At 42.1% G+C, this 233,176-nt stretch overlaps 1 protein-coding gene, 1 long non-coding RNA gene and 2 pseudogenes across 9 annotated transcripts; 2 read left to right on the forward strand and 2 right to left on the reverse strand.

Annotated features, from left to right (window-relative positions):
* Window positions 1-10,140: 10,140 nt before the first annotated feature.
* On the reverse strand, window positions 10,141-130,313 carry SHLD1 (shieldin complex subunit 1). 8 transcript variants are annotated; one of them, XM_057702666.1, is made up of 6 exons: window positions 123,098-123,121; window positions 115,030-115,079; window positions 110,489-110,590; window positions 109,435-109,599; window positions 100,033-100,214; window positions 10,141-14,080 (listed from the first exon to the last, which is right to left on the reverse strand). In XM_057702666.1, coding segments are annotated over exons 4-6 (627 nt in total). In that variant the 5' UTR covers window positions 109,437-109,599; window positions 110,489-110,590; window positions 115,030-115,079; window positions 123,098-123,121; the 3' UTR covers window positions 10,141-13,637. The 8 variants fall into 8 exon arrangements, 7 of the variants coding, with proteins under 7 accessions (XP_057558649.1, XP_057558651.1, XP_057558650.1 ...); XM_057702668.1 differs by lacking the exons at window positions 115,030-115,079; window positions 123,098-123,121 and adding an exon at window positions 130,295-130,313; XM_057702667.1 differs by lacking the exons at window positions 110,489-110,590; window positions 115,030-115,079; window positions 123,098-123,121 and adding an exon at window positions 110,358-110,400.
* Window positions 110,237-125,199, forward strand: LOC130833243 (uncharacterized). The gene is made up of 3 exons (XR_009048439.1): window positions 110,237-110,475; window positions 119,607-119,767; window positions 124,961-125,199. It is a non-coding gene; the product is annotated as an uncharacterized LOC130833243 (long non-coding RNA).
* A 37,145-nt stretch (window positions 130,314-167,458) lies between the features above and the next one.
* LOC130833496 (dnaJ homolog subfamily A member 1-like) lies at window positions 167,459-168,703 on the forward strand (annotated as a pseudogene).
* A 37,024-nt stretch (window positions 168,704-205,727) lies between these two features.
* Window positions 205,728-206,129, reverse strand: LOC130832519 (DNA-directed RNA polymerases I and III subunit RPAC2-like; annotated as a pseudogene).
* Window positions 206,130-233,176: the final 27,047 nt, after the last annotated feature.

The following is a 233,176-nucleotide window of genomic DNA, read 5'->3' on the forward strand; positions in this document are numbered from 1 at the left end:
TCCTTCCCTCTGTCTCTTCCTTGCTTGCTTACTTTCTCTTGCTCTTTCTTCCTCTTTTTCTCTTTTTTTTATTTATTGTTTTTGTCTTTTTTGTCTATAGTCTGTTGTTGGTTTCAGGTTGCAGGCTGGCTGGTACCCAGGATCTACGGAAGATAGAACACCCAGGGATCTCACCATGGTGGTGTTCTTCAAGTCATGAGGACCCCAGCCAGTGCACTTTCTTCTTTCCATCTTTAAGAGTCCTTAAGAGTATGATTGTATGTTGAATTCTTTCCATGGCATTTAGTTGTTTTTAGAGGGGAGAAGCCAGGAAAAATGAGTCTATATCATCTTTTCCTGGAACTGAAAGTTGCCTGAGGATTTTGAGCAAATGTTTTTAGCTTAAGCCACCGTATTATCTGCTGACTGCTGCTGTAATAAATTGCCACAACCTTAATGGCTTAAAACAACACAAATATATTATCTTTTGTTCTGGAGATCAGAAGTCCAATAATGAGTCTGGGAAAATCAAGGTATTGGCAGGGCTGCACTCCTTCCGGAGGCTCTGGGGAGAATCCATTCTTTGCCTTTCCAAGGAATGCTATCTGTGGTCCCCTTCTGGCAATGGCATCACTCTGACCTCTGCTTCCATTGTCACATCTCTCTCTGACACTGACACTCCTGCCTCCTGCGTATAAGGACCCTTGCGATGACATCAGGTCCACCTGGACAATCCAGGATGGCCTTTTCACTTCAAGATCCTTAATCACACCAACCATACCTACAGAGTCCTTTTGGCCATGTAAGGTGACATATTCCTAGGTTTCAGGGATTAGGTCATGGACATCTTTGGGGACCAGTCTTCTGTTTGTTACAAAGTTAATGGATGTACTTTTGGATATGGATTCCCCAGCCCCCCAGCTCTTCTTCAGAGGCAGCAAGAGTTAGATTTTGTCTGCATATCTCCAAAGATACTTTATGCATCCACAAACATTTCTTTTTTGCTTCCATTTCCCCCACGCTAGTGGTAATTTACTGCATAGACTCTTTTTCTCCTTGCTTTTTTTCCCAATTAATAATAGGGTTTGGAGGTATTTCCACATTAGAATGAAGGGAAGTTCCTCATTCTTTTTACAGCTGTGTAGTGGTCCATAATGTGGTTATGCCGTAAGCCATCTAACCACTCCTTACTATGGGACGTTAAGGTCCTGCTGGGATTTGAGGGGGTGACTGACAATGGCTTTTTTTTCAAGGGAGGTGGGCGCTAGTCACAGTCATGGCTAGAGGGGCTTCAGCTGAGCAGCAGTAGGGTAGAGGCCAGATTAGACAGGGATAATGAACCAGTGAACACAGAGCAAATGGGGCACAGAGCAAATGGGGCCACCTCACAATTCCCTGTGTGCTATAATTCACAAAGAGCTTTCAGGCACTTTTTATATTAATATGTATTGAATATTTGTTAGCTTATGAGAGCCTCATAAAGACTCTGAGACATTACGATCACCTATTATCTACAATTTGCAGACAAGTAATTTCAGGCCCAGAGAGGTTAAGTGACATGCTTGGGGGTGAACAGCAGCAGAGCCATCTCAGGGTCTTCTCTGTTTCCAAATTCCAGTATCTTGCGTCTTAGCTATTTCCTGGGTCCAGAAGATGGGAGCAAAGGGAAGAGGAGGAGCTGGACAGAGCTAACAGGATTAAATGAAGGGTTTTGTGTGTGTGTGTGTGTGTGTGTGTGTGTGTAATTTTTTTTTTAAGATGAAGGAAACCTACAAATACATGATGGAAAAGGGAGAGGAAATGGGAGAGGGCTGAGGATACAAGACAGTGGGGGAGAGAATGTGAAAAATCAGGGGAGGGTCAGGCACTTCCTCCTTGCTGCCAGGAGTCCTTGAACCAGAGCATCTGAGAATTCCTCACCTTATGTCCACATGGGCCACACGCCTTCTAGAGGGTCAGTGTGGCAAGCATTAATCGGGAACCCAGGAGTGTCTTGCAAAAGTAACCGGAATGCTTTCGCAGCTCAAATACACATGAATTACATCCTCATGAAATAATAAAGTGTGTTTGAGGCATCTGACATTAAGCTGCAAATGCTGAAAAAGGCTGAGGGAGAAACAACAGCGATGGAAAGATCCTAAGTCTTGTGTCTTCTGTGAATGCACCACCTGGTGACACAGCAGTTGGAAAGGATTCACTTGGGTAGGTTTGAAGAATTCTTCTTTCAGCTGCTGGTAAAACCACTTTCTCCACTGCACAGCTTTCAGGTATTTAAGAAAAAAGCAATGAGAGAATAAGGCCAGTAGATTGCAAGCAGGTAAACAGCCTTGACTCTGGTCCACAAGCCTATTTGCTGAGAGTAATTTATCCCAAATGGGCTGTCATTTGGGTCTCCTTAACGTGGGTTTTCTCGATCCAAGTGAGAAAGTTGCTGCAGAAACAACTGTGCAGAGGTAGCCTGAGCCTGCAAGGGATGTTTGGGTTTTCTGGACTCTGCATTTTTCTGGTAAAGGATCCCTGAGGACTGATCAGCTCCTGCAGGTCTAAAACCATGGCCCATGGACCAATAATATTCAGGGATGTGGCCATACAGTTCTGTCAGCATGAGTGGGAATTTCTCAACCCTGTTCAGAAGAAGTTGCATGTGATGTGATGATGGAGAGCTATAGTAACCTGGTCTCACTGGGCCACTCCTTTCTAAGCCAGACATAATTGTGTTATTGGGGCCAGGAGAGAACTCTGGATGGTTGTGAGGGAAGAAACGAGAAGTTGGAGTACAGATTTGGATTCAAGTTATAAAATAATCAGAGATAGGAAAACATTTATATCTGGAAAACATTCATCTTTTTCTGCATCAGAGAATTCATAGTGGTGAGAAATGCTATGAAGATGAAGAATGTGGGAAGGCCTTTAGTTATGCCTCAAACCTAGCTCAACATGGAAGAGTTTATATTGGAGCAGACAGCCAGGACTCCAAGATGGCGTCAGTCATACCACTGAAGGAGAAGAAGCTCGGATAGAAAATTAGGGGAGCTGCCACACTGGATGCTAACATGGGATTTCATCCCTAAAGGCACTGATGGAGCCTTTCAAAGAGGTTATTACTGGTGTTACAACAAGTATTTCAATGTGGAGAAAGGGAGCATCACTGGGCTTCCTATGGTGCTGGCAGCCTATGTGATTTTCAACTCTGCCATTCTTGCAAGGAACTTAAACATGTGAATCCCCTGGTGATCCAGTGGTTAGGACTCCTCACTTTCACTGGTGAGGGCCCGAGTTTGATCCCTGGTCAAGGAACTAAGATCTTGGATTGTGGGGTGTTAGTTCCCTGGCTAGGGATTGAACCTGAGTCCCCATGGTGGGAGTGCCAAGTCCTGACCACTGCACTGCCAGAGAACTTCCAGCTCCAGGCAATATTAATCAGCTTGAGCTCTCCTGGAGGTCCCCAGCTTGGTACAAAGACCTGGCTCCACCCAACTGCCTGCAGGCTCCAGTGCTGGATGCCTCAGGCCAAACAACCAGCAAGACAGGAACAGCCCCACCCATCAGCAGACAGGCTGCCTAAAGTCATACTAAGTCCACAGATATCCCAAAACACACCACCTGATGTGGCCCTGCCCACCAGAAGGACAAGATCCAGCTCCTCCCACCAGAGCACAGGCACCACCCCTTCCACCAGGAAGCTGACACAAGCCCCTGGACCAACCTCACCCACCAGGGGCCAGACACCAGAAGCAAGAGGAACTATGACCCTGCAGCCTGTGGGAAGGAGACCACAAACGCAGTAAGTTAGACAAAACGAGATGACAGAGAAATATGTTGCAGATGAAGGAGCAAGGTAAAAAAAAAAAGGAATCCTCCATAAGCATGAGCAGCCAAGTGAGAACCATTGAAGAGGGTGCTCTCTGCATGCCTGACCATGACCTTTGCCTGGAACCCTTGAATCCTTTCATGGAGAATTAACAATAAAAGATGACTGGTAAAAAAAGGAAAAAAGAAAAAAGAAAAAAAGGTCTCTCAGCAACTTTCAAGAACATAATACAATAGTATTAACTATACTTACCATGCTGTACATTACATCCCTGTGACTTATTTTATAATAGGAAATTTGTAGCTTTCGGCCACCTTCACCCATTTCACCCACTGCATCTGGTAACCATCAGTCTGTTCTCTGTACCTATGGCTTTGGTTTCATTTTTTTCTTTTTTCTTTTGTATTTCACATGTAAGTGAGATCATACAGTATTGGTATTTGTCTTTCTCTGTCTGTCTTCACTTAGTGTGAGGCCCTCAAGATCCATCCATGTTGTCACAAATGGCACAAATGGCACAAATGCCACAAATGGATTTCCTTCTTTTTATGACTAATATTTGATTGTACATATACTACATTTTTAAAAACCCATTTGTCTCTTGATGAACTCTTGTTGTTTCCATGTCTTGGCTGTTGTGGGTGGTGCTGCATTGAACACTGGGGTGCAGATATATTTTCAAGATAAGGATTTTGTTTCCTTTGGATGGATACCAAGAAGTGGAACTGCTGGGTTATATGGTAATTCTAGTTTTAATTTTTTGAGGACCCTCTTTACTGTTTTTCATGGTGGCTGCACTAGTTTGTTTTTTGCATTCCCTCCAGCAGTACATAAGAGGTCCCTTTTCTCCACATCCTCGCTGGCACTTGTTATCTCTTGTCTTTTTGGTAATAGCCATTCTCACAGGTGTAAGGTGATATTTTATTTTTTTCCTTTTAAAAAGACTTTTATTGAGATATAATTGACATAAATGGCATATATTCAAAGCGTACAATTTGATTTTTTATTAGTTATCTATTTTATACATATTAATGTATATATGGCAATCCCAACGGTGATATTTTATTGTAGTTTTGATTTGCATTTCCCTTATGATTAGGGATGTTGAGCACCTTTTCCTGTACCTGCTGGCCATTTGTATGTCTTCTATGGAAGAATATCTATTCAGATTCTCTCCCCATTTTTCAATTGGGTTGTTTGTTTTTCTTTTTCCTTTTAAGTTGTATAAGTTTTTTTTTAATATATTGTGGATTGTAAATCAACTATACTCCAATATAAAAAAAACAAAAAACAAACAAACAAAACACATGAGCTTTCTCTGAATGTAAACTAACTTGCTCATGGAGTTTGTGGTCTCTGACAGATAGGGAAAGTGGTTTTCCCCTGGAAAAGAAAGTAGAGTCTGAGAGAGTCAGCCACTGCAAAGTGACCTGGGAGAGTGGGAATAGAGAGAGGAAAGGAATTAAAAAAAATATTTTGAGCCAAAATGCAGACAAAAGTAAATTGATTTGTCATTTATTTGGATGTACACAAACCTACTTGCAAATGAACTGCTTCATCTTGCTTCCATTGAAGTATTTTAAAGTAAATTACAACCATTAAAATGTTTTACCACTGAATCCTTCAGTATACATCTCTAAACAATACAGACATTTCCTATATTTTATTTTATAAATATAAAAGAGCATTGCTGTTTGCCAGGCTGGATGTGCTGGCCGTGGGTGAACAAGACAGAGCTCATGTTCCTTTGGTGGGAGTAGCAGATAGGAGGTGGGAGGAGACTTGAACCATGTACCACATAGTTGCAATCGCTTGGTGTAATCGTTATGAAGGTGATGTTGAGTGCTGTACGACTACATGGAAGGTAGCCCCTCCCAGCAGGGAAGTGGGGGGGAGTGGTCCTGGAAGCCCTCTCTGAGGAAGGCACACTGTGGTGGCCCTGGGGTGGGAGGAAGCAAGGAGCAAAGAAGGATGGCTCGGGGTTAGGTATGGGCTCTGCCACCACCTCCACTACCTGTTAGCTCTCTGTGTCTTCATTTCCCCATCTGCAAAATGGGGCCAGTAACAGGGGTGTTTGAAATGATGGTTGACACTTATTAAGGAATCCACCATCTTACCCAAAATCTGTTGGTTAAGAAGGTGGCATGTTGAGCAACTAAGAAGCCACTGTGGCTGCAGCAAAGAGAGTAAGGGTGTGGGGCTCCCCTGGTGGCACAGTGGTTAAGAATCCACCTGCCAATGCAGGGGACATGGGTTCGAGCTCTGGTCTGGGGAGATTCCACGTGCCGCAGAGCAACTAAACCCATGTGCCACAACTACTGAGCCTGCGCTCTAGAGCCCTTATGCTGCAACTACTGAGACTGTGTCGCAACTACTGAAACTCATGTGCCTAGAGCCTGTGTTCCACAACAAGAGAAGCCACCACAATGAGAAGCCCACGCACTGCAATGAAGAATAGCCCCAGCTCTCTGCAACTAGAGAAAGCCTGCTCGCAGCAACAAATACCCAATGCAGCCAATAAATAAATAACAAATCTTAAAAAAGAGAGAGAGAGAGAGAGTAAGGGTGAAGTGAGGGATGGGCAGGACCAGCTGCTAGACTGAGGGCAGTGAGAAGCACAGAAGAGGGCACGTGGCAATGTTGGGTCTACATTTTTAATTTTTCAGTTATTTAACTGCAAAGGTGATACATGCTTTCATTTTGGACTGCCATGTCCCCACATCTTTGTTAGCACTGGACAGGACTGATCTTCTCAATTTCTTACCAATCATATAGATTCTAAAACAGCAACACTTTTTAAAAACTGTATTTCTGTCATGACTTACATCAAGCGGCTCTTCATACTGTCCACTGAGAAAAAAATGCACAACCTAACAGTTGCAAGTTATGTTTTATTCAGGGACCTTACTGAGGATGATGACTTGGGAAGGCAGCCTCTCAGACAGCTCTGGGGAACTGTTCCAAAGCCATAAGGGAGGAGCCAGGATATACAGGAACTTTTGCTGGAAACAAAAGCAAAAACAAAAACATGTAGTTGAACATCAAAAGATTACTGCTAACCAGAAAAAAACAGACGTCTTGTTAATGATTTTAGTGCTGTAGTATGGGAAGATGCAAGAGTCTGAGCTCCTTTAAATTATCCCTGATATGCACCTTAACTACGTAGGTCCAGTCTCCAGTTTTCCTCTGTCCTGAGTTCCCCTCGGGGTGCACCATCAGGGCCGCTGCCGTGGCTGAGGGCTTACTGGCTGCAACAGTCATTGTTTGCTGAAATGCCAGGCAATGCTTTTTGTCCACAACACTTACTGACAATTTGCATTTATTCTGTGAAGTACCTGTTCATACTCTTAGTTCATCTTTCTATTCATTTGCCATTTTAGCATTTATTGACAGAAATTCATCATATATTATAACATTAAACTCTCATATGTTAACATCTGAGCAAATATTTTTCTCCAAGTCTGTCTCTAGTCTTTCAACCTTTTTTTCCTTCTTTTTTAAATAAATCTTTTTTTTTCTATTAAGATTTCATACATAGAAAAGTAGAAAGACTAATGTATCTCCATATACTCATTACCTAGATGTGGTAACTGATAACATTTTGTCATTTTTTTATTATCTTGTTTCTGTTAAACTATTTTGTGTTATAAAAATTTTTTAACTTGATTAAAAAAATTATAGACATTAAGACATTTACCCTAAATCCTCCAGTATACCTCTTTATGGTTTTCTTACAACATAATACCATTATCACTTATTTATGATATCTTTCAAATTTTTTACTTTTATGTAGTCATAACTGTCAGTCTTTTATTGTTTTGTATTGTTATCTGTTTTAGGAAGTGCTTACTCATGCAAAGATTATAAAAACATTTACCTTTATTGTCATCTGCAACTCTATAGAAGTTTTTTTAGGTTTTTTGTTTGTTTGTTTTTTCCACTTAGATCTTTAACCATCAAGAATTTATTTTTGGGTATATTGGTGAGGTGGGGATCTCACCATTTATAGAATACTTAGGTAATTCAACCTTTACCAGAGTTTTGAAATGTTACCCTTACACATACTAAATTTCCATGAGGACTTCCCTGGCAGTCCAGTGGTTAAGAATCTGCCTTCCAGTGCAGGGGACATGGGTTCGAGTCCTGGGGAAACAGCCCGCTCGCTGCAACTACTGAGCCCGTGCACAGAGAAGCCCGTGCGCCGCAACTAGAGAAGCCTGTGTGTTGCAACAAAGATCTTGCATGCTGCAGTCAAATAAAGAAATTTAAAATTTTTTCCATGAATATGGCAACTTATAATTTTGCTTAAAATCTTCAAGTTACGTCCCATTGTCTTTAGAATAAAATTAAAATTCCTCATCTGGGCTAAAAAGCCTTCCACCTGCTTATGAAACTCATCTACCACCCACTCTGCCGGCTGCAGACTGCTCCAGCCACAGGGACTTCCTTCCGTCTGGGCACTTAGAGCTCACAGGAGGCTGTTTCACATGCATTTCACACGTGCTGTTCCCTCTGCCTGGATGCTCCAGCCTCTGTGCGGCGGGCTCTGGTGAACCCTGCAGCTCACAGTTCAAATGGCACTTCTTCAGTGTCTTTCTAGACCACCCAGTCTAAGCACCCACCCCAGGCACTACTACATCACCTTTATTGCCCCAGAGCACTTCTCACTATTTGAAGTCCATCACACTCTCTAGAGGGCGAGCTCCATGACAGCAGGAGACCTTCCAGGACTGGTTCTCTGCTGTTGGGTCAAAGGAAGTAGACTTTCTTCATCTTGATAGAAGTTGCCAAACTGCCCTGAGAAAAGCATTGCCACCTCACTTTCTCCTTAATAGGCACTCAGAGCACTTGTCCCCCTGCACCCCAGCTTTTTACCACCTCCAAAATACAAAAATCAGGAAACAAAAACAAACAGACCCAAGACGACTAAGGGTATCTTATTCAAATGAAGTAAAATGTATTTAACCTCATAAATTGCAGTTCTTCATATTTGAGTGTGGTTGGGCATGATTTTATGCATATTAGCCATTTATATATACTTTTTTCTTAACGATCAGTTAATATCCTGTCAGGTTTTTCAAATGATTTGTAAGAATTCTGTTTATTAAAAAAAAAGTCTCTTTATTACATGTGTTCCCAGTATTTTCCTCATTTTGATCTTGTTTATGACCTTAAATATTTTTTGCCTGTAGGATTTTAATATTTCCAAAAAGCCAATTTTATCAAATTTTTCCTTTAGGATTTTCAGGTTTTGTGCCATTCTTAGAAAGATCTTCTCTATTCCAAGATATCTAGATAGCTCTTTCCATATGTGTATATGTATATGATTCATTTTTTATTGTAGCATTTTTATGATTTTATTTTTTAAATTTGGAAATCTTTAATCCATCTGGAATTCATTTTGATATCAAGAGTGAAGTGAAGAATCTAACCTTTTTCCTTTCCTCCCCAAGTGTGGGGAGCCAAATACACTAAGACTATTTGCTAAAAATTCCACCTTTTCCTCATGGATTTGAAATGCTACCTTCATCATATATTCAGTCTCCATCTGCATTTATATCTATTTATGGGCTGAACTCTTTTTTTTCGTCTATTTTTCTTTTCTAGTTGCTTTAATCACTGTAGAGTTAAAAACATTTTCACGTTGACAAGCCTAGCTCCTTCTCTTTAATTTGCTAGCTATGCATGCATGGTTTGCTTTTTAGAAGGATTTGCACTGGGAATTCCCTGGCGGTCTAGTGGTTAGGACTCTGCACTTCCACTGCTGGGGGCCAGGGTTCCATCCCTGGTCAGGGAACTAAGATCCTGCAAGCCACGTGGTGTGGCCCCAACCAAAAAATTAAAAAAATAAAATAAAATAAAAGGATTTGCACTATAGCTGCAGGGTAAAGACAATGGAAAACGTGGATGTGGGTTGACCTGACTGAACTTCCTTGCAGTATTCCAGGAGAGAGATGGTAGAATACAGACTAGAACACAGAAAGTACCATAGATTATCTACCCCATTGTAATCCAAATTTTAGTCATTTTCCAGTATACTGCTTTCACTGATATATCTAAATGTCACCTACAGTATTATGAATGTAACTTTTTCACTAATTCAATTTACTTTAAAATTTTAAGTACTTTTATATTAGGTGTATGCCATGTAATATCTGTAAAAGCATAGATCAGACGTAGTAGTTATATTTTTCTAACATATTAAATGAATAGGTAACAATGAAAATAAACACTGTCCGTATAGCACCTAAAGTTCTTTTGTGTACTACCAGTATTTTGAGAAACACTGTTCTGAGCAAACCACTCGAATCAGTTCTTTGAAAATCTCCACTCAGCCTGGGCTGGTTGGTGATGTCTGTTGCTTCAGCAGGATGCTCGTTGACGTGTGGGTTTTTACAAACTTGTAAAAATCTTCAAGATGTTCACTTATAAATACTTTTCTGTGTGATGATAACCAATAAAAAGTTTAAAAAAAGTTTTAAAAGTTTTTTAGGTCCACTGTATTGTTTTGTGCTAATTACCAATAATAAAATCAATTACATACAGAGGTCATGCAAAGATACAGACTAATGAACCGAATAACAGTTACACAAACTTAAAACACTGGTAGCAGTTCTCTTCCTTAGAGCTCTGAGGTTCCTGCAAGCATATCCATCCTCCCATGGACCTCTGAAATGGGCCGCAGATGATATCCTAGATAGAACGTTCACAGGAGGAGAAGATGTCAGTGAAGTGATCTGTAGGGCAGAATTAGACAATGATGCCAGAGGCCAGAGCCTTAATATCTTCATAGCTTAGTCTTTATTAAAGGTAAATGGAGATAAGTGGAAAATGCCATCCTAACCTCATGAAGATCAAATTAAGGAGTGAGGTTGCAGGGAATCAAATATTTTGTATGACCTGTCACAAGCACTTATTCAGATGCAGGCAAACACACACCACACTCCTTTTTTACCCTAAGGTGATTCTGGCTTTTAGACATCTAAATTCTCTGCTTTCAGAGGTTACTTTTTTCCAAACACCCACAGCACTGATATTAATAAAGGTTACAAAGTCACTGAAACTAAAATCTCACTGCCAAATAGAAGCTGCTGCTTCCCAGCATGGAAACTCAAATAGTTTGCATCCTTTGTCCTTTAAAAACAGTATAAAATAATCCAGTTTCCTTCTGCTGGTAGCCATGCAAATTAATCTCCAATATTTCAGTGACTGAATAATGCTAAAAACTACAGCACTCAAGGGCAGCCATCTATTTGCTTCATATCAAAAAACAATAAAACTAGCAACTTCAAAATTCAACCTGTAGATGTTCAATTATAAGTCCCCCTGGTTTCACAATTATTGGGCTGGGGGCAGCTGAATTGGAGAAAATGCAGATGACTGCTTGTCAGAGGAAGATCTGGAGTCTTGTTTTAGCAAAGGCATGCTTGTTTCCTATTTCCTTCCTGTTAGGTCTCCTTCCAGTGGTGCCTGCGCTTTGAGGTGGATACTCTTTCTACCTCTGATCGTCCCAGAACTGGAAGCCTTAGTAGGTAATTCCTGACTTTTAAAAGGCTTTTCTTTCTCCAGTCAGTAGTCCCCAAGAGACTTGGCTTGAGAGGGCTCCCTCGTTGCTAACGTACACGCGTAGGCTGATCTGTTTGCATAACCTGCTTTCTGGAAATCGCATGGAGTCTTGTGCCAATTTCACCTCGAGTTTCCCCAAACCTAACTGCTCAGTGTTGCCAGCCTCTCTCGTTGTTCCTCCAGCCAAGTGATGGAGCCCTTTCTGTCTGTGCAGTTTGTTCGAAGGACCTTTGAGGGAGAGATCAGTGTGAGGCTTCTGATTACAGTTTCAGGGAGCTCAGTGCTAGCAGATGTCCTTCTAACAACCGACTCTCGAATGAACATTCAGGATACAGCTGAGGAGCAGAGGACCTGCCAGCGCAGGCCTGTTCAGGCATTGAAAGCTGCTCCACATAAAAAAGAATGAGATGATGCCATTTGCAGCAACATAGATGGACCTAGAGATCGTCATACTGAGTGAAGTAACTCACAGAGAAAGATAAATCTCATATCATATCGCTTACATGTGGAATCTAAAAAAAGGGTACAAATGAACTTATCTACAAAGCAGAAATAGAGTTACAGATGTAGAAAACAAATGTATGGTTACCAGGGGGTAAGTGCGGGGAGGGGTAAATTAGAAGACTGGGATTGACATATACATATTACTATATATAAAATAGATAACTAATAAAGACCTACTGTATAGCACAGGGAACTCTACTCAATACTCTGTAATGGCCTATATGGGAAAATAAGCTAAAAAAGATTGGATACATGTATATGTTTAACTGATTTGTTGTACACCTGAAAGTAAGACAACACTGTAAATCAACTATACTCCAATAAAATTTTTAAAAAATTTTTAACATAAAATAAAATAAAAATAAAGCTGCTCCCGGGTGAAGCAATGGCAGGACAGGGGTGAGGGGCCAGCCATTCAGAGAGTGACAGAGGGTGCCGGCAGCAAGCAGCCAGGCAGCAAGCAAAAATAATGAGAAAGGAGTCCACTTGGACAAAGGATTCCTCTTCCTCCACCACAAACCGACAAGCCGCATGTGTCAGCCTAGCATATCATGAGTGAGCTCGCACATACTTTGGTGGGTGGTGCACATTTGTTTCTTCTCACCTTTCACATTTACAATCTGGTGGAGATGAAAAGACTTTTTAAAAAAAAAATTTGTGAATCTTAGCTGTTATTTTAGGTGGTTCAAATGTTCCTTCCATACACATTTAATGTTATAAAACAGGAAACTCTGGCTTTGGAGAGGCAAAGGTGTGATTAAGATGTGATGTCCATTTTGGAACCATATTTATTTATTTTTATTTTTTATTTTTTTATAAGTTTATTTATTTATTTATTGGCTGCTTTGGATCTTTGTTGCTGCCCGCAGGGTTTCTCTAGTTGCCTTGAGTGGAGGCTACTCTTTGTTGCTGTGTGAGGGCTTCTCATTGAAGTGGGCTTGTTGTGGAGCATGGGCTTCTAGGTGCATCAGCTTCAGTAGTTGTGGCACATGGGCTCAGTATTTGTGGTGCACGGACTTAGTTGTTCCACAGCATGTGGGATCTTCCCAGACCAGGCCTCGAACCCATGTCCCCAGCATTGGCAGGTGGATTCTTAACCACTGCACCACCAGGGAAGTCCCCTGGAACCATATTTAAGTCTTCATTATTGGGAGACATGCATTCTCAATCACATGGTGACAGTTTTACAACTTGATAAAATTCTTATACTTAATTCAGCATAAGGCATTGTATCCTTCAAAAAACTCATTGAATGGAAGCTTGTTCTTTTAGATCAGTTTCTTCCAGAAGTAGGCTCCAAGTCAAGGGTTCAGGTACAAGAGATTTATTAAGGAAACGCTCCCAGGAGACACCAGTAATGAGTGGGAGAAGGACAGGGGAAGGAAGGAGCCAGGCGAGAGTGAGATTTCATGCGAAGCCCAGCCTTGGCCTGATCAGGCGGAGGCTTGAATCATGTCTCAGAGCTTGTCCTTCCTGCAGACAAGGAAGCTGGGCTTTTGGACTCCCAAACCAGTTGGTCACTGGCCTTAGGTCAAGGGGTTGGGGGGGTAGGAGATGGGGTGGCCGTGGAGGCAATAAAATCCTCAGGGACTGCGGGCTCTCCATTTGGGCCAAACTGGCTCCAGGACCAGGTCGCAGATGCCAGCCTTTGCCTGCAGAGCAGTCAGCCAGAGGCTGGGCACACAGAGCTGGCGAGAGGCCCGAGGGCTTCTGGGTGAGGCACCAACAGCATCAGCCACAGGCTGCCCCCACGCATGCTCTCGCCCCCAGTTGCCCGTTACGGGTCTTCCGTCACGTTCTGCTGCAAGAGGAAACGAATAACTTCTTTAGAAAGTCCTGGGGTCAGCTTTTCATCCTTCAGAGATGCATTTTCTTCTCTGGGTGGGTAGAAGTGCGCATCCCTGGCATGTTTCTGTAAGACGGAGCAGCCGTCCCGGTTGAAGATGACCTGGGCCATTTGAAAACTGCGGAGGGTGTACTTCTGGTTCTCCTGGCCCTTCAGTTCACTGATTTTCTGAGACAGGCACCGGCAGACAGATGTGGAGAGTGAATTTCCAGAGGCTGGCTGTGGATGGCCAAACACTTCATAGAATCTGTCCAGAGATTTCTGAAGTTCAGCATCCTCTGTCTTGGTGTCTGGTTGGCCCTTCACAGAAGGGTCAAGCCAGGAGTTCTCAGAGGTCCAGGAATCATTTTGTTCAGTATTTAGGTTACAGGTGTCTGCAAGACAAAACACATTCCAATACTCAAACACATGTTTTAAAATATCAGCAAGCAAGGCAAGAGCAGATGATGTTTCTTTTCAATTTAACACACCCACTGTTCCTGGGTAGCTGGCAATGGACAGAATCAGCTGATTTCAGAATCTGTTCCCACTATCCTGGGATTATGCCACTTGTTTGTTCAAAGTAAGAATATCTTACTTGCATGTATTAGGGGTTCTTTTTTTTCCCCCCAGATCTTTATTGGAGTGTAATTGCTTTACAATGTTGTGCCAGTTTCTACTGTACAACAAAGTGAATCAGCTGTATTTATACATATATCCCCTCTTGAGTCTCCCTCCCACCCTCCCTACCCCACCCCTCTAGGTCATCACCAAGCATCGAGTTGATCTCCCTGTGCTATGCAGCAGCTTCCCATTAGCCATCTATTTTACATTTGGTAGTGTATATATGTCAATGCTGCTCTCTCACTTTGTCCCAGCTTCCCTTTTCCCCATGTGTCATCAAGTCCATTCTCTACGTCTCTCAGGGGGACGTAGAGACGTCTATCAAGTCCATTCTTAACCTGAGAGTCCTTATATAGAAATTCAGGGTGGCTGTGAATGAGGATGGGGAAAAAAATCTTATCTTATTTTCATTAACCTCTACCTGAAGTTAAGAATTTCCTTCCACGATGAATGTAGGCAACAAACTTATTAGCAGCAGTACCTGTGACCCTGTTACCAACAGATCACAGCTGTTTTCATTTCATATTAGAGTTTGTTGAAGACGTTTTAAAATATCATTTATGCTTATCACTATGCTGTGGACAAAACTGTGTCTCTCCAAAATTCACATGTTGAAGCCCCAATCCCTAATATGACTATAATTGGAGACGGGGCTTTTAAGAGGTTATTAAATGAGGTCATAAGGGTGCAGCCCTAATCAGATAGGAGTGAAGGCCTTACAAGAAGAAGAAGAGACCCCTCTTTCTCCCTATCCCCTGCCCCAACCAGACGTGCAAAAACCAAGGAAAGTCTGTGTGAGCCTGTGAGGACACAGTGGAAAGGTGATCTCTGTGAGCCACAAGGAGAGCCCTAACCACAGCCTGGCCACTGGCACCCTGATCCCAGACTTCCAGCCTCCAGAACTGTGAGAAGATCCATTTCTGCTGTGTGAGCCACCCAGTTTACAGTACTTTGCTATGGCAGCCCTGAGTAGGCTAAGACACACTGCTCCAAAATCACCGTAGTTATAGTTCTGACACTAGATCTTATTATGTAAGTGTTAATAAAAAAGTGTTACATATTCATTACAATATCACATCTTGGTTCTTTAAGTATTTTAATAACTACATTTCAATAATTTTTCCTTAGTAATCCCATGTATTTTACCTCATGCATTTAAAAACATTCTGAGAAGCGGTCAAGAGGCTTCACCAGATGCCAAAGGGATGCACGGCACAAACACAGCACTGACCCCTCAGGTAGACGCTTCTGGGCATTTATGTGGTTCAGACGTTTTCTCTTCTACTCCCTACAATAATCCTATAGACTCTTTACCACTCAATTAAAGTCACCACCTTTGTGCTTTTAAAAGGAAGGGTAACAAACTAAGTGATTTAATAATAGACTAGAAGAAATCAGAACTGAAGACAAATCCTAGTTCCTGATCTAAATTTCTGTACTTCTCTGGGCACCCTAATTCTTAACATAGGAATCTCTTAGGTCTTTTGAAACAAAGAATGTTCCTATTGATGTGTTCTAGAAAAGACTGCATACGAAAAATTAATTTGCAAGTTACAGAATTCCGTATACAGCTACCAGTTTTATTCTTGAAAATATCATACTTTAAATCAAAATATTTTTTCCTCTTTTCACTCTGACATAAGCTTTATTAAATTATGAGCTTTAATTCCACACACCCCCACCCTTGCTAACTCAATAAGTAGTTATAATAAAAATATTTGTACTTGCTAATAACGAAGAAATTTGAAAGATGCAATGGGTGAAGTTTTAGAAAAGAAGGCAGGATTTGGGGTTTTGACTCTAGTTTTGCTACCAGGTAGAGAGACACCTTTTTGAGCTTTCTCATTTACAAAATAAGAGTTTTACTAAATGATCTCTCTCCTAGAACTTCTATGGTAATACAGGGAATGGAGACGTATAATCCAAAGCATGAGGGTATCCAAAAAGAATGTGGACACATGTTCCGTGACACACATGTGGGGCCACACATGGGCAAGCATTCACTGACTCAACACACATTTATAGAAAGCTGATGATGCAAATGTAACTCATTGCAAGTTGCTACAAGATATACAGAGGATGCTGAAGACCATGTCTTTCACCTGAGGTAGTTAGACCTTAACTAGGAAGAGGAGACATACTTCTAGACATCAAACAACTGGAAAATACTCACAGGATATACATAAATACACAATGATGTGAGGATATTGACTGGGGACAGTGTGGCTGCAAAGACAAATGCAGTGTAAGGGAAGGCTCGGCACACAGCAAAATTAATGAGGGGAGCCTCTTTGGAGAGGTCATGTGCAATCTTATCATGAAGGGACCAGAATCAGAGACTGTGGAGACAGAAAGAGGGTTAATGAACAAGGCCACGTGGCAAGAAGCAGCAGAAACTAAGCTATTCCACGGCTGGTGTCGTTATCCTCCTCTACCAGCTGTCCATACCTTCAGCAGCCTGAGACCCAGGCTGAGGCAGAAGGAGAGACCATTCACAGAGTGGCCAGACAGGCTCCTGGGACAGACAACAGAGACCATCCTTTTTAAAGAATTCAGTGGCAGGGATGCTGTTTCCATTTACAATGGATTTTGGCAAGCCTAAAACTATGTCGCAGGCCCCTCAATCATAAAAAATAAAATGAAATTTCTAAAAAAGGAAAGGAAATTTCCTTTGCTGCTGCTATGCCCAGAGCTTCTGCCTAGTTCTTTCTGCCTAAGTTCCTCCCAACAAGCCCATTGCTGAACTGCAGCCTCCTGGATGGGCGGAGGGTGAGGGAGGCAGAGGCTGGCCCTTTTCTGGTCCTTGTGTCAGAGAAACAGCAGGAGAGGACTTCCTGGCCACCTGACTTGGAATGCTGAGCATACTTTCCAAAAGCAACTTTCTTATCTGTATAGGTCAATAGGTTCTACAATGTGGAAGGTGATGCAGATAGACAGAGTGGAAAGTTGGGGATCATCCAAAGCAGAGTGATTCGTAACACAGTCTCCAAAGTCAGGCAGACACAAGTTCAAATCTCTGCTCTGCCAAGTTCAAGTGGTGCAACACTAAGTTACTTAATATCCCTGAGACTCAGTCTCCTCGTGTGCAAAATGGAGATACTACCAGTTATCAGCTCATAATTCTCATGTCATGAGAATTAACTAAGATAATATATGCAAAGCACTTATCCCACCTTGAAGAATGGCTGATTGCAGGCTGGTGATAGGAAAGTACAAAATGAGCCTGGAACATCTCTCTGTTCTCTGATGCTCAGAAAATGATGGGGGTACAACAAGGGGAGCAGAGGCCAGCCCTAAAGGGATCCCATGGCCAAATCTGCAACAACTTGAGCATCAAAATAACGAGCATTAACAGATTATAACCCACTTACTGAAACAGAAAACCATGCATCCATACAATAATTGGAAGTTTGATGAGGAACAGGATATTTACAGTCTCAGAGTGCCTCCCCATAAGATACTTACCAGTTACAAAGGGAAAAAGAATAACTTTATATGCAGTGGAGAAGCATAGCAAATATCACCATCCCCAAGTGATCTAAGCAAGCACCGTAGGTAACAGGGCAAATCAAAATCACGTGCCACCTGACTGGTGGCATCATCACCTGAGCCAGCTATGAAGAAGCAGCAAACAAAACCAAATCGAGAGACATTCTACAAAACGAATGGCCTGTACTCTTCAGAAGTGCCAAGTTCATGAAAACCAAGGAAAGGCTGAGCATTTGTTCCAGACTGAAGGAGACTACAGAGACAGGACAACTAAATGCAGCACGTGGTCTCCTTTGGCTCTTGTTGCTCTGCAGAACATTCTTGGGCCCCTTGAACGGGGCCTGGGGATTAGATTGTAGTAATGTGTCACTGTTAATTTCCTGATTTTGATGGCTTCTTTGTGCTTTGTAGGAGAATGTCCTTGTTTGTAGGAAAATCAGGGATGGTGGGCAACAGGTTGGCAACTTACTCTCAAATAATTCGTGAAAAAAAAGTTACTTGTGCTTGCAAGTTTTCTATGAGTTTGAAATTGTTTCACGAAAAAAAATTAAAACAAACCTCTGGAGGAATAATTGTTAAAATTTCTTTGGGTGGCCTACTTTAAAATTAAAACAAAAAAAACCCAGCCTTAGTCCAGAGCTTGGCTAATGTAATCGCCCAATGAATATACTGCCATTAGAGAGGCGAGGAGAAAGGGGAAGGCGAAGGGTCCCACCATGGCAGGATAAGATGTCTCTTCCCACCTTCTTCCCCATGGATGATCTGGTCCTGGGGTGTAAGGCAGGAAGCCAGGGGCTGAGAAGGATCAATGGGAAGAGAGAAGGAGAGCTCAGCGGTGACACTCCAAGTAGCAGGGCATGTACTTATTAAGTAACTGGTCAATAACTTTGATATGCAGATTTAAAATTTTTCATCTGTTTCTTTTTTATATTTCATTTAATTTTTGAAATTCAGTGTCCAAGAAAGAACCTAAAAAGCTAGCCTGTTGCCTCTATTTTTCATGCAAATGTCAAGCAGACAGCAACTCATCTTCAAAGGAACACTCCTTCCCCTTTCCAGAAAAGTATGACAATATGGGTTGTCATTTACTATGTCAGTTCTTTTGAACACCGCCTCCAGTTCATTTCAGACTTTGATTTCCTTTTAAAATTTGCTTTGCTACCAACTACAAAGCCATCTCTCTAATCATGTGGCTGTTGTGGCCTTTTGGATACAGCACTGTTTCTTCACCAGTATACAAAGCCAGTCACTTCTTTTCCTGATGCACCTGCACATGGACAGAAGATGGATCTCTGATAACTTGGTCAGTTCCTGCTCAGTGGAGCGTCCTCACAGCTATACTCAAACCCCACCTTATTTTACCTGTTGCTAGAGCTCAGACTCGCAGGGCTCTCAACTGGGGACAGTAATGTCTACTTTAGGGACAGACTGGGGATGTTTTTGTGTCAGTGATTGGAAAGTGCTACTTGCACTTAGTGAGCGGGATCAAGGATGTAAACATCCTACAATGCACACAGCAGTCCCATATATTAAAGAATCATCCTTCCCCAAATGCCAGCAGTTCCCTCCACACCCAGGGAGCAACAATGGCTCAAAGGACTCTGGCAGGAGTGGGAAGGGAATGCTGAGTCCCACTGCGTTGTAGCAGATTGATTGGCCTTGAGCTCCCTGAGGTGCCTTTGCTACTGATCCCTGCACAGTGAATGCCCTTCTTGTGGGCACGTATTTGTACCACACATTCCTTCCCTCTCAGACTTTGAGATGGCTTTTTTTTTTCCCCCTCACTAACAGCCCCAGTCCTAATGATTTTGGTATTATATAAATCGGGTGGAATTTCCCTTTTTATTTCAATATGCTTTCCATCATGAATAGATTTTTTTAGAATTTGCAAGAAGAAAGAGAGAAGGATGGGGCTTGATATTGCAATGCTTTTGCATGCATGGCTTCCAGGTTACCTATCCACCAGAACATTCGTTTGTTAAATTTTCTTTTAACCAAAGAGTGAAGAGATAACATATAGGTATTTGAGATTCTTAGAAACCTAAAACTATTTTTATATCCTTAGGAGTTACAGATGCTATTTGAGTTTAGTAATCCGAGACAATCAATTAGCAGGGAGCATTGAGATTAATGGTTGCATCCTGAGACTAATGCCATTAGCTTTCAGAAACCCAGATATTTAATGGGGTTTCTTCTAGCAAATCTTCCATGGCTGCTCCTGCGGTTGATAAGTGCACAGTGGCATTTTATCTCTGTCAAATATTTCAGCCTTCAACTTTAACAAGTTTCCTTTAAATGGACTTGATATTTATAACTCTGCCTCCTCCATGCAGCAGTGTCAACAGCCGCCCACCCTGCTTTATTTGTCCAGTTTCCTTTACCAGCAACTGCTAACTGGGAGGATCTGTGGCTTCAAGGCTGCATAGAGGTGAAAGAAATATAAGCCATAGTAAAAATATGGAGAATTATCAGGATTCTGTGAATTCCCATAGTTCTCAGAGCACTGCGTGGTACATGCCCAAGGGTGGCCCTGCTGCCTTGGTTTGTCTGTTGGAGGCTCCCTGGGTTCTCTGTGGCTCTAAGAAAAAGTCACAGGCATGAGAACCAGGTGAATGCAAGAACGGCACACTTTGGATGCAAGGACTTATCTCCTTCGTGACAGCAGTCAGGCCTCCCAAGCTCTCTATATGGGTGACCTACCAATTTTAGTATATTAGGGGCTGTGGCCCAAGGGTCTGGGTTACCACTCAGCTAGGCTGCATATTCCTGCTCCAGATCTCACCTACTTTTCCTTCATACCCTCTTCTACTCCTCTCATTCTTGCTGCCCCATTCCATACTCTATGGAGGAGAACAGGAGTAAGCAGGATGACTGGATGAACAAGAATAAGCCCTACCTCCAGCCCTACAGGCCGCAGGGAAACCTAACTGGCTCTGACACCTCTGCCTCCTGGCTTCTTTCCTGATCCTTGAACGCATCAAGAACGTTCCCTCTTCAAAACCTTTGCACTTGCTGCTCCCCCTGTGGAATGTGCTTTTTTCCACATATTTGCATGTTCTCAGTGAGGCCTTCTGTATTAGTCAGGATGGGCTAGGTTATGCTACATAACAAGCAAGTCCCAAATCTCATAAAACTACAAAGGGTTATTTCTTACTACTGCACTCTGTGTCATACTACAAGTGGACCTGTATCATCCTTGCCCTTACCCTGAAACCAGGCCAGAGGGGCAGCTGCTACCTCAACATGGCTTAGTGACTACAGCAGAGGGAAAAGAGCATGGTGGAACAGATAGTCACCAGGAGAGCTCTGTCATTTCTGTTCACATACCACTGCCAGTGTTAAGTTGTATGGCCAAACCTGGTTTCAAAAGAATGAGGAAGAAAAATTCTCCTGTAGGGAGATGGTGACGGTTTATACATTTTGGAATTTGCAACTGTTCCTTTAAAGGACAAAACCCACATACTCACGAGGGAGGGCAAGGAGGTGGTGTGGACATCAAGATATTTAATCCAAATTAACACTTCAAAGGATAGATGGTCTGGTCAGGTGCTTTTGAAAACCAGTCTAGGTCTGTACTTACATCTGAAAGTAAAAACTGGATGAATCACCTATGCTGTCACCTTTCATCCTAATGATGAACAGATGCAATGGGCAGAGGACAAGACCTCTAAAGGCAACTGCTGAGAAATAAAATGAGTGCTGGAAAAATACAAAAATATGTGTGGTAGGTGAACAGCCCTAAAAGTAGGTGCCTGGGGCAATGAATAAGGCCCATCTCTACTGTCTGATTCATAAGCTATCTCACTTTTACCTTGGCATTTTATGTTTTTTTTCTAAAGAAGTTAAAATGTTCTGAAAATTACAGGGAACTGTAATGTCCAAGTTCACATCACTCCAGACTGACAATTAACACATTGTCATATTTGTTTCAAGTCTTTCTTCCTATTAAAGAAGAAATGAAAATTCAATTAAAATTGACATAGAAATAGAAATTCCTACATAGAAATTGATTCCTTCCAGGAATATATATATGTGTTCATAAGCAAGACAGAGTGTTGCTTTATGTGTGAGGGTCTCTTTAATTTTATTTTCAACATACAAAGTTTTGCTTTTTTCCACTCAATCTTATGATTTTTTACTTCTAGCCATTGTTGATATATGAATCTGCTTTATAGTATACTGCATTATTTTTCATCCATTCTCTTGCTGAAGGGCATGTAGGTTGTGTCTAATTTTTCACTATCACAAACAAGGCCTTAGTGAGCCCTTATGAACTTGTGAGACTTTCTCTGGAAATACATCCAGGAGTGGAATTGCTGAGTTGAAGGAAACATGCGTTTTCAATTTCGCTGGATCTTGCCAAATCACTCTCCAAAGTGGTTGCAGCATTTACATTCCCACGGGCACTGTCTAGATTTTCCTATTTCTCCACAGCTTTGCCAAACCCTGATACTGTCAGACGTTTCAAGCAGTATCTCCTTATTGGGCTCACATTTCCCTCATTACTGCATGGTTGAGCTGCTCTTCATATACTCATTAGCCACTTGGGTTTCTTTACTGTGAACTGCCTATTCATATTCTTTACCATTTTTCTTTCTGGTTTTTTTCTCTCTTCTATCTCCTTTTTAATGGCGTACAAAATGAATTATAAAGAAAACAATATCTTTGTCTAACTTTTCTCCAATTAATCTCAGGACTAGATTTTTCCAGTCTGAAGGGGATTAAAAAAAAAAAAACAAAAAAAGTGAGAATGAAAAAAACACTTCACGAGAAGCCTCAAATTCTGTTTTTGTTTTAACGACAAACCTTCTCAAGCAAAACAGCTCTCTTGGTGTCAGCTTATCACTACCGAAAAGTAATACTGTATTTCTACTCCATTTAATAAAAAAGTCATACACCGCACCTGACCCAGGGCAGGGAACACATCCAGCTTACTGAGTCTCATTTTCCAGATGAGAAAACTGAGATAGGACCAAGTCTCCAGAGTCACTTGATGAAGGGATTAGCAAATAGAACCCACAAAAAGGTTAAGCTGCTCCTCAGTTTTCTTAATTAAAATCATCTTAAAAATAAATAAAATCATCTTTGTATGACTGTCACTTGCCAGGATGAGGAGGACCACTGGGGCTTTTACACGTTGGTGATGCTGGGCCAGGTAGGAGGCTTGAGAGCCTCCCTAGAGGATTCATAACCAACGTTTAAAAACCAGAGGCTGAGATCCTAGAAATGCTTAACTACTCTCTTCTTCACTCTGAGACTGAGGCTTAGCCTAAGGCTTGACTTAAAATAGCTTGGTTTTGTATTTTATTAAATAGGAACCAAGTTAATGGAACAGAGAGCCTGACCCTTTCACAGCTAGAAAAGCCATGGGGAGTTACCTTGTTCAACTCTCTCATTTTCTGGACCAGAACATTTTAGCTAGAGCTGGAAAGAGAACTGTGGTCCCTACAGACATACAGAATGGACTTGTGGTTGCCAAAGGGAAGGGCGGGTGGCGGAAGGATGCACTGGGAGTTTGGGGTTAGCAGATGCAAAATATTACATATAGAACGGATACCAACAAGGTCTTACTGTACAGCACAGGGAACTATATCAATATCCTGAGATAAGTCATAATGGAAAAGAATATTAAAAAATATATACATATGTATAACAGAATCACTTTGGTGTGCAACAGAAATTAACACTGTAAATCAACTATACATCAATTTAAAAAATTGTTTACAAAAAAAAGCAAACTGTGATCCCTCACCCCTGTCCATGTTCTGGGTACCAGAAGCCCTGAGAAGAGACGACTGGGCGAGGCCATCAGACAAGAGACCTAAGCTTCTGCAGGAGCCACTGGGAATTAGGAGCTTCATGGTAATATTTAAAGTAATCGTTTTAAAGTGTTTTTCCCCCAAATGGTTTTTAAAATTTAATTTACATGGGATGTTTCAGCATATTTGTTTCAAATCCTGGCCTAGATAGTAAGGAACAATTGTGAGCAGAAAGGGAAAGCAAATGATTCAGATTTAGGTTGCTATGACAACATTACTATTTTGAATACAGCTGTTTACTTCAGCAGAGTTAATTTAAATGTGAGTGGCTAATTAAGATGATGCTTGAAACTTTAACCTTAACCTTTACTGTAAGAAAAAAGTGAGCACTTTAGAATGATGCTTGAAGTGTTGCTGAAGACATATTATCAATAAGACCAAAAAAAAAAGAAGAAGAAGAAGATCATTCCCCTTTGCTGGGGAAGCAGAAACCTGATCCATTTTCCTTGAAGAAGAGTGAGAGCCTACTCACAATCTGTCCAAATCCACAAGTCAGTATTTCCTAATTCTAAGATTTAAAGAGGAACGGAACAGAATTCCTACCAAGACTGAGGTAGTTCCAGAGCTGACACCAGCAGTAAGACTTTCTGAGACTGACAGACAAGGAAAGTCTGATGTTTGTCTAGCAGTATTTTTGTTAGACGCATATTTGTGTAAACAGATTTCACTCCACATCAAATCAAAGTTAAGCATATCTCTGAGGTGACAGACTGAATTAGAAACAAATATACCAGAATGTAAATATATAGCTGAGTGTCCGCCTCCAGAGTAATTACCCTGAGGGGTGGGGAGGGGTCAAGCTCTTTTTTAAAAAATGCTGATGTCGCTGAGAGTATTTTGGAGCCTCTTAGAAAACGTCTTCATTTGCATCGGAAAATTCTTCTGGATGTCCTCATTGGTGGCAAATCTCCATCCGCAGAGGGCAGAATTACCCTTTTGGAAAATGTCAAGAGGCATTAGGAGTGAAATCTGATAAATAACGTAGGTGAGCATGCAGGGTAACAGGGCATGGGTTAAAAAGCAAGGTTTATCTCCAAAAGGAAATTGCTTTTCTTATGTTTCACATGCTGGTTCTGAAAGTAGTTCTCACAAAGGAATTCCAAAGTCAGCTCTATGCAATGGCAGGCAGCATGGCTTCAGCGTACATATATTTTCAAATTTGCTACCCTAAAGGACAGACTAATGTGGACTTAAGTTTTAGCTACTGTATTTTTTTAATTTTTTAATTTTTAATTTAATTTTATTTTTTTAACTTTTTTTTTAAAGCTCTTTATTGGAATATAATTGCTTTACACTTTTGTACCAGCTTTTGAGGTACACCAAAGTCAATCAGCTGTATTTATACATATATCCCCATATCCCCTCCCTCCCGTGACTCCCTCCCACCCTCTCTGTCCTGGTCTTCTAAGGCATCACCCATCATCGAGTTGATCTCCCTTTGTTATACAGCAACTTCCCATTAGCTATCTATTTTACAGTTGGTAGTGTATATATGTCTATGCTACTCTCTCACTTCGTCCCAGCTTCCCCTTTGTCCCCTGCCCCCCCAACCATGTGTCCTCCAGTCCATTCTCTGCATCTGCATCCTTATTCTTGTCCTGTCACTGGGTTCATCAGTACCATTTTTTTTTTTTTTTAGATTCCATATATATGAGTTAGCATACAGTATTTGTTTTTCTCTTTCTGGCTTACTTCACTCTGTATGACAGACTCTAGGTCTGTCCACCTCACTACATATAGCTTCATTTCATTCCTTTTTTATGGCTGAGTAATGGCTACTGTAAAAAAAAGCTCATAGTCATAGATCAGAGATCTGAATGCTTTTGTCCTGACAGATAAGATGCTGGTGAGTGTGGACTCTGTATTTAGAAGACTTGAGTTTGAGTCCTACCATGGCTACTTACTGGCTATTTGACCATGGACAAATTACTTAACATCTCTGAATCTCCATGTCCTCATCTGTAAAATGGAGTAATAGCTCCTGCCTCATAGGACTGTTGTAAGAATTAAATGATTTATTAGTATAAAACTTAGCATGTAGTAAGTGTTCAACAAATATAAGCTACTTTATAATTATCACAGTGAAAAAAGTAGTACCAACAGCAGAGTTGTTACATGTAAGTATTAAGCTATTTGTCATTTAGCATCTAGGACTTTTTTTTTTTTTGGCTGCATCGCCCAGCACGTGGGATCTTAGTTCCCCGACCAGGGATTGAACCCATGTGCCTTACATTGGAAACACAAAGTCTCAACCACTGGATTAACAGGGAAGTCCCAGCATCTAGGATTTTAAAAAGTGAATTGTAAATGCTCCTGTAGGCCTTCTCTGCAGTGATAAATTAATATCATAAGCAAAGTCCAGATGAACAAACATTCATTCCTGACTGGAAGGAACATCACTTTTACCTAGTGCTCCACCCTGGCACCAGAGTTAATGGGATGAATCATAGTGAACATTGCCTATCTCACAGCGGTAGGACCATGACTATAGAGAGGCCCCAAGTGCATACTCAGCAAAGCAAACACGATCCCAGCGTGGGTGGAAACAGCAGGTGCCTCAGCGTGTGGGCATGTCAAACAGAGAAGCCAAGGCTGGTGGAGCCCTCATCTGTCCCCCCAAGGAGCACCAGCACCAGAGTGTGGGTGGAACTGAAATGATTCAACCTCCAGGGAGCCTGATGGGGGTGGTGGTTTTGGAAGTAGATGGAGATCAAGTGAAGAACTTCAGGGAAAAGTTTACATTGAAGAAAGAGAAACAGGCTACATTTAAAAAAAAAAATTGAGAAACTAGGAAAAAAAGATCTGGGTTCACAGGATGACTGCTGGCTGAGTCAGAATTATAGTGCCGAGTTAAATTTTAAAAGGCAAGATGAGACTGGGAAATACAGTGAGAACAGTAATAGGAGATAATTCTTAATTTCCTTCTCTCTCCTCCCTTCTCCCACTAATGGCTGAATCTGAAGAAGGGCAAGGCTTTGAGCCTTCTCTTCAGTAACAAATAACTTCAGAGAACACAGAAAATTCAGAGGAAGTGGGAAAAAAGCCATAAAAAATTTTAAATTGCATAACATACAACCTATGCAGCAGAGAAATGAAAACTGGGGATGACTGAATGACAGAAAATATGGGATGTGAGGGGTTTAGGATGTATTTGTGTTGAAAATGTTTCTAACATGGAAACATGAGCTAGACAAGGGCTAGAAGTGGGTACCAATATGGAATTGAATTTCCATCTTTACAGGGACGTGACAAATCCTCCCTGTGACCGAACATCAAAAAATGCTGGGGAGGACACGAGGTTGGGGGGTTGGGGGTGAAGGGGAAGCTGGGACGAAGTGAGAGAGTAGCATAAACATATATACTACCAACTGTAAAATAGATAGCCAGTGGGAAGTTGCTGTATAACAAAGGGAGATCAACTCAATGATGGATGATGCCTTAGAGGGCCGGGACGGGGAGGTTGGTGGGGAGTCAAGGGAGGGAGGGAATATGGGGATATGTGTATAAATACAGCTGATTGACTTTGGTGTACCTCAAAAACTGGTACAAGAGTGTAAAGCAATTATATTCCAATAAAAAAAATGCTGGGTAAAATATTTTTAAAATATCTCTTATATGCATGACCAAGCTGAAATAAAGTGAAGAAAGTTCTTAGAGACCAAAAGGAAAACAAAAGTGGGCATTCCAAGAGGCAAGTGAATCCTGAGCTGGTGTCTAGGCCTAGCATATCAGCTTTAATGGCCACACAGCATTCAGGAAAACAAAGTCTAGGTCATGGCAAGATGGAGTGCTTGAAAGGAAGCTCACTGCACAAGGCTGAGGGCCCTGTAGCTCCACCCTCAGAGACAAGATGGACTAGAAAAAAGTATGCCTTGAAGAGGGTTGCAGGAACTTCCCTGGTGGTCCAGTGGTTAAGACTCTGTGCTTCCACTGCAGGGAGCATGGGTTCAATCCCTGGTTGGGGAACTGGGATCCCATATGATGTATGGCGAAGCCAAAAAAAATTGAAAATAAAAATAAAGCAAAGGGTTGCACTAAAAAAACTTGTGTCTTGGCTTTGCTCTGAGTGGAGAGAAAAAAAGGAACCATCTTTCCACAGAACCATGGGCCAGACCTCACAGATATTTGTGGCCTGAGTTGAGAATATCTTGGGGTCTAAAATCCTCTAAGCCAGGTATTTATTTTAATATGGTTCCAGATTGATTTGCCCTCATGTTTAGAGAAAGCAAAGGCAAATCCTCTTTAGAAGAATGTACTCTCACTCCAGATCTCAAAGGAAACCTCACACACAAAGTTCCATGGAATATGAGTTTACAATAAAAACAATACTCACAAAATACATATTGAAACAATAAATACATATTTATTGAGAGGGAGTAAACAAAAAGAACCAGCACTAGAATGAGACTCAAGGAAACAGACTGTTGGAGTTAACAGAATATACAATAAATGTGCTTTTGTTAAAGAAATAAAGTAGGGAATAGGAAGTTTGACTAAAGAACAAGAGACTACAAAAAATAAACAGGTAAATTAGAAAAAGAAACAAAAAAGCCTAGAAAAACATAAAATTATAACAATAGGTATTTATACCTTAGTAGATGAGTAAAACAGAAGATTGACACTGCTGGACAGACAATTAGAAAATGGAAATCAGATCTGAAGATTTACTCAGAATTTAGCACAGAGAGACAAAGAGATGGAGAAAACAAAACAAAACAAAATTAAGAGATGTGTAAGTCAAAGTGAGATGTTCTACGTGCATCTAATTGGAATTTCAGAAAAAGATAATAGAATGTAGGAAAGGCAATGCACATGAGTTCATGGGTGAGAATTTCTTAGAACTGAAAAAGGCATGAATTCTCAAATTTAGCAACCACACTGTTTTGCAAGCAGGATAAATAAAAAGAATTCTATGGCTAGGTACAAGATAAAACTGTAGATTATCAAAGACAAAAATAAAAATCCTAAAACCAGCCGTAAAGAAAAGACAAATTACCTATAAATGAATGATAATCAAGCTGACAGTTGATCTCTCAACAGCAGCAATGCATGCAAGAAGGCAGTGGGATATCTTCAAAGTCCCAAGAGAAAATAATTGCCAAACCAGGGCCACTCAGAAAATGATGAGGAAATTAAGACATCAGTCTCTTAACTGGCTATTTAACAAAATAATAAATGTTCTAGGCAGACTGCCCTCATATCCAAAGCTCATTCTCTAAGAGTGCTTAAAATGGACAATATGCACATCACTTAAGTCAATTGATGGAGGTTTTATCTGAAGGCAGAGGAATGAGCTACACAGGATTTTCATGTTTTCTATTCCTGAACTAATATGGTTCAGCTATCCTTGAAATAGTATTCCAGTGCTAGACTTTGATCCCAAATTACATGTGATCATCTTAAAGTGTAGTTTATGTCCATTCTACATTTGTTTCTGAAAAGTTCCATTCTGTAATGAGTTAATTATGCAAAATCATTCAACTTCAAAGTTGTTCTAGTTGGTTTTATTAAAAACGTAGATGCTTTTAATGTTTTGTAGATGTCAGTTTCTCTCTCTGTAATCAACTGGTTCCATATGTTTTTCAAAAATTACTAACTTGATCTTCCTAAGTCAGCTCATGCTGCTACTCTAGTGCCCTCAGCATTGTAGTACTAACTGTGCAGCCAGTGGCCTGCAGACCAAGTGCTCTTTTGGAAAAAAAGGAAAATATTTTTATTCTCTCATGATATTCACTCTTTTTGAAGAGATCACATAAAAGAAGCAATATAACTTAGTGTTAAGAAAGCAAACTTTCTTTTAGACAATGAAGTATGCCAATCGTAAGAAGATAAACAGAGTCAGAGGTTATGACTCACAAAGTTATTAGTGGTAATATTTACTGCCTTACTGATTTTTTGTTACCTAAGGTCCTTTTTAAATTCATTACATTTCACCTATAAATGAAACAGTTTTCTTGCATAAGCCTAGAAAAGGGTATAAATTTGTAGGGGACTATGAATAAGGAAAAAGAGGAAACTGACCTAGTTATACTGCTCATTCCAGACAACTAAATATTTTTTTACCTTTGAGTGGCAAAACCTGGAATGCATCTGAAACTTTAGCTTCTTTTAAAAGGAGCCCCCAAAACCCCATGCACACAATAAATCTTTCATGTACATTTCTGTTTTCCTATACCTTGACCTAGGTAGTAGCTAATTGGGTATATACATATGTAAAAATCCACCAAGCTGTAACACATAAGACTTGTATACTATACTGTATAAAACTGTATCTCAACTTTAAAAATATCTACACACACACACACACACACACACACACACACTCCCTGTCTTCAATGTCTTGAATGTAGCACAGACATTAAGTTTTTTTAAAAAAAGATTCCCAGATGATTCTAATGTTCATCTAACATCTAATGTTCAGTTTAGGTGCAGCTGCCCTAAGACAGCTGGAACATATATAGTCTTGTTAGAATAGCCATTCAGCAAATATTTGTTTCAGTAAATGTATGAATCAATGAACCAACAAACTGATGCATATCTACGCTATTCACGGTTGTAGGTATGGCATTGATTGAAGCCAGAAAAAGCTTTAAGAATGTCAGAAAAGAAAAAACAAAAAAAGGCATGCCACATGTTTTAAGCACCTTAAGTGCCTTAACTTCCCTCACAACAAATCTGTGAGGGGAGTCGACTGTTCCTGATCTTTAGCTGCAGCCCACACCAATCACTTTGGTGGCCTTAAGCAGAAAGAGAGGTATTAAGAAGTATAAGACAATTCACATCCCTGTTGGGAGAGCTGCAGAGATGCACTCTCAGCGGAACTTGTAGGGATTACTCCTCAAATCACTGAGCAGAACTGGGTAGCCCAAGGGGCTGCTGGAACCTAAAGAACCAGAAGCTGCTCCAAACTCAGCTTCTGCGGCAGTTCGGAAGCATCTCATTCAGGAAGCCTCCTATCGAGTCAGGAAGCCATTACTACAGTTGCCAGTTCCAGAACCACAATGCCTCTGCCAACATCCACACCCACTAGAGATGAAGGCCCCAGGTCCCATCTCTCTTCCCACGTGATCCAGGCCTGAATTCAGAGGCTTATGGGGATGCATTTGGTTAGCAGATCTCACTCACATCCAGAACACTAGCTGCAAGAGTTTCTAGAAACGAAAACTTCCACCCTCTGCAGGACAAGACATGATGCTAGCAGGAGGTTGGAATAGGCATTAAGTGGGCTCATCAACAGCCCTGTGAAACTGAGGCATGGGGTGAAGAAACTTGGTCAAAGACACATAGCTAGTAAGTGGCAGGGCTGGGGTTCAAACTCAGTAAGTGGCCCCAAAGACTGGTAAGGCATCGGAGAGAATGATGATAACACAGTGCACAGGCAGGCTCCTAGGCATGAGGTCTCCAGTCCTGACACGCAAACTTTCCTGTTTATAAAGCAACTTCTCACTTACTATACTTATTAACCCTGACATCACCCCTAGAATTTTAAGTCTGCTAATTTCTCATGTTCAAAATTCAAAAATATATCATTAACTTATTTGTCCATTTTATTTTTGGTCTAGAAAGTGTTCTTAAGTGTTTCAGGGTGGGGAGGGGGTGGGGGAGAAAACCAGAAAAGATGCTGGCACCAACTGGTGATGGAAGACGTCGTGCTCAGGTTTCAATAACCACCTCCAGCTCCAGCTCCTCATCTCACTTCCATGGAATACACTAAAGAACATTTAAAAGTATCGTGAAGTTATTTCAGGACTTTCTAATGGAACATCTTACTGATTCCACTTCCACCAAAAAGTCTGAGAAACTACACTGGAGGCAGTAGAATGATGGTTGTTTAGCCTCTTCATGGAAAGCTGACCATTATACATCTCTTATGGACTGGAAACCTTGAGACTAAAGCATGCAGTGTATTCTCTGTTATCTGAAACTGTATTTCCACACATCCTTAGCATAGTTTGGTTTGTCACTCTGTCAGTCTGCCTATCTCTGTCTCTCTCTGTCTCTCTCTTTCTATCCATCTAGTCACTCACCCATCCATCTCTCTATGAGAATGAAAACATTAAACTGTATCCAAAATAAATATATCAATAAGTATGGACAAAGGCTGAGAGGAGTGAGAAGGGTTACTTCCAAATCATAGGATGGAAATGTTGAAAGCTCCCCACAAAGGAGAATGTGTCAGCTATTTTTTAAAGACCATAATTTGGAACAGACCCTTCTGGGGTGGGGGGAAGAGGAAACGCTTCATTTGACATGACAAGTTATAAATCACAAATCTGTCAGTTTGGGAAGGGTAAATATTTGCTGAAGATTAAGTACATGGCAAAGGTACGTCATTAAATCTCAAGTGATTAAAAAGCTCAGTTTGGTATCACGTACATCTACTCCATCTTTAATGAGCACACAGCCTCAACAGCCATGAGCTGTAGTCCAATCTCTCTCCACCGTGCAGAAGGAAATGGTAAATGTCTTCAGCGTGACTTTCAACAAGTGAATCTGAATTAATTATTTCGTGTGCAAGTGCAAATGGATTTGGTTAAACAAATGAGCCTACCAGCCAAGGATGTCAGCCAGAGAATGGACTGAATTCATATTAATCAGATGTACGTCAGACTGAATCAGTAACATGTGCACAGAAGTAGGGTTGCTTAGATTTTATTGATAATTCCTAATTTTTATGTTTATAAAAGTAACAGGGCTTCCTAGGTGGCGCAGTGGTTAAGAATCCGCCTGCCAATGCAGAGGTCACAGGTTCGATCCCAGCTCCAGGAAGATCCCACATGCCGCGGAGCAACTAAGCCCGTGTGCCAAAAAAAAAAAAAAAAAAAAAGTAACATATGGGGACTTCCCTGGTGGTCCAGTAGACACGACTCCAGGCTCCCAGTGTGGTGGTGGGGTGGGTTGTCAGATTTGGTCCCTGGGAACTATACCCCACATGCCACAACTAAGAGTCTGCCTGCCACAACGAAGACCCCACGTGCTGCAACTAAGACCTGGCGCAGCCAAAATAAATACATAGATGATAGATGATAGATATAGATAGATAGATGATAGATAGATAGATAGATAGATAGATAGATAGATAGATAGATAGATAAAATAACACATGCTCAGAGCTTTTAAAAGTCAGATGAGGCTAAAAGTCTGACAATGAGCAACGATACTCCCCTGCCTCCTCAATCCTCCTCCCCATTCCTCAGAGTCTACATTCCAACTTGCTGTTCCTTCTGGTTTTTAAAATCTTTTTATGTCTAATGAACATGATCCTGTATGATAACTTAGTCTTAGACACTATATGTTGATATCATTAGGCCTCATCACATACACTCACACATGTCCCCGTGCATAGAAACTTACCTTTCCCGTTCTCTAAATACAATTATGTCAAAATTTTAAATTAAATCAGCATTCAGTGTTTAAGTTATTATAACCATATAAAGTTGATCACTGCTTTATTGTAAGATATTATTGCTTCTGTGCTTAATGGTTACCTCTCTTTTGCATTTGCTTGCTTTGCTTTGTGCCTATCCCTAAGTCTACCCATGCCCCCAAGAGCATCTCAGTGTAACTTCCACATGTCCCCCATGCCCCAGAAGCACAGCCTCTCAGTTCCCCAGTCTCCTGAGCACCTGCCTCTGAGCTCTCCACCCTCCCGCTTGGCCTGCTCCACGGCTGTTGACCGGGGGCTGCCCTCTGCTGCTCTCCTACATGTTTTGTATCATTTCTATGATGATTTCCTCTGCCTCACTTTCCTTTCTTTTTCTTTTTTCTTTTTTTCCAGATTTCTTCTGCTCTATCATTGTCCCTGTTTCTTCTGAGTTCTTTATTTCTTATTAGTCTTGGTTTCTGCATTTTACAATGGAGGATTTCCACAAATATCTGGTGATCATTGGTTGTGAGTCCGTAATTTATGGGTGAGGCATTAAAACGCTAACTGGAGGCTCTTACCATGGGTAGGGCTTATAGACACAGGGTGACTGGTATTCACTCAGGTTTTCCAGAGATGGGTCCCCTCATCTCCGAAATGGCCAGGGAGTGACGCATGAGGATGCTGTTTTAGACAGAAAGGTCCAGACAGTCCTCTTTGAGGAGATGGCCTTTAACTGGGAAGCCCTAAATGCAATGAGGGAGGAAGCAATGTGAATACCTGGGGCAGATGGGTTTCAGACAGAGGAAATGGCAAATGCAGAGTCCCTGAGATGGAAACAGGTTTCACAAGGGTGAGGACCAGCCAGGAGGCCCCTGTGGCTAGAGCAGAGGAAACCAGGGGAGACAGAAGGAATGATGTGCATTTATGATTTATGAAAAAATTTTCACACAGACCTTGTCAGAGACATTAAGAAGCCCAACGTCAAAATATTTAGTGATAGTTTATAAAAATGAATCTGAATCATTTTTACAGTACTTGACATCAGATCAAAAAGGATCACGATGACCTGCCTTTGTTTGGTTAATCAGGCAAGCTTACAGTTATGTGAAATTATTTATCCCTGTTCAACCTTGTGAAGATTGTAAAAAACGAAAAATCTATACCTCATAAACACACTAGAGACTCTGAGTAAGATGACATAAATCTGTTCACACATCTGAGCTAAATCAAAGGAAGCAGCTCATGTTGTTGAGAAAAATCGAAAGCTTAAAAAAACAACCAGTTGCCAAGGCAACAAGAAAAAAATTAGACAGAAAATATATTTTTCTATCTCAAGCACTATCACATTCGAAAGCTGAGTATCTTCCAGCCCTGCTTTCAAAGTTTTATTTAACCCTTACTCAGTCATTCCCGGAGCTGGGGAAAGAATTGAGAATCCGCAGAACACAGGCCTGTGTGGAAGCTGGGGGATGGGCAACATGCTAGGGAAATAAACGCTCTGGCTCGCAGGCTATGGCACAGGAACTACCTTCTTTACTTGAAATTACCCTGCGACTTTTTCTGTATGACACGATTTTGCAGAGAACTTCCACTTATGAGCTAGACACCAAATGGTTATTGAGAGACTTGGAAGGTCAAATAATGTGCTGGAGGATTTCCAGATCCTTCCCCTTGAACTTGTGCAATTTCAAAGGGTGACTCAGAGCTGACATTAAACACCATCTGTGCTCCTCTACCAGCCACCCCGCTGAAAGCCCTGCCGGCCACAGGCTGCCAAACACGGTCTCAGTCTTGACTGTCCCATCGCCAGCTTTCTCGGGGTCCCTGTGCTCCCTCCACTATGAAGCCCCCTTAGGTCCCCAGGCAGAGCTGTCCGGTACCTGCCACGGCCCGCAGGGTCTAGTGTACGGCATCCAGTGGCTCTTCCACATCCTGCTGAAGGCTTGTGCGTAGCTGTTTTCTTACCTAACTGGGGCTTCCTAGAGACCGAGACCGAGACCCTGTCCTAGCCGCAGTGGGACACCGTGCCTGGGGAAAATGGTTTTAGTGATGAGACAGAATGGATTAATATACTGCCCTAGATTTTAATGCTAAAGAACAATCTCAAAACACCATCAAAACCAGGAGTGGAAAGCTGGGGGTGGGTAGAGGGAGGCAACCGTGTCTGGCCCAGCTCAGGCCCTGGCCAGCCGTGTGACTACTGAACCTCTCTGATTTTCCACACTGTGTCTGCAGAAGGCCGCCTGTGTCCTCATAGATGGCAGCAGGTGTTCCACAAAAAAGGGGCTTGATTTTCCAGTAAGTTCAAGATGGTGGGGTTAGAAGCATAAGGTCCTTTTAGAGTTGACCTTTGCACAGCAGTGCCTCACCTGGAGGAGGATGGAAGGTAGCGGAGCGGCCAAGTGTCTGATAAACACTGTTGCTCTTCTCATCCAACTCTGTAGGTGTTTTTTCCATAATTACTATAGATTATTTTTAATTTTTAAAAAAGCAATTTTACTAAAAGAATTAGTCAAATTAGAATGTAACCTAGTTGGATGAGCTTGTATTTTTTTCCCTGTATTTTATAGAAATGATTCCTTTTCTAAAGTTATACGCTACCAAAAATATTTTTTCACTTTGGAAAGTTATATTTGATGAAAAGGACTCATAGGATGGGAGAATTGCTCACCCTGGGTGCAGGAAGACTCCTCTGTAAACCTTCCTCCCAGCGAGCAGCTCTGTTTCGCCCTCTAGAAGGCTCACGCTTAGAAGGTACCTCCCAACGTGCTTTCCCCAAAACTGAGCAGTGCCTCCCTGACAAGAGGGCATAAATGCCACATCTATGCACTCACCCTCAAGCAGACATCTGCGTTCTAAGGGTCACAAAGATGAAGGGAATCAAATGTAACCACACGTGAAGTTTTTGTCTCCTCAATGCCAAGGACAGCAGGCACAATTTAGGTGAATGGGGTTAAAGGCTAGAGAATGACAGGGCCACTCAGGTGACCCAAGACAGGCCAAGGGTTAGACAACGTGGAAATCGTAAAGATGAAAATCCAAACTGTGGCCTCTTTTCTAGAACTATTTCTACAAGTAGCTTTCTACAACCATTCTGTGTGTGTGTGTGTGTTTCTCTCTCTCTCTCACACACACACACATGCACGCACAGCACAGGGCCCACGTGAGATGGGCTCTGTTCAGAACAATTGTTTATAATAACACAGTGAAGCAGAGGCCTGCAGATAATGCAAATGTCACGATGCTCCCAACCAGAGCGGAGCTGGACACACGATGTTCCCATTAAGATGTCCTAAAGGTCACGAGAGACAGTCTGTCAGTGTTACAGGGGTGATTTTTCTTTTTACCAATGAATAACCTTATTTAAATGAGTATCATTTAAATACTTTAAGAGTCTAAAGAGAAACTAGGGGCAAAACTCAGAGGAATCTGGAGCGAACAAACGAAGAAAGGATGAAGAGAAGCAGAGGAGTTGATTTTAGGGTTATGTAAAGAGGAAAAAGCAAGAGTACAACACTGCACGGCGGATGCCCCCGGGGGCATGATGGATGGGGAGCTCGGGTGTGGCAGGAGCACAGACCTGCCAGCTACACAGCACTGCTGCAGGAAGGCAGGGACCACCTGGTTCCAGAAACCTTGACCTGGAGAAGCAGATCTTCCATAAGATTCTTGAGCAGAGAGCTAGGATTAATGGGATATAAGGTCTAAAAGATGTTAAAGTCTAAGAGATCTAAAAGATCTCATCCTGCTTTCCAGATGAGACTGAGACCAATACTATTAATAAACAGAATGGCTCTATCCTGGAAGAACTCCAGGTCTTTTCAGTGATTTGAAGTATATACCCACCAGCCATGCTAATCTCAAAAATGTAAGCAGTGGATAAGAGAAGCTTGTGTTACATATTATGACATACTATTCTATGGCCTAGCACTCCATCTAAACTACCCCTTCACACAGGGAGAGTAAAGAAAACCAAAGCAGGAACACATGCAGTTCCTACTCTACCCAAGAATCCTTTAAAAGTGTAGAGAAGTCTCTCCTAGACTCACTTCCATTACTTTTAAGAAATGAAAAATACAAAAAAAAAACCAACAACAACAACGGGGCAGAGGAGGACTGCCAGCACGGAAGCAATGCATTATAAGAAAAGCAACAGAAAATAAAGCAAAATATTGAGAGTTTCTCCCTGAGTGGAAGGGTTGTGGGTGTTTATCTTTTTCTTCTTTGTGCTTTTTCATATTTTCCAACCTTCTCCAGTAAACATGTAAACAAGAAAATGTTTACAGAGAGAAAGATCAAAGCGATTAGAGAAGTCAGATTCCGACAACTCGAAGGAAGCAACACAACAATTGCCACTTAAAAGCGAATGCTTGCTCTGCCTCAGGCAGGGTCTCTGTTCATCTTCCTATTTCTTCAAGGACAATAGTCAGTTGTCAAATATTTATTAAACGTGCACCACATGCCTGACCCTGGATGGAGAAATGAAAGGTGGGGCTATTGTCCGAGATAAACTTGCAGTCAAGAAAGACTCAAAAGAAATAAAACACCGAGAGGCCTATAAAATGCTAAACCCTGTTCTTTTGATGATTGTTGTAATCAGAGCTTATATAGAACAGAGTCAGAGGTGCCACAACAAGTTCACTGAACCGGGACCCCTGATCCGGCTCCTAAAGGCAGTGAGGATTTGGATAAACTCCCATGGAGAACCATGAAACGACCACTGCTAGGTTGAAGTGTCTCAGTGGTTTCTCTTGGTAGTTAATTAATATGGTTCTGTTTAAAGACAACGCAGGGCTTGTGTGCCCTTGAACTTTTGTCAAAGTGCCACTACCTTTTCTAATGAATTGGCATGAAAATTATAGCAATGTTGTATTTTCAAGTTGATATATTTTTAACTTTTTATAAATTATAATATATGTGTATGAAAGCACCTAAATCATAGCTCTATTAATCTTCACAAACTGGACATACCCGGCTTAACCAACCCCCAGATCAAGAAATAGCAGCACCAGAACCCCAGGAGCCCTTCTTGTGCTCCCTTCCGGTTACTACCCTTCCAAGGGTTACTGTCATTCTGGCTCCTAACACCTGGGTTGCTCTGTCTTCTTTACACTGTGTACGTATGGAATTACACTGTGGGTACATTTCATACCTGCCTTCTTTCACTTGACCTTCTGTTCTGAGACTCATCCATGTTGCCATGGAGATTAGCAGTTAGTTCATCTTCAATGATGTGCGTACAAACACATGACCACTTAGTGATCCATTCTACTGATGTGGATAGTTTCTTTTTTTACAGATTTATTTTATTATTTATTTATTGCTGTGTTGGGTCTTTGTTGCTGCGTGGGCTTTCTTTAGTTGCGGAGAGCGGGGGCCACTCTTCATTGTGGTGCGGGGGCTTCTCATTGTGGTGGCTTCTTTTGTTGTGGAGCTCAGGCTCTAGGCACTCAGGCTCCAGTAGTTGCAGCATGCGGGCTCAGTAGCTGTGGCGCATGGGCTTAGTTGCTCTGTGGCATGTGGGATCTTCCCGGACCAGGGCTCACACCCGTGTCCCCTGCATTGGCAGGCAGATTCCTAACCGCTGAGCCACAGGGAAGCCCGGATAGTTTCTAGCTAGGGCTGTTATGGTTGGTGCTGCTATGGCTATTTTAGTGCATACCCTCCCTTGGACATGTGGGTGCATTTCTGTTAGGTATGCATCTGGGAGTGGAACTGCTGGGATACAGGGTATACAAATGCTCAGTGTTTAGAAATCCTGCAAGCAGGTGCCATAGCTTATCTGAGAATTAAGGACCCATCTCTGCTTTTGCTGTTCCTGGCTCTAATGATGGAGTCCTATATGAGGACTGGTCCAAATCTGATCTATCACCAAAGACGGAGAGCCCCCAAACCATTCTATTTTCATCTACCTTAAAAATACTATCTTCATAGACATTGCCTACACTTCTTTTTTTCCTAAAGAAAAGGCTGATGACTAAGAAGGGCAGAAGAAACTACACTGTTGTTAAAGGTAAAGTATATTAGGACTTCCTAGGTGGCGCAGTGGTTAAGAATCCGCCTGCCAATGCAGGGCACACGGGTTCAAGCCCTGCTCTGGGAAGATTCCACATGCCATGGAGCAACTAAGCCCATGCACCACAACTATTGAGCCTGTGCTCTAGAGCCTGTTAGCCACAACTACTGAGCCTGTGTGCCGCAACTACTGAAGCCCACATGCCTACAGCCCATGCTCCGCAACAAGAGAAGCCATTACAATGAGGAGCCCACGCACCACAATGAAGAGTAGCCCCCACTAGCAGCAACTAGAGAAAGCCCATGTGCAGCAACGAAGACCCAACACAGCAAATAAATATATAAAATAAATAAATTTATTAAAAAAAGGTAAATTATATTAGGACAAGCTGCCCAGTAAAACACAACTTATAATTACAATTATTTTTCAAAATAAATCAAATTATCTGTATAAATGCAACCGCTCACAGGTAAATTAATGAAAAATATGACAGTGTTGAGCTTTTAATTGTTTCTATGGCAAACTTCCCAAACCTAAACTTCAGTTATCAGGCAGAAAAGAGGCAATTAGTTTGCAACAGATGTGTCAGTAAAAATCTGTTACAATGTGGCCCCAGAGTTAATAGTTTCCAAGTTTATGAAGTCCATTTGTTCGATTGTTTCAGGTTTTCACTTTAGAGAATCCTACTTACATAATCCCTCCACACTAATTGCTTGTTTTGTTTTGTTTTTTATCAGGGTCTTTGTTTCTGTTTTTGTTTTTTTTTAAATATTTCCAGTAGATAAGCTTCATATGAGCCCTGTTATCTCAAACTCCAAGTTTAATTTCTTTTCCAGAACATTTTTTTCATAATATTAAACCTCAGAAAAACAGCAGATGACAAGATTATTGAGCAGTGGTAGGGCTTAAACAAATTAAGTCTTCCAGGCTGTGTTGCTACTTCCTGTTTCCAAAAAGTAATCTTTTTCGGGTTATCAAACATCACTTGCGACCTTGAAAAGGAACTCTCTGAAGTCAGTCATTCATAATAAGATCTGGTTAGACTCTTATAACAGTGAATAATGTAAAATGATGCCAATTTTCAATTATAAGACCTGATAATGCTTTTACACATTTTCAATATTACTGAATAGGTTTGAAATGGTCCAAATAACAATCAAATATATTTTGCTTGGCACCATCAGATGAAGCAACTACAAATAAACACAGCAAGGAAAGAGAAATGAGAAACTGAATAATTTCAAGGAAAAGAATCCCCCCAATAGTATATCCCCTAACGAGATTGAAGGGAAAAAGAATTTGTTCTTGGTGCAAGGCCTACTCCTGTTCAAGCAGAAAGGGTGGTTATTCTACTGATGGGAGAGTGGGGTTATAAAGAAACGACCCCTTAAGGCAGTAAGGAATGACTTGAAGGGCATGGAAAAGAACTCCATGGGCCCTCCTGCGGCACCTAGAATCCCTACTCTGCTGGCCTCCTGAGGCTATGATATGCCACAGAGTACTGTGACCAATATGTTTATTCATTCAGCAAATATCTGTGAAGGATCAGTTATGCACCACACACTGTTCTACAGTCTGGAGATTGTGTAGAATCTCCCTGATTGGTCCCTGCCCTCATGGAGCTAAAGATCTAGAAGAGGAGGCAAAACAAGGAATAGATGACTCCACAGAGAAATTCTAATAAGTGACATATAGGGTGCCCCAGAGGGTATGACAGCAACTAAGTCCTGGATGCTGTAGGGATAGGTCAGGGGGTGACTTAGGTACATACGACCTGTGACACAGTGAACCAGATGTTAAACATGCTGAATCCATTCTTCATAACTAACACCGTCCGGAGCCAGGTAAGTCATCTTAATATTTATTGCATCTTTCCATTAGTCATTTCAATATAACTAATTTTTTTGAGCACTTGTTTTTAACATTTTATTTTTATTTACTTATATATTTATTTATTTAATGGCTGTATTGGGTCTTTGTTGCTGTGCACGGGCTTTCTCTAGTTGTGGCGAGCGGGGGCTACTCTTCATTGTGGTGCGTGGGCTTCTTATTGCGGTGGCTTCTCTTGTTGCAGAGCATAGGCTCTAGGCACGAGGGCTTCAGTAGTTGCAGTACACAGGCTCAGTAATTGCTGCATATGGGCCCTAGAGCACACAGCCTTCACTAGTTGTGGCATGCAGGCTCTAGGGCACAGGGGCTTAAGTAGTTGTGATGTGTATGCTCAGCAGTTGTGGCTCATGGGCTCTAGAGTGCAGGCTCAGTAGTTATGGCACATGGGCTTAGCTGCTCCGTGACATGTGGCATCTTCCCAGCTGAGGGATGGAACCCGTGTACCTTGCACTGGCAGGCAGATTCTTCACCACTGCGCCACCAGGGGAGTCCCTTGAGCACTTGTTTTTACTTCCACCACTTAGAGGCACCACAAATAAATGCAGAGTTGAGTATGATGTTCTCTCTCTTCAAAGAGTGGATGATCAAGTCTACAGAGGAAGCAGTCCCACAAATAACCCTCCAGACCACAACGTGAAATGTACTGTAATGAAGCTGTAAGGGAATCTAACTGGAGGCAGGGGAAGACTGCAGAGAACAAGGGTATCCAGGCTGGACCCTATGAAGATGTAGCACTTCTCCAGGCCTAGAAGGAGGGAAGGGCACTCCTGGGAAAGGGAATGGGCATGAAAAGTTTAAAAGTGGTACACAGGTCACGGCATGTTTGATGCGCAGGCTGCAGACTGGCCGAGCGTCAGGGGAGGGGACCAGAGCGGTGGGTACAAGGGCAGAGACAGGAGGGCTTATGGGTGGAGAGATGGGTGTGGGCCAGACTGCAAGGGGCTGTGACTCAAGGCCGAGTGGGGGCTGCAGAGCAGGGGTACCGCAGGGCAGGACACAGACATTGTCCACCGACCCTCTCGTCTACAGCCACTCTTTACCTGGCTCCGCCCTGCTCTGCCCTGGGAGGCTGACCACATGGACTGCACAGATGGGTGCCCCTGCCCTCTGTCTTGGGGTTGAGAACCAAAGGGAGGCCTGGCAGGAGACGCGAGGAGGGAGAAAGGTGAGGAGAGACTACTCCCCTGGCTCCCTCCTGGGTGGTGGCCGTGGGCTGGCCGCATCCCTCCTCCAAGCTCACAACTCCCGACAGGCAGTCCCCTCTCCACGGCTCCTGTGAGCACGCTCTCAGGCCCCAGCCGTCCTTCCCCCTGTGCTTTCCTCACTCCTGCTCACAGCTTTGTACATGATCTCTTTAGCAAGCTTTCCTCCAACAACCTGGTTGGACTGTGTTATCTGTTCCCCACCAGGACGTGAACTGATGCAGTCATGCGGCAAGGAAATGGGGAGGTGGCTGAGGAAGGCATGAGAGGCAAGTGCAGAGAGGGAGAGGCCTGTAGGAGAAGGAGGGGCCTGGAGGATGGAAGGTCATGAGGATGGAGAAGAGAGGGAGGTCGGGGAGGCGGAATGCCCGACGAGCCACAGACCACAGCACATACGTGAAAGCTGCCCTGTGCCAGGCACTATTCCACAGGCTCTAACAGAATGCACTTAACTCTTGCAGCTTCCTGATGAGGCATCCCATTGAACAGATGAGGAAACTGAGGCACAGGGAGGCTGGGTGACTTGCTTAAGGTCCCAAGCTAGTAAGTGGTGAAGCTCAGATTTAAACCCGGGGAAGTCTAGTACCAGAGTCATGTCCTCAGCCTCTGCACTAGCCTGGCCACAGTTCACGATGTTGGAGGAGGCAAGGCAATGGTGGCAACAACCCTGGGGAAAGCCATCTGTGTAGACTGCTGAAGTAAGGCCACCTGAAGGAAACCTTGCTATCCTACAGAAACTCTGCCTCAGTGACAATGTAGAATCTTGTGCAGTAATCTAAAAAAAGAAAAAAAAAAGAAAGAAAAAGAAAGAAAGACCACATCCAGGACTTCCCTGGTGGTGCAGTGATTAAGAATCTGCCTGCCAATGCAGGGACACAGGTTCGATCCCTGCTCCAGGGAGATCCCACATGCTGAGGAGCCTGTGCGCCACAACTACTGAGCTTGTGCTCTAGAGCTCATGAGCTACAACTACTGAAGCCTGGACGCCTAGAGCCTGTACTCCCCAACAAGAGAAGCCACCACAATGAGAAGCCCATGCACCACAACGAAGAGTAGCCCATGCTCACCGCAAATACAGAAAGCCCCATGCAGCAATAAAGACCAAATGCAGCCAAAAAAAAAAAAAAAAAAAACCATGTCCAAATATATTACAGTCAGTTGGGAGTTACCTGGTTGCCTAGTGGTTAGGATCCTGGGCTTTCACTGCTGTGGCCTGGGTTCAGTCCTTGGTCAGGGACCTGAGACCCTGCAAGCCACATGGTGTGGCCAAAAGCAAAACAAAAACAAAAAAACCCCACAGTTTTTCCATAAAACTATAATTATTTTATGTTCCTAAGGAACCTCATGTTATCAAAACACATATCACTTCAATAGTTATTTCAATATGGGAAAAGGAAGATTGTGATTAGAGTTGATAAGACTAGATAATTTTTTCTGTAGGAGCTTCGACAATAGTTTAATTATATTTTGTTACCACCTAAAAAGAATAAATGACTTGACCACAGACCAACAGAACACCAAAAGCAAACCCTGAGCAGCACAGAAAAATAACCTGCAGCCAAGTTCACAACCAGCAAAGACAAAGCAAAGCTGGCCTCTCACCCAGTGCAGCCGTGTGTGCCCTGTGCTCCATGGGCAGCAGCCCCTTCCTCCAGCCCAGGGGACCTCCGATGGCACTCACATCACAAGCCCTACTGGTCCAGAAAACACAAACCACGCTTCCGACACTCTCAGATGCATCACAACCAGTTTGTAGAATGAACTTACACCATAAGGAAAATATTGGTCAATAACGTTTGTTTAGGGTGTCCTGCAGCAGATAAGGTCATGAAATCAACAGCACTGTAACGTGTAATCACAGTGGGGCACGTCCCGTGACTTCTTTTAAGCAGCATCTCACATTTAACTCACTATCTTAACTCGAATAACTTCCACAGCCACCACTTTCCTTTCCTTGAGGAGAAGGAGAGGAAGCGAAAATGCTCCCAGCCAGGCTGGTGTATTTTCCATTTGCACAGTGGGCAGTGGGGTTGTGAGGAGGGATGCAACAACAAGCTCTTAGAAATGCTGGGGAAGGAGGGGGCCTGCAGCCACCGGTGGGTGTCCGATGACAGCTGCTGACTGTGCCGAAGGGCCTCTGCCTCATCCTGTTCTTCCCGAACATCCTCAGGCGGGGTCCCAGGCACAGGAAATACAGGGCTGCAGAGAACGGTCCGTTTCTGAGGTTGCTCCCTGGTCATCAAGGCAGGGTGCCATGACTGTGTGTTCACCCAACTTCTTCTTGCGAGAGGGGCAGCTGGCAGGTGACACTTGTTAATCAGTACTGTCCCATCCATTCATATCACCAGGACCAAGAAAACCTACAACTACTGTGAATATTTATCCTTTCAGGCCCAAACTGCTCATTTGTTTTAAAGAAGGACACCCTCTCTTTGGGATATAACAGGAGAGATTCAAGAAAGGACTTTTCAAGGGATGTGGTTTAGCTGAGTGTATTGCCAATTTTTAAAACCTCCTGTTCTCCTAATGCCTCAAACCCGCACCCCCCCCCCACCCCCTCGCCGCAGCCCAGACTGTGAGCACTGGCCAGGCGACCAGATGTGCAGAGAGGAGGCCGCCCCTTCCTGCCCTCCCCTGACTGTGGCTGAGAGACATTCAAAGGCACCAGTAAAGTCTCTGCACACCTTTTGCTTGAGTGGGGGTCTCTCCTGCCCTCAGCTCCAAGCCCCTTGCTGAGTCTGTCCTCCCAGTGCTCCTCCCACGTGGCCCCAGCCTAACCTGCCTGTCTCCCTCCTCTAGCATCTGCGAGTGTAAAAATCCTCTCACTTCATATGCCTCTCCAAGTGCAGCTATGTTGACATCATTCTTAAGGACCCCACAAGGGGCGCTGACTCCCCGTTTTCAACATACTGAGCAATCTGGTGGTTTTGAAAAGGAAGCCAAGGCCTCTGATGACTGTGGCAGTTGGAAACACCCAAACTTCAATTCACATTGTAGAAAACTGGAGATTTCATCATTAAATTCTTCCATGGGAACATATTTCCCTTAAAAATGCCAGTTTGGGAAACAGAATTTTTTTTTAGGCTGCATATGGTCAATTTATATACCAATGTATACAATTTTAACTAAATCTATTTCTTCTGTTTCTGATCTATTTTAAAATAGTAAATCCAGATTCTTTTAATATGATTTATCCAATGACTGGTAACATTTCTCTCCCTGTTACCATTTGTTTTCATCTCGCTCAATTCCCTAAGCCCCCGCCTTTTCCAAGAAGGAGAGGTTCATTTCACTTGAACAACGATCCTGGGTAAAATTCACGTCAAAATTCGAGTCCACTTTCAGTTTGACAGCTACCATAAAGAGCTGCACCTAGTCCTCTTGACTAAAGGGTGAAAGTAGACAGGAGACAGCTGTAGCCTTTAGACCCACGTGCAAGATGGTAACTAAGGCTGAATCTTGTAGATTCTACATTGCTATTGCTTCATTTGGGAAATAATGCTTTAGATCAAGGCAAGGTTAACAATTCATCCCAGATCTCTACTGCAATGTTTAAAACACAGCTCTTCAATTATGGTGGAAGAGGAATATTAATTAATTCATTCATTGTTTAACACCCATTTCATGAGCAGCTGCTACGTGTCAGGCGTTATTCTAGATGTTGAGGATACAGCAGGGAACAAGGATGAAGTGCCAGCTCTCCTAGGGCTTATGTTCCCACTGGCGACAGCAGTAAATGAGCACGTGGAGACTAACTGCAAACAGTGACAAATCCCATGATGAAAGATAAAGTAGAGGAAGGGCAGCTTCCCTGGTGGCGCAGTGGGTAAGAATCCACCTGCCAATGCAGGGGACACGGGTTCAATCCCTGGTGTGGGAAGATCACACATGTCTTGGAGCAACTAAGCCCATGCGCCACAACTACTGAGCCTGCGCTCTAGAGCCTGTGAGCCACAGCTACTGAGCCTGTGTGCTGCAGCTACTGAAGCCTGCACGCCTAGAGTCTGTGCTCCACAGCAAGAGAAGCCACTGCAATGAGAAGTCTGTGCACCACAACAAAGAGTAGCCTCTGCTCTCCACAACTACAGAAAGCCCACGCACAGCAATGAAGACCCAACACAGCCAAAAATAAATAAATAAATTTTTTAAAAAAGTAGGGTAAGGGGATAGAGAATGATGCGGATGGGGAGGCCAGGTTGGATACGGTAGGTCCACAAGGCTTCTGGGAAGTCACATTTGAGCAGAGATCTGAAGGAAGCGAGGGAACAAATAATGTTCCAGTGGAAGAACATTCCAAGCTAAAGGACCTGCAAGTGCAAAACCCTAGAGGTGGGAAAGAGCTTGTGTGTGGCTACTGAGAAGTGGGGGAGGAGGAGGGGCACAGCCAGGCAGGGAGGGCCCAAGATCACATGCGGCCCAGAGGCTGATGGAAGAGATTTGGATTGTGTCCTAAGTGCATAGGAGAGTGAAGTGGCAGAGCTGACAGTCTACAAAAAGGCTGCTCTGGCTGCCGCTGGAGAGTGGATCGAGGAGGGCACAAGTGGGCCTGGAGACCAGTTAGGAGGCCACTGCAGAGTTAGTGCAATAGGCCCTGGGCTTGGGTGGAGGGATGGAGGTGATGAGACACTGCCATGCTTGGAACACACCTGGAGACAGAGCCTTGGGACTTGTCTGTGTTGCACACAGAGGATAGGTTCCAGGCCTGGAGAACTGGGTGAAGGGAAGAAAATTAGGAGAGAGGCTGAGTTTGTTTGTTTGTTTGTTTGAGGGGGATAGAGATGAACTTAAGTTTGAGGTGCTTTGGAGATGACCCTCTAGAGCTACTGAGTAGGTAGCTGAGTGTATGCGTCTAGGGCTCAGGGGAAGGTAGAAGAGATCACCAAGGGGCGAGGCAGAGCGTGAAGGGAAGAGGCCTGAGGTCTGAGCCTGAGATGCTCCAGGGGTTGGAAATCAGAAGAGCCAGAACCCAACCAAAGAAGCTGGGAAAAAGCAGCCAATGAGGGGGGAGGAGAACCAAAAGGAAGGGTGTCCCAGAAGCCAAGTGAAGAACAGGTGTCCAGGAAGGGGGTGCCAGCTGCATCAGTTGTGCTGTTTGGTTAAACATGATGAGGCCTGAAAACTGACCATGGGATTTAGGAGACAGAAGGCACCACAAGCCCACAACGATAGCAGCGGTGCAGTATGTGGAGGTAGGGGAGGGGAGGCAAGAGCCTGCAGAGTGGGTTAGAGCAAAATCAGGAAGAATGAAGAGAGGGCACCAGACAACCTAGACTCCTCTTTCACAGCCCTTTGCTGTAAAGAGGCAGAGGCATGGGGGCAGTAGCTGAAGAGCAATAGGGGTGAAGGGAGGATATCTTTCTTTCAAGATGAGAGATTCTATGCTAAAAGAACGGGCCCATCAAGAGGGGAAAATCAATAATGCAGGAGAGGCGCGATAATTGGAGGTGAGATGTCCATGACCAGGAGAGAAGAGTGGGAACTGCATACAAGTGGAGGGAATGGCCTTAAATAGGAGCACAGACAGTTAGTCACTGGGACAGACAGGGGCATCTGGGGACAGAGGCAGGTGGTAGGAGATGAGAAAGTTCTTTTTCTGCTGCTTGAATTTTCTCAGTAAAATGAGAAACAAGAAGCCAGGTTTATGGTTCATAGGGTGATCCTTAATAGAGGCCCAAACGACCCTGCTTCCTCTACACCCAGGAACAAACAGCACCAAGCTAGACCCAGGGAGTGCCGTAGACCACTGGGCAGCCCAGCTCCCCATGTGAGAACTGCCAACTGCCCGGCCCAACTCTTCTTTATTTCTTTCTCTTTCTCTCTGTCTCTCTGTCTCTCCCTCTCTCTCTTTTTTTTTTTGGTGACTGATAGATTCCCATTGCGGAGTTTACTCTTGTTGTAAACCGAGCTACAATTTAGTTTCAGCAAAACAATACAATGCATAACATTTAAATTAACACTGTTAATTTTTTAGTTGCTTTGGTTTTATAATTGTCTAAGCACAATAAGCCTAAGAGGGGGCTTCTTTTTTTTCTTTTCTTTATCTTAAGCATTCTTACCACACACACACAGATCTTAAATTAACTCTGTGAGACTAATTATTAGAGAAATGCAAATCAAAACTGCAATGAGGTATCACCTCACACCAGTTAGAATGGCATCATCAGAAAATCTACAAACAGTAAATGCTGGAGAGGGTGTGGAGAAAAGGGAACGCTCTTGCACTGTTGGTGGGAATGTAAATTGATACAGCCACTATGGAGAACAGTATGGAGGGTCCTTGCAAAACTAAAAATAGAACTACCATATGACCCAACAATCCCACGACTGGGCATATACCCAGAGAACACCATAATTCAAAAAGACATATGCACTCCAATGTTCATTGCAGCACTATTTACAATAGCCAGGACATGGAAGCAACCTAAATGTCCGTCAACAGATGAACGGATAAAGAAGATGTGGTACATATATACAATGGAATATTACTCAGCTGTAAAAAGCAATGAAACTGGGACATTTGTAGAGACATGGATGGACCTAGAGACTGTCATACAGAGTGAAGTGAGTCAGAAAGAGAAAAACAAATATCATATATTAACACATATATGTGGAATGTAGAAAAATGGTACAGATCAACCAGTTTGCAAGGCAGAAACAGAGACACAGATGTAGAGAAGAAACATATGGACGCCAAGTGAGCAAAGCAGGGAGGGTTGGCGGGGAATGGATTGGGAAATTGGGGTTGCCATACATACAGTACTAATAAGAAAAAAAATACCAAATTGTATACTCTATATATATGCAGTTTATTGTATGTTAACTGTATCTCAATAAAAAAATAAAATAAAATAAAATTCCAGATAGTAGACTTAAAAAAAAAAAAGAAATTAACTCTGTGAGGTAGTGAATATGTTAATTATTTTGATCTTGGTAACCATTTCACAGTGTATAAATATATCAAATCATCACATTGTACACCTTAAATTATATTTTTAGTGTACAATATACACAATTATATTTTTGTCACCTATTCCTCAATACAGCTGTAAACAAATGCTGAGCCCATTTCTAAGGAGAGGAAACAGTTGGGAGAACCAGACTCAGCAGCCAAGAGAGGGAAAAGAAGGCAAATCTCTAAGGAACCAAAACCAGGCAGAGAAACGCTATGACTCCTTCAGCAACACTGAAAAAATTAAAAATCTTTGATCCATTTGCTCTCAATTTCCCTAGTGAATCTTTCCTACTTAGTGAAAAAAAATACTAATGTTCAAATAGGGAAAATAGGCTAAGGACATTTAGAAAGAATTCATAGGTTAAAAAATGTGCATGGCCAATCCATGTGAAAAAACACTGCATTTCATCCCTAGAGGCAGAAGGTACAGTGAGGGCTGCCGGGGGTGGGGGGAGGGCAATAGGGAGTTAGTGTTTAACAGGTACAGAGTTTCAGTTTGGGAAGGGGAAGCAGTTCTGGATTTGGATGGTATATTAAAAAAAATCTGGATTTGGATGGTATAAAAAGTTCTGGATGGTATAATGTTCATATTGCCACCTAACTATACATTTAAAAATGGTTAATATAGTATATTTTGTTATGTATATTTTACCACACATAAAAAAATATTGCATTTCATTGGCAAAGAAATGCAAATTTTAAAAACGAGATGACAGTGTGTACCCATAGTCTCTCCTCAGTGGGGTCACTGGGTGGGCACAGACCCCTGTGGAAGAGGCGGGGGTTACCTAGGATGCAGGGAGACCAGCCCCTCCCAGTGTGCTGGCTGGAGGATAAGCAGCGTTAGTCTCCCAGGGGCTACGGGACTCAAATGCTTTGACACTGTAATTTGGCTGTCAAGAACCTGTTCTAAAGAAAGCATTCGTAGCCAGGCTCAGAGTATCTAACTAAGTGCGTACGTACGTGTCCACTGTATGCTGGAAGGCCGTGAGGGCACCACTGATGGAAGACAGCGTGGAGGAGTGTCTGGGAGACACAAAGCACAATGGGTAAGAGGGACCGTAAAACTCAAAGTTGCCGGCACCCACACCCCACCCAGCTGAAAGAAAATGGTATACAAAAAGTGAGTTTTCTAGCAGAAATTTGAACTGACCCTGCAATCAGGAGCAGGAGGAGCGGGGAGGAGAAAGTATGGGGAAGGGAGGAGGAGAAGATCTGTCTGGATATTATTTAAAGGGATAAGTACAGTTGAGCGAGCTCTCCCCCAACACGCACCATAAACACGTTCCTTCTCAGAGCTGCAGCCCTGCTGCATGTCAGCAGGATGCAACACGAAATACATGGGACACGGATGGGCACAGTGGCATTATTTGTAAGAGTAAAAATATTCATAATAGCTGGCAAAAATGTTTAATAAATTATGGCATGTCTATATAATGTAATGTTTTCCAGCCATTAAAAATGATATTTTTGAATTTAAATGACATCAGAAAAGGCTCACAGTATAATGTCTAAAGGAAACAGACAATTGGCAAAAACTGAACTGGGTCTGTGGAATAATCCACAGTGGAGCTCTGTATAAATGTTGATTTTTCTCATTTTGATAACTACTGTGGTTATATAAGAGAATGCCCCTTTTTAGGAAATACACACCATACAAAAGCATTTATGAGTGAAGAAGCATCATGTCTACACTTCTCTCAAATGATTAAGAGAAAAAATAACATACAGAGAGAATGATGAGGCAAATGTGGTAGAATATTCTTAGTGGGAGAATATAAGTGAATGGTATAGTCTTTCAGAAAAGCAAGTAACCCAATTTAAAAAAAAAAAAAGAGCCAATAATATGGAGAGATAATTCACAGGAGAATAAAATTAAAATGTCTAAGAAAATTATACAGGGTGATGCTCAAACCTTACTAGTAATCAGAGAAATGCAAATTAGCACAAGAAATTCTTGTTTTTCACCCATGTCAGCAAAGATGTGGGAAAACAGTCACTCAGACATTTTTGGCACAGTCTTTTGGAGTGTTAGCAGTGCTTACCTAACAAATGTGGAAATGTGTGTGCCCTTTGATGCAGTAACTCCACCCTGTAGGCACCTATTCTACAGAATGAAAAAAGCAGCATGCAAAATTATACCTAGAGAATGACCCTTATTTGGTTTAAAAAAAAAAAAGCTACAAGCAAATCACAAAAATGGTAACAATGATTAAGGATTATCTCCAGGTTTTAAAAAAGCAGATGGTCTTCTTCTCAGCATTGCTTTTAAGAAATATATGAAACAAACAAGCAGGAAGCATAAAAAAGCAAAAACAATAAACCTCCGTGTACCCAGCAACCACAGTTAAGTGATGTTAACAGTTAGAAGAAAATAAGTCATTAGATGTATTTGAAGACCATCCCAACCTCTTCCCATCCTTTTCATCCTAGAGTTTCTGTTTTCTAAGCTTTCTTCTTTAACCTTGTCTGTGTTTTACAATGTTAACCTATTACCCTTGTAACCAGCACAAGCCTTTTGAAAAGCAGCATTAAATGGAAACAAGCAAATAATTTGCACAGTGCTCAGAATGTCTGGGGGATCTCGGTAATTCCCTCTGACTATTTGTTACTGGAGAAACCAGGTTATTGCCAGGTACCTCCACCTGCATGCCGCAAGATTGGTTAGTTACAGGTCTCTCAGTGGAAACAAAATGCCATTTAGAAACCAGCAGCTTTCACTTTTGAATGCCCAGGTAACTCTTCAGTGGATCAATACCTGGTGAAACAGCAGTTGCAACGTGACTGAGCCGGAAGGAAGGCCTATATGCTGATCACCTCTCTTTCTAGTCCAACCACTTTGTTACTGTTGAGGAAGTTATGTTCAAGAGCAGGCATGTGATTTGCCAAGACCAGAGCTAGGTCTCACACGGGGGAGAATAGAGCACAGGCTTGACCAGCAGTCTGGCACTGGGTCTCTCTTTCTCTTCTTGGAAAACAAGCCCTAAAAGGCACCATGGCTTTGAGAAGGTGTTCCCAGGATGTTCTACTGAAAACAGGGTCCCCCCTCAGATTTCCCACACTGAGCCTGGCCAGTGGCCCCTTCAGTGGACACGAGAGAAGGGGCTTTTCCCTTGTATTGGGTCCCTGGACTTGTTCGGGTTGAGGTTGTTCATCCAAATCCAGAAGTCTGCTTGGTGATCAATCCGTGCCTCAGTGCCAGCCCCTTGGCCCTGCTGTAAGGTGAGAAACTATACCATCAGCCTCATTGCTGGGATTTGGGGATACACGCATGCACACGCACGCTCACAGCCCCGCAGCTCTGGATTTTCACCTTATATCTCTCACGAAGACAAACAACAGACGCAGTGAATATCAGTTCACCTGACCCAACATGATGGACGTCTAAGTGAAATTGTGCCTGACCATGGTTGCCAAGCCTCCAAGATGACCCCTAAGGAGCCCCTCTCCTGGTGTTCACACTCTTGAAGAGCCTCCTTCCACGCTGTGATGGGCAAGGCCTGTGTGACCCACAGAACACGGTGGAAGTGATGGTCTGCTGCTTCCAAGATTAGATTATAAAAGGACTCAGGCTTCTGTTTTGAGCACCATCCACCCGCCACCTTTCTCTCAGCTCAGCTGGGGAGAAGTCACCTGCCGTGTCTTAAGGACACTCAGCAGCCCTGGAGAGGGTCCTGGAGAACTGAAAACTCAGTCAAGTCTTTGGCTTGACCGCAACCTCATGGGAGCCCTTGAGCCAGAAGCCCCCAGCTAAGCCACGCCCAGATTTTTGACCCCCAGAAACTATGGGATAATGAATGTTTGTTGTTTTAAGCTGTTGAATTTCGGGGTCATTTGTTATCACGGCCAATAGGTAACTGAGCTCACTGTCCCTCAATACCCAGGATGCTACAACCAAGTTTTTACCAAACTATGTTTTAGAGGTTAAAAAAATGTTGGTCACAGTCTTCCACATAATTTTAAAGTGCTCCACTTAACACATCTATAATTGACGGATTCAAAATTTCTTATTTTCTCAGTTGATTAAACTCTGATAGTAAAAGATGTTTCAAAGGACTACTTACTGATTGTTGCCATAACCCAAATACGTGAGCAAACTGTGCCTTTCATAGCAGGACTGGGAAACCCTCTATTTTATGAGGCTTTCAGGGCGCTGCCTCCCAGCAGGCTCCCCCCTGCAGGCTGCCGAAATCTTCCGTGTGGCTCCCAGACAGCTCTGGATCTGGGACAATACATCAGGCTCTTAGGTATGGCCTGGCTGGCTTTGTCATCCCTGATCTCTTTCTCCAGAACACTGTAAATCAAAGGCCCAGGATAAAGCTAATACCTCAAACCTGGAGATGAAAAGACAAGACCAAAGGAGACATAAATAACACCCTTCCCCAGTGAGACAGCGTGACAGCAGGCTAAGCGATCATTTAATGTCAGCCTGAAATCACATTCTCCCTTCATTATTTTATGAACTTTACTTGGACTTCCACAACCAAGGTTCTTTTTTAAACTTACCCATGACAAACGACTCTGAGTTTGCTGATAAAAATATCACTGTGGGAAGATGTCTTCTAATCTGGACATTTCAGAAATGGGTTGCTTGGGTTTTCTATCACTAAAGGCTAAATTCCAAGATAGCAGAGACTGTGTCTAGTTCACACTTTCTCCCCAGGAGCTAGCACAGTGCCTGCTCCCTAAATAGCTGGTGAATAAATGCACTGAATTTACTTTGTGTCTCTGAAGGCCTATCAGTCATAGGGCATCTGCTGAGTGCCACCTGGGCACAGCATGGGGCCAGGAGCTGTAAGGGCCCTGGAACTTGGCACAGCACAGACTGGAGGCACTGAGGAAGACAGTCTGTTCCCCACGCGTGTTCCGTGGAACTCAGTAGTTGTTTAGGCATAAGCACACACGTGTGACTTTCTTTGCGATTATCTGCTGTTTTAAATAGTCTGTAGAGTTCCTATGGTGCCTGAAATCAATAAACATTCATCGACTACTTATACATGATGAAGGCAAAGCAGTTACAAAGGTGAGCATTACAGTTAATAAGCAACGTTTGAGATTGAAAATAATGGATAAAGGTAAAAGTCTAGATGATTTTTTTTCCTTCTAATGTTCTGTATTTTCAAAGTCTTCTACAATTAGCATGTATTGGTTTTAAAAATCAGAAGAAAATAAATGTTATTCCTGAAGGGGTGGCATGAGCTGAAAGGGCAAGCCAACAAAAATGAGCCAGGGAAAGACTCCCTCTGCTGGTGAACCATCACAATGACAGGCACGAGCTTCAGAGTCTGCAGGTCTGGGTTCAAACCTCAGCATTACCGCAGGGTTAGCTGTGTCCCTGGGCAGGTAATTTTGCCTTTCTGAGCCTCAGTTTCCTGATCTATAAAATAGGGAGAGTAGTGTCTTCTTTAGGTAGAGAATGAAAACTAAATGAGATGATACATGGAAGGATCTCAGCACAGTAAATGTGGCTGTTATTTCTGTTATTACGGGTAATAGTGAGTGATATCTGACACAACTCTTGGCGTTACCATAGCAGCCCCAAATCTCCCTCCTGATACACAGCTTTCCCCTACCCCATTCTTCTACCACCTTTCTCTTTCATTCTGTTTTCTCTTCTCTTTCTCCCACTGCTTTTGTCTCTGCCAGTGGGAGCCAGTAACACTCCCTCTGTGGGAGGGATCTAGTTTAGCGAGGCAGGGCCAGGTCACATGGCCCAGGGTTCCTGCCATCCTAGCAACTCAGCGTGTGACCTCAAGCCTTTTAATCACCCTTGGCAACTCTGTGTCATCTAACCTATAAAATGGGGACAAGATCTCTGTCTTTACTTACTGCAGAAAAACAGTAGAAAAAAAAAACTAAGTAAATAACCTCCAGCAATGACAGAATTACCAGTACCAGACTTGCCCTTCTGCTGTAAACAACTAGGAAACAGGACAAAATGCATGAAACAACTGTTTTCAAATATTGGACACAGGTAGTATAGGACTTTGACCCCTGAGAAAAGGGAAACAAATCAAGCTGTGCCTACGACTATCACCACTTCCTGCCTGGAGGCGATTTCTGGGCCACAGGCAGGCAGTGTGACCCAAGCAGAGCCCAGCAGCCTCTGCAGCGAGGGGACCGAGATTCGAGTTTAAGGTACTTGGAATTTGTGAGGCTAAGCCCTAGAGAGGAGGGGGCTACACGGAGAAAGAACTCCAGACACTGGGACAAGGATTCTTTTTGAGTCTTTCACCGAACACTAAGCTGTGCACATTTACGGTGAAACTCCATAAAGCCAGGCAGAGCCAGGGAAGCCTAGCTGAACACCTTCAGGGACTGCACAGGGCTGGGAGGCCTCCATGTTCTGACAGCCACAGCTGAGAGACCTTGTTGAACATGCAGGGTATTCGGTAGAGACCCAGAGAGGCCACACCTTGGTAGTAAGCTAAACTAAGCACAGAGGAAAGGCTACTCCAAAATCTCCCTAATGAACTTAAAAACAAGCCTGAAACCATCAGGTTGATAAGCAAGTAACAACTGCCTGCCCAAACTTCAGTACTTTTTAAAGACAGCAAAATCTAAACACCTAACAATGTAATATCATGAAGTCCAACCATCAAGTAAAACTTACTAGACATGAGAAATAGAAAAATGTGACCTATACCCAGAAGAAAACCAGTCAATAGAAATAGATCCTGAAAGGACAGAGATGATGGAATGAATAGACGAGAACTTGAAATAGCTATTATAAATATCCTCAGGTTTTAAAGGTAAATATGACCACAATGAGGAAAGAAATAGGAAGATCTGTGATATTTTTTTAAACTGGCCCTTTTATACTGTCAAGCATTTCAGTCATAATACTGGTTCTTGGGTAGAATGTGATATCACAGAAAAAGTATGAACCAGGGCTCAAACCAGGAGAATAAGTTCCAGATGCACTTCTGCCACTATCTTGCTATGGTCCTCAGGTCCTGACTTGCATCTTCTGGAGCTTGGGTTCCTCATCTATGAAATGAAGATGTGAACCTAGCTGATATCAGTTGCTCAATTTTCCTGATTTTTAGATTCACACTGCCTCTTGTTTACCCACAGACAATGGATCCCTGAAGCACCAAAATTCACTCATCCAGCATTTCACTTGAAATCAACCTTTAGGGATTCCCCTGGCAGTCCAGTGGTTAGGACTCCATGCTTTCACTGCCGAGGGCACGGGTTCAATCCCTGGTTGGAGAACTAAGATCCTATAAGCCGTGAAGCACAGCCAAATACACACACACACACACACACACACATATGTGTCATCAGTCATATAAATATACATGTGTGTGTATATATATATATTTTAAAAATCAGCCTTTAATTTATCAGTCAGGTTGTATTTGACAAACCTGGGTTTGCATAAAACTTTTACTATTTCTAAAGAAGAATCCTCAGTGATTCTTGAATCTATCTGCCCAGGGAATCCTTATTTAAAACCAGAAAATTGTGATTCAAGGAAAATGGATCTTTTTGGTGCTGCAATAAAATCACTTAAGAATTAAAAAAGTAATAAATGTACCCAAAGAGCAGAAATTTCTTTTAAAATTGTAGTCAATTCCATAACCAATAATCAATGGGCTTCAAATTCTACCAATATGCCCTTACTTTTATATAAAAACAAATTTCCAAGCACAGGAAGAGAGGAGGCCATGGCATCCCATAACTGGGGTAATACTGAGAAGGAATTTTCAATGGTTATAGGGAGGTTTATCAAGAGTCTGTCTTCCAGAGTAGGGGTTTGCAAACATTTTCCGTAAAGGGCCATAAGGCTATTCAAAAACAGGCATTGGGTCAGATTTGGTTCATAGGTCCCTTTGCTGACCCTGGCTCTACAGTCTTATTTAGACATCATTGGTCTCCACCTCAGACTTTACTGATTTAGAATCTGCATTTTAACCAGACTGGTGACTGATACGCACATTACATTTTGAGAAGCACTGCTCTAAATGCAGTGGTTTTTAAGCTTGGCTGCATATTAGAAACACCTGGGGAGCTTTTAAACAATCCTGATTCCACAGGCTGCTCTCCATACCAATTAGACCAAAGCTTCTGGCAGTGGGTCCCAGGCATCAACAACACCATTAAAGCTCCTTTCCAGGCGATGCTAATAATTCTCAGCCAAGGCTGAGAATCAAGGCTGAAGAGGTTCACGGAGTACAATCAAACCAATCATCAAGCTCATGTGCTCGCAGAGAAAGCAGCCCAGTGCCCCACCAGGCCTACTCCCTCACAAAGGTGAACGCATTCCAGAACTACAGACACTGCCAAGGAACGTGAGTGGTGAAAACCAACGTTAGATCAAGTCCTTGACGTCTCCTTCCAGTCCTCTGGTGGTGTGTAATTAGAGAGTGTAATCTTGGAAGGCAGAACTTATTTAAAGGATGTTACCAATGACAGCCTCAAAAGTTGAACATTTAGCTAAAAGGAGACAACTCAATAATCTTTTGTGACTTTGGAATGATTTTAAGGAGTTAATTCTATAAGGCTGTATTCAGAAGCATTTAAAATTCAGGAACATTTAACAGGAAATATACAGATGTTCCTAAATAAACCACCATTGAGTGCTCAGTGCTTTTCTTCAAGTTTCTTGGGTCCCATACAATAATTTCACACATGGGACTTAACTTTTTCCAATATTAATAAATATTTAACACCTTTAAAGATGCTTCCTGGATCGATACCCAGGCTGCCATGCAGAAGAAGCAGTAATAGATATTTTGAAAAAAGCTGGCTCGTTTCTTGATATCAAGTCCAAAACAACCATAATTCCTTTTTGTCTGTTTCTTTTTGTTTTGTACTTTGAGGAAATAGTGCTGTAAATATATGACTATTTCTTTAATTGTTATTTTCTGATATTTGCATTTTCTCCTCTTCCACAGAAAAGTATAGAAATGGCTCTTTATCACAGAATTAATTTTACAAGCAAAAGAAAAATGTATTAATGTACTCCACTAGTACTAAAATTCTTCCAGGCTCTATGCACACGTCACCTATCAGAGGCCTTTCCTGGCCATGTGTTTAGGCTGCACCCCCATCTTTTATGCTGTGAGCCTCTTCTTCATAGACCAGCTGATATAGTATTTCTTTCTTTGTTTTATTGTATATCTATCCCTTCTGTACCCCTCTAGCCAGGACCCTGGTAACTAGAATAAAAGCTCCTTGAAGGCAGGGTCTTTATCTGTTTTGTTCACTAGGTATGCCTGGTGTCAAGCACAGGGCCTGGCACATAGTAGATGCTCCATAAACACTTCTTTTATGGATAAATGAACAACATCCACTGCATTTTAAAGAATCCATCAGGTAAAGAACCCAATACAATATGGAGAAAACAGAAAAAAACTCAACGTGTTGGTGAGGCATTAACACCTGGTGAGAGAGATATACATGGAAAAGTGACTTCTCATTAACCTAATGATTTGCTCTAGAAAGCAGAGAGAGAATTTAACTGAGCTTGAATCTTGGTTTAATCTACTAAAAATATGATCCACAAACTTTACAGAAATCTCTTCACCAGAGAAAATTTAATCTACAGCAAAGAATAGCCAGACACCCATTCACTTGTTCAAAGATACCGGAATTTTTAAAAATGGAAGGAAGGACTCAAATTTCATGCATCATAATCTCTAAGAAATAGTCATTAATGGTATTTATTACCATTTTCCAGTTGCCTATTAAGTACCAGGGCACAGTAAACAGAGCTTTATACGCTCTATACATTAAAGTGTCCTGAGCGGTGGCATATAAACTCATGCTGGGCCATGATGAAACTCACCAGCCCATGGCCAAGTGAGAAAACTAGTGACTAGAGAAGGCTGATCTTTATTTTGGGATTAGGTCTTTCTTCCATTGTGGATATTAAAATATCCTTTCACAAAACGATGGGAGATTTGTGGAGTGACTGGTATACGCTGTTTTAAAGATCTTTCCTTGGCAAAATAAAAAGTTTGGCCAATCTTTCTTGGGCTCAAAAAAGAAGGAGAAGGAGGAGAAGAAGGAGGAGGAGGAGGAAAAGGAGAAAGAGGAGGACCCAAACTGTATCCAAACACTGCCCAACGCCGCTGGGGGCAAACCACTCCTGGTCGAAAATCACTGGCGTGCAGTGAAAACCTGAGTTATCCACAAAAATGAGGGAGGATGGGTGCATTGTTATAAGACACAGAATAATAGTAGTTAAAAGAAAACGTGTCCCGACCTGTAGCCCACTTCCGGGTGGCAGAGCGGCAGTCCCTTCAGGAGCAAGCTGGACCGTGGCTGTGGGGACCCGCCTCGCGCAAGACACACAGCTTTTCCAACACGGACGTTGCTAATCAGACACCCGGCTGAAGGGATGTGCCCACAAAGGGAAGGGGATTTAAGTGTGAACGCAGAGCAAATATATCTAATTCTAAGGCCCTGTTTAAGGAGGGCGTGTCTGTTAATGCTGTCAAGATTCCCTCTAAACAGTAGTTAGTATTCATTTCCTGGAATTAAAATGGGTTGTGCGAACATGTACATCCAGCTCCTTTTTTCCATTTAGTCGTACATCTAGTTCTTTAGTGACTTTTTAAAAAGCTGTCACTTTCATCACTTATGAACACAGTTTTAGAAAGGAAAATCCACCCCAACACTTCTCACCTCCTCTGATGAGAAATTCTTTCCTAGTTCCACCTCTGGAATAACACTCTAATGATGCATGTGCCAAGCTCTGTATCTGCCACTATGGAAACTCATTTAAAAATGCCACCCCCTCACATTCCTTCATGGCATATTAATTTGGTGTTCTAAACAAATACTTTACCACGAATTAACTCCCAGCAAATAAGATCAACCTAACTAAACTGGCTTCTACAGCCCTTCTACCACCTGTAAAGGTGTTTCTTATACATTCTTAAAGGGATCTTTTGTTAGTCATTAGGCTTCATTATAAATATTATCCACTAAAATCTACTACATCACTAATATTTAAAATCAAGCAATATAGTTCTCAAGATATGACTCTACTAACAAGAGTATTCGTTCACCAAATGCATTGGATAAGATATGTTATGAGGAAACTCCACTGCAAGATTGTTTGTGGGCGTGAAGAGAGGGGACAACCTGAATGCCCATCAACAGATATCACATCCGATAAAGTAGGTCCAAGCATACAGTGGAGGACTGTGCAGCCACCAAGTATATGAGATCTACATGTACGAACAAGGCAAGATGCCTTAATATAGCATTATGTGAAAAGAGTACGATACAAAATGGTATGTATAATAAAATTCCATTTGCATTTCTAAAAAATAGATATGTGAGCTGTTTGTGTATGTGTAATACATGTGGTGTCTGTTTATGTGTGTGTGTATGTATGTATAGCTATATGTACGTATATGCTTGTAATTGCATAGAAAGTATCTGGAAAGATACACAAAAGTTATTTATGATAATCTCTAGGGAGAAGTATTGAAGAGACACAGGACTTTCACATTTCATTTCATACCCTTCTGTGCTATTTATTTTAATAATTTTTTAACAGGATGACTAACACCTTCATCGCTAGCATCATAACTATGACACCTACACCAAACGTGCAGCAGCAGGCCTACAACAAGAAGGCTCTGCTTCGGACTTTCCCCACAGCTCACTGCCTGAAATCACTGATGGCTTCTCAGAAGCACAAGTCCTGAAGCCTGAGAAAGGCTGTATCTTTAAAAAAGAGCTCTCCAGGGCACTGCTTTTCTAGCAGTGCTCAAAGAATTCTAGGGTATCCAGCTTGCCAAATTGGGAACATTCCACAGAAATAGGACTCTAGCTTATGAAACTGCTTTGAATAATGCAGTATCCTATATATTATTTTCAGAAATATTTTTAGAAGTTAGGAATTTATTCTATATTTCTGGATTTTAATTTTTTTAAACTAAAATTATATCACTGTTCCAGTTCTGAATCACAATTCAAGCACAGTCAATTGTGGCCAAGAGCGGCCCTCGGCCCAGTGTAGGACAGGGACACGAGGCAAAGGCAGACCCTTTGGGGCAGAGAGCACAGCCCTGTGGGGCTGAGGCTGAAAGCAGTGGGCACTGTCCTGCACGTGGCTGCCAGCCCCCTGGCTTCTGAGCCTGTGTGCTCAGGAACACAATGAGGATTCAAGGCAGAAGATTACAGGTGATGGTTACGGGACCACTCACTTGCTCTCAGGTACTAAAAGCAAGTCTTACAGTGAAAGACACAATGTGTGGCATTCTAGTGGAGAGACAGCTGGCAACCATCCTGCCATTCTGCACCCTCTCCCACCCTAAGCTACTCAGTTTACACCCCCTGGATGCACAGAAACAAAAACAGGTGATACAAATAAGGAATGTTGGTACCTTAACTGATCAGCACAGCATAGGCAGGCAAGATGCTGGGAAAGTCAGCTCTCCCACCACACTGAAGAGCCATGGTGACACTGAACCTCTCTGTCCAGGACCAGAAGCAGATACCAGTGACCTCAGCAGCTCCAGGCACCACTCTGTGAGCTTCTGTTCCACCTCCATCAAGATTATTGTTTGATTTCTTTTAGCCCTAAACCCAGTTCCTTCAGAACTTGGGAAGTAGTTTATCAAAACTCAGGCCTGGAGATAGGATCAAGATGGCAGAGTAGGAGGACGTGCGCTCACTCCCTCTTGCAGGAGCATTGGAGTTACAACTGACTGCTGAACAATCATTGACAGAGGGATACTGGAACTCACCAAATAGACACCCCACATTCAGAGACAAGGGAGAAGCCGCAATGAGACAGTAGGAGGGGTGCAATCGCGTTAAAATCAAATCCCATAAATGCTGGGTGGGTGACTCACAAGCTGGAGAACAGTTATACTGCAGAAGCCCACCCACTAAAGTGAGGGTTCTGAGCCTCACGTCAGGCTTCCCAACCTGGGAGTCCGGCAACGGGAGGAGGAATCCCCAGAGAATCAGACTTTCCTCCCCAGAGAATCAGACTTTCCTCCCCAGAGAATCAGACTTTGAAAGCCAACAGGATTTGATTGTAGGACCTCCACAGGACTGGGGGAAACAGAGACTCCACTCTTGGAGGACACACAAAAAACTGTGCTCACCAGGACCCAGGGGGAAGGAGCAGTGACCCCATAGGAGACTGAACCAGACCTACCTGCTGGTGTTGGAGGGTTGCCTGCAGAGGTGGGGGGCAGCTGTGGCTCACCAAGGAGACAGGGGCACTGGCGACAGGGGTTCTGAGAAGTGCTCATTGGTGTGAGCCCTCCCAGAGTCCAGCATTAGCCCCGCCAAAGAGCCTGTAAGCTCCAGTGCTAGGTCACCTCAGGCCAAACAACCAACAAGGTGTGAACAGAGCCCCACCCATTGGCAGACAAGCAGATTAAAGTCTTACTGAGCTCTGCCCACCCAGCCCTACCCACTGTCAGTCCCTCCCATCAGGAAGCACTCACGAGCCTCCTAGATAGCTTCCTCCACAAGAGGGCAGGCAGCAGTATCAAGCAGTATCAGCAGTATTTCCTCTTGTGGAACTGAAAACCACAGCCACAGAAAGACAGAGAAAATGAAAAAAGCAGAGGACTTTGTACCAGATGAAGGGACAGGATAAAATCCCCCCAAAACAACTAAATGAAGAGGAGATAGGCACCCTTACAGAAAAAGAATTCACAATAATGATGAAGATGATCCAGGACTTTGAAAAAAGACTGGATGCAAAGATCAAAAAGTTTACCAAAGGTCTAGAAGAATTAAAGAGCAAACAAACAGAGATATGCAACACAATAAGTGAAATGAAAAATACACTAGAAGGAACCAATAGCAGATTAACTGAGGCAGAGGGCAAATAAGTGACCTGGAAGACAGAATGGTGATAATCACTGATGTGGAAAAGAATAAAGAAAAAAGAATGAAAAGAACTGAAGACAGCCTAAGAGACCTCTGGGATAATGTTAAACACACCAACATTCGCATTATAGGGGTCCCAGAGGAGAAGAGAGAGAGAAAGGACCTGAGAAAATACTGGAAGAGATTATAGTTGAAAACTTCCCTAACATGGGAAAGGAAGCAGCTACCCAAGTCCAGGAAGTGCAGAGAGTCCCAGGCAGGATAAACCCAAGGAGAAACACGCCAAGACATATAGTAGTCAAATTGACAAAAATTCAAGACAGAGAAAAGTTATTAAAAGCAACAAGGGAAAAATGACAACATACAAAGGAACTCCTATAAGGTTAACAGCTGATTTCTCAGCAGAAACTCTACAAACCAGAAGGGAGTGGCATGATATATTTCAAGTGATGAAAGGGAAGAACCTACAACCAAGAACACTCTACCCAGCAAGGATCTCATTCAGATTCAAGGGAGAAATCAAAAGCTTTCCAGACAAGCAACAGCTTAGAGAATTCAGCACCACCAAGCCAGCCCTACCACACATGCTAAAGGAACTTCTCTAAGCGGGAAATATAAGAGAAGAAAAGGACCTACAGAAACAACAGCAAAACAATTAAGAAAACGGTAATAGGAACATACATATCGATAATTACCTTGAATGTAAATGGACTAAATGCACCAACCAAAAGACACAGACTGGCTGAATGGATACAAAAACAAAACCCATATATATGCTGTCTACAAGGGACCCACTTCAGACCCAGGGACACATACAGACTGAAATGAGGGGATGGAAAAGGATATTCCATGCAAATGGAAATCAAAAGAAAGCTGGAGTAGCAATACTCATATCAGATAAAATAGACTTTAAAATAAAAAAATGTTACAAGAGACAAGAAAGGACATTACATAAAGATCAAGGGATCCATCCAAGAAGAGGAGATAACAATTATAAATATATATGCACCCAATATAGGAGCATGTCAATACATAAGGCAAATGCTAACAACTATGAAAGAGGAAATGCAAGGCAGAAATAGAGACACAGATGTAGAGAACAAACAAATGGACACCAAGTGGGGAAAGCAGGGAAGGTTGGGGGGGAATGAATTGGGAGATTGGGATACCAAATTGTACACTCTAAATATATGCTGTTTATTGTCTGTTAACTGTATCTCAATAAAAGTTCTTAAAAAAGAAAAAAAGAAAAAAAAAAAAGAATCCGCCTGCCAATGCAGGGGACATGGGTTTCATCCCTGCTCCAGGAAGATTTCACATGCCACGGAGCAACTAAGCCTATGTGCCACAACTATTGAGCCTGCGCTTTAGAGCCTGTGAGCCACAACTATTGAGCCCATGTGCCACAAGTATTGAAGCCCATGCACCTAGAGCCCGTGCTCCACAACAAGTGAAGCCCTGGCAATGAGGAACCCATGCACCGCAACGAAGAGTAGCCCCTGCTCGCTGCAACTAGTGAACGCCTGTGTGCAGCAATGAAGACCCAACACAGCAAATAAATAAATAAATAAATAGATTAAAAAAATATATATATATATATATAGGGACTTGAAAAAAAACAAAACAAAAACTCGGCCTGACTGGTAAGAGTGGAAATGGGCACAAGGCATTTATTGCAGATAATCTTCTTTCTCACAGTAATACAGGAAAACAATTGATGCTCTTAACCATCACAAGAGATGGGATATGTAACAGAAGAAAAAGAGACAAGCGGGTGTCTTAATTTTCAACAGGGAGGCAGAAGGTATAATCCAGAAATCTATAACATTATGGACCACTGAGCCTGATCTTAAACAGGAGTTAAAAGTGTGGAGATGGGGACTGTCATTTGTGTATGTCCAACCCCATTGGTTAGGTATTATTATCATTGTAAAACAGATGAAAAAACCGAGGCTCAGAGAAGTTCTTAACCTGCCTAAGGACACTCAGTAAAAAGTGATGAAGCCCTTCAAACCCCAAAAGCTGTACGTTCTCCCCATTCAACAGAGAAAAGGAGGTCACCAGGCCCAGCCGTCAGTCCTACCACATTACGCTCACCTCTGTCTGATCACAATTTATAGCAGAGAGTTCAAGCATTTATAGTCTTACTTTGTGGTCTGCCTCGAACTACCTTTTTCCTGTCTTATGAAATTTAAAAATAGGGACTTCCTAGGTGGCGCAGTGGTTAAGAATCCACCTGCCAATGCAGGGACACAGGTTCCATCCCTACTCCAGGAAGACCCCACATGCCTCAGAGCGACTAAGCCCATGTGCCAAAACTACAGAGCCTGTGCTCTAGAGCCCTTGAGCCACAACTACTGAGCCCACGTGCCACAACTACTGAAGCCCATGCACCTAGCACCAGTATTCTGCAACAAGAGAAGCCACCGCAACGAGGAGCCTGTGTACCACAATGAAGAGTAGCCCCCGCTCGCCGCAACTAGAGAAAGCATGTGTGCAGCAATGAAGACCCCACACAGCCAATAAATAAATAAATAAATAAATAAATAAATAAATAAATAAATAAATAAATTTATTTCTTTAAAAAAAGAAAAAAAGAAATCAAAACATGTACCACTTGTAGAAAGGTCTAATTTCTTTATTTCAAGAAACTAAAAGGGGGATGGGGCACTGACTGATATCAAAGGACAGTGACCAGGGGAAACAGTCATGCTACTGCAGCTTCATGACTGTTCAGCCAGGAGCTGGGCACAAGGTACAGCTTCCCTAGGCCCAGAAGGACAATGCTATCTTCTGGGAGGGAAAGGTGGCATTTGGGGTTGGTGTTTTTAAGAGTGTTGTTTTTCCTTCAGCTGATCACTGTGGAATGCTGCCCGGGTTCCTGCTGCCTGGAACAGGATTTCCTGGGCTGGGCAGAGGCCTTATTCACCACCAGCACAGAACTCTCCTTTCAGTAAATAAACTGCCAAAGAGTCTGAATATGCGGCATCTCTGGTGGTGTTTGTTGTTTTTCTTCCCACTGCCTTCAAACACTTCAAGTCTGCCAACAGGAGACATCTCATGCAAAACTGAACAGGATTCTGCTTCTAAACATAAATCCCTGTTAGATGCATCAGCACGGGTATCCATGTTTCCATGCCAGGCGCAAAATGTCAAGTGCACTGGTCTCCAGGGTTAGGTGTCAGACACCTCCATCCAGGGGAATGTCTGTGGTGGAATTCCTGTTAGGCCATCACGGAAATGTTCTCACACAGTCCCAGATCAGCCCCAAGACAGGGGAAGACTACACAGGATGTGGCAGACGCTGAACAAACAAAACCAGCCTGCAGGGACCTTGAAGTCATGCAGAAAACACACGAGACACTGAGTGGAAGATAGATTATTCTTTGAGGGAACTATACTAATGTTTTGCATTAATTTTAATGCTCGAGTCATAGGAACAGGCAGCTTCGTCTTTTGATTCAGGGGGCAGGAGACAGGCTCCCAACCTCCAAATAGCAAGCACACCACCACCTACTCCTGTCATTGCTGTTTTATCCCTTTAAATGTTAAATTCAAGGGCTGGGCTTCTGGTGGGGGTTCCCTCAAAACCACACGCTACATTTGAGGCCCCCTTTTTCCCCACTGTGGGGAAAGTTTTTATTTTTTCTATCAGATTCTTTTTTTTTTTTTTCTTCCTTTTTTTTTGGCTGCCCTGCACGGCTTGCAGGATCTTAGTTCCCCGCCCAGGGACTGAACCCGGGACCCAGCAGTGAAAGCACCAAGTCAGAACTACTGGACCACCAGGGTCTCTCTTTTTAAAAACCATTAAAAAAAATTGACGTATAGTTGATGTGTAAAGTTGTGTTAGCTTCAGGTGTACAGAAAAGTGATTCATATATATATATATATATATATATATATATACACTTTCATATATATATACTTTCTCAGATTCTTTTCCATGATAGGTTATAACAAGACAGTGAATGTAGTTCCCTGTGCTATACAGTAGGTCCCTGTTGTTTACATATTTTATACATAGCAGTGTGTAGCTGTTAATCCAAAACTCCTAATTTATCTCCCCCCTTGCCTCTGCTATCCCCTTTGGTAACCATAAGTTTGTTTTCCGTGTCTGTGAGTTTTATTTGTTTTGTAAATAAGTTCATTTGTATCACTTTTTTAGATTCCACATAGAAGTGGTATCATATGATATTTCTTTCTCCGTCTGACTTCATAGGATATGATAATCTATAGGTCCATCCATGTTTCTGCAAATGGCATTATTTCATTCTTTTTATGGCTGAATGATATTCCTTTGTATATATGTACCACATCTTCTTTATCCACCTATCAGATTCTTGAAGGAATCTTCAATCAAACAGGTGAAGAACAAATGTCCTCAAGCCTCTCTGGTCTTTAAGAACATCGAGTTGAAATTCAGCCTCTTGAATTACAGGAGTTGTGGATTTTTTGAGCATATGCTGAGGGTGAGGATAAGCCCAGGACAGTGAGAAGGGAAGGCCAGGGGTGGTCATCAAGCCAGGTGGGAGCCAGAGCAAAATGCCACCCCTTTCCCTTCATCCTGGCCCTGGCCCTGGAGTGTGTGTGACAGAAAACCTGGTGGTGCAGGCATCGGAGGAAGCTGGAGACGCCCTGCTGCTTGAGGGAAGCACCTGGGCAGCGTTGCATACGGAGGGAGACTGCCTAGTTCTACCATAGCCTTGGATATATACCCCAGCTCGCCCTCAGTTTTCTCAACTCTAAAATGGGGATGAGGGACTTCCCTGGTGGACCAGTGGTTAGGACTTCGCCCCTCCAATGCAGGGGGCATGGGTTCGATCCCTGGTTTGGGAACTAAGATCCCACATGCCACACATCCCCCCAAAAAACAAATCTCTAAAATGGGGATGAAAACCGTATCTCCCCCCTTGCTTATTGAAGGATTACCTGGGATAGGGCCAAGGAAATAATAAATGTCAGCTATTGTGATGACTATTTGTAGGTGACTTTATATTCCCCTTGTAATCATTTTTTTGGGTGATCTTTGCCGTGAGCACTTCCTGCAGGTGAGAGATGTATTATAATCTCTATATTAGTTCTTTTTTTTTTTTTTTTAGTTCTTCTTTTTAAGAACTTCCAGCCACATGTCTTAAAAGTATATTCTTAGCTCCGCTACTTAACTATTACAGAACTTCTATCTTCAAAGGACCAAAGCAAATTTATCTCTTCCACGTTTTTCCAATATTTTATTTTCTGTAGATATCACATGAAGTCTACAATGATTTGAACATTTCTAAACTCAACAGACAAAGTGGATTTTCCAACCCCTGACCCTGATAACACTTACTCACTAAAAATGTCTCATAAGTATGATGCTCTGAACTTCTTTTAGTGCTTTCATAACTACTCTTTTATTTATGTGGTTCTTTACTTATTTATACCCCTCCTTTTCCCATCAAGGACTGAAGGTGGCCTTAAGGACACACAAAATCACAAGATAGCATAAAATAAAGACAGAGCCAAGGAAGAAAAAGAAAGAAGAAAGAACACCAAAATCCCTGGGAACTGGGAAGAAAAAGGCATTATTCCTATTTCACAGAGAAGGAAACGAGGGCACAGAGCCACTAAATGACTTTTGAAGCTGTGTGGGTTAAAAGCTAGAAATATCTGAGACTAAAATTGATAACCTGGGACTCTGAAGTACTGGGAAATTAATTCAAAGCGAAACAAACTAGGGACTTCCTTGGTGGCACAGTGGTTAAGAGTCCACCTGCCAATGCAGGGGACATGGGTTCGAGACCTGGTCCAGGAGGATCCCACGTGTTGCGGAGCAACTAAGCCCATAAGTCACAACTACCAAGTCCACGTGCTGCAACTACTGAAGCCCATGCACCTAGAGCCTGTGCTCTGCAACACAAGAAGCCACTGCACTGAGAAGCCTGACGCACCACAATGAAGAGTAGCCCCCACTCGCCACAACTAGAGAAAGCCTGTGTGCAGCAACAAAGACCCAACGCAGCAAACAAAACAAATGTCAGAGACCACCATCCAGGTCAGTGAAGCTCTGGGGAGAAGCCCTGGGAGCTGGATGTGAATGCAGCTTGGAGGGGAGGTGGTGTAGACAGCCATGATCATAACCATTGGTGCTAAGAAAGTGCTGGCACCATTCTAAGAACTTCCTAAGCATCACCTCATTTAACACTCAGCCCAGTGCCTTACGACATATGTACTAGCATAATTCAGATTGTGTGAATGAGGCCCAGAGAGATGAATAACCTGCCTAAAGTCAAGGAGTGAGTACACGGCAGACTTGGATCCTGGCGTCTGGCCAGAGCCCACTCCCAACCTCCAGTGTCTCCAGAGACCCAGTGCACAGAGAGCCACCAACGGGAAGGCTGGCCTGGAGGACCAGGGACATCCTTTCTCAAAGCTGAGAGGGCGAGAAGAGCAGGCATGGTAGGTGGGCCAAAAAAGCGGCAAGAGAAAATGAGGACTCAGCTAGAAAGAAAGGGATCTCAGGCTCTAAAGCCCCAGACCTCAGTGCCATTTATTTGGATCCTGCCAGCTCACTGGGCGGGAGAAATTCCTTCAAGTGACCTCACGAGGGGTCAAGACACTGACTTGTTTCCAAAACCAAATTTATCCCTGAGGTAACAGGATGATGGTGATGGCAAATAATACCAGCAACGTTTGCTTTTCTCCTGTGGGAAGTTCCGAGCCACCACTCAGTCGATCCCTGTTTACTGAGCACGTACTACCCACCAGGCACTGTACTAGGCACACCGACTCTGAACACATGACTTTAGAGAGGAGACGTTTCATCATTTCCATAGCACATTAAATATTTTTTAAACATTCAAAAATTTCTAGAGATTTCCCTGGCTGTCCAGTGGTTAAGACTCCGCCCCTCCGACGCAGGAGGCGTGGGTTCGATCCCTGGTCTGAGGAATAAGTCCCACATGCCATGCGATATTGCTAAAAAAAAGCGTTTTTTTGTTTTTTTTTTTTTATTTAAAAATAGAACAGCCCTACTTCTCCCAGCTCTAGGGTATGGGTGGCAATCAACCTCCCAGGCTAATCTCCCAGGCTGTTCCTATCACAGACTCTAAGTTGCTCTACTTTGGGGACAGGTCCCCTCCTCCACCCAGTGTCTCCAGGAGCCACTCCACCTCTGCAGGTCCTCCCTGGGCACACTCTGAGCTGTGGTATCTTCCTCCCATCAGATCCCCTCTACCTCGGCCTTTCAGGGATCAGTAAAGCTATATGCCAAATATGTCCAACTCTCCAAGCCACTGACAGGATCACTCTTCCTGGGTCCTTTGTGGAAACGAGGCCACGTCATTCGTTGTGGGCAATGAGCTGTGAGTAGAATTCCTGATGCTCGTCATTTTCAGGAGGAAGTCGAGGCTCCCTGGAGTTCTTTCTCCCCTCTCCATGACAATGTAGCATGGGAGGTGGTGGCTGGACCCTGGGGTGACGAGCCACCCTGATTGCCCCCAAATGAACATGCAACACGAGTAACAGATGACAGAGTTCACAGCCACATAGACTTGGGGTTGTCTGTTATCACTGCATAACTCACGGACTGAAACAGCCTTTCAGTGAGGCTTGAAGTTTCTGGTCCATAGGGATCACCCCTTCTTCTTCTCCAGGAAAGAGACAGAGACAGAGATAGAGATACATAGAGTCATATACAGATATAGATGCACAAATAATCTTTTCTTATTATTTCTTACATTTTGAAATGGGAAGAAGAGGGTAGAATGTATGGAAACCCTACCAGCCACCTCAAGCCAATCTCTGTATATAAATTATTTAAAGACAAAAGTAAATAGAAGTCACAGCTTTAAGAGTCCTTAGAGAAATCTGACAATTTGAATCTGGAAATATACAGATAAAAGATTTTTTTAATCTATAAAATGAAAGGTACAATAGTTGTCTTGGAGTATAAAAAGCAATGTGCTGTGTATGAACTTTCAAGACAGTATGGGAAGAAGCTTTGCTCAGGGTTTCTCAACCTCTGAACTACTGACATTTGGGGCTGGAAAATTCTTTGTTGTGGGGGAAGGGCTGTCCTGTGCACTGCAGGATATTCAGCATCACCTCTGGCCTTTACCCACTAGACTCCAGTAGCACTGCCCCCAACCCGTTATCACAACAAAAATGCCTCTAGACATTGCCAAATATCCCCTGAGGGACAAAGTCATCTTCAGTTGAGAACCTCTGCACTAGCTGTGAGCACAAATAGACTTAAACCTTCTCCTACAGACTGGATAACAATTTTCTCTCGGAAGAGATTAGATAGTATTATGTTTATGTACTGACACAACTGGACCCAAAACTGTGGGAAAACATCCAGATGTCTTTCTGAAGCCTTGAGAATGTAATAGAAAGTATGGCTAAAAGTAGTTAATGTACTTGGGCTGATCAACTGGGGTCAGGACGTCCTGCTTGTGCAGCGGAGGAGCGAGGGGTGTGGACTTAGGAATGGGGGGTCAGCGCAAGTTAGAATGCTGCTTGCGCACGCACTGATTGTTCTTCTGCTTCCTTGCAAGGACCACTGCCCCCAGTCATGTGATGCCCTTTGTACAAGGAAAATTTGGTTACTTCAAAGAAAACATTAACTGTGGGGTGTGACTGGGATCATGGGAACCTTATGCTATCTTACTTCCTGGATGCCGAGAGCTCAATAAAAGCGATGTAGGACGAATCAGCGGGGCTCTCGATCCTAGAGGTCTTGAGTGCTCCGGTCCCATCCTTCTCTTAAGTCTGTCTTTGTGTTTCTTTATGCTTTGCGGCACCCGTCACTCGCCCCGAGTTGCTGAGTGGGTCTCAGCACAAAACAAATCATTCCGGGCCAATGATGTCTCACCACCTTTTCTAGAATTACTTGTGGGACATACACCTTAAGCCTGTGAGTGTCCTTTTAAACGACTTAGACTCCAGGCAAACTTAAAGGAATGTGATGTTTACCATGTGGTAAGGTGGCCACTCATCAACCCCTTCCCCACCCTGTATGCCACTCCCAAATAAGAGTAGAGTCGATTCCTTCACCCCTTGAGTCTGAGCTGGGCTGTGACTGCTTTGAGCAGACGACATAGCAGAAGTGAGCCAAGCTCTCGAGAGGACTGGGAGTTTCTGATCTTCTTCCCTTGGGACGCTCACTGGCGGGATTCTCCCTGAGGGAACTCAGCCGCCCTGCTGTGAGAAGCCTGAGCCACCTGGGCCTGGAAAGGCCACATGCAGGTGCTCCAGCTGACAGCCACCTGAGCACCCAGCTGATGGCCCCCTTCAGCCTCCGTCACATGGACGAGCAATCTCGACCATTTCAGACCATGCGAGCTCCCAGGTGACTGCAGCCCAGTCAACATTACCTGGAGCATGAGGACCACCCATCTGAATCAATCAACCCATGAAAGTGTGAGAGAGAATAAAATGGTTGTTTCAAACCACGACGTTTGGGAGGAGCCGGGCAGGAGCAGAACCAAAACATGACCTCAGGTCTGACTGTTGTCAGTGACAGAGACTCACATATGCACATGAGGCAGGCATGAAGCCCAAGGAGTGGCCCAGGAAACAGCCAGCGGAGAAGCCTGTGACAGTGGCAGAGTCTAGGACTGCACGGCCAGAGTGCGAAATCCCCGACTACCTCGGAGACGTCAGTGAAATCAAGTGATTGAACGTGGATGAGCAGCAAAGTAGAAGGTGATCTGTTAAACAAATGTAGACATTCTCCAAACACCATTCCCAGAACATACAATTTCACATGATCATGGCAGACGCTATTAATAGTGTGTCCAGCAAGTGTGAACACTGTACTGGGCACTTTACATACATTATCCTTAATCCTCAAAACGGTCTGGGAAGAGAAGCACACTTGTCTCTTCCTCCACCCTTCCTCTCCCCTCCCTCCCTTCCTGCTTCCTTCTCTTATCAAGAGGGTAGCTTTTTAAAATTTTAAATCGCATCATATACTGTTAGATGAAAGAAAGCTTCCTGTCGCTACGTTGAGGAAAAAACAGAATCCAGAGCTCTGTTTTTGTTTTTCTTCCCAGGTCTTAATATGCCGAAAGACACTCAATAATCTGTCTCAGGTTCCTGGCTGGTTGCAAACAACTTCAGCTTCTCATGCCTGTTGGAGGTTGAGCTAATATCTGAAAAGTGACATGTATGTTTGTGGTCTAATACTGGCAGAGACCAATTATCTTTCAACTCACCTCCCATGTTCTAACTCACCCTGCAAATATTTACTGAGTGCCTCCCATGTGGGTACACACCATGTCACCTCCTCACTGGAACCAAATCTGGAAACAGATCACAAGCAGGAAGATTCTATCTGGAAGGACTTAGCTTCACGGAGTGGCAAGGGTTGTGGCTACAATCTAACAGTAGGAAAGACATGTACCTTCTGCCATTCTGTAAAGCTCCTAGATGTTAAACACAAGACACAGTATTCAATACAGAGCATGCACTTATTCAGTGCTTACTAGATGAACAAAAAGCATTAAATAGACAGTAACATGAATGTGTGGAAATAATGTGAGACAACTGTGTCCACTGTATAGAATAAGTATGATTACCTGATATTATTAGTTCATACTGACCCTACAAAATTCACTTGAATGTATAAAAAAATTCTCATTTATAGCATTATATAGACAATTCCAAATTTGTTTTTCCCAATTTCTGAATCCTGCTAATTTCTACTTTTGTTCAGGCTGCTATTTTCCGGGGAGGGTTGCAGGGAGTTACCACATAATCCACATCCACGAGCTCCAAGCCTGAGAGACAGCACATTGTGATCACCCATTCTTTACAGGAAAAAATCATGATCAGCCATGGACTTGGCCACAAAGATTAATGATCTTCTCATCTTCACAAAGTAACTCAAATTCAAATTTAGGAAATTAGCTGAGAGTTTATGTATAGGCAGAGGTAAAGCAGTAGGAAACCACAGGGCACTTCTGAGATGTACTATGAAAGGAAAAACTCAGCTGGGACCACCTTAAATCATAACTGAGCAATTACCAATTCCTTATTACGACTATTTCTCTCTATATTTTTGTTAATAATAATATATTAAAAATAACTATGGCCAACAGGGCAATTTAAAAAAATAATTTAAAATTCTACAGGTAATTTTGAGAGTACTCACAATAAGAAAACTGAAGTCTAGTAATAAAGTTATAAAAATGTTTTCTCTAAGAGCTGATTAAATTTGGTATTACTGCTCTTCTGCCATAAATGTAAAATAACATTCTAATTTCTAACTCCTGAGTAATATTTTTTAGTGTCACCAGAATGTAATAGATTCAACAGCTAATCTTTTCAGAGGATTCTGACATGGGAAAATAAGAAGATATCTGCTTGTTTCTTTTTCTGTTGGTTTGTTTATTTATTTATTTATTTATTTATTTATTGGCTGTATTGGGTCTTTGTCTCTGTCCATGGGCTTTCTCAAGTTGCGGTGAGTAGGGGCTACTCTTCGTTGCAGTGGCTTCTCTTGTTGCAGAGCATGGGCTCTAGGTGTGTGGGCTTCAGTAGCTGTGGCATGTGGGCTCAACAGTTGTGGCTCTCAGGCTCTAGAGCACAGGCTCAGTAGTTGTGGTGCACGGGCTTAGCTGCTCTGTGTCTACTCTTTTCTTGAATGAATTTGTTCACCTTTATTTGTTCTGTGCAGCCATGAAAGTTACACTGCCTGATTTTGTCCCCTCTTATTTTAAGTCTTAAGATTTTGCATATCTTATTTTCCCAACTAGACCAGCAACTCCTTGTGTACAGGAATCATGTATCCTGAGTATTTTATATCACCCTCAATCTATAGCATGGAGCTTGACACAAAGACAACAATCTAAAACACTGTTTCATTTGATGAGTTAGACCTGTAACAAACACACCATATAACACAGTCTCACAGACCAACTCTGCATAAAACTACCTCAAATTAACTGAGGTCTTCATCATAAGATTATTTGTAAAGACTACTTAGGAGCATCTGCAAATACTAATCAAAGCACTTTGCAAATGAGAAGGCAACTGTTGACAAACACAACACCTGAAATGAAGAGTTTATATGAGAATAGGATTAGATGATTTGCCTAAAAATATACCAGAAGTTAGTAGAAAACATATATATATTAATAGCAAATGCTAGGAAGTAATTCTACAGATACTTTGGGCCAGTGTTAATAACTTCTCTGTAAGGCTCTGTCCCAGCACAAGTCCCTTTTTTGCCCAGTACTGAGCAACATGAAGGGGGACAAGGCTTGGTCTCCTCCTGAAAGGAGTTCAGGAATGAAGACGCTGGAGTCCAGAAGCATCCCGCGTGGCCGTACCGGTAGTAACAGCAGCAGCTGACCCGGCTGCCACTTCGTGTGCTAAACTCCAGGCGCCCCACTGAATTCTCAGGACAGCCTAGGAAACAGGCAGTCATTCTCATTCTACCAATGAGGAAACTGAGCGAAGCAAAGTATAGCAACTTGCCCAAGGTCAAAAAGCTAGTAGGTATAGAATCAAGGTCAAACCCAAACTTACTCTGGGCTCCCAAACCAAAAATAAGAATGTAGAATACAATTTTTTAAAAAGTCAGGGCGGGATCCCTAGGTGGCACAGTGGTTAAGAATCTGCCTGCCAATGCAGGGGACACGTGTTCAATCCCTGCTCCAGGAAGATCCCACATGCCGTGGAGCAACTAAGCCCGTGTGCCAGCCACAACTACTGAGCCCATGCGCCGCAACTACTGAAGCCCATGCGCCTAGAGCCCATGCTCTGCAACAAGAGAAGCCATAGCAATGAGGAGCCTGCGCACCACAAGGAAGAGTAGCCCCCACTCACTGCAACTAAAGAAAGCCTGCGCACAGCAAAAAAGACCCAACACAGCCAATAAAATAAATAAATAAATAAACAAATAAATAAATAAAATAAATAAATTTAATCTTTTTAAAATATTTATATAATCTTGGGAGTGAGAATGATTTTCTAAATATTATACCAAAGTAGAAGCACTGATTGATAAAAGTGACTATATAAGAATCTAAAATCTCTACACATCAAAAAAACAATGTAATTAATTGTAATTGTCAGAACTTGGAGATGAAGTAATGGCCATTAATAGGAAGATAGTTAAAATATTATAGGATATTTGCACTCCAGAATAGTATACAGATTCTAAAAGGGCTGAGGTAGTAACATTTAATAATGGCTGTGACAGAATGTGGTATTTTAAAAGACAAGTTGCAGAAGAATATGTTTTTGTTAGAGATATTTTGGGTAAAAATTGTGCATAAATAACTGTACTAAAATATATACATTCATATGCACAGATTTACCCACACTGAGACATATGTATGGGTACAGGACCAAAAATCGAATACATGCAACACTAATGGTTACCACTAGGATGTAGAAAGGGGAGAGTGAGAATAGAGAATATTCCATTTCTATTTCCTTTTGGTCTGCAGTATTTTACTTTTTTATAAAAAAAAGTACATATTACTTTGGTCACTTTAGAGAAAACAAACTTTAATCAATACATACAATTAATAATCAATACATTGGGCTTCCCTGGTGGCACAGTGGTTAAGATTCTGCCTGCCAATGCAGGGGACACTGGTTCAAGCCCTGGTCTGGGAAGATCCCACATGCCTTGGAGCAACTAAGCCCATGTGCCACAACTACTGAGCCTGCACTCTAGAGCCTGTGAGCCACAGCTACTGAGCCCATGTGCTAAAGCCCGTGTTCTGCAACAAGAGAAGCCACTGCAATGAGAAGACTGTGCACTGCAATGAAGAGTAGCCTCTGCTCTCTGCAACTACAGAAAGCCACCTCAGCAGCAACAAAGACCCAACACAGACAATAAATAAATAAATAAATAATCAATACATTAAAATTCAAAGACAAAACTGGAAAAAATAATGGCATTCCTGATGTATAAAGAACTTTTACAAATTAGTAAGAAAAGATGAAAATTCTAGTAGAAAACAGGCAATTCATGGAAGATAAAACATGTCCAAGAAAACACAATCAGAGAAATGCAAATTAAAACAAGAAATCAGGACTTCCTAGGTGGTGCAGTGGTTAAGAATCTGCCTGCCAATGCAGGGGACATGGATTCGATCTCTGCCCCAGGAAGATACCACATGCTGCAGAGCAACTAAGCCCGTGAGCCACAACTATTGAGCCTATGTGCCGCAACTACTGAAGCCCACGTGCCTAGGGTCTGTGTTCTGCAACAAGAGAAGCCACCACAATGAGGAGCCTGCCCACCACAATGAAGAGTAGTCCCCACTAGCTGCCACTAAAGAAAGCCCATGTGCAGCAATGAAGACCCAATACAGCCAATAAAAAATAAATAAATAAATAAATGTATAAAAAAAACCCCAAAAAACAAGAAATCATTTTTTGCCTATAATAGAATCATCAAAGTATCTTAAAATTATACTAGTGTTTATAAAAGTCTTAAAAAAAGTGATCTTTTTGGCCCCAAAAGCACTGTATATAAATAGTCTCAAACTGTACTTATCCTTCTGCAATTTGCTTTTTTTGTGCATTGTTATGATTATATAAGGTGACACCATGTGTGTAATAATGGTACAGGTAGTTCTTGTTCATTTGTCTTAACTGCTACATCATATTCCCTTATACATTTACCTTAATTTGTTTACCCATTCTCCTTCTGGTGGACATTACTTTCTATCCATTTTCTTCTCTTTTAAACAATGTTGCAACAAACATTGCTGTAAATGAATTCTGGAGTGCAGGTGCTGAGATTTCTCTCTTGGATATTTACTGAGAAGAGTAAACTGAATAGGTGGGGCAAAGAATATGAGCAACTTCACTTTGCTCTCCAAGGGCTTATACCCACTGACTCTACCAACAGTGTCTGAGAATTTCATTCCTCTACATCTTCATCAACAGCTGTATTATCAGACTTTCACTTCTGTTTAGCTGTGAATGTAAACAGGTATCTCCTTGTTTTATTTTGCAATTTCCTTGATTACCAGTGAGGGTGATTTATATGTTTGTTGTTCATTTGGGTTTTTTCTTTCGTGAATTACCTCTTAATATTCTTTTTAAGTGATTTTTTATCCCTTTCATTCTGGAGAACAAACAAGCAATATTTATTAAAAATTTTATTGTGATACAGCAATTTTTCTTATAGGAACAAAGCTTGAAGAACAATTTAAGGTATAAACAAGGGTTTAACCAGGAGGATGAGTACAGCCCTTTATAACAGCAAATCATTCAAAACAGTGAAAATAATCAGAGAGGCAACTGTTTATTTGTATAATGACTTAAAAAGTTGTCTCAGAGAAATATAAGGCACAGCAAGGACAAGGTGATCTGAAAAGCATTTTAAAAGAAACAGGACTGATATTTCTTGAGATGTCCAACAGATATTTTCATTGGAAGTTTTATTGAGATAGATTCAAATGCAGCGCTAAGAAATAATGCAGGGATTGGTTCAAGATGACAGAGTAGAAGGACACGCACTCACTCTCTCCTGTGAGAGCACTGGAACCACAACTAACTGCAGAACAATCATCGACAGGAAGACACTGGAACTCACCAAAAAAGACACCCCACATCCAGAGACAAGGAGAAGCCACAATGAAACAGTATAACCTTCTAAGACTGAATCAGGAAGAAATAGAAAGTATGAACAGACCGATCACAGGTAATGACATTGAAACTATGATTGCCCATCAACAAATGAATGGATAAAGAAGATGTGGCATATATATACAATGGAATATTACTCAGCTGTAAAAAGGAATGAGATGGAGCTATATGTCATGAGGTAGATAGAACTACAGTCTGTCATACAGAGTGAAGTAAGTCAGAAAGAGAAAGACAAATATTGTATGCTAACTCACATATACGGAATCTAAAAATGGTACTGATGAACTTAGTGACAAGAACAAGGACGCAGATACAGAGAATGCACTGGAGAACTCGAGGTTTGGGAGGGGGCAGGGGGTGAAGGGGAAGCTGAGACGAAGAGAGAGAGTAGCACAGACATATATATACTACCAACTGTAAAATAGATAGTCAGTGGGAAGTTGTATAACAAAAGGAGTCCAACTCGAGGATGGAAGATGCCTTAGAGGACTGGGGTGGGGAGGGTGGGGGGGACTCGAGGAGGGGGGAGTCAAGGAAGGGAGGGAATACGGGGCTTTGTGTATAAAAACAGATGATTGAACTTGGTGTACCCCCCCAAAAAAAAAAAAATCTTCCAACAAACAAAAGCCCAGGACCAGATGGCTTCACAGGTGAATTCTATCAAACATTTAGAGAAGAGCTAACACCCATCCTTCTCAAACTCTTCCAAACAATTTCAGAGGAAGGAACACTCCAAAACTCATTCTACGAGGCCACCATCACCCTGATACAAAAACCAAAGATGTCACAAAAAAAGAAAATTATAGACCAACATCACTGATGAATTTAGATGCAAAAATCCTCAACAAAATACTAGCAAACAGAATCCAACAACACATTAAAAGGATCATACACCATGATCAAGTGGGACTTATCCCAGGGATGCAAGGACTCTTCAATATATGCAAATCAATCAATGTGCTACACCATATTAACAAATTGAAGAATAAAATCCATGTGATCATCTCAATAGATGCAGAAAAAGCTTTTGACAAAATTCAACACCCATTTATGATAAAAACTCTCCAGAAAGTGAGCATAGAGGGAACCAACCTCAACATAATAAAGGCCATAAATGACAAACCCACTGCAAACATCATTCTCAATGGTGAAAAACTGAAAGCATTCCCTCTAAGATCATGAACAAGACAAGGATATCCACTCTCACCACTACTACTCAACATAGTTTTGGAAGTTCTTGCTGCAGCAATCAGAGAAGAAAAAGAAATAAAAGGAATCCAAATTGGAAAAGAAAAAGTAAAACTGTAACTGTTTGCAGATGACATGACACTATATATAGAAAATCCTAGAGATGCCACCAGAAAACTACTTGAGCTAATCAATGAATTTGGTAAAGTTGCAGGATACAAAATCAACACACTGAAATCTCTTGCATTCCTATACACTAACAATGAAAGATCAGAAAGAGAAATTAAGTAAACAATCCCTTTCACCACTGCAACAAAAAATAAAATACCTAGCAATAAACCTACCCAAGGAAGTAAAAGACCTGTACTCAGAAAACTATAAGACACTGATGAAAGAAATGAAAGATGACACAAACAGATGGAGAGAAATACCATGCTTTTGGATTGGAAGAATCAACATTGTGAAAATGACTATACTACTCAAAGCAATCTACAGATTCAATGCAATCCTTATCAAATTACCAATGGCACTTTTTATAGAACTAGAACAAAAAATCCTAAAATATGTATGGAGACACAAAAGACCCCAAATAGCCAAAGCAATCTTGAGGGAAAAAAAAAGGAGCTGCAGGATTTAGACTCCTTGACTTCGGACTAGACTACAAAGCTACAGTAATCAAGACAATATGGTACTGGCACAAAAACAGAAATATAGATCAATGGAACAGGATAGAAAGCCCAGAGACAAACTATGGTCAACTAATCTATGACAAAGGAGGCAAAAATATACAATGGAGACAAGACAGCCTTTTCAATAACTGGGAAACCTGGACAACTACATGTAAAAGAATGAAATTAGAACACTTCCTAACCATACACAAAAATAAGCTCGAAATGGATTAAAGACCTAAATGTAAAGCCAGACACTATAAAACTCTTAGAGGAAAACATAGCAAGAATACTCTTTGATATAAATCACAGCAAGATCTTTTTTGACCCACCTCCTAGAATAATGGAAATAAAATAAAAAATAAACAAATAGGACCTAATGAAACTTAAAAGCTTTTGCATAGCAAAGGAAACTATAAACAAGATGAAAAGATAACCCACAGAACGTGAGAAAATATTTGCAAATGAATCAACAGACAAAGGATTAATCTCCAAAATATATAAACAGTTCATGCAGCTGTTCAAAAAACAAACAACCCAATCAAAAAATGGGCAGAAGACCTAAATAGGCATTTCTCAGATGGCCAAAAGGCACATGAAAAGCTGCTCAACATCACTAATTATTAGAGAAATGTAAATCAAAACCTCACACTGGTCAGAATGGGCATCATCAGAAAATCTACAAACAATAAATGCTGCAGAGGGTGTGGAGAAAAGGGAACCCTCTTGCACTGCTGGTGGGAATGTAAATTGATACAGCTACTGTGCAGAACAGTATGGCGGTTCCTTAAAAAACTGAAAATAGAATTACCATATGAACCAGCAATCCCACTACTGGGCATATACCCAGAGAAAATCATAATTCAAAAAGACACATGTACCCCAATGTTCATTGCAGCACTATTTACAACAGCCAGGTCATGGAAGCAACCTAAATGTCCATCAACAGAGGAATGGATAAAGAAGATGTGGTACAGAAACTTCCTAGGTTACTCAGTGGTTAAGAATCCACCTGCCCAGAAATAGAGACACAGATGTAGAGAACAAACATATGGACACCAAGTGGGGAAAGCGGGGAGGACTGGAGGGGAATGAATTGGGAGATTGGGATACCAAATTGTATACTCTAAATATATGCAGTTTATTTTCTGTTAAAAAAAATAAAAAATAAAATAAATAAATAGAAAGAAAGAAAGAAAGAAAAAGAAAGAAAAAAAGAAAGAAAGAAAGAAAGAAAGAAAGAAAGAAAGAAAGAAAGAAAGAAAGAAAGAAAGAAAGAAAGAAAAAGAGAAAGAAAAAGAATCCACCTGCCAATGCAGGGGACATGGGTTTGATCCCTGCTCCAGGAAGATCCCACATGCCATGGAGCAACTAAGCCCGTGCACCACAACTATTGAGCCTGCGCTCTGGAGACTGTGAGCCACAACTATTGAGCCTGCATGCCACAACTACGGAGGCCCACATGCCTAGAGCCAGTGCTCTGCAACAAGAGAAGCCACTGTGAGCCCACACACCACAATGAAGAGTAGCTCCAGCTCACTGCAACTAGAAAAAGCCTGTGAGCAGCAATGAAGACTCAGTGCAGCCAATAAATAAATAAATAATTTATTTTTTTTTAAAAAAGATGTGGCACATATATACAATGTAATATTACTCAGGCATAAAAAGGAATGAAATTGGGTCATTTGTAGAGACATGGATGGACCTAGAGACTGTCACACAGAGTGAAGTAAGTCAGAAGGAGAAAAACAGATATCGTATATTAATGCATATATGTGGAATCTAGAAAAATGGTCCAGATCAACTGGTTTGCAAGGCAGAAATAGAGACACCGATGTAGAGAACAAACATATGGACACCAGGGGGAAAGGCAGGGGTCAGGGGAGGGGGTTGGGGTGGGATGAATTTGTAGATTGGGATTGCCATATATACATTAATATATATATAAAATAGATGACTAATAAGAAAAAAAATCAAATTGTACAATTTAAATATATGCAGTGTATCATATATCAATTATATCTTGATAAAATTCCTTTTAAAAGGAAAAAAGTAAAACACTGTGAATTACCTATAAAAATTTAAAAATGTTTAAAGGAGTAAGATGATAAAAAAAAAATAATGCAGATAGATCCTGTGAAACTTTACCCAATTTCCTCTAATGTACTGCACTTCAAACTGTAGTATATTGACATTGATAAATCCAACTGTCTTATTCATATTTCTCAGTTTTACTTAAAGTCATTTATGTGTACCTATACAATCTTATCATGTGTGTAGATTTGCACACCCACAACCACTGTCAAGAAACAGAATATTTCCCTCACTGCAAGGATCTCTCACGTTCCCTTTATAACCAGGCCCACATCCCTTCTGCCCTCCCCAACCCCTGGAGTCCACCAATTTGTTCTGCAATTTCTAAAAATGTTGTCATTTCAAAAATATTGTATAGATGGGATACAGTTTACAGCCTCTGAGAATGAGCTATTTTTTCCCACACAGCCTAATGCCCTGGAGATTCACCAGGTTCTCGTGTTCATTCCTCTCCATTGCGGAGCAGGGTCTGGTACCAACGCACCGAAGCCTAACAAACCTCCTGCTGGAGGACATCTGGGCAGGTCAAGCTCTCAGCTACTGTGAATAAACCCGCTATGAACATTCACATACAGGCTTTTGCACAAATCTAAGTTTTCATTTCTCTCAGATTAAATGTCCAAAAGTGCAATTGCTGGATAGTGTGGTAACTGCATGTTTAGTTTTATATAAGAAACTGCCGAACCATTTCTCAGAGGGGCTGAGCCATTTTACATTCCCACCAGCAACATGCGAGTGACTAGTGTCCTACCTCCTCACCAGCATTTGGTGTCATACTTTTTTAATAAATATATTTATCTATCTATTTATTGGCTACATTGGATCTTCTTTGCTGCACGCAGGCTTTCTCTAGTTGTGGCAAGCTGGGGCTACTTTTCATTGCAGAGCACGGGCTCTAGGCATGCTGGCTTCAGTAGTTGTGGCATGTGGGCTCAGTAGTTGTGGTTCAAGGGCTCTAGAGAGCAGGCTCAGTAGTTGTGGCACACAGGCTTAGTTGCTGTGCGGCATGTGGGACCTTCCCAGGCCAGGGGTTGAAACTATGTCCACCAGGGGAGTCCAATCATTATAATTATTATTTTTTTAATAAATTTATTTATTTATTTACTGGCTGTGTTGGGTCTTCATTGCTGCACGGGGCTTTCTCTAGTTGCGGACAGCAGGGGCTACTCTTTGTTGCGGTGCGTGGGCTTCTCATTGAAGTAGCTTCTCTTGTTGAAGAGTATAGGCTGTAGGCGTGTGGGCTTCAGTAGTTGCAGCACATGGGCTCAATAGTTGTGGCTCACATGCTCTAGAGCACAGTAGCTGTGACACATGGGCTTAGTTGCTCTGCAGCATGTGGGATCTTCCTGGACCAGGGCTCGAACCCATGTCCCCTGAGTTGGCAGGCAGATGCTTAACCACTGCACCACCAGGGAAGTCCCATCAATATTTTTTATCTCAGCATTCTGATAGGTATCATTATGGTCTTAGTTTGTATTTCCCTGTGGCCAATGATGTGATTTTCCATATGGATATCCCCTTCAGAGAAATGTCTCTTTGTGTCTTTTGCCCATTTTCTAATTGGACTGTTTATTTTTTTCTGTTGAGTTTTGAGTTTTTTACATACTCTAGAGATAGTAGTCCTTTGTCAGATATCAGATTTGCAAATACTTTCTCCCAGTGTGTATCTTATCTTTTCATCCTTTTCATGTGGGTTTTCAGAGAGCAAAAGTTTTTAATTTTGATGAGGTTCAATTCATCAATATTTTGGCTGTTGTATTTTTCATTCTACTACTTACATTTGCTTCTTTTTCTAATTCTTTGCTGAGATTTTCTATTTTTCATTTATTCCCAGAGAATCTGTAACTGGTTATCAAGCATTTTTATGTTGGTTGCTTTGAAACGCTTGCCATTTAATTGCAAACCAGTGTGAGTGATCTCCCTGTCAATGGCTTCTTCATCCAAGTGTGCGGCATTGTGGGTGATTTGGGGCTGCACCCTGAGCATTTGTGCTATTCCATTTAGAGAGATGCAGCCCTCTCTAAAGCCTTCGCTGTAGCAGGCAGCCACTCTCTGTAGGCTCAGCGCGCAGGTTCTGGCTGCTGCCGTGGGCTGTACTCGGGTCTCAGAGACTCTGCAGTTCATCTTGGCTTGTCTGGTGCAGCTGAGACCCCCACGGGTCCCTGCAGGTGTTGTCTGGGGACCGGGCCTATGGGTGCTCCTTGGCAGGGGGAAATCTCAGGCCCCTGGTAGGCTTCCCAGGCAGGACTGCTTGCTGAGGTGGGGCTCCCCTTTCCAGTACCCCCTGCTCTGCTACTCCCCCACTGCCCCAGTGAATATGGGTGAAGGAGGGGTGCCTCAGGCCATGAAGATTAAGGGGCTTCCCAGGCAGGGTCACTTGCAGTGCTGGCAGAATCCCCTTGTTTGTGCCCCCTAGACGGCTGCTCTGGCTTAGCCAGGGAGGTGCGTCTTGGGCCCAGTGGAGGAGAGCGCCTCCCCTGGCCACTTACTGCCATGGATCTCCTAGAGGCTCCCCCTTGCTGGGTGCTGGGTTCTCCTGATGACGTTGGATGGACAACAGGTCAATCGTGGGGAGATAGGAGCCTATGTGACCCCTTCTTGCTGCTAGATGTAGGTCAGGGTCACGGGTCCTGGTCACCTCCTCTACGCTGTTCCTTCAGTCGTGGGGCCCCCAGACCAATTCAATCCTCTTCTTGTCACTGCAAATGTTCTCCTTTGGAAGACACTTGTGTTTCCAGAGAAAAGCAGGGAGAAACAGGTCTATACTATTTTGTCAGATTACAAAAGATTTTTTAAATCTCTTACCTTTTAATGCTACTATAATTTCATCAAATAAGGCATATTTAAATCCCTTGATCTTATCTATTCAGAAAAAACACAACTTTTACTTGGCAAGTATGCAAAAAAACCAAATCAGACACCATTCTTTATATTTGTATTCCACCCTATGATCAATCAAGATGTGTGAAAGGTGTCCTCAAATTACACAACAATATGTGCAGTAACTAGGCCTAATTAACAAGTAAGCAGGACTTCCCTGGTGGTGCAGTGGTTAAGAATCCACCTGCTGATGCAGAGGACACAGGTTCGGGCCCTGGTCTGGGAACTAGGATCCCACATGCCGCGGGGCAACTAAGCCCATGCGCCACAACTACTGAAGCCCACACGCCCAGAAGCCTGTGCTCTGCAACAAGAAAGGCCACCGCAATGAGAAGTCCGCACACTGCAATGAAGAGTAGCTGCCGCTCACCACAACTAGAGAAAGCCTGCATGTAGCAACAAAGACCTAACGCAGCTAATAAGTTAATTAATTAATTAATTTTTTAGTTAGCTTCTCAGACTTCAAATGAGTAAAATAATCTCTTATACCTTTAAGTTTTAAGGGGAAAAAAACTCTGCAAAGAATGAATGACAAAGGCTTAACATATATGGTACATTTAATTTTTTTCTCTGTAAGGCTCAGGATTATGAAATAAGTGGCCACCAGAGGGCAGCAGACTCAAACTCTGCCCCATAGCGAGAGCCTACCGGGCACATCTCCAGGCTCTGCAGACCCAGAGGTTTTGGGTTTTTGGTTTTTCTCTTTTTACATTCCAACTCTGTTTTTTAATTTTCAAAAATCAAAAGAAGAAACTTATCAGAACAAGGCCATCCTAGGAATGTTCTTAAAATCTCTATTCAGCTTTTGGCTGATACATAAAATTATAGACAGATAAGTATAACCTCCCAACCAGGCGTGAGGCTTAACCAGCAGCTTCTGAGGCCTGGTCTGCAGTATTCATCCTAGTAACACCATAGCCCCGGCGGCCTCTGCCAGTGAGGCCTTGCCAGCCACCAGCAGTTGGACACATAGTTTCTGGCACCAGTCCTTGGGCCCTCCCCCCTCAGGAGTTTTGCAAGCAGGACCCACGTGAGGGGAGCAGCCCTGACTTCTGGAGGATGGAGCATGGCCCTAGTACTTCCCAGGGCATGACCCGACGAGTGATGCCAACTCTCCAGCACAGACAAGTCACCTCAGTTGAGCCTCGTCAACACTCGGGGCTCCACCACCCCCAGAGCTTAAACATGGGGTATTATTTTAACCCATTCTCCCCTCAAACTCTACTTCTAAAATGGTATTGGCCCATGGATAACTTCCTCATCTTTTTATCTATACTGTGCCTAACATGCCCTAATATTTTCCAAAAAGTTCTCTGTAAAAGAAAATTCTGGGGCTTCCCTGGTGGTGAAGTGGTTAAGAATCCGCCTGCCAATTTAGGGGACATGGGTTCAGGCCCTGGTCTGGGAAGATCCCACATGCCACAGAGCAAGTAAGCCCGTGTGCTACAACTACTGAGCCTGTGCTCTAGAGCCCGAGAGCCACAACTATTGAGCCCACGTGCCACAACTACTGAAGCCCGTGTGCCTAGAACCCATGTTCCGCAACAAGAGAAGCCACTGCGATGAGAAGCCCTTGCATCACAATAAAGAGTAGCCCCCGCTCTCCACAACTAGAGAAAGCCCCTGTGCAGCATCGAGGACCAAACACAGCCAATAAATAAATAAATAAATAAATAAATAAATAAATAAATAATTTTAAAAAAATTCAGCACATAACAATTACTGAATATATTGTAAAGAAATGGAGTTAAACTTCTTCCCTTGTTTGTTTTTATAATTCATTTAAATTTTCCACTCAGTTGTATTATTTTGTAAGCAGAAAAAAACTCATAATGCTAAAAAATATAAGAATATAGCTTTCTTAAGAAAATAGCTCTTAAAACTGTAATCTCATGTACTACAGTTAGATAGTCTTTTGCTGAAAAAAACAAATGAAGGAAACAACTCTACTTGGAACACACTTTCTTCCTGATGGAGAAATATAATAATTCTCTCTCTCAGCAGCGTTACAGCTCCTCACACATATTCATTTCTCTGCTGTTTTCTTATCAAAGGAAAAAGCTGGGGCCTTTAGAGAGAAACCAGTTTAAGCTGGTCTGAACACTTTTCAAATTAGAGTTGAGCAAATCTGCAGGGCTTACGTGAGAGTGCATGCTATTTAACTTAGAATCTTTTTTGTCCTATAACACACATAAGCTTAATCACAGCTTAAATTTGATGGTAAAGTTATAAATTGGTGATCAAGGCACTGTGATGCTTGATATCTTTTTTAAAATCTTGTCAAATTCACTTAAATGTGTTGCTCATTTATTCAACCAGCCTCCACTGAGCACCTACTATGCGCCAGGCACTGTACCCTTACTCCTTATTCACACGTCAGGGTCTAGGTTTAGAGAGTGGCTGCTGCAGGCACTGTGCTTAGACCAGGCAGAGAGCAAAACAAGAACTTAGAAAGGCAAGTGTTATGGTCCCAGGAATGAATTTAAAAACTCTTATCCTTGAAAGTTATGTTCCAATAAGCTGGGTTTTTGTAACTTAGAACATGTTAGCAAACCCAGCTCTTATCAAAAACTCCAGGGAGCTTGCGGGTTGGGAAAGGGCAGCCACTTGGCAAACGAAGTGCATGATTTACAACCTCAAAGGGCAAAGAGCCAAGAATAAGAAGAGTTCCAGGGCCAGATGAGAAATTTTTTTCTGGACAGAAAGAGTTATCGAGAGTTCCATCCATTCCAGCAAAGCAAAAACTCCTGTTTTCTTCCTTTGGTTTTAACATAAGTTGGATCCTGCCTGATGTGAGAAATTCACCTGAAAAGGCAATGCCTTCTTTCACATTGGCCTGCAGGTAGTTAGAGCTTCTTCAGCGACTGGAAGATGAGAGGTTGAAAGGGGAGCTCGGTGGGCAGCGGACACAACGCTGGTCTCCATGAACCAGAGTCCTGGCGGCCCAAGATGGTGCTGAGGCTGGAGTGGAGATACTCAAGAGTCAGCAGGAAGAGACACAGGGACTCTCCAGAAGAGGTGACTGCAAATACTTAAGACAATGTTTATTACTTAGTATTTACTCATAACTTGATGTTTGCATTTCTTTAAAGGTCTGTCTTGAAGTCAGTGTGACCCAGATTTGAGTCTCAGTTTTCCACAGTTTGGGGGGTAACATATTAACATGTTACATATTAACCTTTCTCTGGCTCTACTTCCTCGTGGGTAACATGGAGATCATAACAGCATTTATTTCTCGGGGTGGTTGTGAGAATCAGAAGGAACACAGAAAATGCATAGCACGGTGCCTGGGACGCACGTATACAATAAATGATGAACTACTGATCTTCCTGTCTCCCCTTAATTGTTTTTCGTCTTCTTTTGTTTTCATTTGGCTGCACTGTGCAGCTTGCGGGATCTTAGTTCTCTGTTCACTTGGAGAAACCCCTGAAAAGAGCTATGGGGTCAGACCATAGGGCCACCGCTGCACGCCTGGGCTGAAGAGATAAATGCCTGCTGGTGCAGCTCTTGACAGGAACACAGCTGTTTTTAAGAACTGTAACTGCAGGCAGAGTGCACAGAAGTAAACAAGCCTCTTCTCCCTCAGAAAGTGTCCTTGACGCTCAGAAGTAAGGATGATGAGAGAAGGCACAGAACACAAACAGCATTCCTGTGCCTTAAAAATAATGCTACTCACTCTATTACCACCCCTACTGACCATTTAACACTGTCTATAATTCAGCAGGCTAAAATGCAGAACTATATCTTTTTATTTTTAAAAAAGGGATAGAAAAGTCACAGTTAGAAGTAATCTGTAAAGAGGGTCATTAAGGAAACAGGAGTTGCCAGGACACTATGTGACTCTGGGTGACTTTCTTCAGTAGCCTGGGGTTCAACTTCCTCTTGCAGAAAACGAGACAACCAGGAGACCTTGGTGGTCTCCAAAGCTTTTTCTGGCCCTGACATCCTTTCTTCTGACGAAGGATTACCTAGAAGCCCACAATATAAAGAAGCTGATGTGGATGGGCAAGAGTGGAGAGCCTGGGCCCCTGTAAGCTCCCTGCCGTCTCCCGGGGCTGACCTGCAGCTCCCGAAGGGCGGCCTGGAGCACAGTGTGGTGCAAGGCCCGGAAGCTGTGCTGTTCTCTGACTCTGTGGGACTTAACCATGTACACTTACGGTTTATCCTTCACTTCTTGGGCTGCACAACTAGGACACATTGCTGCCTTCCAGCAGTGGCAAGAAAGAGTTCAAAATCCATATAGAACCTGAAAATTAAGCCTAGACAGCTGAATCTGCACAATTCAATCCAGGAAGTGGTAGCAGAATGCAGAGCTGCACTGCCATGAAGAATATGCAGACCTTCCAGATAACACCCACCAACCTGATATGTGAGAGGAAGTTTCAGATTTTGTTCTAAGGTTTCTCAGAGAACTGGCTCATCAGTCTCCTTCTTTCCCTTCCTGACTGCATCTTAGGTCCAGTTTAGAGGATGCAGAGTCATTAGTCGCTAGGCTGGGTACTAACTATTTAATGCAGCTATAAAGAAAACGCCTTTAATATTATTTCCATGTCTGAAATATACCCTGACTCCTATTTCAAAATGATAACACCACATCCAGAATTCTACAATTATTATGTAAATTCTGAGATTTTGAATTTAAGAGCTTATAATTTCTTATGGAAATAAAATTTTCAAGAATTACAAATGGATACCATATGAATCGCAGAAAGAAAAAAACATACTTATCTACTCTTTTTTTTTTAAAAAAAAATAGACTTTATTTATTTAGGCGGCATTGGGTCTTTGTTGCTGTGCGCAGGCTTTCTCTAGTTGCAGTGTGCAGGCTTCTCTTGTTGTAGAGCACGGGCTCTAGGCGTGTCAGCTTCAGTAGTTGTGGCACCTGGGCTCAACAGTTGTGGCTCTCAGGCTCTAGAGTGCAGGCTCAGTAGTTGTGGTACATGGGCTTAGCTGCTCCACGGCATGTGGAATCTTCCTGGACCAGGGCTCAAACCCGTGTCCCCTGCACTGGCAGGTGGATTCTTAACCACTGTGCCACCAGGGAAGTCCCATACTTATCTACTCTTAAATAATAAATTCCTTGGATGAAATGCATAAATACACAGGTTATAAAATGGCCTTTGAAGATTGGGATGCTGACAGATTCCAAAAGAAGAATAAGGAGCATCAAACCACCATTAACTTTAGACTTATGGCCACTTGTCAACAGGGCCTCTGATCATCAAAGGCGCTGTGTTTAATATTCAACTTGCTCTATACCCTCAACCAATTTCCCCAACAACTGCTCTCAGAAGTTCAAGTTGGAGGAAAGGGCTGAGGTGTCCCACCTGCACACTGCAATATCAAGGCAGCTGCAGAGAAACGCTGTGTCCTGCATTAGAACGCATCTTGGGTGCCCTCTAGGAGAAAGGTTTGCAAGGGCCCTGATGAGACAGGCTACATGAGCTACCCAGAGTTTATCAAGCTCGAATGGTACACACAGGACTGTATCTCCAGGAAGTCTTTGTGACCTTGAGTTTGAGAAGTTTCTCCAAGATTATTTGCCATTTCACTCTGCCCTTCCATCCTATTTACTATATGCTTTCTTTGAGCCTAGTAACAAGAGAGAAAGGAGGGACTTCCCTGGTGGCACAGTGGTTAAGAATCCACCTGTCAGGGGCTTCCTAGGTGGTGCAGTGGTTAAGACTCCACCTGCCAATGCAGGGAACATGGGTTCGATCCCTGCTCCAGGAAGATCCCACATGCCGTGGAGCAACTAAGCCCACGCGCCACAACTATTGAGCCTGCGCTTTAGAGCCCGTGAGCCACAACTATTGAGCCCATGTGCTGCAACTACTGAAGCCCACGTGCCTAGAGCCCACACTCCAAGAGAAGCCATGGCAATGAGGAACCCATGCACCACAATGAAGAGTAGCCCCCACTCACCGCAACTAAAGACAGCCCGCGCACAGCAAAGAAAAAAAAAAAAAGACCCAACACGGTCAATAAAATAAATTAATTAATTAAAAAAAACAAACAAACAAGAATCTGCCTGCCAATGCAGGGGACATGGGTTTGAGCCCTGGTCCGGGGAGATCCCACATGCCGTGGAGCAACTAAGCCCGTGCACCACAACTACTGAGCCTGTGCTCTAGAGCCCGTGAGTTACAACTACTGAAACCTGCACACCTACCACCTGTGCTCCACAACAAGAAAAGCCACCTCAATGAGGAGCCCCTGCTCGCTGCAACTAGAGAAAGCCTGTGTACAGCAACCAACACCCAACACAGCCAATAAATAAATAAATATATTTATAAAAAAAAGAGAGAGAAAGGAAACATGTATCTAAGAGGCAGGAAGTTCAAGTCCATCAACAAAAAACTACTTGGGACTAACTGACAGGTTCAATTCATGGGTCTCTGGAGTGCACTGCAGCTGACCAGGGAGGGGAGAGCACACACTTCAGTGAGGGAGACAGCTCAGCTGAGGCTCTAGGGCCTGACTCAGCATAAAAACAGGCCCGACCGGAAAGGCTGGCCATGGTAATGAGTAGTTAGACACCAGCAGGGGCCTTCATTCAGCTATTGTGCACCTGGACAGCCTTGCCACTTGTTAAAATATTGCAATACTGCTGAATTGGTTGTTAAATATTTTGAGCAAATACCCCAGACATCAGATTACACAGTCCTGGAAATGAGGCACAGGAGCCTTGAGAGGAATTGGCAGGAAAGTGAAGTGGACCCGGATATCTCAAGGGGACTTAACTAGAGGGTGTTTTGGGAAGACTTTCTTGGCTTGTGGGGCTTCTGCCTGATCTCCCCAGGAAGCCCAGAGGGAGGGGGTTTTGCAATCCTGTCCGGGGTGATGAGTTGTTTGCTTCCCGTACTTCATGAGACGTGGCTAGTTGGTCACTTCAGGACAGATAAGCTCTCTTTATTTAGACAGATAGAGCCAGGCCTCACCTGCCTTTGGTACCCAGACAGAAACAACCAAGCCTTTGAGGTTTTTCTGACTAATGCTCTTGGATTCTTATCAACCTGTGAGCTTCTTGGAAAGTGTTCTCAAGCCTCACGTCCTTTGCCATGAATCTGCTCCAGGGGGCAAAGGCAGTGAGGTGCCAGTCGGGCACAGGAGATGAGGGTAGAGGAGGGTCCCTTCTGTTTGGCGCCCAGCACCTGAGCAGGAGCAGTGGGGGTGGAGGTCATGGCCCAGGAGTGAGGGAAAGTCTAGTGTGAGGTGAAGAGGCAGGAGGGAGAGCAGGGCCTCTTTCTAGAAGCTGGGTCAGTGACAGACCCATAGGAGAGGCAGCCACACGGTCACATGGGGATACCTACAAAAGGAGCCGAGTGCAGGGAGTCCAGGGTGGATGCACCCAAGGCTGGGCGACCCTGAGGACTGCAACTGTTCACCAACCCCTAGAAGAGCAATTTCCTGACAACACACAGCAGCAAAATGCAAGCCAAGAATGAAGTTGGCTGGGGAAGTGGATGTGTTGAGAAGCTGAGATGGGATGGCCGCCATCAGGAAGTGAGGCGAGGAAAGGGACTCGATTTATAAGCAGAAAGCAAACACCTCAGGCTCCTGGACAGGCTGAGAAATGTGTGGTGGAAGATGGTCAGAGCGGAGCCGATTGGGCTGGGCACTTAGAGCAGTGACTCTCCCAGAGTTTAGGGCTCTCCACCTCAAGTTCATGGCTTGGTAACAGCCAGATTACCAGTAACAACCTAAGTTTACTTTCTAGAAAATCTTCTCACAATAGGCAGATCTGGAAAGCTTACAACAATATAGACAGCTTTCCATGGCAGCATCTCCTACTGATGTCAGAATGAAGTCCTTTAGTGGTGGATAAACCTGAGCCCAGTTATTTCCATTTAGTGTAAACTATCAGATATGGGCTGTTAAAGAAACGGAAGGCTGCCTCCCATTTGACCCCAGTATAATCCTTGCTCCCATCATGGCTCAAAGATACCATTTCCACCTGGACTTCCCTGGTGGCACAGTAGTTAGGAATCTGCCTGCCAATGCAGGGGACATGGGTTCAATCCCTGGTCTGGTAAGATCCCACATGCTGTGAAGCAGCTAAGCCTGTGTGCCACAACTACTGAGCCCCCACACTGCAACTACTGAAGCCCATGTTTCTGGAGTCCAAGCTCCGCAACAAGAGAAGTCACCACGATGAGAAGCCTGCATGCACCCCACAATGAAGAGTAGCCCCTACTCACCACAACTAGAGAAAGCCCATGTGCAGCAATGAAGACCCAACACAGACAATAAATAAATAAATAAAAAAGAAATAAAAGGAATACAAATTGGAAAAGAAGAAGTAAAACTGACACTGTTTGCAGATGACATGATACTATACATAGAAAATCCTAAAGATGCCACCAGAAAACTACTAGAGCTAATCAATGAATTTGGTAAAGTTGCAGAATACAAAATTAATGCACAGAAATCTCTTGCATTTCCTTACACTAACTATGAAAGATCAGAAAGAGAAATTAAGTAAACAATCCCATTTACCATTACAACAAAAAGAATAAAATACCTAGGAATAAACCCACCTAAGGAGGCAAAAGACTTGTACTCAGAAAACTATAAGATACTGATGAAAACAATCAAAGACAACACAAACTGTTGGAGAGATATACCATGTTCTTGGACTGGAAGAATCAACATTGTGAAAATGACTATACTACCCAAAGCAATCTACAGATTCAATGCAATCCTTATCAAATTACCAATGGCATTCTTCACAGAACTAGAAAAAGAAATTTTACAACTTGTATAAAAACACAAAAGACCCTGAATAGCCAAAGCAATCTTGAGAAAGAAAAACGGAGCTGGAGGAATCAGGCTCCCTGACGTCAGACTATACTTCAAAGCTATAGTAATCAAGACAGTTTGGTACTGGCAGAAAAACAGAAATATAGATCAATGGAACAGGATAGAAAGCCCAGAGGTAAACCCATGCACCTATGGTCAACTAATCTATGACAAAGGAGGCAAGAATATACAATGGAGAAGACAGTCTCTTCAGTAAATGATGCTGGAAAAACTGGACAGCTACATGTAAAAGAATGAAATTAGAACACTTCCTAACACTATACACAAAAGTAAACTCATAATGGATTAAACAAAATGAAAGGCCACATACTATAAAACTCTTAGAAGAAAAAATAGACAGAACACTCTTTGACATAAATAGCAGCAAGATCTTTTTTGATGCACCTCCTAGAATAATGAAAATAAAAATAAAAAAAAAAAACAAATGGGACCTAATGAAACTTAAAATTTTTGGCACAGCAAAGGAAACTATAAACAAGACAAAAAGACAACCCTCAGAATGGGAGATAATATTTGCAAATAAAGCAACTGACAAGGGGTTAATCTCCAAAATATACAAACAGCTCATGCAGATCAATATCAAAAAAACAAAAATCCAATAAAAAAATGGGCAAAAGACCTAAATAGACATTTCTCCAAAGGAGAATACAGATGGCCAACAATATTAGAGAAATGCAAATCAAAACTACAATGAGGTAACACCTCACACCTATCAGAATGGCCATCAAAAAATCTACAAACAGTAAATGCTGGAGAGGGTGTGGAGAAAAGGGAACCCTCCTACACTGTTGGTGGGAGTGTAAATTGGTACAGAAACTATGGAGAACAGTATGGGGGTTCCTCAAAAAATTAAAAATAGAACTACCATATGACCCAGCAGTCCCACTACTGGGCATATGCCCAGAGAAAACAATAATTCAAAAAGATACACATGCACCCCAATGTTCATTGCAGCACTATTTAAAATAGCCAGGACATGGAAGCAACCTAAACGCCCATCAACAGAAGAATGGATAAAGAAAAAGTGGTGTATATATATATGCATTATATTATGCAGTATTACTCAGCCATAAAAAGGAATGAAATTGTGCAATTTGCAGAGATGTGGATTGACCTACAGACTGTCATACAGAGTGAAGTAAGTCAGAAAGAGAAAAACAAATATCGTATAATATTGCTTACATGTGGAATCTAGAAAAATGATACAGATGAACTTCTTTGCAAAGGAGAAACAGAGACACAGATGTAGAGAATGGACGTATCGATACCAGGGAGGGAAGGGGGTGGTGGCATGAATTGGGGGATTGGGATTGACATATATACACTACTACGTGTAAAATAGATAACTAATGAGAACCTACTGCATAGCACAGGGAACTCTATTCAATGCTCTGTGGTGACCTAAAGAAGGGATATATATATACATATAGCTGATTCACTTTGTTGTACAGCAGAAACTAACACAAGACTGTAAAACAACTATACTCCAATAAAAATTAATTTTAAAAAAGGAAGAAATGCAATTCTTTTGAATATTCATATTTAGTTGACTGGGTGTACTTAGTTAACCATTATTGTTCAATGTTTAGTGACAATGTTTAGTGACATCTAATTATAGATGTCACCATACATAAAGCTTATTTTTATCATTAATTATTTCTTTAGTTTTGGTTAACAGGACTGGAATTCCTGCATCAAAAGTAAAATATTTCTAAGCCCATATGTATTTCCAGATACTTGCTATATGAATATGTGAAAGCACAATTTGAATGATGTTTCTCCGTTTTTATATACTCCATTAAAGATAATAAAAATAAAGAAAATTTAAAAAAAAAGAAACTGCAGGAGGATAAGAACAGCTGTGGGAAAAGCTGGTTATGAGGTTAACAGTAATCCAGGAGACAGATGATAGTGGCAGGGACTAGTGTGGTGGGAGTGGAGACGGCGAAAACTGGTCAGATTCTAGATTCACTCTGAAGGAGGGCTGACAGAATTTGCTGAGGACTGGATATGAGATTAAGGAGAAAGAAAGAAGTTGAGGATGATGCCTAGGTTTCTGCCTCAGTGAACAGCAGGATGGAGGCCCTTTTTTGAGATGAGAAAGCCTCGAAGAACAGGCATGTATGTGTAGATTTGAGAGGGTAAAGGAATCAGGAATGCAGTTTAGGTATGTCAAATTTAGGAAGTCTAACAGAAATCTACATGATGATGTCAAGCCAGAGATCCAAGCTGGAGAGAGAAATCTGGGACTGAGTGGGGTACTGTGGGCAATTAAGGCCCCAAGACTAGATAAGATCACTTAGGAAGGGCGTGAGCACAGAGGAGAGCTGAGGACTAGGCCCTGGGCTCTCCAACACTACAGGGCTGGAGAGGAAGGTCTCAGGCAAAGGAGACAGAACAGACAGGAGAATAAGGAAAAACCAGGAGATGCTGCATCCCAGAAAGCCCAGTGAAGAAAGGATTCAAGAAGGAAAAAAGTCAATGTTCCTGACAGATCAAGAAGGAAAAGGCTTGAGAAGCGACCACTGGATTTAACAACGTGTAGGTCATGACCTTGACAAGAGCTATTGTGATGGAGATAGAAGCCGGGTTGGAGGGTTTTAGGAGGAACTAGGGACAGCAGGTGTAGATGATCCTTTTGAGGGTTTTTCTATAGAAGAGAACAGAGGAATGAGTCTGTAACTAGGTGGGGATTTGGGGTCTAGGGTGGGCATTTTGTTAAGATGGGAGCTATTAAAACATCTTTGTATGATCGTGAGAATGACCAGTAGAGGGGGAATCAACGATGCAGGAGACTGCCAGAAGTGACGACCTTGAGTAGGTGAAAGCAGACAGGAAGAGGAGGGCAGGCAGGGATGGATCTCCACGGAAACAGGAGGGAAGGAAGCTGATGGATGTGGAGTGTGAGTGCTCATTCTCTTCTGAGTGCTTCTGTTTTCTTGATGAAATAGGAAACCTAGATTAGCAGCTGAGAGAGAGGTTGAAGGAGGTAATGGGGGTCTGCAAAGAGAGGAGATGATACTGCACAGTCACCCAGGAGTGCAGGAGGATGAACATACTAGGAAAACTGTGTGATGGACGGGCAGCAATGAGGCTCCACTTGAGGTAGGAGGTCATGAACTTAAATGGATCTTAAGGGGCTTCCCTGGTGGTGCAGTGGTTAAGAATCCGCCTGCAAATGCAGGGGACATGGGTTCGAGCCCTGGTCCAGGAACATCCCACATGCCACAGAGCGACTAAGCCCACAAGCCACAACTACTGAGCCCGTGTGCTGCAACTACTGAAGCCCATGCACGTAGAGCCTGTGCTCCACAACAAGAGAAGCCACCACAATAAGAATAAAATAAATAAATAAATAAATAAATAATTATTTAAAAATGGATCTTGTCACAAGGATGTGGAGAAAAGGAAACCCTCTTATGCTGTTGATGAGAATGTAAACTGGTGCAGCCACTGTGGAAACAGTATGGAGTTTTTTCAAAAAACTAACAAGAGAACTACCATATGACCCAGAAATTCTACTCTTGGGTGTATATCTGAAAAAAACTGAAATCACTAATTCAAAAAGATACACGCACCCCAGTATTCATAGCAGCATTACTTACAGTTACTAAGATATGGGAGCAACCTCAGTGTCCATCAGCAGATGATGGGTAAAGAAGAGGTGGTGTGTGTACATACATACACACGATGGAACAGTGCTCAGCCACAGACAAGAACAACATTCTGCCATTTGCAACAACATGGATGGACTTGGAGGGTGTTATGCTTAGTGAAATAAGTCAGATAACTTATGTGTAGAATCTAAAAAATAAAAGAAGCTAGTGAATATAACGAAAAAGAAGTAGACTCACAGATATAGAGAACAAACTAGTGGTGACCAGTGGGGAGAGGGAAGGGGGGAGGGGCAAGATGGCCCCAAGGAGGGGGTTAAGGGTACAAACTACTACGTACAAAATAATGAGCTACAAGGATATATTGTACAACACAGGGAATACAGCCAATATCTTACAATAACTATAAATGGAGAATAATCTTTAAAAGCTGTGAATCACGATGTTGTACACCTGCAACATGTAATATTGTACATCAGCTATAGGTCAATAAATAGATGAATGAATGAATGGAGCCTAGTCAGCTGGTGGCGTGTTGAGAGGCCCAGGTGCTGAACTCACGAGGAGCTGGATCTCCAAGCCCACCACGTGCCAGGCGTTACGCCTCACACACTCTGACCCTCACCGTGGCTGCCCCATGACAAGGTGGGCGTCACTAGCTCCATTTTACAAACGAGGGAACCAACACATGGAGGCCAAGTGAGTTGCCCAAGGTCAAACCCCAGGAAGAAGCAGAACCGGAATTCAAACTGGACCGCCTAAGGCAGCAGCAGCACCACCGATGCCATGCAGAACGGCTGTCTCCGCATTTGAGTGCTCCTTCCCCTGTACAAGGGCTTTATAAAGGCTTCCAAGAGAATCTTTTCTGCATGAAATGTCTAGATTTTAAACAAATACTCCAATATAAATATTTCAATGGTCAACTTAATTCAACTTAATGACAGTTGCTTTCTTTGGGATAGAAAGTAATGTAGAGGCAGCAGGATGGGATGGGGGAGAGGAAAAGTTAAATGAACTAAGATTCTGAGCCTAGAAAGAAAAAGGATAAGAAATGATCTAAATTAGGAACTAAATTAACCGGGGGGCTGACTGATCCTGATTACTATGTCCTGAAAATCAGAACAGAATCATAAGGGAGTTTAGAGGTATTTTTTTTTCCCTAGAATTCTTAAAGAAAATGACAGGTACACCCCCACTTACTGCCAACATTGAATTCATCATTAAGGCCCACATTTTCTTAGTGCCTGAGCACTCTTTAAAAATATCTATGTGGGTCTCTATTTCCGCCTCTATTTCCGAAATAGAGACACAGATGTAGAGAACAAACATATGGACACCAAGTGGGGAAACCGGGGAGGGTTGGGGGGGAATGAATTGGGAGATTGGGATAACAAATTGTACGCTCTAAATATATGCAGTTTATTGTATGTTAACTGTATCTCAATAAAAGTTCTAAAAAAAAAGAAAAAGAAAAAAAAGAAAAATATCTATTTGGGTTTGTTAATATTAACAACAACAACAACAATAATAATATCACCACAACACTGTCACAGCAATTGACTAAGCATCTATGTGGGCAAACACTGTGATGGAGCCCTCACACTGTTCCCCGAGTTAAACCTACTCCATGAGGCAAGCACCTTGATCCTCATTTTGTAGATGATGCTGAAGCTCAGAGGGGTTAAGAAATACGACCCGAGTCACACAACCAGTAAGCGGCAAAGCTTTGAATCTGTGGACCTCCAGGCCTGGATTAGGTAATAAACGGAGGGGACAGGCTTTACAAGCAGAGATGGTCACTAACTATGTCAAAGAATTATTATTAAGCTTAAACAACAGACTTTTCGGCAATTCAGTCAGGGAAACTTACAGAAAAGTTGTTGCCTAAATCCAGAGTATACTTCCTAAGAAAAACACTGAAGTCCCTATGACACAAAACAGGCCCACATGGCTATTTTCTGAAGTTTTAAAAGAAAAAAAAACAAAAAAACCCATCCCCCTCTCTCCCTACTGAACCAAGTGTTCCTTGCCTCTAAATGCATTTGGATGGAGATCAGAAAGGGATGCAGACAAAAGGCCTCCAGGAAGCAGCTCCCTGTCCTGGCTTTACCAGGGAGGCTGTCCTTTGAAGTCTCTCCCAGCAGTTTTGCTTAGATAAGATGTTTTTCTCCCCAGGACAATGAATGATTCTTCAGAGATCTGCCATGAAAAGAGGGAGACAAACGAGCGCCTACGTGTGTGTCGGGCTGTTCTGTTTGTTCGCTCGATGTTCATTTGTTTTCAACTCTGCTTCTCACCTGGATCCACATCAGAAGAGCAAGGCATAGGAAGGGCTTCCTCGGAACTGAGAGCCTCACTGTTGGCCTCTTGGCTGCATCTCCGCAACACGTAATCCCGTATGTCAGAAGCTGATGGCAGGTCCAAGGCACTGCTCTCCTCTGACTGGCTACCTGGAGTGGCTTCCTGAGTGGCCATAGTCCTGCCATGGAAAAAATAAAACAATTCAATTCAGAAGGCATCGCAGACAAAGAGCCTCCATCACAGCCACGGCTTAAACCACCTTAAAGTCCAAACAGCAGTAGAACAAGAATAGTTTACTTTCCTGTTATTAATGGTCTTCCTTATCTTCGCTATAGACCCAGTATTTCTTTACCATGTTTCTTCATCATGAGAAACAAATAACTCTCAGCACAGAAAGAAACCATGAATAACTTCGGCTAGGAAATGAACTGCATGTCTGATAAGGATGAAATACTGTGTACCACTATAATCCAAGGACTGCATGAATATTTAATGAGATGGGAAACTGCCCATGTTATATTAAATGGAAAGAGATTTAAAACTCTGGGTCGCGTTTGATGTAGATCTTATAAAATATCGTGTGTAGGATGTGTGTGTATGAAATTCACAGACCTATAGCTAGAAAAAAACAAGTCTGGAAGGGTATAGCCCAAATTAATTAATTCCAGTGTAATTAACTCAGTGGTTTAATTTCTGGGTAGTGAGATGATAGGTGGTTTGCATCTTCTTCTGTGAACTTCAGACAACTGTTAACACGTCAGGCCCTGGGTATGCAAAGGTGAATGTGATAGACACTTCCTTTGAGTTGCCCAGCTTAGGATGATCCAAACACAGAGACAGATAGTACTAACACCATGATAAGAGGGAGAGGCGTCCAGAGAGGGGGCAATAGGCTTTCTGGAGGAGGCTGTTCCCAAGCACGGGGCAGGCCATGGCAGGGGGACAGCATGAACCCCAGAGGAGCCAGCTTGGGCAACCACAACGGGCAAGAGGTATCAGGAGTTTAAAGTGAGAGTCAAGGACAGTCACACACTGGGTAACTGGGGAGGGACAAATCCTGTGGTCGTGGATGGATGGCCATGGGGTCTCTGCTCTTCCTTGCTGGCTCTGGAAGGATAGTAAGGCCTGGATGCTGTCAGCAACTTGGATACACACACCCTCTAGCTGAGCTCTGGACACATCAAAGGTGGCTTATTGGGTTCAGCATTTGGACATTTCTTGTTAAAAATTAGGTGTCCCTTACCCATCCTGGTTGATGTCTATCCATGGGCTGGAGGGGTCTCTGCAGTGCATCCAGCCATGCCTACCTCTCTGTAAAATAATTACGGGCCTGGGGAGATCCTGGACCCTCTGCCACTTTCTGCCTCACAAGTTGTCGTAAGTAAATCTTACTATGCTCAACACCACCCCTTGAGACTACCACGGGCCACCGTGCACCACGCAGAGGAGACACTGGTCAGATCTGCAGATTGGTAGCTGGACAGCAGGCAGTCTCAGAAGCAACAGGAATTCAGTCACCTGCTGCGGTCCCAGCGAGAGAGGAAGAGCATGTGAATGAGGGCAGGGCACTAGCTGCCGAGAGTAGCAGGCAGAGTAAGAACATGTTTAGGAACAGAAATGAGAGTCGAACTCAATAACTAAATGGATAAAGGGGCTAAGCAGGAACCTAGAGTCAACAAAGAGAGACAGCTTCAGGGATGGGGTTGTATTATCAACTGAGTTAGAGCAGACAGGAGAAGGATAGGTTTGGGAGGAGGCAGTATTCTGAGTTATGGAATACTATCCAGCTGTTAAAATGACAGTCAGAACTTGAAAGATATAGCCTGAATGACAGAAACAATTTCAGAGTAATATGAACAGTATAATAATACAAGTGGTTAACATTTATTGGGACTTCCCTGGTGGCACAGTGGTTAAGGATCTGCCTGCCAATGCAGGGGACACGGGTTCGAGCCCTGGTCCAGGAAGATCCCACAGGCCGCGGAGCAACTAAGCCTGTGCGCCACAACTACTGAGCCTGCACTCTAGAGCCCCAAAGCCACAACTACTGAGACTGAGTGCCAGAACTACTGAAGCCCGTGTGCCTAGAGCCCATGCTCTGCAACAAGGGAAGCCACCGCAATGAGAAGCCTGTGCACCACAACAAAGAGTAGCCCCTGCTCGCCACAACTAGAGAAAACCCGCACGCAGCAGCAAAGACCCCACGCAGCCAAAAATAAGTAAATAAATATATAATAAATCTTAAAAAAAAATTTACTGAGTGCTGTTTGGTTGCCAGGCACTGTGCTAAGAGCTTCATCTGCAACAGCCCTATGAAGCAGGTAATCTTATTGTTATCCTTGTTTACAGTCAGCCCCAAACACAGGAGTAGTAGAAAAACTTGCCCAAGGAAACCCATCTGGAAAGTACTAACCTAGGATGAACCCAGCTCCCTGTCTGGAAAGTACCAACCTAGGATGAACCCAGCTCCAAGACCTCCCAGCCCTCTGTCTGCAGCCTCCTGACTGCAGCCCAAGCTACCACCTGATCAGGCAAAGATAAGAGGTATAAAAACAAATAACAGAGGGCCCTGGCGAGATCCTTCTTGTTTGAGGACACCAAGTCACATGCTGTTGTGGACATTCACTCAGGCAGACAGTGAGCCAACATATCAGCTGATTGTTTCTGAAAGGAGTGACGTGATCAAGTTTCCCAAAGAAGCAAGAACATCCTGTCTTTGCACATGTGCTATATTAGCCAACCAAGCCCGAAGTTGCAGCAGACACTTCTGCTGCGGGCACCTGTGGCTCCCCCTTCTGCCCTCACCTCACCAAACACTGCTCTGGAGGTTTCTGGAAGGGAACAAGCAGGTCAGTGAATGACAGCCAAGTATCCTGCCTGCCGACAAAGGTGCCTTGAAATCAGCCATCAACAGAACTCATTATTAATGATATAAAACAAAAGGAATCCTGTTTGGAAACAAATAGTATCTTGATGTGATATCTATCTTTTCTTTTAGAATCACTTATACTAAATATCAAATTCATCCCAAACTGGGCATTTGAACAAAAAAAGGAAAAAAAAATGTCTACTGAAATGCAGAATCCTGTTTATTACAAAGTAAGTACCTGTGCATGTAAAACATTATTTGGGACTCAATGAATTTGTACAGGAGAAATCAAATAATAGGGACAGATGAGACCCTTCTAATGACCTGAAACTACCTCGGCTGGCCAAGTAGAATGCAATGATTATCCTTCGCCTGAAAACTTTTGATATGTAGTTCAATTTCCTTCTCCAGAAGTGTTTATTTTCTTCTCTTGAAGGTGCTTTCGTTACACAGTCTAAATATTATTTTCCATTACTGGGGAGTATAGGATGCCTTGTGACTGCAGGCCCAAGAAATTTCTCAGTACATAAATACCTGCTTACCAAGAGAAAGCAGCCACTGCTCTATAGATTCTCACAAATTTATAAAAACAACTCCATCAGGGCCCATGTATAAGAAGTAGTTTAATTTCATTTACTTTTTTTTTCTTTTTTTCTTTTGGCCTCACCATGTGGCTTGCAGTATTTTAGTTCCCCAACCAGGGACTGAATCCAGGCCATAGCAGTGAAGCACTGAGTCCTAACCACTGGACCACCAGGAAACTCTGTACTTGTTTTTTTTCCCCAGTTAAGGCTCTTTCCTCCTAATATTTCACATGCAAAATTTCAAACAAAAGATAGTGGAAAGAATTTTCTACAATGACCATCCATATAGCTACTGCCTAGATTTCTTTATTCTTACTCAACTTATTTACACAAACAAAACAAAACCAAAAACAGTTCACCCATTTCTTCCATGCCCCCCACCCCCGCCCTTTCTGGCAACCACTAATCTGTCCTCTGTATCTATAAGCTTTACACACACACACACGTATGTATATATATACACACACATTTATATGTATATATATATATATAAAATTGGGGGATTCTATATATAAGAGAGATCATAAAGTATTTGTCTTTCTCTGACTCATTTCACTTACAGTGCTCTCTAGGTCCATTCATGTTGTTGCAAATGGCAAGATTTCATTCTTTTTTATGGCAGAATAATATTACATTGTATATATATACCACATCTTTATTCACTCATCCATCAGTGGACTCTTAGGTTGTTTCCATATCTTGGCTATTGTAAATAATGCTGCAACGAACATGGAGGTGCATATATTTTTCTAATTCATGTTCTTGTTTTCTTTGAATAAATACTCAAAATTGGAATTCCTGGATCATATGGTAGTTCTATTTTTAACTTTTTGAGGAAACTCCACACTTTTCCATAGAGGCTACACCAATTTACATTCCCCTGAGGTTTCTCTTTTCTCTACATCTATGCCAACACTTGTTATTTCTAGTATGCATGTATGTATGTATTTATTTGCCACACCCTGCAGCATGTGGGATCCTAGTTCCCTGACCAGCATCAAACCCAAGTCCCCTGCATTGGAAGACCAGAGTCTTAACCACTGGACCACCAGGGAAGTCCCTAATCTTTTTGATATTAGCCATCCTGACAGGTATGAGGTGATATCTCATTGTAGTTTTGATTTCCATTTCCCTGATGATTTATTAATCATGTAGGCCATCTTTTCATGTACCTGTTGGCCATCCATATGTCTTGTTGGGGGAAAAAAAAAGTCTATTCAACTCTTCTCCTCATTTTTTAATTGGATTGGTTAGTTTTTTGCTATTGAGTTGTATGAGTTCCTTATATATTTTGGATATTAGCCCCTTATCAGATATATGATTTGCAAATACTCTCTCCCATTCAGTAGGTTGCCTTTTCATTTGTTGATGGTTTCCTTTGCCATGCAAAACCTTTTTAGTTTGATGTTATCCCACCTGTTTTTTTGGTGTTTTTTTTGTTGTTGTTGTTGTTTTTTTTGCTTTAGTTGCTTTTAGTTGTGGTATCAGATTCAAAAAATCATTGTCAAGACCTATGTCAAAGACTTTATCATCTCTATTTTCTTCTATGATTTTTACAGTTTTAGGTCTTAAGTCTTTAATCCATTTTGAGTTAATTTTTGTGTATGGTGGTCCAGTTTCATTCTTTTGCATACAGCTGTCAGTTTTCCTAGCACTATTTATTGAAGAGACTGTCCTTTCTCCATTGTATATTCTTGACTCCTTTGTCATAAATTAATTGGCCATATATGCATAGGTTTATTTCTGAGCTGTCTATTCTGTTCCACTGATTTATGTTGTCTATTTTTATGCCAATGCCATACTGTTTTAATTATTATAGCTTTGTAATATAGTTTGAAATCAGGGCGCATGATGCCTGCAGCTTTGTTCATTCTCAAGATTTTTGTGGCTATTTGGCATCTATCATAGTTCCACAAATTTCAGTATTTTTAAAATTTTATTACTGTGAAAAACGTCATTGGGATTTTGAAAGGTACTGTATTGAATCTGTATATTGTTTGGGGTAGCATGGACATTTTAATATTAATTCTTCCAATCCATGAGTACAGAATATCTTTCCACTTATTTGTATCTTCTTCAGTTTCTTTCATTAATGTCTTGTAGTTTTCAGTATACAGGTCTTTCACCTTCTTGGTTAAATTTATTCCTAGGCAAAAACAAAAAAGTTTTTTCAAAGAAAAAGGAAAAAGAAAAAAATTTATTCCTAGGTATTTTATTCTTTTTGATGCAATTGTAAGTGGGATTGTATTCTTAATTTCTCTTTCTGATAGTTCATTATGCAACAGTCTTTTGTGTGTTGATTTTGTATCTTGCAACTTCGCCGAATTTGTTTTAGTTCTAACAGTTTGTTGACAGAATCTTTAGGGTTTTCCATATATAATATCATGTCATCTTCAAATAGTGACGGTTTTACTTCTTCCTTTCCAACTAAGATGCCTTTTACTTCTCTTTCTTGCCTAATTGCTCTGGCTAGAACTTCCAACACTATGTTAAATAGAAGTGGCAAGAGTAGGCACCAGTCTTGTTCCTGATCTTAGCTGTGGGTTTGTTACATATGGTCTTTGCCTAGATTTCATAATTAACGTTTTACTATGATTTTCTTTATCAGATAACCAGCTATCCAAATCTCTACTCGTCCACCATCTTATTTTTACACATATTTCCATTTAAAAATTGATATAATGAAAGCTTCTGAGGGGATGTGCATGATACAATCAATTTGCATTTTCAAAGGCTCTCTCTGTCAGCTGAGTGAAATACGAATCAGAGGAGGGTAAACATGAAGGAACATAGCTAGGAAGCTCTGCAGAAATGTCCAGAGATGTTCAGGGGCTCTGGAGTTGGAGAGACTGCTCTCACTTTTCAGCTGTCACCTTGAGCAAGTCAACCTCAGTTTCCTCATCTATAAAAACTGCTTGATAACTGTGCTTACCTCATAGGGTTGTCATAAGAATTACATAAAATCAATGCACATAAAATACTTAGTACAGTCTCTGTACTTGATAATGGCTAGCTCCAATAAGTATAAAAGTAATAATTTAAAAACAAATCACAGGCTCCTCCCTTTCCAGCCTGCCACCAGCCCATTTATCCCTCTATTTCCCATCCTATAGCCATCTTGCTTCTTTCATTCTTTTCCAGTATATTCCATGGTCCACAATCTTGTTAATACCCTGAACTTCCCTGCCCTGTCTTTTCATCACATTCCTTTGGCAAACCCCCAGCCTAGATGACCTCAACTATCCACCTATTCTCCATGTGCTGGACATGAAATTCACCAAACAGGTCAGGACAGACTGGCTCACTCTAAGTGTCTGAGCACCCACCTGAAATGGGTTATCTGGCCAAATGAATCCTGAGATGTTTATCTTGTAACTTCCCCTCAACCCCCTCCTTGACTCTTTCATGTTTTCTCCACTCTTCTTCAACTCAGACCTCCCTGTCACTCACACACCTTCCTCCTCTTTTCAACATATCATTTCACTTCCTAGTTGACAGGGGAAACAGAATCCAGCAGAGAGGAACTTCTTCAGCTCTATCAAACATAACAAGGACTCCCACTTCTGCACACTGCTTTACCTCTCTTTACCTCTCCATAAAACAGGGAGGTGTCCCCCGTGTGGCAAAGTCCAACCACTCCAACCTTTCCAGAAGGCTTCAGTGATGATAATCCCTTCTCTGGCTTCTGTTCCACTGGACTTTCACTTACCCTTTTCAATAGGCCCAAATTGCTCCCAATGTCAATAAAACCTGGTGTGTAAAAGAATGTCCTTATTCTTTGGAAAAGCCACTCAAATATTCAGTGTTAGGGGGACATGATGTCTGCAGCATTATATACACACACACACACACACACATGAGAGAGAGAGAGAATGATAAAGTAAATGGGCCAAGTGTATACAATTGGTGAATCTGGAAAAGGTTATCTGGGACTTCCTTGTATTAGTCCTGCAATTGTTTGAAGGTATAAAATTATACCAATATGAAAAGCTGTCAAGAAAGAAAAGCTAAAAGAAAACCTTTGATACCTGCCTTCCTCACAGCCAATCTCCCCTCACTTCCACAGACTTCTCAAGAGTCTAAATTGGTTTATTTCCTCATCTCCACCAACTTGATCATGCCACCATAATTTCTAGAAGCTCCTTCTTCTGACATTCTTTCTTTACTTTTCAGGAAGACACTCACCTGACTGACATCCCATCTGCCTGTTTCTTCCTGCCTGCTCTGCAACTCATCTTCTACCTCCAATTGGACTTCCTCAAGGATTAGCCCACGAATTTCTCCTCTTCTTTCCTCCTCTGAAACATTAATTATCACCCAGAAATTTCTAGCCTAGTTCCCCAATCTCACTGCTTTCTTTCCATCAGCTTTTCCAAGAAGCCCTGCTTTTTCCTTCTGCACCTGTCCTGCCCTCTTGTGGATGACTCTTCTAAAAAATGGAAGAGGAGGGAACACTTCCCAGTATACTCTATGAGCCCAGTGTTATCCTGACACCAAAGCTAGACAGAGACATCACAAGAAAACTATAGACCAATATTATGAATACAAAAATCTTTGACAGAATACTAGCAAAATTAACCCAGCAACATATAAAAGGATTATATTCCCCGACCAAACAGAACTTATCCCAGAAATGCAACGTTGCTTTAACATCTGAAAATCAATGTAATACACTATATTAGAAGAAGGGACAAAACCTGCAACAGATATACACACACAAAGGAACAAAAAACGTAACAGATACACACACACACACACACACAGAGAATTATCTGACAAAGTCAAAGAACCATTCATGATCAAAACACTCAACAAACTAGGAATAGAAGGGAACTTCCTCAATCTGATAAAGGGTATTTTTGAAAAACCCATAGCTAGCATCGTACTTCATGATGAAAGACTGAATGCTTTCCCCTTAAGATCAGGAACAATTTAATATTATCTGCTTTCATCACTTGTATACAACATTGCACTGGAGGTTTTAGCTGCACAATTAGGCAAGAAAATGAAATAGGGACTTCCCTGATGGTCCAGTGGGTAAGCCTCTGTGCTCCCAATGCAAGGGGGCTGAGGTTCGATCCCTGGTCGGGGAACTAGATCCCGCATGCATGCCTACAACTAAGAAGTCAGCATACTGCAACTAAAAAGAAATCCCGCAAGCTGCAATTAAAGATCCTGCATGCTGCAACGAAGACCCAGCATGGACTAAATAAATAAATAAATATTAAAAGAAAAAGAGAAAGAAAGGAAGAGAGGAAGAAAGGAAGGAAGGAAAGGAAATAAAGGTCTTTCAGATTGGAAAGACAGAAATAAAACCTTTCCATTAGCAGAAGATATGATCTTGCGTATAGAAAGTCCCAATGAATCCACTTAAAAAAACTACTAGAATAATTAAACAAGTTAAACAAGGTTGTAGGATACAAGATCAATGCGGAAAAATCATTTGCATTTATATACACTAGCAATAAACAATCTGAAAATGAAATTAAGACTATAACTTCATTTACAATAGCATCAAAAAGAATAAAACATAGGTATATATTTAATGAAAAATATCTAAGGCATGTACACTGAAAACTATTTTAAAGTGTTGAAAGAAACTAAAGATATAAATGAATGGAAAGATATTCTATGTTCATGGAATGGAACACTTATGGCAATATTGCCCAAAATGATGTATGGGTCAATACAGTTCTTACAAAATCTCAGTTGCCTTTTTTTTTTTTTCAAATTTGCAGGCCTTGACAAAACTGTGTAAAAACTTCTCATGGAAATGCAAGGGGCCCATAAAGCCAAAACAATCTTGAAAACGAAGAACACAAAGTTGGAGTACTCATGCTTTCCGATTTCAAAACCAACTATGAGCTGCAGTAATCAAGTCTGTGTAGTATTGGAATAAGAATAGTAAATGGAATAAAACTGAGAGTCAAGAAGTAAAATCTTACATTTATCAACTGATTTTCCCCAGGGTGCCAAGGCAATTCCACAGGGCAAGGACAGTCTTTTCAACGCGGAGGCAATGGACATTCACATGTAAAAAGGTAAAATGGAAAACAGTTCAGCGGTTCCTCAAATGGTTAGAGTCACACTTGGATCAGGCAGTCCCACTCCTAGAGAAATAAAAACATGTCCACACGAACTGTACACAAATGTTCATAGCAGCTTTATTCATAAGAGCCAAAAAGTGGAAACAATCCAAATGTCCATCAACTGACGAATGGATGAATAAAATGTGGTGTATGAACACAAGGAACATTTTTCTGCAATAAAGGAATTATGTTCCCATAACTGCTACAAGAACAAAGTTTTAAAACATTACACTTAGTTAAAGAAGCTAGTCAAGAAAAACCACATATGGTATGATGCCATTTATATCAAATATGCAAACTGACAAACCTACAGAGACAAAAAGACGAGTAATTGCCTAGGATGGGGAGGCCGCAGTGAACACACAGTGACTGGTACAGGGCTTTTCTTTCAGGTGATGAAAATATTCTAAAATTATACTCTAGTGATGGATGCAGAATCCTGGGGATATATGAGAAACCACTGAATTTTACACTTTAAATAGGAAAACCTTACAATATGTGAATTATATCTCAAGAAAGCTGTTTTTAAAACAAGAAGAACCTAGGCTCATTTAGACGCGCACATCCTGGGGCTTCCCCAAAGCGGTAGCTGCGGCGGCCGCCCCTCGTAGGGGAAGGAGGGGTTTGGGAACGCGCCAAGGAAAGCGGCCATAACTCCCCAATTAGGAGAGAACGGCCCGAGGCCTTGCGGAGAACCTCTCCCTCCCCGAATCCAAGGCTCTCGTGGGTCCGCAGAGAAAACTGGCCCAGAAAAGACGCCAGGCCCCAATTACACTCACCACCCCGCGACAGCAGCCGCCTCGAACCGGAAGCCGCGGCGCCACGTTTATTATGGGAAAAGCGAAGTTTGAAAGGAAGTCGCCGGAACCATCTTTGCTGAAGGCAGGAAGCAACAAGGTAAGGCACTTACCGCCATCTTGACTGCGGGCATTGGCCCAGCCATCGATGCTTTCCGCAAACGGCTGATTTGGGCAATTTCTAGAGGTTTATTGATAAATGTGTTTGGTGGACACTAAAAGGAACAGGAAAAAATATTTTGAATGATTAAAACCTTGGATGTCTACATTTAAAAAAAAAAACACGAGAATGAAATTAACAAAGAGAATGTTAATATTTAAAAATGTTGCTTTCAGGTAGCTGTACACAATCGCCAGAACTGCAGGATCACGCAAAAGAGATGAGGGTCATTGTTCCATTTCATCATCTTCTTGAAAGCGTCCTGTACACTCACAGCCTCCTATAGATGCCTACGTTGTCATAGAACCCCATAAATTAGGAGTCCTAGCTGAGGTTTGACCAACTACCTGCCAGATACTTTAAGCTTAGGACAAGTAAGCTGGCTGATGTAGTGACCTTTCGAAGGCAAATTTAAAGATGCAGTTAGAAGTAAAACTAATTGTGAACTTTCCTTCACATTCAGACAAACCTAACACAACTGTAAATTTCACGTGTGCTTCCAGCTTTGTGCTTTGATAATCAGTGTATAATTTTAATCTTCACCTTTTTCCATGTAAGATATCTCACAAAAACTGCTCTTCCAAAGCAGCATGATAGATTGTGATTAGAGAAAGCCTGGAATTTCATTAAGTTCTTTTCCTGCCCGTTTTAGGAATGACAAACTCAAATATAATTGGATGAAATTTTCTGAGAATGCAACCATTGAAAATGATTTTAAAAATAACAAAAGGAAATTCCAGATCATGCATTGCACTCTCAGTTTTCATGTCTATTTCGTCTCCTTTAACCTCTGTTTCTGTCTTTGTATTCTTGACATTGACATTTTTGAAGAGTACAGATCAGTTATGTTGTAGAATGCCTCTAAATTTGAGTTAGTCTATTGATACCACCTAGTTCTCAATGGCATTGAACATTGCTGATCACTCCCTACCTCTGGAAAGCCCTTGTCCCTGAGTTTCCCTGATATCACTTTCTCCCAATTTTTCTCTTTCCTTTCTCAATCACCTAAATCTCCTCTACGGGCTCTTCTTTCTCTTCAATGTGGGCCTTTCTCAGGGTTCATGAATCATCTTCTCTTTTCCCTCCTGTGCAGATGATTCCCAAACCTCTAAGCCAGTCTCCTGAGATTCAAGTTAACATATCCTGCAGCACCTTTATCTCAACCTCTGCCACCTCCCAATCAACCTGCTTCTGTTGCCTGAAGACTGGGTTCACCTCATGCTGAGTATTGAGCTGAAAGACATAACTAAGCCAAAAATTGTAAGAAGGAAGGGTTTATCATTTTCAGCTAGTAAGGAGAACACCAGGATCTTTCGCAAAGCAGTGTCTCCCCAAACAGCACAGTTGGGGAATTTTTAAGCTAAGGGTACATGCATATTTATAGGGGAGTTTAAGCAGAAGAGAATTCAACATAGAATTGGGGCAAAAGTTGACAGAGTCTAAGCTTTTGTTGATTGAAGTCACGAAGGTCAGTAAAGTTCAATATCTTCATCCATTAGGTTCCAGTGGATCTGGTGGTTGAGTGCTGGTGTGTGTGTGTATGTGTGTGTGTGTGTGTGTGTGTGGCGGGGGGGGGTTGTTAAATTCTGCAAAACAGCTCAAGAAAGTGCTTCAGGTTAATCTTTACCAATGAAACAGAACTGGGAGTCTTTACAACAGATTTAATGTCTTTGTTATTGTTACTTCTGTTGCCTGAAAATAGTCATTTATTCCTGTATTCTTTTGTTCCCTTAAGATCATTAATTACTGAGACTCATTCAAGGGCAAGCATAGTGCCCAGGCTTAGCTCATGAGATGGCTTAGGCCAAAAATGGCTTCTCTTATGTCAAGAAAGCCATGCCTGGTTCTTTTCCTCTGGGGAACCCCTACTCTATCGACTTACACTCCCTGCTCCTCAGAATTTCCTGTCTCAGTGAGTCAGATCATTTAGTTGCCACCCAGACCAAAACTTTTTCTCCTCCTTTGTCAGCATGTCTAATATCCATCAGTAATCAAAGCATCTTGCAGATTCTTTCTCTTAAAGATCTGTTGATGAGATCTTAATTCTCTCTCTCCTCTCTGCAACTTTCTGAGTACAGCTCACGATTATCCATCACCTGGATGATGAAAGCTTTCCACCTCTCCTGAAGCCAGAGTTTTCTTTTCTTTTTTATTTTCCTTTCCTTTCTTTTCTTTTCTTTTCTTTATTTTGGTCCCACTGCAAGGTGCCAAGTCCTAACCACTGGACAACCAGGGAATTCTCCAGAGTTTTCTTTTTAAAATGAAAAGTAATCACACCACTCTCTTGCCCTCAGGCTAACACTCAATTTTTTTATCAATTTTTTTACTAAAAAAATTTGGCGGGGCGGGGGGGTGGGCGGGAGTCTATGCTGTGTGGCTTACAGGATTCTAGTTCCCCGACCAGGAATTGAACCCAGGCCTGTGCAGTGGAAGGGTGGACCTAATCACTGGACCACCAGGAAGTCCCCTAAGAGTCAAACTTCTTAACCAGACTTAGAGGACCCCTACTCCTTATCTCCCATTACTATCCCCAACCCTCCACCTACACTATTTTCTTTTCCTTAAATACTCTACACTTGCTCTCTCTCACCCCTGAGCTTTTTACCCCTACAATTTCCTCCCTTAGGAACACTCTTCTCTCCTCGGCTGCTGTCTCCATGCTTCTGATCCCAACTTTAAGGAATACTCCCAGGAACCTTCTCTGACTTGTCAAATATGAGTTAGTTGTCCTTCCCAGGAAGCTCACATTCCTCCTGATTATGCTAAACTCCTGTGCCCTTTCAGTTTCCCCCACTAGATTCTAAGTGTCTTGAGGGCAAGTGCTGTGTCTATTTCATACTTGTAGTCCAGAGAGCCGCCTAATGCCTCACATGTAACAGCTCAAGAAAGTGCTGTTATATTCAGGAATGAACAAGTCTCTTCCCAGGTCTCCTTCATTCCCCACCACATCCCACCCCACTCACCCTTACATCCTCCAAGAAGTCTAAGAAACATAACTTCTTCCTGACCTGTTATCAGTGAAATACCCCTGGAGCATTTTGCCACTGTCACTCTTACCCTGAAAAACAGGTTTGTTTGCTCATAAACAAATTCTCATTTATTCTCCTGTGGCCTTTCTGTGATAAGGTTTATCTTTACAATGAAAGCAATTTCCTGGAGCAAATTTCTGAAGTCTAGAATGACTTTCTTTGCCATATAGCACACCTCAGACCATCCTTTCTTACCACTTTCACTTGGTCAGTGCACGAGAAATGAAAACTAATTGAAGTCATCATCAAAACAAAATAGTTAATAATTGGGACCTTTAATCTGCAGAGACAGCAAAATAGTTTATTGCATTCCAAAAGGGCCAAAAGTGTTACCAAGTGCAAGCTTGCACTGCTCACCACACGACAGGCCAATAAATCAGGAGATAAGCTGTGAGGCAAGGAGTAGTGACTTTATTCAGAAAGCCAGCAGACAGAGAAGATGGAGACTAGTGTCCCCCAAAACCATCTTATTGGGGTTGGGATGCCAGTTTCTTTTATAGAACAGAGAGAGGGGGAGAAGGTGAGGAAGTAAAGTAAAGACCATTAGTTTTTCTTGGCTTGGCCAGCATCGGGGAGGGGATGTGTTAATTTCTTCTTTTCTGCAGCCATTCACAGGTGGGCAGTGTCAGATTGTCTCCCCATGAGCACTTTAGTTTAACATTCAGGCAGAGGATAGGGTTCCCTGAGGCAGGCCATCACGTTTGATTGTAATGTCAACTATGATTGGCACTTGCCTCTACAAAGATTAAATTATGTGCTGCTGCAGCTGCTGACTGTCAGCGCCTCCCTGAAAGGTGTTCAGTGGGGAGAGCTGAAATGAGGCACTCTGTGCTCTGTGCAAAACTGGCAGAAGAGGCCTTTAGATAGTTAAGTATTTTCAGGGGCCAACTTTATGGGCTCAATTCTTGTGTCTCCTCATATCCAGAAAAATACTAAGATCCTTCATGGTAACGACTGCTCCTTGTGACTAACAGTAAACTTCTGTAAACAATATGTGTTGATTGCATTTTTTTCCCTTTCACCAAAACCACATATATGATGAGCTTCCCCCCAGCCTCTTTGGAGCAGTTTCTCAGAGCTGTCTGGGATGCTGTCCCCCAGGCTGCAGTCCTCATTTTGCCCCAAATAAAACTTAACTTGCAACTCTCACTTTGTGCATTTTTTTAAGTCGACAATAACAAAAGCAACAAAAAGCAAAGGTTAAAGTCCAAGAAACAGATCCAACATGGAATCAGATGTTGCTCTTCCCTGTTACAAAAGGGAATGCTGTTTTGCCATTGATTGTATAATGACTGCATACATTGAGTTATATCACAGTCTCACAGAACTTTTATATTTCATAGTTGATTTTTCTGCCGTCACTAAGGAGGCTACTTCAGCCACATCTCTTTCAGCAGAAAGAAGTCACTTTAGGTGAAAGACCAAACTAGTTCTTTCAAAGTAGAATAATGCTCTTTGCAATGACCTTATCTCTCTTTGTCATTCTGAACCTTGATGTAATTGCTTTTCCATCACCTTTAGGAAAGAAGAAAGGAAATCTTACTTTGAGGGTTAGGTAATTGATGAATTTCAAGGCATCTTATTGTTTTTCAGTCATACAATATTATAAAGCCATAATTGAGCTGTAAGTTGATAACCAAGGAAAGAATATCAGATAGATATTCCCCGACTAGACTGCAAGATACATAAAGGTGGAGGTGTGGATTTCATAAGCTTGGACCTTAAGATCAAAAAATCAATGCTAGCACAATACTAGGCAAATAGTAAAGACTAAAAACACTGCTTGTTGGACATTCCATGACACTAGTGAAAAGCATCTATTCCTGGCACTTCTAGCCTATGAGGACTTAACAAATAACATGCGATTGCCTGATGATGGGCACAGGTATATCTGACCTGTGGCCCAGAGCCACTGTGGACTGTCTACATGCAACTGTGGTGCAAAAGGCACCTGAATGTACAGTCAGGAGACTGAGCTCCAATCCTAGCTCTCTTACTACCAATTCTATGACTGTAGCCATTTAACCTCTGTGAGCCTTAATTTTCCCATCTCTAAATGTTTTCCAGGACTATTAAAAACAAACAAAAACCTCTTGATGGAGTAATTGACTAGCTGATGGCCAAAAATTCTAAATTCATTTTTCTCCCAAATTAATGATTTGAGCAATACCAGTGTCTCCCTTGATGGAACAGGAAGAGGAGGATGACCAAATCTCTATGAACTCTTATCAATGGAGAAGGCACTGACTTAAATCTGCATAACAACCATATGCTTGTTTACTGTGCTTTTCCTGTAACCTCCCTTGACTGACACCCCCACCCTCACCATCCTCTTTTGTCTTTAGCTTAGGATGGTAATTAAGGTGAGAGTTTGGGCCATTTTGGTGAGTTACTCAGTTTTCCTGGGTCTCTCCCATGTACACATATTATTAAACTTTTATTTGATGTTCTCTTGTTAATCTGTCTCATGTCAGTTTAATTGTAGACCAGTCAGAAGAACCCAGAAGGATAGAGCGAAAGGTCTTCCTCCCCTACAGATGCTTATTATCCCTTGGGGTTTCTGTGGGCCAGTTATCTGGCAGTGGCGTGGTTAGAAGCAGTCACGTCCATACTGGCCTTTCCACAGAGCTATGAGTGTGCTCACAGCAAGGTGCCCGGATTCCTTGCAGCAGGGATAGCAAACTTTTTCTGTACAGGATCAGATAGTAAATATTTTAAACCTTGTGGGCCACCTCCAGTTTCTGTCACATATTCTTTTTTTAACTATATTTTAAGAATATAAAAAACAATCTTAGTTCACAGTTTATACAAAAACATTCTGCAGGCTGGATTTTGCCTGCAAACCCTAATTTGCTGATTCCCTGCCCTAGAGTAAGCAATCCAAGAGACCAAGATGGAAGCTGCCACCTCTTCAAAGGCCTAGCCTGTGAAGTCACACACTGTCCCTTCTAGTGTATTCTTTTGTCACATATGGCCTGATTCATTGTGGGAGGGGAACTACACAAGGGTTTGAAGACTGCTGAGGCAAGGATCATCTGAGGCCATCCTGGAGGCTGACTCACATGGTGTGTTTGAAAATGTCTGAGGAGCATACATTTGACTGAGTCTCCAAATGACTTTGTTATTATCTTTGACAATGACCTTCTGAAATAAGGAGAGACCATGCAGAGAACTGTGCTTACCGTAAAATATAAAATAATCTGTTGCTTGGTTTTCTTCTAAATTATTCCCTGAAAAGGTCTAGAAAGTAGCAAAGAATATAAATAACTAGATAGTGAGTGGAGACTATGATTTTCTTTTTTCTTTAAAAAATTTTTTTTGGCCATGCCACGTGGCATTTGGGGTCTTAGTTCCCCAATCAGGGATTAAACCTGCACGCCCTGCAATGAAAGTGCAGCATCTTAACAACTGGACTGCCAGGGAAGACCTGAGACTACGATTTTCTATCTTCAAAAACCCCACAACTCCTAACAAAATTATTTTTAAATAGTAGGCATTAAATAAATGTTTAATTAAAAAATGTGTATATCTATTTCCACAAAATAGCCCTTCTTTTCTTAATTCAACCCAATTATTTGGTATTCTGTAAGTCAAATAGTAAAGATTATTTAACTATCTCTTTCTCAGCCAGTTGTACTGACTGTATATAGATTCAATAAGATTTTTTTTCTGAGAAAAAAAGAAAAATGTAGGAAAAATCATATTTTAAAAAAAGTAGAAATACTTCACTGTCAAAGATATATAGCAATCATTCTTTTTTTTTTTCTTTTTAAATACCCACTTGTTGGGTATCTAAAAAAAATCATATTGTATCTATATAAAGTCAGTACAACTGGCTGAGAAAGAGATAGTTAAATAATCTTTACTCTGACTGCCCTGGTGGTCCAGTCATTAAGACTCTGCTTCCACTGCAAGGGTCCTGGGTTCGATCCCTGGTTGGGGAACTAAGATTCCCCCCCCCCCCCCCCCCCCGCCACACACACACACACACAAATTGAATATCCACTATCTTTTTGATGAAAACCTTTGAGTGATGTTCTCAATAATAGGTCTCAATGCCCAGATGTGAACAAATATGCAGAGAACTTGTACCTTGCTGAGAACTACTGGCTTCAGCTGGTTTTATCAGTAACTTTTGAGTCTCCAAATGATTTTGCTTGCCATTATCTTTGACAATGACCTTCTGAAATAAGGAGATAAGGTAAAACCACTTTCTTACGCACCACGATGGTTAAATCACAGGTTCAGTTACATGAGGCACCAAATTACTGACCTTCTCCTTCCTCCTAAAATGACCTATAGGAAGCCTGTGGGGTGCACTTTAGAGACCTGTGCAGATTGTGGGGTGTCCTCAAGCCTGCATTTCTCATCCTTAGCTGAAGGTAGCATTCCCCATGACACCTAAAAGCATTTCAGTCATTTGCCCTCTTCCAGTAAAAAGTAAATTACACTCACATTAATGTTTCACAAAATTTAATGTTGAAACTGTTGTCAACCCAAGTTCATGTGCCTGATGCACAGTGGGGCCAAACAAACTGAAACACCAGAGTTCAGAGCAGAGAGGTTTACTGCAAGGGCCAAGCAAGGAGTGTAGCTTGCTTGTGCTCAAAAGACCTGAATTCCCCAGTGGTTTGGGGGGAAGAGTTTTTAAAGACAAAATCTGTGGTGAGGGCTGTAGGTGTGTGACTTTCTTGTGATTGGCTGGTGGTGAGGTGACAGGGCAGTGCTCCAGGACTCTTGTGCTCAGGCTTAAGTCACCATCCTCCACCTGGGTGTGGGCCTCCATTCCTGTAGAACTCAGAAGTTGTATCAGATTGTTCTGTGTATCCACTGAGGAGGAACTAGGATTCAGCTTTATCGTTGCACTATTGTTTCTTGACTGCTTTTCCTTTGTTTCTGCATTTCCTCACTACTCTAACTAGTAGCTATTTGAATCTGCCCTTGGGAAGTAGGAAGCTGAGGCCTTTTTCTTACAAGTAAGAAATGGGAGCGCAGAAAGGCTTTTGTACCTGTAACACTGAGCAGGGCCCTGTGGGGCTCCTGGGCACAAGCCTTTCTGGGTCCCCCATTTCTTTGATGACAGGCAATAGGCTTCATTCAGCCTCCATGACATTCCCTGAGTTCCAACGGGCAGGTTCAAGCAGCTGTTCATTAGGGAGAGAGGGGATGTGAGACAAGGGAGAAACAAACAGTCAAGATAAACAATAGTGCAGCCCTGGAGCAGGGTCCTGGTTCCCCGTCAACAAATACACACAGCAATGTCTTTGAGCTATTTTGCCGATACCGAGACCCCCTCCAGGGGGGAGAAGTTAACGGTTAATGACAGCGTGCTGCCCACAAGCACACAGGCCCCAGACCGGTTGGAACAAGAAGGTTGATGATGCTGGCCCCCACGTACCTCACCACCAGCCCATCAGAAGAATGTCCACGAGCTGATCACACCCTCTCTGAACCATGACTATAAAACTTCTCACGACTCTCTCCAAGTGGGGACACATAGTTTTTCGAGGCAGGCGCCCGCTGTGTCCCCCATTGCCTGGCAAAGTAATAAAGCTATTTTCTGCTTCACCCAAAACTCCACCTCTGAGATTTGATTCAGCACTGGTGTACAGAGAAGCTGAGCTTTTGGCATCACCTGGGAGAGCCCTGCAGAGCCCTGCTCAGTTTCAAAACCGAGTTCCCCTAGAACTGAATTCCATTACCAAGTTTGTGATTCATCTCTCTATCCAAAACTTTATTCCCTTTCTTGTCCCCTCTGACCTCAGTCCTGTGCTAACTGAACACTAATCGACCAGTCAGATGACTACAATTGCAATTGTTGATAACATTATTAATGTACTAAAATTGCTATTCTAGACACCACCAATAATGTACAAGCTCAGGTTGTTTCTCCAGGGCAGGATGAGCTCGCAGACCCCCAAGCCATAGACCACCTATCCTGAGAATCGTAAACTGGAAAACTCCTGACTCGCAAAACCGAGAAACGTCACAGAAACATCACAAGACAATGATTAATCCCAGACTTTTTGTTTTTCTCTTTAGAAAAAGCCCTGAATCAAAGACCGAGATGGAGTGGATCTGAGGCTTGTCTCACACCCCCTTGCTTGGCTCCCTGCAGCCAGTGCTGCTCTTTCCTTCACCGCAGCCGCCATCAGTAGATTGACTGTGCTGCGAGTTGGGCAGGTGGCCCTGAGTTCACTATGGTAATGTGTATGTTCTGAAAGTTCCCTTGAGTTGTGCAAGTCTTCCTTTTCCAGTCCTGGAAAGTGTAGTTCTAAATGTTAGACACTGAGAAGGTCTTCCTAAGCATTATACAAACCCCAGAGGTGGAGAAAAAGAGTGAGGATTTGACTTCATAGAAGTATGAAAGGCACCCTAAAGACACGTTGGAGCCACAAAAAAATCAGACAAGGAGCTAATGTCCATGTTATGAAACAAGTGGAAAGATGTCCACGGTCAGTTGTTAAATGTGACAAGCAGAGTTCTAAGGCAGTTGCACGAATGTGTATAGAAAAATTGCAGTCAGTATACACCGGCTGTCTCTGGGAAGTATCTTTAGGAAGCAGGATAGGGTGGGGCTGAGTGAAGAGTTTACTTTATAAACATCCATATTTTTTAGATTTTTTTTTTACAGGTACAAATTACTTTTGTAATTCAATACAACTATCATGCATTAATAATAACTAAGTTTGGTAGAGAATTCTAGACTGCTTAGGGCATTAATGAAATGGACTTCCTCATTGAATCATTTGTAACAATGCTGTAAGGTACTATTATTATGCCCATTTTACACATGAGGAAACTGAGGCACAGGGAATGTAAGTAACTTGTGACAGAGCTCGTAAGTAGCTGGCTAAAAAGATGTTAAATATATAAACTGCAAAGAATGTGATTGACTATCCTAAAAGGAACCAGAGTTACTATTCCCAGCTTTAGAGAATAATTTAAAAGTGAGTTTTAATTAAACAAAATTGAACTGGAGGACACTAAATTCATAAATTATTTTTTAAAAACATGGTTAAAATAGAGCAGACACAGTCCTGTACTGGATATCTGTGACCCAAATGTGTATATGCTATAAAACCTCCGTGTCAGAGCGCCTCATTGCTAATGTGGCCTATTTAAAGGACAAGAGAGGGAAAATCACTAAAGCATAAATGAGAAGTGTGTAATTACAAAGTGTAAATGCTCCAAATCAATTGATGTTGAAAATAAAAGATGTAGAGACATCCTCTTCATTGGGTTTATTATCTTAAATTGGCCCCCTCCTTTGTTGTGAGGGATGCAGGTGACCCTCCAGGAGTTCCTGATGCTCATGTTCTACAAGAAGGAGGGAAGGAAACTGTCTTCTCCGAGGGCCTTAAGGCAACATTAGAAACATACTTTCCCTTTGCTTTCAAAGCAACTGCCATGGCTCCCTCCTTGTTCTCTGAAAGAGAGATGCTCTCACCCACTGTCCCCTGATAATGTCCAGTTATAAATACCCATTATCAGGAAGCCCTTTGAGCAGACAGAAACCCACTAACCCCCAAAGCAGACAATGAGTCAGATGTTCCTAAAGTTCCAAAGGGCAGAGCCAACCTCTCAGGAGGGTGAAATGGGAGACTACCTATTAGGTCATTTGAACAGCACAAGGTAGAACATTCTGCCTCAGAGTATCTTTCATCATGCTTTGTATGAGAAGTTCCACCATTAGAAATGCATTCCTTTGAATCGTGTGGAGTCCTCCTTCAGAATGAAAATAGTTTCCCATCAGCTCTCCACATTGGCAGTCAGTTCAAAGTTGAATCATTGGGAATAATTCCTAGAAGGCCCCTGGCCCTCGAGTCTGGGGTCTGAGTGGCCTGCTTAGGAGACAGACACAGACCATCTCGCCTTGGGCCACCCTAGATCCTGAGGGCTCTAGGCCTTTCAGGTCAGTGTGTCCCTACACAAACAAGGCCAAGCTGACAGGCTACTTTCCAAATGCGTGCGAACCCCAGGCTATGGCTCGGTTCCCACTGAAGTCACCTCCCTCCCCAACTGGGAACAGCAGTTTCCGGAAATAACCACCAAGCAAAGCAGACTGTGACTCACCAGCATCCTTTCTCTTTTCTGGTTTAAGCTTCTGGAGAAGCACAGATCTGGGCTCAGGCAGTGCTTAAATGCAGACATGAGCTTCCCAGGCAGGACATCTGGAGGCTTTTCCTTCCTCTGAACCCCAGAAGACTGGCTTTTTGTTTTTTCTTTTAAATTATATTGTAACTACAGATTTCCTAATCCTTTCCACAGAGAATAAGTCAATATTCTGGTCTGACTAAGGATCATTACCTCCTCAACAAGCATACCTTTTCCCCTCTGCAAAAAAGAACTCACTGCATCCACATTCTTTCTCTGGACATACAGCATACCATCCCCTAAGCTCCAGCACCACCAAACTAAGGGCCATTCCCCCCAGCCTAGGTGGGAAGAGGTTTTCATAACAGAAAAACATTAATGTACATTTTTTAAAATTTATTTATTTATTTACTGGCTGTGTTGGGTCTTCATTGCTGCATGCAAGCTGTCTCTAGTTGCGGAGAGCAGGGGCTGCTCTTGATTGCGGTGTGTGGGCTTCTCATTGTGGTGGCTTCTCTTGTTGCAGAGCACGGGCTCTAGAGCTCAGGCTTGGTAGTTGTGGCTCATTGGCTTAGTTGCTCTGTGGCATGTGGGATCTTCCTGAACGAGGGCTCAAACCCGTGTCTCCTGCATTGGCAGGCAGATTCTTAACCACTGCGCCACCAGGGGAGCCCTTAATGCACATTTAATCTATAGAGTGCATGGGGCTGGGGGGATGGGCAAGGCAGAAACTAGCAAAGTGCAGATGTTTAGATGTCTACTGCCCCACAGTCAGTCAGCCAGCCAGCCAGGTGAGAGGCAGACACACCCCATGTCCCAGCCCCTTCAGTGAATCATCTCAGAGATTAATAGCATTAGGAAGCATTAGGACTTTGAGCTTTGCACAAGGATTTACTCACCCAGCCACGTCACAAAAGGCAGTGAGAGCCTGCCCTGATTTAAAAATTTAGCGATAAGCTAAACTTATCGCTAGACTTCTAACAGTTGTCTCTAACATTCCTCCCAGAATCTTCTGAGTTTCTCTGTCTCTTGCTGTGGCTGATTGTGCTCTCCCATTTCACCTGAAAAACTTAAGGAACCGGACATAATATTTTTCATTCAAATTAACTGCTTCCTGCTGATTGGTCCTTCCTTTCCTCCTTCCTTCTGGATCTCCAGGAAAAAAGTTCTTTTTTTTTTTTGGCCACGGGATCTTTGTTCCCCAACCGGGGATGGAACCCGGCCCCTGGCAGTGAAAGGACTGAGTCCTAACCACTGGACTGCCAGGGAATTCCTGAAAAAAAGTTCTCACAAAGATGGAGTTAATTAGATAGAACTTCTTTCCCCTGAGGATACAATAGAAAGTCAAATAACTCAGTTTGCAAGGACTGCCAGGGAAAGTCACTCATGCAGCACAACGGCTCCTTTGTGAATTCACCCTCACCAGCTGCACTCACCCAACAGGCTCTGGTCTTTCCTCGCATCTCTCTGGTCTGTGCAGGCTCCTCCCCTTCATTTCAAATTTCTCTTCTCTCCCTCTCAGCTGCTGACATGCTTCCTAATGCTATTAAACATCCAGCCCCATCAAGATCCAGACTACCTGCTACTCTTTCCCTCCATTTAACACAGAAGTTACCAACAGTTCCTTTTTGTCTGTCTTTGCCCTGTTCACAGGATGTCACCCTAGGGATGTTCCCTCCCCTCTTTCTTCTCTGGCCAATTGCTCCCTCTCAACTTGTCCTTTACATCTATATCTATCTATCCATTCCTTTACCTGTAATACACATAATATGTATAATACAAGAGCAAATATTTTCTCCAACTTTGTTATTGGTCTTTCGACTTTATGACTTTTTTTGTTTGTTTGCTTGCTTATTGTGTTTTTGGCCATGCAAAAGTTTCTTTTTAAATAATAACATTTATCAATCTTTTCTTTTATTGCATCTAGATTTTGAGTTAGAAATACCTTTCCCGGGGCCTTCCCTGGTGGCAGTGGTTAAGAATCTGCCTGCCAATGGGTTCAAGCCTTGGTCTGGGAAGATCCCACATGCCGTGGAGCAACTAAGCCCATGTGCCACAACTATTGAGCACCCATGCCACAACTAGTGAAGCCCTCAAGCCTAGAGCCCATGCTCCACAACAAAAGATGCCACTGCAATGAGGAGCCCACACACCACAATGAAGAGTAGCCCCTGGTCTCTGCAACTAGAGAAAGCCCGCGTGCAGTAACAAAGACCCAACACAGCCAGTAAATAAACAGATAAATTTAAAAAACAAAACAAAAACAACCATTCCTCAGTCCTACATCCTTCTCTAGCTTTTGCCTTAGCAAGAAAGTTACGTGCCCAGTTAAAAGTTAGGGAGAATGAATAATGGGGGTCAAATAACAGTCTCTGCCCCAGCATGTAATCAGAAGGACTAAAGGAGGAGTTTGTGTTGCAGGGAATGAAATTGGGAAAAACTTCATGGATTGAACCAGTATTCAGGTTTGTGGTGCCTACCCACAGATGGCCAAGTGCTCCACAGCTGCACAGGTAGTGGCCAAATGGGTGATTGTTAACCCTGCACTGGGGCCTGGTCAGCTGCCTCCTTCACTCCCATAAAGGCTGTTCTAAACCTTCACCACTCTTCTAAAGCCACTGTCCTCCCACCTCTGTGACCTCTGTCAACCCAGAAAAAATGAAGCTTTCCATCCCCATATCTACAGCCTATCTCTACTATTCACCCCCAAAACACCTATCTTCTAGGTTTTTTGGTTTTTTCTTTCTTTCTTTGTTTTATGGTGCCCTTTCTCCTGGTCAAGATAATTCCTGCCCCTCGGGAACCACTGTCTATATTGAAAAGATCTTGAGATGGAGAGATGATCCTGGGTTATCTTGGTGGGACCAACGTAATCACAAGGTCCTTATAAGAGGGAGGTAGGAGGGTCAGAGTCAGAGAAGGAGATGTGGGGATGGAAGCAGAGGTGAGAGAGACAGAGACAGAGAGACAGAGGGACAGACAGAGAGAGACAGACAGACAGAGAGAGGCAGACAGACAGACAGACAGAGAGTTGAAGAAGCTACCCTGCTGGCTTCAGAGATGGAGGAAGGGTTACAAAACAAGAAATGCAGGCAGCGCCTTGAAGCTGAAAAAGGCAAAAGAAGAGATTCTTTCTTGGCACTTCCAGAAGGAATTCAGTCCTGCTGATCCGTTTTAGACTTCTGACATCCAAAACTGAAAGGTACTAAATTTCTGTTATCTTAAACCACTAAATTTGTGGTAATTTATTACAGCAGCAATCGATACAAACCACTTATTTTTGTTGTTGTTTGTTTCAGAAACTAAACAAGACTTTCGGTAAAAGTGTTTGGAGAAGAATTCTTTCTACAAATATTTACAGATTGAGATTGGATCAACGTGACAGGATTTTAAATGAAGCCCTGGACATTGACTTCCGGAAGCAACAGACGAAGCTATGGAGAAGAACAACAGTCTGAGATCACTGCTGGAAAATCAACTTTCCTTCTGCTTAGGACACAACTGCTCACATGGGGTGTAACAAATATACCGCATGACATGTGCACTGCTTAAACTTGTTGTGACAGGTCTGGATTGTGTGTTTTGTTTTTTTTTTGGCACACAGGCTTAGTTGCTCCGTGGCATGTGGGATCTTCCTGGAGCAGGGATCAAACCTGTGTCCCCTGCATTGGCAGGTGGATTCTTAACCACTGCGCCACCTAGGAAGCCCTGGATTGTGTTTATGTGAATGAAAATAAGCTTTAAATTTGTCCAGGAATTCATTGACACCTCTGACCCTGGGTTCATGAAAGAGTGATGGATACCAAGTCTGAATAGACTATTCAAATCTCCTGAGTAATACTGTGAAATTGGGCATGCCCAAGTGCTACAATTCCCTACAACTAAAAAAAGGAATAATTTACTATTTCGTACATGTGCTGGGGTATATGAATAACAAGATTCTCTTGAGAAATGTCTGAATCACATCTTCTGTTTGCACCTTTAGATTGACTTGCTTCCCTTCTCCACCCTGCTCTGTGCCCTGGGAGGCTGGCCTAACATGGACAGATTCTGCAGGCTCCTTGGGCTTCCTTGCCTTCTGGCCTGAGAGTTTGTCAAAAGAAAAGTCCTGGTTTATGATCAAAGAAGTAAGAAGAGTGAAGAGGAAGTATATGTTCTTCTGGCTTCCTCTCAAATAAGCTAGTACTTATTTAGCGTAGCTTTGTACTCCTTGATTCAGAGTCTGCTTCTGGGGAAATCCAACCTAAGACAGCATGGTATCAGGGAACTGCCCCATTTTCAGGATGGGCTCCCATAGTCTTGCTTGTACTACCCGTAGCTGGCTGGACCCATCAGATTCTGTATCCCTGGAAACTTGTATTGGAACAGAGAGGATTTTGGTCAGTGTCTGCAGGAGCCTGGGATACCCACATGTGAACGCAGGAGCTTTACAAAGTCATAGTGTACCAAGTGGATAGGAGAAGCAGAGGAAGGCAGTGTGCAGGATGGGGTGGGAGTGGGGTGGGGTGGGAGGCCAGGAGAGACACAGAGAGAGAGAGGGAGGCAGAGGAGAAGAGAATGGGCCTGAGAATCAGAGAGGAGAGAGGCTCCCTGTTCCAGGCTCCCTCCCTTCCTAAAGCCTTCCTACATCCAGCTCCCGGTCTCTGAATTATGCTGATGTAGGTATTATATAGGCATAAATTCTCCCTTGTCTCTTAAGTTAGCTCAAGTAACTTCTATAACATTCTACAAAGAGTCAATTAATCCAGAAAAGTATCATGAAATTATACCCACGCTCTCAGTGAACCAGAAAGTTCTGCTCCACTACACAGCCTGTGAGAATTTCCTTCTCACAGTGCTGAAAGCACAATGGCTGTTAATCTCCCCACAGGTGAATGAACAAGTCTTCAAGGACCCTCCGGCATTCACAAAACCTGGCCTAAAGACCTGGCTGTTACACAGAGCGAGATGTCTGCGGTCTAAAACAACCTAGAATGGAACAATTTATCCCCTAATTACTCTGGCTGGAGCAGTGCAAGCTCACCAAGCTGCCTCAGATTTAGTGATACGTGGCTGGAGGAGGAATTCGGGGGAAGCCAAACATGCAAGAGCAGGAACAGACTGATACCAATTCTGCAAGCTCCCCATTGCCTACCTGGGCCTCCAGGGATCTGAATCCTCAGCCTCTCTAGCTCTACCGCTGGGCCACCTGTGTTGGGGTGGGGTAGGCAGCACTCCATTTGGGGGCAGCTCTCTGTTTTGGGGCAGCAGCTGTACTCTGACCAAAAGTATCCTCTTCCTAGCAGCCTATCAAAGTTCGTAAAATTCTCATTATGGACTTGTGCTTTTGGTTGAGATATAATCTCCAGTATGTCACTGCTGAAGTATGGATATAATATAAAAGTGCAGAAAAAGACTGGAAAAATAGGCATTACTGATTGAGCTCTGCCATGCTGGGCAGGTCATGGAGAGCTCAGTGCCCCAGGCTTGGTGACAGAGATCCTCACTGCCACTCCATCCTCCACAGGTGCCCATCCACACAGATCTGTCCCACTGAGGTCCTGCCACCTCTCAGGAAATCTTGCATGGGCAGGGGCTGGCTCCACCTCCTCTTCTTCTCCCAGTGGGAGGGTGGGGCTTACTGTGGCCAGAGTGGGGAAGTCCAACACCGTCCTCCACCTTACCCCGGAAAAAGAAAACCTCTTTCTCTTTCCTCTCTGGGACAATCGATATAATGCCCCAGTGGACCCCCGTCTAAACAGATGTCGGAGGGAATGTCTTCAACCCCTATGTTCCTGGTCAAAGGAAGCTTGACTGGCATGTCCCTGCTGTTCAGGGTAGAGTAGCAGCAGGAAGGTTTCTTTTCATACTTTTTGGTGTTCAAGAAAGGGATTGCACAAAAGAAAGAAGCCTTGAATAAAGTCAAGCTGAAATCTGAGTAAAAAGAAAAACAAAGAAAGAAAGAAAGAAAGAAAGAAAGAAAGAAAGAAAGAAAGAAAGAAAGAAAGAAAGAAAGAAAAAGAAAAGGAAAGGAAAGAAAGAAGCCTTAACGTGTCTTAAACTTGGTTTGAATTAGATTCATTCATTTGCTGAACAAGTGTCTGTTGAGTGCCTACCCTGGGCACTGGGAATACAAGAAACAGGCTCCTGCTTTTGTGGAACTTAGAGATTAAAGGAGATGGATATAGATCAAATAGTCACTCCGAGATAGTGTTTCCAACTAGGGGCAATTTTGCCTTCGAGGGGACATTTGGGAATGTCTGGAGACATTTTTATCAGAACCAGAGGGGTCGCTACTGGCATCCAGTAAGTAGAGGCCAAGGATGCTGTTAAACATCCTCTAATACACAGAACAACCTCTCCATAATAAAGAATTATCTGGCTCAAAATATCAACTGAAGCAATGATGAGAAACCCTGTACTAAGGCAGTGGCTCTCAAAGTGTGGTCCCTGACAGGCAGCAAACGCATCACCTGGGAACTTGTTAGAAATGCAAATTCTTAGGCCTTACCCTAAATCTACTGAATCAGAAATTCTGGGGTAGAAGCCAGCATTCTGTATTTTAACAAGCCCTCCAGGGGATTCTGAGGCACACTAATGTTTGAGAACCACTGAATTAAGGAATGAAAGAATCTGGGACTTCCCTGGTGGCGCAGCAGTTAAGACTCTGTACTCCCAATGCAGGGGGCCAGGATTCAATCCTTGGTCAGGGAACTAGATCCTACATGCATGCTGCAACTAAGAGTTCACATGCCACAACTAAGGAGCCAGTGAGCCACAACTAAGGAGCCAGCTGGCCACAATGAAGGAGAACATGTGCTACAACTAAGAAGCAGGCAAGCCGCAATGAAGGAGCCCACAAGCCATAACTAAGGAGCCCACCTGCCACGACTAAGACCCAGTGCAATCAAATAAATAAATAAATAAATAAATAAATAAATAAATAAAATATATTTTTTAAAAAAGAATGTATCACTACAAAATGTAGCAAATGTTCTGAAGGAAAAGCATCCTGGACCAGTGCTACTCAAAAAGTGGTTTGCCCACTAGTGGCAGCAGGAGCATCATCAGAGAGCTTGTCAGAAATACAAAGCCTTGGATCTCAGCCTAGACCCGCTGAATCATGGGGAGATACATAGGGGCCAGATCAAGAAAATCCCTGGAGGCCGTTCTTAGTAATTAGACTTTACATGATGGGAAATTGGAGAGCTCTGAATGATTCAAGTTCCGGCAATAAACAGGAATAAGTTGGAGAAAAGATTAGAGGCAGGGAAGCCAGTTGGGAGGTTAATGAGGTGACTCTGTAGGCATGTGAACTAAGGCAGAGGCAGCAGGGATAGAATGAAGCACATGAGAGGAAACCTCAGGAGGCAGAGTGCAGAGGATGTGGTGACTGACTGGATTAGGGAATGAAGGGGTGTCAGGAATTCTTTTGGCTGAAAGTAACAAAAATCTTCAACTTAGAATGGCTTTACAAACGAGGAGTTTGTTTTTCTTTTATAACAAGAAGTCTACACTGAGGCCACTGCCACCTCTGATTCAACAATATCAATTCAGTGATTCGACAGCACCAAGGTTGGTGTCCCTGTGATCCTCTTGGCCTTTCCTTAATATTTGTCAGCTCATAGCCACAAGATGGTTGCTGCCTCTTCAGGCATCTTGTCTGTGTTCAGGGACAGAAGGAGGAAATAAGGAAGACAGGGTGCATTCCTTCTAACAAGAAAGCAAAAGTTTTTGCAAAACCACTTGCAGATTTCTGTTTATTGGAGTGTTAGAAAGTGTTTATCATCAACATCTCATAGCAGAGAAAGTTTTGGGGAATCGGTATTAAACCCTTCAACCTGCAGTATCTGTAAGGGAGGAAAGAGTAATCTTGAATGACTCTGGCTTGAGTGAATGGGGAGACGCTGGCACCATCCCCTAGGCTAAGAAAGACATGAGAAGGAAGAGGTTTGGAAAGGGAAGAGTCACCCCCGCAAATTCCCTTTGCCAGGTAACGGAGTGTAAGAGTTCTCAGGGATAAGGACATAGATATCTTGGAGGGGCCTAATTCCACCCACCATATTGTTATTGGGGTTATTCCCTTGATATCACAATTTATAAACATTCTAACCTAATTAAGAAGGAGGAGGTCTATCACTCTGTGCATTTTCAGGTGATCGTAGGAATCCCTATAGTGTTTGAGTCTACCAGCAGACATTTACAGGAAATGCGGTGAACTGAGAGAGCACCCTTGCCCTTTCAGAGTTGAGGATGAATTTGGAATAGAGTTGGGTGCCAGAGAAAGGAGGAGAAGAAAGAGGAGCAGGAGAAATTGGGGCAGAAAAGTCTCAGCCAGCTGCAAAGAGCGGTTGCATTACGCCTCTAAACAGGTAGAAAATTTGGTTCTGGGAGGGAACAAAAATGATGTTAGGCATCTGTGCTGCATGTAACCCAAGGATCCATTTGTTAGTTTGAGGCCAGTTCTCCAGAGAGACTTCCTGCTTCAGTGATTCTTGGCTTTGCCAAATTTTGTTTGTCCCAAGCTTCTCCCTGAGTCTGCTGTCGATCTGACCAAGTTTCCCATCCCACTTACTCTAAGTCCTCTCAGTTTAGATTTTATACAGTTCCAGGTTTAAAGGAGGACTTATTATTATCAAAGCATGTGTACTTACCAGTCATTCTCAGTTTCTCTGTCTTGGCTCTTTACAAATAAACACAGTGTTCTATTTTTCCCTTCACCAGTCTACAGGAAAAAGGATGTTAGTTATTTTTGTTTAAACTAAGCAAGCAAATTCAAAGGCCAGAGATATTTTTAGCCTCTACACTAGATATTTTTAGCGTCTACACTACATATGAGAAAAAATAAAATGAATTTTATGCCCACTACGGCACCTCGTATTCTCAAAACATGGTCACAATTAGTATCTCCCCTCTCCCTCATCTTACAGTGTAACTGACCCTCCTCCCCTCGAGAGGTGCAGCCTGCGTGCCCTGTCCTTCAGTCTGGGTGAGCATGTGACTGTGGTAGAATTGACTCTATGTGTGACTTCTAAGGCTAGATCATAAAAGATAGCTCAGCTTTGCTCAGCTTCTCCTGGGATACTCACTCCTAGAACCCAGCCTCCTCGCTATGAGGAAACCCGGAGACGCAGACAGACTGCATCCTGGTGTCCCAGCCCAGCCCAGCGCAGCTGAGTTCTCAGCCACCAAGCACTCCCACATATGTGAGTGAGAGACCTTCAGATAATGTCAACCTCAAACTGTCAAGTCCCTCCCTGATGTTTAAATCTTCCCAGATGAGGCCCCAAGCGCCATGGAGCAGAGACAAGACATCCCTCTGTGCCCTTTCCGAATCCCTGGCTCTGGGATCCATAATTATAATAAAATTGGGGTTGCTTTGTGCTGCTAAGCTTGGAGCAGTCTGCATTGCTGTGATGGCTATTGGAACACTCAGGTTAGACACAAATGTAGAAAGACGCATTCTTGCCAGCAAACACAATAACTTTAACAAGATGCCTGAATCTTACCATTTTTCCAACAGCTTATTTCTTAAAAATAACAAATGTCTCAACTTCATTAATCTAATCCAGAGCTGGCCTTTCCTTCTTCCTCCAATGCAATTCATCCTTTCCAAGAAATTCACGTGGCCAGAGCTCAATACTGTAGAGATTTCATGAAATCTCATAGAACCCAGAAACAAATCTTAGTTAAAAGGATACACAGTTTTTTCTTAAAAATTATTTTTGTAAAATGTGGTCAGTGAGGCAGCAAAGCATGAGGGAAACTCCTTTTTTTTGGCAGGGGGTGGGGGGGGTGAAGGGGAGAGGGAAAGAACCAGATGACAAAGACTGAAAGTGAGGTTGCAAATGATGATAACTATTCGGTAGAAAAATATAATCCTTATTCTCACTTTTCTGAGGTTTCCCCATGCATAGAATATTTATGATTATATATCTGTTGGAATGGAGCCCTTTTCTGAGATAGTTTTTGGATCTCTCTTGCTAAGTTCAGTCTCCCTTCCACTCTCTCCATCCTTCAAAAATATCTGTAGACTCTGAGTTCAGGGAGCGGTTGTTTCCTGATAAAGTGTTTTGTGAGGTTATGTGGAGGGAACCATTCATTCTTTCATTCGGCAAGTATTGGTGTTAGCTCTGTCCATGGGAGGGACGATGAGGAGAGACGGTGGCTGGAGTGGGCATTTGGGGTGGGGCAGGTGGATGATCTAATCAATCTTACACGAAGGATGAGTGACTTACGTGCTCCAATGCTGACACTAAGGAATCTGCTCAGTTCTCTGTAGAATCATTTAAACTTACTTTGGGTTTTTTGAAATTCTTTTAAAGAATGTGAAGTAAAGAACTGGCTTATTGAATAAGGTCACTTGAATAATTATATCAGATATGTATTCTTTTTAACGTCAGCTACTTATTCTTTTGAATGTGACTGCTTTTTTGATGGATAGCTCAAGAAAGCCAAGGTTGGCTTACATGTGTGGGTTGATGGATGCAGCCTGTGATTTCATGAGAGATTATTAATGCCTGACTTCACTCAAAAACACAGCTTATGGAGAGAGGAAACTGAGAAAGTTGATGATTGAAATTCTCTGACATTCCCTACATCACAATATTGACACTGTCCACCTCTTTCCCAAGCCTTATACAGCAGACAGTGATTGCAGGTAGGCTAAGCGCTGTTTCAGCACCCTCCTCTCCCTAGCTGCGGATGCTGCTGCTGTTAGTGAGGAAAAGGTGCTGGTCTTTTTGATGACACCTAGGGACCCAAATAATCATCCTCATGACACACCAGCATCTCTAAGAAGGTTTCAGATTGTGTCTCCTTGGTTCTATCCCAAGCAGGGGTCGGAACCTCAGTAATATTAACTCCTTTAGTCCACGTAACAATTCTAAGGGGTAGATTATATTATTGCATCCCATTTAAAGATAAGGAAACTGAAGCACAGATAAGTTAAGTAACTTGTCCGAGGTCACAGTGAGTAGAAAAATTAGGATTTAAACCCTGAACTCTGGCTCCAGAGTCCATGCTTAGTCATTACATGATGATGCTGTTGAGAGTTCATGTGCCTCTTATTTAAAAAAATAAAACAAAACATACCCTTAAGCAAAAATTCTAAGAGGTAAAATTGTTGATCCATTTGATCTTTGTTATAGATTCATCTATCCAGTAATTGATAGAAACAATTCTAGTCTTTTGTAGTTATTTTTACCCAAAGAGTATTAAAACATTGTTTTGGAGAGCCCATTCTTGGAAAGGGCACATTTACTACCAGCAGACAGCAGGATCTGATTTGCACAACATTTTCCAGTGAAACAGTCGGTTTTCAGAAGCTGCCAGGGCTTCTAACACAAAACCCAGGACAATGTTCATAACAGAAATATGCAGAGACCAGGAAATGCCTACCTAACCTCTCATGATCATCTGAGGCCAACTGGGAGGACTCGACTGGTCATTTACATACATGCTCTCATTCCACTATATCCCTATAACTTCACATACCCCCATCATTGTGGCTGTGCATTTATTGGTAAGACCAAGTAGAAGTTTCAAAATAATTATAGGGAATTCAGTTCATTATGTTACCAACATTAGCTGGCTTGTCTGCAGCATCCCTCTTAAAAATCTGCACCATCACCTCACACCCCCCCAGCTCCCTCCGCCTACACACACACACACACACACACACACACACACACACACTTGCACAATGATTTATTGGGGGGAAAATCTTGATATACTGTAACTTTTCCCACCAAGAGATGGAGTCATTTTGGAACTTCCCTGATGGCACAGTGGTTAAGAATCTGCCTGCCAATGCAGGGGCAGGGGTTCGAGCCCTGGGTGGGGAAGATCCCACATGCCATGGAGCATCTAAGCCCGTGTGCCACAACTACTGAGCCTATTCTCTAGAGCCTGAGAGCCACAACTATTGAGCCTACATACCACAACTACTGAAGCCCACATGCCTAGAGACTGTGCTCTACAACAAGAGAAGCCACCACAATGAGAAGCGCACACACTGCAACTAGAGAAAGCCCACGCAGCAACAAAGATCCAATGCAGCTAATAAATTAATTAAAAAAAAAAGAATTTCCATAAAAAAAAAAAGAGATGGAGTCATTTTTTGTGTGTTTTCAATCTGGACTTGGCTATGTAACTTTCTTTGTCCAATATTACATTGCAAATATGATGCAAACAGAGGCTTGAAAAGTACATTGCAATAGGGCTTCCCTCTGGTGCTGGGAGCCTCTTCTGCCATTAAGTAAACAAGCCCAGGCCAGCCTGCTGGGTGATGAATGACACATGCCCAAGTCATCATGTCACCCCAGCTAATATCCAACCAAGTACGAGACGTGTGAGTGAACTGCCTCCCCCTATACCTCCCCCCACCCCCAAAACCAATCAGCTTACCAACCAGCAGACGATCGAGAGAGGACATCCTAAACCATCCAGGCCCAACTTAGCAGGCCCAGGCAGACAAAATGTCCATTTGACCAGCAGAATTGTGAGCAAATAAAATGGCTGCTGTTTGGGGATGGTTTATAAAATAGCAAAAGTTAAGTGATACCCATCTTTACCTATGCACATGGCTGTTTGAGAACCTGCTTTTTCTTACATGACTTGCTTATCCTCCCTCCCTTTCTTCACTTGGCCACAGCTGATTGGTCAATGATATTGATTGACCCAAGTGTGGCCAATCAGATTCTATGCCTGGGATTTTTCAAGCAGCTCTTAAGAAAAGGAAGTACTCTTTCTCCAATAGTAGAATTTGTAAATGTGAAATCGGGGATTCGTTCATAGCCCTGTTTCCTACCAGGTAGACAGTGCTAGTCTCTAGTGAATAGGAATAAAGCAAGCACAGAGAAGAAAGTAGAAATGAGAGATGGAGAGAAAATGTATTTAAATACTTAAACATCATTCCTGATATTCCCACAGTTAGATGGGTTAACTCATCTTTGGGTTTCATGAGCCAAAAATTTCCACATTTTCCCTAAACAGTTTGAGTTGGGTTTATATCACTAGCTCTCAAAAGAATCCTGATTGATGTATCCTATTCACTTGCATATATAACCATTATTTATGCAATAAACAGATCAATGGTTATTTCCATGCTTATGTTCAGTAGGACTTTAGGGACTGTTTTGATTATCAATCGCTATAAAACAAATCACCCCAAAATTAGCAGCTGAAAACAACTGCCATTTTCTTCTCTCTCACGGATCTGTTGGTTGGCTGCGATCAGCTGGGTGGTTCTTCTGCTGGATTCATCTGGGGACTCTCAGATGGTGTAGCCAGATGTGGCTGGGATGGAGGCATCTGGAGGCTGAAGGCTCTGTTAGCTGAAACACACAAAATGGCTTCTTCACTCACACATCTGGCATCTCAGGGCTGCTCCTCGTGGCCTTTATCTCCTCATGGCAACTAATCATCCAGGACCTGTTCGCAGTTTCTCTCTTTCCAGCAGGATAGCTAGACTACTGATACAATTTCCAGTCCTCCATTTTTCAGGAGAAGGAATTAGACTCTACCTCTTGATGAGGAGTGGCAAAGAAATTGCAGCCATTTTAACCTAACACAGTAGCTTTGATTTTAACAGATGTTATTTAAATTTCAGCTTCAAGGTGTATGGTATTTGGAGAGTCAAGGCAAAGAAAACCTAAAGTTTAAAAAATGTTAATGACCAACAAAAACTCCCCCTACAGCCTCAAATATTTCCATGTCTATAGATTTTATTCTAGACTGGCACTGGCTTGAAACAGTCTTTAACAGATTTTCTGTTAAAATAATTTTCCCCCCAAAGTGAGTTATTTGTGTACTTATAGGTTTAATGTTAGCCTCCCTCACCAGTCTGGGAAGTTTGAGAAAGCAAGTACCACATGCCACAATTACCACATCCCTGTCACATGTTGAATGTTCCTTAAGTGTTTCTTTTTTCTTAAATTATTTTTGTTTTATTTATTTATTTTTTGGGATGCATTGGGTCTTCGTTGCTGCACTTGGGCTTTCTCTAGTTATGGTGAGCAGGGGCTACTCTTCGGTGTGGTCCTCAGGCCCTAGAGCCCTCAGGCGTCAGTAGTTGTGGTTCATGGGCTCAGTAGTTGTGGCACACAGGCTTAGTTCCTCAACGGCATGTGGGATCTTCCCAGACCAGGGTCAAATCCATGTCCCCTGCATTGGCAGGTGGATTCTTAAGCACTGTGCCACCATTGAAGTCCCCCGGCTGCTGCCTTCCCCCCCCCCCCACCCCCTTAAGTATTTCTTAAATGAGTGAATGCACTAATTCTAAACCAAAGGTGATTTTGCCCCCAGGGGACAATTGGAAAGGTCTGGAGACATTCTTGCTTGTCACAACTGGATGGGATGTTGCTATTGGCATCTTGAGGGTAGAGGCCAGGGGTGCTGCAAACATTATACAATGCACAGGACAGCTCCCACAACAAATAATTATCTGACTCAAATGTCAGTAGCACTGAGTTTAAGAAACCCTGGATGAATGAATAAATTAGTGAGTGACTAGGATGCGAAACTGACTGTGTGGTCATAGCCTCATCTATTTGGAGTCTACCAAGCCATAGATTTCTCAGTCTTGTCTGCATTACCCCAGTTGATTTCCCCTGGTTTCCGGATGATAACATTGGTTCCACAGTGGGAAAGGAGCCAGGACTGGAAGCCCATGCCAGCCCTTACCAGCCACCTCCTTCAGGGGTCCTCACTGACCTCCTTCTGCTCCAGCCTCAGGGTGTTATTCTGAATTGGATGTGCAGATTACCTGGATATTACGTATCTTACATTTGCCTCTCTAGGTCCAGTCTCAACCTTTCTCCATTCTTCTCTATGCCCTCGAAGCTTGGCCTTTGTGGACTGCTTCAGTGGGCCACTTCCCTCTGGCTTCCCTTTGGATTCAGCCAAGGGGGGTGATAGCAGAAGGAGAATAAGACTGGAGAACTTATTTTCCTGGATTCCTAGGAATTGCTGTAGATCGGCTGCATTCCTTCTGCTGAAAGCCAGAGCTTCTAGCAAGAGGCTGCTGCTCTCTACCTGTACCGGCCGCTGCCTATGGACGCTTCAGGCGTAGGGCTGTGAGTGCCCCCACTCTTGCCGTCCTCATTACACTGCGCCGTCCACTTGGATCTGCCTTGACCTGCCCACACATTTCTAAATAGGCTGTGAAATTCTCCTCAGTCACCCAATTTGTATGTGCTGCCCATTTGCTTCTGGGAAATAAACTGGGAATTGCAAGACTTCCAGATGCTTTATTTCAAGAAAGACTTTCCATCCATAAAGACCTGCTGTTGGTTTTGGTCACCTTGGATACCAACAAGTACCTCCATGTTCCTCTGGGTAATGAACAGTCTGTGGTGTTTCTCCACCCTGAGTTGAATCCTGCATCAGTCTCCCTTCCTTTTCTTACTACCCACCATTGCATCTCAACACTCCAGGTCCCAGGACTAAATAAAACTAGGTCCTTCCCTTTAGCCAAGTGCATCATGCTACTGAGGCTGGCAAGCATCAGGGACCAGTTCCCTGCTGAGTTGTGATGTGTTGGCCCTGGATGACCTATGCTTTCCTTACCCTTTGCCCAGCTCTGAACTCTTGGCACCTGCCTGCTGGCACCAAAGCTGCTGTGGCTTTGCCAGGGATGACTGTCTCTCTGCCCTTGCTCCCTTGCCTCTCTCTCTGCGGTATATATATATGATGTAATACTTGTTACAGTTACTTTCAAATTTGTTGTCCTTATAGATTCCCTACAGTATCAGATGCTTTCTCTGGCATTTAAATAAGTTATTCAAAGTAATCGCAGAAAGAAAAGAAGAAAAGAACTAATTTCTATAGCTACGTGTCATATCTTGCTTTAGCAATTATTATTGCTGTGTAAAAATAATCTCAATATTTAGAAGTTTAAAACAGCCATTTTATTCTGTGCACAGATCCAATGGGTCAGGATTTCAGCTAGAGTGGGAGTGATTTGTCCCAGCTCTGTGATGTCTGGCGTCTCGGCTGAGAAGATGTGAAGGCCAGTGATGACGCCACAGCTGGGCCTGATGTCATCTGGAGTTCCATTCACTCACCTGTCTGACTTTTGGACCAGGATAATGAAAGACTGGAATTGCCACCTGGAGGGCTTACATGTGGCCTGACTATGTGTTACGCATGGCAGACTTCTTACACGGGAGCCCAGGGCTCGGGAGTTTGTGTTCCGGTAAACAAGGCAGAAACCTCATGGCCTTTTGTGAACCAGCCTCAGAAGTCAAACCACATCACTTCTGTTTGCTGCTGGTTGAAGCTATCCAAACCCGCCCAGATGCAAAGGGGGAGGAATGAGACTGTGCTTCTTGGTGAGGGAGTGGTGAGGTCATGTTGTAGAAAAATAAATGAGACAGAAGATATTGTTAAGCCATCTTTGGAAAGTGCAGTCTGCCCCCAAAACCTTCAAAGGAATTGTTCTTTTAATCTCAACAACTCGGAGAGATACCTGGTGGTTCTCACATCTTACAGATGAAGAAACAGAGGCAAAGAGAGTGAGAAACTTGCCCAAAGGGAAAATGTCAGGCAGGAATTAATGTCGACCATTGAATTATAAAGCCCCCTTTTAAAATATGCCAGGAATATATATGTATGTGTGTGTGTGTATATATATATATATATATGTATATGTACATATATATATAGGATATGTGTTTAAATTAGGAGGCTTCCTATAAAGCAGAAACACATATATAATATTGAAATCATGTATATCTAGGCCTTTTACCCCTTTAAATATAGTATTAAAGATCTGGATTTCGGTGTTTCCCCTGGCTTCCTGTAGAACACTGTAGCAATTTGTATGTTCCAAATATGGCCAAAATTGTGTTGCCAGTCCCATATGTTCTTCTAGAACTTGCAACTCTGCAATAAGTGGTAGATTCTGTTTCTCTTCCTCTTGAAGCTGGGAGGGCTTGGAACTCTTCTAACAAGTTGAGTGCAGCCGAGGTCCTGCTGCTGTGGGGCTGCCAAAGCTAGGTCATGAAAACCCGATGCCTGGCTCTCTCTTTGTGGAATGCTTACTCTGGGGAATCCAGCCACCCTGCTGTGAGAAGCCCAAACTAGCCCAATGCAGAAGAACACATGGAGAAGCCTGAGTAAAAGCAAAGAGCCCCTAGCCCATAGCCAGCATCACCCTTCAGAGATGTGAGTGAAGGAGCCTTCACATGACCCCACTCCAGGCTTGACTCTCAGCTGAGGCCCCAGACACTGTGCAGCCATCACATTCCTGCCTGAATTCTAGAGCATAATAATCTGTGAGCATAAGAAACGGTTGCTGGGGGCTTCCCTGGTGGTGCAGTGGTTAAGAACCCGCCTGCCAATGCAGGGGACACAGGGTCGAGCCCTGGCCCGGGAAGATCCCACATGCCACGGAGCAACTAAGCCCATGCGCACAACTACTGAACCCTCATGCCACAGCTACTGAAGCCCACATGTCTAGAGCTGGTGCTCTGCAACAAGAAAAACCACTGCAATGAGAAGCCCATGCACTGCAACAAAGAGTAGCCCCTGCTAACCGCAACCTGAGAAAGCCCACGCACAGCAACAAAGACCCAATACAGCCAAAAAAAAAAGAAAACAGTTGATTAACACCACTGAGCTTTGGGGTAACTTGTTATGCAGCCATGATAACTGGAACACTATAATAATCTCCTTACAATTTTTTGTGGTTTGTCGGCTTTGGATTTTCCTCTTCACAACCAAATAAGCCTCCCCAAATTGTTAATAAAATGATTCTTAAATCTGACATTAATATAGGATTACAAGATATAGAAGATATAGAAGATTGAGAGTTAAGATTCATGGAGCTTCTTTTCTAAAAAAATTGAGATATAACTGACACCTAACATTATATTAGTTTCAGGTGTACAGTATAACAATTCAATATTTGTATATATTGAGAAATGATCATGAAATGTCTAGTCAACATCCATCACCACGAATAGTTACAATCTTTTTCCTTGTAATGAGATCTTTTAAGATCTAGGGACTTCCCTGGTCATCCAGCAGCTAAGACTCTGCACTCCCAATGCAGGGGTTTGACCCCTGGTTGGGGGACTCCATCCCGCCTGTCGCAACTAAGACCCAGGACAGCTAAATAAATAAATAAATATTTTAAAAATCTACTCTTTGAGCAACTTGTAAATACAATACACCCATTTCATTTAGCTCCCCAACCCCCTCTGACAACCACTAGCATATTTTCTGTATCTCTCTGTATCTATGAATTTTTTTTTGTTTTTACGATTCTACCTCTGAGATCGTACAGTATTTGTCTTTCTCTGACTCATCTCACTTAGCATAATGACATATTATCACAAACTCAGGATTTTCTTCTTTTGTGGCTGATTAATATTCCATCTTGTGTGTGTGTGTGTGTGTGCGTGTGTGTGTAAAAACATTTCTTTATCCATTCATCCATCAACGGACACTTGAGTTGTCTCCGTGTCTTGGCTATTAAAAATAATGCTGCAATGAACATGGGGGTGCAGATATACTTTTGAGTCAGTGTTTTCATTTCCTTTAGATAAATACCCAGAAGTGTAACTACTGGATCATACGGTAGTTCTATTTTTTATTTTTTGAAGAACCTCTATACTGTTTTTCATAGTGGCTGTACCAATTTACATTCCCACTAACAGAGCAAAAGTGTTCTCTTTTCTTCAAATCCTCAAGATCACCTGTTATCTCTTGTCTTTTTGATAATAGCTGTTCTAACAGGTGTGAATGAGATCTCTTCGTGGTTTTTATTTGCATTTCCCTGATGACTAGTGATGCTGAGCATCTTTTCATGTGTCTGTCGGCCATCTGTATGTCTTCTTTGGAAAAATCTCTATTCAGGTCTTCCGCCTATTTTTTAATTGATTTGTTTGTTTTTCTGTTATTGAGTTGTATATGTGCTTCATCTACTTTGGATATTAACCTTTTATCAGATACAGAATTTTACAAAAAGAAAAGATTGCCTTTTCATTTTGTTGATGATTTCTCTTGCTGTCCAGAAGCTTTTTAGTTTCCCTGAAGCTTCTTCATGATTGAAGGACAGAAATATCTAAATGGCAAGGTTGATTAACAGGGTAGAAACCAATAGCAGATTTAACCAGCAAGCAATATTCAACTGCTTCTTAGCCCAGAGGGCCATGCACATACACAGTATGAGAATTTTTCAAAGGTGATAGTATAACTATAGATAGTTATCTGTGATTATAGGAGGTGAGAAGAATCTGAGAAACTGAAACCTAAAGGTAAAGTATAAAGAAACAAATTTTTTAGAGTCTTTGTGGAGTCACTGGCATAGGAATTTTCTCTCTCCCCCTGAGTGAGAGATCAGATCACATGGGAGGGATCTGAGGAGCTGTGACTGCCCTCATTGCCCATAGAAATTAGAATTTCTGGTAATGTTAAAACATGTGGAAAATCACAATGTTTCCTTGTATGGTGTATCCTATTTGGATTATTTATATTTCTTGTCCTTGATGTGAGAGATGAAAAGAATAAAATTTTCATGATTTACCTTTGTAATCAATTTTGTATTGTTTTTAGTAGGCTGCTTAACGTAAGGTCAGTATACAAGCAACAACATGGGTGAAGTTTACGAGCGTCATTTTGAACAAAAGAATCCAGGCACAAAATGATGCCATACTGAATTATTTCATTCATATAAAGTGTAAAAACAGGCACAGGGCTTCCTAGGTGATGCAGTGATTAAGAATCCGCCTGCCAGCGCAGGGGACATGGGTTCAATCCCTACTCCTACATGCCGCGGAGCAACTAAGCCCATGTGCCACAACTATTGAGCCTGCGCTTTAGAGCCTGTGAGCCACAACTATTGAGCCCATGTGCTGCAACTACTGAAGCCCATGTGCCTAGAGCTCGTGCTTCACAGCAAGAGAAGCCATGGCAATGAGGAGCCCACGCACCACAATGAAGAGTAGCCCCCACTCACCACAACTAAAAGAAAGCCCGCGCACAGCAAAAAAGACCCAACACAGCCAATAAAATAAACAAACAAACAAACAAAAATCAGGCACAATTAATCAACAGTGATTAAAAATCAGAACAGCCTTTGTTGTTATCCTCTAAAATTAACTTTCCAACAACCATTTGCCAGGAGAACATATTTTGAAATTTCAAACTCAGCCTTGTTTCAGATGCTTCTTAGTAATTGTGTTCAGCTTATCTCTGGGGATGCTCTAGGGTTCCATGGGAAACTGGAATCCTGCCTGTTGTCTCTGATTTGCTTGGTGGATATGGTATTTCCTCTCATGGACTGGCTGGCGCTACTTGCCTCACCTCTTCTCCAGGGCAGAGCTACTTCTGGAGTCTCTCCAGCTCCAATCTGCCCCACACTGCAGTAGGAGATGCCCTGGCCAGGAACCAGAACATAAGAACTGCCACCACAGGACCAGGAATACAGGGCAACCTGCAGGCCTGAATACCTGTGAGCAGAACTTTAGATTCAAATTGTTGATTCTTAGAAACATTGTCTCATTCTGAGTGCTCCCAAAAGCAGACCTTGAGACAAGGTGTTGGGTGCAGTCGTTTATTTGGGAGGTGACTCTAGGAAGCTCCGTGTGAGGGGAGGGAGAAAAGCCATGCAAGGGTAGATTAACAAGCGAGTCACAGTTTAGGGTGATTTGGGCTCAATTCCCCTGGGGACCCTCTGAGAAACTGTGTAAAACATGCCACAGATACATCATTCTGAGGGATAGGGACGGTTGGGGGGGCAGGAATATGTACGGTTATAGACTGAATCTCTGTGTCCTCCCCGAAATTCAGAAAGCTGAGTTGAAGGATTTCCTTGGTGGTCCAGTGGGTACAACTCCACGCTCCCAATGCAGGGGGTCCAGGGTTCAATCCTTGGTTGGGGAACTAGATCCCACATGCATGCCACAACTAAGAGTTTGCATGCTGCGACTAAAAAGAGCCCTCATGCCACAACTAAGACCCAGCACAGCCCAAATAAATAAATAAATAAGTAAATAAAAAGCTGAGTTGAAAAGATTTAACTATGGGTGTATATTTGGAGATGCGGGCCTTTAAGGAAATAATTAAGGTTAAATGAAGTCATAAATGTAGGGCCCTGACCTAATAAGATTACTGTCCTTATGAGACACCAGAGCTTGCTCTTACGAGCTCTTTCTCTCTGTCTCCCTCTGCCCACAGTTGCTAAGGAAAGCCCATGGGAGGACACGGTAAGAAGGCAGCCATTTGCAAGTCAGAAAGCAAGCCCTCACCAGAAACTGAGTTGGCCAGACCCTTGATCTTGGACTTCTATTATCCAGAACTGCAGGAAAATTAATTTCCATATTTTAAGCCATACACTCTCTTGCTACTATTTTGTTATGACAGCCTGAACAGACTAAGACCTGGTCTACCTTCCAGTCTCAGTGCCTTAGGGTTGGGGTTGCCCTTGAGGGCATTGCAATTGGCTGGAGGTGGAAAGTTTGTCAGCACATACAGAACTTGCCACCTTGGCTGCAAATGAACCCCGAGGTGAACCACGGGAATACGGCAAGTCCAGACAGTGTCTGCTATACCACTGTTTCCGATCTTCGACTTACACAAAACACTGCTGCATTGATTATCCTTGTACGTGCGCCGTTTTACACATGCTGAAGAATAAACGTGGACTAAACTTGCTCACTCAAGTGGTATGGGCATTATAAATTGCTGTAGATATGACATTGTTCTCCGAAAGGATTGTATTATTTTACATTTCATCTGTAATGTCTGTTTCTTCAGGACTTTTCTAACACAGCCAGCCTCATAGGTACAACATAGTGTCTCTCTGTAATTTTCATGTGTAAATTTATTTTGAATCAGTATAAGGAGTATGAGACAAAGGTTGGGGGAAGGAAGTATTTTCTGCTTCATTGTCAACCTCAAATCATACACCTATTTTTCATTGAGGGCGTGGATATACCAGCAACCTCAAAGGTTGTAGTGTCTTTGGCCTGGCGGGGGCAGGAAGCAAATCCCCTTAAGTATAATCTGGTCTAGGTAGGACTTGACATTAGTGGTAGCCATGGTAACAATAGCAGCAGTAACAAAGGCCGAATAAATAATTTCAAAGCATCTAAGACCTTGGAGCAGATTAAAGCCCAGGAAACCACAGTGCGGGTGAGGTTGGGAGGTAACAGTGCATACTGCTTGGTAGCTAAGTTTGTGAGGTTACCCTAGTCACTCCTGCCCTCACCCAGAAGAGGTAGGATCAGAGACAGAGAAAAGCCACATGTGCTGTTATAGTGCTCCTGTATTTTTATCTCTGCGTTGGGTCCACAGTTATTTTGCTGGGCTTCATCAAAGACACTACATTCCTCTAGAAGGAAGAAGGATTGTAACATTCAAGCAGTTGAAAACATTATTTTCCGTCACCTCCTGTTTCTGTACACAAATCAGAGATGGAGTGACTGTGTGGCGCTGGAGAGACGTCATAAAGCCATCCCAGTGTGGCTTTCCTCTAGACGCCAGTTCTTTCCTCTAGACATCAGTTCTTCATTGCATTCCTTAGATTGGAACTTATGTCCCCATATTAATTAAAGGGATTCTATTCAATTTCCATTCAGAAACTTGTGCTTTATAAGAGCCTATTTTTAGTGACACAAAAAAAGCAGTAGAACCAAGGAACACCGGGGCTTTTGGGGAGAGCTCAGACACCAGATATTGGTGGCATTTCCGAGCCTGCAGCCTGCTTATTCCTGGAAGTCTGCGCAGAGTTGCCACCCAGAAGTATCTTTTTCTCCCTGTCATCCCCTCTCTGATTCATGGTCTTTGTTCCACGCTGATTGCATTACGGGGTGTTCTATTTTAGGCTAACCTTGAATGACTTGGGTTGTTTTGCTAATACAGAATCAAAGAATTGGTTTACTTACAACAGGCCTTCTGCTCCATCAATGGACTGTCAAAAGGACACCTACAGCATACGGTGAGAAAGCCGAAAAGACCCTTCTGTTCTCAGGAAAGGCAGCTATATCCAAGCCTGTGCACAAGAGATGCCTATGCCCCTAAAATCTGCGTGTTCTGTAATTGAAAATGACCTCACACTTCCTTCTTCACTGTACTGAGCTGATTCTGGGCAAATATCATCTGATACAGAGAAAGGAACGAGCTATTCTTGCAGCTCGGCCGCATAAGAGAATAGCAGTCTTCTGGAGCTTCCCTCAACAGCTATAAGATAGTCGGCCTCTCAGCCTTTCTCTCCTTTGCGTTTTCGCCCCTTTCACCATCCCCTGATACCCCTGTTTTTCTAGACACAAGTTCTAACACTTAAGTTTAGGGATCCCTGTGAAACTGCAGCTAGGGAAGAGGTGGCAAGATTTATTCAGCAGTGTTTTCTGTCTTCTTCCCTTTTCCCACATAAGTCTTTTAAAGTTTTCTAGTGGGAAAAAGATTTAGTCCCAAACTCTTCAGTCAAGATGAGGTCAACAATTTTTAGAAAAATAGTGCAAGGTATTTTTACTTAATTCAGGATAAAGTAAGATTTGTTCATCTTTTCTGAGCATAATTTATTGAATTAATTACAATGTACAAATCACTTTTGTGATTAAAAGATTTTGTCATTAAAAGAAGTCAAGAAGAGTTTGGCCGGGTAATGCGACATTGCCTTTGTGTCCCTTTGTTGCCACTCTTGGTTGTTCTGCTGTTACCGAATTATTAACCACAAGGATAATTTGATTCAATCGTACTCTGAATAAAGTCTGTGTTATAATTGTGTAATAAATGCTGTGCAACCACACATGATATCAGTAACATAATATTTGGTATTATATACAATACAGTGCAAATAAAAGATAAAGTTGTTATGGTGGATTCAGTGCACATAGGTTATAAGACAATAATTGAAGAGAAAGCCAGAATTAAGGGATAAAAGAGAGAAGAAGCCAATAATATGTCAATTTCTTAAACCTTTCTAATTTTTTAGGCTTCTTGAAATGGTGCAAGGGGTGATTAACCAACCAAGTTAGTAGTGGATTAACCTAGTGCGGACCATTCTGCAGGTTTTCTAGCAAGGATGCAGTCGACGGCTGTAACATCATCTTTGTTCCCCTGGTCAGGTAACTGATAGGGAGCCTAAGCAGATCACCTGAGGTTCTGTGCTGTGAGTCAGTAACAAAATCAGCATTTGAGCCAGGCGGCATCTGACACTCAGTGGGAAGTCTCAGTTACACCTTCTGTGAGCAGCAAGTATCTTTCTTTCATATTCCAAATGTTAATGTAACTCTTTGTTTCTTCACAAAATTCTTCTCCAGAGAATACTGAGTTTGAACACAAAATAAACACATAAACCCCACAAGGTAAAGGCTTTTTCTGAAGGAACAGCTCTAAAGATTGGAAAGGCTTCACTAAAATCAGTCTTGATGTCCCCATATGAGTTTTTGTCCTGGTGAAATCAGATTTAAAATTATGTCAGTGTTCAGCCCTACAGGCTTAAAAGAGAAAGAGGTAGAGAGAGAGAGAGCGAGAGAGAAACAGCCCATCTATTTTTTTCTCCCATAATGCAGGCAGTTGATGGGCTGAAAGCCACATTCTAGGAGAGCTACCTTTAAGTGGAGCCACATTCCAGGAAAGTTGCCTCCCACAGCTTGAATCCACGTCCACGTCCCAATGCGCCTTATCCTAGGCACATGTATGTATTGATAAAGCACGTGTATGTGCACATTTTTGTAGCCAGTCCCTTGCACTATGTCCCGCAGCTGAATTTAAAGTCCATTAAATAATAACACAAGTCCAGCTACTCCCACCTGACCCATGATCCTGGGTGTGATACCCAAGGGTGCTCTGGGTGCAATAGGCTGCTGCAGCCTGAGATGCACAACACCCCAACCCCACAGGGTCACAGATGGCTGAGTTGCAGCCTCCCTCCACCCCTTGGGAGTCTTCTCTTCTTCCAAATTGAGAACTTGAAAAGAGACAACTTCTGGTTTGATTACCTCCTGAGTCAAACATCTCCCTTAGATGCAATGAGCAACCAGCTGGCTAAGAGGAGCAACTGGGCACGTCAGCTCTACAGTTAGACCGGGGTTCAAATCCTGCCCCGTCACTTAGTGGCTGTGGGACGTTGGGCAGGTTACTCAGTTGCTCCAGTGTCCTGGTTTGCGCTCACGGAAGCAGACCCTGAGGCCAAGAGTCAAGTGCAAGTAGCGTTTCTGGCTGATGACCCAGAAAGCACCAGCAGGGGAGGGGGAGTGAGGTCAGCAGAGGAGGCAGACAGAGCAGAAGAGGCTGCCGTTGGGGAGGGAGGCATTGTCCTCTGACTTCTAGGCTCTTCTGGCTGGTCTAAGGGTTAAGTTAACCTGAGACAGATTAACAGGAGAAAATCAAACAAAACTTTAATAACATGTGTACACAGGAGAGACCCAGGAAAACTGAGTAATTCACCACAATGGCTGAAGCTCTCGCCCTAAATATCATCTTCAGCTAAAGATAAAAGAGGATGTTTAGGCCATGGTTCGGGACTTCAAGGGGAGGAAGGCAATTCATGGAGATAGAAAAGCAAACATTTGGTAAATAAATGTCTTCTGGGCCTGCAGAGACAATGGGACACAGAGTGGACTCTGATCTCCAGGCCCTCTGATCTCCACACCCAGCCCGTGTTCTCTGCAGAGATCTCCAGAGAAGGCTCTAGTCCAGGAACAGGCCCTCTGTCAAAAATGTTTCAAGGCAATTAGAGGGAAAACTTCTCGAGTTTTTGGGGCCTTGCTGATTGTTTTTAGTTTTAAAGAACCCCTACACCTAGAGACACTTCAGAGTGGCAAGCTGTGCTCCCTACAGTGTGTCACCAGCATGTCACCACTCGAGGCAAGCGGAGCTCAACTCCACTAGGGCCTCCGGGAGATTGTGCAGGGCGCGCCCCTAAAAGCTACCCCAACCACAGGGCCAGGGGGTCAGGGCTTTATCGGGCATTGCCTGAGGGCTGCTTGAGGACAAGGGGAACATGGATTCCTTGGCACTTGTGGCCTGTCCCTCTCCCTCCATATAGGCAGAACGGACTCTGGCAGCCAGAGCCCACCTTGGGCAGGTAACTGTGAGTGTGGGCGGTTGACTCCTGCCCAGATGTGATAGTGTGAGGGCTGTGGCAGAGCACAGACAGCATCTACTAGCCCAGACGTGTTTGCTGTTATCTCTAAAGCCCACCTCGCAGAGCCCACATGTAGTGCCCTTTAAGATTGGAAGCCGCTATCACTACAGCCAGAGTCAAGTCTGGAAGCTGAGGGAAGGTGTGGCAAACTGAGTGATGCCCCCTCCCTCAAGATATCCACACCTTAATACTCAGAAACAGTGAGTATGTTACCTTACATGGGATAAAAAGGGACTTTGCAGATGTGGTTAAACTAAGAATCTTGAAATGGAAAGATTATCCCTCATTATCCAAGTGGGTCCAATATCATCACAATGGTCTTTGTAAGAGGGAAGCAGGAGGGTCAGAATCAGAAAAGGAGATGGGATGATGGAAACAGAGAATGAAGTGATGTGGGGCCATGAGCCATGGAAAGTAGGTAGCCTCTAGACCCTGAAAAAGGCAGAGAAATGTAACCTCCCCGAGGACGTCCAGGAGGAAGGAATGCAGCCCTGCTGACCCACTTTAAACTTCTGCTTAATTAAGCAAGGAGGCCATTATATGGGCTGCCTCTAATACTTTAGCAACCTACATAAGCAAACCAAAACTTAAGGCTGTAAATAACCCCTGGTTAAGAAATCAAAATCTAAGGACATCTCATCACAAACAGCCAGCTAGTCTTTCCCAACTAAGGCAACCATGTAAGCTGCAGCCAATCAAATAAGTTCCTTGCTTTCCTTCCACCTTTTCTCTATAAAGGTCTTCCTCTGAGTTCCTGTCAGTGGAGCGCTCCTAACCACTTCCAGTTTGGTGCTGCCTAATTCAAATTTATTCGTGCTCAAATAAACTCTTAAAATTTCTAACACACCTCAGTTTATCTTTTAACAGTTCCGACCTGCAGCACCCTATGATAATACATTTGTGTTGTGGTAAGCCACTAAGCTGGTGGTAATCTATCCCAGCAGCCACAGGAGACTAATACAGAGGGCACACTAGGGACAAGAATAGCTAACACGGCTCTTCCCTGGTGGCGCAGCGATTAGGAATTTGCCTACCAATGCAGGGCACACGGATTTGAGCCCTGGTCCGGGAAGATCCCACGTGCCATGGAGCAACTAAGCCCATGCGCCACAACTACTGAGCCTGTGCTCTAGATCTCATGAGCCACAACTACTGAGCCCATGTGCCATAACTACTGAAGCCCGTGTGCCTAGAGCCTGTGCTCCACAACAAGAGAAGCCCATGCATCACAATGAAAAGTAGCCCCCACTCCTGGAGACAAGAGAAAGCCCACGTGCAGCAACGAAGACCCAACACAACCAAAAAATAAATAAATAAATTTAAAAAAATAATAGCTAACACATAAAAATATTTCCTATGAGCCGGACTAAGCCCTTGAACCAACTGTAGGTATATTTGCTACATAGACTTTAACTCATTTTACCATACTGAATGTCCTTTTGTATCTCTTTTCTGTAGCTTAATGATAAAAAGCTTTAAGTTAATTTCATCATTATGGTTTCCTGAGGCATACAACCAATCCTCTCTGGAAAAACACCTGATGACAAAAGCTTCTTCGTGCCGACAAGAGTGAAGGCTGACACAACTCCCCTTGGGTTAGGTGGAATAAAAATCAGCCTAGGCTCCTCTAAATCCACCTGATTACAAGCAGGTGTTTTTCACCCTTTGCAGTTTGCTCTGGCTTAGTAAAATCATTTAATTATTCAGAGTAAGGCTCCATGGTATTTTCACTGTAGAAGTTGCAGCTTGGACAAAAATCTTACTTCCATCATCTCCAATAATGAAGTTTCCAGATTGAAGTAATGGAAATGTCAGTGATGTGACATTCCTGGAAACCATTCTCTTTGTTCTGCGAGGAAAGGTAATGTCAGGTTTTAGATCATTTGAAGAATGAAGACTCTCACTCACTAAAGCTACATCAGCAGGAAAATCCACCAGAGACTCTAGGCAATGAATGTATTGATGTGATAAAATTACCGTGAAGATGACAATGAAACTTTTTGTATTCTGAGAAATTTCTTGGAGTTTGGAGAAAGAATCTCTATTAACTTGCAGGTCAGTATGCCGTTATATTAGCCTCTCTCTCTCTCCCTCTCTCTCGCTTTCTTTGTGTCTCACCTGTTTCCAAATAATCGTAATTACACGGGGGAAACGCACCTGTGCATCACTTCATTAAGAAAGAAAGAATGATGACGTATTAACAGGAAAGACATTGAGCCAAGACTTTTAGAAATAGATTAGCAACACCATAAAGAGGGAAACAGATTTATTTGACTTCGAATCTTCCTTGGGTTTTATGGAAGATTCAGATTCTTACTGCATCAGCTTCCTACCTGTAACTTTATCTGTCTTCTTTTTTTGGCTGTAAATTCCTCAGGACAAGCCCCTAGCCTTATTTATTTTTGTTTCTCCAAATCCCAGGCAGTTCTGGACACACAGGTGTTTTCTGAGCAGAACGACCAGCTGACTGAGTGTATACATTCATTCATGAGTACATAGGAGTTCATATTTATTGCTGTTGAATCATTCCAGGTTGTAGCTGAATGCCCAGTGCAGAGCCTGGCAGACAGCCCTGTGATCACTTGTCAAATATCAATCAAGGTAAAGCTGTGAAACCAGAGCCCTACCCACCCCACCCCCTCCTCCAGGAATCTCAGAATAGCCCGCAGACTTTGGTGAATTCACTTGCCCATATGTTACCAAATGGAACTCCTCAGATCCCCTTGCCTGGACAAGCAGCAAAGCCAATCTACTGACAGGGGGTTGTGGGGAAGGAAAGTACAGTTTGTTTGTAGGACATCAAACAAGCCTCAGATCCACTTGAATTTGGTCTTTGATTCAGGGGGTTTTTTTAAAGGGGAAGAACAAAGAGGCTGGGATTAATCATTGTCTTGTGACATTTCTTAATTGAGTTTTGGGAGTCAGGATGTCTCTGGTTTACAATACTCAGGCCAGGCGGTCAATGGCTCCGTGGTCCATTAGCTCATCTTTCGCTGGAGAAACAACCTGAGTTTGTATGTTAATGATGGTGTTTATAATAGCAACTTTAGTGCATTAATGATGTTATTGACAACAGTAATTTTAGTCATCTAACTGGTTCATTAGCATTCAGTTAGTGCAGGGTTGAGGGTAGAGGCGTCAGGAGAGAGAATAAAGTTTTGGATAGGGAGATTAATTATAAAGTCGGTAACAGGTGAGGGGGACTCGATTTCACATGCTTAGGACTTCTCTGTGATTCAGCAACTATTTCTTGTGCTCTGATGGGGACATGGAGAAAGGATATGGATGCTTGCACATTTCTATGCAGTTCACAACCTACACAAAATAGTTTGACTCCAAGAACCAAATGACTTTGCAGTTGTGTTCTGGTCCACTTCATGCATGGCTTCCTTCACAGGTAAACCACTCTCAGGACAAGTAAAACACTCTCTAAAATACCCTTAGGACAAAAGATAGAGGGGTCACAAGGAAACAAAGGGTGTTAAAAGGAAGAGAGCAAAACAATGGAATGAGGATGCCTGTGAGGAAATCCTGCAGTGCAAGGGGTTAGCCTGGAATTGAAAGGAGAAGAGAAAACGTGCTTTCTCCTTAAACCCAGAGTATGAAAATATTTTCAAAAACAGAACTACAGAAAAGATTGTACATCTGCAATTTGGGAAGGTCACAATGGAAAGAGAAGACGCTTCTTGAGTTTTAGAGTCCAGCAGTCTCTAATATCCTTGGGGCTTGTTCTGAGGTGCTTGTAGATAAGGTCATGATTTCTCAAGTGACCAGGGAAGTGCCTGGGTGACCTTGGGTGAGTTACTTGACCTCTGTTATTTGACCATTTTTGCATCTATATACATCATGGAGTTGTGATGAATCAGTATCTTTAAAGGGCCTAGAATGATACCTGGCACACGGTAGGCACACCATAATTATTATCTGTTATTTGTTGTTGCTGTTAGAACAACTCAGCAAAGTAAAATTCCAACCAATTGTTGAACAACATTGTTTCACACGCACACATCAAATGAGCCAAACGAATAAATTAAAAAGGCAGAAAATAAGAAACTTTCATCTTTGGCCTTTTTAACCACCTTATACAAATCTTATACTACTTATAGTTTAGCTAAATACATCGTAGGGGAGGAAAAACTTCTACTCTCTTAGATTCAGTGCCTGGGGACTGTGAATTAAACTGACAAAAACTAGATTACAGGATGAAAAAATTTATCTTGTATGCATACAGGAGTCAACAAAAGAAGCAGCTGACTTGTCAAATGGTTAAAATTAAAGGCTTATATACCTAACTTAGTAGGGGAAAGGGAGAGAGGAGAAATGGCTTCTGTGGGAAGAACAAATGGATTTCTTTAGGAAAGTCACATGGATTTTTAGAATAGATGGGAGGGCTTCCCTGGTAGCACAGTGGTTAAGAATCCACCTGCCAATGCAGGGGACATGGGTTTGATCCCTGGTCCAGGAAGATCCCACATGCTGCGAAGCAACTAAGCCCGTGCGCCAAAACTACTGAGCCTGCACTCTAGAGCCCACGAGCCACAACTATTGAGCCCATGTGCAACAATTACTGAAGCCCAAGCACCTAGAGCCCGTGCTCCGCAACAAGAGGAGCCACTGCAATAAGAAGTGTGTGCACTGCACCGCTTGCCACAACTAAAGCCCGCAAGCAGCAATGAAGACCCAACGCAGCCAATAAATAAATAAATAAAATAAATTTAAAAATGAAATAATAGAAAAAAAGAAAAGATGGGAGATGTTTGTGATATTGTTTGTCTATACAGGTATGAGAGGTCTCTCTGTCTTCTTCAAAGCCGTAACCCACCCCCCAGGGATTTATGGTAGCTTAATTTCCCAGACATTGCTGCTTTTAATCACATAAGGGAAGCTTGAGGAGGCTTTTTCTGCATCTGTTGAATCTTAAATGTCTTCAGCACAAAATAATCTTTATACTAACTCTGGGGTTCCAAGTGGTTCCCCAAAACATAAACACAAAAAAGTTAATGGATACTCAGAATAAGATTTTTTTTCCTCTTCTTTGAGATTGCAGCAAACATGGTCACACCACAAGTAAAGTGAGAAGTAAGACAGAGAATGCTTTGAAGCTTTATTTGGTAATCCAAGATCATTAAACAAAGCTGACCACTAACATAAATACAAAGTGTAAATTTAAAACACACAGACACATACAAATCCTTTTCATACTACTTTTAAGGAAAAAAGCAGAGCCTTGGACCTTTTGGTTCTTTTTTCCTCCCTTGTTGCAAATTCACGTTGTGGTTTTGGTTGGGTGGTGGACAGCATGTGTCACCTGTGGGTGGCCCTGCCAACAGTGGTCAAACAGGCAGGAATTTACTCCAAGCTGATGTTGGAGCTCAGGGTGGCCACCCCTAAGTATGCCACAATGCCATATTGATTATCTTGCACTGAAATTGTTCGAGAAGCAGTCATTGCAAAAAGAAAACACTGACCCTCCTGACCCCTGAGAAGCAGAAAATAAATCGCAAGTGAAAGGTGCACTCCGTGAATCTGGAGGTAGAAGGTCACCCTTATCATCAGAGATGGGGAATCCAGGGCTGAGAGCCTGTATAAACAAACCTTGTTACTTCTTTAATTTACTACCCCAAGTCCAAACTCTGATTAGAGCCTTCACTAATTAAGTACCCAAAATCTAAGTTCCTCTGTCCTGTCAATTCCTCACAAATTCATTGTTTCTTTATCTGAGAAGTATAAAAGCTGCCTGCTGTGGCCACTTCTTGGGTCCCGTTTCCATGGGACCTCCATGCACATGAATTAAAATGTATTTCTTTTTCTCCTGTTAATCTGTCTTGTGTTGATTTTATTATTAGTCCAGCCACAAGAACTCAAGTAGAGTAGAACCTCCTCCTCCCTGACAGTTACCACATTTAGATTCTGAGACACAGGTGGCAGGTGACCGGGTGGATAGGTCACAGAGGCCTTTCTCTCTTCTCTCTCTCTCTCTGTGTCTCTCTCTGTCTCTATCTCTCTCCCAACCTTTCCTTTGTTTCTAGTCATCCTCATTGGTGTCAACATCATCATCCAGTTGCCATAGCTGCCTCAGCCTCCTCGCCTTCATCTCCATCCTAGCCCTCACCATGGCTGTCTTCCTCTTCCTCTTCTTCCAGTCTGCCTCCTGCTCTGTTTCCCTCGTTAGCATTCCATTAGCTCATTCTCTGCCTCCTCTACTCCTTCTCCTTTCAGTCCTAGGCAGTTGACCTCAGAGCTGGTGGGGCACACAGGGGATCCCATGCATGTTGGAGACTCTGGTGACAAGAGGCACGCAGAGGTGGCTGTGGCAGTGGGACCTGGAAACATCTCAAAGATGGCTTTTCAGAAAGGCCAGTCTAATACAACTCTTTTTTTAATTAAAAAATTATATTAATTTTATTTTTATTTTATTTATTTTGGCTACGTTGAGTCTTCATTGCTGCTCACAGGCTTTCTCTAGTTGCAATGAACAGAGGCGGACCGGAAGAAGAGGAAGAGGAAGACGGCCATGGGGAGGACTAGGATGGTGCACTTTGTTGCAGTGCACAGGCTTCTCATTGCGGTGGCTTCTTTTGTTGCAGAGCATGGGCGCTAGATGCAAGGGCTTCAGTAGTTGCAGTACGCAGGCTCAGTAGTTGTGGTGCACAGGCTTAGTTGCTCTGAGGCATGTGGGATCTTCCCGGACCAGGGGTCAAACCTGTGTCCCCTGCATTGGCAGGCAGATTCTTAACGACTGCACCACCAGGGAAGGTGCAATCTTTTTCAGGGACACACAGGCTGACATAATCACCAGACCTCATATCAAAATCATTCAGAACATCCATATATGGATTTCTTTTTTAAAAAAAATTTTATTGGAGTATAGTTGCTTTACAATGTTGTGTTAGTTTCTACTGTACAGCAAAGTGAATCAGCTATATGTGTACACATATCCCCTTTTTTTGGATTTCTTTCCCATTTAGGTCACCACAGAGCACTGAGTTTCCTGTTGTATACAATAAGTTCTCATTTGTTATCTATCTTATTCATAGTATCAATCCCAATCTCCCAATTCATCCCTCCTCCTCATATATGGACTTCTTACTTAGGGTTTTTAGGTTAGAGTTTCACCTTAAAGGGCCCAGCACACAACATCCAGGAAAAAATATCCAGTGACAACCCCATTCTGCCTTAACCCCTTCAAAGAATTCACATTCACCTGGTTCTCCCAACACCTGATTCTCCCAGCACCATATGCCTCTCAAGTGAAGAAAGGGAGGCCAGGCAACTGGACCCAAGTTCCCTACACACATCCTGCCAGGGTTCTTGCTCCCAAGTGGAATCACCTCCCTCAGCACTGCCCCCAGGTGGGCCTCAGATGATAATGCCCTCCAGGTGCAGGATGCAGAGAAGACGCAGAAGATGGAGAATACCCAACAAATAGGTGCTCTGCCTTGATAAGGAGCAAGTTGAGAAGCAGGCTGTTTCTGCCCAGCTCTTCTTTTTGACCTTCATGCCCCGTCCTTCCAGGGTGTCCCCTCCACAGACCTCCCTGCTGTCCCAGAGGAAAGGGATCTTGTACCACAGCTACAACTGGCATCCTTCTTCCTTCCTGGGGCACTTGGATCTAAATGGGGACTTTAGAAAGCTCTCCTCTTTATAAAGAAACTGTTTCCTAAACTGCTATTCTTTCTAGCACCCTTGAAGTAAGGCCAGGACTGTTGGCCACCCCACCTCCTGCTGCAAGGGTCTGTGGGACAACTCAAGGTATGTTAGTCTCTGCAGAGTGGAAACAAGGCTAATGGAAGTCAGAAGGCCTGGGCTCTAGGCGTGGCTCCTCTCTTAGCCATTTACCTTCTCCTGACCTCAGCTTTTTCATCTGCAAATTAGGAACTCTTCCACCATATTTAATGTTAGTTATTAATGTTAACATTAATGTGGGACTTCCCTGGTTGTCCAGTGGTTGACTCCACACTCCCAATGCAGTGGCACAGGTTTGATCCCTGATCAGGGAACTAAGATCCCTCATGTCACATGGCATGGCCAAAAAAAAAGTTAACAGTAATGCAAAGATCAAATAAAACCATGTCCGTGAAAGTGTTTTGAAGTGTCTAAAATACTCCAGTCATGGGTTGTTGGGGTAATTTATTGAAATGCAAATTTGTTTTTCACTTTCCATGTTTAGCCAGCCCTGACCATCTATAAAGTAAAAGCAACTCTTCCTATTTCCAGGAAAGGTTGAAGTTCATTGAAGATGGGGGTGGGAGTGCGAGTGCCTTTGAGAGACAAGGGGGGCAGTAGTGAAACCATGCACCTCAGATTGGGACTTGAACCCACGTGCTGGGACTCAAACCCCGCCAAAACCCAAGATCTCCCAACTGAGATCACACACCTGGTTTCAGGACTTAATGAAACTCAAGTTCTTCATGTTTCATCACAGAAAGAATTCAGTGGGAGACAAAGTGATACGTAAGAAGTTTATCTGGAGATTTATTTAGAGAGAAACACACTCTGCAGACAGAGGGTGGGTCATCTCAGAAGGTGAGACAGGCACCAGGGGATGGGGTTGTCAGTGTTTGTAAGGGTGGATAATTTCATAGGCTAGTGAGTGGGTGGAGTATTCCAGAATTGGGCCACCGCCCACTTCTTGATCCTCATGGTCAGCCTGGAACTGTCATGGCGCCTGGAAGTTGACTTGTCCGCCATCTTGGACCCATTTGGGTCTAATCAGTTGGTCATGTCCTCGGGCTATGTCATTCTTCCAAAGGTTGTGCCCTGCCCCCTTCCCTCCTGTTTCGGTAGCACGGGGTGATTGTAATGGACGTCAGGGTTTTACCAAGATCCCCTCTTCAGAATCAAGACAATCACCTCCTCAGCTGCCAGGAGGGTTGACAAATGCTATGTGCCCTTCCTGGGGGTAGCCTGTGTCCAAACACTAGTTGCCTCAATTCAGGACAAGTTTGAAGGGCCACCCCAACTCCAGAGCTCCGGTGGGATCAGTTGAAGCCTATATAGTGACAGCATCGTAGCCGACTTCCCATCTGCCCAATCCTCTCTCCAGTCTTCCCTGAAAGCACCCCCCAAAAAACTTCCAACATGCAGCCCTTCAGCTCAGAGTCTGCTTCCCGACACTGGGAAGGGGGCTGCTGGGGGTACTAAGAGCTAGACTCATTCTCAGCTCTGCCAGCACCTGGGGGAAGGGGCAGGATTTCCGATGAGAATGGCTGTGCCTCGGGGGAGTGGGGGTGCTGTGTTGCAGCGAGGTGGTAAAAGTCTTGCTGTCTGCGCCTTTGCTTTCTCCCGGATCTCCCTCTCATGCATAGACTAAATCACATCCACATCAGCCAACAAAGAATGCGTGACCCCTGCTTGCAAGTCACCAGGCATTTCTTGCATCTTCTGCGAGGCCCTGCATCTTCCTCGGGGTTCACACCTGCTGTACTCTGTGCCTTGGAGCACAATTTTTCTGGAGTCCACTGTCTTCATGTTTTCCTTGGCACCTAAATAAATTCCCAGGGTTATTGCCAGAATTCAAATAAACAACCCTGACCTCAGCCTGAACTGAAAGAAAAAAAGAGATAACCTCAGATAACCTCTTCTCTCCATTTTTGGTACACAGGCCTTTCAGCATGTGGCCCAATAGGATTTCATTTTCAGCTATTTATATTCTCTAGCCACACGTCGAACTGGAACCTTATAACCAGCCAAGAAGGACATGTCAAGGACAGTCACTTATGTCACAGGTTGATGCAGACCCGTTAGTGGGAGATAACCTGGGTGGAATAGGCACCAACCAACCAAATGGACGCCAGCCAGTCAAAGCAGATGCCTGTAAACAAGCTATGCTGATTTGTTCTGCCAGGGTTCCACCCTACAGAGACCGGTACCACAAACTCTCAATCAAACATCAATGATAAGCGCTGCCTTAGTTGGGTTCCCCCAAAAAGCAAAATCTGAGAGAAGGACACGGGTGCAAGTAGTCTCTCTGGGAGGTGATCCCTGGAAACAGAAGTGAGGGAGCGGGGAGAATGAGATGGGGAGGGAGAAAGGCCAGCACGGGGGTATTAATGAGCCAGTTGCCACTGTGGGTAACTGAGGCTCACTCTCGCTGGGATCTTCTGAAGAACGATGGAGAAAGCATGTGAGAAGTGGTTCCCTGGAGGATGGAGGCTGTGGCCTTTCACCATTGACCCCCATCCTCCCTAGATGAACGTCATCACTCCCAGGGCTCTTAATTCCCTTGCACTTTCAAGGTACTTGAATTGGTCTAAGTGACCTTCCACTGTCTTGGAGAAAACAGAGATCTTTATGCTTTATGAAGGATGTTGGCAAAGCGTGCAAACTGACTACCAAAGGTGCACTGACATCAGGTGAGTTGAGAAGTGATGTAGGACATCATAAACATCTGCTACAAATGCTTAATAAAGATGTAAATGAAGTGCACCAGGCTGGGTGCCCACAAGCCCTTAAATCTTAAATTATGGTAGAGGACATGCTTTTTGTCTGCCCAGCATTCTTCCTTCCTTTGGGGAACTACCTTTCTCTTCATTTCATTGTAATTGTGTTTGTTCTTTGTTGTATATAGAGTAATAGACCTCCGAAATATCCATGTCAGAATCCCTGGAACCTGCAAATATGTTAGATTACATGGCAAAGGGGAATTAAGGTTATAGAAGGAATAAAGATTGCCAATCAGCTGACCTTGACATGGGAGATTATCCTGGAATATCTGGTGGGCTCAATTATTGTTGGAAGAAGGAGACAGAAAAGGGTGAACCAGAAAGAAGGCATGACACGGACGTTACTGGCTTTGAAAGTGGAGGAATCAGGCAGGAGCCAGGCCGTGCACGTGGTCTCTATAAAGTGGAAAAGGCAGGGAATTGGAGGCTCCTCCAGAGCCTCGGAAAGGAAGGCCACCTGGCAACACCCTGATTTTAGCCCAGTGATTTCCATTTTAGGCTTCTGACCTTCAGAACTCTAAGAAATTAAATCTGTGTTATTTCAAGCCACTAAGTGTGTGGTAAGTTGTTACCACAGCGATGGAAAACTCACATGCTCTGTATGCTTTGATAATGCTGACTGGGCCAATTCTTCACCCCTGGGTGGAATCACTGCCCAGTCATCCATCACCCATTCCACAGTGAGTCATCCAAGAAGGAGCTCATAACCCAGGCAGGACCAGGGCTTTCCCAGTCCTAGTGGGAAAATCCATCCTCTTTCACCGGGATATGTTATGACCTCTCCTGTCCTTCCATTTATAAGGGCCCTTGTGATTACATCTGTCCCACCAAGATCACAGCAAAAGAGGTAAAAGCACAGAAGGTGGATGCCTGTGGAAATTTTTCCAAAGCCTAGCCTGGAAATGACACAGTTTATGTCCACTAACCTTCCTTTAACCAGAACACAGTCCAATGCTCTGCCCAACTGCAAGGGAACATCAAGGCATCTCTGCCTCATAGGCTTGGCTGTGAAGCCCTTCCTTTTTAATCTAACTGGAATTTATATTCATGCCAATAGATTGACCATGAATATAATTTCTTATTCAAACAATAAAGTCTGTTCAGATTCTGCTTTCCTGGAAAGAACCCACGGTGACCACCTTCTCTTGATCTCCTAGACCTAGAATACGTATCGTGTATCAATATTTTTTCACACTGTTTATCAAGGAGGAATAGAGAAGAGCAGCTGCTGAGGGTGAAGAAAGTGCTATCAGAAAACCCAAGGGAATTTTCCCACCCACACTTGTGTTCCCCCACAGATAGCATATCTGTCATCAAGGAAGTCTGGCTCGCGCTCACTGAGGCTCAGAGCCAGGGTGAGCCACGGCTGCTGGTAGGGGTGGGGAAGGACTGAGGACCACTGATGTTCATTTATCACCCCAGCATGCAAACCTGGTCAGAACCCTTACTTGTAGGAATTTATTATTAGATAAATGTATTTAATGCTACAAGTCAAATCATGATCCCCTAGACTGAAGCCATATTCAATAAAGCCAACTGTAACTGCAGCTAAAGGTGTCAGATTATACTTGTTAGTCCTTTTTGTTTGTTTGTTTGTTTGTTTGGTTTTTGCTTGGACCCCATTGGCAGCCTAGTGGACCTCTTTCTTCGAATAATGTTTTTGAATTCCTAAAATAAAATACATAGTGATTCAAAAGAAACCAATCATATTGAAGACCATTTATGAAAATATTTAAAAATTAACAAATGTTTGACATATATGCTTCTTTATTAATGCATTAAATTTCAAACTCTAACTGCAGATCTAAAAACCAAGATTTTGAAGAAATGATGAGTCTGCAATCTGGAAGTAGGTGTGTATTTTACCAGTGACAAAGTCACAATTCCTCCTGATAGCCCACATTCATCATTGAAAGAAAAGGTCAATTTCAGTTAGAAGTTACCGAAAAGTTTATGAACCTCCTGAATTTTATCCACAGATGCCTTAGGAACCTGATGCCCCCACCGACCCCCCGATTCCCAGCTAATCAACACTGTCCGCATATGGCGTGATGCTAGTATTTGTCATTACTGAGGGCTGACCAGGCACCAAATCCTTTGTTTTAATTCCTTTTGTTCTTTCAATTTTTTTATTGCAGTAAAATACACATAACATAAAATTCACCATCTTAACCATTTTTAAGTGTACAGTTCAGTGGTATTAAGTATATTCATATCACTGTGCAACCATCACCAACCATGTATCTCTATAGCTTTTTCATCTTATAAAACTGAAACTTTGTAGCTATTAAAGCATAACTCTCCATTCCTCTTGCCCCCAGCACTTGGCAATCACCATTTTACTTTCTGTCTCTATGATTTCAACTATTCCAGGCACCTCATATGAGTGGAATCAGACAGTATTTGTCCTTTTGCGACTGGCTTACTTCACTTGGCATGATGACCTCAAGACTTGTTCATATTGTAGCTCGTGTCAGAATTTCCTTCTTTTTAAGGCTGAATAATATTCCACTGTGTGTATAGACCACAATTCACTTATCCATTCATCTCTCAATGGACATCACCTTGATTTTCTCCACCTTCTGGGTATGGTGAATGATACTGCTATGATGTGGTGCACAAACACCTCTTTCAGACTCTGCTTTCAATTCTTTGGAGTGGAATTGCTGGATCATATGGGAAATTTATTTTTAATTCTTTGAGAAACTGCCATACTATTTTCCACAACAGCTGCACCACTTTACATTCCAACTAATGGTACGTGAGGATTCCAATTTTTCCATATGCTCACCAAATCTTCTAATTTCCTGGTTTTGTTTTTGTTGTTGTTTTACAATAGCCATCCTAAATGGGTGTGAGGTGGTACCTCAATGCGGTTCTGACTTGCATTTCCCTAATGATTAGTGATGTTGAGCATCCTTACATGTGCTTACTGGCCATTCATATTTCTTCTTTGAGAAATGTCTATTCAAGTCCTTTACCCATTTTGAATTGGATTGTTTTTGTTGTTGTTGCTGAATTTTAGGAGTTTTCTATATATTCTGAATATTAGTCCCTTATCAGATATATGGTTTGCAAATATTTTCTTTCATTCTATAGGTTGCCTTTCCACTCTGTTGATATTTTATGCACAAAAGCTTTTAATTTTTATGAAGTTCAATTTGTCTATTTTTGTTTATGTTAACTGTGCCTTTGGTGTCATATCCAAGAAATTGTTAGCAAATCCAACATCGTGAAGACTTTGCCCTATGTTTTTGTTGAAGAGTTTTTATAGTTTTAGCTCTTACATTTAGATCTTTGATGCATTTTGAGTTAATTTTTGCATAGGGTGTTATGTAAGGGTCCACCCTACCCTTTTAAAACATTAATTTAATCCTTGTGACAACCCAGTAAGGTAGATAATATATATACCCATTGTACAGATAACAAGAAAAACAGTGAATTAACTTGCCCAAGAAGACACAAGTAGTGAGGAGGTGGAACCAGGATTCAAACCTTGTTTGTCTGACTCTAGACCTGACACCACTAAGCTCTTTACAGCTCTTTTGCTTGTGTTTTGTGCCTCTGTGTGCATACCTCTGCCTGGAGCACTTCCTCTGGTCTCTGCCTGGTAAACCCTCTCCCCTTGCAGCAGATGTTATAGGCGGCCCCTTGACCCCAATGGTTTTGTTCACACCAGCCAGACTTCCAGGTGCCAGCATCTGCAACTTTTTGCTTGAGAGTTTTTATTTAGTTGCTGGCCCTGCTCCACACATACACGTAACAGGCCGGAAGTGCCAGGGAACTGATGCCCCCAAGAGAAGCTCTTGACCAACAATGAAGGGAGTTCATCATCTCCCTGCCCTTTTGTCCCTTGAATACGATGTTTCTCAGCATCCCCAGAAGGATTAAGCTGCATCTGCCTACAATTGTTAGCTTGCTTGGTAATTCATTTTATTGATTTCTTTCCTTCCCCTGTCTCACTTTCTCACTCCTCTACTTGTATTTCCTAATTATCACCTAAAGCAACTAAATACTGTCTCTCAAATTCTTGTCTCAGGGTTTGGAAAATGACCTAAGACAGTGCTCCTTCAAAGCCCAGCTCAAATCTCTCCTTCTCCAGGAAGTCTTCTCTGCTTTCCTCTGCAGTTGCTGACTCCTGTTCTGCCCATTGCTTGAGAAACATGCCTTGATGGTCACATCACACTCACATTGCAGTGGTCAGTTTACACGGCAGGTGTGGGTTTTCTATTGCTGCTGTGACAAATCACCACAGCATTTATAAACAAAACAGCATCCATTTATAATCTCCCAATTCTGTAGGTCAAAAGTTTGGGTATCACATAGCTCAGCTGAGTCCTCTGCTCAAAGTCTCACAAAGCTACAATCAAGGTGATGGCAGGACTTCATTTCCTTCTGCAGGGTCTGGGGACAGATTACCTTCCAAGGTCATTCAGGTTGTTGGCTGAGTTCAGGTTCAGTAGTCGTAGGAATGGGGTTCCAGTTTCCTTTCTGTTTGTTTGGTTTTTTTTGTGGCTCATGGGCTCTAAAGAGCAGGCTCAGTAGTTGCGGTGCACGGGCTTAGTTGCTCCGCGGCATGTGGGATCTTCCTGGAGCAGGGATCAAACCTGTGTCCCCTGCATTGGCAGGCGGACTCCTAACCACTGCACCACCTAGGAAGCCCCCCAGTTTCCTTTCTGATGTCAGTCAAGGGCCAGTCTTTCTCCTTCAAGACTTTCTGCATTACTTCTCATGCTTTCCATGTGGTGTCTCCTTCAAAAACAGGTTACGTTTTTCTTATACTTCAAACCTCTCCAACTTTTCCTTCTACCACATTTCTCTGATTTCAGCTGGAGAAAGTCTCTGTTTATAATGGTTTATGTGATTAGACTGGGCCCAAATAATCCAGGACAACCTCTCTATTTTAAGGTCTTTAGCTGCAGTTTCATCTGCAAAGTCCCTTCTGTTATGTAATATAACATAATTATAGGTTCCAGGGATTAGGATGTGGACATCTTTGGGGGCCACCCTACTTACCACATTAGTCTTTCCCACTGTATCATTACTCATTTCTTTTTTTTTTCCCTTTTTTTCCCTCTACCTCCTTGCCAGCACTTTTTATCTCTTGTCTTTTAATTAATCAATTGGCTGCGTTGGGTCTTCTTTGCTATGCATGGTCTTTCTCTAGTTGTGGTGATCAGGGGCTACTCTTCATTGTGATGCATGGGCTTCTCATTGCGGTGGCCTCTCTTGTTCTGGAGCATGGGCTCTAGATGCATGGGCTTCAGTAGTTATGGCATGGGCTCAGTAGTTGTGGCACATGGGCTTAGTTACTCCACAGCATATGGGATCTTCCCGGACCAGGGATTGAACCTGTGTCCCCTGCATTGGCAGGCGGATTCTTAACCACTGCACCACCAGGGAAGCCCTCATTACTCATTTCTTCATAGAGAAATGACCCCCAAATTCAGCAGCTTAAACCAACAACCACTTTTTGTTCTCAGGATTCCACAATTGGAGCTGGGCTCAGCTCAGCATTTCTTCTGTTGATGTCCCCAGTGGAACCCAGCTTCAGTTGCCTACAGCAGGAAGCCATGCTTGAAAGCTCTCCTCTCTTCTCTCTCTCACCTTCCTCACATCCTCATTTGGGCTTTCTGCGATTATCTCCCGAAGAAAGGGCTTGGACCTGAGTCTTTATCGTAGGACTGTTACTATCACAAATTTAATATTTTCCTTTTTATTCCTGTAACTTTCTGGGGTTGTCTTCTTAGGGGGTTTCAACCTGGTCCCAATCCATCTGTATGTATGTTACCTTTGCAAAATCTGTTCTGCTATTACTAAAAATACAACCAGACCCCACTTCTGCCTCACTTAATGGTCAACATTCCAGGTCTTCTTATGATTAGAATTCAATCTTTCTAACTAGCTTTGTCCTGCTCCAGCGCTTTCTTGCCTTGCTGTTTGAGAATAATTGTCCAATAATCTAAACAGACTTCATGCTGAGGCTATAGATTTTCATTCCCTAATTTTCTCTACTACATTCTGTAACTTATTATTATTTTTTTTAAACTCCTGGTCTGAACCTGGTTGGTAACAAATTTCCGTTCCTTGACAAAGAAAACCTTTGCTTACACTGAGAGTTTCCTATTCTGCTACTTAAGTGTCCAAGAGTCATTTCCTCCTTGTGCTGTGCAAGCAGTTTATATCAAGTTGCGTCTACACACAGCAGTAGAACACTTGCAGGAATCTTAGGATCATGGTCCTTCTGCAGAGCCAGAGTCTAAACACAGAATGTTCTCAGTTATATGTGGAACCTAAAAAACAAACAGGACTTCCTTGGTGGTGCAGTCATTAAGAATCCGCCTGCCAATGCAGGGGACACAGGTTTGATTGCTGATCTGAGAAGATCCCTCATACCATGGAACAACTAAGCCTGTGCACACAACTACTGAGCCTGTGTGCTGCAACTACTGGAGCGTGTATGCCTAGGGCCCATGCTCCAGAATAAGAGAAGCTACCTCAATGAGAAGTCCACACACCACAACGAAGAGTAGCCCCTGCTCACCACAACTAGAGAAAGCCCACATGCAGCAACGAAGACCCAAATGCAGCCCCAAAAATGTTTAAAAATAAATAAATTAAATCAATAAAATAATTTAAAAAAACCAAATTTATAGAAAAAGAGATAAGATTTGTGGTTACTGAAGGTGGAGGGTGGGGAGAGAGATTACTGGAAGAAAGTTGTCAAACATTACCAATTTCTGGTTAGAAGATAAATAAGTACTAGAGAAGCAAAATGATGACCACAGTTAATGCTGCTGTATGGCTTATACGAAAGTTGTTAAAAGAATAAATCCTAAAAGTTCTCATCACAAGGAAGAAAAACCTTTTTTTTTTTTTTGTACCTATATGAGATGATGGAGGATAACTAAACTTTTGTGGTAATCATTCCACAATACAATTCAGTCAATCATTATGCTGTGCATCTTAAACTTATATAGTGCTGCATGTCAAGTATATCTCAGTAAAACTGGAGAAAAGTGAACATGTTAGGCTTTGAGGGAACACAATTTACCCTAGACTTTCAAAGAAAACACCCTTGAGTGGTGGAATTACGGGTAACTTAAATTTTTTTCTGTTTAATTTTCTATATTTTCCAAAATTTTATAATGGTCATGTTTTATCTTTTTAGCCACATAGGAAAAAAGGGGTTTTCTTAGAAACAATTTTTGATTTTCCAATCAGTCTTTCTAATACCTTAACTTAAAAAAACAAAAAAATCCTCCTTTAAACTGATTGGCCTCCTCCCTTTCCAGACAGAAGCTGAGGTCCTGAGTGGTTAACCTGAGGCCAGGAGGTCACTTGGCCACTAATTCCTGGAATGATTCTATGCTTGTCTTCATGTGGAAACTCCCAGAAGCTGACTCTGTGTCAGGGCTGAGTCGCAGCTTATGTGGGAGGTGACCACAGGAAATCCCAGCGGGGAGGGGCTGAGGGTGAAGAGGCCAGATGCAGGAGGGAAGGCAGCCCACCAGGTGCATTATCAAGGGGGCTACCACTCAGAGGATGGGAAGTCCCACAGGGGGCCTCTGGGAGGCAGTGCAGAACACACCTTGGAGGGTCCCACTGCGGGGAGAGCGAGCTGACCTCCTGTCAGTCAGACATCAAGGGCCGCCTGCAAGGTGATGGCAATTGCTGGGCACTCTGGCCTATCACGTGGGCTCTGGCAGCAGAGGAAGCCCAGGCAGCTAGAAGCAGGGCCCCGCCCCCCCGAAGGAGTCATGTTGGTGGGCAATGGCTTCTACCACAGGTGTAGTAGGGAGGAAATGAAATCGTGGACTCGGAGGGGCATCTCGATCCCTAAATACCAAAGCCACAAGCCTGCACCTGTGTGGTCACAGGGCCCAGAAGTCAGCACCTTTGGAAACCTCATTTGGGTTAACACATCACCTCCAGGAGATTATTTGTGAGCACTTACACCTTAGTTCATGGCGCTCAATGACATCTATGTCAGACTTCTCTGGTTGCAAATGACAACACCTAATTCTGATCCGTGTAGACACTACAGCGGGAGTGGGAGCTGTCACTCCCTGTGTAAGCAGGAGCACACGCACGCAAACGTTTTGCAGTTCACCCACACAGAGAGAACATTAGAAACACTAGTGTGTCCTTCCTGATAACTGTCTTGTCCTGACTTCAGTGTCACTGTTGGAGATTATAAGGCATAGGAATGTAAAGAGAGTTCTTTAGCAGGGAGATGCAAATTATAATAACAGCGAGCTCTGATTTTTTCAAGTCTGAAAACATCAACTGTGGTGAGAGTGGAAAATCAGAAACTGGGCTTTCATACTCTGCCAATGGGAGTGAAAATTGGAATAATAGCAACAGGGAGGAATTCTACAATACTTAACAATGTTAATGTGTGCATAATGTCAGCTCAACAAATATGTATGTGTATGACCAAGTGTAACAGGGAAGAACCAAATCAGACTCCGTGTTGGATCTGTTTCTTTTACTTTAACCTTTGTTCTCCGTTGCTTTTTTTAAAATTACAATCACTAAAAGGATGTTGTCTATAGCTGTTGGCATACATAATGGTCTCCCCTGGGGAACCCTGCCCTTCTGCCTAAATGTTAAACTAAAGTGTCTTTGTTCAGCTCACAGGGAAACAGTCTGACCCTGCCCACCTGTGAATGGTTGCAAGAAAGAAGACATTAACACATCCCCTCCACAAAGCTGGCCAAACCAGCAGATATTTTGCAAGACTTATGGCCTTTTTACTTCACTTCCTCACCTCCTCCCCCTCCCTGCTCTATAAAAGAAACTAACATCCAGACCCCTATAAGATGGTACTCTGGGATGCTAGTCTGCCATCTTCTAGGACACCTGGCTTTCCAAATAAAGTCACTATTCCTTGCCTCAACACCTCATCTCCAGATTTTTTGGCCTGTCGTATGGCAAGCAGAGTGAGCTTGGACTCAGTAACACAAACAAGGTTTTTGCACCTATGGGTCAGGCCAGGTGTACTCGTAAAAGTGAAGTGATGGAGTAGTGTAAAGCAGTCATGATGAATGTATGGATTAGAGCTCCATTTTTTTTCAGCATGGATAAATACAAAAAAACATAATGGTGAACAAAAAAAGCAAGCTGCAAAAGCCATAAAAATATAATACCAAGAACTTTCCAGAATGCTTGGTGAGGAGCAGAGGAGCGGTGGCTGCCCAAGCTCCCACAGCAATGTGCTCCTTCCCACTCCCCCACACCGGCATCAGCCCACTCACTGGCTGTAGAAAATGGTGAAAGAAACCACTTACTATGATGTTTGGGGGGTCAAACCCAATGCCGCCCAAGAAGCATTGAAAAAGGCTTACAGGAAACTGGCCTTGAAGTATCACCCTGATAAGAATCCAAATGAAGGAGAGACGTTTAAACAGATTTCTCAAGCTTACCGCAGTGCTCTTTGATGCAAAGAAAAGGGAATTATATGACAAAGGAGGAGAACAGGCAATTAAAGAAGGTGGAGCAGGTGGCGGTTTTGGCTCCCCCATGGACGTCTTTGATATGTTTTTTGGAGGAGGAGGCAGGGTGCAGAGAGAAAGGAAAGGTAAAAATGTTGTGCATCAACTCACAGTAACCTTAGAAGACATATAATGGTGCAACAAGAAAACCAGCTCTGCAAAAGAATGTGATTTGTGACAAATGTGAAGGCCAAGGTGGTAAGAAAGGAGCAGTAAAGTGCCGTCCCAATTGCTGAGGTACTGGAAGGCAAATAAGAATTCATCAGATAGGACCTGGAATGGTTCAGCAAATTCAGTCTGTCTGTGTGGAGTGCCAGGGCCATGGGGAGTGGATCAGTCCTAAAGATAGATATAAAAGCTGCAGTGGAAGGAAGATAGTTTGAGAGAAGAAAATTCTAGAAGTTCATATTGACAAAGGCATGAAAGATGGCCAGAAGATAACATTCCATGGTGAAGGGGACCAAGAACCAGGGTTGGAGCCAGAAGATAATATCATTGTTTTAGATCAGAAGGACCATGCTGTTTTAACTCAACGAGGAGAAGACCTTTTCATGTGTATGGACATACAGCTGGTTGAGGCATTGTGTGGCTTCCAAAAGCCAATATCTACTTTTGACAACTGAACCATAGTCATCACTTCTCATCCAGGTCTGATTGTCAAGCATGGAGATATCAAGTGTGTGCTATACGAAGGCATGCGGATTTATTGTGCACCATGTGAAAAGGGTCACCTAATCATTGAAGTTAAACTTTCCTGAGAATGGCTTTCTTTCCCCTGATAAACTCTCTTTGCTGGAAAAACTCCTACCTGAGAGGAAGGAAGTAGAAGGGACTGATGAAATGGACCAGGTGGAACTAGTGGACTTCAATCCAAATCAGGAAAGACGGCACCATTACCATGGAGAAGCAGATAAGGATGATGAACCGATATCACCCTCGGGGTGGTGGTCAGTGTCAGACCTCCTCATGGGGCCTGTGCATAACACTCACTGCTGGTATTTTATCTGCAGTAGTGATTAAGGGAAGGACTAAAATCATAATATGCTACTTGCTGTTGTTTTGTTTTAATATTCAATTGTAGTGTTTTAAAAGTTAAATGAATTCGAGTTAAACTCGAATATAAAAGCTCAAAAAAATATATAATACCATTTAAGTAAACTTGTGAAACACACAAACAATATTTGTGTTTTGTCTGGGTTTTTTTGTGGACACATAATCCCCAGTTGTCACATCCACCATCCAGGCTTCTTCACCACACTGAGGCCCTGGGAGGCTTGAGGGACTCCACCCACAAATTCCCTTTTTTCTGGCTTTAGTGGAGTTCATCCAATGGGAGGCACCAGGCAGAGTCTGAGGGAAGGAGGAGCAAGGCTGGATATTAATCCTGCCCCCCCACCCCCACCCCTGCCCACTCCCTCCTTGCCAGGCAGGCTGTGGGTCTGCAAAGCTGCATATATTCCCTGAAGACCTCAGCTGCTGTGGTCCCATCCTACAGCTGCAGGTCTTTCTGGGACTTACAGGTACCTCCCTTTTTGCTTCAAGCCTAGGCCTAACAATGAGTCCCTTCAGTTGCTGTCCCCAACGTGCTTCTCCATCCTTTGCTGAGTTCCCTTATCACAGCCTACACATTTGCAAATAGAAATCTACCGCAATCAGCCCATTTGCAAGTGCCTGTCAAGGTCCTGAACAACGTGGGGAGATTTAAACTGTGCTTGCAAAGTTTATACACTCAGCTTAGGAGACTGGTGACTGCTGGGAAAGGAAGTGGAATTGAAGATGTGGAGAAGGGGAGAGGAGGGCTTTAGCTGTGAAACTGCACAAGTCATCTCAGGACTTAATGTAGTTCTGGTTCTTTATGTCTTGGCGCAGATAGAATTCAGCCATAGACAAAGTGATAGGTGAGAAGTAGACTTATCAATATCCTTCTTAAAGAGGTTACAGGAAAATGGGGCACGAGAGGATGGTCACGTCCTTGGCCTTGGGCGTGTTCCTGGGATGGGCTGCCAAGTGAGGGCCCTTGGCTTCTCACAGAAGAGAATTCAAGAGCAAGTCATAGTAAAGTTAAAGCAGAGATGCACATTCCATAGACAGAATGTGGTCCATCCCAAAAGACCAGAGTGGCCTGGAAATATGAGGTGGTTAGTTTTTATGGGCTGGGTAATTGCATATGCTAATGAGTGGGACAATTATTGCAAGTATTTTGGGGAAGGGGCAGGGATTTCCAGGAATTGGGCCACCACCCACTTTTTGACCTTTTATGGTTGGCCTCAGAAATGTCATGGTGCTGGTGGGTGTGTCATTTAGATGCTAATGTATTACAATGAGTGTATAATGAGGTTCAAGGAAACTGAAAGTTGAATATTCTGCCCACTTGGCCCTAATCTGTTCTAACCATTTTTTGTTGTATCCTGTTTTTCTCAATGGTTGTGTCATACTTTCAGTGTTGTGCCCTGCCCCCTTTCCTACTATCTCAGCTGTATTTGCACTTTTTAAAAAATACATATTTTAAGAAATCACATTAGAATCTATTATGTAAAAAAATTTAATTCAGTTAAATCTGGGAGGTTAATACATGGGCATTGTAGAGTGTTTTGACTGAAATATTTCTAAAAACATTTTCTTTTAATAATGAGCTCTAGAAAGTGAAATGCTTCCTCATTCCGGATGACACAAGAGTGTCACATGAGACCCAAGGTACATTGCACCTGATGGAAAGTTCTTCTCCTTCACCCTGGATCCTCTCTTCACCAACCCTTCTTCCAAGGACACAAGAGAAAGTCTACACAATTGGATCAGACCATCCCACCCTCCTTGCCTGGAAGTTGTGGGAAAGTGCAGAGGTGCAATTTGAACTAAAACGCTGAAATGGAGCAGGACCCCGTGGGGTCCTCCCAGGTACAAATCCTTTCTGTGTCCTCTGTTTCTTATTTGTGGGAAATAGGCTTCATTCAGCCTCTTTGACCTTCCCTGAGGTCCAAAGGGCATATTCAAACTGCTGCCTGTCAGGGAAGGGAGGGAATGTGGAAACAAGGAGGAGCAGTGAAGAAACAATACTGCAGAGATAAAGCATGGCCCTGGTTCCTCCTCAAGGAATATCCATAACAATATCTTTGAGTTCTTCCACAGAAACTAAGGCCCCCACCTGGGGGGAGGATGGTGACTTCAGGGTGAGCACAAGATTCCTGGAGCACCACCCCATGGCCTCATCACTAACCAATCAGAAGGAAGTCATGCACCCCTGCAGCTCTCACCCCAAACGTTGCCTATTAAAAACTTCTCCCCCAAAGGCTTCAGGGAGTTTGGGGGTTTGGAGCATTAGCCACTGTTCTTGCTGGCCCTGCAATAAACCTTGCTCTGCTCCAAACTCTGGTGTTTTGGCTTGTTTGGCCTCACTGTACGCTGGGTGCACAAACTTGTGTTTGGTAACAATACCTGATGAAAACAAAGTAAAATTGACCATCAGTCAAGTCTAGAAGGCATCATGGTGGGTGACAGCCATGGTTGTTAACAGAACAAGTCATTTGTATCTTCCTATTTCTACAAATTATTGTTAACCAAGGCCTCAGTGCATTTGTTTTCATAATGCTAAGGAAGTTACTTGTATAGTCAAAATAGGCACAAAATAGTACTGAAAATTGCACAATCACTTGACTTCCTTGAGTAAAACATTTTTAACTCTAAATTTTACAGTCAAGGCCTGTGTTGCCTTGTCTTAGGTACAGCTGTGTGTGTCTGTGTGTGTGTGTGTGTGTGTGTGTGCATGCGCGCTGATGTGCAAGTTTGTGGTTTTAAGATTTTAAAATATTTTTTTACTACTGCCTATGCTATTTTCACAAGTTACATTTATTGCTGTAAAAAGGGAAGCAATACAAAGTGTAGAGTTGACAGACCAAGGCCCTTAGCTGTCTCAGCCACACCTGAGTCCCTCCCTTCCCCAGAAATAAACATTGCTATTTAATGTGGTGTGTTTTCTCCTAGACTGGTTTTTTTTTTTCATGGTTTTATTTTTTTAAGCTCTTTATTGGAATGTAATTGCTTTACACTGTTGTGCCAGCTTTTGCTGTACACCAAAGTGAATCAGCTGTATTTATAAAACCATACTTCATAGTTTTCAATAGCATGGGTGAATTATAGTTTACATAACCATTCTCACATACTGGACATTTGCATTGTTTCCAGTGTTTTGTGACTCATGCCTCTTCTTGTACATACCCCTTTGTGCACAAGGATAAGTATTCCTCTGGGCTAGGTACCTAAAACTAGAATTCAGGATATGCACACTTCAAGTGTTGACATGTGACACTAAGTTCTCTTTGGGAGGAGAATTTTCAATAGTACATATCCTCATAGACACTGGGTCTGTCAACTATAAATTGGCACTTGGTGTGGGCACTGGCCATCTGCCTCTACTGCAATGATGAAACCACACATGCTGCGGCAGCTGCTGACCTTCAACATCCCCTGAAGGTAACTCAGGGTGGAGACCAGGAATGAGGCCCTCTGTGCTTTGGAAAATGGGCTGAACAGGTCTTCAGATAGATGTTTTCAGGAGCTGATTTTATGAGCCCAACCCTCACATCTCCTCATGTCTAGAAAAGCACTACATCCCTACATGGTGATGTCTACTCCTCGTGACTAGCAGAAACCCCTTACAAAAATATGTTTGACTACACATACTCCTCCTTTACCAAGAATACGCATATGCCATATGCTAATCTTCCCCTCTGCCTCTTTGCAACACCTTCTCAGAGCTATCTGGGCTGCTGTCTCCCAGGCTACTGTCCTTATTTTGCCCAAATAAACTCAACTCGCAACTCTCACGTTGTGCAACATTTTTTGGTCGACCGTTTTGGTGACCATGAAGGGACCCAGAGTGGGACTTCTCTCCTTCACCTGAAGTCTATGAGGAACCAGAGCCTTGGTACCAGCAGAGGCCCCTTTAGCCTGTCTACCTCCTAGGGGAGTCCAGACGAATTTGGGTCTCTCCTGGTTCTCGGATCTCCCATATTGGTTGATGATCCTGAGTTTTATTTGGTGGTGTAGCAGGTACCTGCCTCCTCCCAGTTAAAAAATACTAGGGGGGGGAGGCCTTGTTGAAAGATACCAGGGAAATACCCACCCAGTGGAAAAATATTGGGCGGGGCTCGGTTGAAAGATACCAGGGAATAGCCACCTAGGTGAATGATACTGGGGGGCCGGGGCTCAATTGAAAAATACTGGGGAATACCCACCTAGGTGAAAGATCCTGGGGGCAGGGGGGGTCTGGTTGAAAGATATTAGAGTTTGCTTAGTTGTAGGAGACTGAGTGGTCTTGGCTGAGTGGTTAAATAAGAGGTTGATCTGAGGCCTTTCCTCAATTTGGCTGCCTTAATTGAATTTGTTGGGATAAAAGTGAAGGTATTACATGAGAGCTTTGCTCTGAAGACAAGGCACAAGAACTCCTCCCAGCCAGTACGGCTCTCTCAAGTGACTGAGAAATTTATGGGTGTGGTGGAGGCACCGTCCTCATACCTTGCAGTGGTCCCATAGGGAAACCCACTCATTAATTAAAACACTTGTTTGCTGGGAGTCACAAAATAAGAATTGGCCATTCAGTGATCCGAGCACCTGCGGTGGTCTTAGACTACTGAAGGGAGGACTGAGGCAGGTAAGAGAGCTGAAACGACTCTGGGGTGATGCCTAGAGGAGTTAAGCTCACAAGCAGCACACTGGCCCACCACACAATTTCACTAGTGTTTTTTATCCCAGACAAATTCAACTTCAAAATGGGAAATAGAGCCTCTCACAGAAACATGGGGGGTCAGAAGTCCAGCCTCTTTCTAACACCCCAGCCAGGTTTATGTACATACAAAAACTTATACTTGCAAGTACCTACTTAATTGGGAAAGTTATAGTAAGGGAGATCTCAACCTAAAATGACCAGATTGGGGTTCTTTTGATATTCCAAAAAAATGTTTTTGCTTGCACAGGTTAGAAGGAAAAAAAAAAAAAAAAGCCAGCCATAAGATCAAACGGACTGAATGGGATGCTTATTTTCATTGGTATCTAGAAGCTTCTAAAAGAGAAACCCAAAGAGTAACTTCTTTGCAGGAAACCCAACAGTTAATTACTTGAAACTCTGTCAGACTAACTTTTCAAAACCATTTTAAAAAATAGCAAAAGGAGGGTATCTATGAAAATTATGAACCATCAATTGCATCAGTTAAGTACACAATGCCAGTAGAAATTTTAATTGACCCCCATTTAATTCCCAACTAGTAGAAAAAGCTAGTTTGAAGAAAAAAAAATTCTCTGCAGAATTCTGACCCTAAGGGAATATAAGTCCTAACTAGGGAGAGCCTGATTTTCTCTCCCTCTGCCTTGAGACCAGAGCTCTCAGGAACAAATATCTTATCTAAACCATCTCTAATTCCTGAGATTGAAAAGGAAAAAAAACTGGAAGAAGCCCTTTAAATTTTTTCTTATTCCAAGTGTTTATAAACTAGTGAGTTTTTATATTGTGATATCTAATTCATGACTAAGTTTGGAAAACGAAGCTTTGAGTTCATGCCTAGCTGGATATATGTATGTCTCAGTGTGTCTTTGTCTTTAGATATTGATTGTTGTTGAGGTTAATTTATAAATAAGCTCTATTTGATTGGCTTAAGGAAAAATAGGCACTTACAAATCAAACAATTCTAAGTACAAGAGAAATTAAACTAAATAAATTTCAGGTTCACATGAACTGGGAAATATTTAGTATCAAATTAATAACCGGTATTAATGTTTGTTTGTTAATCTAATTGTGGCTCCAAAAATAATCCAAAGTCCACGGATTCTTTTACCACTCCCCAAACCTTCTCTATTTATCTTAAGAGGCTTATAAATATTAAATAAAGTGGAAACAAGGTCATCTTAGGAGGAACTTGCTTGTACCTTTGAGAGATAAATGTCTTATCTGGTCATCTAAGGAACTCTTATCTCTGCTACCCTTCTAAATGAAAATTTTTTAAAAAGAGGTAAGTAATTTAAAACTTGACTCATCAAGGATAAGTAGAAATCCTAAGGGTCTTTTCTGTAAACAGAAAGAGTTTAGCCATCTAGATAGGTGACTCTAGATAGGTGACCTCGATATGTTCCACCTGCTAGAAGCCAATTTGAATCCAACCCCTGACCCAGAGCTGAAATTTTGGAATGAGAACTATGAGACCCCTGTGTTTGTGTGTTCATATGTATCTATGTTTGCTGTAGGTGTATGGTATTGTCAAAAAGGAACTCATAAAAGAGCTCTAATTGGTTTTTAAAAAAATTAAGTGCTTATATAAATACTCAGCAATAGAAAGTAATCTGACCAGAATGAATTTCAGATTCATGTCATCTGGAAAATTCAGTACCAGATTGATATCTGGTATTGAAGGTGGCTTAAGCTTGTTGGTTTGATTAACATAGACATGTTTCAGTCATCAACATTAAGTATAATTTACATATATATTATATTGTACCTAGGTATAATATAAGCTAAATAAAATCTTGTTATATCTGTTACAAATTTGTCAGCAAGGAAAGTAACTTGATGTGAAGAAACTTCTAAGGAAAGAAAATGTAAATGAGATAAGAGTTTTTAGATAAACTCTATTAAGAAGAATACTTATGCTTTAGAATCTCTCTAGATTCTGGTAACTTGAAATTCTGGAGTTGCCCTAAGTTAAGTAATGAAAGCTTATTGACTAACTAGGTCATTTCCAAATAAAATTAGATACTGAAACATTAATCACTGAACATTGGCTTCCTTTTACAGAGAAACAAAAGGGTATTTAGAACTATTGATGAATATGTTTGGTGCTACATTCGCTAAAAAAAGCAAACATTTTAAGAAAATATCCCTGGTATTTATGTTCACCAACCTACAGAACGCTATCATAAAGGACAGCTCATGGTTGCTTAAAGGAAGTGGGATGTGTGTTTTCAGTAAAGAAGGCCTAAAGAATGGAATTACATTTCATTAAGGGAAAAGGAAGTAAGTTTGACTTACAGATGGCTGTTTCTGAATCGGACTTAAAGTAATGATACAGAAAGTGATAAGAAGGTTTGTGGAAAGTGGACCCTGAGAAAAGTGTTTTGTGCATGATCAAGATTGACAAAGTTTAGATAAATTTAGTTGAAGAAATTAATTTTAAAAGTAAACTGGTGCAAAATTTGAATTTGGCTTTTCTCTCTGTTGAGAGGGCATTTTCTTAAAATGTTGAACTGTCTTTTGATAACAGATTTTAAGTTTCCTTACCTTTTAAGTGATCTGTTCTGTATTTGCCTTTAAAATCTTTATTGTTACTTTGGCTATGTGAATAACTATTGTTTCACTGTGACCTGTGAACTTATCTGACTGAGTGTTCTAAACCCTTTTTGGTATTTTTTGCCAAAACTTCCTAAAACAAATTCTGATGAAGTCCTTTTGACCTCTAGCTAACTTTGGGATGCTTCAAAGGGCTCCTGAAACTTCCCAAAGAGAGATATAAACTAGGATCATTTGGTACATTAAGTTACAAGGGAAATATTGTCAAATGAATAATAAATCTTAGATTTTAGTGTATGGTAATTGTTATTAATATAGACATTCTAGACATTATTTGGAGTCCCTAAAATTCTAATATTTCCTGGTAAAATGTTATCAGTCATAATTCTAATTATTATCTTAAAGTGTTGTATGTCACAACAGTAACCAAATTTGTCAATTGACATTGCAATCAGATTTTTTTTTTTTAATTATTTTATTTTATTTTTTTGGGGGGTACACCAGGTTCAATCAACTGTTTTTGTACACATATCCCCATATTCCCTCCCTTCCTTGACGCCCCCCCCTCGATTCCCCCCCACCCTCCCTGCCCCAGTCCTCTAAGGCATCTTCCATCCTCGAGTTGGACTCCCTTTGTTATACAACAACTTCCCACTGACTATTTTACAGTTGGTAGTATATATATGTCTGTGCTACTCAATCAGATTTTAAACACGTCTTCTTAAGCCTTATGTTCCCGAGTCCAAGCTCATTCTGCTCACCGCACGGCAGGCCAATGAATCGAAGATGAGGTGTTGAGGCAAGGAATACGACTTTATTTGTAAAGCTGGCAAACTGCAAAGATGGCAGACTAATGTCTCCTAAAAAACCATCTTATTGGGCTCTGGATGCCAGTTTGTTTTATAGAATCAGAGAGGGAGTGGCTGGGAAGTAAAGTAAAAGGTTATCAGTCTTGCAAAACATCTCCTGGAATGACTAGCCTTGGGGGAAGGGATGTGTTAATTTCACAGGTGGGTAGGGTTCCTTGAGGCAGGCCATCGTGTATGATTAAAGCAACAAAAAGCAAAGGTTAAAGTCAAAGAAACAGATCCAACATGGAATCCGATTTAGCTCTACGTAACATCACTATAGACAGTTATGGTTTTATTCTGATAGCTTTGCAAAAATGTTTCCTCTTCAAAAAGATTTATAAAAAGGACTTTTGGATAAATACAAGTTCCTGACTTTCAGACCATAATGCTGCATGGAGTAAGAAGTTGAAGAATCCTAATGAGAAACCTGATGGCTTCATAAGCTGTTAACAAGAAGGATAAGTTACACAGGACTGAGTAAACTGGTGAATATTGTCATAAATTTTATGGCTTCTATCTGAAAAATTACTGGTTTAAATCTGTGTTTTCCAGGTGTAAGGAAAACCTTCCCCTCAAACTAATTATGATTTACAGTAATTTGTTAAATTATACTTTTGGAAAGCAGGATTGAAACATTTATCTTTTTTCCCTATCTCTTCCCTCCAGACATTGGAAACTCTTAGGTTCCCAGCAGCTTTATCAGATAAATTAGAAAGGCTATCTCACTAACAGGTATAGAAAACTCAAGGTATTTTGGGAACCTTGAAAAGGGAGGAATTCACCTACATCTGTTAGGCAAAAATCTGTGATAAGCCCAAGCCTTTTGCATGGCTTTCCTAGCCATGAGAGATCTTTTTAAGGAAAGTCCAGTCTGAGACTCCTTATAAAAGTTTCAACAAAGCAAAAAGCTTATATGATCAATTATAGTTACATAAATTATGAGGCCAAGTTTCTTTTCGGACCAGACTTATTTTGCAGACATATTAGTCTTAATTTGGTTATATTTGGTAAAAATGAGGGTAATTTTAGAGAGAAAAAGATTATATGTCAATGAACAGTAAGTGCCAGTTTTGCTGATGGAGGTCTGTATTTACTAAGATTCATTCCCTGGATAGTTCCTTGCTGTCACGCTATATTAATGTAAAGTCCAACTGAGTTTTTAAAAGGACACTCTAAGTTTTTTCTGAAGATTATCTCAGTAATCTATCTTTGGATGAAAATCAGATGCCCCACAACTTTCAACCACGGGATTATGCATACTAAAAAGGACATAATTTAAAGGACAATCTTGAACCTAGACAGAAGGACACTTATCAGAGGAGAAACTACGCTCATACCAGGATGGGAAGAAGCCGACATCAGAAGTAGACAGCTAGCCCAAGATGCTGGACCTGAGTCATATGAGCATTTATAATGTTTTCTTAACTTCTTGGACCTTTACATATAAATCAAATGCTTTTCTATCATGGGCAGAATACTATGCTAATTTTAAAAATCAATCCAGTTGTTGGGTTTGCGGCCAATTACCTATGACTAGTACTTTTGAATTTCTCCCCTCCAAGGCTCTAATTGGCTGGCCTTTAGGAAATTTACTCTAGAGAAAGACAAAAAAATTATAATCCTGTTTGGGGGAATCCCCTCACCTGGCCAATTAATAATACCTGCTCTGACCCTGGCCATAAATTCAAGTTTTCTTTTAAGGTCACTCAGGCTCAATCAGAATGACAGCTAAGTCTCAGACAAAAACTGTTACCTCTCATCTAGTAAAGGGAAACTTCCTACAATTATGGGATTGATTTATGTGGTTAACACCAAGCTATGATCATTTAAGTTTAAAAACACTCCTATGTTGGGAACGATTAAATCATACTAATCAGCCCAGTAACATTAGGAAATTAGGCTAGGTGCCTTATGAACAATGCCTACACGTTATTACCCTTAGAGACAGTGATTGGTGTGCAACTGACTGAGTCAGATGACCAGAGATTCACTGCATTGCACCTAATGGAACTCATTGGATTTGTGGTACTAATTTATCGCCTTGGCTTCCACTGGGATGGGTAGTAAGATGTACCCTAGGATTCCCATGGACTCAAGGTCATATATGTAACAAATTAGAGAGCATTGGCAAGAGCTGATGCGTCAAGAGATCTGTATTTCGCTGGTATGACCACTTAACATCTATTTTTGCGCCTTCTAATCAGCCATATTGAAGTCTTAACAAAATTCACTCAACAGGCCTTAAAATGGTGATTACCATGCTATTAGCCTATTGAATTCTGAGGTCTCTATGATGAGAAAAGCAGTGCTATAAAACCATATGGCCCTCGATATCCTTACAGCCTGTGCCATAATTCAAACTGAATGCTATGTTTTCATACCTGATAAATCCTCTAATGTAACACATTTAATGACGCATATGAAAAATCAGATTTCTGCCTTAAGTGACCACACCCAAGTCTTGACCTCTTCGAAAACTGGTTTGGCGTGGGAAGCTCGTGGCTTAAGTATTTACTTGTAACACTATTCACGTTACTAGCTATATTATTTGTTTTTTGCCTGTAATTTTTTTATTGTTTCTTGTATTACCAAATGTATGACTGAAGTGCCAACAAAAATAATGATGACTAGGCTACTTGAAGTGATTGTTCAAATATATAGTTCTCTATGTGATCAATGATTGTAATAGTGTAACTCTGGATATGGGAAGATGCAATAAGAGAGAATTTTTCCTGGACCATAACAGATTAGGAATACAGGTGGTCCAGAGAACTTTGGCTTTTGTTAAATAGACCTAGCCCAGCACTGTCATATTGAGTGGCCTATTGGCGAAATCTTCATCAGACCTGGGAATGAGCCTTCCTAGCACCGTGGGATGAAATGGTCATGAAATGCCTCCCAAAGTGTGGTCAAATTTATGACCATGAGGGGGTCCTGTCAACTATAAATTGGCACTTGCTATGGGCACTGGCCATCTACCTCTACTACAATGATTAAACCACATGTGCTGCTGCAGCTGCTGACTTTCAACATCCCTAAAGGGAATCCAGGGTGGAGACCAGGAATGAGGCCCTCTGTGCTTTGGAAAATGGGCTGAACAGGTCTTCAGATAATTAGATGTTTTCAGGAGCTGATTTTATGAGCCCAACCCTCACATCTCCTCATGTCTAGAAAAGCACTACATCCCTACATGGTGATGTCTACTCCTCGTGACTAGCAGAAATCCCTTACAAAAATATGTTTGATTACACATACTCCTCCTTTACCAAGAATACACATATGCTAATCATCCCCCCTGCCTCTTTGGAACAGTTTCTCAGAGCTATCTGGGCTGCTGTCTCCCAGGCTGCAGTCCTCATTTTGCCCCAAATAAACTCAACTTGCAACTCTAATGTTGTGCAACTTTTTTGTAAGTTAACAGGTCCTATCAGCATTTTAAGTTTTCCAAGAGAATTCACATTCTCACAAACTCTAGATGTTACCAATTTTTAAAATGTTTCCTAAGCTGAGAGGCAAAAATGATACCTCTTACTAGTTGTAACTTATTTCATTGTTTTTTAGTGAAGCTGAGACCTTTTCATTTGTTTATTGGAAATCTTAATGTCAACTTCCATAAACTGATTTTATCTTTTGTTTAATTTTTTATTGGATTGCTTTTCTTTTTCTTTCTGATTTGTATGATTATATGTGTATATAATGATTAAAATTCTTTTTCTGCTATACATATTGCAAATACTTTCTGTCAGTCTATCTCTTGTCTTTTAAACTTATGTTTGGTGTCTTCTGACACAAGAAGTATTTAATATTTATAAAGACAAGTTCATAAGTCTTTTTTTTTTTTTTGGTTTTTGAAGTTGTCTCACTCCCCACCTTTAGAAAAAAAAATAAGCATATAATACATGTTTATTGTAAAAAATATAGGTACTACAGGTAAAATTTAAAAGTAAAAATCAAGTATAATTCTATCCCTCAGATACAAACAAAAATTGTTAATGTTTTGGATATTTCTCATTACTATTTTAAACAGAAGAACAGATATAGTTACACTATTTTTTTTAAAGGAAGGTTCTGTTGTAACTATTTTTTAATGTCTGGTGAATTGTTTTAAGACACTTTTAAGAATGTAGGTTAATTATTATATACAAAGGAAAGCTCTATGTTCTTACAATCTGGGTTGGAGAAATGCAGAGGGGATATTTCCAAGCTGTTGGTAGACTTTACCTCTTTTATTTCAAGGTGAAGGGAGGATACTCAGAGGAGCACAAGCCGCATCATTTGTTGGGGAGATGCCTCTTTCCCCACCAGGACCCTCTACCCCAGACATCTCTGGTTACACTTGTGTTGTAAATGGGTAACCAAGGCCCCTTGGGTGCAACCCTTCCTCCCTCCATCACAGGCCCCATCTGAGCACAAAAGACCCAATGTCATCTGAAATTTGAGCCCCAAATTCTCACGGGTCTCATTTGCTGTCTTGCTCCAGACACTGAAGAGGCTGAACACAAAATTTCCTATGTTTTCAAAGGAGATTTTGCACTAACTGTGCTCCTGAGGCCATTAGAAAAATATGTGACTTGAGCCTCTAAAGTTAAAGATGGGGGGCATTTTTTAGTTAAAAAAAAGCATTTTAGGAGCATTGTTTTACTTTCAAGTCCAATTACTACACAAACATAATTATTACAATGTAAAGGGAAGAAAACAGTCATTTATTGCTCCACCACCACCTATTTTCACATTTTTATGCTTTCCAACAAAAGCAGTAGGTTTAAAAAAAATTCAGTTCCCTCCTTCTCACTTCAAATCACTCATAATACAGGACAGATTATCTGTCTTTTATCCATTTCTACTCACAGTTTAATTTATGTGTACTGCCAATTCATCAGGAAATCTAAGACAGAGAGGTATTGAAAACTTTATTATCTCCAACTCATCATCAACCACATTCTTCTGAGACTCCCTTCCCATTCCTGAATGTTATCCAGAGCAGATGCTATTGGCTCTCACCATTCATACCAAGTACTTCTTGATGCAAGGGCTTGAATTTTCCACCTGAGCTAACTCCAGGGAGGGCAGGGAATTAACACCTCTGGGAGCAGCCCTCAACCTGTAACTTATGAGAGTTGGTGGATAAATACCCCAGCTCCCTCAGCCCTCAGGTGGGACAACTCTGAGGTCTGCTCTTCATACTATCCTGGAGGTCCTTGTGAAATTGAAGCACAGTTGTCCACTAACATACCCATGGCTTCCTTCCTTTCCCTATGTTGCTTCCCTGCTCCCCTACAGGTGCTCCCTGGGATCATTTCCCAAATAAACTACTTGCACGCACACCCTTGTCTTCTGGCCTGCTTCTGTGGGAACCTGCAGCAATGTTCATATGATCCATTTGCAACATCTGGCTGTAGCTGGCTGGACCTTAGCTGGGAACCTGCCTATGCTGACCACATTCTTTCTCCCTGGAATCTTTTGTTGGGAGAGAGAACATGCTGATTGTTTTCTGCAGGAAGCTGGGGGCTCTCTCATGTTCTCTGCCCAGTGAAGCATCTCCTTGCTGGACAACTAGGGCAGCTCCTTGACATTGGCTTCTACTCCACCCTGTGCTCCTTCATAAGGAGCCTGGGGACCCCTTGAGGTTCTCTTTCATGCCTTCAGGCTAAGAGAAACAAGGTGAGGAAAAGGCTCCCCATCCTCTCCTCTTGGGGCATGCTACAGTGTGGTCACTGCTCACCTAGCCGAGGCTGCTTCATCATGGCCTCCCTGTTTCAAAATTAGAAGATTTAAGGAACATTGCTGATCTCTAAGTTCATGAGCACCCCCAAATTTCAGGGAACATATGTCAACTCCCCCAAGAATCGGAAATGTCCAAATGTCTTCTCAAATGTCACCTTGACAGTGAGTCTTACCTGGACTTCTTTATCTTTACTGTCAGTTCTGGAGGCTGGGAAACCCAAAGTGTGGGCAGATTAGGTGAGAGATCTGGTAAGAGGCCCTTCCTAGTCCACAGACATCTGTCCTCTCACCATGTCCTCAGAAGGAGTGAATGAGATTTCTGGGGTCTCTTTTATTTTATTTATTTTTTTTTTTGTACTTTTTTTTTTTTTTTTTTTTTTTTTTTTTTTGGCGCATGGGCTTAATTGCTCCATGGCATGTGGGATCTTCCTGGAGCAGGGATCAAACCCGTGTCCTCTGCATTGGCAGGCAGATTCTTAACCACTGCGCCACCTAGGAAGCCCCTGGGGTCTCTTTTATAAGGACACTAATTCCATTCGTGAGGACTCCACCCTCATGACCTAATCACCCCCAAAGGCTCCACATCCTCATACCATCACATTGCAGTTAGCAATTCAAAATATGAATTGGGGGGGGAAGGGATGAAAACATTCAGTCCATAACATATATAAAGAGATTTATTATAATGTCAACTTAAAAAAAATGTGCAACCTGAGAGTTGCAAGTTGAGTTTATTTGGGGCAAAATTAAGACTGCAACCCGGGAGACAGCATCCCAGATAGCTCTGAGAAACTGTTCCAAAGAGGCAGGGGAGAAGATTAGCATATATGTATTCTTGGTATAGGAGGAGTACATTCAATCAAACACATTTTTTTGTAAGGGATTTCTGCTAGTCACGAGGAGTAGACATCACCATGTAGGGATGTAGTGCTTTTCTAGATATGAGGAGATGCAAGGGCTGGGCTCATAAAATCAGCTCCTGAAAACATCTTTCTGAAGACCTGTTCCACCCATCCTCCAAAGCACAGAGGGCCTCATTCCTGGTCTCTACCCTGAATTCCCTTCAGAGGATGTGGAAGGTCAGTAGCTACAGCAGTACAAAATGATTTAATTCTTGTACAGGCAGATGGCAAGTTCCAATTTATAGCTGACAATAAGAAATTGACTCACATTAAAAACGTGCATCTCAGAATGGGACTTGAATCCACGTGCCAGGAATCGAATCCAGCTGAAACCCAGGTTAGGACTTGAATCCCATGGCCTTTTAACTGAGATCACACATTTGGTCTCAGAACTTTTTGAAGCTCAAGTTCTTGATATCTCATCACAGAAAGAATTCAGTGAGAGACAAAGTGATAGGTAAGAAGTGGATTTTTTTAGAGAGAAACACTCCACAGAGAAGGTGTGGGCCATCTTAGAAGGTTAGAGCTGCACCAGGGTATGAGGTTGTCAGTTTTTATAGGGGTGGGAGGAGTATTCCAGCTATTTGGGAGAAGGGTTGAGGATTTCCAGAAATTGGGCTACTGCCTACATTTTTGACCTTTATGATCAGTTTTGGAACTGTCCTGGTGCCCGTGGGTGTGTCATTTAGCTGTTGTGTTAGTGAGGTATCCTGAGGCTCAAGGTCTAGTGGAAGTTGATGAGTCATCTTGGACCTATTTGGTTCTAATCAGCTTATGTCATGTCCTCCTCAGGCTATGTCCTTTTAAAGGTTGTGCCCTGCCCCCTTCCCTCCTGTTTCACCAGGAGGCTGAGAAGTCTCAAGATCTGCAGTAAGCAAGTTAGAGATGGAGGAGAGCCAGTGGTTCCAGTCTGAGGCCCAGGGCCTGGAGAACAAGGAGAGCTGAGGTGTAAGTTCCAGTCAAAATCTGAGTTCAGAAGCAGACAAAGACCAGTGTCCCAGCTCAAAGACAGTCACACAGAGAGAGACCAAATTCTACCTGCTCAGGCTCTTGGTTATATTCAGACCTTCAGTGGATTAGATAAGACCCATCCAGGCTAGGATGGGCAGTCTGCTTCACTCAGTCTATGATTCAGAGGTTAATTTCATCCAGAAGCAGCCTCACAGACATACCCACAATAATGTTTAACTAAATATCTTGGCACCCCATGACCCACCCAAGTTGATATAAAATTGTTATTGTCTGCTAGCTGCAAGACAGGCCAATGAATCAGAGACGAGGTGTTGAGGCAAGGAATATGACTTTATTTGGAAAGCCAACAGACCGAGAAGATGGCAGACTAGTGTCTCCAAAAGCCCATCTTATTGGGATCTAGATGTCAGTTTCTTTTATAGAATCAGTGAGGGAGTGGCTGTGAGGAAGTAGAGTGAAAAAGATAGAATAGAAAGGGAGAGGCACGGGGAAGTAAAGTAAAAGGTCCATCAGTCTTGCAAAATGTCTCTGGGAGGGGATATGTTAATTTCTTCTTTTCTGCAGCTATTCACATGTGGGCAGGGTTCTCAGGCAGGCCACTATGTATGATTATAATAACAAAATCAATGAAAAGCAAAGGTTAAAGTCAAAGAAACAGGTTGAACGTGGAGTCTGATTTAGCTCTTGCCTGTTACAGAATTAATCATTACAGTGCCAAGGGATATTTGCTTAGCTAATGAGTGAGCTCCCATCAGCAGTCTCCTCTGCAAATTCCTAATCAAGGCGGGCAGGATTAAGATGCTGGTCTCTTCTTGCTGAAAATCCATCATTTTGTTTAAGCGATTCCTTTGTAGCCTCCCCAGTCATTTAATTTGGGGACAGGGGAAAAGAACCACTTCTCTACTCCACTCCCCACTAAGCCAGTTCCTTCCAACACCACTCACCAGAGGGAAGCAACCAGCCCAGAGGCTGACAGCTCTTAGAATGCAAGGCACTTGTGTTTGCTGTTTTCAGCTGTGCTCCCTAATGCCAACAGGGTTGCAGCACAAGAAATTCCTCTTATAGGATGTTGTTGCACAAGAGTTTATTGTCTGGCAGATTGTGAAAAATGGCCACAAATTCCTCCTCTCTGTGCATTGCCTGCCCCTTCCCAATATGCCTTCGTATTTCCTCCTAATAAAGAGTGAAAACAATTTCTCTACCCCTTTGAATCTGCACAGACCTTATGACTTGCTGTGATCAATAAAATGTGGCCGGAGTGACATTGTAAGGAGTTCTGAGCAAAGCCTCAAGAACCCTCGCAGCTGCTGCCCTCACTTTCTTGCCAGGTGAAGTAGGCCAGCCTTCTCTCCTTGAGCATGAGAGACCATGGAGAGAGTGGTCCAGTCAACAGCTGGCACCAACCACCAGACAAGCAAATGGGGCACTCGGGTCACCCAGCCCATCACACCTGAGTGTAGCAATGTGAGAGACTGTATTGGGCTTCTATTGCTGTAGAACAAGTTAACACAATCTTGTGATTGAAACAACACTCATTTATCATCTCACATGTCTGTAAGTCCAACACAGGTCTCACCAGGCTAAAATCAAGCTGTCAGCAGGGCTGCATTCCCTTTTGGAGTTTTTAGGGGAGAGTTTTTCTTTACTCATTCAGATTATTGGCAGAATTCAGTCCCTTGCAGCTGTGGGATTGAAGTCCCCTGTTTGCTAAATGTTAGTGAGGACTGTTCCTATATTCCTTGGCTCATGGACCACTTCCTCAATATTCAAAGCCAGCAATGATGGGCCAAGTCCCTTTCTTTCTTTCATTTTTTTTTTAAATAAATTTATTTTTTATTTATATATTGACTGCATTGGGTCTTCGTTGCTGCGCGTGGGCTTTCTCTAGTTGTGGCGAGCAGGGGATACTCTTCATTGTGGTGCACAGGTTCCTCATTGTGGTGGTTCCTCTTTGTTGTGGAGCACAGGCTCTAGGTGCTTGGGCTTCAGTAGTTGTAGCACATGGGCTCAATAGTTGTGGCTCTCGGGTTCTAGAGCACAGGCTCAGTAGTTGTGGTGCACGGGCTTAGTTGCTCTGCAGCATGTGGGATCCTCCTGGACCAGGGTTCCAACCATGTCCCCTGCATTGGCAGGCAGATTCCTAACCACTGCACCACCAGGGAAGTCCCCCAAGTCTCTTTCATACTTCAAATCTCTCCTCTCTTTTCTTCCATAGCATCTCTCTTTCTAACTCTTCTGCCTTCTTCTTGTACTTTTAAGGGCCCATGTGACTACATTGGACCCACCCAGACAACCCAAGATAATCTTCTTATCCAAAGGTCCATATGCTTAATTCCATTTACAAGTCCCTTTGACCATGTAACATACATAGGCCTAACACCGGGGATTATGGCATAGACATCTTTGGAGGAGGGGCATTATCCTACTTACCACAGTGACCCCAGATGAGAGCATCAGAAGAACCACCCACCTAAGCCCAACTCAAAGGCTGACCCGCAGAATCATCAGCAAGTGAAAGGGGTAGTTTGCTAGTGGGGCAATAATGAACTGATACATCCTGTGTACGAGACTATCAGATCACAAGCAGCTGAAACAAGACGCCTTTGAAAATGTGCTCAAAATTCCAAAGGGGTCCCTCAAGCCTTGACAACGCTCAGAGACAAAGTTCTCTGGGCTCAGAGCCTTGGCTCGATATTCTTGCTGCGAAGCTGCCTCCCAGAATGGGAAATGAGTGAGAAGCCTTGGGAATCCAAAGTATATTATCAGTAAAATGTAGAGATTGGACCCGAGTGATCATTAAGTGTCCACCTGTGCTCCATGCTTTCCTGGTTGTCTCACTCCTGGCTGCCTGTTGAAAGTCAGCTGTGGTGCCAGGTGGGTCCTTTTAGGGTTTCCACTTGTCCTGTAAAGGGTTGGACACATTTTACTACATTACACAGCATCCGTTGAGAAAATGTCCTTATTGTGAAAAGGCAAAATCCACAAGACCAGGGTGAGGAAGACAGATGCACAATCTTTAGTTTCTCATTAAATCGAAGAGCACTCTGCTAGAGCCAGCACAGCAGCTGGACACAGCCTGGGCCCATTCCAGCCACAGGATAGCACCCAAGCTCTGGTGCTATTTGGACCAGGATATTTGGCCATGAGGAGAGTGCAATAGCCCTCATACTACAAGGTCCCCAACTGCCGTAGCTGCAAAGCATTTGGCATTCCCAGACAACTTCATTCAACAGCTGACATCTCAAGTCCAGAAAGTGGGGGGGTGGGGGGAGTTTTTCCACTAGAACAGAACTCACAGCACGTCCACCAAACCCCGGTCTTGGCATCCCTTCCTGGAGGTGTGAAAGGGGTGGGACTGCCTACTTCTCTGTTTGCTAGCTTTTCCTTTCCCTAATCAAGCTGCTTCCTTAACTAATTGGTTTCTGCTACCAATTCTGATTCATGGTCAGGGAGGTAGGGGAGGGGGCGCGGGGTTGGTGGTGCCATGAACAAGCAATGCTCTAGACGCCAGCTGGGTATCTCACAATTCAACTCAATTCTGACAGGTTAAGAGGTTAAGAGTGCAGTCCTACAAGACTACCCTACCTCCCCAACTTCAGACACCAATTGCAAGCCCAGGTTATCACCTGTATTTCTGGCTGACTGGATATAAATCAGAGGTCCCCAGGGCCCCCTCTTCAGGTTTGATTTGCTAGAGTGGCTCACAGAACTCCAGAGAAACGTTTTACTTACTAGATCACTGGTTTATTATAAAAGGACACAACTCAGGATCAGCCAGACAGAAGAGATGCCCAGGGCAAAGTATGGGAAAAGGGCCCAAAGTTCCATGCCCTCTCTGACAGCCACATGCCCCAATTGCCACGTGTTCACCATCCTGGAAGCTCTCCAGACACTGTTCTTTTGGGTTTTTATGTAGGCTTCATTATACATATGATTGGCGGTTGATTCAACCTCCAGCCCCTCCCTGTCTCTGGAGGTCAGGAAGGGGGGACTCAAAGTTCCAACCTGACAATCACATGGTTGGTTTTACTGGTGACCAGGCCCCATCCTTAGGTGCAGTCTAAGTGTTACCTCATCAACATAACAAAAGACAATTTGGTCACGCTTATCATTTCAGAAAATCCAAGAGTTTTAGGAGCTCTGTGCCAGAAATGATGATGAATACTAAATACATATACATATATACACACACACATATACACACATATAAAATACATACATTTAAAAAAATTTTATTGGTGTATAGTTGATTTACAATGTTGTGTTAGTTTTGGGTGTACAGCAAAGTGATTCAGTTATACATATACATATATTCATTCTTTTAAAAAATATTTATTTATTTATCTATATTTTGACTGTGCCAAGTCTTAGTTGCAGCATGTGAGATCTTTGTTGTAGCATGCAGAATTTTTTAGTTGTGGCATATGGGATCTTTAGTTGCAGCATCTGGACTCTTAGTTGGGTATGCAGACTTCTTAGTTGTGGCTTGCAGACTCTTAGTTGAGGCATTAGTGTGGGACCTAGTTCCCTGACCAGGGATGGAACCCAGGCCCCCTGCATTGAGAGTGAGAAGTCTTAGCCACTGGACCACCAAGGAAGTCCCCTCATTCTTTTTTAAATTCTTTTCAAATATAGGTTATCACACAACATTGAGTAGAGTTCTCTGTGCTATATAGCAGATCCTTATTGGTTATCTATCTTTTATATAGTAGTGTGTATATGCTAAGCTCCTGACTAATCCCTTCCCACAATGTTTCCCCTTTAGTAGTCATAAATTTGTTTTCAATATCTTTAAGTCTGTTTCTGTTTTGTAAATAAGTTTATTTGCATCATTTTTTAAAATTAGATTCCACGTATGAGTGATATCCTATGGTATTTGTTTTTTTCTGTCTGGCTTACTTCACTTAGTATGATCATATCTAAGTCCATCCATGTTGCTGCAAATGGCATTATTTCATTCTATTTTATAGATGAGTAACATTCCATTGTATATATGTACCACTTTTTTTTCTTTTAAAAAGATTTTTATTGAAATATAATTGACGTACAATAAACTGCATACATTTAAAGTGTACAATTTGATTTTTTTTCTTATTAGTCATCTGTTTTATACATGTTAGTGTATATATGATAATCCCAATCTCCCAATTTATCCCACCCCAACCCTCCCACATTCCCCCCCTGGTGTCCATATGTTTGTTCTCTTCATCTGTGTCTCTATTTCTGCCTTGCAAACCAGTTGATCTGTATATGTACTACATCTTCTTTATTCATTCCTTTGTCAATGGACATTTAGGTTGCTTCCACGTCTTGGCTATTGTAAATAGTGCCGCAACGAACATTGGGGTGCATGTATCTTTTCAAAGTATGGTTTTCTTGAGATATATGACCAGGAGTGGGATTGCTGGATCATATGGTAGTTCTATTTTTAGTTTTTTAAGGAAACTCCATACTGTTCTCCATAGTGGTTGTTCCATAAATATATATTTATTATAAATCACAGTATCACATTAACCCATTCTGAGTGACATTGTAGTATTGGTTCCTACCCCTTGTATGAAAGGTGTTAACCCCAAAGGGTTTCACCCTGGCATGATCATAGATTTAAACAAATATACAGATTTCCTGGTATCACTCAAGATCAATTAGAATCTCTAGGGATGGGCCCCGCACTGGAATTCTTCATATGCCTTGGACATTGTTGCCATCTGATGAAACCTACAGACTCCTTCACAGAATAACATTTTTAAAAGGCATAAAACAAGAGAAAAAAAACCCCACATTTACAACAGAATTCACTTATAGTGGAGGGGAATGAAAACATTCAGAAAACAAGTTTGTGATAAAATAACATATTTGTTGCTTCTATATTAATACATTCAACAACAAGACCTAAGCAGTAGGTCTAATATCTACAGTAATTCCAAAGTAGTGATAAGAATAAACAACATTTTTCTCCTGATTTTGCTCTCCACTAGTTTTCACCTTAATGATCTCTAATGGTTTTCCCAACATTTCCAAATAAAGAATCCCTTTAACTGGTTTCCCATGTTTGAAAAGAGTCTGTCTTCTCTAGAAATGGCAATAATTCATTTCCCATCTCCCACCTTGCCATTCCAATGAAATAACATTACAGTTTTTGAGTGAAAATTTAAGAACCATTGTTATGGCCTCTCAAAAGTCATTGAGTTTCAAAGATCCCAAGCTGAAACAATTGTATGAATGAATACTAGCTAAAATGTTAGCTGATACCATCTTAAACTAATTGATATCCCTCTCAGAGGCATTAATACTGTTATATGGAGTTATTTCTATGTATATTTAGAATAGAGATGTATTGAAGTTTTTACAAAATACACACTCACTAGAATGGCTAAGAATACAAAGGCTGACAATTTCAATTGCTGGCAAGGGTGTGAACTGACTGAAACTTTCATACGGTGCTAGTAGGATTGCAAAATGGTACAGCCACTTTAGAGAATAGTTTGGCAACTTTTCTATAGTTAAAAAAAAACTTACTATACTGAAACATGCTATACTATGATCCATAATCTCTAATTTCACTCCTAAACATCTAGTCAAGGGAAATAAAGATGTGTTCACACAAAAACATGTATGGAAATGTTATAAACATTATTCATAAGAGCTAAAAATTGGAAACAATCCAAATGTTGACCAACTGGTGAATGGATAGTATGGTATATGCTGGACAGAAAATCAATCAGTAGTTGACTGAGGCTTGGGGTCAGGGAAGGGAAGATGTCAGAGCATTTTGGGATGGTAGAGATGTTCTATATCTTGATTGTGATGATAGTTAAACTCTTTGTTGAAGGGTAGAGGCATATTGCACAAGGATGAGAGGTGGTCTCAGGATGGAGGATGTTAGTTCTCCTTGAAACCTGGTAGGAACAGTCTACAGATCTGCAGAGACAGGGGCACTGAATGGGCTGCTGCAAGTATGCAAAGAGTCTGGGATCCTGGCTGCTACTCAGGGACTTTGGCAAAGAGCCCTCATCCAAATGAGGGGAGGAGATGATGGAGGGGGAAAGTGCAACTCCACTTCTTCCAGATCAAATGGCAAGATACCTGGATTGAGTAAACCCTGGATAATGGTATGATCCTAATGGAGTGGGAGCAAACTTTTCACCAAAAGTCTGGGATTGGATTTATCCACTACTAAAGCCAGTGGAGGTTGAGCCAGATTGTTTCATTTGAGAATATCAAGTAAGCTGACACTTCTTGAGTTTGATTTTCATGGAACAAATTCATACAGATTCATATATATGAGTATAAAATCATATTATTAGAGGGATATTAGAGAAGATGTAATAACCAGAGAAAAGGACAACTAAAGGTTGTTTTGGCACTGACAGAAGTGGTGAACAACCCTTTGGCAGCAACAGGGTTCCTAGTTTCCCTGGGATCTTGCCAGAGAGGCTGGTACTTCCCACCCTGCTTTCTTGAAAGACTCATTTACTTGGGCTTAGAGACCTTGCAAAGAAACATACTTCAATAGTCTGTTGTGTAGGAAACTGAAAGTGAACTTAAGCATCATGGCCAAATTTGCAAAATTTGTTCAAAACAATTTGCATTTGCCAAGCAATTTGTTTTCAACAGTTGCCTTGTGTATGAAAGGCAGCCAGTAGAAGATAACATTGTACTATCAACATAAATAAAGGCTATCTTCTTATAAACACATGCCCAAAATACCACATGCAGCTCATGCAACCTTGGGAGTTAGCAATTACATGTTGGTGTAATGACTGAGAGTTTTCAAATAGGAAAAACCCAACAGAACTAAGACATGTCTTTTCAGAGTAAACTGCAGAGATGGGTGATTATGTTAACATCAGATTATTATACATATTTATTGCTGCAGTGGAATCATCTCCTTACACATTATCTTGGCTTCATAATGGCTGAGAAAAGCACTTGTGTATATAAATGCAAAACTGTGATTATGATGGGAGTATAATATTGATGGTCTTTAATGACTGATCAAGATCGGTCAGTTAAGAGATTTTGAAATATCTAAGGTTTGTCCCAGCCCAGAATTACTGGATAGAGTGGGGCCTGGAAGGATGTCTTAGTCAGCTTGGGCTGCCATAACAAAACACCATGGACTGTGTGGCTTAAACCACAGAAATTTATTTTGTCATAGTGTAGAGGCTAGAAGCCTGAGCTCGGGGTACCAGGATGGTCCAGCGTTAGTGAGGGGTCTCTTTTGGCTTACATGTGGCTGCCTTCTTGCTGTGTCCTCACATGGCCTTTCCTTGCTTGCATGTGAAGAAAGAATGACCTCTCTCTCTCCTACTTCCTATAAGGACACCAGTTCTATTAGGCAAGGACTCCATCCTTACGACCTCATTTAATCTTAGTTACCTCCCAAAAGCACCATCTCCAAACACAGTCACATTAGGAGTTAGGGCTTCAGCGTAGGAATTTGCAGGGGATACAGTTCAGTCCAAAGCAAAAAGTAAGCAGCCCCTCCCTCATCTTAGCATGGAATTTTCAACTTAGCCGCCACAGAACCTGTAAAGCATGAAGAAATAGCAATGAGTAAGGAAGATGGAGTCTGTGGCTCAGAAAGAGGAAGGCTGGAGTACTCAAAAAAGACTTTCTAAACCTGGGACTCCCTTGGGACCTTCAAGCCTGTGTGCAGATTCTCTAAACCCTGAATTCAGTCAGGAATTCCCTCGCTTGAGGGCTTCCATTGCTCTAAAGAAAATGTCCAGACTCTTTTATCATTGCCTTCCAACCTCACGATTCTGCTTCCTAGCTTCTTCTCTTGCCACACTCTGGTGCAATCCCACTGAGCTGCTTTCAGTCCCAAGGAACTCTCCTTCACCCTCAGGACTGTGACCGTATGGTTCCCTCTACCTGGAAGACTTACCCACCCAACATCTCACATCTCATCCTGTGGCTTCGGTTTGCACCTGCCAGCTCCCCTTATCCTTGATGTCTCAGTTTACAGGACGCTTCCTCAGAAAACCTCAGAGAGAACAGCATCATGAACCCTCAAACAGCTGTTATCATCTGCATTTGATAATAGAATATCATCAACTATTCCACTAGTGTTCAAATTCCCCTAATGGTCTCATAAATAATTTTAATAGTTTGTTCGTATGAATCAAGACCCAAAGTTCACATATTGCAAAATAATACTTAAATTATTCCACTGAATTATTACATATATAATATTTATCCATTGTCCGTCCCTTACCACATTGGTTGAACCACACAGTATTACCTGCCCCTGAACACCACCCCCTGCCCCCAGGCCACCCACCTGTTGCAGACTTCCAGTTCACATTCATATCTACAGAGCTAAGCTCTAACCACAAACTACTACTGACATTGTCCCCTCAAATTAACTCACCCAAATTGAGCGAAAGCCCAGCTATATCTCTAATATGTCATTTTTAGCACAATCTGACCTCATTGCAGGGTTCTTCACGAACTAGAAAACTGACAGTATGCTTTAAAGGAAATGATGTATGATGCTCCAGGCGGCAGCCCCAGGCTCTACAGCAGAGCCTTTGAGGACGTTTACATATCAGGAAGTTTATAATAAGCCAGATGAAATGTTTGTGCAATGCACCCTGTGAGACATACTGTACCAAAAGCCGAATCTAAGTTTAGGTGTATTCCAAGATCTTTCCACTCCCGAAATCCTCTAAAAATAACTTCTCCATTGCTTAGGAAATCTGTCTTGCTCCTGAACACAAATATGCCTTGATTTGATTCCAAAAGAAAAAGGCATTACTGACCGAAAGAAAAACAGGGCTCTTATCGAGGGACATGGATGAGTAAAGAACTGTCTGAACTATTTACTACTTATTTTCCTTGTGTTTTAGGATGTATGGACTGCTCCCTCCCCCCATTCCTGTGTTCTACATTGAAAACACAGTGGGGAGGGGGCTTTGCCAATGAAATCTGGTGAGTGTAGGAGGAGGGAGATACAGGCAGGCCTTGGTACACAGAACATGCTGGAGAGAGGAATGCTGAAAAACAGAGAATAGGGGAGGATTTATATTTCCATGTTGGCAGTTGATCACATTCAGTCTTATTCAGTGAAGCTGCTTCAGTGGCTGTTGCCATGGGAACCAGATATGATTAAGTAGTTTATTGGATGCAGCTTCTAAGGACTGATGTTCTAAAGCTGGGTCAGGGTTTCACCCTCGCTTTAGGTGTTCCAAAGCTGCCAAGGTATTTTCTTCCAACAGGTGTGTTTTTAATTTCACTATCAATGTACACCCAAAACATCTGAGAGAAAATGGCTAAATTTATGAACCTAATATTTGTAGGATTTTGGTTTTTTTTGTCAGGAATAAAGCAATTTAGCATATTTGCCAGAAGGAGGCTGTAATTGTAAATTTTACACATGTGCACCCTGAATTTTGCATCACAATGTGAAAGGGATCATCTCACTTTGTAAGATCACTAAGGCCATCACTGATTTTCAGTATTTCTCTTTCCTGACTGTGCTGCCATTCAGAAAAACATTCATCACTGCAGTGACATTGTAGTTACCTTTCCAAGACCTTCACTTCCCTCATTTGTTCAAACTAGACAGTTCTCTGGTGAGAGTCTGGTCAGACATCTTGTCTCCCTAACCACCTAATGAGGTGTAGCAACACTGCTTTCCTGCTCATATTCAGCCCCCTTAGTCACTCACATGACACACATGGGTAAGCAGCTGACACTTAGATACTATGTATCCGGGATTCTTTCCAGAAACTTGAAATCAGCACACACTGAACCATAAGCAAATAGCTGGGAACTGGGGCAATGCTGCCTAAAGTCTGCATGCGGACCTGGACTTTGCTGCTTAAAAGCTGGGTCACTTTGCCACAACTTTACCACAACTGCTTCAGGATCACTGGGAGGCACTGCCCAGATTCCTCTTCAGGCCAAAAGGACTCGCAGCTGCTGGAAGTGTTGTCCACTAACAGCTAGGGCCCTCTCCAGAAATTGCCTTCTCTCTTTTTTTTTTTCTTTAAGAACTTTTATTGAGATACAATTGACATACAATAAACTTCATATATTTAAAGTGTACAATTTGCTTTTTTTTTTTTTTACTAGTAATGTATATATGGCGATCCCAATCTCCCAATTCATTTCCCCCCAACCACCCCATTCCCCACTTGCTGTCCACATGGTTGTTCTCTACATCTGTGTTTCTGTTTCTGCCTTGCAAACTGGTTGATCTGTACCATTTTTCTATATTCTGCATATATGTGTTTATATACGATATTTGTTTTTCTCTTTCTGACTCACTTCTCCTAAAAAGAGCCAGCTCCCTTAGGGCCATGCATCCTTTCTGGGCATCTCACACACAATACCTGGGGGGAGAAGGGAGAAGGGGTGGTATGAAAGGCTGGGCCCCTCACTCCCACCCCCCTTGCTCCAACTCCAGACCCCTCTGAAGGGTCACCCAGCTCTAGCTCTCCCTGCAGACTTGGCCAGCGCACTTGTCTAGGCGTCTCTGCAGCTCAGCTTCTCCCTCTGCTCAACCGGCTTCTCTCACTCCCTTTCCAAGGGTGCTGCTCACTAAAAATGTGCATGTGAAAGATCATCTCAGAATCTGCTTCCCAGGAGAAAAATCTGCAACAACTCTGAACTTCCTTTGATGAATTCCCTCCCCTGTTTCTACAGAGCAGTTTTGGGGTGATTTATTCCATACTCAGCCTCAGGTTTAAAGCATCCAGAAAAGCCTATTGGCTCCTCCATCCCCAGGCCACATGATTTCTGAATTAGGACAATGAAGCAATGAGAAGAGGTCTGATGAAGACATCTAAAAATGAAGCTCTCCTAATTTTCCAAAAGATCTACTGGAAGAGGTGTTCTATGTCATTGGATGTGAACAAGGAAGCATGCAGACTTCAAGTTATTCTTAAAATGCTGAGAAGCTTGCTGAGATTATAGCCAATCTGGGAAAATAGAGGTGAGAATCATTCGTTGAGCCACTGGCTCAAACAACATCTGTACCAGTTGCATCTGAAGGCAGCCTGCCTCTAGATCTCTCACCCTGTGAACCAATAAATTCACACTATTGCCTAAGTTAACTTCAAGTTCCCCAACTGTAAAATGGCACTAATGATACTAGAACCTTTCTTATAAGGACGTTTTGGAGAATACACTGTCAGTGTATCCAGTGCATCGGAAGTGCACCACGGATGTTAGCGATTCACGTGGCTTTCAAAATCCTTGGCTGATTTACATGAGGGGATGCAATGCATTTCCCTTAAGCATGGATTTCTCAGGATTACGAGGGTCTTTATTGGACAATGTCTGGAACTGTCCTTCAACCTATCGTTCGAAGCTTGGTCCGGAGCTGAGATTTTCAATTTGCAAGCAGCGGCATTTAAAATAACTGAAATCGTGTGTGGAAACCATACATAGGTATACACACAATAATTTTTAAAAAGTATAGGGTACTTGCTATGCGCCAGGTACCATGCTTAGCACTTTACTTTTAGGTTATAAGTGCATGCTTGTGCAATAATGCATTCACTGAAACTTCCCAACAACACTGTGATGTATACACTACTAGCTTCTCTTGTACTTCTTGCAAAACCTCTCCAGTGCATTCACAATAGTACAAAGGATGGTGGAATTTAATGACTGTAACGATTTTCTCTGAATAATGGATACTTTGAATGTAGCTTTGGGTCACAAGACTTTTCTAAAAAAAGCAAGAAATAGAATATATGTAGCACAAATAGTCTAAAGTGATAACTACAAACACACACACACACACACATTCATTCAAAGATTTAGCTGTGTAGCTAAGAGCAGTTGCTGAGAAATGCAACAGTTCTTTCATATACCAAATAGTCCTAAGAAAACAATTTGAAAGGGGAAAGGGCATGGGAAGGCAGATGAAGGCAAGGAATGCATACTACTTTACACAGAAACATAAATTTTATGTTCATCAGAGAGACAATTACAGGATGTGTTAGGAAAATGGTTTGCTTCCTCCTTTTGGGTGTAGACTGCAGGGACAATTAATGTCTGCCATTGGGAGGCTGTGTATTTGTGTTTGTGTGTGTATGAGCCTTCAGTTCCCTGCTGGGCAACTAGGAAATTAGGAGATTTTATCTGCAACTGCACTGGTAGGGGGATTGGAGTTCAGGGTTAGGATTTAGGGATCCATGGCCGTTCTGGACTCCTCCAAGGGACCTGGAATACCAAGACCTCCAAGAATTGAGCTGACACTCATGCCCCCAGGGTGTTGACCCAAGCCAAATAAACCAGCCTCAGGACCCCCTACCACTCAGGGAAGAACACTGACAATGACCCAAGGCTACGTCCTAGGGGCAGAGCCTGGGGTTTTGAACAAGCAGAAGAGCTATGCATGGTAACGAAAGAGAATCATTTACAAAGAGTGGAAGACGAGTTGATGGGGCAGATTTAGGAATTGGGGTGTGCTAACAAGAAATCCCAGTGAAGAATTAAACTTTTTGGAAAGTTTTCCCTTGAGCTGGAGGAAAATTCTTACATAGCCTCACTTTAAATGGCTTCCTTCTTATGTGGTCTAAAGTTTCCTCAACAATGTAATGAAATCTGATACACCTACAAACCTTGAGAGTTGTAGTGATATGGGGCACAAGATGGGGGGGAGAGACTGCAAAAGTATGTGATGATCAAAGGCAGAGAAAAAAGGGACAGGCCTCTTGGACCTCAACCTCTTGAGGGTCCTGAAACGAAAGTGGTTGCCCTTAAGGGTCCAAAACACTGACCTTGAGTTTTAAGCGGGATTGGTTAAGCTTCTTTTTTTAGCAGAGAGTAATCAAAAGTCCATTCCAAATATTGCTCTACAGAACTGAAAATATTTGTTCAGTGTTTCCTGTGGTGGAAATGCGAAATCATTTTAGCGGTTAATCATAGAAATTGTGGGAACTGTGTTTTTCTTTCCTTTCTTTAAAAAAAAAAATTTATTTATTTATTTAGGCCGGGTCTGAGTTGCAGCACACAGGATATTCATTGCAGCATGCGGGATCTTTTAGTTGCATCATGCAAACTCCTAGTTGCAGCATGTATGCGGGATCTAGTTCCCAGACCAAGGATAGAACCCGGGCCTCCTGCATTGGGGGCACGGAGTCTACCCACTGTACCACCAAGGAAGTCCCAACTGTGTATTTCTTTTTTTTTTTTAATAAATTTATTTATTTACTTATTTATTGCCTGCGTTGGGTCTTCGTTGCTGCACACGGGCTTTCTCTAGTTGCTGCAAGCAGGGGCCACTCTTCATTGCAGTGCACAGGCTCCTCATTGCAGTGGCTTCTCTTGTTGCAGAGCATGAACTCTAGGTGCATGGGCTTCAGTAGTTGCAGCACACGGGATCAATAGTTGTGGCACATGAGCTCTGTTGCTCTGCAGCATGTGGGATCTTCCTGGAGCAGGGCTCAAACCCGTGTCCCCTGCATTGGCAGGCAGATTCTTAACCACTGTGCCACCTAGGAAGTCCCAACTGTGTATTTCTTAAAGAGAGTAATTTACTACACACAAGCCTGACATCACTCTCTGGAAGGGTTCTTTATGTAAGTACTCCAGTTCCATGAATTCCAAGTACACTTTTGGGTAGATATTGCTGTGTGACTGGACATTTAGGTGGCAAGAAAGGGGAGTGACATGGGTAGGAAGCCAAGAGCTCCAACTTCAACCCACCACCAGCCAGCAGGGCCTCTTAGAGCCTCAGATTGCTCTTTAAAATGAGAGTTTTGCAAATTCCACAATTAGAAATTCATTATTTTGGCCTAAAGTGTTTCTTCCTGCTAAAATACACCCCTAAAAGTGTTGTCAGAGGGCTTCCTAGGTGGCGCAGTGGTTAAGAATCCGCCTGCCAATGCAGGGGACACAGGTTCGATCCCTGCTCCAGGAAGATCCCACATGACACGGAGCAACTAAGCCCGTGTGCCCAAACAAAAAAAAAAAAAAAAAAGAAAAAGTGTTGTCAGAAACCACAATTCGGTACTTATGATAAACTGAATTTATTCAAGAATAGCATTTGGAATGGGTTACTGAGGTGGAGAAAGAGCACAGAAAGGGGAGGACAGTCAAGACAACATACATTTTTCATTAGAGCTAATCAGCTAAGAGGAAAAAGAATAAAGAGTTTCGACAGTGTCACTTTGTCAAGGTAAGAGGGAATACATGTCAACACAGTTAAGAGCTGAGCTTTACTAAATAGTTGTCCCACTGAAAAACAATTTGTAGCAGTGCTGGATAAAACCCTGGAATCAAAGTTATCATCCTTGGGTTTCTTCCTAGGTTGTGGTGTGATTGCCAGGTATACTTCAGAGTAGGAAAATCAATTCCTTTCTTTCGGATTTCCCCTCCAAAATGTATGTCTGATAATCATTTTCTAATTAAGCCATTTATTGAGAATGTAAGAAAATTCTACTCTGTCTTATCAACTCCAAAGTAAAACATTGGTCAATGATTTTTTTTTTTTTTTTAATTGAGAGCATTGAGGAGGTAATCCCTTACGTCCCTTCCGGCTCTGAAATATTTTGGTTGCATGTTGTACCTTACTTCCTGAGAATGGAGGTGTTTGAAGGAGGTCACACCCCTAGGACCCAATTAAAGGAGAAGGCACCCAGCTCAGGACTACCCAATTTGGCTGGCTGATCGAGAGCAGAAATGCACCCTGTCTGAATTTGTGGAGCAATAAAAGGAGAGCTATGTCTTAACAGTTAAGCATCTCGTAATTTCTTCCAGACGTTCAGCTGACACTGTGAATTAGAGATGGAACTGATGTAATTTTCTACATGGAAGTTAAACTGGGCAACTTAATGCAGGACTCAATGTAAACAACCCCCTTAGAAACAGCCAAGAAAATGGTCTTAACAGATATAGCATATTTGGATGGTTTAGGACAATCTCTTAGCCCAATCATCTGATCCTTATAGTCAAAAAAAAAACAAAAACTCTTCTCTCACATTCATTTAAAATTTTTAATTGTCTTGAATAGAGACTATATTATACTGTCAAGAGAAAATAGGAAAGGTATTTTAGCTCTTAAATAAGCTTTATTCCTCATAGAAACAAGTGTGAACAACTGGGCACATTTCCTTCTCACAGTTTCCTCAGGAACAGATGAGCCTGGGATCTTTGACCCTTGTGGTATCTGGTGACTCACTCTTTATATGCAAAAATCTTTTTAGTTGCCTGAAGAAGATTTTCCTATACAGGCCTATTCCCTGCAAAGTAGATTTCTTCCCAGAGAATTTTATCTATCCACTCACTGTTTTATGATTTATTTTGAAGGACTTGAAACATTTTTGGTTCCTTGGGGGGATGATTTGAATGTACTTAACAGAATACAGGCCCCTTTGTGAGGCAGAATTTCAGGGTCTGTAACTCAACAAAGGTGATTTATGGTTTTTATGAATGTTGGAAAGTAGGAGCTTCAGTGGATTAAATTCCAGTGAAAACTTGCTGGCGATTTGTGATTTATTGACAAAATAAAAGAGAAGCTGTTTAAGGTATCAGAACAGAATTCAAATTCCTGAGTAAGTTTTAGCCAAGTAAATGACACCTTCAATTGCACAACTATTAGGAGATCTATTTTCAGCTCAGTGTATATGACACAAAGTTTTGCCATAGACATAAAACTGAGAAGTTTTATTTTAAAGGCTATAGTTTCTTAATGTTGATATTTTCTATGAATGTAAGATTTTTAAAGTGCCAAGGTCTAATCTTGAGTTCCATTCATGTGCTCATACAGAAGAATTTAAGTTGAGTTCAAACCTTCTTTTCCTATTCCATCGGGACAATGTCCATCTCATGGGATTTTTGTCTTAGAGGAGGCAAAAAGAGAACAATAATAAACTCCAATGAGAAACACAGGAAATGAAACATCGTGAGAAAATCCTTCCAACCCCTGCATGCGAGGTTGAGTGCAGCTATGTCACGGAGGGCCACGACCACAGCAAAGCAGGAACTGTTTAGCAAAACACTTTCCACTGAAGGGGTCCCAAGAATGTGCTTACTTTTGGTTTCAGATGCTGAGTCACCATACCCATTTTCAGACACGGGTGCTATTGTGGGGGACTGGTCACATCCAGCAGGAGCCCAGTCAGGAGAGAAGCAGTTCATTGTTTACGTAGCTTCTGATTTCCCTCAAGTTGAGCAAGTTGCATAAAAATCTTCCAACATTCTCCTTTGTGGAAAAATTGGGCTGGCATTATAACTACGGGAATAACTGTGATGATGGAAAGGAAAAAGCTGCTGAAAAAGAGAATAAAGGGAAAAAGAGGCGTACTTCAGGGAGGATAGTCAGGGGAAACCTCTCTGAGTGGACAATAATCAGCTAACACCTAAAGGAAGAGAAAGAGCTAGAGTAAGAAAAGTATGGGAAGAGCTTCTAAGAAGAAGAAACAGCATATGCAAAGGCCCTGAGGCTGGACAGGCTAGTATAATGAGCCAAAGAGAGAGTGGTCTGAAATAAGCTTGGGAAGGTGGGTGAGAGCCAGGTCCTGTAGCAGCTTGGAGGGCACTGCAAGTTTGTATTTAATTCTGGGTGTCGTAGAAATCCATTTAGGGATGTTAAATAGACCATGACATGAACAAATTTTTATTTCAAGATGCACATTTTGTCTATGTAGAGAATGGGTCGGAGAGGGCTAGGAGATTGGATGGTAATGAGGGACAGGTTGATAAAATCAGCAGCACTTCTGATGAACTGAATATAAAGAGTGAGGAGAAGGGTGAATCAGGATACACTGAAGTTTCTCACCAGGGTGTCTAAATGAGAGACAGCGCCGTTTACTTGACAGGTAAGGCTTAGTTTGGGGCAACAGGTTGGGAGGTGAGGAACCAAAAGCACCAAGAGACACATTGTGATGTCTCTGAAATTCCCTAGTGGAACTATCAAGAAGGCAGTTGGATATCGGAATCTTGAGTTCCAGGAAGAGATCATGGCTGGAGATATTAATGTTGACATTGTTGGCATCTAGATGGTATTGGATAAGATTATACAGAAAGAGCTCAGAAAGACAAGAGAAATGATCAGGAACTCCAATGTTTGGAGGTTGGATATTGGAAAAAGAACTTACGTAGACGGCAATGAGATGGCAAACAAAGAGAAAATGATGTCCTAGAAACCAGGAAGAGAGCACTTCCAGAAACAGTAGTGTGGAGGAGTAGGTTATGCTGCTTAGAGATCAGTAAGTACGAAAACAGGAAAATGTCCATCAGATTGGGCAACAAGGAGGTTGCTCTTAACCACAACGAGCAGGTTTGATGAAACTGTGGGGGCAAAAGCCAGGCCAGAGGGAATGGGGGAGGTGAAGAAGTAGAAACAGCATGTAGAGGGCATTTTTCCAAGAAATTTGGCTCTGATGAAAGTAGTTTAAAAACTCTTTGCTTCCCTACATGTTATGAAAGAACAAAGCTCTAAGGTTCTTGCCACATTACAATCTGTTTTTCCCTTCCTGTTTTGATTGCCAAGTTCTCTCTGCCTCAATTTTCAATTAGCACTAACTGGAAAATCACCTCCTTTCATCCCAGCATGAAACATGGACATTATTGTCCTGTGAAGTAACTACTAATTACATTGGCAAAAGTAAACTTCCTGAAAGACTGTGTCCTTCCTGAAAAAAGATGTCATTTAGGCAAACCTGATTTCTTGTTAGAAGCTTAAAAATCTTTCTGTCTCATAAAACCAATTAATTATTCAGAAGAAATATTCCCCTTATGTTTCAGCCAAGAAATTGAAAATGACCTTTTAAGGGTATGGGGCAGTTTGTCTCCTGTTTTTAGTGCAAGAATAACTTTGGAAGAGAAGAAATTGGTCATTCTTCTAGCTTCTGTTTTGCTTCTTACCTTCAGCAAGATGTGTCAGGGACTATAAGCTCTCAAGACTCTCTACCCCATTCCCAGCTCCAGGACCCAATTATTACTTGACTTTTCCTTAAAATGCTCCTGGTTCCAATATTACATATCTCCTTTGTCTCCTCTTTTCTCCTCTCAGATTATCGTCTCCTTTGCTTAACTGAGCTCAGTTTCTAAGATGACCCTCAATGATACCCAGCTTCCTGGTATTCATAAACTTGTGTAGTCTCCTCCCTCACTAATAAGGCTGACCTCTGTGACCAATAGAATATTATGGAAATGACAGAGGATGACTTCCAAGGCTAGGTCACAAAAAACATTGTGGCCTCCACCTTCCTCTCTCCTGGACTGCTTACTCTGGGAGAAGGCAGCCACCATGTTGTGAGAACAGTAAAGCAAAGGAGAGGTCCTCATGGCGAGGAGCTGAAGGCACTGTTCAAATGTGGAAATGGATCTTTCAGCCCCAGACCACATCTTGATTCAGCCCTTACGAGACATGGAGTCAGAAACACTTAGCTAAGCTGCTTCTAAATTACCACCCCACAAAAACTGTGATATAGAATTTTTTTTACAACAGTAAATTTTGAGTTTATAAAGGAATAGATAACCAATACATCACTGAAACTGAATTACTGGGAAGAGTTCCACAACCTTCCAGAACAGTTTACATATTCTAAAGTGGATAGTTTTAAACTCAAATCTATAATTGATAATAGACAACAGAAAAATTCCAATGAAAGGTGCAAAGCAAGGAATAAGGAGAGGAGATAATTTTTCCGTGCATATGCATGTTTTGGGAAGTAGGAGAGGGCAGAAGATACTAATGCATAGTTAAGTAGGTCCTGATAAATTGCTTTCAGATCAAAACTCTCCTAAACCTGTACTTCTTATCAGAGCTTCTTTCTTTTCTTCCCTTTAAAAAAATAGTTCGTTGAAGTAGATTATCTTGGTAGATTAAAAATACTCTCTTCTAGGGAAGCCAGCCACTATGTAAGGTGTCTGACTGTCCTTAAACCATCATGCAGGGAGGGAGCTCAAGCTAGCTATCTGGAGAAGTATCTGAAAAGAGAGAGATGCCTCAGCTGTCCCAGTCATCCCAGCTAAGGTGCCAGACATGCGAGCAGAGAAGTTTTCTTAGATTTCTGGTCCAGTCAGCCTTCAGCCAACTCCAGCCCCAGGTACCAACTGACTACAGTTGCCTGAGAAAGTCTGAGCAAGAACCTCCCAGCTGAGCCCAGTCAGCCAACAGAATCAGAGAGCTAGTAAAATGGTTGTTTTAAGCCACCAAATTTTGGAATGGTTTATTCTGCAGCAAAAATAATTAGAACAATGAAAGAGGAAATTGCTAAGAGAACACTGGGGATGCTTGTTCATGCTGGTGATCATTAGTTTGTAATGGAGCCATTTGTCTATCTGTGTTACTTTCTTTAGCTCAGCTTCTTAGGTTTGGGATCAGAAGGAATGGATAGTAGCACTTATGCAAGATGACGGTGATAATGGTGATGATGATGATTTAGTGGTTAAACAACAATTTATTATTATGTCCTAGAGTTTTGGGCCTGATGTGCTCAGCAGGGAGTTCATACTTGGAGTGTCTCAGATTGTGGCAGCCAGAGGGCTTCTTTTTCTACCCAATCTTTCCACAGGGCTAGCTTGGGCTTCCTCACAGCATAGTGGTTTCAAGGTACTCAGATTTCTTGCATAACAGCTGGCATCCCTCATAGCAAACATTCTAAGAGACACAGGCAGAAGCTGCAAGCCTTTGCAAGATTATTATTTTGCCAATGGCATGAAGAGACATCAAACAATGAAGGGGTGATAAATGGGCATGTAACAAGATAGGTTTGATTTTCAAAGAAGAAAAGGAATCCAGAAAATGGAACAGCGCTGCCTGAAGACGTTGTCTAGAGCCAGGGTTGCCCAAAGAATTGCTATTAAAAAAAAAAAAATTATACACTGCTATATTTTAGAGATAAACTGTGGTGAAAGTAAAAAAACAAAAAATTAAATAAATAAAATCTTACAAGATTTACAAGAAAAAAAAAAGCTAGTCATTGCCCACTAGTATTTTCTCTTATGAACCCTTGGTCACCTGTTTCATCCATACTTCTGTGTGTGTCTTTTACTTGGCTGCTTGAGTTGTTCCCAGCTATGACGTGACATCTGATAGGACCAGGGCCATCTCAGTCTTTTGGACATCATAGTAGCCTCATGCCCTGTGCTTTAAACAGGTCTTCAATAAAAGTTTGTAATGTTGCTAGGTATTTGGCCTTTTTTTTTTTTCAGTTTAAATAAAAGAGGGAATTTATTAGAAGAATACAGTTTCTTGCAGGGACTCCAACAGCTGAAAAGGGTTAAGAGCTAGAAGCAGGCCTTTCTGCAGGACAAATCACGTTGTAATCACAAACTTTTACTTCTGGGTTTTGCAAGAGCACAAACAGAATTACCTAGAGGTCAGTCCTCCCTGTATAGTGCATAAGGGACTAGAATGTGGCTTCATTTCTGTTGGCTTTTTGATACTTATATTCCCTTATGCTGGCCTCAAACTTGTCAAGCATATGCTGGCAGACATTCATGAGCTCAGTCAGGCCTCTCTCAAAGGGCTCAACAGCTGGAAGGTCACCTCAAGCGTGTATGCGCAAGTTAATTTTGCTCTCTGAAGGATGGGTTGTAGTGTAACCACAAAATTCCACTTCCGGGTTCTTCATGATCATGTAGTGGAAGAGAATTTCCTTGGGTATGGTCTCCTTGTGCAATACAAATGTCACACAGTGTCTATCTGTCCCAGCTGCCTGGACCATTTCCAGGGCTGTCTTCCTCTCGCCCTCAGCCATTGGGGTCTTCAATCCAGATATTTTTCTCTCCAGCTCCTGGTCTTCTTCCATGAGGGGGCGGCTTCCAGGATCCTAAGGTGGTGCTGGCAGACTGGAGGCTCTGCTCCATACCTCGAAGCATTGCAGGTGCAGTCGGAAGGAAGGAAGGACTGATGGAAGGAGCGGGTCTTTAGGAAGAAACATCAACATCCTCTTACTAATATTTTTCTTGGTTTTAAAGCAGAGTGCTAGAAGCTTTCAAAACAACTAAAGATGTGCTTTCCATCATTGTTGTTGGTCACTTTGATGACTCTTCTTGGCCAGGTTAACCTCCTCAATTTTGAGGTAGCTCCCGATTTTGGTGAAGGCTTTTAATGGCAAATCCTTCAGACTTGGATGTTAAGTATATCATTTAATAATGAAATGCTTATTCTTCAGGAAGGTAGGGAAAGGCAGGATGATTTTTATCAATATGAGCCTTTGGCAGGGCCTCTGGCTGGGCCTCTGGCTAGCAACAAGATGGCATCTGAGAGATTAGAGAAGGAGTTTTGGAGCTAAGTGTCCTTAGGCTTATCAAGTGGAAGTTTCTACTGGATAGTCAAGAATAAGGGAGTTTATTATCAGAACATGCAGGGACATACTACTGAGACAGTCCATAGGACCAAAGTTTGTTCTCTTGACTTTGTTACCACCCCCTATTTTGAGGGTATTCTACTTGGAGAACAAAGAGTGAGACTTACTGTCTGGCGTTTCTGTAGAAGCAGTCTCAGTGTTGGCAGCTGAGTTACAAGCTCCACAACAACCACTCCCAAACGATTAAAACAGGCCTAAACCTGTCTTACCTGGTGAGTAACTACAATTTCATAAAATGAAAGTGAGAAAAGTAAATACAAACCAAGCCCAAGATTTCATCCCATGACTGTGTTGACTGGGCATAAAATAAGTGCTACAGATGCCTACAGAGCTGGGTTTTCAATATCACTAAATATCCAGAAACTCAGAAAAGATTTGGAGCAGGCACAATTAAATGTAAATACCCTACCACATCCACCAAGGGCTAAGGAGTAGGGAAAGCTGACTTTCATTTCACTAAAAAGGTAAAAGACAAAAGTTATTTTCTATATACCTTGAAAAAAGATTTTATAGGTCACTTAATATCTTGAAAACCAGATCAACTGTAATTCTATAATCTCAGATAAAATAAATGTGTAGGATATTTTGTGAATCTCTCATTCAACTAGGAAAACTTTGTTTTTTTGTCATTTAAAGAACACGTTGAAGAAGGACTAATATGTCTCTTCCATATATATTTTGTTAGTAGCTTTTAAGCCTTTTGTTATTGAAAAAAGTGGCATTGTGAAATTAAAACAGGTGGATTTTTATGGGGTGGGGGAGGAAAAATAATTTTCCCTCTACTCTTGTATGTTCTTGACTGAGACATCCCCCATAATAAAAGAGAGATTAAGAAGAGAAAAACAGCTTTAATTTAGCTTTGTACATAAGTGGGGCCTAAAGATAAGAGACTTCTGATGGGCTCTTGAGGTTTACATGCCTTCCTAAGCTAAGGAGAAGGAATTAGGGGTCTGGGACTTCAAAAGGGAGGAAAACAATTCACAGAAATATGGGACGTGCAAGTGTTTGTTAAACCACCATGCCATGCATTTGTCTGTTTTTTATTTTTTCTTCCAGTTTTACTGAGATGTATTTGACTTACAGCACTGTGTAAGTTTAAGGTGGACAGCATAATGATTTGTCTCGCACATCATGGATTGATTTTCACAATAGGTTTAGTGAACACCCATCATCTCATATAGATAAAAAATTAATGAAATAAAAAAATTTTCCTGTGATAAGAACTCTCTTAGAATTCACTCTCTTAACTTTCATACATAACATACAGCAGTGTTCATCATATTTTCATGATGTACATTATATCCCTACTACTTCTTTATCTTATAACTGGAAGTTTGTACCTTTGACTGCCTTCATCCAGTCTCCCCTACCCCCAGTCCCACCTCTGGCAACCACCAAGCTGATCTCTTTTTCTTCCTTTCTTTCTTTCTTTCTTTCTTTCTTTCTTTCTTTCTTTCTTTCTTTCTTTCTTTCTTTCTGTCTTTAATATATGGGGTTTTTTAATTTTATTTTATTTATTTATTTATTTATGGCTGTGTTGAATCTTTGTTGCTGTGTATGGGCTTTCTCTAGCTGTAGTGAGCGGGGGCTACTCATTGTGGTGGCTTCTCTTGTTGTGGAGCATGGGCTCTAGGTGATTAGTGATGTTGAGCATTTTTCCACCTGCCTGTATATTTTATTTGGAAAAAAAATATCTATTCAGATCCTCTGCTCATTTTTTAATCTGGTTGGTTGTTTTTTCCAATTAATTTTTTCATTTTTTAGTTTGTTTGGGTTCTTATATGTTTTGACTATTAACCACTAATCAAACACAAAATTTGCAAATATCTTCTCCCATTCAGTAGGCAGCCTCTTCATTTTTTTTTTTTTTTTTTAATAGTTGTGGCACATGGGCTTAGTTGCTCCATGGCATGTGGAATCGTCCCAGGACAGGACTCGAACCCGTGTCCCCTGCATTGGCAGGCGGATTCTTTACCACTGCGCCACCTAGGATGTCCGAGCCTCTTCATTTTGTTTAGTTTTCTTAGCTGTGCAAAGGCTGTCCAGTTTGATGTAGTCCCATTTGTTTATTTTTGCTTTGTTTCTCTTGCCTGAGGAGACATATCCAAAAACTATTACTAAGACCAATGTCAAAGAGTGTTCTGCCTATGTTTTCTTTTAGAAGTTTTATTATTTCAGATCTGACGTTAATCCATTTCAAATTTATTTTTGTGGATGGTGTGAGAGATTATTCATTCTTTTTCATATAGCTGTCCAGTTTTCCCAACACCACTTATTGAACAGGCTGCCTTTTCCCTATTGCATATTCTTGCCTCCTTTGTCATAGATTAATTGCCCAAATAACTGTGGGTTCATTTCTGGGCTCTCTATTCTGTTCCATTCATCTATGTATCTGGGGTTTTTTACATATATAAATTTATTTATTTATTTTATTGGCTGTGTTGGGTCTTTTTTGCTGTATGCAGGCTTTCTTTAGTTGCAGTGAATGGGGGCTACTCTTCGTTGTGGTGTGCTGGCTCCTCATTGCTGTGGTTTCTCTTGTTGCGGAGCACAGGCTCCAGGCGTGTGAGCTTCAGTAGTTGCAGCACATAGGCTCAATAGTTGTGGCTCACAGGCTCTAAAGTGCAGGCTCAGTAGTTGTGGCACACGGGCTTAGTTGCTCCACAGCATGTAGGTTCTTCCTGGAGCAGGGATCAAACCCTGCATTGGCAGGTGGATGCTTAAGCACTGTGCCACCTAGGAAGCCTATGTATCTGTTTTTGTGCCAGTACCATACTCTTTTAGTTGCTGTAGCTTTGTAGTAAAGTTTCAAATTGGGGAGCGTGATAACTCCAGCTTTGTTCTTCTTTCTCAAGGTTGTTTGGCTATTCTGGATATTTTGTGTTTCCATACAAATTTTAAATTTTTTGTTCTAGTTCTGTGAAAAATGCCCTTGGTATTTTGACAGGAATTGCATTGAATCTGTAGATTGCCCTGGGTAATATGGTCATTTTAACAATATTAATTCTTCCAGAGCATGAACACAATGTATCTTTCCAACTGTTTGTGTCATCTTCAATTTATTTCATCAGTGTCTTATAGTTTTCTGAGTAGAGGTCTTTTACCCCCTTGATTAGATTTATTCCTAGGTATTTTATTATTTTTGATGTTATTATAAATGAAATTATTTTCATTATTTCTTTCTGATAGTTCATTGTTAGTGTATAGAAATGGAACAGTCAGAATCTAACAAAAGAAAAAAAATGCAACAGGTTTCCATGTATTAATTTTGTGTTTTGCAACTTTACCAAATTTATTGATGAGTTCTAGTAGTTTTTTGGTGGCATCTTTAGGATTTTTTATGTGTGGTATCATGTCATCTGCAAACACAGTTTTACCTTTTCCTTTCCAATTTTGATTCCTTTTATCTATTTTTCTTGTCTGATTGCTGTAGCTAGAATGTCCGATACTCTGTTGAATACAAGTGATGAGGATGGGCATCCTTGTCTTTTTCCTGACCTTAAAGGAAATGCTTTTAGATTTTCACCATTGAGTATGATGTTAGCTCTGGGCTTATCATATATAGCCTTTATTATGTTGAGGTATATTCCCTCTATACCCACTTTCTGGAGAGTTTTTATCATAAATGAATGTTGAATTTTGTCAAAAGCTTTTTGTGCATCTATTGAGATGATAGTATGATTTTTATTCTTCAATTTGTTAATGTGGTATCTCCCATTGATTGGCAGATATTAAACCATCCTTACATCCCTGGGATAAATCCTACTTGATCATGGTTTATGATCCTTTTAATGTATTGTTGGATTCGATCTGAGATTATTTTGTTAAGAATTGTTGCATCTATATTCATCAGTTATATTAATATCTATATATATCTTTTTTGTGTGATATCTTTGTCTGATTTTGATATCAGGGTAATGCTGGCATCATTGAATGAGTTCAGAAGCATTTCTTCCTCTGCGATTTCTCAGAAGTTTGAGAAGAATAGGTGTTAACTCTTTTCTAAATGTTTGGTAGAATTCACCTTGGAAGTCATCTGATCCTGGATTTTTGTTGTTGGGAGCTGTTGGTTTTTTTGTTTCTTCTGTTTTTCCTAATTCAATTTCTTTACTGGTCATATTTTTAAATTTCTTCATGGTTCAGTCTTGGGAGATTGTACATTTTTAGGAATTTGTCTATTTCATCTAGGTTGTCCATTTTATTGGCATATAATTGTTTATGGTATTCTCTTATGGTCCTTTGTATTTCTGTGGTATCAGTTGTAACTTCTCCTTTTTCATTTTTGATTTTATTGATTTGGGCCTGCCTGCCTGCCTGCCTGCCTTCCTGCCTTCCTGCCTTTCTTTCTTTCTTTCTTTCTTTCTTTCTTTCTTTCTTTCTTTCTTTCTTTCTTTCTTTCTTTCTTTCTTTCTTTCTCTTTCTCTCTCTCTCTCTTTCTTTCTCTCTCTCTTTCTTTCTTTCCTTCACCTGTTACACTGGGTCTTAGTTGTGGCTCATGGGGTTCTTAGTTGCAGCAAGTGGGCTCCTTAGCTGAGGCTTGCAGGCTCCTTAGTTGTGGCATGGGAACTCTTAGTTGCATCATGCATGTGGGATCTAGTTCCCTGACCAGGGATTGAACATAGGCTCCCTGGATTGGGAGCATGGAGTCTTAAACATGGCGCCACCAGGGAAGTCCCTCTCTTTTTTTCTTGATGAGTCAGCATAAAGGTTTATGAATTTTGTTTGTATTTTCAAAGAACCAGATATTTGTTTCATTGGTCATTTCTATTGCTTTTTAAGTCTCTGTTTCATTTATTTCTGCTCTGATCTTTATGATTTCTTTCTGTTTACTAACTTCAGATTTTGTTTGTTCTTCTTTTTCTAATTTCTTTAGGTGTAAGGATAGGTTGCTTATTTGAGATATTTCTTGTTTCCTGAGGTAGGCTTGTATCACAATAAAGTTCCCACTTAGAACCTCTTATGATACATCCCACTGATTTTGAATAGTTGTATTTCCAATTTCATTTGTCTTCAGGTATTTTTAAATTTCTTCTTTGATTTCTTCAGTGATCATTGGTTGTTCAGTAGCATACTGTTTAGCCTCCACACATTTGTGTTCTTTGCAGTTTTTTTCTTGTAGTTGATTTCTAGTCTCATAGCATTGTGGTCAGAAATGATGCTTGATATGATTTCAGTTTTCTTACTACTGAGACTTGTTTTTTGGCCTAAGATGTAATCTGTCCTGGAGAATGTTCTATGGGCACTTGAAAAGAATATATATATATATATATATATATATATATATATGTATATAATCTCCATCTAGGCCAGTGTTTTACTGTTTTCTTATTGATTTTCTGTCTGAATGATCTGTCCATTGATGTAAGTGGAGTGTTAAAGTCAGCTACTATTATGTGTTACTGTCAATTTCTCCCTTTTTGTCTGTTAATATTTGCTTTGGACTTCCTAGGTGGCGCAGTGGTTAAGAATCTGTCTGCCAATGCAGGGTACACAGGTTCAAGCCCTGCTCTGGGAAGATGCCACATGCCATGGAGCAAATAAGCCTGTGCACCACAGCTATTGAGCCTGTGCTCTAGAGCCCATAAGCCACAATTATTGAAGCCCATGCACCTAGAGCCTGTGCTCCACAACAAGAGAAGCCACTACAATGAGGAGCCCGCGCACCACAATGAAGAGTAGCCCTGACTTGCAGCAACTAGAGAAAGCCTGTGTGCAGCAACGAAGACCCAACTCAGCCAATAAATAAATAAATTTGCTTTATGTATTTAGATGCTTGTATGTTGGTGTGTATATATTTGCAATTGTTATATCTTCTTGGATTGATCCCTTGATCATTATATAATGTCCTTTGTCTCTTGTTACAATCTTAGTTTTAAAAGTCTATTTTGTCTGATACAAGTATTGCTACCTGAGCTTTCTTTTCATTTCAATTTGCAGAGAATACTGTCTTCCATCCTCTCACTTTCAGTCCTTGTGTGTCTTTAGATCTGAAGTGGGTCTCATAGGCAGGTCTTGTTTTTTATCCATTCAAACACTGTATGTCTTCTGATTGGAGCATTTAGTTCATCATTTACATTTAAAGTAATTATTGATAGGTATGTACTTGTTGTTTTGTTAATTATTTTAGGATTCTCTTTTTTTCTTCCTTCTTCTTTTACTCTCTTCCCTTGTGATTTGATGACTTGGTTGTTTGGTTTTTTTTGTTTGTTTGTTTGTTTTGGCTCCACTGCACAGCATGAGGAACTTCCCTGACCAGGGATCAAACCCTTGCCCCCTACAGTGGAAGTGCAGAGTCTTAACCACTGGACCACCAGGGAAGTCCTTGATGACTTAGTGTTATATTTGGATTCCTTTCTCTTTTTTTGTGTGTATCTATTATAGATTTTTAGTTTGTGGTTACCATGAGGTTTATATAGCGCAATCTCTGTGTGTATGTGATTATTTTAAGTTGCTGATCTCTGAAGTTCAGACGCATTTTAACAAGACTGCATTTTTACTTTCCACTTCCACATTTACTTCTTTTGACATAATATTTTATATATTTTTTTGTTTTTTGTATCCCTTAACTACTCATTGAGAATATGGATGATTTATTCCTTTTCTCTTTTAACCTTCCTACTAGCTTTATATGTGTATGACTTACTTCCTTTACTGTATATTTGCCTTTTCCAGTGAGTTTTTTTCTTTCATAATTTTCATATTTCTAGTTATAGCTTTTTCTTTTTTGCTTAGAGAAGGCCTTTTAATATTTCTTGTAAAGCTGGTTTTATGGCGCTAAAATCTTTTAGCTTTTGCCTGTCTGTAATAATTTTGATCTCTCCATCAAATCTGAATGAAATCTTTGCCAAATAGAGTATGCTTGGTTTTAGGTTTTCCCTTTCATCACTTTAAATACATCATGCCACTCCCTTCTCCCTGAAGAGTTTCCACTGAAGAGTCAACTGATAGCCTCATGGGAATTCCTTTGTATGTAATTTATTGCTTTTCCCTTGCTGCTTTTAATAATCCCTCTTGGGCTTCCCTGGTGGTGCAGTGGTTAAGAATCCACCTGCCAATGCAGGAGACCCAGGTTCGATCCCTGGTCTGGGAAGATGCCACATGCCATAGAGCAGCTAAGCCTGTGAGCCACAACTACTGAGCCTGTGCTCTAGAGCACATGAGCCACAGCTACTGAGCCCATGTGCCACAACTATTGAAGCCTGCATGCCTAGAGCCCATGCTCTGCAACAAGAGGAGCCACCACAATGAGAAGCTCATGCACTGCAACAAAGAGTAGCCCCCGCTCGCAACAACTATAGAAAGCCCACATGCAGCAACGGAGACCCAACAAGCCAAAAAATAAATCAATAAAAATAAAATTAAATAAGTAAAATCTTTTAAAAAATAAGTCAATTTGATGAAGCTCATCTTAAAAAAATATTCCCTCTTCATTTTTATTTTTTATCATCTTAATTACCATGTGCCTTGTTGTATTCCTCTTAGGATTAATCCTGTGTGGGACTCTCTGTGATTCCTGAACCTGGATGTGTGTTTCCTTTCCCAGATCAGGAAAATTTTAAGCCTTATGTCTTCAAATATGTTCTCTGCCCATTTTTCTCTCTCCTCTCCTTCTGGAACCCCTATAATGTGAATGTTAGTATGCTTGATATTGTCCCAGGGGTCTCTTAAACTGTCCTTATTTCTTTTCATTCTCTTTTTTGTTTGTTTTCTGTTCAGCTTGAGTGGTTTCCAGTACTCTGTCTTCCAGCTCACTGATCTGTTCCTCTGTATCATCCAATCTACTGCTGACTCCTTCCAAGGTATTTTTTTATTTCAGTTACTGTATTTTTCATCTCTGCCTGGATATTTTTTTATATTTTCTAACTCTTTGTTAAAAACTTCTAACTTCTTACTCTGTTCATCCAATCTTCTCCTAAGTTCTTTGAGCATTTATAGATTCATTACCTTGAACTCTTTATTCAGTAGATTCGTTATCTCCACTTCCATTCCTTCTTCTTCTTGGGTTTTATCTTGTTCCTTCATCTAGAACATATTTTGCCTAATTTGTTGTTTTTATTTCTATGTATTTGGGAGGTTATTTACATTTCCCAACCTTGGAGACAGTCTGTGTGTCTGTTGCACACTCCACTCTAGTCACTAGAGGTATATGCTCTAAGGGTGCCCTCTGTGTGGGCAGCAGAGATCCTTTGTTGCAGTGGGCTTACAAGTGTGTGGCCTGGTAATTGTGACTGGCCCTTGGTCTGATTGGTTGCCAGGTCCTGCCTTGTGTGGGGGCTGCCAGCTACTAGTGGGCAGGGCTGGGTTATGAGGCAGCTGGTTGCAGAGTTGGAGGGAGTGTCCTGCAGCTAGTGCTGGCCTACTGGTGGGCAGAGCCAGGTTCTGGGGTGAGTGGTTGTGGGGCTGGGTTCCTGTATCTAGTGTCAGCCTGCTGGTGGGGAGGGCTGGTTCCTGGGGGCACTGAATAAGAGGTCCAAGGTTTCCCAGAGCTGCTATTGGCCTGCTAGTGGGTAGGCTGGGTCCTGATAGGCAGGCTGTGGGGCTGCTGTTGTCATGATGAGTGTGGATGGGCCCTTGGGCTAGTGCTGGCCCACTGTGAGCAGAGCTAGGTTCTGGGTTCTCTGCCTAGAGGGCCCAGGGCTTCTGGAGCTGGTGCCAGCCTTCTTGTGGTCAGGGCTGAGGCCCAGAGACTCCTGGGGCTAATGCCAGCTCACTGGTGTATAAGTCTGGTCTCAGGGCTAGTTCTGGCCCACCGTTGGGCAGAGCTGGGTCCCAGGATCTCTGTCTGCTGGGCCCTAGGTATCCTGAAGTTGATGTGTTTGCTCACTGGGGGGTAGGGCCAGAGCACAGGGGATCCTGGGGCTGGTGTGTGCCCACTGGTGGGTGATACTGGTTCCAGGGCTAGTTCTGGTTTACTGGTGGGTGGAGCTGGGTCCTGGAATCTCTGGCTATAGGGCCCTGGGTGTCCAGGAGTTGTATTGGCCAAGTGGCTGGCTGCAGGATCCTGGGGGAGTCTCAAGGATAGTGCCAGAGGACTGGTGTGTGGGGTTGGGTCCTGGGCCCTCTGTTACACAGGGCCAGGTCCCGGATTGGCTGTGGTCTCAGGGGGTCTTAAAGCAACTAACCTGCTGGTGGGTAGTGCTGTGCCCCTGTCCAGCTAACTGCTTGGCCTGAGGTGCCCAGTACTGGTGCTGACAAGTGGGTGGGCAGGGTTGGGAGGGCAGGGCTGGACAGTGCTGGATTTAGAGGGAGGACTCTTGGATGGCACTTCTCAGTGCCAGTGTCCTTGTGGTAGAAAGAGTTCCCAACAATGGCTGCTGCAGTGTCCACGTCCCCAGTGTGAGTTCCAGTTGTCTCCTGCCTCTCCAGGAGGCAGGTGCTCCAAGATCAGCAGGAGGGTCTGACCCAGGTCCTCTCAAATCACTGCTTCTGCCCTGGGTCACAGAGTGCATGAGTTCTGTGTGTGCCTTTAAGATGGAGTCTCTTTGTCCTATAGCCCTCTGGCTCTTCTAAAAGCCAGCCCTGCTGGCCTTCAAAGCCAAACATTCTGGAGGCTAGTCTTCCCTGTGCAGGACGCCCAGGCCAAGTAAGGGGCTTATACCCCTCACTCCTTGGGGAGAACCTCTGCAATTGTAATTAGCCCCCCATTTGTGGGTCACCCACCCAGGGTTAGGAGTCTTGACTATATGGTCTCTCTGTTCTTCCTGCCTGTCTCATTGTGGTTCCTCCTTTAAATCTTTAGTTTTAGAAGATCTTTTCTGTTAGTCTTCCGGTCTTTCTTATTGATAGTTACTCTGTAAGTAGTTGTAATTTTGGTGTGCTCATGGAAGGAAGGAAGCTCAGGGTCTTCCCACTCTGCCATCTTAGCCACTCTCTTCAGTTAAGTCTCTATAATGACAAAAAAAAAAAAAAAAAAGAGTCATGTTTGGTAATAACACTCTTCCTGGTATAGGCTCTCTATCTAAATTCTTTTACATAGTTAAGGAAAGGTAGAAAGCTCTGCTTGAGTCTGTTGGGCCTTAATTGTCTTCAGCTCGAAATAGTCCACATGCCAAATTGGCATATTCTAGAGTGGCCTGCCCTAAACCACACCAAGGGTAATAGGCACAAAGCAGATAAATATCTTTAGAGGGTAAATATCCTCATTAATTAAAATGAATCTTAATAGTTATAAACTAAATGTTCAAATAAACCGTCACCTGATTATCTTTCCATTTGTTTGATCAATAATATTTTTAATACCTCACATTGCAATTGTTTAGATTCTAAGCTGTGATTATACATATTTTTTACTGTATATAAAATCTTATATTTTCTTTTTTTTTTATTAAGGTATAGTTGATTTACAATATTATATTAGTTTTAGGTATATAACAGATTTTTTTTATAGATTATACTCTATTTAAAGTTGTCATTAAATATTGGCTATATTCCTGTGCTGTACAATATATCCTCATAGCTTATTTGTTTTATAACAGTAGTTTGTACCTTTTAATCCTCTACCTCTATCTTCCCCCCACATCATCCTCCTCTCTACCAGTAACTACTAGTTTGTTCTCTATATCTGTGTCTTTTTCTGTTTTGTTATATTCACTCATTTGTTTTACATTTTAGATTCCATATATGTGATCACATACAATGCTTGTCTTGCTCTATTCTGCTTATTTCACTAAACGTAATGCCCTCCAGATCCATCTGTGTTGTTGCAAATAGTAAAATTTCATTCTTTTTTTTTATGGCTATGTAGTATTCCATTTTGTGTGTATATATGTACCCCACATCTTCTTTATCCATTCTTCTGTTGATGGGCACTTAGAATGCTTCCACATATTGGCTATTGTAAATACTGCTATGAACATTGGGTAGCATATATCTTTCCAAATTAGTGTTTTGATGTAATGCAAAGAGCTATCATTTTTAGCAACTGAAACTATAAGTGGGAGGATATTTTTCCAAAATAATCAAGTTGTATGGGATCTGAAAGCTCATATCAAAGATTTGTGTAGGTGAAAATGACATGATATGATTTAGTTCACCCTAATTTCTACTTGACTTGGGAAATTTATAGAATTTATCTCTGAATTTGTGACTTCTGCATCCAGCTTTTACAAAAAAAATATTTTTTCAGGGTGGGGGTGGGGGGAGAGAAAGAGCACACAACCCACTTGCTTCCAACATCTTTGATGGGGTGTAAATATTATTTTCTCTGCTTACTAGTTATAGAAATAGCATAAGAAGTTAGGTGATTTATCTAAGTTCTCCACAAATGGAATGTGGGAGTAAGTAAATGAAATTGGAACCAAAAATATTGAATACAGTCTTGATATTTGTTATCTACCTTCTTTGCAAATATTTTCCCACTTTTTGTTTGCTGTCATGGGTCACTGTGTTAAAGTGGCTGCATGGAAGTGGGGTGTGGGTTATCAGTTAGCCTGTACGTGCAGGGAGGCAATTTAAACCCAGGACTGCGGCACCAGGTCATGTGCAATGACTAGTTCTTTTGTTTAAGAAATGACTCTATGATTTTAGGTGTGTGTAAATTTTTTTTAAGATTTATTTATTATTTTATTTATTTATTTTTGGCTGTGTTGGGTCTCCATTGCTGCTTGTGGGCTTTCTCTAGTTGTGGCGAGCAGGGGCTACTCTTTATTGCGGTTGCAGCTTTTCAGTCCGGTGGCTTCTCTTGTTGTGGAGCACAGGCTCTAGGCGTGTGGGCTTCAGTAGTTGTGGCATGTGGGCTCAGTAATTGTGGTTCAAGGGCTCTAGAGCGTAGGCTCAGTAGTTGTGGCGCACAGGCTTAGTTGCTGCAAGGCATGTGGGATCTTCCCGGACCAGGGCTCAAACCCGTGTCCGCTGCATTGGCAGCTGGATTCTTAACCACTGCACCACCAGGGAAGACCCTAGGTGCATGTAATTTTTGATGACTTGTCTTGGTATCACCTTCAAGTTTGGTTAGGCGTTGTATTGATACAAGTCCTGAAAATATATGAACAAACCCAAGAACATCAGGTGAGAGATGGATCACAGATGCCAAAGGCCTACAAAATGATGTATTCCTTGAGCACTGATCCACTGTGTCTAGATCGTGGTGAGCCTTGCTGATCAGAGACTGGTAGCATTGGCATCCCGTGGGAGCTTGTTAGAAATTCAGAATCTCAGACCCCAGCCCTGCTGACTTAGAATCTACACTTAAACAAGGAGATTCAAAGGTAAGTTAAAGTTTGAGAAGCACTGCTCTAGGTCCTAAATTCTAGGCCATTCCATAATTATATTTGATTTCTGCAAATTATCCAAGTGACCCATGACACCCCCCCTTCTAGCCACTTCTGTTCTCTCCATCTCTTCCTCTTCTTCTTCCTCTACCTCTTTCTTATCCATCTTCTTTTCCTCTTCCTCCTCCTCTTCCTCCTCCATCTTCTCCTCCTCCCTCTCTTTCTCTCTCTTCCCCACCAACTCCCATCCTCTTTCTCTCATCTATAGAACATATACTAGGAAAATAGAGGCCTTTAACTCACACATACATATACGTATTCCTAAAACAAAATAACTCAGCCTGTATGGAGCCTGGATCTGTAAAGGAGCTGAGACTGGGTCTTGGGATGGTGGTGAAGAATGTGGGGTTACCATTCTCACCACTGAGTTTAAGATGCTCTCTCTTTGGTGTAGCAGAGTAAGGAAGGGAGATGACAGGTGGAAGCCAGAAGGTATGGGGTTTGCCTCCCTTCTTTCCCAACCTGAGGTGGTCACTGAGTTCTCATCACTTACTCAAGCTTTTGAAGAGGAGGCAAGACATTGTGACTCTGCCCCCTTGCTTTGTTTTGCTACCATTTTATTTTGAAATAATTTCAAACTAAAGGAAAATTGCAAAAATGATGCAAAGGACTCCTATAAATCCTGTATTCAGAGTCATTATTTTTAACATTTTGCCATGTTTGCTTCCCCCCTCCCCACACACATACACATATATGCAAATTATTAATATCTGAACTGTTTGTTAGTAGGCTAAATCTATCACGCCTCTTACCCTTTTATACTTCAATGTATATTTCCTAAGAACAAGGAGATTCTCTTCACTTTGGCTCAAATAAAATTTTCCATTTCTTTCCTAGACGGACTGTTTAATTTATTTGTCAACACTACATATAGGAGCCCCACAATGATATGAGACTCAAAGAATGACCAGAGCAGAACTACCTTTTAGACAAAGAAATAATAAATATGTGAAGAATTGCCAAGACAAAGGGGTTTGGGCTTGGGGTAGTAAAGTGGTGAAGAAGTAACAATTTTTTTTAATATGCCTTTCAGCTCCTCATTCCCTATCTCTGCTAATAAGGATGCCATCTACCCTCCTGATACAACGGAGGTGCCTCTTGCTTTCAGGGGGACAAAGATGGGTCAGAGTGTCCTCCTTGTACCACTGTTTCTCAAGTACCTTTAATTCAAAATAATCAATACGTCAAAGTGGCATATTTTGGGGTGCATGCACTATTATATTTGTAGGTGGAAATATTGTGTAATGTTCTCAGTGGTGCATCTCGTCCCAACTCAGCATTCAGTGATGTCACACAGGTAGCTGAAAAATGGTCATGGTAAGAGTATTTGTACCATGAAAACTGGCAAACATTACAAATCAGAATAGTTTTTTGGAGAGCCAACTGTTAATCACTTACCAGCAAACCACTGACTTACATATTCTTTATTGGCTTTTCTCCCTTCCCTGTCCCCTTCCCCCTCCCTCACAATACTTTCTGAGATCACCTTGCAAGTAAGCTATTTGCACACAATTCTGTCTCAGAGAAATGCAAACTAAAACAATGGAAAAGAAAAATCAGATCATTCCAAGCTGACACTGCTGTTGGAACAATTACCTGTAGTCAGGGAGGCTGCCTCTTAGTGCAGAGCTGGCCACTGAATATCCACTGTGATGGATGAGCGCAGTTGCCAAGCAACAAAGGATTGTTGTGGGCTCCAGAGTCACTTCAAGGGAGCCTGAAGTGACTGGCAGCCTGGTGAAAATTTATATGAAACGAGGCAAAGAAAAGAAGCTGATGTGGCATCTATCGGAGAAAGGAAATAAATCTCCTAGTCAGCTGAGCTTGTGGATATTGTGTCTGTGAGCCTCACGGACTTCAGTGTGCTTTAGGTCAGTGCTTATCAGACTTTTAGAAAGATCCAACAAGTAAATTTAAAAAAATTCTGGATCTAGGCATAGGGTTGCCAGTTTTCCGTTTTGTCCCAAATAGAACATTATAAAATGAAAAAAAACTCCTGCTGTTTCAAAGGATATTTTAAACTTTAAAAAAGTAGAAAAAAATGTCATTCATCATAGGATATCTTTTTATGAGATAAACTTGGCTTCATGAAGAACTTATTATGACATTTTCTTTGCATTTCTTACTTTTCTTGTGACTGGTAAACATGTGTTCAGGAATCATCACCCATTCCACATAGACGTTGGGGCAATCTCTCTTCTCATCAAGGTTCTGATGGTTTCCAGTATAGAAAAAGAAAGTCTCTCACATGAACAAAAACAAAGGACAGAATGAATGAGTTAATGGAAGGGATGCAGTGGAGGCCATACTGTCCATCTTTCAGAGACTGTTCCTCTGTTTCCCTCTTTACGTCTGTTCTGCCTGTGTCTTCCTCTTCCCGTTGCCTTCCCCTGTTGACTCATCTTGGACTTGGACTGATTATTTACAAATTCCTGGCCTATAGAGCATGCACTGAGGACTTCCTTCTCAGTATCTATTATGGGATGAAATGTGTCCCACAGAAAAATATGTTCAAAAGTCTAATCCCTGTATCTATGAACATGACCTTATTTGGAAATAGGGGCTTTGCAGACACAGCCAAATTAAGATGAGGTCGTTAGGGTGGGAAATCCAATGTGACTAATGTCCTTAGAAGAGAAGAAACACAGAGATAGATACACACAGAGGGAAGACAATATAAAAACAGACACACAGGGAAAATGCTATATGATAATGGCAGCAGCGATTGGAGTAATGCATCTACAAGTTAAAGAATGCCAAGGGTTGGGACTTCCCTGGTGGTCCAGTGGCTAAGATACTGAGATCCCAATGCAGGGGGCTGGGTTCAATCCCTGGTCAGTGAACTAGATCTCACATGCCACAAGTAAGAAGTTCGCATGCTGCAACTAAAGATCCTGCATGCTGCAACTAAGACCCAACATAGCCAAATACATAAAAAATTAAAAAAAAATTAAAAAAAAAAAAAGAATGCCAAGGATTGCTGGCAACACCAGAAGCTAAGAGAAAGGCATGGAACAGAAGCTAAGAGAAAGGCGTGGAACAGATTCTCTCCTAGTGCCTTTAAATTTTTTTATTTTATTTTATTATTTTATTTTTTGGCTGCATCGGATCTTTGTTGCTGTGCGTGGGCTTTCTCTAGTTGCGGAAAATGGGGGCTATTCTTCATTGCGGCGCGTGGGCTTCCAATTGCTGTGGCTTCTTTTGTGGAGCTCGGGCTCTAGGCACACTGGCTTCAGTAGTTGTGGTATGTGGGCTCAGTAGCTGTGGTTCTCAGGCTTAGTTGCTCTGCGGCATGTGGGATCTTCCCGGACCAGGGATTGAACTTGTGTCCCCTGCTTTGGTAGGCAGATTCTTAACCACTGCACCACCAGAGAAGCCCTCTTAATGCCTTTAGAGAGAGCATGGTTCTGCTGGCACCTTGATGTTGCACTTTTGACCTCCAGACTGTGAGGAAATAAATTTCTGTTGTTTTAAGTCACTAAGTTTGTGGTTACTTTGTTACAGGAGTCTAGGAAACATGTGGTATTCTAGCTGAAGTTGCTGAGACAGGCTGATTAGCTTCCCTCTGATCAGGTGCCTAATCCTGGTCCAGTCAGAAGCCAGCCTAGCTTTGCCTCCCAGCCTGAGTAACTGTGAGTGGGATACTTTGACCAACGAGTCTAATACAGGAACGCTGGCAGGACCCACGGGAGAAAGGCCAGTGATGGTGGCCACTGGCTTGATGACATAGAAGGGGAAGCAGGACTTGCCTTCAGTACCCCCTGGGTTGAAGCTTGAATTTCAAGAGGGCACAATGAACTCCAACAGAAAGTTTCCCATTTCTTCAGCCATAATAAAGTAGTCTTGTTATTTTGCCACGCAGGCAAGGGAAGCTTTCTGGGGTCAAACTGCAACCACTGAAATAATGTTGACCAATACTGCCTTATTCCTGTAAGATATGGTTCCACAGGAGAAGAAACACTGGTTAGTGAGCTAGCTACTCCAAGGCACAAGTATGCCAAACAAAATGGGCTATTCAGGGAATTATTAACCTGGGCCCTTTATGGCAGTAATAAGCAGGACAGAGATTAAAAACAAAGAAGAAGAAGAAAAGAAAAGCCCACATCAACACCCAAAGATGTGTCTGGCATTGTGTGTTTCCCTAATCAGATTTAAACAGCTGAAACAGGAAAAAGCATTTTCTGGGGCTTTTTTGCCATTCTTGGAATTCCTTCACACTGCAGCTGAGTAGATAGGCCTCATGATATGCAGATCCAAGTTATGAATCATTCCCCCAACATAAATAAATAAAACCCGAACTTGAGCCAGACCAGTAAATCCATTATCTTTTAATCTGGGAGCTGTGGTGTGCTGGTAAATACCCAAACAACCAGTTCTCCTGGGGCAAATGCCCTGATTTGCAGCATTTGCTAGTTTCTGCCTCCCACCATGGCTGTTCAAGTCACCAACCTGAAGACAGAGAACTTGAAGTTGGGAGGAGATGTGTACCACCCACACACAGCTAGGTCCTGCACTTGCTCCTTAGGAGTTTATTTAATAGCTGTACTTGACATCTTTAGAGAACTGAAAATAATTTGTTTTCTTTTTCTTTTTTTAATATTTATTTATTTTTTTTATTTTGTCTGTGCCAGATCTTAGTTGAGGCACTCAGGATCTTCACTGAGGCATTCAGACTTCTGAGTTGTGGCATGCATGCAGGATCTTTCGTCTCGGCATGCGGGATCTAGTTCCCCGACCAGGGATTGAACCCTGGCTCCCTGCATTGGGAGCACAGAGTCTTACCCACTGGACCACCAGGGAAGCCCCAGAATTTGTTTCCCTATATCAGGTGTTTCACATAAGAACTGCTTCACAGCTGACATTCTTTTTAAGTTCTTACACTTGATGAGGTAGATACTATCTTAGTTTTATAGGCTATAAAACTGAAAGCCTAAGAGAATGAGTGGTTTGTATAAAGCCAGGCAGTGGAGCTGAACTAGACAAGTTATTTAACCTCAATGGCTTTTGCTTCCTTTTCTGTGATGTGGGTTAATAATAGTACTTCAAAAGTACCAACAGGCAAAAAAAGAGGAAAATTTAAAATATGTCTAACTGTTAACAATCTTGGTGCAGAATTTTGGTTCTGGCTTAATATGATTTAGGAAAGGCAAGCCAAGCATATGAAATACTTTATCATTGATGAAATTTCTGAGCAATTGTTGAGTGCTATTCTGTTTGGATCATGATAGAAGCTTAGGTTGTATACAATGTATGCAAATTACTTTTAAAAACAAATTAGAGCAGGAACAATAATGTCCTTGTCACTCTGAGTATGATATGATGTTCTCTGTGGAGTGGGAGTCCTAAGAAAGAAGATGAAGCTAAGGTCCAGGGCATTTAATAACCATGAACAGGACATCCATGGGTGCACGTGGTGGCTGTAAATCATAACCCTGGTGAATGCTGCATGAAAGCTGGGGAGAGAACAGAGTCAGACAAATTCACAGGTAGGGAGAGCTAATGTGTTTCTCCCCAGCCCAGTCATGTGTAAGAGCTCCCTGGAGTACTGTGCTGGAAAGGATAATGGAGCCTCTCCTCTGGGAATGTAGGGGGGTGGAGGGTTGGGTGGGGTGCAAGGGGGCTGTGTGCTATTTTCAGTAGATTGCTGTTCTCTTCCTGATTTGACTGAGGATTTTCAGTGGATTTCAGTGGAAATAAGAAGTGATACTTTTTTTTTGGTCCAAAAATTTCACAATTTTGTTTTTGTTCAAACAAATTTCTTGGGAATCCTCTGGTGGTCTAGTGTTTAGGACCCTGTGCTCTCATTGCTGAGGGTGCCTGTTCGATCCCTGGTTGGGGAACTAAGATCCCGAAAGCCATGTGGTATGGCCAAAAACAAACAAACAAACAAACCAAATTTCTTGTTTTATTTTTGTTTCCTTTGTTACCACAATTTGTTACCATAATTCAGTATTTAGAAGATGAGCTCGCAGTTTAGTTTGCTTGTATATGTTTCTATTGTTCTCAGGCGTGATTGAAAAACACATATTCACATAGTATATTTGAAAAACTGAGAAAAACACAAAAAAGCCACAGCCTCACATATTGCTGAAACTGTGCACCTCAGATTGGGACTTGAACCCATATGTGGGGACTCGAACCTGGCCAAAACCCTGACTGGGACCTCAACCTACAGGGCTGGGACTCAACCCCAGCCAAAACTCAGATTCAGACTTGAACCCACAAGAACAGCACTCAAACCTGGCCAAAACCCAAGATCTTCCAACGGAGATCACACACCTGGTTTCAGGACCCAATAAAGGTCAGGTTCTTGATGTCTCATCACAGAAAGAACTGTGAGAGACAAAGTGATAGGTAAGAAGTTTATTTGGAGATTTATTTAGAGAGAAACACACTCTGCAGACAGAGGGTGGGTCATCTCAGAAGGTGAGACAGGCACCAGGGGATGGGGTTGTCAGTGTTTGTAAGGATGGGTAATTTCATAGGCTAATGAGTGGGCGGGATATTCCAGAATTGGGCCACCGCCCACTTTTTGATCCTCTTGGTCAGCCTGGAACTGTTATGGCGCCTGGAAGTTGACTTGTCCGCCATCTTGGACCCATTGGGTCTAATCAGTTGGTCATGTCCTCGGGCTATGTCATTCTTCCAAAGGTTGTGCCCTGCCCCCTTCCCTCCTATTTCATTTCCACTACCTTTTTGTGCATTCACTCAGCCTTTTAAAAGTAGTATACCAGGATGTCCCTGGTGGCACAGTAGTTAAGAATCTGACTGCCAGTGCAAGTTCCTTGGGCCTGGAAGATCCCACATGCCACGGAGCAACTAAGCCTGTGTGCCGCAACTACTCAGCCTGCACTCTAGTGCCCTTGAGCCACAACTACTGAAGCCTGCATGCCTAAGAGCCCATGCTCTGTAATAAGAGAAGCCACTGCACTAAGAAGCCCATGCACCACAATGAAGAGTAGCCCCCACTGGCCACAACTAGAGAAAGCCTGTGCGCAGCAATGAAGACCCTACATGGGCAAATAAAAAAATAAGTAATAAAATAAAAAAAATTAAAACTAGTATACCAAAATATATTTCTATAAACACATATACATATATCAACAAATACTTTTATTAAAAACTGGAATCATACTATATACTCTACCACTTGCTTTTTTCACTTAACAATAGACTGTGGACATCTTTTTAAATGGATACATAAGGAGTAATCAAAGTCTTTAAATGGCTGTTTATTTCTTATGTATATAAATGAGCATTGTTCATGTAACCATTGCCAAACATCCCACTGAGGGATGTTTACATTGTTTCTACTTTTTAAATTTTGGGAGTTTTGTTCGTTTGTTTTTGTTTTTTGTGGATTTGTGTGTGGCAATTTCAACCTAAGCTACTTGAATATTCTTGGTGTATCTTTGTGTGCCTGTAAATATACATTTCTAGAAATATAATTTCTGGGTTAAAAGCTATGCACACGAAGTTTTCATAACTATGATTCCAATATTCTTCAAAAGAGTGTTGAACACCCTTAGCATTAATGTGCCACATGATTCATTTTCTTACATCCTTCCAAAACCAGGTGTTATAAATTCTCACTTCTATTGTTGATAAGTTCCTGTACTTTCTCCTTGTAAAGGATTCTTGGAAACCCAGAAGGTTGAAGGTCACAGAACTAGAGATATGGTGGAATGGATTGCTCTGTTGGCTGCCAGTAAAGTTTTGGCTCTGGAATCAAAGAGGATCACTGGGTCTGGGCAGGAAGAGACTCATGCTTGCCCTTAGACCAGAGGATTACACAGAGTATTAGCCTGTGGTGGCAGGATGGTGGCATAGTAAGACAGCAGACTCCTTCAGTTTGGCTCAGGGTAGCATCCTCTCTACTAGAAACAGGGTGAGGAGGGGTTGCATCTCTAAAAATAGTTTAGTGCTCAGCCCTGTGCCAAATTTATATAGTCATGTGAGACTAAAGATTTGTGATTCTGAAATCCGTTCGAACTCTACTAAAGGTTAAAGATTAGATGGCCCTTCAGGTGGCTGAGTCTAATTACAAGAAAGGGTGGGCTTCAGAAGTCAATTGTTTATTCCTTCAGGTAACAGAATTTATCAAGTCCATTTGGTAGGCATTTTTCTAGACACTGGGCTTCAAAATAGAATAAAAAAAGATTCAGTAAATTCAAGGAGTTTACAAGTTAGTTGGGGCAGGTGGGGGAGACTGAAAACCAAAAATCATACCAGTGAAGGAGTGGTTTACATTTGCCTATGCAAATTTACTCACATAACTTTGTGTCACACCTGCCAAAATATAACTAAGAAGAAAGCCGGAAGAAAGAAAAGGCTTGCAAGGAAAGGCTTCCAAGAAAAGGTGCAGATAACTTGATGGTTTCTTGGAGCTAATTTTACAGTGGTTTCAAGTGGGTGCAAGTGGGCAGAGGAGAAGGCTCCTCTGGAGCAGCTCTTCTCAAACTTTGTGTTCAGTGAACCCCTAGTAATCTTGTTAAAATGCAGATTCCAGTTCAGCAGGTCTAGGGTGGGGCCTCAAGTCTCAGCAGTTGTAACATGCTCCCCGGAAATGCCAATGCTGCTGGTTCAGGGACCACACTTAGAATGGCAAAGGTTTAGGCTGACATGGCCCTAAATCCTCTGGTATGACTGGGAAGGAAGGGGATGGCTTGGGTCAGAGATAAAGCTTTAGGGGTAGGTAGGACCCAGGTAATTGTGAAGAGCGACTGAGATGCTAAAAAGAGGAGTGTTTAATTGGGGTTGTGGTGAAATCTAATCCAGAGAGGTAGAATATGAAAATAAATCTCGCACCCTTTCCCCTCCTTTCTCTTCTCCCCCACCTCCTCTTCATCTTGCATTTAAGACATAACAGTGGAGAATTACATGAAGCAAGCAAAGAAGAAGACTTCTCTATTTTGAAGACAAACAGAAATTTCTGGCTATTACAGAATACTTAGGTCTCTGAATTCCTTAAAATTTCCAAGATGAGTTTTAATCTCCTACAAAAGGAATTTTGGCTGTTTGCTTTATACAGTGGGTGCCTGTTTTGGCCATGATGTTACTGAACTCACATTCAGCTGTTCGCTGCTTGAAAGCCAATGTGCAAGAGACAACTTGTCAAGAGACATGTGTTGGTTGGAAAGGAAAGTTTGCTCTATTCAGGGGGCTGGCAACCTGGAGAGAAGGCAGAGTCATGTCCAAGAACCAACTGAAGATTCTGGTTGACCATGAAAGTTTTTTAAAGGGAGAAAGGGGAAGTTAATCATTTGGGGAGGGTGTCAAGAATCTTCGTAATCTTCTTCTGTGTGAAGACTTTCTTCTGATTGGCTGGTGGTGAGGTAACAGGGTGGTGCTCCAGGAATCTTGTGCTCAGCCTGAAGTTACCATCCTCCACCCGGGTGGGGGCCTTATTTCCTACAGAAGAACTCAAAGGTATATTGTTATGTATATTCCTTGAGGAATCGGGACTCTCCCCCATCCCTGCACTATTGTTTCTTGACTGCTCCTCCCGTTTCTGCATTCCCTCCCTTTTCTCATTAGCAACTGTTTGAATCTGCCTTTTGGAAATCAGGAAGGTCAAGGAGGCTGAATAAAGCCTATTTTCTACAAACAAGAAATGTGGGACAGAAAAGGTTTTGTACCTGGGAGGGCCCCACAGGGTCCTGCTCAGTTTCAATTATTCTATGATTTGAAACATGAATTGATGACTTGACAGTGGATTCCCTGGACTGGGATCTGGGGCCTAAAAAAATAATCACCGATTTTAATAAGTTTTATGAGACCATGATGCCATTTTCCTAAAGAACTTTTCTGTAATAAACTCCCTGCTGGGAACATATCTCTCCAGTTCCAGTAAAATGAATATCTCTGAAACCAACTAATTAATTGAATTTACTAATGCTCATTTCTATAGTTGCCTGGGTAATAAAATAACTTGGGAGATGATTTCCATTTCTGGTGGACTTTGGTTGACCTCACACACTGTAACTGAGTCCTCTAACCATGAATCATAGATATATTTGTATTAAAGGCCATTTATTCAGATTAAAAAAAAAATGCCTGGTGGTTAACTAAATCTGGAGAGAAAAAGATGGCCTCAGAATTCTGCCATCATTTTCATAAGTCCTTGGGGTTTTCTTCTTTTCCCTAAGGAAATTATTTTGATTACTTTTATTTTCTTCTTATTTTCAAAATTTTTGATGTCTAATATTTTCCTGTATAATCACATGGATTGCATGGCAATGTTGATGAATTCCAAGAGGTTTGGGTAGTCTCCACCCTCTTTCCACGCCCCTTGGGTTGGGACTTACGTTTGTTCTTTTATCAGGAAAATGAAGTAAGGATCATAGCCATGTCCTCCACCTATTTTCATAAAAGGAAAATAGGATCTCTTTAACCCAGCAGGATTAGGGTAATCAGGAGTTTGTTTTGTTGTCCTGGGATCTAAACTCACAGGCCTATCTGGGACAAGCAGGACAAAGGACAATTCTGATTAGGACAGTGGGTGAGTAACAGGGAGTGGTAGGGTCTGTGTTGGGTTATGGTGAGCATTCAAAATTAAATTTAAAAAAATTGCTGTATATCCACAGCTGTGGGTCAGATATGTCATATGACTAGACGTCATTATTGGTAACAGACAAGGTGATATGGGGGCTGTGGGTGCGAGGGGAGGCCCTGCTGTGGAGCACCCAGCAGTGAGTCCCTGCGTCTCCAGTGGCTGCACATGGCTCTGTTTATTATTAGATATTGACATCTGCATTGATGAATTACTTAATATTTTTTTCCTGAACTTTCAGTTATTCCTAGAGCATGTTTATACCTGCTGTGTGCTAGGCACTACTGGGATCAATAACTCTTGCTCTCGAAGGCCTGATTTCAGGCGGGCAAAACAGAGGTGTAACAGATAAAAGCAGTGAAGTGTTAGTTCTCAGTCTTGTTTTCATTTTATAGGTAAATTAACGAAGGTATGGTGTGAGAAAGCAAGTCAAGAGTAGAACAGAGAGCAGAATCATCACCTCTAATCTCCCTGTCTAAATCATTCACATAATAAATGCACTACCAGTGCCAAGAGCCTCTGCCTTCCTGACTCCAGTTCCAGCATTCTTTGGCCTGGTGCCAGCCTGGAGTGAGCAGCTGGGTTTCTGAGCCTGGTGTGTGGTAGCAGGGCTTTGTTCAGAGTAAGAATATGTCTGGAAAACAGCAGCTCATTCTGTGGACAGTCATCAATATTTTCACTAAAATGGTAAAATGATAGCTAGTCAAATGTGGAACAACATGAGCAGTAAAGGGAACCCCTTTGAGGGATTCATTTTAATGCAAAATGCACACGACTGAGAGGCAATTGGAAAGACAAAAAATATAATAAGTGGAACAGGCTGAAGACAAAATATTCAGTGTTTTCTGATATAACTTTTTTGTGTGTATAAAAAAATTGAAATACAGTGTTAGTTCAGGTGTAATACATAGTGATTTGATGTTTGCATACAGTATGAAATGATCACCATGATAAATCTAGCAACCATCATCCCCATACAAAGTTATTACAATATTATTGACCATATTCCTTATGCTATACATTATATCTCCATGGCATATGTATTTTATAACTTGAAGTTTGTACCTCTTAATTCCCTTTACCTATTTCATCCAATCCCCCACCCCCCTCCCTTCTGTGTCTATGAGTCTGTTTCTGTTTTGTTAGTTTTTTAGATTCTACATATAAGTGAGATCATACAGTATTTGTCTTTCTCTGTCTGACTCATTTCACTTAGCATAGTACCCTCCAGGTCCATCCATGTTGCTGCAAATGGCAGGATTTTTCTTTTTCTTTTTTTAAATGGCTGAGTAATATTCTGTTGTATGTATATATACCACGTCATCTTTATTTGCTCCTTTTTTGAAGAACACTTAGGTTGCTTCCACATCTTGGCTATTGTAAATAATGCTGCTATAAACATAGGAGAGCATGTATCTTTTCGAATTAATATTTTGGTTTTCTTCAGGTAAATACCTAGAAGTGGAATTGCTAGATCATATGGTGGTTTTATTTTTAATTTTTGAGGAACCTCCATACTGTTTTCCACCAATTTACATTCCCACCAATAGTGCACAAGGGTATCCCTTTTTCCACATCTCTTGTCTTTTTGATAATAGCCATTCTGACCGGTGTGATGTGATATCTCATTGCGGTTTTGCATTTCCCTCACGATTAGTGATGTTGAGCATCTTTCCATGTGTCTGTTGGCCATCTGTATGTCTTCTTTGCAAAAATGTCTATTCATGTCCCCTGCCCACTATTTAATCAGGTTTTTGTTTGTTTGTTTTTTGATGTTGAGTAGTATGAGTTCTTTTTATGCATTTTACTTATTAACCTCTTATCAGATATATCATTTGCAAATATCTTCTCCCAATCAGCAGGTGGCCTTTTTGTTTTGTTGATAGCTTTCTTCACTGTCCAAAAACTTTTTAGTTTGATGTATTCCTATTTGTTTTTTCTTGCTTTCGTTTTCCTTACCTGAGGCGATAGACACAAAAAATATTGCTAAGACATATGTCAGAGGTACTGCCTGTTTTCTTATAGGAGTTTTATGGTTTCAGTCTGTTATTACTTTTGCTACTTTGTTTTACAAGGCATTAACTCCTAAAAAGTCCATAGGACAGAGGACTTCCAGAATTGCAATTATGTTAAATTATGTTACATATGGTAATTTTCTTTAGAGACTGCTTCATTATATCCAGTTTCACCAATATGCTGGTCATTTACAAACAGTACCTCACTACTCAGGATGTTTCTGTAGAATGTTACTGTAACTAAACATGAACATTTGAACTAATCCTTGAATGGGGCTGGTGGTTCACAAATGACTTATTTATAGATGAAAAGTTGATTCAATTTTGACTAAATTGAATGAAAGATTTTCCTTCTCATTCATGAAAAAGTGGTTTTTCTACTGTTCTTTTTTGTGGAGGAGATTCTATTTAGTAATTGACAGATCTTTCTATTCTTCCATTAAATTAAAAAAAATTGAAGCTCTCCCTTTTTGATTATATACATTTATTTATTTATTTAGGCACACAGGCTTAGTTGCTCCATGGCATGTGGGATCTTCCTGGAGCAGGGATCGAACCCATGTCCTCTGCATTGGCAGGCAGATTCTCAACCACTGCACCACCTAGGAAGCCCTGATTATATACATTTAAAATATGGATAAGGACATCTAATGGGTAAATAACTGTATATCTAAACAATTAGCTTAATTGCCACAATTCTGTAAGTTAGGGTGGACATTACCATACTTCATCCGTTCTACTGTCCAGTTTTAAACATTTAGCCTCTGAACTCACTGATGGCCAGGCAGCGGCCCTGACATATTTGCCATACCCTAGACACACTTGAATGTGGTTGTTTTCCCTGGAGACCATTTGAAGTGGAGTAGGAGTCCAGGCAATTTTTTGTAGACTTTTGTTGATAACTTCCCTTAGGATCAAAACTAGCAATGGGATCAAAACTTGCCCAATGGCTATCAGTAGCTTAGGTCCTGGAAATAATATTTGAGCACTTAAAAAAATTCTGCGTCACTAATGTTATTGGATAATATTGTTTAGAAAACCATTACAATATTATTTATGGTTGAACTACAAATGTGAGGAAGTTTGAGAAATACCTAAACAATTTATTTCACTTATATTTTCCTTTTCATGTATATATGCACAAGAATGATATATAATAAAGTTTATGTCTAAATAGGTGTAAAAGAACACTTTCAGTAAGTAAAAATGAAACACAGCAGCACTTTTTGATTCTTAGTATTGTCTTGCAATCAACTTTCTAGATTTGATGAAATTGGTAGTTCCTTCATAGAACTGAGGCACAGGGAATGTCTAGGAGGGACATAGCCATTAGGCAGCAGCAGGTACCATGTCAAGGTCTGGGTGCCTCCTCAAACTTCACTTGAAATAACCTGTGGTATTTAAATTTCCACTTCACTGATGAAAAACAGGTCAAAGAAGACATTTTGAGCTTACCATTTGAATCTTTCCTGCTGCAGACATTTGGATCTGATTATACAATTGAGAGCCTGGAAAGCATACACCAGAAAAGTTGCAGCCAATTTGAAATTGGTTTAAAGATTCACATTTGCAGCACTTAAATACCTTTGGAAATCAGCAATTTCCTTGGTTTCCTCCATATAGGATTGATCTTCATATGAAAGAAAAATT

The sequence above is a fragment of the Hippopotamus amphibius genome, chromosome 12 (genome assembly GCF_030028045.1).
Source record: "Hippopotamus amphibius kiboko isolate mHipAmp2 chromosome 12, mHipAmp2.hap2, whole genome shotgun sequence".
Lineage (NCBI taxonomy): Eukaryota > Metazoa > Chordata > Mammalia > Artiodactyla > Hippopotamidae > Hippopotamus > Hippopotamus amphibius.

What these genes read in the sequence shown, in the direction of transcription:
- SHLD1 (XM_057702665.1), bottom strand. Translation starts at nt 101,329, where the DNA reads ATGCACTGCAGAGACCCCTCCAGCCCATGGATAGACATCAACCAGGAT. An exon ending in ATAGACATCAACCAGGATGG is followed by an intron (nt 100,215 to 101,279) that starts GTAAGGGACACC and finishes TTTCCATGGCAG; the next exon opens with GACTATGGCCACTCAGGAAG. An exon ending in CTCTTCTGATGTGGATCCAG is followed by an intron (nt 14,081 to 100,032) that starts GTGAGAAGCAGA and finishes TTTGTCTTGCAG; the next exon opens with ACACCTGTAACCTAAATACT.